Below are 244550 nucleotides of genomic sequence, written 5' to 3' on the forward strand. Positions count from 1 at the left end.
AGAGGTAGGATTTCAGGGTTGGCAGGGGAATAGCAATGTCCACCTGACTTAGCTTCCACAGTATGTGTGTGGAGCTTGTACATTTATGGTAGAGCCATTCCAGGAACATTATGTGAAATTTTGGTTGCTATACCCCCCAAAGTGCTGAAAAAAGTACAAAGAAAACTAAAACCACGAAGGGAACACAAATATTTCACCCTCAGGCTAAATGTGTCTCTTTGGTGATTTTTTTTTTCACATTTAAAGTGGCCTTTACTTAAGGTTTATTTTAATCTGAATATAAATTCCAGGACATAGAGTAAGTCAACCACATCTTGTAATTTTCCCAAAGTCAAGCCCCTATCTAGGGATGCCATTATAACACCACTAAAAACACTAACCTCTGAGAATTGTTTTACTTCTATATTCTCTTCCTTTTACTTTTTTCCATTATACTGTAAGGTCTCAATTATACTACAGATGAAATATGCTCTTGGCTCGCCTAGAAATCTAACAGTCATTTACAACAATTTCTATATAAAAAACACATGTTCTTTAGAGCGTGGTAAGAAGAGTATACCACAGCTCACATGACATTTGTTAGCCCCTTAGTTCAGTGCACTCACAGCAGCTGCCTAGTTTATGACAAAACAGAACACAGCAATTCAAAGACTATCTCCTAAGTCCAGTGGGAGTGCTCCCCAAACCAGTGGAGGTCATTTTTTATTTAGGAAGCCATTAATAATTTAAGTGTTTGAAACTCCATGAGCGGCTTGATCTTTTAAAAGCCGTAAGGGGTGATTGTGACTAACTTTTCATTTTTTTGAGCCTCACTGTCATTTCATCAATAAAAGGGTAAATATATCAAGAACCGGAAGGAAATATTCAGAGGCTTTAGCAATGAGCTTATTTTTCTATGTCTCACTTCCCATTTCTCATGGGGTCAATTCCTCTGGTCATAAAATATGCTTTTTTAACAGAAAAAAAAATACACTTTCCAGAGGTTAAATTGGTGCAAAATTCTTAATTGGAAATAAGAGTATAAGCACATACAAATTTAAAATATTCACAGATCAAAAGTATGATACAGGGGCTTCCCTGGTGGCGCAGTCGTTGAGAGTCCGCCTGCCGATGCAGGGGACACGGGTTTGTGCCCCGGTTTGGGAAGATCCCACATGCCGCGGAGCGGCTGGGCCCGTGAACCATGGCCGCTGAGCCTGCGCGTCCGGAGCCTGTGCTCCGCAACGGGAGAGGCCACAGCAGTGAGAGGCCCGCATACTGCAAAAAAAAAAAAAAAAAGTATGATACATACAAGCTACTCCCTTCAGTGTTCACCAAGAGTCATTTTGTTCTGGAGGGTAAATTTTTCTCCTCATGTCCTTTTTAGTAAACAGTAAAAGAATTTTTTAGGTTCTATATTTTTTTTTTTTTTTTTTTTTTTTTTGCCGTACGCGGGCCTCTCACTGCTGTGGCCTCTCCTGTTGCAGAGCACAGGTTCTGTGGCCATGGCTCACGGGCCCAGCCACTCTGCGGCATGTGGGATCTTCCCAGACCAGGGCACAAACCCGTGTCCCCTGCATCGGCAGGCAGACTCTCAACCACTGCGCCACCAGGGAAGCCCTAGGTTCTATATTTTTATCAAACTTTGTCACATAGACTTTATGACGTACGGAGCAATGATTATCTTGAAAGCTGAGTGGCATTCTTCACTTCATTGGAGTAAGAATCTATTGAATAACAGAAAAACTACCAAATTCCTTATCCCTGATGATAATAAACAACAGGTTTTACCTGATTCTTAACCTTAAGCAAAATATACTGAGGGAGACTTTGAGAAGACTGGGTAATAAAGGAAGGAAATAGAAAAAGTGAAGCACATGAGTTGAATAAAAAGAGGACCACAAAAGGTAACAGTTTTCCTGTCTAGATGCTTGGGTTTTCTTGGTCACTTTCAGACGATGCCATTTCCTTGGTAAGTATAGATGGCTCCAGCAGCCAAAAGTGTTCATTTAGGGCTGGTAATGACCTGAGCGTGTTATACATCCTCACACACAGCCTCAGTGGGGTCACTGATGGCAGCACTCCCAGTAGTTAACGACAATGACTTCAACACTTCGGAAGCTTTACTCTGGAAGATTTTTGTTCTGACAGTGTGGAGGATAAAAATTTGCAATCCCTGGCAGACAGAATAAAAGTTTAATATTAGATAAGTCTTGAGATACAGAATAAGGGAAGAAATTGTATTTCACCCTGCCACCCACCCTTCTTCATGTACAGGAACCTGAATTTACCAGTCAGCAGCTGCAGTGTACTTTTTTGTCTAAGAGGGTTAGGGCAATATTCTTCTCATATCTGAAGTGCTATACGTAAGTAGTAGAGTTAAGAGACCTGAATTCAGGTCCCCATTTGCCACATGTTGGCTGTGCAACTGGGAGGCTTATTTTCCTCCTGACACCAACCAATTCTGACACCAACTGGGTGTCCTACAATTTAATTCAATTCTGACACTAACTACTCAGAGTTCGTGTCAGACCCTACAGGTGAAGAGCTCAGTCCCACAAGACTGCCCTCACTAGTGGTGCCAGTAACAAGTATTAGGAGTATTAGGTCCCCGGGCTATCCACACTTCTGTCCAACGTGCCTATTGCCTCCCCAAAGTTCTGTGAGTCTTTTCAGGTTTGATAATTTGCTGAAAAGACTCACAGAACTCACTCAGGAAAGAGTTTTACTTACTATTACTTGTTTATTATAAAGGGTACAACTCAGGAACAGCCAAACAGAAGAGATTACAGTGCAAGAGCATGGAGCTTCCATGCCCTCTCTGAGTGTGTTACCCTCCCAGCACTTTAATCTGTTCACCAACATGCAAGCTCTCCAAACCCCTTCTTTTAGGGGTTTTTATAAAGGTTTCATTACATAGTTGTGATTGATTAAATCATTAGCTGTTGGTAAAGGACTCAATATCCAACCCCTCTCCCATTCCTGGAGACTGTGGAGTGGGCTAGAAGTTCCAAGCTTCTAATCAAGCCTTGGTCTTTCTGGTGACCGACCAGCCTCCATACTGAAGCAATCTGGGGGCCTCAGCGACTGGTCATCTTATTAGCATGCAAAAAACACTCATCACTCCAGGGAGTCCAAGGATTAAAGGAACTGTGTGCCAGGAACTGAGGACAAAGACCAAATATTAATTTTTTAGTATACCACAGTAACTTTGCTCTTTTTCTGGTGTCTATGATCTTCGATTTCCTAATGGGGCAGATTGACTATGGGTTACCTAATTCTTCTTACAGTTCTAACATTCTATGATTCTACATTTTTGGAGTTTTGGTAAAATAACTAGAAGTTTGGTATATTTAAGGACAAAACAAATTTTAAGCACTTCTACTCATTGCTTTTCTGTACGTTACATACGAAGACCAGATATGCACAAGTAATTAACCCACAAAAGACTGAACACTATTTTCTATACATTTTTTAAATGTATAGAACCACTTATTGCAGTCCTATTAATGCCAGACACTTGCTTTTCCTTCAATATTCATCATTTAATCCTTCTCATTTAGTCCTAACTTCAACCCTATAAAATAAGCTTCATTACCCCATGTTACAGATAAGGAAACTATAGCTCAGATAAATTAAGTAAGTTGCCTAAAATTATCCAACCAGTAATCAGAGTCTGGAATTAAAATGTATGTTTGGCTCCAAAACTCCTCTATCCAATACACTACTCTGTCTCTTGCTTGTAACTGTAATAGAAAGATCATGTAAAGTGTATTACAGCATCTAAAAAACCCTGATAATTCCTCATTAATATCCTTTGTGGAAAAACAGATTAAATAATATCTGCTGTTGAGTTGAGAATATTGTGCCAATCTTCATTTCTTGATTTTGACACTGTTATACAAATCTTATTGGGAAAAGCTGGTCAACGAGTACATGGGAACTCTGTACTATCTTTGCAACTTCTTGTGTAAGACTATTTCAAAATGAAAAAGTTATTTTAAAAAAAAATCCATGGATGTCTCCCAGATTGGCATCTATTAGGCTCCAAGCCTTCCTTAAAAGGATTATTTCTAGAATCATATCCTATGAATACCGTTACAGACTTCTGGTTCTATGGTTCGATAACTCTGCGAGCTTGACTAATAAAATCAATACATATTGGCAAGGGATAGACTAGTTCTTTGGCCAAAAGCAGGAAGATTAACTTGATTGGGGTATCTACTCTCCTGAAGAAGGCCTTGACGACATAAGGAAGTTTTCAATGGGACATGGGTTTCAGGAGGACAAAAGTGGCTACTGGCCATCCTGATTGTTCAAGGGAGAGAAATTTGTTTTGGAGACATGAAAAATCTGGTCCCTAGAGAAGGATTCTCTTTGTGGAGTACACTATTTCACCTGGATTTTCCAAACTTTAAACTCTAAGGTAAAGATAAGACTGGATAGAATTTCTGGTTGTACAATAATTAGGAAAAAACCTAGACCATGGAGAATCCATAAAGCTACCATCCTGAGGGACTCTGTCTGAATGGACTCCCAATACTTCTGTGCTCCCTAAAATCCTAAAGATGTTATCTGTAAAGACAAAACCTATGGGTCAAACTAATTCTCACTAGCACAAAGATCAAACTATACCTCTTAAGTAGTACCTGTAGCACTTAGTAAATGTTTATTAGAATTATAGATTATTCTAAATCTCGAAGGAGCCTTCCAGGTGAACTAAGCTAGTTGTTCCTATTCTTTAGTATACATAACAATCACCTGAAGATTCCTAGCTCTTAGCCCACAGGTTCTGACTGAGTTGGTAAGGGGCGAGGCCCAGGAATCAGCATTTTAACACATTATGTAAATTCTGATGTAGGCAATATTCAAGCTCACTTTGTAAAGCACTGTGTTAATGTTAACAGCCCCCCTTCATTTTATATTTTACACGCCTCACTCAGAAAGGATGTGTGACTTTCCTAAAATCATATGAATAATTAATTGTAGAGCTGGAAGACAGCTTAAATCTCCTGCCTTTTAGTCCAGCACTCCTGCCACATGGCCACCTTCAATTTTGCCACAAAGTATTAACATTTTGTAACAAGCCTCTATTTTGTAATATGCCTCTGCTGTGCATGCAGGAGAGAATGTCCTTGCCTAGACCTTCTTTTAGATACTTTTCTGAATTACTGGTCATTCTGGGTGACAAATCCATGACTCAGCTGGCAATCCCAGACTAAGCTTACACTACTTATTGCCCTTCTGGGGAGTTTCCATTGGGTGTTGCAAACAGTAAAGGTCTGCCTTATAGCCATTCAAATTTGGTGGCAGGCACACATCTATTGTTTAACGGAGTTATTCTCAAAAAGCACTGGAGAGGGCTGCCTGAGATAGAGGGTGAGATCCTACACACATTAAACCTGGTGGTAGCAATTCAGATAGTCAAGCAGCTCCCCACACTGCACCCTACAGGCTCTCCATCATTGTGGTCAAGCCAAAATGACTTAATGCCCTCCCCAATGATTTCCATTTTGTATCAGACTTCCCTCCTCAATGATACTTGACCAGAGCCAGAAACAACCAACACTGAGACAATCATCAAATGCTATAGTTTTTTTCACAAAATATTAGAGAAGTATAGCCCATCCCAGTATCAAACTAGATGTTATCTACTGTGAAAGATACACACAAGTATGCTTCTTACACTAGAGAACTGATAATCTAGTTGAGGAGATGAGACTTGTACCCATAAAAAGTTAATTTTTGAGTACAAGGAAAAAAGGGACAAGTGAACTTACAAAACTACAATAATGCTACTGTATTTGATAACAAATTTATTTATTTAATTCATAGTTGAATTAATAAATCTAGAATTAAAACCCATCATTTTTAGTTTTGAACTTACAAAACTACAATAATGCTACTGTATTTGATAACAAATTTATTTATTTAATTCATAGTTGAATTAATAAATCTAGAATTAAAACCCATCATTTTAGGGACTTCCCTGGCAGTCCAGTGGTTAAGACTGTGGTTCCAGTGCAGGGGGTGAGGGTTCGATCCCTGGTCTGGGAACAAAATCTCACATTCCACATAGTAAGCCCAATAAGTAAATAAACAAATACCTTCATTTTCAGGGATTAAAGCCTATAAGTGAATAATCTATGTGGATTGTACCAATGTCACTTTCCTGGGTTTTGTTTATTTATTTTTGTAGGAAAATGTCTTTCTTTTATTTTTATTTATTTACTTTTTTTGCTGTTATAATTTTTTAATAGATCTATTAGAGTTATATAAGGTGTTATCACTGGAAGAGCTGGGTGAAGTCTACATAGGAACTCTCTGTACTTTTTTTTTTTCTTTTTTCTTTTTTGCGGTACGCGGGCCTCTCACTGTTGTGGCCTCTCCCGTTGCGGAGCAACAGGCTCCGGACGCGCAGGCTCAGCGGCCATGGCTCACGGGCCCAGCCGCTCCACGGCATGTGGGATCTTCCCGGACCGGGGCACGAACCCGTGTCCCCTGCATCGGCAGGCGGACTCTGAACCACTGCGCCACCAGGGAAGCCCTCTGTACTATTTTTATAACTTCTTATGAGTTCAAAATTATTTCAAAAAATATTCTTATGGGTGATATAAGAGTGGGAAGAACCAAAAAAAAATTCTGACCTTTCTCAGCCTTTTATCCACAACATAAAATCTCATTAAGTTTATAGAATTTCAATGAAAAAAAGATTATTGCCAAGAATTAAATGCCAAGCTAATCTGAGGTTCATGTGCCATGTTACCTAAAGAAAAATGATCAGCTAGGAAAGTCCTCATTAATATTTACTAACTATCTTTTAAACAATTACTCCAAAATATGCTATTATTAATGAGAAATTCATTAAAATGAATAAGTCAAAATAACATAACAATCTAATAAAGAAGACTGGCAAAAGGCATTGAAACTATTTAAGTATAAGAAAATGCAGTTAGGGGCTTCCCTGGTGGCGCAGTGGTTGAGAGTCTGCCTGCCGATGCAGGGGACAAGGGTTCGTGCCCCGGTCTGGGAAGATCCCACATGCCGCGGAGTGGCTGGGCCCGTGAGCCATGGCTGCTGAGCCTGCGCGTCCGGAGCCTGTGCTCCACAGCGGGAGAAGCCACAACAGTGAGAGGCCCGTGTACTATAAAAAAAAAAAAAAAAAAAAAAAAAAAAGAAAACGCAGTTAGTACAATTATCAAACAAAATCCAACTATTATAAATATTTCTTGAAAGAAAATGTAGACAGTACAATTTAACAACAATAATTGTATGATAAATTTTACCAATAAAACCAGGAGACAAGAAGCAGCTAAACTGTGTTCATTTTACTATCTTTAAAAGGGAGGAATCCTATATATAAAATAGATAACTAATAAGGACCTACTGTATAGCACAGGGAACTCTACTCAATATTCTGTAATAACCTATATGTAAAGAATCTAAAAAAGAATGAATATATGTATAACTGATTCACTTTGCTGTACACCTGAAACGAACACAATGTTGTAACTCAACTATACTCCAATTTTAAAAAAAGGGGGAGGAATCAATACATATTGTTTTACTTTGGAAGTTGAAAAATGTATCTTATAAATTGTATTAATGTTTAATAAACAAAAATAATAATTAATGGGATGAAAATGTTCTAATTGGAGAAGGTTAAATAAAAGAAAATATAATTTATATGGCACAACATATAAAAAAAGGGAAGAAATCATGGTTACATGTAAAAAAAGAAAATAAGATAACAGAATAAGATCAAACATACCAGTTTTGATAACCAATATTTAGCTATATAGATAAAAGTTTAACTTTTTAAATAAAATAGAAAAACAATAAGAAAATGATTTTAAAAACACAATCTGGGGACTCCCCTGGTGGCTAAGTGGTTAAGAATCCACCTGCCAATGCAGGGGACACAGGTTCAAGCCCTGGTCCGGGAAGATCCCACGTGCCATGAAGCAACTAAGCCCGTGCACCAAAACTACTGAGTCTCAGCTCTAGAGCCCAGGAGCCACAACTACTGAGCCCATGTGCCACAGCTACTGAAGCCTGTGCACCTAGAGCCCGTGCTCTGCAACAAGAGAAGCCACCACAATGAGAAGCCCACACACCGCAATGAAGAGTAATCCCCGCTCGCCACAACTAGAGAAAGCCCATGTGCAGCAACAAAGGCCCAACGCAGAGACAAATAAATAAATAAATAAAATCTATAAAACAATAATACAATCTAAATATATGGGATCTAAAAAAAGGTAAGTCAAAAACAAAGTGACATAGAAAGGTTAATGACAAAAGAACTAACATAGATAAGATCGCATAAAAACAAATTAGAAGTTGCTACATTAATATATGGAAAATTAGATTTCAAGATAAAATAGGACTGAGAGTGACTTGTTATATTGATGAAAGTTATCATGCACCAGAAATATACAACATCCATGAATTTTTAGAAACATGATAATACAGCATTAATTTGTATAAAGACAAACGGCTAAATAGAAGAAAAACTGGTAGAAAAGTGTAAAAGGGAATTTTACATGCTTTTCTCTGGCTTTGATGAACAAGTTAAAGGTAAATAAGATTTTACAAAAGATAACTTGAAAGCTATAACCCCTTGAAAAAGTACATATGTGACATCATATAAAAATACTGTCAGAAGATAATCTCAGTAAATATTAAATTAGAAAATTTTTATACTAATAACAATCTATGTAGAATTTTAAGAATTATCCCTTTGCTTTCAGGGTTAGAGGTCTGGAGCTTAAGAAGCAAGCTCTCACTAAGGAGTGTCTTTTCTTGCCTCATGTAGGTGGTCCAGTGATCACATTTGTTCACACAAATGATCCTGGAGCAGGGTGCCTAGTTTAGAAGAAGGGTACTTTCCACTGTCGTTAGGAATGTAAATTGGTGCAGACACTGTGGAACACAGTATGGAGCTTCCTCAAAAAAATTAAATATAGAACTACCATATGATCTAGGAATTCCACTTGTGGGCATACAACCAAAGAAAAGAAAAACATTAATTCAAAAATATACGTGCACCCCAATGTTCATAACAATGTTATTTACAATAGCTAAGATATGGAAGCAACCTAAGTGTCCATCAACAGATGAATGGGTGAAAAATCAAAGGATATCTCCCAAACTCTAAAAGAAAAAAAAATGAAGATGTGGTATGTATGTAAAATGGAATACTACTCAGCCATGAGAAGAATGAAATTTTGCCATTTGCAACAACATGGATAGACTTGGAGGGTATTATGCTTAGTGAAATAAGTCAGACTGAGAAAGACAAACACTGTATGATATCACTTATGTGTAGAATCTAAAAAATAAAACAAACTAGTGAATGTAGCAAAAAAGAAACAGACTCACAGATACAGAGAACAAACTAGTGGATACCAGTGAGGAGAGGGAAGAGGGGAGGGGCAAAATAAAGGTAGGGGATTAAGAGGTACAAGCTACTATGTATAAAATAAATAAGCTACAAGAATATATTGTAAAACACAGGGAATATTTTATAGGAACTATAATCTTTAAAAATTGTGAATAACTATATCATATACCTGAAACTTACACAATACTGTAAATCAACTATACCTGAATTAAAAAAAATAAATTTAAAAAGAAGGGTACTTTTATTATATTGAAGTATAATTCACTCTGCCAACTCAGAAAAAAATGGAACCCTGTATACAGAGGGAAAAGTCCTTGTAATATTTTTCATCAGAGTAAAAGGCAATGTTCACTATGGGTAGAGGGATAGAATAAGAAGCACAGACAGAAATTCCTGATTTCAAGGTTAAATCTTTCAATAATGCCTCCTTGTTTTATCTTCAACTTTTGACATTCCCCACGTATAATACACAAATACAAAAGAATAAAAACAAAAATCTTGTGAGGTCAAACAGAATTTTTATCTTCATCTACCATTTTGGTTCATCTATATGATTATTTTTGCCATGATGAAAATCAGAAGGTGACCATAATCCTTAGCCTAAATGTTGAGCTTCTCTCACAGTAGATACTCCCAAGATGTTAACAGAATGGTTTCCAAGGAAAAAAAGAATATAAATCTTCAATTCAGATTTTTTTAAACAAAGTATGAATGGAATTTTTTTAAAGATTTATTATTAAATATATTCTTGAGATAAGTCTCAAGGAATAAAATTATCTTCAGTCCTATGTATGACTTATGTCACAAAAACAACTTTATATGGTTCTGCTCCTATCAAATCAACCCTCTTGCATATTAAAACTATAAACTCTGGACAAAATATTTTTTAAAACCTATATGAAGACATTGGAGGGCAAGCAAAAGCAGTCAGAAACTGGAAGAGGAATCTACACTTAGGAAAAAGGGAGTTCCACTGGGTAGGTTTCCATATTTTGTTTTGTGTTTAATATCTTTTAGCCTGAAGTCACACCATAATCAGCCCATGCAGGATGAGTAAACCTGGAGTTGAAACAGGCAGTCTTATTAGGTTGAAAAAACAGAAGACAGGGTTTAGGGCAACCACAGCAGCTGGAAAATAAGTAACAATATGGATATGAACATCCAGGAGAAGACAGAGAGGGGGAGCTCCAGAGTCTGTTTATAAACTCTGCCCAAATGGCTGATTAACCTCTGAATTACAAATGGTTGGGATGGACTCCAAGAAGCACAGGTAAGGCTAAAAACATTAAACAGAGATTTCAGCTGCCCACCCTAGGGAGAGATAGTTTTCAATTTTAGTCCAGCTAAGTTAATCATATGGCAACTCCACTCTTGGTAGCAATATAGCAGAATGCAGAGTTGCTACGGTGTAGGATCTATAATGCTCTGGAAATAATTGAAATTACCAAACATATGAAAAAACAGAAAAACATGGCCCATACTATAGAAAAAAAGCAATCAGTGGAGAATGTCCAAAATGACCCAGATGTTAAATTTAGCAAACAAGAAATTTAAAGTACTATTACAACATGCTTACAGATGTATTCATAGAGTACAAAAGAAAATGTACTCATAATGAGCCAAAAATAAGGAAATGTAAGCAAAATGTACTACAGTAAAATATAACAAAACAAAAATTTGTAAACCAAAAAAGTACAATATCTGAAATAAAAATCACTGGATAGGCTCAATAGCAAACTGAAGATGACTAAAGAAAAAATCAGTGTCCCTGGAGACAGATCAACAGGATGATCCAGTCTGATGAACAGGAAGGAGAAAGAATGATCAGAGCTCAGGAACCTGCAGAACAATATTAAATTAACTAACATGTACTTAAGAGTCCCAGAAAGAGAGAAGAGAGAGAATGGGACACAAAAACTACTTGAAAAATAATGACTGAAAATTTCTCAAATTTGATGAAACACATAAATTAATAGATTCAAGAAGCTCAGCAATCTCAAGCAGAATAAGTGCAAAAAGTAAAATAAGATAATATCTGGGCGCATTATAGTCAAAATGATAAAAGTCAAAAATAAAGGGAAAACCCTGAAAATAACCAGAGGAAAGTAACACATTATATAACAGGAGGAAAAATAATGCAAAACATTGAAGATGTCTCATTAGAAACTGGAGCCAGTTTGTGAAATTACTTCTTCATAGTGCTAAAAGGAAAAAAACCTCTGTCAAGTCATAATTCTATATCCAGTGAAAATGTCTCTCAACAATGAAAGCTAAATAAAGACATTTTTAGGTAAAAGAAAACTGAAAGAATTTTTCACCAGAAGATATATACTAAGAAATTCTAAAGGAAAGTTTTCAGCCTGATGGGAAACAAAATCACATGGAAATTCAGATCTTCAAGAAGGGATTAAAAACAAGCAAAACCAATAACACTCCATTGTGGGGTTTATAATGTATGCACATGTAGTACATCAGATAACTATAACATAAAGGAAGGAAGAATAACACGTAAGTTTATACTGTTATAAGAGTCTTAAATTTTAGTGGAAGTGGTAAAATATTAACTCTGTTGAGTATGGAAAGTTAAGGATGTATAATGTATCCCTAAATCAACAAAATATATGCTGGGATATTGCTTAATAACCAACATATAAATTAAAATGGAATCCTAGTACTACTAAATTTACCCAAAAGTAGGCAGGAAAAGAGGAACAAAGGAATAAAAAATAGAGTGGCAACAGAAAGCAAATAGTAAAATGTTAGACATAAATTCACGCACATTAATAATTACATTAGCTCAAACAGACTAAACACTCAAAAGATAGAGATTGCCAGAATTGATAAAAGACCCATCTACTTGCTGTCTGTAAGATACATACTTTAAATATAAAGGCACAGATAGGTTGAAAGTGGATGGATGAAAAAATATGTATCATGTAATCAATATGCATAAGAACGCCGTATATCAGATAAAGCAGACTTCATGACAAAGAGCATTATCAGAGTTAAGGAGGGACATTTCCAAATGATAAAGGGTCAGTTCATTCAAAGTCATAATAATCATAGGGCTTACCTGGTGGCGCAGTGGTTGAGAATCTGCCTGCTAATGCAGGGGACACGGGTTCGAGCCCTAGTCTGGGAGGATCCCACATGCCGTGGAGCAACTAGGCCCATGAGCCACAACTACTGAGCCTGCACATCTGGAGCCTGTGCTCTGCAAAAAAAGAGGCCACGAGAGTGAGAGGCCCGCGCACTGTGATGAAGAGTGGCCCCCACTTGCCACAACTAGAGAAAGCCCTTGCACAGAAACGAAGACCTAACACAGCCAAAAATGAATTAATTAATTAATAAACTCCTACCCCCAACATCTTAAAAAAAAACATAATAATCATAAATGTCTATGCATCTAATAGCAGAACCTCAACACATGTGATGCAAAAATTGACAGAATTAAGGAGAGAATAAACAAATTCACAATCACAGTTGGAGATTTTAGCATTCCTTTTTCAGCAGTTGAGAGACCCAAAAATGTTGGTAAGAAAATCTGTACAGTACTAACAATCATCTATTGACATTTTTAGTACACTATACCCGACAACTACAGAATAGCATTCTTTTCCAAGTTAAATGTTTTGTTCACCAAGATAGACCAAATGCTTATTAGTCCATAAAATCAGTCTCATTAAATTTAAAAGAATTAAAAGAAAAAAATTCAGACACAACTTACCAAGACTGAATCAAGATGTAATAGAAAATCTAAATGGAGCAATAATGAACAAGGAGATTGAATCAGGAATTTAAAATCTCACAACACATAAAAGCCCAGGACAAGATGGCTTCACAGGTGAGCTATACCAAACATTTAAAGAATGAATACCAAACCTTCTCAAACTCTCCCCAAAAAAAGTGAAGATGAAGGAACACTTGCAAACTCTTTACAGGGCCAGCTTCACCCTAATACTGAAGCCAGATAAGGACACTACAAGAAAAGAAAATTACAAGCCATATTCCTGATGACCATAGATGCAAAATCCTCAACAAAATATTAGCAAACTAAATTCAAAAATACATTAAAAGGATCATACACCATGATCAAATGGGACTCAACCCTGGAAGCAAGAATGGTTCAACATATGCAAATCAATAAATGTGATATACCACATGAATAGAATAAAGGACAAAAATCGGGATCATTTCAACAGATGCAGAAAAAGTATTTAACAAAATTCAACATGCTTTCATGAGAAAAACTCTCAAAAAATAAGGTATAGAAAGATTGTTCATCAACATAATAAAGGCCACATCTGACAAGCCCACAGCTAACATCACACTCAATGGTGAAAATTAAAAGCCTTTCCTCTAAGACAGGAATAAGACAAGGATGCCCACTCTTGCCACATCCATTCAACATACTACTGGAAGTCCTAGTCAGAACAATAGCCAGGAAAAAGAAATAACAGGCATCCAAGTTGGAAAGGAAAAAATAATACTGTCTCTGCTGGCAGACGAAATTATCTTAAATACAGAAAACCCAAAAGACTCCACCAGAAAACCAGAACTAACAAATAAATTTAGTAAAGTTGCAGGATAAAAAAATAACATACAGAAATCAGTTGCAGGAGACCTTCAAGATGGCGGAGGAGTAAGACATGGAGATCACCTTCCTCCCCACAAATACATCTACACGTGGAACAACTCCTACAGAACACCTACTGAATGCTGGCAGAAGACCTCAGACTTCCTCCAAAAGCAAGAAACTCTCCACATACCTGGGTAGGGCAAAAGAAAAAAGAAAAAGCAAGACAAAAGAATAAGGATGGGACCTGCACCTCTGGGAGAGAGCTGTGAAGGAGGAAAAGTTTCCACACACTAGGAAGCCCCTTTGCGGGCAGAGACAGTGGGTGGGAATGGGGGAAGCTTCAGAGCCACGGAGGAGAGCACAGCAACAGGGGTGCAGAGGGCAAAGTGGATGGATTCCCGCACAGAAGATTGATGCTGACCAGCACTCACCAGCCTGAGAGGCTTGTCTGATCACACGCTGGGGTGGGTGGGGGCTGGGAGCTGAGGCTCGGGCTTCAGAGGTCAGATCCCAGGGAGAGGACTGGGGTTGGCTGCATGAACACAGCCTGAAGGGGGCTAGTGCGCCACAGCTAGCCAGGAGGGAGTCCGGGAAAAAGTCTGAAACTCCCTAAGAGGAGAGAGACCATTGTTTTAGGGGGCGCAAGGACAGGGGATTCAGAGCACCGCTTAAATGAGCTCCAGAGATGGGCGCGAGCCCCAGCTAACAGCACGGACCCCAGAGACAGGCATGAAACCCTAAGCCTCCTGCTGCAGCCACCAAGAAGCCTGTGTGTAAGCACAGGTCACTATCCACACCTGCCCTCCCAGGAGCCTGTGCAGCCCACAACTGCCAGGGTCCCGTGATCCAGGGACAACTTCCCGGGGAGAACACATGGTGCGCCTCAGGCTTTTGCAATGTCATGCCGGCCTCTGCCGCCACAAGCTTGCCCCACATTCCACACCCCTCCCTACCCCCAGCCTGAATGAGCCAGAGCCACCTAATCAGCTGCTACTTTAACCACATCCTGTCTCAGCAAAGAACAGACACCCTCAGGTAAACTACACACACAGGCAAGGCCAAATACAAAGCTGAACCCCAGGAGCTGTGCGAACAAAGAAGAGAAAGGGAAATCTCTCCATGCAGTCTCAGGAGCTGCGGATTAAATCTCCACAACCAACCTGATGTACCCTGCATCTCTGGAATACCTGAATAGACATTGAATCACCCCAAAATTGAGGCAGTGGACCTTGTGGGCAACTCTAGACTTGGGATTTGCTGTCTGCATCTAATTTGTATCTGGTTTTAAGTTTATGTTAGTTAAGTATTTAGAGTTTATTATCATTGGTAGATTTGTTTATTGATTTCGTTGCTCTCTTCCTTTTTTTCCTTTTATATATAGATTTTTTTGCTTTTTCTCTTTTTGTGAGTGCGTATGTGTATGCTTCTTTGTGTGAGTTTGTCTGTATAGTTTTACTTTTACCATTTGTCCTAGCGTTCTATCTGTCCAGGTTTTTTGTTTGTTTCTTTGTTTTTAGTATAGTTTTTAGTGCTTGTTATCATTGGTGGATTTGTTTTATGGTTTGTTTGCTCTCTTCTTTCTTTCTTTTTTTATTACTTTTTGATTTATTTTTAATAATTTTTTATTTTAAAAACTTTTATTATATTTATTTTTCATTTCTTTACTTCTTTTCTCCCTTTTCTTCTGAGCCATGTGACTGGTAGAGTCTGGGTGCTCTAGCCAGGTGTCAGGCCTGTACTTCTGAGGTGGAAAAGCTGAGTTCAGAACATTGGTCTACAAGAGACCTCCTGGCTCCAGGTAATATCAAATGGTGAAAGCTCTCCCAGACATCTCCATCTCAACGTTAAGACTCAGCTCCACTAAATGACCAGCAAGATACAGTGCTGGAGACCCTAGGACAAACAAATAGCAGGACACAAACACAACCCCACCCATTAACAGAGAAGCTGCCTAAAATCATAATAATGTCACAGACACGCCAAAACACAACACTGGACATGGTCCTGCCCACCAGAAAGACAAGATCCAGCCTCATACACCAGAACACAGGCACCAGTCCCCTCGAACAGGAAGCCTACACAACCGACTGAACCAAACTTCACCACTGGGGGAAGACACCAAAAACAACGGGAACTATGAACGTGCAGGCTGCAAAAAGGAGACCCCATAGTAAGTTAAGCAAAATGAGAAGACAGAGAAACACACAGCAAATAAAGGAGCAAGGTAAAAATCCACCAGACCAAACAAATGAAGAGGAAATAGGCAGTCTACCTGAAAAAGTATCAGAGTAATGATAGTAAAGATGATCCAAAATCTTGGAAATAGAATGGAGAAAATACAAGAAACGTTTAACAAGGAACTAGAAGAACTAAAGAGCAAACAAACAATGCTGAACAACACAATAAATGAAATTAAAAATTCTCTAGAAGGAATCAATAGCAGATTAACTGAGGCAGAAGAACGGATAAGTGACCTGGAAGATAAAACAGTGGAAATAACTACTGCACAGCAGAATAAAGACAAAAGAATGAAAAGAATAGAGGACAGTCTCAGAGATCTCTGGGACAATATTAAATGCACCAACATTCGAATTACAGGGGTCCTAGAAGAAGAAGAGAAAAAGAGAGGGACTGATAAAATATTTGAAGAGATTATACTTGAAAAATTCCCTAATATGGGAAAGGAAATAGTCAATCAAGTCCAGGAAGCACAAAGGGTCCCATACAGGATAAATCCAAGGAGAAACATGTCAAGACACATATTAATCAAACTATCAAAAATTAAAGACAAAGTAAAATGTTAAAGGCAGCAAGGGGAAAACAACAAATAACATATAAGGGAATCCCCATAAGGTTAACAGCTTATCTTTCAGCAGAAACTCTGCAAGCTAGAAGGGAGTGGCAGGACATATTTAAAGTGATGAAAGGGAAAAACCTACAATCAAGATTACTCTACCCAGCAAGGATCTCATTCAGATAAGATGGAGAAATTAAAACCTTTACAGATGAGCAAAAGCTAAGAGAATTCAGCACCATGAAGCCAGCTTTACAATGAATGCTAAAGGAACTTCTCTAGGTAGGAAACACAAGAGAAGGAAAAGCTCTACAATAAAAAGCCCAAAACAATTAAGAAAATGATAAGAGGAACATACATATCGATAACTACCTTAAATGTAAATGGTTAAATGCTCCAACCAAAAGAAAAAGACTGGCTAAATGGATACAAACAGAAGACCGATATAAATGCTGTCTACAAGAGACACACTTCAGACCAAGGGACACATACAAACTGAAAGTGAGGGGATGGAAGAAAGTATTCCATGCAAATGGAAATCAAAAGAAAGCTGGAGTAGCAATTCTCATTTCAGAAAAAATAGACTTTAAAATAAAGACTATTACAAGAAACAAAGAATGACACTACATAAGGATCAAGGTATGAATCCAAGAAGAAAATATAACACTTGTAAATATTTATGCACCCAACATAGGAGCACCTCAATACATAAGGCAAATGCTAACAGCCATAAAAGGGGAAATCGACAGTAATACAATCATAGTAGGGGACTTTAACATAGTAGGGGACTTTAATCTGTCCACTTTCACCAATGGACAGATCATCCAAAATGAAAATAAATAAGGAAACACAAGCTTTAAATGATACATTAAACAATATGGACTGAAGGAGAAAAACCATATGATCATCTCAATAGATGCAGAGAAAGCTTTAGACAAAATTCAACACCCATTTATTATAAAAACCCTGCAGAAAGTAGGCATAGAGGGAACTTTCCTCAACATAATAAAGGCCATATATGACAAGCCCACAGCAAACATCATCCTCAATGGTGAAAAACTGAAAGCATTTCCACTAAGATCAGGAACAAGACAAGGTTGCCCACTCTCACCACTCTTATTCAACATAGTTTTGGAAGTTTTAGCCACAGCAATCAGAGAAGAAAAGGAAATAAAAGGAATCCAAATCGGAAAAGAAGAAGTAAAGCTGTCACTGTTTGCAGATGACATGATACTATACATAGAGAATCCTAAAGATGCTACCAGAAAACTACTAGAGCTAATCAATGAGTTTGGTAAAGTAGCAGGATACAAAATTAATGCACAGAAATCTCTGGCATTCCTATATACTAATGATGAAAAATCTGAAAGTGAAATCAAGAAAACACTCCCATTTACCATTGCAACAAAAAGAATAAAATATCTAGGAATAAACCTACCTACGGAGATGAAAGACCTGTAAGCAGAAAAGTTGGAGCATTTAATCTATTTACATTTAAGGGAATTATCGATATGTATGTTCCTATTACCATTTTCTTGATTGTTTTGGGTTTGTTATTGTAGGTCTTTTCCTTCTCTTGTGTTTCCTGCTTAGAGAAGTTCCTTTAGCATTTGTTGTAAAGCTGGTTTTGTGGTGCTGAATTCTCTTAACTTTTGCTTGTCTCTAAAGGTTTTAATTTCTCCTTTGAATCTGAGTGAGATCTTTGCTGGGTAGAGGAATCTTTGTTGTAGGTTTTTCCCTTTCATCACTTTAAATATGTCCTGCCACTCCCTTCTGGCTTGCAGAGTTTCTGCTGAGAAATCAGCTATTAACCTTATGGGGATTCCCTTGTATGTTATTTGGTGCTTTTCCCTTGCTGCTTTTAATATTTTTTCTTTGTATTTAGTTTTTGATAGTTTGATTAATGTGTGTCTTGGCGTGTTTCTCATTGGATTTATACTGTATGGGACTCTCTGTGCTTCCTGGACTTGACTATTTCCTTTCCCATATTAGGGAAGTTTTCAACTATAATCTCTTCAAATGTTTTCTCAGTCCCTTTCTCTTTCTCTTCTTCTGGGACCCCTATAATTCAAATGATGGTACATTTAATGTTGTCCCAGAGGTCTCTGAGACTGTCCTTAAGTCTTTTCATTCTTTTTTCTTTATTCTGCTCTGTGGTAGTAATTTCCACTATTTTATCTTCCACGCCACTTATCCGTTCTTCTGCCCCAGTTATTCTGCTATTGATTCCTTCTAGAGAATTTTTAGTTTCATTTATTGTGTTGTTCATCATTGTTTGTTTGCTCCTTAGGTCTTCTAGGTCCTTGTTAAACGTTTCTTGTATTTCCTCCATTCTATTTCCAAGATTTTGGATCATCTTTACTATCATTACTCTGACTTCTTTTTCAGGTAGATTGCCTATTTCCTCTTCGTTTGTTAGGGGTGGTGGGTTTTTACCTTGCTCCTTCATCTGTTGTGTATTTCTCTGCCTTCTCATTTTGCTTAACTTACTGCATTTGAGGTCTCCTTTTCGCAGGCTGCATGTTCATAGTTCCCACTTTTCCCCCCGCAGTGGGTGAGGTTGGTTCAGTGGGTTTTGTAGGCTTCCTGGTGGAGGGGACCGCTGCCTGTGTTCTGGTGGATGAGGCTAGATCTTGCCTTTCTGCTGGGCAGGACCACGTCCAGTGGCATTGTGTGGGGTGTCTGTGATCTTATTATGATTTTAGGCAGCCTCTTTGCTGCTGGATGGGGTTATGTTCCTGTCTTGCTGTTTGGTATGGGGTGTCAAGCACTGTAGCTTGCTGGTCATTGTGTGCAACTGGGTCTTAGCACTGAGATGGAGATCTCTGGGAGAGCTTTCGCCATTTGATATTAGGAGGGACCTGGAGGTCTCTGGTGGTCCAATGTCCTGCACCCAGCTCTCCCACCTCAGATACTCAGGCCTGACACCTGGCTGGAGCACCAAGACCCTGTCAGCCACATGGCTCAGAAGAAAAGGGAGAAATAAGGGGCTTCCCTGGTGGCGCACTGGTTAAGAATCCACCTGCCAATGCAGGAGACACAGGTTCGAGTACTGGCCCTGGAAGATCCCACATGCCGCAGAGCAACTAAGCCCATGCGCCACAACTACTGAGCCTGTGCTCTAGAGCCCACAAGCCACAACTACTGAGCCCATAAGCTACAACTACGGAGCTCATGAGCCACAACTACTGAGTCCATGAGCCACAACTACTGAGCCCACGTGCCACAGCTACTGAGCCCATGTGCCTAGAGCCCGCGCTCCTCAACAATAGAAGCCACCGCAATGAGAAGCCTGCGCACCACACCGAACAGTAGCCAAAGAAGTGCACAGCAATGAGGAACCAAAGCAGCCAAAAATAAATAAATAAAATAAATAAATTTCTAAATTAATTAAAGTGGTTAATTTTATATCCTAAATTTAAAAAAAAAGAAAAGGGAGAAATAAAAAGAAAAAATATAAATAAATAAAATAAAGTTATTCAAATAAAATATAAAAAAATATTAAAAATAAAAAAGTAATTTAAAAAAGAAAGAGAGGGCAATGAAACCAATAAACAAATCCACCAATAATAACAAGTGCTAAAAAGTATAATAATAATTTTAAAAAATGATAGACAGAACCCTAGGACAAATGATAAAAGCAAAGCTATACAGACAAAATCACACAAAAAAGCATACACATACACACACACAAAAAGAGAAAAAGGGGGAAATATATATATATATAAAGGAAGAGAGCAACCAAATCAATAAACAAATCTACCAAGATAATAAGCTCTAAATACTAAACTAAGATAAACATAAAACCAGAAACAAATTAGATGCAGAAAGCAAACCCCAAGTCTACAGCTACTCCCAAAGTCCACCGCCTCAATTTTGGGATGATTCGTTGTCTATTCAGGTATTCCACAGATGCAGGGTACATCAAGTTGATTGTGGAGATTTAATCCACTGTTCCTGAGGCTGCTGGGAGAGATTTCCCTTTCTCTTCTTTGTTTGTACAGCTCCTGGGGTTCAGCTTTGGATTTGGCCCTGCCTGTGCATGTAGGTCACCTGAGGGTGTCTGTTCTTTGCTGAGACAGGACCGAGTTAAAGTAGCAGCTGATTAGGGGGCTGTGGCTCACTTAGGCCAGGAGGAGGGAGGAGTACAGAATGTGGGGCAAGCCTGCAGCGACAGAGGGCAGTATGATGTTGCACCAGCCTGAGGCTCACTGTGTATTCTCCCGGGGAAGTTGTCCCTGGATCCCGGGACCCTGGCAGTGGCGGGCTGCACAGGCTCCCGGGAGGGGAGGTGTGAATAGTGATCTGTGCATGCACACAGGCTTCTTGGTGGCTGCAGCAGCAGTCTTGGTGCTTCATACCCGTCGCTGGTGCCCACGCTGATAGCTATGGCACACGCCTCTCTCTGGAGCTCATTTAGGTGGTGCTCTGAATCCCCTCTCCTCGCGCACCCGGAAACAATGGTCTCTTGCCTCTTAAGCAGTTCCAGACTTTTTCCTGGACTCCCTCCCTGCTAGCTGTGGAGCACTAGCCCCCTTCAGGCTGTGCACCAGCCAACCCCAGTCCTCTCCCTGGGCTCTGACTTCCGAAGCTGGAGCCTCAGCTCTCAGCCCCCATCTTCCCCAGACAAGCCTCTCAGGCTGGTGAGTGCTGGTTGGCACCGATCCTCTGTGCGGGAATCTCTCTGCTTTGCCCTCTGCATCCCCGTTGCTGCGCTCTCCCCTGTGGCTCCAAAGCTTTCCCCCCACCCACCCCCTGTCTCTGCCAGTCAAGGGGCTTCCCAGTGTGTGGAAACCTTTCCTCCTTCACAGTTCCCTCCCAGAGGTGCAGGTCCCATCTCTATTCTTTTGTCTCTGTTTTTTCTTTTTTCCTTTGCCCTACCCAGATACATGGGGGAGTTTCTTGCCTTTGGGAAGTCTGAGGTCTTCTGCCAGCATTCAGTAGGTGTTCTGTAGGAGTTGTTCCACATGGAGATGTATTTTTGATGTATTTGGGGGGAGGAAGGTGATCTCCACCTCTTACTCCTCCGCCATCTTGAAGGTCCTCTCTCAAAATCTTTTTTAGAAGTTTTACCATTTGAAACCTTAATACAGTTTAAAATTTACTTTTATCCTCAAAAACTTGCTGATTAGCAACATTTCTCTCTTTGCCAATGCAGATTGGCAGTTATGCTTCTATTCAACACTAAGGAACTGTGGCATTGATGAACTATGGGACCACATTAATTTTATGTGACAAACTTGTAATTACATGGTATGTAATTTTCCTTCAAGGCACTTACCACAGTTTGTAAGTATACATTTATTTGTGTGTATGTCTTAGTCTCTCCAGGGCTGAGTATCTTGTAAAATGAGTATGTAGAACTAAATCTGATTTTCTTTCCAGTTCCAAGAGACTGTATTCTAATGGGAATACGCTGAAAGGAAATGATATCAGGATAGCAATTTCTCTCATGAGAAGAACCTGCTTCCCTTCAGGTTACCTGGTGCTGACCAGTAATATAATTATGAGAGCCAGAGCAGCAATGGACAGTGCACATCCAAATGTGGAAAATACATCTAGTGATTCAGGATATTTATATTCCTTTTTGAAACTCTGGAAAGTAAGTTGACTCATTATTTTTAAATAACCATTCTGAAATATCTATGAAAGTCAACATCATAAAGAGATACACTGATTAAAGCAATCAGATATATTGATCAAAATAGCCAGATATGTCTTTTTTTATATAAAGCTGTGATATTTTTAAAGGAAATAAATCAACCCCTTATCTCTAAGCAGTTTACATGAAATAGAGGCTTAAGAACACTTACCTAACTAATTCAGTTAGGGAAGACATATATACTATTCCTCAATGTCTAAAATCAAAGTTGTTTGTGTTCGATCTAAATTGGCTAGAGTTGCTTTATTTACCCATTAAATTATTTTTATGTGTAACTATAATCCAAGGGAAAATCTGCATATGTAAGCTAATGTACTAAAAATAAAGTTGCAGAAATATTTTTATGGACATGGAAAGATATTCAAATGATCCTGTTCATTTTTCTTCGGAAAATGGGGTATAATTTTTATGTAGTATATCTATATCTACCCCAGCTTTTTAGTATGTAGTCATAGAAAAATATATTCCACATGAGTACGTACTCTTAGAAATCTGGAGAGGTAATAATGGCGGTCACTGGGTGGATAGGATATATATACATAATTATTTTTGCTTGTCTGTACTTTCTAATTTTTCAAATTGTTAAAATTAGAAAAGCTGAAAATGTTTATTTATAAAACATGAAAATAGTATAGAAACATAATTTTAAAAAGCACATGTTCCTCTTTACTGCCTCTACCCCACATCATACCCTACCTCTTGAAATCCTACTCTTCTCCAGAGGTGACCTTTTTATAGGTGCTTACAAATATTATCTATGTCTCTTTGCACAAATAAACAGGGGTTTGTTAACATAATCAAATTATTTTCAAACTGCTATTTTAAGATATCATACACATTTTTCCATGTCAGTATATTTCTGTTGAGTAACTAGACTCACTCTGTATGCAATGAGTATGTATTGCTTTAGTAGGGAAAAAATAAAAATAAAATAAACTTTGTTTTAAAAAATAATAAAACAGGACTTCCCTGGTGGCGCAGTGGTTGAGAGTCCACCTGCCGATGCAGGGGACACGGGTTCGTGCCCCGGTCCAGGAAGATCCCACATGCCACGGAGCGGCTGGGCCCGTGAGCCATGGCCGCTGAGCCTGCGCGTCCGGAGCCTGTGCTCCGCAACGGGAGGGGCCACAAGAGTGAGACGCCCGCGTACTGCAAAAAAAATAATAATAACAAAACAAAAATTTCACATTACTTCCTATCTGCAGTATACTAAGGAGATGACAAAGAATCATAGAATACATATATCTTCAGATCTTAGAAATCATCTATACACTCAGAGCCTATCTGCTCTTAAACTTTACATACAATTCTAATCAGCTTTTTTTTTTTAATTTTGCAACCCCAAACTAATTATAAACATGAGTAGGTGGGCATTGAGGCAGATTCAGATATTAGTAAGAATAGCTGAAAGTCTGAGTTCAAAAAAGGAGAAAAATAACTATGACAGTATAGTTTGTATCATTTAATATACAAAGCAATCTGAGCTTTACACAGCTATTCAATAATACTAATGATCTTAAGATATCAAAAAAGGTAAAATTTTATCTTTACATTTCTGATTGAGAAATCAGATCTCTCTGTAATGCAGGTTATAAAATAAATAGTCAAAATCAATTTTTAAATATTTGGTAATTAAAATAAGAAAACGATAGTTATCTCAAAAGTATTTTAAAAGCAAGGCTCTATAATTTGATATTCTATGTTGTACCAGTATGTTCTGGATCTCCATTGGCTTCTCAAATACGGGTACATCTTAGCTACTAGAAAATTAAAACATCTGCTTCTCTTTGGAAGAGTCATAGTGTTACTAGGCCCTTAGTAAGGGTAAGACACTCTACATCCCTCCCCATTCCACTGCATATAAAAACATTCCATCCAGTATATAAACAAACATTTTTGTTTTCACCAGAATAATAGGTTTCTGGAAATGAAACAAACAGAAGCCCGTCTTCCTAAAAAGGTCAGCCCAAGAAATCTCAGAGGTGTATAAACAGCTGCACACCAGAGCTGTTGCCAGTTACTTGTACGGAGTAGCACTGGAGTGAAACAGCACACACGGAGGTATTATGGGACAAGTTGAATTAAAGAGCTTTTCCTCTTATATCTTCTGGCATAAACTTAGTAACTTAGATGATTACAATGGAAAAAGCTTTGGGTAACTGATGCAAACTGCCCACCCACAGCTACATATGTACTGAACCTGTCTTCAGCACACAGCTATACAGCCTTACCTCTGGCTGTAGCAACTTCATGTTTCTGATATGTGAGTTAGATGAGTGGAGTCCGTCAGCTCCTCTTTTGCACATGGGCTCCCTTCTCATTATTAAATACACAGTACTGAACTCATCTATCCAGAGACTATATTGCAAAAAACTCTATTCTACTTGCCTTTACCAGCACTTCCCTTTTTAGTCCTCTAACTCCATTCCCTGTGTTTCCATTTAATCTGAGTTGAGTGTCTATGTAAACTAACCCCCCAAATTATCTCCAGTTAGTACATACCAAAATCGTATATAAGGAAATTCTTGTCAGGAAGGAGATTACCGCGTACACCCTTACCATCAATACCGCAAAGTTAGTAGTATGGTTGCAGCGGCAGCGCAAGAATCCATCAATGACTCCTTCTTTGTGACAGCCATGTGTGTCCCAATCCTTCAGGGAAAAATTCCAATAGACACAGGCATAGGAATGAAGCTGGAATTCTTTTTCATTGTACTGTGAATTGATAAGACAATGGCAATTGATTTTTCAAAATGCTTAACTGGGTAGAAAAAATCAAACAGGCCAAGATAAGCATATGAGAAACCAATTAGATATGTACAAAGCATAGCATCTTCATTACAGATTGAGGAGAGGAAAAAGGATATAAAATTCAAAGTAGTTAATTTTGGGTTTAGCTAGTCTACAAAAATATGGATGGGGTAAGTTAAAGTGAATACTGTCAAAGAATCTTTCAAAGAGTTGTTCTGTGAATTTCTTTTACCCAAACTGTCCCTGGTTTTGTAATCAAGAGTGGGCTGAATTATTTCTGTTAATAGGAAAACTCACCCTTGGACTAAAAAACATTTCAACAGAAGTGCTCTGATCTTCCACATTTTCATCAGTTTTGCTTGAGATAATTTTTTGACTAAAATGTGATTTAGCTATAAAAGTTTTTGATTGGAAAAGCTTGTTGTTTTGATACACTACAAAGCCACATGCCTTGGCATTAGCTGTGAGGGGGGAAAAAGGACACTAAAATTAATAAATGAACCCTAGGGTAAGCAAGAAACAAAGTCCCATGCCATCACTGAACTGCATGACTGCTTAATACTTGGGTAAAATACAGAAAACGTGGTTTGCTGGCTGCCTTTATTTAATTGTAGTATGTAATTAACATATATGATCTGTGGTTGGCTTTTCCTGAGATAAGATTCCTTATGTTCTAAATGGAAACCATAATTCCTGTCTAATCCGCCTGGGGAAAAAAATGGAAGGATATCATGTATAAAGTAAACATTCTTGCTTTCTATGCAGTGAGACGGACTGAACACGATGTGAAGGTAGCTCAAGACCACGTTGCTTCCCCCACTGATAAGACATCAAACAAGAAACAGCAGAGGGTGAACATCAGGACAGCTGTACCTAGAGGATTGCCCTGTGAGGTCTGTCTCCCATTCAGAGGAACTGAGCAGGGACCACTGTATTAAGAGACTGGAGTTCAAGTTGTGCATATCAGGGAAACAGCAGAGGGTGAACTCTGCTGTCTTTCACAAGTGAAAAACTTGTGTGTGTATATTTGCATGTGTGTGTATATATATACATGTGTGTGTATATATATATGTGTGTATATATATATATATATACACACACACACATATATATGTATATTATATATACAAGGAAAACTAAAGCGGTGGTGGTGAGACCAGCCTAATCAGTCTTGTGCTTTGAGAGATAGGCAGGCAAGGCCCTGACAGCCCCCCAGATGTCCTCCACAGCCAGCCACTTTGCTCTGTCCTCATCTGGGAAATAAAGACATTGGCTTCTGAGGTGTTTTCATGGCACGTTAAGCCCACCAAATTGTTCCTCCTGGATACTGGGTGACAAAGTTAACCCTAAAAATGTAGTATGGCTTCTTTTTAATCTTATTTTTATAAAAGAATGACATGCTTGATGTAAAATCCAAATCCATCCAAGTATATAGATTTAAAACATGAAATTCCCTACTCACCCTCTCCTCATTTCTACAGTATTCTGGTTATTTATTAGAAAATCATCTTTTCATCTAGATAATTAGATTCACTAGAATAAATTATATTTACCATTATCTTATAATTTTAAAAGAATCTCCATATCTCTAGACATAATCCTCCTTGATGTTTATTTATATTCTCTCTTTTCTTGATCAAATTTGTCAGAAGCTTGCATATTTTTCATTAGTCTTTCATGGAATCAAATTTTTATTTTGTTGATCAACTCTAGCATTTGTTAATTTCTATTTTTATTAATTTCTGCCCTTTTTATTAATTCCTTCCTTCTAGATTTCTTTACATTTATTTTAATTTTTATGCCTCTTTAGCTGAATGATTATTTTTTAACAATTTCTTTTATTATCTAATGAATTTATTAAAGGATATACATTTTCCCATAAATTCAAGGTGTACTGAATACCTAAATACAAACACTAAAAATATTCAGGAGAAAATATAGGAGACTAGCATGACTTTAGTAGAGCAATGAATTTTTTTTAAGTACCAATTACAGAAAAAAGATTGGTACATTGGACTGCATTATAAATTAAAATTTGAGTATGACAAAAGGCATGAAAAACCAAGTAAAAGATAGCTATAGACTGGAGAGAAGACATTTGTAACTTCTACAACCAATAAGGAATTAGCCAATTAGAATTATATAACCAGTGAGAATTATGAACTTAGTCTTTCTAAAATATGTACTTTCTGGGACTGGATTTTTTTCATTTGGGGAGAGAATAAAAGTAAATGTGTGTGTTTGGTTTGCTGATCGTAGTTGAATTAACCAGTTTTTTTTTAGACTCTGAAAAGTACAATGTATGGATACCAAGGGGGAAAGAGTGGGGGTGGGAGGAATTGGGAGATTGGGATTGACACATATACGCTAGTGGTATTATGTATAAAATAGACAACTAATGAGAATATACTGTATAGCACAGGGAACTCTACTTAATTCACTGTGGTGACCTAAATGGGAAGGAAATCTAAAAAAGAGGGCATATATGTATATGTATAGCTGATTCATTTTGCTGTACAGCAGAAATGAATGCAACATTGTAAAGCAACTATACTCCAACAAAAATTAATTAAGAAAAAAAAAGAAAAGTACAAACATTTCAAGATAGACATAAGAATTTCTAAAGGGCCACATGCAAGATGATAAGGAGCTCATGGTGGGCACCATACTAGTAGAGATAACTGAAAATTGGTACTGCTAGATGATGACTGCATCAATTACATAAAATATCCCAAGGTCAGGTCTATAGGATGAATTTAAGCCTGTGAGTGCCATTCCACTAGTAAACACAGGCAAAGCTTATGACTGAGTATTTTTAAAATGTATTTTTAAATGTAAAACTGAACCACTTCAGCTAGATTTTTGTTGGAAAACAGATTTGCATCCATGGCCAGAGCATTTCAATTCTGCTACCCTCCAAAGGGTTTTTGCAAAGAAAGAGAGGAAAAAATAAAAAAAGAAATTGTCTCTATGGTCTAGAATAGTAGACTTGACATTAACATAATTTGTCAGAACTCAAACATACTCAAACACAAATTATTCAGTGTGAAACAGTAAACGTTATTTCTCGTTCAATGGATGTAAGTTATTAATTCCATGAATTGGAGTGCATTTTTTCATGTAACATAATTTACGACCTGCTTTTCGTGGTGTTGAGCAAGATCTGAAGTTCAGCCTGTTCATTCAGATTCAGTTTGTCCACACTTGCATTTACAACTGTGGAACCAGAAACCAGAGAATCCCTAGTTCCTATGAGAAGGAAAAAAGGTAGAATTTCATAAAAGTCTACACTTTCACGAATAGAGCATTATCGGTAGCAGAATGCTCTCTGCTATTACAAGAACCTGAAACAAACAGCTCACCTTTCAGCACAGTGAAGAGAACACCTGTAGATCCCACAGTGCCTTCTGAGGAGAAATTAACAGACTGTATTGCTATATTAGGTTCTACCACTGACGTGTTAGCCAAAGACAAGGAATAAGTTTCAATTTGCTCAATAAGCCTGCATAGAATAAAATGTAACAACATAATATTGTGGAGATTTGTCATAAAATCAGTTGTGTGTGTCCCACATTCCAGTAGAAAGGAATGACCACAGAATTCATGTGATCACAATATTGGCACAATTCCCTAAAAATATCTGACTTTCTTTACGAGAGTCTTACTTTGTCACGTATACCTTTTTTTAAAGTTCTGGTGGACTCTTCCCACTGACGGGTACCTTGGACACAGATGCCAGAAAGCTGGAATTCAAGAATGACCAATTTCCCAGTAGAAACAGTCTTTGTTATTCTGCTCTTCTCATAAAAGGATGGCGCTACCACCCTCTAATGACCAGGCATTTGATTCTTGTTTCTCCAGTGCTGAGACTCAATTTCCACTTATTCAACTCTCTCCTCTCACACAAACCCCTCGGGTTCCAAAGCATCTCTTATAAGTGTCGACTCCTGAGGTGACAGTTCATATGGAATTATGGAAGAGCAGATCTCTGAGCTCATTGCCTCGGCTATTAACTAAACTTTGCAGGTTTTCACAATGTTCTTTTCTACTTTGGATAAGTTAAAAGATAGATTAGATGGAAGGTGGGAGGGAGTGGGGGGAATCTGTTAATTTGGTGCTCTCCAAAGGTAAGTCATAAGACTGTTTCTTTTCCTGTTTCCTATAAAAAATATTTCCACTCTTTCTGTACTTGACAAAACAAAATGTCTCTAAGATAACTGGTTCAATCTAGTTTTCCCAGAAATGAAAGAATTTCATTAATATGTAATTGTTCTTTATTCTAAATCTTTATTCCTGACACTAATATATCTTTTCTCTTCCCCAAGTGAGATTTTAAAAAGAAATAAATTTTTAAATAATTTTTAAAACTTCATAAAAAGAATGTGATAGTCATTCATATGGAAACATTCAAGTCAACTTTCTATTTCAAAAGTTTTCCTTTCATAACACCATTTTCTGTAATTTTCAGCAATTCACACTATGCATTTCCCACTTAATGAATAGCAATCATACTCCAGAGCTGCTTTCGACAGGAGGAGTACCTAACAAAACTACAATCTGCTAAGAACATAGTTCATACATTCATTCAACCAACAGTGTCTGTTGAGCACCCACTAAAAGGTCAGTACCTGTGAAACACTGGGGATACTAAGGGGAGCTCCTTCAGGCATTTGAAGGCTAAAGGGGAAAATGGGCCAGGTACATGGGGGTGTTTGCTGCTTTTAAAGGGCTGCTCTAGCCACAGCCACTTGTAAGGCCTTTATTCCTTCCATATTATTCTTTCCTCCTCTTGTCGTAACTGATTGGAAGATAAGTGGGTGCATGTCTCAGAGATCCCAATCAGGAGGCTGGCCATCAACCTAGTACAAATGACTAGAAGCAATCTGATTCTTTTCCCTAGGAATCTTCCATTTAGTGCAGCAGTTATATCAGAAAAGCCTGGCTTTCAAGGGGACCAGAGAGGTCATTAGAGTCGGCCCTCCGTATCCCCGGGTTTCGTTTCTGTGGTTGGTTGAATTTGCTAATGTGGAACCCCACGCAGATACGGATAGCCAACTACACCATTTTATATAAGGGACTTGAGCATCCGGGCATTTTGGTTTCCGTGGGGAGCCGGGGAGGTAAGAGAGGGGACGGTCCTGGAACCAATCCCCCACGGATACTGAGGGAGAATTGCATATCATTGTAAGGACAAATACAAATTAAAAATGAGAGGCTTAATTCTTCCTGTGGAAAATAAGGGAAGAAACTTCCCTCCCCTCCCTTTTCTTTGAGCATTTACTTTAGAAAACTTGCAGGCACTTTCTCTTCTCTTTGAAATGTAAATAAATCCTTTTGAAAACTAGATTGGCATTTTGTCAAAGACCTAGGAATGTCTTTCTCAGGGACCTGGGAACCATCTCTTTGAAATGGAAACAACGAGGGAGCTAGCTAGTGCCCCTATCTCCCAGTTTCTGTGGGAGAGTAGTAGCCTAACTTCGGTGGGTGGGCACCTTGCTCCAAGTTGCAAAACTACCTCCTTTCATAAAGATATGAAAGGTTTGTTCTTCCTCTGGATAAAGTCAACTAGCTAACACAAAAGGTCACCTCAATTACCCAGTTAACTTAGGATAAACTGTGTGTGACAAATAGTGCTGTCGAGTTCTCGTAACTGAGGACTAGTTACTATTTATCTGAAAACATGTATGTAACAGGTTGTATCTGCTTGCCTACATAAAGAGGTCAGATTCCCTTCTTCTTCCCAGTCTCTTAGGGGTTTGTCTGTGATGTTCGTCACATTCTGGTTTAATGCCTGTGCAATAATTAAAGTGCTTTCTTTCTCTGCTACCTTTGTGGAGAGGATTTCTGGGTTGGGAGAAGATTTTGTTTTTAATTTTACTTCCCCAACATCATGAAAGGGTTAAATTATGAGAGAGCAGAAACTATAAATAAAGATGAGACATACATGTTTACTGAGTCATGTTAATGATAAACACAGCTGCTAACCTATTTTTCCAAGATTTAATATGGATAAGTCAGGTATTATGCTAGCAATTTACATACATTATCTCACTTGAGCCTCACAAGAAACCTGCTGAAGCGAGTCCCAAAATCACTTCCATATTACACTGAAGAATCTGAGGCTCTTTGGAGAGATATGGAGTAATTTGGCCTAAATCATGTAGCTACTAAAAAGCAATGCTAAGATTTGAATCCAGAACCGTCTGATTTCAACAGCCACTGCCATTACACTCTTCCGCAGGGAAGACCCAAAACTGCTCTACTGAGAGCTTCAAAGCTGCCTTAGAAGTCCTGCCATCCCCCTGGTCCAGCATCCATAGGGCCCAGCTGTATTATGATCCTGTTCCTAGGTTCCCAGGAGATTCCATATGCCTCTCTACAGTAGCTCTCTTTTGGTTAAGATAACTTGATCAGCTGTCTTGTAAGCAAAGAAAGCTGGCTAGAACAGAAATGCAAACAGAAATATGCAATGGAAATGTACAAGGTAGTCAGTATTAGCAGTTTTATGTTCCCAGAGTTAGGTAAACAAGGACAACCAGGAGCTTGAATGTAACAGCCAAGTTTCAAGGTTATGGATCAGTCTTTACAGCAAGTGTTCAAAACGGAGAAATAAGGTCTTAGATTCACTGATTGAGTCAGATGCCTTTACCAGCAGAGACTCTGCCCTGGCTGGGCCCACTTCAACACCCTGCCTCCTCCCAGTTTAGAACAAGAGAATGCATGAAAGGATGCTGGAGAACTCTGCCGTGACAACGTGCAATGACTGAAGCTGGAGTGAGTTCTTTCCTCCCTGTCACTCTCCTCTGTTTCACTCTCACCCTGTCCACTTCTCCCCATATGTGTAGAAGGGGAGTTCAGTAGCTTAGAGACACAAAAAGGAAACTGTAGATAAAAGAAAGGGAAAGTCAGAGTGAGATTCGCCATTTAGGCTGGTGCCTATCAGGAGACCTTGCACGTTGGTCTCAGTTCAGCGGGTGGAGTTTGGAAAGGAAGAGTTGCCCCAAGTAACAACTAATTTCCTTCCAGGGGAGAGAGGAGAGAGAGAGAGATTACCTCTGTTGGCAGTTCACCAAGAGTGTTCTCCTGAGGAGAGCTAAGGACTTGCTGACATGATCATAGGGCTCGAGATTGAGGCGAAAGCCTTATTTACATGAATAAAGACCTGAGTCCACAGGGTTTACGCAAAAGATCACCTGGGAGAGGGTAAACCGATAGCCCATCATTAGAAAAATAAGTAGACTAGAAATTCAGAGTGGGAGGAAGGAAGGATTGAGTGTGGTTATACCATTTCATATTTCAGCGCATCCTATATTGAAATTTTTTATTTATCCTCTAAACACATTCTTCTATGCCATTTGGACTTTACACATAAATCACACAGAATTGTTTTCTTTTTTCTCCATGCCTTAAGCCAGTAAAATTCATAACTGTTTATTAATGGGACAGTGTTTTCATCTATCTCATGATCTGTTACTTTCTCAGCCAAATCCCACAATGGCTCTTTCCTCAGCCTCCTCACCAAAAACATCCACTCCTCTCCTTGGCCTCCAGCAAGACTGCAAACACAGAACCTCCAGCTCTGAAGGGAGTTCACTGAACATAGACTCTGGACCAACTTCAAGAAAAATGGGAGTGTTCACACTCCCAGTGAGAAGCACCCAGACTCCTAGAGAAATCTGAAGTCATAAAATACACCAGTTCTATTGTTTATAACACCTCTACCATCATCTCTCAGAATTATAATCTTGTCAATGTTCTGTTTCAGGCATTTGCACTTTTTCTACTTTGAGGACTCAACACTAAATAGGTACTGGTTATAATATTAGAGAACTGAGAACTACTAGGAATTTCTCCTAAGGAAATAATAGGTCATGAGAACAAAGATTATGTACAAGAATGAAACACCAAAAGACTTGAAGCTATCTAAATGTCCAGCAGAAGAGAACTGCTTAAATAATAGTTGACTCATATAATGCAGTTATCTAAAATTTATGATGTAGATGCATAAGTATTTATATTAAAAAGATGTTTACAAAGTATTAAAGTGACAAAAACAAGTTATAAATTAAAAGAGTATGTAGGGCTTCCCTGGTGGCACAGTGGTTGAAAGTCCGCCTACCGACGCAGGGGACACGGGTTCGTGCCCCGGTCCGGGAAGATCCCACATGCCGCTGAGCGGCTGAGCCCGTGAGCCATGGCCGCTGAGCCTGCACGTCTGGAGCCTGTGCTCCGCAACGGGAGAGGCCACAACAGTGAGAGGCCCACGTACCGCAAAAAAACCCACAAAAGAACAACAAAAAAAACCCCACAAAAAACCATAATGGTTACTCAGAAAAGAAAAATACATAACCAAATGAAAGATGGTGATTCTCTTGTCCCAAAAAAAGTAATATCTTTCAAGCAAGTGTGATGTCCCTTGATGGCTATATTACTGACATTTTTACGCTTCCTGATTCAACAGCACAGTTTTTTTTTGTAGCCGTATCCGTTTTGTAAATTATAAAGAAATATTTAAGACACAAAAAACATATAAAAATTATGACGGTAGGACTTCCCTGGTGGCGCAGTGGTTGAGAATCTGCCTGCTAATGCAGGGGACACAGGTTCGAGCCCTGGTCTGGGAGGATCCCACATGCTGCGGAGCAACTAGGCCTGTGAGCCACAACTACTGAGCCTGCGCGTCTGGAGCCTATGCTCCTCAACAAAAGAGGCCACGATAGTGAGAGGCCCCAGCTTGCCACAACTAGAGAAAACCCTTGCACAGAAACGAAGACCCAACACAGCAAAATAAATAAATTAATTAATTAATTCCTACCCCCAATATCTTCTTTAAAAAAAAAAAAAAAAGAATCTGCCTGCCAATGCAGGGGACACAGGTTCGAGCCCTGGTCCAGGAATATCCAACATGCCTCGGAGCAACTAAGTCCATGCGCCACAACTACTGAGCCTGCACTCTAGAGCCTGCGAGCCACAACTACTGAGCCCGTGTGCCACAACTACTGAAGCCCATGCACCTAGAGCCTGTGCTCTGCAACAAGACAAGCCACCGCAATGAGAAGCACGCACAGTGCAACAAAGAGTAGCCCCCGCTCACCGCAACTAAAGAAAGCCTGCACACAGCAAGGAAGACCCAAGGCAGCCAAAAATAAATAAATAAATAAATTTTAAAAAACAAATACTATAAAAAATAAATTATGATGGTAAGTATCTATGGACATACCACAGGAAGTAAGTACCAATACAGTTGAAGCTCTTCTTTTACCGCTGAGCTTTTAATCAAGAAGCTGGAGGGCTTCCCTGGTGGCGCAGTGGTTGAGAGTCCGCCTGCCGATGCAGGGGACATGGGTTCGTGCCCCGGTCCGGGAAGATCCCACATGCCGCGGGGTGGCTGGGCCCGTGAGCCATGGCCGCTGAGCCTGCACGTCCGGAGCCTGTGCTCCGCAACGGGAGAGGCCACAACAGTGAGATGCCCGCGTACCGGAAAAAAAAAAAAAAGAAGCTGGAAAGAACTATGTGAAGAGTAGAATCATGAATACTTGAGTAAGCATGATATATGTGGGCAGAGGCAATTTAGATTCGACAAATGGAACGCTGGTCTAAATAATTTCTTAGAATAAATAAGGCAAAGAAGGACATAGGAAGGAGCAGTGCATACAATTTATTTAGTGTTTCAAAAAGCCCTTGACACACATAGAAATAAATATCTAAGTAAAATATGAAAAATTTTCCCAGGTTCATTATTCACTATCAAACACTTGCATAAACATCTAGAATTAGTTACTGAGATATCCGGTTCTGCAGGAAGTGGATGATAACCTGCAGAAAGGTGTAAGAGGCAGGAGGATTGGTCAGATGAAAATCAATGCAAACCAAGGACTGTTAAAACGTTTAGGGAAAATCATATGGAATAATGGGCTCTAAGCTGTCGGGAAAGGGGTCTATGAATTTAAAGGGCTACTCTTAGAAGATATTACCCAATCTGGCATTAAAATCGTATATGTCGGGGCTTCCCTGGTGGCGCAGTGGTTGAGAGTCCGCCTGCCGATGCAGGGGACAAGGGTTCGTGCCCCGATTCGGGAAGATCCCACATGCCGCGGAGCGGCTGCGCCCGTGAGCCATGGCCGCTGAGCCTGCTGCTCCGCAACGGGAGAGGCCACAACAGCGGGAGGCCCGCGTACCGCAAAAAAAAAAAAAAAAAAAAAAAAAAAAAAAAAAAAAAAATCGTATATGTCGTCAAAATCCTAGATATCATCAGGGAGCATATTAGAAATAGAAAATATCATTTGCTCCTTTATTCTCGGAAAGCCTCTGTGCAAGCAAGGTTGTCACGCTTCAGGAAAGGTGTGATGAAGCTAGAAAATGTTCCAAGATGGAAAACTAAAATGATCAAAGAGGTGAAGGACTCCTAACTGTGAAGAGACTTAACTGCAATTCTACCTAGAAATATGAAGTCTCAAAATAGATATGGTGTAAACCTACAGTCTACCCAGTCTTTAAAATTGAGATAAATTATGTAACAGCAGATCTTAACCTGATCAAACTCCAGGAGATGGAGGAGGCTGCAAGAATAAATCTATTGAAGAATTAAAAGGAATTTACTACTGATCTATATTTCAGTTTTTAGGAAAACTGGAATTATGTGAGGTAACACCCAAAACTTTGAACACTGGCATCACGAAATGGAGCCAACCCTTCCACAAAATCTTCCTTGATGCCTTTTCTAGGGACCTAACACTAGTTGGAGAGATGATAGGTATGACCCAGCATAGCAATTCATATGCCTCAACAGAGGAGATGCTTGGAAAAGCACAAACCATTCAGAGTGTTCTTGTCACATGTTTGCAAGGAAGAGCCATATCTTCCCACTGGAATTCTGTGAAAAGTAAAATTCTCATAGGTACTGTTTTCACAGAAATTAACTATAAGGGAAAGAAAAAATATTCTTCATCATAAATTCATCATTAATCAAAAAATTTTCATTATAAATGTTCACTTTTCTTTCTCAAATTTCAAACCAGATAAAAGTCAAAGTTCAAAACCTCTCTGGTGTAATTCGAAGGGTAATAGAAGGCTTATAGGACACACTGACCAGCCAGGAACTACATACTTTCTTATCTAGTTAAGTTACTACCATTACAATAACTGGTATGCTCGATTACAGGTTCCAGTTAAAATGTGCACAATATATAACTCAGTCGAGGTGGGATGTGATCACTAACATATCAGAAAGGACAATGTATCAGATTAGTTGAAATCTTGAAAATCAAAGATATAGAGCCTACAGTAGCAAAGGGCATCATGAGGGTGTGGGTTAAACAAAAAGCTAAAGTCATGGAGTATGTGGCATACACTGGCTGGTTGGAGGGTAGGTAATTATAGGAGTGAGCTTCTAGGGCTCTGAATCTTAAGCAGGCAGCATGAAGTGTGTAGAGTGTTGGGAAGCACACTGCAGATCAAGAAGTGGCTTTGAACTTTGATTCTGAGATACCATTGACCGAAGTCAAGCCACTAATTTAATAACATCTCTCCAAGAGAAAGGAAGAAAAAACAAACACTTCATCTAAATATATACTTGGATGAGAAGATGCCTCTTGATTTCAGAAAAGTTAAGTATGTTAGAATTATGGTATTTGAAATGGGGTAATATGGCGTATCACCAATTGAAAGGAGCTGAGAAAACCATATTACCCATTGCTCTATAGTAGACACTGCAGTCAGAAAGAAAAGCAACTGAGTTTTACAGAGAAACTTAACAGTTGGGAAAGAAATGAGGTGTGCTGAACATACAGGTAAATAGCACAAGAAAACTCAGCTTTTACTATTGAGCTAATAAACACATCTTAAATCCATCATCATTATGCCCATTGTTACTACAGTCATTAACAGAAGCTTCAAGAAGCTTTGCTGCTGTCCTTATAAACACAAGCATCACCTAAATCTCACACCCTAGTATTATCCCAAGTAACTTACTGATTGTACATCTCCGTCCTTTCCACTCTTCTGGACAAATGCATCTGCCATTTTCCCAGGCTCCACCATTCTTACAGAACTCTATAGGGGTGCTAGATGTGGGGTAAATGTTCCTAAAGAAACAATAAATAACAGAATAGTATATGAACTGGCTGATTAGTTTCTCTTTTGGGGTCTGTGGCCTTTAATTTCTATATGTAAAACCACTATTTTGAATACCATTGCTGAAAAATATTCTTTGTAAGATCATCAAAAAATATATACACTGAGAATCTACACAGGGTATACAATGCTTACTAGATGTTATGAATATGAAAAAACCATATTTGAAAGATACGACACTTTGACCAAGGAGATTAGAATCTGCTGAAGGAAACAGGAGATTATATAGATGATATATATATAGACTAGATAGATACATATAGATGAACCATGTCAATATGCAGATCTATAAGTGCTATAAGAATACAGAAGAGAGATGTTGAGGACAGAGGTAACCCATCCAGAGAAGACTTTTCAGAAGAGGTGGTGTTAGCATCAGATTTTAAGACTAAAGAAGTCAGATAATGGAATGATTATAATTTTTGTGACTTTCTGTTTGAATAAAAAAGAAACAACAATCCCACAAGGACTCAGAGGCAAAAAATATACAAATCAATTTTTTTTTTTTTTTTTTTGCGGTACGCGGGCCTCTCACTGCTGTGGCCTCTCCCGTTGCGGAGCAAAGGCTCCGGACACGCAGGCTCAGCGGCCATGGCTCACGGGCCCAGCCACTCCGCGGCATGTGGGATCTTCCCGGACCGGGGCACAAACCCGTGTGCCCTGCATTGGCAGGCGGACTCTCAACCACTGCACCACCAGGGAAGCCCTATACAAATCAATTTTCACTGCAAAGTAAAGGAGCTGTTACAGTGGAGGATTACTGGACTGAATGTCAATATTATGACATAGTATGAGTGTGTTTCATGTTTGGTAATTGCAATCATTGTTGCTTTTGTTGTGGTCATACATTTACAATGCTTGGTGTCAGTTTATTTATCTCTTGTAAAAATAAAATACAGTGTGTGTGTGTGTGTGTGTGTGTGTGTGTGTGTGTGTGTGAAAAAAATAAAAATAAAGAAGTCAGATAAAATGTAGGCAGGATACAAACAGCAAAAATTCAAAAACATGGAAAGTTCTGATGTGTCCAAGAACAGAGAAAAGCTTAACATATCAGGAGCGTTGGTTCTATGTGGATCAACAGCAGGACATAAGCTGCATTGTGAGCAGCTTTATAGAACAAGTCAAAAAGATTTAACCCTGCAGGAGCCTAGAGGGGTCTTAAAACAAGGAAGTAACATAGTAAGGAATGTTTTTTAGGAAGATATCTCAAGCAATACGGGAAGTGACTGAGGCTGGGAGGCAAAGAAGACCAGCTAGCTAAATGAGAACCTGATCTAAAACAGTGGCTCTAAGGAAGTCAGGTGTCAATCAACTCAGGAGCATACCTGAGACTCGATTGTTTGGATCTAGTGACTGGTTATTTTGAGTTGGGGACATTGGGGACACTGGGGACTCTAAATTGAAAGACAGGGTAGATGGTGAACAAATTAACTAACCTTATGATACAGGAAGCAGAGTTCCAGTTCCAATAATGATGGAGTAGATTGTACCATATTAACCCTCCCCCAGATGACAATTTTAAACACTGGACAAAAATTTAAAACTAACTACTTGAGGACATTGGACAGCAATAAAAAGCAGAGAGAAAGTGAAGGCTATTCCAAGTTTATACAGTCTCTCCACTAAAAGCACTACCCAGTCTGTATAGCAGGAGTGGCTGAAACACCAGCAGAAAGCCACAGTCTTAATGGGTCGAGGTATGAAAGGAGACAGTCTGGGGCTACCACACAACTGGAAATTGAAGGGAGATATCCCAGAAAGGAGGGAGCCATATAGAAGGGAGACTCAAAGTCTGGGTGTAAATTCCCCTAAAATTTGAAGGAAAAAAAAGACTTAAAAAAATAAACAGAGGTTCTGGGACATGTGGGACAATATCAAAGAGTCTAACCTATAAGCAAATGGAGTCCCAGAAAGGGAGAAGAGAAGGAATAGGGCAGATAAAATATCTGAAGGAATAATGGTCAAAAATTCTCAAACTTGGTACAAGAAGCGCAGTAAAGCTCAAGCAAAATAAATGCAGGGAAAACCACACTTAGACACATCATGGTTGAAATGCTAAAACTCAAAAATAAGGCGAAAATACTGAAAGCAACCAACTACCAGCCCAGACAGTTTTACTGATGAATTAGGGAATAAATAATACCAATCTTGTATAAACTCTTTTAGAAAATAGAGAAAGGGAGAAACTTCCCAAATGATTTTATAATGCCAGGATAGCCCTCATACCAAAATCTGACAAAAACATTATAAGAAAAGAAAATTACAGACCAATAAACCTCATTTACACAGATGCAAAAATCTTTTTGAAATAGTAGCAAATCAAATCCAGCAATATATAAAACTGACAATCCATCATGACAAAGTGAGATTTATACCAGGAGTGCAAAGTTGGTTTAACAATAGAAAATTAAGTATTTAATTCACCATATGCCAAATTAAAGGGGGAAGACCATATGATCATTTCAATAAACATAAATTCAAAAATCATTTCAATGAAGGGGCAAAAATCATCCAACATATTCTTTAAACTCTCAGCAAATAAGGAATAAAAGGGAACTTCTTCAAACTGACAAAAATCATCTATGAAGACCCTAGCACTAGCATCATACTTAATAGTGTAATATTGAATGCTTTCCCCCCTAAGACTGACAGAAAAGAGTTTAATATAACTGCTGTAACCACTTTTATTCAACATTGTGCTGAAAATGCTGACCAGTGCTACAGGTAAGAAAAAGAAATAAAAAGCATAAAGAAAGGGAGAAATAAAACTATCTTCTGTTGCAGATGACATCATCAAATACATAGAAAATCCTAAGGTGTCTCAAAAAAAGCTGCTAGAAGTAATAGTAAATTTAGCAAGGTTTCATGATACAAAATAAACAAAATTATATTTATTTCCATATGCTAGCATCAAATAATTGGGAAATAAGATTATTAAATAATTTCCATTTAAATTAGTTTAAAAATCATAAAATTTTTGGAACAAAATGTGTGTAAGATCTCATTGCTGAAAGAAATTTTAAAAGATCTAAACAAGTGGAAATATATACCATGTATGTATGAAAGACTCAAAGTTGTTAAGGTGTATATTTTCCCAAAATTGATAAGGCCAAAATCCAAAAACTAAAGAACTTTTTTGTAGAAATTGACAAACTGATCTTAAAGTGTTATTGAAATGTAAGAGACCTGGAAAAGCCAAAATAAACAGGGAACTCTACTCAATACTCTGTAATGGCCTATATGGGAAAAGAATCTAAAAAAGGAGTGGATATATGTATATGTATAATTGATTCACTTTGCTGTACACCTGAAACTAATACAACATTGTAAATCAACTATACTCCAATAAAAAATTGTTTAAAAAGTAAAAGAGAAACAGAGTTGGGTGACTGACATTACTAATTTTATGACTTACTATACAGCCATAGCAATCAAAACATTATGAGATCATCATAAAGATAGCCAGATATACCAATAAAATAGAATAAAGAGCTTAGAAATAGATAAAACATATATAGTCAGTTGATTCTTTAAAAAGATTATAAGGCAATTCAGTTGGAAAAGGAAAAATGTTTCAACAAATGGACTAACTGGATTATATACCACACTCAAAACTCAATTTGAGATGGACCAGAGATGGACCAGAGACCCAAAAGCAATAGTTAAAACTACAAAGCTTCTCTGAGAAAACAGGAGAATATCTTTGTAACTTTGGGAAAGACAAAAATTTTTTTAAAGAGGACACAAAAAGCACGAAACATGAAAGAAACATGAAAGAAAAAAATTGATAAATTGTACTTAAAACTAAAAACTGCTCAGCAAAAGACACCGTTATGAAAATAAAAATGGAAGACACAGACCGGGAGAAAATATTTGCAGTACTTTTCTGACAAAGGAAGTGTTTCTATAACTTTAAATTAGGATTGTAATTTGTAAATTGTAAAGAGTGCACATTACTAATAAGAATAAAAACAACCCAGTTTTTTAAATGGACAAAAGATTTGAATACACAGTTCATAAAAAAAGATATATGGAAGGGCACTAAGCACACGAAAATGATCAGCATATTAGTCATCAGAGAAACGCAAGTTAAAACCACAATGAAATATCATTTCACACCCAACTAGAACAGCTAAAATTAAAAAACAGATGATGCCAAATGTTGTTAAGGATGTGAAACAGCTGGAACTCTAGCAAATTGCTGCTGAGAATTTCAAATTGTACAACCATTTTGGAAAGATGTTTGGTAGTATCATAAGGCTAAAGATACACCTACCTATGACAGAAATTCCACATCTAGATAGATATGCAAAATAAGTGGAAATATATGTCCACAAAGATACTTGAATGTTTCTATTACCTGCAGTGGATGCTATCGTATGCCACCTGGATCCTCCTCTTTAGGACTGAAGCACTCATTCCTCCAGCCTTGGGGGATGTTGGCAACTAAGAAAACAGCTGAATCCTTTTCTAGAAATTGCCCTCAACTGAAGAGAGTCAGCTTACCCAAGAGCCTCATGACACACACTATGACTAGTCAATACCAGGGAATAAAGGCTCAACCCACAGCCTCAATACCTCAAAGAATATATTTTCCAAAGATAGCTGTACTATGTATTCCATCTCACTCACTCTTCCTATAATGATGATACTTCTCCACTGAGACGTAGGTTTATGTTCTTTCTGTGAATCATGTGGATTTTTGTATCTGTCTTGAATAATAATATGAAAGAAATGTGTTGTGTGACTTCCAGGCTGGATCATAAAAGGTGATTTGGCTTCCACCTAGCTCTCTCTCACTCAGGACAGATGCTTTAGAAGACTTGAGCCTACAGGAGACATTTAAGAAACCTGGCTACTCAAGCCTCCATGCTGGAGATACCAAGGGGAGAAACTACACAGAGATAGAGAAGGCTGAGGAGCTTCAGCTGTTTCAGCTTTTTGAGTCTTCCCAGCCCAGGCACCACACATGGGTGAAGAAGCATTTAAGATGACCCCAGCTCCAGCCACCATCTGCGGGCAACTTTATGAGAGATCCTAATCCAGAACTACCCAGGCATGCTGCTTCCAAATTCTGAACTCAGAAAGATAATAAATGATCATGGTTGTTTTAAGCCACTAAATTTTGGGATGATTTCTTCTCCAGCAATAGATAACTAATACAGAGGGCAACTCTTGAGGGGCATCCCAGCTTCAGCTGTGTTGCAGTTCAATTTTTCCTTCCACCCAATCCTGCCTCTGTTACTCCCCTAGGAGAGCTGATCCCAAGAACACCTATTGAAATCTTTATGCAGAAAAATCTTCAATTCAGAATCTGTTTTCCAGGGAACGCAATCTCGGAAGTTTTATTCATGGTAGCCAAAAGAAAAAAAAGAAAAAGAAGAAACCACCCGAACAGTCCATCGACAAGAGACTGAATAAACAAATTATGGTATATTCATACAATAGAATATTGATGGTTTAGTAATAAAAAGCAATACGTACAACATAGATGAATCTCAAAAACATTATGTTAACAAAAGTATTCAGACATAAAAGAGTAAATCCTATATGGTTCTTTTCATGAAGTTCAAGGATAGCAAAACTAACCTATGATGATAAAATCAGAACAGTGTTTGCCCAAAGGGTGGGGAGTAGAGGTGGGGAGATTGACTGGCAAGGAACAGCTACAGCTACCATAAAAAATGAACACGGCCTAACTCCTAGCCAGAAACAAATAAAACCTCACACTAAAGGCCGGCACCTCAATTCCTTTTTTTTTTAATTTCTTTAATTTTATTTTCTTTTTTATACAGCAGGTTCTTATTAGTCATCAATTTTATACACATCAGTGTATACATGTCAATCTCAATCACCCAATTCATCCCACCCCCACCCCCACCACCCCGCCGCTTTCCCCGCTTGCTGTCCATACGTTTGTTCTCTACATCAGTGTCTCAATTTCTGATCTGCAAACCGGTTCATCTGTACCATTTTTCTAGGTTCCACATATATTTGTTAATATATGATATTTGTTTTTCTCTTTCTGACCTACTTCACTCTGTATGACAGTCTCTAGATCCATCCACGTCTCTACAAATGTCCCAATTTCATTCCTTTTTATGGCTGAGTAATGTTCCATTGTATATAAGTACCACATCTTCTTTATCCATTCGTCTGTCGATAGGCATTTAGGGTGTTTCCATGACCTGGCTATTGTAAATAGGGCTGCAATGAACATTGGGGTACATGTGTCTTTTCGAATTACGGTTTTCTCTGAGTATATGCCTGCGATTGCTGGATCATATGGTAATTGTATTTTTCGTCTTTTAAGGAACCTCCATACTGTTCTCCATAGTGGCTGTATCAATTTACATTCCCACCAATGCAAGTGCAAGAGGGTACGCTTTTATCCACACCCTCTCCAGCATTTGTTTGTAGATTTTCTGATGATGCCCATTCTAACTGGTGTGAGGTGATACCTCATTGTAGTTTTGATTTACATTTCTCTAATAATTAGTGATATGGAGCAGCTTTTCATGTGCTTCTTGGCCATCTGTATGTCTTCTTTGGAGAAATGTCTATTTAGGTCTTCTGCCCATTTTTGGATTGGGTTGTTTGTTTTTTTAATATTGAGCTGCATGGGTTGTTTATATATTTTGGAGATTAATCCTTTGTCCATTGATTCGTTTGCAAATATTTTCTCCCATTCTGAGGGTTGTCTTTTCAGCTTGTTTATGGTTTCCTTTGCTGTGCAAAAGCTTTGAAGTTTCATTAGGTCCCATTTGTTTATTTTTGTTTTTATTTCCATTACTCTAGGAGGTGGATCAAAAAAGATCTTGCTGTGATTTATGTTATAGAGTGTTCTTCCGATGTTTTCCTCTAAGAGTTTTATACTGTCCAGTCTTACATTTAGGTCTCTAATCCATTTTGAGTTTATTTTTGTGTATGGTGTTAGGGAGTGTTCTAATTTCATTCTTTTACATGTAGCTGTCCAGTTTTCCCAGCACCACTTATTGGACAGGCTGTCTTTTCTCCATTGTATATCCTTGTCTCCTTTGTCATAGATTAGTTGACCATAGGTGAGTGGGTTTATCTCTCGGCTTTCTATCTTGTTCCATTGATCTATGTTTGTTTTTGTGCCAGTACCATATTGTCTTGATTACTGTAGCTTTGTAGTATAGTCTGAAATCAAGGAGTCTGATTCCTCCAGCTCCATTTTTTTCCCTCAAGACTGCTTTGGCTCTTCGGGGTCTTTTGTGTCTCCATACAACTTTTAAGATTTTTTGTTCTAGTTCTGTAAAAAATGCCATTGGTAATTTGATAGGGATTGCATTGAATCTATAGATTGCTTTGTGTAGTATAGTCATTTTCACAATGCTGATTCTTCCAATCCAAGAACATGGTATATCTCTCCATCTGTTAGTATCATCTTTAATTTCTTTCATCAGTGTCTTATAGTTTTCTGCATACAGGTCTTTTGTCTCCCTAGGTAGGTTTGTTCCTAGGTATTTTATTCATTTTGTTGCAGTAGTAAACGGGAGTGTTTCCTTAATTTCTCTTTCTGATTTTTCATCATTAGTGTATAGGAATGCAAGAGATTTCTGTGCATTAATTTTGTATCCTGAAACTTTACCAAATTCATTGATTAGTTCTAGTAGTTTTCTGGTGGCATCTTTCAGATGTTCTATGTATAGTATCATGTCATCTGCAAACAGTGAGAGTTTTACTTCTTCTTTTCCAATTTGTATTCTTTTTATTTCTTTTTCTTCTCTGAGTGCCGTGGCTAGGACTTCCAAAACTATGTTGAATAATATAGTGGCAAGAGTGGACATCCTTGTCTTGTTCCTGATCTTAGAGGAAATGCTTTCAGTTTTTCACCATTGAGAATGATGTTTGCTGTGGGTTTGTCATATATGGCCTTTATTACTTTGACGTAGGTTCCCTCGATGCCCACTTTCTGGAGAGTTTTTATCATAAATGGGTGTTGAATTTTCTCAAAAGCTTTTTCTGCATCTATTGAGATAATCATATGGTTTTTATTCTTCAATTTGTTAATATGGTGTATCACATTGATTGATTTGTGAATATTGAAGAATCCTTGCATCCCTGGGATAAATCCCCCATGATCATGGTGTATGATCCTTTTAATATGTTGTTGGATTCTGTTTCCTAGTATTTTGTTGAGGATTTTTGCATCTATATTCATCAGTGATATTGGTCTGTAATTTTCTTTTTTTGTAGTATCTTAGCCTGGTTTTCGGATCAGGGTGATGGTAGCCTCATAGAATGAGTTTGGGAGTATTCCTTCCTCCATAAGTTTTTGGAAGAGTTTGAGAAGAATGGGTGTTAGCTCTTCTCTAAATGTTTGATAGAATTCACCTGTGAAGCCATCTGGTCCTGGACTTTTGTTTGCTGGAAGATTTTTAATCACAGTTTCCATTTCATTACTTGTGATTGGCCTGTTCATATTTTTTATTTCTTCCTGGTTCAGTCTTGGAAGGTTATACCTTTCTAAGAATTTGTCCATTTCTTCCAGATTGTCCATTTTATTGGCGTAGAGTTGCGTGTAGTAGTCTCTTAGGATGCTTCGTATTTCTGTGGTGCCTGTTGTAACTTGTACTTTTTCATTTCTAATTTTATTGATTTGAGTCCGCTCCCTCTTTTTCTTGATGAGTCTGGCTAATGGTTTATCAGTTTTGTTTATCTTCTCCAAGAACCAGCTTTTAGAGTTATTGATCTTTGCTATTGTTTTCTTTGTTTCTATTTCATTTATTTCTGCTCTGATCTTTATGATTTCTTTCCTTCTGCTAACTTTGGGTTTTGTTTGTTCTTTCTCTAGTTCCTTTAGGTGTAAGGTTTGATTGTTTATTTGAGATTTTTCTTGTGTCTTGAGGTAGGCTTGTATAGCTATAAACTTCCCTCTTAGAACTGCTTTTGCTGCATACCATAGGATTTGGATCGTCGTGTTTTCATTGTTATTTTTCTCTAGGTATTTTTTGACTTCCTCTTTGATTTCTTCAGTGATCTCTTGACTATTTAGTAACATATTGTTTAGCCTCCATGAGTTTGTGTTTTTTTCCCTGTAACTGATTTCTAATCTCATAGCATTATCAAAAAAGATGCTTGATATGACTTCAATTTTCTAAAATTTACTGAGGCTTGATTTGAGACCCTAGATGTGATCTATCCTGGAGAATGCTCTGTGCACACTTGAGAAGAAAGTGTAATCTGCTGTGTTTGGATGGAATGTTCTATAAATATCAATTAAATCTATCTGGTCTATTATGTCATTTAAAGCTTCTGTTTCCTTATTTATATTCATTTTGGATGATTTGTCCATTGGTGTAAGTGAGGTGTTAAATTCCCCCACTATTATTTTATTACTGTCAATTTCCTCTTTTATAGCTGTTAGCAGTTGCCTTATGTATTGAGGTGCTCCTATGTTGGGTGCATATATATTTATAATTGTTATATCTTCTTCTTGGATTGATCCCCTGATCATTATGTAGTGTCCTTCCTTGTCTCTTGTAACATTCTTTATTTTAAAGTCTATTTTATCTGATATGAGTATTGCTACTCCAGCTTTCTTTTGATTTCCATTTGCATGGAATATATTTTTCCATCCCCTCACTTTCGGTCTGAATGTGTCCCTAGGTCTGAAGTGGGTCTTTTGTACACAGCATATATATGGGTCTTATTTTTGTATCCATTCAGCAAGCCTGTGTCTTTTGGTTGGAGTAGTTAATCCATACATGCTTAAGGTAATTGTCAATATGTATGTTCCTATTGCCATTTTCTTAATTGTTTGGGGTTTGTTTTTGTAGGTCTTTTCTTCTCTTGTATTTCCCACTTAGAGAAGTTCCTTTAGCATTTGTTGTAGAGCTGGTTTGGGGGTGCTGTATTCTCTTAGCTTTTGCTTGTCTGTAAAGCTTATGATTTCTCCATCAAATCTGAATGAGATCCTTGTTGGGTAGAGTAATCTTGGTTGTAGGTTCTTCCCTTTCATCACTTTAAGTATATCATGCCACTCCCTTCTGGCTTGTAGAGTTTCTGCTGAGAAATCAGCTGTTAACCTTATGGGAGTTCCCTTGTATGTTATTTGTCATTTTTCCCTTGCTGCTTTCAATAATTTTTCTTTGTCTTTAATTTTTGCCAATTTGATTACTATGTGTCTCGGCGTGTTTCTCCTTGTGTTTATCCTGTATGGGACTCTCTGCACTTTCTGGACTTGGGTGGCTATTTCCTTTCCCATGTTAGGGAAGTTTTTGACTATTATCTCTTCAAATATTTTCTCTGGTCCTTTCTCTCTTCTCCTTCTGGGACCCCTATAATGTGAATGTTGTTGTGTTTAATGTTGTCCCAGAGGTCTCTTTGGCTGTGTTCATTTCTTTTCATTCTTTTTTCTTTATTCTGTCCTGCAGCAGTGAATTCCAGCATTCTGTCTTCCAGGTCACTTATCCATTTTTCTGCCTCAGTTATTCTGCTATTGTTTCCTTCTAGTGTAGTTTTCCTTTCAGTTATTGTATTGTTCATCTGTTTGTTTGTTCTTTAATTCTTCTAGGTCTTTGTTAAACATTTCTTGCATCTTCTCGATCTTTGCCTCCATTGTTTTTCCGAGGTCCTGGATCATCTTCACTATCATTATTCTGAATTCTTTTTCTGGAAGGTTGACTATCTCCACTTCATTTAGCTGTTTTTCTGGGGGTTTATCTTGTTCCTTAATCTCGTACATAGCCCTCTGCCTTTTCATCTTGTCTATCTTTCTGTGAATGTGGTTTTTGTTCCACAGGCTGCAGGATTGTAGTTCTCCTCCTTCTTATTATTATTGGTAATCAGAGATGGTGCTACTGCCTGTAGCAGTGGATCATGCCTGACAGTTCTGGAGGCTGGGAAGTCCAAGATGAAGGCTCCAGCGGATTTGGTGTTGTGTGAGGGTCTGCTTCCTGCATCATAGACCACTGTCTTCTCCTCAATTCCTTTTACCTAATACATCATATCTGATTTTCAATTAAAAATTACAGGGCATGCTGAAAGGCAAAAAACAGCCTGAAGAGATAAGCCAACAATCAGAACCATATTTATAGATGGCAGAGATTTTAGAATTATCAGACCAGGAATTTAAGATAATTATGATTAATATGCTAAGAGCTTTAAAAAAGTGGACAGTCTTTAAGTACAAGGGGGTAATACAAGCAGAGAGATGGAAACTCTAAGCAAGAATCAAAAGAAATGCTAGATAGTGGGAAGCAGCCACATAGCACAGGGAGATCAGCTCTGTGCTTTGTGACCACCTAGAGGGGTGGGATAGGGAGGGTGGGAGGGAGATGCAAGAGGGAGGAGATATGGGGATATATGTATACGTATAGCTGATTCACTTTGTTATAAAGCAGAAACTAACACACCATTGTAAAGCAGTTATACTCCAATAAAGATGTTCTTAAAAAATGCTAGAATCTAAAAGCACTGTAACAGAAATGAAGAATGTCTTTGATGGGTCCATCAGTAGACTGGACATGGCCAAGAAAAGAATCAGTGAACTTGAAGAAATGTCAGTAGAAACTTCCCAAACTAAAAAGTAAAGAGGAAAAAATAAAAATGTAACAGAATATGCAAGAACTGTGGGAACAAAGGTATAACATATACTTTATGGCAGCAGTCCCCCCAACCCTTTCACCAGGAACCAGTTTCTTGGAAGACAATTTTTCCATGAACAGGGGGTGGGGGGTGACGGTTCAGGCGGTAATGCGAGCGATGCGGAGCATGGGGGGACAGCAGATGAAGCTTCGCTCGCTCACCCGCCACTCACCTCCTGCTGTGTGGCCTGGTTCCTAACAGGCCGCAAACTGGTACCGGTCTTTGGCCTGGGGGTTGGGGACCCCTGCGTTATGGGAATACTGGAAGGAGAGGAAAAGGGAAAAGGAACAGAAAAAAACATTTGAATTTTTAGTACCTGAGAATATTCCAGAATAAATGACAGACACCAAATCACAGATTCAGGAATCTCAGAGTCAGAGAACACTAACCAGGATAAATATTTAAAAACAAACAAACAACAAAAAAAAAACCCCTACATTTAGGCATATCCTATTCAAACTGCAGAAAATCAAAGACAAAAAGATCATTTCAAAAGAAGCCAAAAGGGGGAAAAAATACCTATGGAGAAACAAGTATAAGAATTATACTGGAATTCTCAGAAATCATGCAAGAAAAAGAGAATAGAGTGAAATATTTAGTGTTGAATGAAAAACAACAAAGAATTCTGTATCCAAGGAATTATCCTTTAAAAGTAAAGGAGAAATAAAGACATTCTCAGACAAAGAAAAATTGAGGGAGTTTGTCAGCAGTAGTTTGTCACCATTTCTGTCTTGTACGAAATGTTAAAGGAAGTTAATCAGAAAGAAGGGAATGATATAGGTCAGAAACTTAGATCTACATGAGAAGAGCATTAGAGAAGGAATAAATGAAGGTAAAATACAATCTTTTAGTTTTTTATTCTTAATTGACCTAACAGATAAATTTGTTCAAAATAATAATAATAATGATATATGAGGTGATTATAGCTTATGGATAAATGAAATGAATGACCAAAAAAATGTTATAAGGAAAGAGAAGGAGGAATTGGGAATACTCTGCTATAAGGTACTGGCATCACACATGAGGCCATATACTGTTAATAGAAAGTAATCGTAAATGTATATTGCAAACTCTAGGATGCTCCTAGGCATTCACCCAAATAAGTAAAACCTTGTGCCCACACTAAAAGCTGCACCTGTACGTTTACAGCAGCTGCATATATAATCACCAAAAACTGGAAGCAAGATGACCTTTAATAGGTAAATGGATTAAAAAAAACCCTGTATATTCAATATATCTATACAATGGGATATTATTCAGCCATAAAAAGAAATGAGCTATGAAGCCCCCAAAAGATATAGAGGAATCTTAAATATATTTAGCTAAGTGAAAGGAGCCAGTCTGAAAAGGCTACATACTGTATGATTCCAAATATGTCAGTCTGGAAAAGCAAAACTATAGAGAGAGTAAAAACATCAGGGGTTGGGGAAGGGAGGGATGAACAGGTGAAGTGTGGTAGATTTTTAGGGCAATTAACTATTCTGTATGGTCCTGTAACAGTGAATATACATCATTATGTATTTGTCAAAATCCATAGAACTGTACAACACAGTGAACCATAATATAAACTATGTATTTTAATTAATAATAATGTATCAATATTGGCTTGTCCATTGTAACAAAAGCAACATACAAGTGTAAGATACTGATGACAAGGGAAACTATACAGGGGGAGGAGTGATGAGAGAGAGAGTAAATAGGAACTCTCCGTACTTTCTGCTTAATTTTTCTGTAAACCTAAAACTGGTCTAAAAATAATTAGTTTAAAAAAAAATAAGATATGGATCCTGATCTCAAAGTGCTTACATTCTAGCAAGAGAGATTTAATGGTAACTGTTGTGTGACAAACTTCTCTATGTGACCAATGAAATATACAAATCTTCTTAAATTATAAAATACTTCAAATACACAAGGTATGGAAAATAATAAAACACCCCCAACTACCCACACCAGTTTTAATAGATAGCAACTTTCTCTCAGATTTGCTTCAGATATTTTTTTCTTAATGAGCAATGAAACTAGAAAGAGCTGAAATCCTTTGAATTCCTTTCTATTAATATTCCTTTACCTGCCTACCTAGAAGTAACACTATTTTGAAATTATCTTTCCCATCACATTTTATACTACTGTATGTCTAAGATAATCAGTATGTAGCATTTTAAAAAAAATACTGATAACTATTTTAATGGTTACTGTTCTATCTAGGTATTTTCCCCTCCTTTTGGAGTAAATTTTGGTCATTTACATTTTTTAAAGAAAATTGTCACTTGACCAAAGTTTTATACTAGCTAGGATAAGGTTTTCCATGGTATTTGCTTATGTTTTTCCTCATTAGTTACTGTTGTTTGAAATCACTGTCTTATATATATATATATATATATTTTTTTTTTTTTTTCTTCAGCACGCGGGCCCCTCACTGTTGTGGCCTCTCCCGTTGCGGAGCACAGGCTCCAGACACGCAGGCTCAGCGGCCATGGCTCACGGGCCCAGCCGCCCCGCAGCACGCGGGATCCTCCTGGACCGGGGCACGAACCCGCATCCCCTGCATCGGCAGGTGGACTCCCAACCACTGCACCACCAGGGAAGCCCTGTCTTATTTTTTTAATATATTTTAATAGGTAATATATTCAAAGTTGAAAATAACATTTGTTCCCATCCCCAAATATACACAAATAATTTCTATTCATTTTTTCCAATCTTTCTTTTCACAAGAATAAGCAAATATGAATCTATAGTCTTATTTTCTCCCTCTCTTTTCTGTAGCTTGCTCTCGCACTTAATGGATGTCAAAAAATCTTTTCACAGCAGTTCACAAGAGAACTTCCACATCTTCTTTTACAGCTGCATTATATTCCATTGTGTGATTGTGCCCTAATTTAACTAACCATTTATTGATGACACTTGTATTGTTTTCAATTGTTGCTTCAAAATTGCATTCTACACATTTCATTTTGCCATTGTACAAATTCATCTGTAGAATTTATTTCCAGAAATGGAATTTCTGAGCCAAAGAATACACATTCGTCTTCTTGACAGTTATTACCATCTTGCCCCACAGGAGTTGTACTAATTTGTATCGATATTTTCACCAACAACGTAACCATATGCAGGGTCTGGGACAACGTGCAATAAAGACCGATCTACCATTTACATAAAAGTAAACGCAAAACTCTAATGCTATAATAAACATATCTTCATAAGGACCTGAAAATCCAAGTCTGAATTTAGAAATCATGGGTTCCTCAAAGCCCTATGTCAGAAGGTGAGAGGCCCGCAGCTGCCCCTTCTCTCTCCATCTCCGTCTTGTCCCACACTCAAGGGGCCCTGCGCTCACACACGCAGACACCCCAGCCCATACCTCAAGCTCTTTTCACAACACACTGTGAACAGCCACCCCTCGTGGTCAGGGAAGCACAGGCAGCCTGGCTGACCCTCCAGACGATGAGTGGGAAAGGCAGGCACAGTTCCGGGAGGCGGAGCAGGGCTTCTGAGGACCCATGCGCAGGAGGAGATGCTGGCTCTGCGTGGGCATGTCCCCTTGGCCTCACAGAGAAGTAGTGTTTTGCTTAAAGGGTCGCGACCCTTTTATTTTCGTATATGTTGCTTAATTATGCCTTTTTTTTTTTTTTGGCTTAATGAATCTCGCTGGAAATGTATCTATTTAAATTCATCTTTTCAAAAAACTAGCTTTTGGTTTTGCTGATCTCCGCTCTTTTTTCTTTGATTTCCATTCCATTAATTTGTCCTTATTTTTATGACTGCCAGACATACTTCCTTAGAATTTAGTCTTTACTTTTTTAACTTCTAAAGTTAGAATCCTTAAATCACTAATTTTCACTCTGGTTTTTTAATATGTACATAAAGCTATAAATGTCATTCTAACTATATTTTTAGATGTGCCACAAGTTGTGATATAGACTGTTTCCCCTGAATTTTTAAATATTTTGTAATTTTCATTTGATGTCTTCTTTGAATTATTTAAAACAATTTTTTATACATCTATTAGAATTTTCTTGGTTATTTTATGCACTGCCTTCTAATTGTATTGTATTGTATTCACAGAACATAATCTATAGGATTCATTCTTTGGTACTCACTAAGACTTTCTTCTGAAAATAATATATACTCTCTATTTTCTGTGGCAATTCGAATTTATAAATCCACTAAGTCCTGTTTGTTAGTTATGTTTTTCAAATTTCTGAATCCTTACTGATTTTCACTGCTTGACCTATCAGTTTCTTACAGGAAAGCATTAGACTCAACCACCCCGAGTGTAAAGTTGTGTATTTATCTGTATAATTCTGCCCTATTTTGCTTTATATATTCTGAGTCTGTGTTATTTGATGCATACAGGCACAGGATTATTGATTATTCCTTGTTGAATTACTTCTATCTTTGAGTAATAAAACTCTCATTCTCATAGTATTTTTTGCCTAAGTTCTGGTTTTCTGATATTAATGTTGCTAATTCAGCTTTCTTTTGCTTTGAATAGTATTTGCCTGGAATTGGTTTTATCATCATTTGCTTTTCATCTTTTTGTGTCATTCAATGTTCTGTGTTTCTTATAAACAGCAGGGGTTACATTTTGTTTTGCTTCAATGATATCCAATACGACAATACCTTTCCTTAAACAGATGAGTTTAAAGTACTTAAATTTGTTGTGTTTATTATTTCTACTATCTTATTTCATGTTTTCCCCCCTACTTTGATGCCTTCAATGGTATTATTTTCTTTCTTTCTTTCATTGTTTTCTAGTACAGTTGCCCCTCAGCATCTGCAGGAAATTGGTTCCAGGACCTCCACAGACACCAAAATCCACGGACACTCAAAGTTCCTTTTATAAAATGACATAGTACATTCAGCCATCCCTTCATATCTGCAGATGTGAACCCATGGATATAGAGGGCCAACTGTATTTTAGTGCCACCTTGTTTTTAAATCTCCTGTAACGTTAGCCTTTTAAGATGTAGAAAGCAATCTATCACTATTTAAATCTACCAAAAAGTTTGTCAGTTTGTTTGCCCTGATAGATTATATTTATTCCTTCTAGGTTCAGTTTATTGATTTCTGAAGTATATGATTTAATCTTTCTTTCAGTTAGGGTCTATGAGTGACAGATTCTCCAAGGTTGACCTGAAAAGGCTTTTATTTTGCCCTTGCCCTTGTCAGTTTGATAAGGTATGCAATTCTGGGTTGACAGCACTTTGAGGATATTACCCCACTGTCTTCTAGAATTTGTTGCTGTTAATGAGAAGTTTTTCTTGATCTAACTGTTATTCCTTTTTAAGTTTTCTTTATCTGATGTTCTGCAATTTTACCATGATGTGGATTTATTTTTGTTTTCCCTGCTTGAGACTCAGTCATTCTTCAATACAAGTAAATTCTTAGTCTTTATTTCTTCCAATGTTGCCTCTCCCATATTCTCTCTATTCTTTTCTTCTGGAATTTCTGGTAGACCCTGTTGAAATTTAGCCTTATATATTTCAAGTTTCCTAATCATATTTCAAAGTTAACATCTCTTTATATTGTTACATTACATTATAGGTAATTTCTTCAAATCTTCCATTTCTGTACTTCTCTAATGATTTCTAATCTCCTTTTAAGTCTACTCATTCATTTTTTTTATTATTACTATATTTTTCATTCAAGAAATACTATTTGGTTCTTTTTCAAATTCTTTTATCCTTTTAAAAAAGTACAAACTTTTTCTTTTATTGTGATTTTTCCTCCTGTATTTCTAACTTGTAAATCATTTTTTAAATACTTTATATTCTCTTTCAGGTTGTTCTGTTATATCCAGTTCAGGAAAAGTTAATCCTATTGGCTGCATTTAATGTCTCTCCAACATCGTGGTTCATTTGTAATTTTGGGCTGTAAACTCACCTTTATCTTACTTACTGCTGAGACTTTTATGGATCCTATTTGTGAAAATATTTCTACAGGGAAATTTTGCAGCACTTCTGTTATTATCTTGGGATACCATCAGTAGTAGTCTTAAACTAGTTTCGGGATAATGTCTCACTGGGGGTTTCTGCACTGAAGGTAGGACAAATTCAGATTCTGTAGCCTGGGGTTTCAATTACTTGTGGTGACTTTTCTTTTCCTACTCATGTCCCTGAACAGATGATAGAGTTATTTAATACTTCTCTGGGTTAGCGCAGAACTTTTCTAACCTTTTCATGGTTGAGGCAACTTTTAGAGGCTTTAGGGGTTATCCCCGTGGCTCAGGTCCAGCTTTCCCACTTGACACAGGAATAGAAGTCATGCTTCCTGTGTCCATGTGTGCATTGAAGCCACAACCCCCAGCCTCTGTGGCTTATGCCACTGCCTCACCATTATGGTATTGACTTTTCTCTTTGTTTCTGCCACCTGGAATTTCCCTTCAAGAAAGAAAGCCTGCTATACATTTGAATTATTTTTATATTTTATTCATAATTTCTATGTGTTTGTAAGTAGGAAGGGCACCTATCCATGTCTATTCAGCCCGCCTTTTTGCCACTAGTCAAGAGTCGGTCCTTATACTTAATGAGTATTTTGACTCCCTTTAGATAAGGGCTATGGTTTATATCTCCAGGTCCTAGCACAATGCCAGATACATAGAAGGTAACCCCCAAATTTTGCTCATTGGCTTCTTTTCCATTTACGTTTTGGTTGAGCTATCCACTCTTGAATCATAATCACATTTTCACACCTTGTGCTCCCCAGTTCAAGACACTATCATCTGAAATAACTAAATTACCCACAAAATATAGCAAAAGTAGTATTAGTATTTTTAAGCCTCTCTGTTTTAAGTCAAGAAAGTCAGATCCAGAAAGATTATGTGCCTTGTTTATATCCTATAACTAGGTTTTTAGAGTTATGGTCTCATAAAAGTGACAGTAGCTCTTCATTAGCCCAACTTTCTCATTCTATGCAAAGAGTACATTCTCCATTAATAGTAACTCTTTCCAGAGCAGTAGCTGGTTGGTAACTGAGTGGGGACTAGAATTCTGATCTCTTGATTAGTAATCAACTGCTCCTGGTCCCTCCTCACAGTGCCTGCCTTTACCACAGGGATAACAGGAAGAGTGAGCATCAGCTTCATTTTATTTGAGAGTCCATACACTGGAACATACTTAATAGTAGTATTTTTCTTTTATAACACCAGTGTGATAATAATAATAATTCCTTATATTCTTTTAAATTGTAATAAATAATACTTCGAGGAATACCAGCCCTTTTTTAACACCTTTACTACACATCATGGAAAATTAAGTGCAGAACATATGTGACACTCACATTTCATGCTGCTTGAAAAAGTAGCAGAAAATATTTGAAATTCCAAATAGAAAACATGAATTAAATTTCTTCTCCTAAACTAGATAAAATTAGAATCTGTTTTGAAAAGTCTAGTTTAAGTGGGGGAATAAAAAAAATCTTTCCTTAGTCAAAGAAATTCCATCAGGAAACTCTAGTGTCTAGCTCGGAGTCCTTAGGGGTTTAAAGATCCAGGGATCTGTCATTTTTCCCAGACCAGGAATTTGAAATATCTGGGTGAGGATAAAGTTTATTCTTAAATGAGAGGACAATGTTTATGAAAGTTTATTCCATGATGGGAAAAAAACTTAAAAACTTAAATAAAATACGTAAAGTATAGACTTTACTTAAGGTGAAGGTTGTTCAATGTTAACAACCTGGTTACATATTCCAATAAACTGCTTAAATGTTTTAATAAAAATTTCCCCAATGGTCTAGTAATTATAAATATTGAAAAACAAATGCAGGGAGATATGGCAGTTCTTAGAACTGTTCCTGTTTCTATTTTGAGCTAATCAGTTGAAATTTATGATTAAACCTACTGTAGACTTTCAGTTTGATAGGTTGAGTTTCAATCCAAAGGTCCAAACTAGATCAACGGCATCTTTTCAAGGTATATTTCAGGGAGTGGAGAAAACTATGCACTAAATTATCAAAAAATACATAAATGAAAAATAGTAGCTAACATTTATTGAGTGCTTACAGTGTACTAGGTATCATCTTAAACCTGTAAACATATTAACTAATTCTCACAACAGATAGGATTTATTATTAATAATAGGAAAACCACAATACAGAAATGTTGAGTAACTTGCTCCAGTTTACACAGTAAGAACCAGGCAATCTGGCTGCACGGCTTTTTTTCCCCTACTCATGTATTTTTCCCCAACTCTCATGTACACACTCTACACCAGATGTTCTTCAGTAACATGTGTTATCAAAACCCTGTGGGTGGGCTTCCCTGGTGGCGCAGTGGTTGAAAGTCCGCCTGCTGATGCAGGGGACACAGGTTCGTGCCCTGGTCCAGGAGGATCCCACATGCCACGGAGCAGCTGGGCCCGTGAGCCATGGCCACTGAGCCTGCGCGTCCGGAGCCTGTGCTCCGCAACGGGAGAGGCCACAACAGTGAGAGGCCCGCGTACTGAAAAAATAAAAATAAAAAATAAACTTGTGGGTGAGGTTAAATTCAGAATGTCAAGTAAAAATATCTAGTACCTGAAAATCAAGGAAAAATTCACTAAACCAAGGTCCTAGTCTCTTAATTTAAGAAAGTGACTTGTAGGACTTCCCTGGTGGCGCAGTGGTTAAGAATCCGCCTGCCAACGCAGACGCCACGGGTTCGATCCCTGGTCCGGGAAGATCCCACATGCCGCGGAGCAACTAAGCCCGTGCACCACAGCTACTGAAGCCCACACGCCTAGAACCTGTGCTTCGCAACAAGAGAAGCCACCACAATGAGAAGCCCACGCACCACCACAACAAAAACAACAAAAATTCGTCATGAAGGACCTAGGGGCAAGATGGGAATAAAGACACAGACCTACTAGAGAATGGACTTGAGGACACGGGGAGGGGGAAGGGTAAGCTGTGACAAAGTGAGAGAGTGGTAGCGACATATATATACTACCAAACGTAAAATAGATAACTAGCGGGAAGCAGCCGCATAGCACATGGAGATCAGCTGGGTGCTTTGTGACCACCTAGTGGGGTGGGATAGGGAGGGTGGGGGGGTGGGATAGGGAGGGTGGGGGGGGTGGGATAGGGAGGGTGGGAGGGAGGGAGACGCAAGAGGGAAGAGATATGGGGATATATGTATATGTATAATTGATTCACTTTGTTATAAAGCAGAAACTAACACACCATTGTAAAGCAATTATACTCCAATAAAGATGTTAAAAAAAAATTCAGGAAAAAAAAAGCAGCTATTTTCCTGATTCATAAAACAATTGAAATATCAAAAAAAAAAAAAAAAAGAGTAGCCCCAGCTCGCCACAACTAGAGAAAGCCCGCACAGCAACGAAGACACAATGCAACCAAAAATTGATGAATTTTAAAAAAGAGAGAATCTTTTAAGAAAGTGAATTGTAAAACGGGATCATCAACTTAAACATCACTGATTCTGATGTTAAAATAATGCATGCCCCTCAGCCAATTACAAAACAAAATTTCTTCCTCAAAAAAATCCCTTCCCTTTCATAGAAATTATTTTCTTGATTTAAAGAGTGATTATATGAAGAAGCAAGAAGGGAGACTGGTAAAGCTACAGAACAGAGATTTACAACAACAGGATTAAAACTGAATAAAAGTACAGCTGCCTAAAACCCAGCTTCCTCCATCTTGGAAAGACTTCTCTGGACTTTTTTTAAACCCCAAAATGCAACCTGCCCTCCAGGAACAGTCACATGAGTTTGATTTATTTTCAAGTTTGCCTCTTGGGGGAGTATGTAATTGAATAAAATGAAAGCCAAGCAACTGTAACATGGGTATATTAATAACTGCCTCAGAGACAGTTGTCAGGATTAAATGAGGGAAGGTATGTGAAGTTTTTTAGCACAGTACCTAGAATACAGTAAAAAAAAAAATTAACAGTAAGTTTTATAAAAATGAAACATATAAATAGTACACATATAGCCACATTGATGTTCACTCTATAGCCAAACAACAGTGACTTCTAATTGAAATCTACTTACGGCAGAATTTAAATTTTTTTGTACTTTTTCTACACAGAGGCCATTACTTTTTCATAGAAAATAAAAGTGAGAGAGATATAACTTGTTTATATAAATATGTTAAACCTAAACCATAGATATATATATTCTGTTTATATTGAAAATAAATTTTGAAGGCAGTAAAATTAATTTACCCCAAATTGTATGTGTATATGTATATTTTTCCTGAGTAAGACATTCATAGTTTTCATCGGTTTCTCAGAGATATCCATGACCCTCCCCTTAAAAAATAAGTTTAAAAACAATTCATCTCTATGCCCAGGTAAAGGGACTAAAGTGAGAGCGTTCAATACTTCCATGAGATGGGATGAGACGGGATGGAAAGAGGAGGAGGAGAATGACTGGAGAGGAAGGGAGTGAAGTGGAGAAGTCAGAATTTACCAACTAAGACAAAGTCTGAATGCAGTGCACAAAGCAAAACAGTAACAGCAAACAATACCGGTCCTTCAATCTTTCTCTTTAGATGGTACCAATAACCCCCTCCTTTTCCACTGGGTTTACCCAAAAACTGAGGGATGTCCCTCAGAGCCACTTCAAAAGAAACCAGCTAGAGCAAGGAAACGTTCATCCTTTCTGAGGAGCTGGTATGCTTTTATTGTTAAACATGGGTTCTTTATTATTTATTATCGTGCGTTTGGGGCCTTAGCCCTCAGGAAACACAGGGATATGTTTTGTATTTATTTTTAGCAACTCCTTCTAGCCTTTGATTTTCACTTACTTTCTATCCCCAAACTTGTCCTCTTCCTTACAGTGTTTTTGTTCTTTGGTCCTTGTTTTAATGGTTCTATCGTACCTGTGTTCTTTATAACTCACCACAAATTTCCCTTTAAAAGTAGATGTCTTGTAAAGGAAGAAAAGGAGGGAAGAAGGGAGGAAGGAAGGAGGGAGGGAGGGAGGAAAAGAAGGAAGGAAGGAAGGAAGGAAGGAAGGAAGGAAGGAAGGAAGGAAGGAAGGAAGGAAGGAAGGAAGGAAGGAAGGTTCTTAAAAGTATACCCTTTAAATAAGGTCTTGTAAATTTAGCAGCCTTAATAGGGTGAAACCTATAGTTCATAATTTTTTTAAACCTCAAATTATTCTACAAACCTTAAATAAACAAAGCCACATTTTCTCCAAGTTTAAATTTTACTGTTTTTATTCTGATAAATTTTTTCTTGCTTGCTCTCTAAATCCTATTAATACAGTATTCTCTAAATATGTTCTTTGGGGAAAAACCAGATCTATTCTCAGCTACCACTCCATCTGCAGCCAACATATTTGACTCCTTTTGTCCTTGACAGTGGATCTTTGCAGGCATGGCTTGTGCTCCCCCAACCTTCTGTCCTCTGCAGTTACCTTCTCTGGGGGCAGACCATCTCTCCTGCCCTTTCCTGACTGTCATTATTTACACTTACTTACTCAGTTTCATTAGAAACTGTCTCTCTGTCTCTTTTTTTTTTTTTCACAAAAGGGAGTGCTCAGCACATGCAGTTTTGGATCCCTTTATGGAAAACCCCATGGCACAAAGGAACCAGCATTAGTATTATGGAAAGTCTCTGTTCTGAGTTTCTGGGGCTTTCCTTTAACATCATTGTTTACACACCATTGCCCGCCTTCACCCCCCCTTCTCAGGCTCAGCTCTGCCACATAGCAGGTGACTAACAAATAGTTGACTAACCAGGAAAATTGTTCTCTAAATGACCTTAATTTTTAACTAGTTTTCTACACCTGAAAAGTGGGAACTTTGTGTGCAAAACATAAGATCATTTTTTTTACAATCCTAATGAAAACATTCCTAAACTTTCTTCTTGAAATGAAATTTCATTCTGCATGTTTAATAATGTGTGTGTGTGTGTGTGTGTGTGTGTGTGTGTGTGTGTCCATAACTATTTTCCTTCCCTGGATTTAGCTAAACAAGCCCAAACATGTGCTATTAATGATTTAAATTATTACTCGGCTATTCATTCAGTCAGGTGTTAAAGAGCATGAACAGGCCAATTCAACTGTTGTTCGTCACCCTGCACACTTAACACACACGCATGTTACACGCATGTATATACAACCGTATGCTAGCCATCAATTGACCCTTGTCTTTTATATTTCATAAATGGTGGGCAGTCTCAGCCTAGACATGGCACTTTCCAGTACTGGTATATCAGGTGGCAGGGACCGAGGCTCAATACCTTCTCTTGCTCTGAATTAAACACAGCAGGATGACATTACCTCTCTGGATCCTGATTACACTCTTCCAGATGCCCAATCCCCAAATGATGGCGGTCAGCAGCCCACACACAGTGGCCACCAGAACCTTGAGGTTACACGCATGGCAGGAAGCCATGGGGAATCCAAACCACAAATCCACTGTGCTTCTTTTCTTCTTGAGCCAAGAACTTTAATCAAAAACTCTGCTAAAAAGAATAATTCCTTCTCTCAGGGTTCTATCAGTCAGATGTCCTCATTTTTTAAGATTTTTGAGGTTAATCATGCAGGAAGCAGTTCAAATCACCTAATAAAAGGTACACAGTCTGCTTGCAATTTCCTCATGCTTCACTGAATGAGAACATGAAAAAAGTGATTGGGGTTACGTGGAAGGAAGATAACTCAGGGCAATAAAGGAGAAAGGGAGGGAATAGCTAATCGGGTCAAAGTGTAAATGTCCTGAGAAGCAAGGAAGTGGGGAAGGGAACAAAAAAGAAAAAAAAATAGAGAGAAGTCAGGAAGACAGTGGACCTGGGGATCACCTATGTTTCAGCTTCCTGTGCTTTGTTAGGAGGCTCTAGCAGAGGTAGACCAGCAGGCACTCCAGGCTGTCCACTGAGGTCAAACAGTGATGCCCACGCATGATTCCAGTACTTGCACATCTTTAAGAAGCCCATACTTTGACAGCTACAGTTGTTGAGTGGGCATTACTGGCACATGAATTTTGAAAAGCACTGAAGCCAGCATTACGGCCCATCTGTTATGGGCTGAACTGTGCTCCCCTAAAAATTCATATGGTGAAGTAGTACCTAGAATATGACCTTATTTGGAGATAGCGTCATTACAGGAGGTAATCAAGTCAAAGTGAGGTCATTAGAGCTGTTCCTAACCCAATATGACCGATGTCCTTATACAAAGAGGAAATCTGGACACAGATATGATAGAGAGAAGAGGATGTGAAGAGACATGGGGAGAAGACAGCCGTCTACAAGCCAAGGAAAGAGGATGCGAACAGATCCTTCCCTCCAAGGCCTCAGAAGGAACCAATGCTGCCAAATGCCTTGATTTGGGCCTTCTAATCTCCAGAACTGCTTAACAAGAAATTTCTGTTGTTTAAGCCACTCAGCTGTAGTACTTTGTTACAGCAGCTGTAGCAAACCAATCCACCATCTGAGTCACTGTCAGCTGGTGTCTCTGCAGCTGCAGCTCTGACCCTCTCCTGCCCAGAGGCCCATGTCCTTCTTCCCTACCCCTTCTCCACTCTCAACTGCAAGAATGAATGAATACATGCATATCCACCTCCGCAGTTAGAGTCCTGTTCCTGGTAGATTCAGATAGGTTTTACAAAAGAGGACACATTTAAGCTGAATTTTTTCAACCCCCAAACAACTATGTATTTTTCCCCGTTCTCTACAACACTCACTTCATCAAAACAAAGCTTGCAGGGGACACACACATAGGCTCTAAACTTTACCTCACCCAGGGGTTTCAGAAAAACATACCAGTGTATCCCAAAATGGAAAAACTCAGAGGCAATGCTGCCAAAACACAAAACAGATGAAGGTGAATCCATTATCTCATTTACTGTGAATAGATTAAAAAATATCTGTTTCTGATATGTCTACATGTACATGCACAGATAATGTCTGGAAGTGTACATAAAAAAATTCCTCTTGGGAATCTGAGGGATCTGATGAGAAATGTAGTTTTCATTTTACACCCCTTTTATGATTTGAAGTTTTCACCTTATGCCTTTATTATTTTTTCAATTATTACAATAATAAATATATCTATTACTTCTTCAATAATAAAGGGAATAATTTTCAATAAATAGCAAATGTAAGAAAAAGAATACCAAGCACTATGCTATGCACTTTACATATCTGTATCTCATTTATAAATATGTACAATAACCCCACGGAACAGATACTGTTACCCACTGCACGAATGAAGAAATGAGACTTGGGTGGTATTGCTCTCAACAGGAGCTCTGTGGTTAAGGAAATCTGGGTGACACTAGGTGACATAAAGGTAACAGCTTTCTTCAATTCTAGGATTTCTCAGAGCCTTTCAATGTTCAAACACCTCGTGAATTATCAAGTTGCCAGCATTATCTGACCACAGAACCCTCTTCTCGAGAAGAATCTCTCAGAAATAGCATTCTTAGGAATATGCTTTGGAAACACTGTCTTGCATGAATATCTGCAGAATGGTCGTAATTGAACTGTATGACTGTAGGCACTGATCATGGGCTCATGTTTGCCATGTGGTAATGGTATTCATCTCGTGTAGGGTTCCATTTTTTTTTTTTTTTTTTTTTTTTGCGGTACACGGGCCTCTCCCGTTGTGGAGCACAGGCTCCGGATGCACAGGCTCAGCGGCCATGGCTCACGGGCCCAGCTGCTCCACGGCATGTGGGATCTTCCCGGACCGGGGCACGAACCCGTGTCCCCTGCATCGGCAGGTGGACTCTCAACCACTGTGCCACCAGGGAAGCCCCCAGATATTTTGAAGGGGTTGTACACTGGTGACTGAAAACTGACTTTGGTGGTGCTCAGACATTTTTTCTTCCACACCTGACAGAAGTGCTGGAATTCTGGGATGTTACAGTGGCCATAGCTTTTTAGTGCTTTCATATCTTTATCTATAGGCCAACTATCCAGCTAGGAACTCTAGAAATTCATAAAACAGAAGAAATCCCTAGGCACAGAAATTTAGACGTTGACATTTATATAACAGCATGAATTTCAATTGGTTATAGACAAATATATAAAGTCATCAATTTATATACACACACATATTAAGATGACAAAGAAGGAAAGGAAAAGAACTAAACAGGGAATAATTCATTTATTCATTCATTCTACTCATGCAGACGTCACGCTACATGCTGGGGATAAAACAGTGAACAAGAGACGCAAGGTCTCTGCTCTCACATAGCTTACACTCAGGGAGGCCTGGATTTGTACTGACTTTGTCTCATTTGCTCTGTGACCCAGGACAAGCTACATAAGCTTTTGAATCTCTGTTTCTTCATATTTTAAACAACCTATCTGAGGCCTTTTGTTCCTGAAAATTTCAGTCCTAAAGTCATAGTTGAGGAAGCCCAGCGCAGATTTAGAATCCAGCGGGGTAAGGAGGGGATCCACAATGGGGGAGGGCAAAAGGCGGGGGAGAGCCTGGCATGAGATGTCAGACCCCAAGCAGGGTGAATAAGGCATCCAGTGACAGGGAGAGGCAGCCTGGCATGAGGCTTCAGAAGCAAGGGGTGAGGAAGGTGTCCAGATGAGAGATAGCCCCATGTGGGAAATTAAAGCTACAGCAGAGAGAGGAGGGCAGTCCTTCAGAGACCGAGAGGGGTCAGGAAGACATCTTCATGGGTGGACTGGTTGGTGTGGGAAGTCAGAGCCATAGTTAGTGAGAAGGGTATCCACATGGGGTAGCAGCCTGGAATAGGGAGTCATACCCCAGGCAGGAAGAGAAAGGTGTCCACATGTGGGTGGAGGTGGGGGTAAAGACCAAAGATTGGTTACATACTGGATGATCAAACAGCTAAACATTTAAGAATAATCAGAGCCAAGTTCCTTACTCTAAAAGGGAGTTACAACTGTGGAAAGGGAGAAACTTGACTTCCATAAGAATTTCAAAACAAGTAATCAGAAATGTGGAGAAAGAAACAAAGTTACATGCAATCAATTCTGAAAGAAGCAACATCCTGCAGGGAAAGTGGCTGTCAGAAAAATGTGTAAATGCAGTCCTGAACTTCTTATCCAAAAGAGGAAAACTTTTGACTACAACAAAGACAAGTGTTTCAAAGAAGGTGTATGATATTACTTTTTTTTTTTTTTTTTGCGCTACGCAGGCCTCTCACTGCTGTGGCCTCTCCCACTGCGGAGCACGGGCTCCAGACGTGCAGGCTCAGCGGCCACGGCCCACAGGCCCAGCCCCTCCGCAGCATGTGGGATCCTCCCGGACCGGGACACAAACCCACGTCCCCTGCATCAGCAGGCGGACCCCCAACCACTGCGCCACCAGGGAAGCCCAATATTACTTTTTATTTCTAATACTTGACCTAAATAATTTCCATTGTGTCTTAGAAAAAACTATAGGGCTTCCCTGGTGGCGCAGTGGTTGAGAGTCCGCCTGCCGATGCAGGGTACACGGGTTCGTGACCCGGTCCGGGAAGATCCCACATGCTGCAGAGCGGCTGGGCCCGTGAGCCATGGCCGCTGAGCCTGCGCGTCCGGAGCCTGTGCTCCGCAACGGGAGAGGCCACAAACGAGAGGCCCGTGTAACCAAAAAAAAAAAAAAAAAAAAAAAAAAAAACTATAGCATTGAATTGGAATTGGATGTATATATCAATACAAACTCATGGATTTTAAATATATTTTTAATAATATATATTCAATAAGTATATTTTATATATAAATAGTATAGAAATAAACATAGGTGCAAAGTATGTTAATACACAAAAATGTATATGTTGCATATTTATGATATAAATACCACATTTACATACATATATTGTCTAGCTCTAGCTACTCATAGGGCCTGGAAGTATTTATACCCCATTAGCAATAAGCACACCTAAAGCTCAGATTCTGATCTAAAAACAATTTTCCACTAAAAGGAATATGGCTTCTTGGGAAAATGGCTAATTCCAAGACTGGGGCAGGGAAACTCCAAGATGAGCCTAGAGTATCTTATGCCAGAAAGCAAAAAAGTGTTCGAGGAATGACGGGTGCATATTAAATGGACACAGACTCCAGCATGAAGTGACCCCCCACTACCAAATGGGGGGCAATTTGAGCATCAAAATAAATGATGCTTATAAAATACTATAATCCATTAAATAAAACAGGAAACGTACTGAATCTGAAACTCTGTGGGTGGGGCCCCACAATCTGTGTTTTAATTAGTCCCCCAACGTGATGCCCACAGACATTTGGTGAGAATTACCCTTTAGGGTAATTCTCCCAAAGGGAGTGAATCCTTTGCAGCAAATTAGCAAATGGCAAGAGATTAAATGGCTTTTTCATGTAATAGGACATTCCTTTGTTAATGCTTATGGGAAATCTCATGGCTTTAAAGATTGCCAGATATTCAAATAAGTATGCTAAAATTCATAAGGAGCCTGTATTTTTGTCACATATGAAACTACCATTCTGTTTTATCTTATTCATTTATTTAAACAGATTTTTTTTTTTTTTTGCTGTACGTGGGCCTCTCACTGTTGTGGCCTCTCCCGTTGTGGAGCACAGGCTCCGGACGTGCAGGCTCAGTGGCCATGGCTCACGGGCCCAGCTGCTCTGAGGCATGTGGGATCTTCCCGGACCGGGGCACGAACCCATGTCCCCTGCATCAGCAGGCGGACTCTCAACCACTGTGCCACCAGGGAAGCCCCAATTTAAACAGATTTTAATGAGTTTATACCCAGAAGTGTCAAGAAGTTCTGAAATTCTTTTTATTTCCCTACCATCTGGACTGTGACCCCCATCGGAGAGTTAAGTACACAGAAACCTGCTTACCTTACTTCCCATGGCATTGATGACCAAGTCCAGCCTCAACTTCCCCACCTGTTATACCTTAGAGATGAGCCTCTGAGTTTCTCCATTGGAAAGCCTCCCAGTGGCATTAGCTACCCCTTAATTAGTGAAGAGTCTGAGCCACTGCTAACAGAGAAACCCTTGAACTCACCTGTTTGTATATCTACACAACCCTACCATCCTCTGTTTCTACCTGGCGGTCAATGGAGGACAGGAAGAAAGGTATCCAAAAAAGTTTTTCCGGGCCAAGAGGAAGTTACCAAGTCACTCACCTTTCTTCCTTGTGCCTTCCGGTTTTCCTCTGCTCTGTACGCCATTGTTCTTCAGGTGCCTCCTACACTGCCCAGAGCAAGATGTTCCAGATGGGATCTCAAAGGCTGATGGATGCATAGAAGGAAGTAACTGCTTAACACTAGTAGAAGTTTGTTGCCTACGAAATTCAGGTACGTGTGCAAGATGCTGGACTCTGATTAATGTAACCCTGAGCTAATCTCTCCATGCCCCAGAAGATGAAAGAAAAGGAACCCTCAAATTCTTTCTTAGTTTTAAATTTACTTCTGCATCTTGCTCCAGAGAACCTCGATTTCTCTCTTCATCTATTCTGACTTGTTCCTTTTAAATTTCTTTTCCTGTTTTCTCCTCTTTTTCACCTCCCATATCTGAGCTAATGGGCACAGGTACGTGGTCAGGATTGAAAGAAGAGAGAAATGGTCCATTGTGGGTTAGGTTAAGAAACACAGTGTGGGAAATAGTTTGATTTTATTCTTTTCCTTCTAGAAACCCTGATTCAGGTGAAAGGCAAATCCAGAATTTATAGCAACTAGACAAGAGCTTCAGCCAAGAAATACTAGTCCCATGTAACACTAGTCCTTCTGAAAATAGTAATATGAAATCTTAAGCTTAGCTGAGGCAAGATGAGTTGATATTTTCAATGTCCTGCATCAAAAAGCACTATGATTTATACCTTAACAAGAAAATATTCTAGATCCTAAATCTCTCCATTTAGTATAATTATTTTACAGAAATCATTGGCACAGACATCAGTTATCTATTTTTGTATAATAGGTCACTCCAAAGCTTCGTGATTGAAAACACAACCACCATTTATTTGCTCATAACTAGGTAATTTGGGCAGGACTCAGCAGCGACGGCTTTTCTCCACATGATCATTTAGCCAAGTCATCTGGAAGTTTGACAGGAGCTTCAATGATCCAAGATGGCCTTTCTCACATGTCTGGGATCTCAGCTGAGGTGACCAGAAAGGCCAAGTTGACTGGACCTCTCTCTACCTCATGGTCTGTGCTTCTCAATGGCCTCTTCTCCTTGAAGATTTCCCAACAGAATAGCCTTGCCTCCTTCACATTCAGGCTGGGTTCTAAGATGGCAACGGTGTAAGCTGAAAGGCCTCTTAAAGTCTAAGACCGTAATTTGCTACATTATGCCCTTAGCACATTCCACTGGTCAAAGAAAATCATAAGGCCTGTCCAGATTCAATGTTGGAGGGAGCTACAAAAAGGCACGAATTCAAGGAGGCAGAATTCACTGGGGGCTGTGAAGTTTAATGTTATGTGTCAACTAAGCTAGACCCTGGCACCCTGTTATTGGTCAAACATTATTCTAGATGTTTCTGTGAAGGTATCTTTGAGATGAGATTAATGTTTTCATCTGTAGACTTTGAGTAAAGCGGATTACCCTCATCCAACCAGTTGAAGGCCTTAATATAAAAACACTGACTCCACTGAAGAGGGAATTCTGCCAGCAGACTGCCTTTGGACTCAAACTGCAGCATCAACTCTTTCCAGCCTGCCTTCCCAGCCAGCCTTCTGAAAAGCTTTGGAGCACACCCTGCAGATTTGGGGCTTGACAACCTCCACAATGAGTCAGTTCTTTAAAATGTATAAATTACATATATATATATGGGATAAATTAGGAGTTGGGGATTAAAATATATGCATTACTACATATAAAATAGATAACCAACAAGGACCTACTGTATAGCACAGGGAACTGTACTCAATATCTTGTAATAACCTATAGTGGAAGAGAATATAAAGAAATAATATATGTATGTATAACTGAATCACTTTGCTATATACCTGAAACTAACACAACATTGTAAATCAACTCTCTCTCTCTCTATCTATCTATCTACCTATCTATCTATTTATCTATCTATCTATCCATCTATCTATCTATATCTTATTGGTTTTGTTTCTGGAGAACCTTGGCTAATACAGGGGGCATCTTGTAATAAACACCATGCATGCTCCAGATAAGGACCGTAATCCCCAGAAAGCTTAACAATATTATATGATACTCAAGGAGTTTGTTACCTAGCTAGAGAGCAAGCATATAAAAAGTTAGAGCGGGCTTCCCTGGTGGCGCAGTGGTTGAGAGTCCGCCTGCTGATGCAGGGGACATGGGTTCGTGACCCGGTCTGGGAAGATCCCACATGCCGCGGAGCAGCTGGGCCCGTGATCCATGGCCTCTGAGCGTCCGGAGCCTGTGCTCCGCAACGGGAGAGGCCACGACAGTGAGACGTCCGCGTAACGCAAAAAAAAACAAAACACAAAACAAAACAAAAAAAGTTAGAGCACACCAAAAGTAACAATGCAGAAGTTACTAGTTAATAAATGATTTACTCTATAAGTGTAAACTCTACCTTCCTGAGAAATGTTGGACAAAAAAATAGTTAAGGAAACTTGCCAACCTGAGCGGGCCATAAAGCCTCTGAAGTGGAAAGAGCATAAATGTATAACCAAACCAGGTTGTCAGCAGCTTCTCAATAAGGACAACACGTTTTATGGTTGGTAATAAAACTTAGAGATAATATCTTCATCACTGGCATTTCCATATAACCTTCAGCATGCCATTTTACAGTTCAAATACATGCCTTATTTTGAAGTCTAAAACATTAAACTTAAAGTTATTGCTAGAGTAATGAATGTATTTGTTTTCTATGGCTGCTGTAACAAAGTACCAATAAACTGAGTGGCTTAACTGAGAAATGTATTGTCTCACAGTTCTGGAAGCTTTGAAGTCCAAGATCAAGTTATTGGTGGGGTCATGCTCCCTCCCTCTGAAGGTGCTGGAGAAGAATCTGTTCTAACCCTCTCTCCTAGCTTCCAGTGGTTTGCTGGCATCTTTGGCATTTCTTGACTTGTAGACATATCACCCTGGTCTGTGCCTTCCTATTCACATGGCATTCTCCCTATGTGTGTATCTTTGTCAAAATTTCCTCTTTTTACTAAGGACGTAAGCCCTAGTGGATTGGGGGCCACCCTACTCCAGTATGACCTCATCTTAATTAATTATGTCTACAACAGCCCTATTTCCAAATAAGGTCACATTCTGAGGTATTGGAGGTTAGGACTTCAACATATGAACTTGGGGAGACACAATTCAACCCATCATAATGGGTTAGAGTACTAATAAATTAAAATCTAAGATATTTTTAAATAACCCAAACTCTTCCTCTAACAATGCTTATGGTCTGACTTTGGGTTAAGGAAGCTTCTTTTGAGATATGAACCTGGTACTTTGGCTTATGAATTGTGTTTCCATGCTTTACCACTAGAGGGTAGCATCATTACTGTTGTTTTTTTTCTGCTGTTAAGCCTATTACACAGTAACTTCAGTACTCCGCCATTCAGCCATAATGTGGACATACCAGATATGAAGTAAATGTAGACACATTTCTCAGGGGTGTGGGGAGTGGCGAAGGTATCAGCTGGGAAGAATAGAGTGTCCTGGTCATCCCTGTCCTGGCGATTCCTCTCCTGGATTTTTGCTATGGGCCAAATGTTTGTGTACCTCCAAAATTCATGTGTTGAAACTCTAATCTCCCGCGTGATGGTATATTCAGAGGTGAGGTCTTTGGAAGGCAATTAGGTCATCAGGGTGGAGCCTTCATGATGGGCTTAATGCCTTTATAAAACAGAGACTGGAGAGAGATAATCTGTTTCTCCCACCAGGACGTGGGCCTTTACCAGACACCATATCTGCTGGCACCATGATCTTGGACTTCCCAGACTCCAGAATTGTGAGAAATAAACATTTGTCGTTTAAGCTACCCAGCTTACGGTGTTCTATTATGTCAGCCCAAACTGACTAAGACAATTTCTGAACAGAATCAAATAACCAGAGATATTCAAATAGAAGCCAAAGTCTTTTCCTCTGAATGGGACATTTGTGTGGAAAGCAGGGCTGGAGGACAGAGGGTCTTAAGAATAAGGCAGGTCCCTTTAAGAAAGAACTGAGCCATTCACCGTGCAGTCATGTAGCCTCTGAAGTGGAAAGAGCCATCTCTCTCCCTCACCCAACCCCCACCCCAGGGTCAGGAGATTTATTGATGTATCCCATCATGGGTTTGGCCACTAATTGACAGCATGATCTTAGACAAGTCACAAACTCTGGTCTGAGTCTTCACCCATAGACAACCTCTGAGGACCTATTTTCTCTAAATGATATCTTCCTTTGAATTTTCTCTCTCCTTTCCACTCCTCTAGCTCACCTTTCAATGCTACAGGTTGAGAAGGATTCCTTAGGCGCTACAATAGAGACAAAAAAAGTGTGGTTGCCTTTAGGAGATTATAATATAGTAAGAAGGAAGCATGTATGTGCAGAGATAATTAGAGGACTGAATAGCATATGATCCGCTCTCTGGGCTCCTGTTTAGGAATTTCTAAACAGGAAGGTGTGGTATGAAGCAGTAGAAAAGAAAAGCTTTGAATTGGGCCTTAAAGAATCTCCAGAACTTAGGCTGCAAAGAGGAGGAGGGAAGAGAGTGTGGTTAATACAACTTAGACATGGAAATTAAAATAAACAAGTTTTAGGGAACAGGGAGCAGTCAGCATGATTGGTACAGGGGTTATGTTAGACAATATGGGAGTATAACTCTATATTGAAATACATTCAAAGTGATTTTATTTTATTCAGGTGCAGTGCTAGTCAATTTAGAATTGATCTGAGAGGCCAAGGGAACCTGAGTCAGTTTCTGAGCAGATGAGAGAGTTGTTCCAACCTCAATTGCTAAGCCCCTTGATTACTTGGCTGGGCTTCTTTCTGCATTTTAGAGCCTGTATGTATTTTGGCTTCAGACACCAGTTATCAAGTGGGGGATTATACTGGGCTCCACCCCCAGCTTCTTAGTAAAGATCTTTAACCCTCCCTTTAGGACACTTGAAAACAGGCAGAACAGCTCAAGATCATGAGAGGAAGCAGGTAAGAGGCACTCTCTTGCCTCCATTCTAACCTTTTGCATTAATCTTATCAATTCCTCCCAAAACTCACACCAGCACTGAACACAGCTGTGTTGTCCCTGCTTTAAAGAGTTAAAGGCTCAGAAATACTGACAGCCCAGCTCAGAGCTGTTGAATTATCTTTAAAAGAGAGTGACCTAGAATTCATTAGGCTATCGTCTTAACATCTGTAAAAAGGAAGCCGTCTCATCAGATAGGAAATATATGGGAAAAAATGGGCAATATTACCTCAAGTTCAGAAATTTTTACTCTTAGAAGGAAATATAGTTAATATCTTAAGAGCTAAAGAATAATGAAATCCCATCAAATGACATGACAGCCTGGGTGGGGATTGCAGGTTTTCATGAGTAGGCAGAAAAGACAAGCAATTTTAAGTATGACTCCAGCTGGGGAAGGCACCTTCCCTGTGCTGTGCAAGACTGGGAGACAGCCTGTGTGGAGGGTTTGACGTAGTGACTATAAGTAACTGCGTTCAGCACATGCCATTAGGGTCACTGTCAAGAATCCTGTCCCATTCAATATCTGGGTCCAATATCTCAACAAGCAGACTAGGTGTTCCCCGACATTGTCTGTCATAAACAAATCATTTCCTTAACAGTAAGCCTATTTTAACATGGAAAGACTCGAGCTAAGTACAGAAATGTTTAAGAGCATCAAAATCATAATGTTGATATTTGTGCCTTAAGGAATGATGCATGTGTAGCATTTTAGGTATTTATAATTTTACAAATATTATAATTTCATCTATGCAGATTAGTCTTGTAAGTTCAATTTATAAGTGTGCAATTGACTAGCAAATTTACACTTGCGAGTTTCAGTTGAAATCTCACTAAGTTTATACAGTATTGGAATATTTAAGAAAACTTAAGTTTCACCACATTTATAAGTTTAAGAAATTAGGTTTGTAATAATAACAACTTGAGAAGATTTGTTGGTTAATTGAAGTACTTAAGAATATAAAAAATATTTAATTCATAAATATAGCGAAGAAGTTTAAAGGGAAATCTAATTATCTAAGTTTAAAGCTGTGACCCAAACATTAAAGTCTCCTTAAAATTGAATGTTAAAATTTGCTAGACTTAAAAATAGAATAATAATATCCATCACATGAACTTAAAGGTATAAGAATGGCTTATATTTTTTCATTTTTACCAGTTTGGTCCAGAAACCCAATCACTGTATTCACTGCACATCTCTTGAAGCACCTCTCCAAGCTTAAAGCAAAAATCTCCCTTCACTGCCATTTATTTAGGGGAAATTCTTTTCTATTATTTCATGCATGTCCTCTATTCTCTCAATCTTCCCATCTGGAATTCACATTAGAAAGAATATAGAATTTCTGGATCTATTCTCCATGTATACAGACTTTTCTTTCATGCTTTTTAATCTATTGACTCCATGTACTGGGAAGAACTTGTCACTTCTCAGCTTTTATTTTCACTGTTCCTGTAGCCCCGGTGACTCCTAAACCACGTTATTAATCCACATCCAACATACAATCAATACAACCTTGATTAATGAGCCTTAAAGTGACAAGATGATGAGGAGGACACCAAGACGGTCATAACCTGAACCTGATCTCCCACTTCAACAATGAGCTGGTAGTGCCATCAGAGGCTGCAGTTTCCCAAGCAAAGGCAGTTAGAGATCACAGAAATCACTGAAGAGGTATTATCACATTAACAGCCATGGTTATATTGCGTTGAGTCTTTTTAAAGAGTCTCTTTGGGCTTCCCTGGTGGCGCAGTGGTTGAGAGTCCACCTGCCGATGCAGGGGACGCGGGTTCGTGCCCCGGTCCGGGAAGATCCCACATGCCGCGGAGCGGCTGGGCCCGTGAGCCATGGCCGCTGAGCCTGCACGTCCGGAGCCTATGCTCCACAGCAGGAGAGGCCACAGCAGTGAGAGGCCCGCGTACCGCAAAAAAAAAAAAAAAAAAAAAAGAGTCTCTTTACCTTGGTTATGGCAAATCAAGCATGGGATACCCATGAAGGGGTTTGACAAAAACTCAGGAATTGAGACCCCAGGTTTTTGGAAGAGTTGAGATAAAATACAAGCAAAAGTAAGGGAGGGCACCCTTCCTCCATCCCTTCCTTGGTGAAGGCTTCCATAAAATTATAATAATGGTGCTCAATTTATTGCTCATTTCAGGGACTAGAGGCAGATAGCCCCAAACTATGGACTTAGACCTGAACCAGAAGTTCCTCCTCTGAGAACTCACTGAGTTGCATCTCACTTGTGTTCTCTGTGTGCAGAGACTGCAGGAATGGACATTTCTGCTCTGTCATAAAGACTGCTAGTATATTTACACTTACAGTTTTCAAAATTCCAGTCTTAATCTGGTTCATGCTAATTATTCCTGGAGTTCCTGCTCAGGCCTAGATACCAGCAATGCCGTTTTCACGTAACCTGCAGTTGACAGCTCACTCTTCTGAAATACAAACTTGTCAAAATCATAGAAACTTGCTGGGCTAAGGAAAAGAACCCTAAAATACAGGACACACATGGTGCAGAATGCCATGATCACCTGGGGACCACAGCATGTGGGCATTTCATATGCCAGAAATGTATTAAGGTCTATTGCATTGTTCAAGATAAACATGTAGGCACCCACATCTGCTCTTTTCAACTCTTACATTAAAAAAAAGAAATGTATCCAATTCATTGGCCTAAAGAATCCACTCACCTCTCTCTTCAGTGTCATGTGATAAGACCAGACTGGGGCAGCTTCCTGGATTTGTCAGTGCTTCTGGAAAGCCAGGGAGCTTCAGGTTTTAATTGCCCATGTGACACCTCCAGCTACCCACTACACTGCCTCTTTTCCTTCATATTCAAGTCAACCATCACAGACTCCTGCAGTACTCCTTTTCTTTCCTGTCACAGCAGAGACTGGCCTTTCTGACTAATATGGTACTAAATTAACTTCGATTTTGTCTCAGAGACCCTAGATTCATAAAATGTGACAGCCGGAAATTGATTCATCCAATTCAATTCCCTAACGTCAGAGAGAAGGACATGGTAAATGTTAAAACCCTAGAGGCTGGTGAATAGTAAAGCCAGAATGAGAAAAGAGTTCCTGACTCTCCATTGGAGGCTACTTAGTCCACCGATGAGAGAAGGGCTCTGACTTTTTACCTAGGTATTCCATTAAAGGATTTTCCTTGTTTTAACCCTTCAATTATTTTAGCAGAGCGGATGGCATGGTGGCCATACTATGCTGAGATGATTTTTTACTCTTTGGATAACATCATGACTCTCCTTTCCCAAATTTTCATGGCTTTACCAACCATGTGCCCTTCTGTAACTGTGGATCAGCCCTTTAATCTTCTCTGAGAGAGTACATCACAGGATGACTTCCGGCTTGCTTTTCCCAGGGGAGAACACAGGTGCTACAGAAAGAGATTTCTCACAAAAAGGAATTTCAGTGTCACACAGCTTCTTCTTCATGACATAAAGGTGGGGTGCAGCTGAATAACAAAAACAAAGATCTGAGGTGTTTGAATGAAGGTCCATGCATTCATTTATTTCTCATTGCAGCAACAAGATAAACAAGTGAAATTCCATCTATAATGAGTTACAAATGGTAGTAAGCCCAGGAACCCTGAGCATGTATATCTGTAAGGCAAATAAAACAATATTTTTCAGTGTGGGCATCACACTTTAGATGACCTGGGGAGAGCCATTACAAGCCCCAAATACCATAACACCAAAAATCATTCTCAACCAGTTGTTCTCCAAATAAAATGTGAAAAGGCAAAACTGTGATTAAAAATAATAAAATTTAAAAAAAGAAAAATTTCAGCTAGAAAGACTGGACGCTCAAAGTCACATCTCTTCTTCTGATTCTTGTTCTCGTTCAGCATTTTTCAGGAGTCCAACTTCTGAGGGGCAGAACCTCTTAAATCGAGATTTAACCAACCTGAGGAGAATGAAAGTCATCTCGTATTATGCTGTTTAAAATTAAAACCCAAAACTATATGTATCTATAATACAGCAAACTCCAAATTATCTGTGCAGATGGAAGAGGCACCCCCAGAAAGAAAATCACTTTTATTTGGCTTTGGAGCTACCTGTAAATATTTTGTAGATTAAAGCAGCATATAAGCAAACAGATACAATAAAGCTCTTAAATGTGTAATATGATTGTCTGCATCATATTCAAAATTTATAACTTTAATCATTTCTAAAACAAGCAAGAGAATCTCTGGGCTGTAGTAATCCCAGATGAAACCAAGCTCAGCTGTGTGGTCCAAAAAGGAGCCCTCTCCTAGGAAGGAAGTGCATGAAGGCATCTCCTGCCCCATGTTGAGCCCCACATCAAGTCTGGGCTGTACTGCAGCCTCTATTCATGTCTTCAGAGGGGTGCTTTTGTGCTGGCCACAGGCTGTTCAACCGCATGTGATGGTCCATGATGAATTAAGAAGTTGAAAGAAGTGACCTCCATTCTTGTAACTGTTTTCATAGATTAAGAGAATCTGTAGGTCAGAAGGAATTACAATTTTTGACATTGGAAGATGTGAAGCTTCTTAGTGGCAGGAACTCAGCAGGCTCTCCACTTTCTCTGATGAAATAAGAACTAGGCAAAGCTTTTCCTGTGCATGATATTTGTGAAGACATTGTGCTGTGACCATGTCAATAAAACATAGTTAACTTCCAGAAATACACAGGGATATGCAAACAAACTGATAAACCAAATCAGCAAAATCATTCCCGTTTTATGAAAAACGTCACCAGCCTATCTGTATCTGTACACTTGTTTTCTGCCTTTCTCCTTCCAATGAAGGTCTGGCCCGCCCCTCTCAATATACAGTGCTTTTACTTGTGCTCTGGATCCCACTAGAGTATGAACTTCCTAGGAGCAGAGACTTCATCTTATTTACTGCCCTGACTCTGCCAGAGTCTAGAACAAAGTCTGGTACACAATAGTGGCTCATGACATATCTGATGATTCACTGGGCTGTGGAGCAATCTGCCAGGAGTTCATATCACTCACCTCCTCAGAGGTAATTCTTCAGTCACTTCCAACTCAGCATTAATTCCTCCAACATACAACAACTGAGCAGTATCAGTAACAACTATTGACTCGGCAAGAGTCAAGAAAAAGTACTCAAAATCATTTGCCTCGATAATTAGTTGACCATTGACATTGTTCCCAATGTCCTCAACTCTTCAAGGCACTGTTCTCACGAAAGGCTAATAGTTTTAAGTAAGTTGATGACTGGGACAGTGTGTCATTTTTTAAAAATATTTATTTATTTGGCTGCGCTGGGTCTTAGTTGCGGCACGTGGGGTCTTCATTGCAGCATGCAGGATCTTTAGTTGCAGCATGTGGGATCTTTAGTTGCAGCATGCAGGATCTAGTTCCCTGACCTGAGATCCAGCCCGGGCCCCCTGAATTGGGAGCATGGAGTCTTAGCCACTGGACCACCAGGGAAGTCCCAATGTGTCATTTTTTAAAGCCACACAGTTATCTCCACATTGCACAACCTGAATATGTGCTAACTGAAAGGGATTAATTAGTTAATTCATTCATTAGGTTCATTCCTGATGACTCTTGCGGAAAATAAAGCAAAGAACTGGCTACTGATTACAAATTAACTATTAACACAGACCCTAGTGACTCCTGCACTTCCTCACTCCTCCTCTCTGGGTTTTATCTGCTGTTGTTACAAACCATCAAGCTAAGGCAAATTCAGGCTCTATCTGCACCCTGAAGCCCTTGGTATTGGCACATGCAGAAATGGCTACTGGGGACAGATTGAGGGATGGAGTAATAAAGAGGAAGTGCAAATAACTGCTAGTTCCTGGAATGATGCAAGTCCAGAGAACTAAAGTGAGGGTGTGTCTGGGCTTTTGCTCCCATATGTTCTCTTCAGTTAATACAAGAGCAGAGCTGAGACTTTGGGTATACTTCCAGAGTCAATCTGGAAATCAAACATCCAGAAAGCAAATTACCATATGCCTGGAATTTGGTCATTTCTATTTTGTTCTTCAAAATGGCTCACAAGAATCATTTGCTTGGAAAACCAACCTGAAAATGGGTAATATTTCTCTGTCCATTCAGAGGAGCTTTTGAAATAGTTCTGTACCACAGTGGTGTTTAAGTATGAAATACAGTAAAACACATAATAAGATTTCCCAACAGATAGGTCTCTCTTATGAGCTGTCATGATGAGAACTTCAGGCACGGGACCAGATGAAGCAATCTTTAAACTGTTATTCTGGAAAGCTGGGAAGTACAGCTTCATTTTTCAGAGATTTTGGGGGCAGTAGTTCCATAACTCAGTTTTGGTTCCTTGGTGATCTTTGTGCTTTGTCAAATAAATGCAGATAGAATGTCCTCAAAACCCATCACCTGTGCCTGAATTACAATCCACTTGAATTATCTTGCATATGACCTCACTGAAAGTCAGTATTCAATCTTCGTGATATTCTTTAAGCTACTGCTTAAGTTTATATCAAAATATATCAGAACACAAGTTCTTGTTTTTATATTTCAAAAGCAATATGAGAGCAAAACTTAAAAGCATATAAAACATGATTTCCAAACAATTGAACCCTATTTCCGAGTATTTCTGAAACAGATCTGTTAAAACAGCAAATAAGTGTCTTGAGTACCTACTACATGTTTGACAGTGTGCCAAGAGCTGTGAGAAATATGAAAAAGGTCTTTTCTTCCACTTGACACAATCAAGTTAGCAGGTAAGACTAACACAAGATAGATCACAATTGTTGTGATGTGTGGTAGAGACTAAAGTACTGTAAACACTCATGAAGGGAGATAAGCAAAGGCTAGAACAATCACAGAAGTTTTCATAGAAGAGATGAGCATTTAATTTGGATATGCCAGGTAGAGGCAACTACATGGTCAAAAAGTGAAAGGTGCTGGGGAAGGAGAGGCAGTTGAAAAAGTAAACATGGAGTTTCCGGTTTCTAGAAAACTATAGGTGGATAAGAGATTCATTAGGGAGCTGAAGGTTTTTGAAACAGGAAGAGACAATAGCCTTCTTTTGGCTCTGGAAGGGAACTGACATGGGGTAGAGAGTCTCCTTGAATGCCGCCATTATTCTTGGAAGCTGCCCAGCCCCTAAGGAGATGAGGCCCAGAAGTCAGCCTAAAACAGCGGAGGAAGAAGCCAAGTTTCACTCAATGGCTGAGCGAGCCCAAACTACCAGCCCATGCACGTGCTTTGAGGGAAATGAATAGGACTAATAGAAATCAGTCAATGAGAAAGTAGAATTTCCCAGCACCCATAGCACTTAGACCCCTAGAAGGAGTAACTACAGATCAAAGTGGGCTGACCCAACGCCTACCAGAGACATTTTGGGACTAGACAAGGAAATGGTTTCCTTATGCAGAGACACAGCGCCAAAGCTCCTATAGCAGTGAAGCTCAAAGAAGCACAGAGCAGGAGAGGTGACCTGGGCAAATGTCTACAGAGACATCTAGTCCTACAGAGAGAGGACTAGAAAGCTAGCTGGGGCAGAAGCTGAGACCCCACTGGGCCTAGAACCAGCTACTGTAATTTAGGGATCTAGAGCACCTGCTAGATGTGTACAATCCAATATGGTAGTCACTATGCATACATGGATATTTAAATTAATTAAACTTAGTGTGGCACTAGGCCCATGTCAAGTGCTCAATAACCACACATAGCTCATGGCTATATAATGAAGGCTGCAGATATACAACATTTCAATCAGTGCTAAAGTCTGAAGGATTGGAGTCTGCATGATTAGTAGTTGGGATCAGCCAGGCCAACTCTGGTTTGGCATTAGCTATCATGCTAATGGAAATAATAAGGAACCATGTTCACTCCTTTCTACTCCTACTCATCCTTCAAACTGCAGCTTAATTCTCAATTGTAAGGAGGCCTCCTCTGGGCTCCAATAGGGCTTTGTTCTTACACTGTTTCCATTTATTGTACTGTATTTAAATTGTGTCTCTCTCCCCATAGGGTCTACACATTATACATTTTTTGATACAGAAGAAGGAGGAGAACAAGAAAGAGCAGAATAATAAAAAGAACAAGGGTGGGTGGGGGAGGTGGTTCAAGAGAACAACCTAGTAAGGTCCTGAATTCACCTCCTCCCATGGACACAGCAAATCTACAGTTATTTAAGGAACAATTCCCTATAAAAAAAAAAATACCTGAAAACTAGCCAAACAGCTCCTCCACAGCAAAGGACAAGAGGTCCACACTGAGATGGGTAAAAGAGGCAGAGACACAGTCTCACCGAAAACCCCACTCCTGGTGTGGAGACCCACATCGGAAGGGATCTCAAAGATACAGAGCTTTTCCCTGAGGAGCAAGAATTTGTGCCCTACATCAGTCACCCCAACACTTGGGACTTGCACTGGTGAGATGAGCCCCCAAAACATCTGGCTTTGAAAACCAACAGGGCTGATGTCCAGAAAAACCAAATGGCTGTAAGGAATGGAGATTCCACTCTTAAAGGACCTGCATGCAGACTCACCCACCTGGCAATCCAGCACAAAAGCCACAGTTTGAAAAGTGCCTAGACCATATATGAATGTGATACATTTGTTAATTTTAAAGCATCTGCCAGCAAGGGAGAGATCTGTTAGGACTCTCTCCAGGAATGGAAGCACTGGCAGGTACCATTTTTGCTTTCTGCCCCATCTATTTTGTTAGCACCAGCACTAGCAGCCACCATTTTTGCAGTCACTTTCTAACCTGTTAGCACCAGTGTTAGAAATTAAAGGAGAAATTTAAAAATACCTGGAGAGGGCTTCCCTGGTGGCACAGTGGTTGAGAGTCCGCCTGCCATTGCAGGGGACATGGGTTCGAGCCCTGGTCTGGAAGGGTCCCACATGCCGCAGAGCGGCTGGGCCCGTGAGCCATGGCCGCTGAGCCTACGCGTCCGGAGCCTGTGCTCCACAACGGGAGAGGCTGCAACAGTGAGAGGCCCGCGTACCGCAAAAATAAATAAATAAATATAAATAAATAAATAAATAAATAAAAATACCTGGAGACAAGTGAAAATGGAAATACAACATACCAAAATCTATGCAATGCAACAAAAGCAGTTCTAAGATGGAAGTTTATAGCAATACAGGCCTACCTCAAGAAATAAGAAAAATCTCAAATAAACAACCTAACTTTTACACCTAAGGGAAATAAAAAAAGAAGAGTAAACAAAGCCCAAAGTTACTAAAAGGAAGGAAATAATAAAGAACAGAGCAGAAATAAATGAAATAGAGACTAAAAGACAAATAGAAAAGATTGATGAAACAAGGAGCTGGTTCTTTGAAAAGATAAACAAAATAGACAAAACTTTAGCTAGACTCACTAAGAGAAACAGAGAGAAGGCTCAAATAAATAAAATCAGAAATAAAAGAGGAGAAATTACAATTATACCAAAAGAGACTACTATGAACTATTATACACCAACAAATTGAATAACCTGGAAGTAATGGATAAACTCCTAGAAACATACAATCTTCTAAGACTGAATCATCAAGAAATAGAAAATCTGAATAGACTAATTACTAGTGAGGAGATTAAAACAGTAATCAAAAAACTCCCAACAAAGAAAAGTCCAGGACCAGACTGCTTCACTGGTAAATTGTACCAAATATTCAAAAAAGACTTAATAGCTATCCTTCTCAAACTCTTCCAAAAAACTGAAGAGGAGGGAATGCTCCCAAACTCACTTCACAAGGCCAACATTACCCTGATACCAAAATCACACAAAGACATCACAAACAAAAAAGAAAATTACAGACCAATATCACTGATGAACATAGGTACAAAAATCTTCAACAAAATATTAGCAAACTGAACTCAAGAATACGTTAACAGGATCATACACCCTGATCAAGTGGGATTTATTCCAGGGATGCAAGGATGGTTCAACAACCACAAATCAATCAATGTGATATGTCACATTAACAAAAAGAAGGATTAAAATCATATGATTATCTCAATAGATGCATAAAAAGCATTTGACAAAATTCAACATCATTTGTGATAAAAACTCTCAACAAGTGGATATAAAAAGAATGTACCTTAACATAATAAAGGCCATATATTACATGCTTACAGGTAACATCATACTCAGTGATGAAATCATGAAAGTTTTTTCCTTAAAATCAGGACCAAAACAATGATGTTCACTCTCACCACTTTTAGTCAAAATAATATTATAAGTCCTAGCCAGAGCATTTAGGCAAGAAAAAAAAAAAGGCATCCAAATTGAAAAGGAAGAAGTAAAACTGTCACTATTTGCAGATGACATGATACTATGTATAGAAAACCCTAAAGACACCAACAAAAAACTGTTAGAACTAATAAATAAATTTAGTAAAGTTGCAGGATACAAAATCAATATGCAAACATGTTGCACTTTTACACACTAACAATGAACTATCAGAAAGAGAAAGAAAAAAAATCCCATTAACAATTGCATCAAAAAGAATAAAATATCTATGAACAAATTTAACCAAGAAGATGAAAGACCTATACATTGAAAACTGTAAGACACTGATGAAAGTAACTGAAGAAGACAAAAATAAATGGAAAGATATTCCATGCTTATGAATTGGAAGAATTAATACTGTTAAAATGTCCATATTACCCAAAACAATCTGCAGATTCAATGCAATCCCTACCAAATTCCAAAGGCATTTCTCACAGAAATAGAACAAACAATCCTAAAATTTGTATGGAATCACAAAAGATCCTAAATAGCCAAAGCACTCTTGAAAAAGAAGAACAAAGCTGAAAGCATCATACACTCTGATTTCAGACTATACTACAGAGCTGTAGTATAGATATAGGAATAAAAACAGACCCATAGATCAATGGCACAGAGTAAAGAGCCTAAAAATAATACACATATATGGTCCATTAATTTGTGATAAAGGAAGCAAGAACACAAAATGGGGAAAGGCCAGTCTCTTCAAAAATGGTGCTGGGGCTACGGTAATCAAGACACTATGGTACTGGCACAAAAACAGAAAGATAGATCAATGGAACAGGAGAGAAAGCCCAGAGATAAATCCACGCACATATGGTCACCTTATCTTTGATAAAGGTGGCAGGAATGTACAGTGGAGAAAGGAGAGCCTCTTCAATAAGTGGTGCTGGGAAAACTGGACAGGTACATGTAAAAGTATGAGATTAGATCACTCCCTAACACCATACACAAAAATAAGCTCAAAATGGATTAAAGACCTCAATGTAAGGCCAGAAACTATCAAACTCTTAGAGGAAAACATAGGAAGAACACTCTATGACATAAATCACAGCAAGATCCTTTTTGACCCACCTCCTAGAGTAATGGAAATAAAAACAAAAATAAACAAATGGGACCTAATGAAACTTCAAAGCTTTTGCACAGCAAAGGAAACCATAAACAAGACCAAAAGATAACCCTCAGAATGGGAGAAAATATTTGCAAATGAAACAACTGACAAAGGATTAATCTCCAAAATTTACAAGCAGCTCATGCAGCTCAATAACAAAAAAACAAACAACCCAATCCAAAAAATGGGCAGAAGACTTAATAGACATTTCTCCAAAGAAGATATACAGACTGCCAACAAACACAGGAAAGAATGCTCAACATCATTAATCATTAGAGAAATGCAAATCAAAACTACAATAAGATATCACCTCACACCAGTCAGAATGGCCATCATCAAAAAATCTAGAAACAATAAATGCTGGAGAGGCTGTGGAGAAAAGGGAACACTCTTGCACTGCTGGTGGGAATGTGAATTGGTTCAGCCACTATGGAGAACAGTATGGAGGTTCCTTAAAAAACTACAAATAGAACTACCATATGACCCAGCAATCCCACTACTGGGCATATACCCTGAGAAAACCAAAATTCAGAAAGAGTCATGTACCAAAATGTTCATTGCAGCTCTATTTACAATAGCCTGGAGATGGAAACAACCTAACTGCCCATCATCGGATGAATGGATAAAGAAGATGTGGGACATATATATAATGGAATATTACTCAGCCATAAAAAGAAACGAAATTGAGCTATTTGTAATGAGGTGGATAGACCTAGAGTCTGTCATACAGAGTGAAGTAAGTCAGAAAGAAAAAGACAAATACCGTATGCTAACACATATATATGGAATTTAAGAAGAAAAAAAATGTCATGAAGAACTTAGGGGTAAGACAGGAATAAAGACACAGACCTACTGGAGAACAGACTTGAGGATATGGGGAGGGGGAAGGGTGAGCTGTGACAGGGCGAGAGAGAGTCATGGACATATACACACCACCAAACGTAAGGTAGATAGCTAGTGGGAAGCAGCCGTATGGCACAGGGATATCGGCTCGGTGCTTTGTGACCACCTGGAGGGGTGGGATAGGGAGGGTGGGAGGGAGGGAGATGCAAGAGGGAAGAGATATGGGAACATATGTATATGTATAACTGATTCAATTTGTTATGGGGCAGAAACTAACACACCATTGTAAAGCAATTATACCCCAATAAAGATGTTAAAAAAAAAATGGTGCTGGGAAAACGACATCCACACACAAAAGAATGAAACTGGACCACTATCTTACACCATACACAAAAATTAACTCAAAATGGATTAAAGTCTTGACTGTAAGATTAAAAATAAAATAAAATAAGAATAAAAATAAAAATCTGAGAAGAAAACATGGGTGGTAAGCTCCTTGACATCACTCTTGGTGAAATTTTGGCGATCTGACTCCAAAGGCAGTAGAAGCAAACCTAAACAAATAGGATTACACCAACTAGAAAGCTTCTGCACAGTGAAGGAAAACATCAACAAAATAAAAAGGAAGCTTTCTGATGGGAGAAGATATTCATAAATCATACCTGATAAAAGGTTAATATCCAAAATATATAAAGAACTCAGACAACCCAATAACCACCACAACAAAAAAAATCCAATTTAAAAATAGGCAAATAGCAACTTTGGGATTCTCTATGTAGAGTATCATGTCAACTGCAAACAGTGACAGCTTTACTTCTTCTTTTCCGAATTGGATTTCTTTTATTTCCTTTTCTTCTCTGATTGCTGTGGCTAAATCTTCCAAAACTATGTTGAATAAGAGTGGTGAGAGTGGGCAACCTTATCTTGTTCCTGAACTTAGTGGAAATGGTTTCAGTTTTTCACCATTGAGGACAATGTTGGCTGTGGGTTTGTCATATATGGCCTTTATTATGTTGAGGAAAGTTCCCTCTATGCCTACTTTCTGCAGGGCTTTCCAAAGATGCTACCAGAAAACTACTAGAGTTAATCAATGAATTTGGTAAAGTAGCAGGATACAAAATTAATGCACAGAAATCTCTGGCATTCCTATACACTAATGATGAAAAATCTGAAAGTGAAGTCAAGAAAACACTCCCATTTACCATTGCAACAAAAAGAATAAAATATCTAGGAATAAACCTACCTAAGGAGACAAAAGACCTGTATGCAGAAAATTATAAGACACTGATGAAAGAAATTAAAGATGATACAAATAGATGGAGAGATATACCATGTTCTTGGATGGGAAAAATCAACATTGTGGAATGACTCTACTACCCAAAGCAATCTACAGATTCAATGCAATCCCTATCAAACTACCACTGGCATTTTTCACAGAACCAGAACAAAAAAATTCACAATTTGTATTGAAACACAAAAGACCCCAAATAGCCAAAGCAATCTTGAGAACGAAAAACGGAGCTGGAGGAATCAGGCTCCCTGACTTCAGACTATACTACAAAGCTACAGTAATCAAGACAGTATGGCACTGACACAAATACAGAAAGATAGATCAATGGAACAGGATAGAAAGCCCAGAGATAAACCCACGCACATATGGACACCTTATCTTTGATAAAGGAGGCAAGAATATACAGTGGAGAAAAGACAGCTTCTTCAATAAGTGATGCTGGGAAAAATGGACAGGTACATGTAAAAGTATGAGAGTAGAACACTCCCTAACACCATACACAAAAATAAGCTCAAAATGGATTAAAGATCTAAATGTAAGGTCAGAAACTATCAAACTCTTAGAGGAAAACATAGGCAGAACACTCTATGACATAAATCACAGCAAGATCCTTTTTGACCCACCTCCTAGAGTAATGGAAATAAAAACAAAAATAAACAAATGGGACCTAATGAAACTTCAAAGCTTTTGCACAGCAAAGGAAACCATAACCAAGACCAAAAGACAACCCTCAGAATAGGAGAAAATATTTGCAAATGGAGCAACTGACAAAGGATTAATCTCCAAAATGTACAAGCAGCTCATGCAGCTCAATAACAATAAAACAAACAACCCAATCCAAAAATGGGCAAAAGACCTAAATAGACATTTCTCCAAAGAAGATATACAGATTGCCAACAAACACGTGAAAGAATGCTTAACATCATTAATCATTAGAGAAATGCAAATCAAAACTACAATGAGATATCATCTCACACCAGTCAGAACGGCCATCATCAAAAAATCTAGAAACAGTAAATGCTGGAGAGGGTGTGGAGAAAAGGATACACTCTTGCACTGCTGGTGGGAATGTAAATTGATACAGCCACTATGGAAAACAGTATGGAGGTTCCTTAAAAAACTACAAATAGAACTACCATACGACCCAGAAATCCCAGTACTGGGCATATACCCTGAGAAAACCATAATTCAAAAAGAGTCATGTACTGAAATATTCATTGCAGCTCTATTTACAATAGCCAGGACATGGAAGCAACCTAAGTGTCCATCATCAGAGGAATGGATAAAGAAGATGTGGCACATATATACAATGGAATATTACTCAGCCATAGAAAGAAACGAAATTGAGCTATTTGTAGTGAGGTGGATGGACCTAGAGGCTGTCATACAGAGTGAAGTAAGTCAGAAAGAGAAAAACAAATACCGTATGCTAACACTTATATATGGAATCTAAGGAAAAAAAAAAAAGGTCATGAAGAACCTAGGGGTAAGATGGGAATAAAGACACAGACCTACTAGAGAATGGACTTGAGGATATGGGGAGGGGGAAGGATAAGCTGTGACAAAGTGAGAGAGTGGCATGGACATATATATACCGCCAAACATAAAATAGATAGCTAGTGGGAAGCAGCTGCATGGCACAGGGAGATCAGCTCAGTGCTTTGTGACCACCTAGAGGGGTGGGATAGGGAGGGTGGGAGGGAGTGAGACGCAAGAGGGAAGAGATATGGGAACATATGTATATATAAAACTGATTCACTTTGTTATAAAGCAGACACTAACACACCACTGTAAAGTAATTATACTCCAATAAAGATGTTAAAAATAAATAAAACAAAATAAAATAGGCAGAGAATTTGAATAGACATTTTTCCAAAGAAGACATACAGATAACTAAAAGGCACATGAAACAATGTTCAATATCACTAATCATTAGGGAAGTTCAAATCAAAACACCCGTGAGATATCAGCTCATACCTGCAGAATGGCTATTATCAAAAGGGTAAGAAATAGCAAGTGTTGGCCAGGATATGAAGAAAAGAGAACCCGCATGTACTGTTGGTGGAAATGTAAATTGGTACAGCCACTGTGGAAAACAGCATGGAGCTTCCTCAAAAAATTAAAAACAGGGCATTCCTCTTGGCACAGTGGTTGAGAGTCTGCCTGCCAATGCAGGGGACACGGGTTTGTGCCCCGGTCCAGGAAGATCCCACATGCTGCAGAGCGGCTAGGCCCGTGAGCCATGGCTGCTGAGCCTGCGTGTCCAGAGCCTGTGCTCTGCAATGGGAGAGGCCACAACAGTGAGAGGCCCACATACCGCAAAAAAAAAAAAAAAAAGAAAATATTAAAAATAGAACTACCATATAAGCCAGCAATTCCACTTCTGGGTATTTATCTGAAGAAAATGAAAACACTAATTCAAAAAGATAAAGGCACCCCTAGGTTCACTGCAGCATATTTATAATAACCAGGATACGGAAATAACTTAAGGGTCTATCAATGGAAGAATGGATAAAGGAGATGTTTATACATATATGTTTATATATATATATATATAATATAAATATTTTATATTTATATGTAAATAATGGAATACTACTCAGCCATAAAAAAGAATGAAATGGACATTGAGGGTATTACATTAAGTGAAATAAGGCAGATAGAGAAAGACAAATACCATATGATTTCACTTACCTGTGAGATCTAACAAACAAATGAACAAACAAAACAAAACTCATGGATACAGGGAACAGATTGATGGTTGCCAGAATGGGGGGAGGTGGGCAAAAATGGGTGAAGGGGATCAAGAGGTACAAACCTCCAGTTATAAAATAAATAAGCCTTATAGTTTTCAGAGCACAGGTCTTTTGTCTCCTTAGGTATGGTTATTCTTAGGTATTTTATTCTTTTTGATGTGATGGTAAATGGAGTTGTTTCTTGAATTTCTCTTTCTGATGTTTTGTTGTTAGTGTATAGAAATGCAACAGATTTCTGTGTATTAATTTTGTAACCTGCAACTTCACCAAATTCATTGATGAGCTCTAGTAGTTTTCTGGTAGCATCTTTAGGATTTTCTATGTATAGTATCATGTCATCTGCCAACAGTGACAGTTTAACTTCTTTTCCCATTTGGATTCCTTTTATTTCTTTTTCTTCTCTGATTGCTGTAGCTAGGACTTCCAAAACTATGTTGAATAAAAGTGACAAAAATGAACACCCTTGTCTTGTTCCTAATCTTAGAGGAAATGTTTTTAGCTTTTCACCATTGAGTATGATGTTAGCTGTAGGTTTGTCATATATGGCCTTTATTATGTTGAGGTATGTTCCCTCTATGCCCACTTTCTGGAGAGTTTTTATCATAAATGGGTGTTGAATTTTGTCAAAAGCTTTTTCTGCAAATACTGAGATGATCATATCACCTCACACCAGTCAGAATGGCTATCATCAAAAAATCCACAAACAATAAATGCTGGAGAGTGTGTGGAGAGAAGGGAACCCTCCTACACTGTTGGTGGGAATGTAAACTGGTGCAGCCACTATGGAGAACAGTATAGAGGTTCCTTAAAAAACTAAAAATAGAGCTACCATATGATTCTGCGATCCCACTCCTGGGCATATACCCAGAGAAAAACATGGTTTGAAAGAATACATGCACCCCAAAGTTCATTGCAGCACTGTTTATAATAGCCAAGACATGGAAGCAACCTAAATGTCCATCGACAAAAGAATGGATAAAGAAGATGTGGGGGGGGACCTTGAAGATGGCGGAAGAGTAAGACGCGGAGATCGCCTTCCTCCCCACGGATACACCAGAAATACATCCACACGTGGAACAACTCCTACAGAACTCCTACTGAAGGCTGGCAGAAGACCTCAGACCTCCCAAAAGGCAAGAAACTCCCCACGTACCTGGGTAGGGCAAAAGAAAAAACAGAGACAAAAGAATAAGGACGGCACCTGCACCAGTGGGAGGGAGCTGTGAAGGAGGGAAAGTTTCCACACACTAGGAAGCCCCTCCGCGGGCAGAGACTGCGGGAGGCGGAGGGGGGAGTTTCGGGACCGCGGAGTAGTGCACAGCGACGGGTGCGGAGGGCAAAGCGGGGAGATTCCTGCACAGACGATCGGTGCCGACCAGCACTCACCAACCCGAGAGGCTTGTCTGCTCACCCGCCGGGGCGGGCGGGGCTGCGAGCTGAGGCTCGGGTTTTGGTTTTGGACGGAGCTCAGGGAGAGGACTGGGGTTGGCGGCTTGAACATAGCCTGAAGGGGTTAGTGCACCACGACTAGCCGGGAGGGAGTTCGGGGAAAAGCCTGCACCTGCCGAAGAGGCAAGAGACTTTTTCTTCCCTCTTTGTTTCCTGGTGCGCGAGGAGAGGGGTTTAAGAGCGCTGCTTAAAGGATCTCCAGAGACGGGCGCGAGCCGCGGCTAAAAGCGCCAACCCCAGAGACGGGCGCGAGACACGGCTAAAAGCGCGAACCCCAGAGACGGGCGCGAGCCGCGGCTGAAAGCGCAAACCCCAGAGACGGGCGCGAGCCGCGGCTAAAACCGCGGACCCCAGAGACGGGCGGGAGACGCTAAGGCTGCTGCTGCCGCCACCAAGGGGCCTGTGTGCGAGCACAGGTCACTCTCCACACCCCTCTTCCGCGGAGCCTGTGCAGCCCGCCACTGCCAGGTTCCCGGGATCCAGGGACAACTTCCCCGGGACAACGCACGGCGGGCCTCAGGCTGGTGCAACGTCCCGCCGGCCTCTGCCGCAACGTCATGCTGCCTCCGCCGCCGCAGGCCCGCCCCGCACGCAGTGCCCCTCCTTCCCCCATCCCCCAACCCCCGGCCTGAGTGAGCCGGAGGCCCCAAATCAGCGGCTCCTTTAACCCCGTCCTGTCTGAGCGAAAAAACAGACGCCCTCCAGCGACCTACACGCAGAGGCAGGGCCAAATCCAAAGCTGAGCTCCTGTGAGCTGTGAGAACAAAGAAGAGAAAGGGAAATCTCTCCCAGCAGCCACAGAAGCAGCGGATTAAAGCTCCACAATCAACTTGATATACCCTGCATCTGTGGAATACCTGAATAGACAAGGAATGATCCCAAATTGAAGAGGTGGAATTTAGGAGCGAGATCTATGATTTTTTTCCCTTTTCCTCTTTTTGTGAATGTGTACGTGTATGCTTCTGTGTGAGATCTTGTCTGTATACTCTTGCTTCCACCATTTGTCCTAGGGCTCTATCCGTCCATGATTTTTTTAAAAAATTCTTTTTCTTAATAATTAAGTTTAATTGTAATAACTTTATTATACTTTACCTTCGTTCTTTCTTTCTTTCCTTCCTTCCGTCCCTCCTTTAGACAACGAATCACCCCAAATTGAGGAGGTGGTCTCTGGGAGCAGGATTTATGATCTTTCCCCCTTTACCTCTTTTTGTGAAGGTGTATGTGTATGCTTCTGTGTAAGATTTTCTCTGTATAGCTTTGCTTGCAACATTTGTCCTAAGGTTCTATCCGTCCCTTTTTTTTTTTCTAAATATTTTTTAATTCAATAACTATATTATACTTTATTTTATTTTTACTGTATCATCTTTCTGTCTTTTTTCCTTCTTTCCTTCCTTCCTTCCTTCCTGCCTCCCTCCCTCCCTCCCTCCTTTCTTTCCTTCTTTGCTTCTTTCTTCCTTCCTTCCTTTCCTCCTTTCCCTCTTTCTTTACTCATACTTCTACTAATTCTCTCTACTTTTTCTCCCTTTTATTCTGAGCCGTGTGGATGAAAGGCTCTTGGTGTTCCAGCCAGGAGTCAGGGCTCTGCCTCTGAGGTAGGAGAGCCAACTTCAGGACACTGGTCAACAAGAGACCTCCCAGCTCCACATAATATTAAACGGTGGAAATCTCCCAGAGACCTCCATCTTAACACCAGCACCCAGCTTCACTCAACGACCAGCAAGCCACAGTGCTGGACAACCTATGCCAAACAACTAGCAAAACAGGAACACAACCCCACCCATTAGCAGAGAGGCTGCCTAAAATCATAATAAGGCCACAGACACCCCAAACCACACCACCAGACGTGAACCTGCCCACTAGAGAGACAAGATCCAGCCTCATCCAGCACAACACAGGCACTAGTCCCCTCCACCAGGAAGCCTACACAACCCACTGAAACAACCTTAGCCACTGGAGACAGACATCAAAAACAACGGGAACTACGAAAGTGCAGCCTGCAAAAAGGAGACCCTAAACACAGTAAGATAAGCAAAGTGAGAAGACAGAAAAACACACAGCAGATGAAGGAGCAAGATAAAAACCCACCAGACCTAACAAATGAAGAGGAAATAGGCAATCTACCTGAAAAAGAATTCAGAATAATGATAGTAAGGATGATCCGAAATCTTGGAAGTAGAATGGACAAAATGCAAGAAACAGTTAACAAGGACCTACAAGAACTAAAGATGAAACAAGCAACGATGAACAATGCAATAAATGAAATTAAAACCACTCTAGATAGGATCAATAGCAGAATAACTGAGGCAGAAGAACGGATAAGTGACCTGGAAGATAAAGTAGTGGAAATAACTACTGCAGAGCAGAATAAAGAAAAAAGAATGAAAAGAACTGAGGACAGTCTCAGAGACCTCTGGGACAACATGAAACGCACCAACATTCGAATTATAGGGGTTCCAGAAGAAGAAGAAAGAAAGAAAGGGACTGAGAAAATATTTGAAGAGATTATAGTTGAAAACTTCCCTAATATGGGAAAGGAAATAGTTAATCAAGTCCAGGAAGCACAGAGAGTCCCATACAGGATTAATACAAGGAGAAACACGCCAAGACACATATTAATCAAACTGTCAAAAATTAAATACAAAGAAAGCATATTAAAAGCAGCAAGGGAAAAACAACAAATAACACACAAGGGAATCCCCATAAGGTTAACAGCTGATCTCTTAGCAGAAACCCTACAAGCCAGAAGGGAGTGGCAGGACATACTGAAAGTGATGAAGGAGAAAAGCCTGCAACCAAGACTACTCTACCCAGCAAGGATCTCATTCACATTTGATGGAGAAATTAAAACCTTTACAGACAAGCAAAAGCTGATAGAGTTCAGCACCACCAAACCAGCTTTACAACAAATGCTAAAGGAACTTCTCTAGACACGAAACACAAGGAAACGACCTATAGTAGCGAACCCAAAACAATATATAAAATGGAAATAGGAACATACATATCGATAATTACCTTAAATGTAAATGGACTAAATGCTCCCACCAAAAGACACAGATTGGCTGAATGGATACAAAAACAAGACCCTTATATATGCTGTCTACAAGAGACCCACTTCAGACCTAGAGACACATACAGACTGAAAGTAAGGGGATGGAAAAAGATATTCCATGCAAATGGAAACCAAAAGAAAGCTGGAGTAGCAATTCTCATATCAGACAAAATAGACTTTAAAATAAGGACTATTAAAAGGGACAAAGAAGGACACTACATAATTATCAAGGGATCGATCCAAGAAGAAGATATAACAATTGTAAATATTTATGCACCCAACATAGGAGCACCTCAATACATAAGGCAAATACTAACAACCATATAAGGGGAGATCAACAGTAACACATTCATAGTAGGGGACTTTAACACCCCACTTTCACCCATGGACAGATCATCCAAAATGAAAATAAATAAGGAAACACAAGCTTTAAATGATACATTAAACAAGATGGACTTAATTGATATTTATAGGACACTCCATCCAAAAACAACAGAATACACATTTTTCTCAAGTGCTCATGGAACATTCTCCAGGATAGATCATATCTTGGGTCACAAATCAAGCCTTGGTAAATTTAAGAAAATTGAAATTGTATCAAGTATCTTTTCTGACCACAACACCATGAGACTAGATATCAATTACAGGAAAAGATCTGTAAAAAATACAAACACATGGAGGCTAAACAATACACTACTAAATAATGAAGTGATCACTGAAGAAATCAAAGAGGAAATAAAAAAATACCTAGAAACAAATGACAATGGAGATACAACGACCCAAAAGCTATGGGATGCAGCAAAAGCAGTTCTAAGGGGGAAGTTTATAGCAATACAAGCCCACCTTAAGAAGCAGGAAACATCTCGAATAAACAACCTAACCTTGCACCTCAAGCAATTAGAGAAAGAAGAACAAAAAAACCCCAAAGCTAGCAGGAGGAAAGAAATCATAAAAATCAGATCAGAAATAAATGAAAAAGAAATGAAGGAGACGATAGCAAAGATCAATAAAACTAAAAGTTGGTTCTTTGAGAAGATAAACAAAATAGATAAACTGCTAGCCAGACTCATCAAGAAAAAAAGGGAGAAGACTCAAATCAATAGAATTAGAAATGAAAAAGGAGAAGTAACAACTGACACTGCAGAAATAAAAAAAATCATGAGAGATTACTACAAGCAACTCTATGGCAATAAAATGGACAATCTGGAAGAAATGGACAAATTCTTAGAAATGCACAACCTTCCAAGACTGAATCAGGAAGAAATAGAAAATATGAACAGAACAATCACAAGCACTGAAATTGAAACTGTGATTAAAAACCTTCCAACAAACAAAAGCCCAGGACCAGATGGCTTCACAGGTGAATTCTATCAAACGTTTAGAGAAGAGCTAACACCTATCCTTCTCGAACTCTTCCAAAATATAGCAGAGGGAGGAACACTCCCAAATTCCTTCTACGAGGCCACCATCACCTTGATACCAAAACCAGACAAGGATGTCACAAAGAAAGAAAACTACAGGCCAATATCACTGATGAACATAGATGCAAAAATCCTCAACAAAATACTAGCAAACAGAATCCAACAGCACATTAAAAGGATCATACACCATGATCAAGTGCGGTTTAATCCAGGAATGCAAGGATTCTTCAATATATGCAAATCTATCAATGTGATAAACCATATTAACAAATTGAAGGAGAAAAACCATATGATCATCTCAATAGATGCAGAGAAAGCTTTCGACAAAATTCAACACCCATTTATGATAATAACCCTCCAGAAAGTAGGCATAGAGGGAACTTTCCTCAACATAATAAAGGCCATATATGACAAGCCCACAGCAAACATCATCCTCAATGGTGAAAAACTGAAAGCATTTCCACTAAGATCAGGAACAAGACAAGGTTGCCCACTCTCACCACTCTTATTCAACATAGTTTTGGAAGTTTTAGCCACAGCAATCAGAGAAGAAAAGGAAATAAAAGGAATCCAAATCGGAAAAGAAGAAGTAAAGCTGTCACTGTTTGCAGATGACATGATACTATACATAGAGAATCCTAAAGATGCTACCAGAAAACTACTAGAGCTAATCAATGAATTTGGTAAAGTAGCAGGATACAAAATTAATGCACAGAAATCTCTGGCATTCCTATATACTAATGATGAAAAATCTGAAAGTGAAATCAAGAAAACACTCCCATTTACCATTGCAACAAAAAGAATAAAATATCTAGGAATAAACCTACCTAAGGATACGAAAGACCTGTATGCAGAAAATTATAAGACACTGATGAAAGAAATTAAAGATGATACAAATAGATGGAGAGATATACCATGTTCTTGGATGGGAAGAATCAACATTGTGAAAATGACTCTACTACCCAAAGCAATCTACAGATTCAATGCAATCCCTATCAAACTACCACTGGCATTTTTGACAGAACTAGAACAAAAAATTTCGCAATTTGTATGGAAACACAAAAGACCCCGAAGAGCCAAAGCAATCTTGAGAACGAAAAAAGGAGTTGGAGGAATCAGGCTCCCTGACTTCAGACTATATTACAAAGCAACAGTAATCAAGACAGTATGGTACTGGCACAAAAACAGAAAGATAGATCAGTGGAACAGGATAGAAAGCCCAGAGATAAACCCACGCACATATGGACACCTTATCTTTGGTAAAGGAGGCAGGAATGTACAGTGGAGAAAGGACAGCCTCTTCAATAAATGGTGCTGGGAAAACTGGACAGGTACATGTAAAAGTATGAGATTAGATCACTCCCTAACACCATACACAAAAATAAGCTCAAAATGGATTAAAGACCTAAATGTAAGGCCAGAAACTATCAAACTTTTTGAAGAAAACATAGGAAGAACACTCTATGACATAAATCACAGCAAGATCCTTTCTGACCCACCTCCTAGAGTAATGGAAATAAAAACAAAAATAAACAAATGGGACCTAATGAAACTTCAAAGCTTTTGCACAGCAAAGGAAACCATAACCAAGACCAAAAGACAACCCTCAGAATGGGAGAAAACATTTGCAAATGAAGCAACTGACAAAGGATTAATCTCCAAAATTTACAAGCAGCTCATGCAGCTCAATAACAAAAAAACAAACAACCCCATCCAAAAATGGGCAGAAGACCTAAATAGACATTTCTCCAAAGAAGATATACAGAATGCCAACAAACACATGAAAGAATGCTCAACATCATTAATCATTAGAGAAATGCAAATCAAAACTACAATGAGATATCATCTCACACCAGTCAGAATGGCCATCATCAAAAAATCTATAAACAATAAATGCTGGAGAGGGTGTGGAGAAAAGGGGACACTCTTGCACTGCTGGTGGGAATGTGAAATGGTTCAGCCACTATGGAGAACAGTATGGAGGTTCCTTAAAAAACTACAAATAGAATTACCATATGACCCAGCAATCCCACTACTGGGCATATACCCTGAGAAAACCAAAATTCAAAAAGAGTCATGTACCAAAATGTTCATTGCAGCTCTATTTACAATAGCCCGGAGATGGAAACAACCTAAGCGCCCATCATCGGATGAATGGATAAAGAAGATGTGGCACATATACACAATGGAATATTACTCAGCCTTAAAAAGAAATGAAATTGAGCTATTTGTAATGAGATGGATAGACCTAGAGTCTGTCATACAGAGTGAAGTAAGTCAGAAAGAAAAGGACAAATACCATATGCTAACACATATATATGGAATTTAAGGGAAAAAAATGTCATGAAGAACCTAGGGGTAAGACAGGAATAAAGACGCAGACCTACTGGAGAACTGACTTGAGGATATGGGGAGGGGGAAGGGTGAGTTTTGACAGGGCGAGAGAGAGTCATGGACATATACACACTAACAAACGTAGTAAGGTAGATAGCTGGGGGGAAGCAGCCGCAAGGCACAGGGATATTAGCTCGGTGCTTTGTGACAGCCTGGAAGGGTGGGATGGGGAGAGTGGGAGGGAGGGAGACGCAAGAGGGAAGACATATGTATATGTATAGCTGATTCACTTTGTTATAAAGCAGAAACTAACACACCATTGTAAAGCAATTATACCCCAATAAAGATGTTTAAAAAAAAATAAAATAAAAAAAAAAAAAAAAAAAAAAGAAGATGTGGTACATATATACAATGGAATATTACTCAGCCATTAAAAAGAACGAAATAATGCCATTTGCAGCAACATGGATGGACCTACAGATTGTCATACTGAGTGAAGTAAGTCAGATAGAGAAAGAGAAATATCATATGACTGCTTCTCTGCAGAATCTAAAAAATGATACAAACCAACTTATATACAAATCAGAAGCAGACTCACAGCCTTAGAGAATGAACTTATGGTTACCAGGGGGGGAAGGGTAGGAGGGAGAGATATTTAGGGAGCTTGGGACCACTATATTTAAAATGAATAACCAACAAGGACCTACTGTATAGCACAGGGAACTCTGCTCAATATTCTGTAACAAACTAAATGCAAAAAGAATTTGAAAAAGAATAGACACATGTATATGTATAACTGAATCACTTTGTTGTACACCTGAAACTAATACAACATTGTTAATCAACTGTACTCCAATATAAAATTAAAAGTTTCTTTAAAGAATGAGAAAAATAAATAAAATTAAAAAGTCATGGGGATATTATATACAGTATGGTGACTATAATCAGTAATATTGTATTGCAGATTTGAAAGTTGCTAATAAAGTAAATCTTGAAAGTTTTCATCACAGAAAAAATTTTTTGTAACTTTGTATGGTAACAGATGGTATAACTAGACTTATTGTGGCGGTCATTTTGCAATTATACAAAAGTTGAATCATTATGTTGTACACCTAAAACAAGTATAATGTTGTATGTCAATTGCACTTCAATTTAAAAAGAAATCTATCACAGGAAACGGAAAAAAAAACAACAAACAAACACAAGAAGAATCTTCCTTGAGCTCCTATTATGTTGTAGGCAGTTTAAATACATGATCTCATTTAGGTACTATTATTATCTCCATTTTGTAAATGACAAAACTGATATTTAATGTGGTTAAATAGTTTACCCAAAGTCATACAGCTGACAAGCAGCAGAGCTAGGAACATGGATTCTTAGCAATCTGTTATATCGCTCCTCACCCATCATAAAACATTGTATCAAAGTCCTTGTAAAAACATGTACAGTTCAACTGAATCTTACTGTTAGAGACATTACAGGAAATGTCAAATTAACCAGATACTCAAATTTAATGGGAGACATACATGTTGGCCAAAAATGACACCAAGCTTGGGAAGTGCTATAACTGATGTAAACATGGGCAAACGGAGGGCTCACTGCAGGTGTGGGGAGGACCATTTGGATAAGAAAACAGCATATGCAAAGACATGGAGGCACAGAAGAGTGTGCTGAAGGGTAATGCATAGGTTAGGAGCACAGCAGAGACACTTTTTAGCTATTCCAACTTTAAACCAGCATTTATTCTTTTTTTTTTTTTTAGTTTTCTCATTCATTCTATTTTTTATTTTCTTTTTTTAACATCTTTATTTGAGTATAATTGCTTTACAATGTTGTATTCGTTTCTGCTGTATAACAAAGTGAATCAGCTATACGTATACAGATATCCCCATATCCCCTCCCTCTTGCATCTTCCTCCCACCCTCCCTACCCCACCCCTCTAGGTGGTCACAAAGCACTGAGCTGATCTCCCTGTGCTATGCAGCTGCTTCCCACCAGCTATCTGCTTTACATTTGGTAGTGTGTATATGTCAATGTTACTCCCTCACTTTGCCCCAGCTTACCCTTCCCCCTCCCCATGTCCTCAAGTCCATTCTCTATGTCTGCATCTTTATTCCTGTCCTGCCCCTAAAACCAGCATTTATTCTTTTTATTGGAAATGTTTGTGTTTGCAGATAATTTTCTGCTATATTGCCCTGTTTTGTGGAATGCTAAGGAATGAAATACCTCTTTGAACTTAAATTTTGGTAATATCAAGTCTTGATGATCATATACCAAAAAACAGAACTTCCATGAACAAAAATCACTAACTTACCAGGTGACAAAGGCATAAATTGCTCCAATGATGATAATGGCTATTGCATAATGCCAACAAAAGCATATGGTGAGAAACATAACGTTGTCATGATCCACTGAATCCCATGCAGGACCTCCACTGGGGGGATAAAGGACAAACCCAATCTGTAATTTAAAACAAAGAACACACATTAAAAAATACCAGCCATATTCCCAAAGATGGTACATTTCAAAATGTTTCATTTCAGGATTAATGGTAACAGATAACTCCCATTCCCTGAGATGCTACAGATAAGATATCTGCTGCCTGTTTTAGTAATATAGACAGTATCTACTAGATCATATTTTTGGAAAAAATGTTAAGGATATTTACAGATCAATTTTCAAAATATGAATAAGTAATCATTTCAGATGATGTGTTAGGTTTCTAAGCTGTGCAGTTTAACTCAGTTATTTCAAAATCAGAGTTTAAAAAAAAGGTTTTAAAATAAAGCCCACGGGTAACATTATATTCAATGATAAAGACTGAAAGCTTGTCTCCTAAGATCAGGAACAAGACAAGGGTGTCTTATTTTACAAATTCCATTCAACATTGTACTAGAAATTCTAGCCAGAGCAATTAGTCAAGAAAGACAAAGAGCATCCAGATTGCAAAGGAAGAAGTAAAACTATATTCATAAATGACATGATCTTATATATACAGAAAATTCTGAAGAATCCACAAAAAAACTATTAGAGCTAATAAATTAATTTAGCACACTTGCAGGATACAAAATCAACACATAAAACATGCAATGAACAATCAAAAAAATTAAGTTAGGAAAACAATTCCACTTACAATAGCATTGAAAAGAATGAGATACTTAGGAACAAATTTAATCAAGGAGGTTCAAGACTTGTACCTTGCAAACTAAAAAACATTGTTGAAAGTGATCAAAGAAGATCTAAATAAATGGAAGTATACCTCATGTTCATGAACTGGAGCATTTAATATTGTTAAGATGGCAATAAAAAAACAGAACATGAATCTGATCAGACCTCTAGATCTAACAAGATCGGGCATGTTGAAAAGTGTTAAATGTGATGATTAATTTCACATGTCAACTTGACTGGGTCATAGGATATACAGATACTTGGTTAAACATGATTTTGGGGTGTGTTTGTGAGGGTATTTCCAGATGAGATTAGCACTTGAATCTGTAAAAATCTAAGTAAAGCAGATCCTCCTCCACAGTGCGTGTGGGCATCATACAATCCATTGAGGGCTGAAGAGAGCAAAAAGCAGAGGGAAGGAGAATTGGCTCTGCCTCACCACTGAGCTGGAACGTTGGTCTTCTCCTGCCTCAAACTACAACTTGTACCATCAGCTCTCCGCTTTCATTTCTGGACCTACCGCACCAGCTTTCCTGGGTCTGTAGACTGCAGGTGGCAGATCATGGGACTTCTCAGCCTCCACAATTATGGGAACCAGTTCCTTAAAATAAATCTCTCTGTCTCTTTCCTCTCTCTATAGATATAGATATATTATAGATATAGATACAATTATATATTATATATAAAAAATATATATGTATATATTTGGTTCTGTTTCTCTGGAGAACCCTGACCAATACACTGGATGATAAATTGATAACTACCACTACTTTTGTATATATTTAAGATTTACCCTAATAAAAGTTTTTTTAAAATCCTTTTTCATAGGCACGTTAAAAAAAAAAGAGAGAGAGAGATGGCAATAACACGCAAAGCAATCTACAGATTCAGTATGATCCCTAGCAAAATCCCAGTAGTCTTTTTTGCAGAAATAGAAAGCTGATCCTAAAATTTATATGGAATGACAAGGGACCCAGAATAGCCAAAACAACCTTGAAAAAGAAAAGCAAATTTGTAAGACTTACACTTACTGATTTCAAAACTTAGTACAAAAACTACAGTAATCAAAACATTGTGGTACTAACATAATGGTAGACATACAGATCAATGAAATAGAATTGAGAGTCCAGAAATAAGCCCATACACCTGTAGTAAACTGGTTTTTGAAAAGAGTGCCAAGGCCATTCAATGGGGAAACTAAAGTATCTTCAACAAATGGTGCTGGGGAAACTAGATATCCACAAGCAAAAAAAAAAAAAAAAGAATTTGGGCTCTTACATTACACCACATTCAAAAATTAACGCAAAATGGATCAAAAACCTAAACATGAGAACTAAAATCCTAACTCTTAGAAGAAAACTAAGGAAACACCTTCACGACCTGGGATTTAGTGCTGATTTCTTATACATGACACCAAAAACACATCAAAATTAAAAGTTTTGGTGGGGGCTTCCCTGGTGGCGCAGTGGTTAAGAATCCGCCTGCCAATGCAGGGGACACGGGTTCGAGCCCTGGTCCAGGAAGCTCGCACATGCCACGAAGCAACAAAGCCCATGTGCCATAACTACTGAGCCTGTGCTCTAGAGCCTGCATGTGACAACTACTGAACCCATATGCCATAACTACTGAAGCCCCTGTGCCTAGAGCCTGTGCTCTACAACAAGAGAAGCCACCGAAATGAGAAGTCCACACACCACAAGGAAGAGTAGCGCCTGCTCACCGCAACAAGAGAAAGCCCGTGCGCAGCAACGAAAACCTGACACAGCCAAAAATGAATAAATAAATAAAAACAAAGCTCACAGGTTTCCGGGAAGATGGCGGAAGAGTAAGACGTGGAGATCACCTTCCTCCCCACAGATACACCAGAAATACATCTACACGTGGAACAACTCCTACAGAACACCTACTGAACGCTGGCAGAAGACCTCAGACCTCCCAAAAGGCAAGAAACCCTCCACGTACCTGGGTAGGGCAGAAGAAAAAAGAATAAACAGAGACAAAAGAATAGGGACGGGACCTGCACCAGAGGGAGGGAGCTGTGAAGGAGTAAAGGTTTCCACACACTAGGAAGCCCCTTCGCGGGCGGAGACTGCAGGTGACGGAGGGGGAAAGCATCAGGGCCGCGGAGGAGAGCACAGCAACAGGGGTGCGTAGGGCAAAGCGGAGAGAATCCCGCACAGAGGATCAGGGCTGACCTGCACTCACCAGCCCGAGAGGCTTGTCTGCTCACCTTCCAGAGCAGGCGGGGCTGGGAGCTGAGGCTTGGGCTTTGGTCAGAGCGCAGGGAGAGGGCTGGGGTTGGCGGTGGGAACACAGCCTGAAGGGGGTTAGTGCACCACGGCTGGCCGGGAGGGAGTCCGGGGAAAAGTCTGGACCTGCCGAAGTTTTCTTCCCTCTTTGTTTCCTGGTGCGCGAGGAGAGGGGATTAAGAGCGCTGCTTAAAGGAGCTCCAGAGACAGGCGCGAGCCGCGGCTAAAAGCACGGACCCCAGAGACGGGCAGGAGACGCTAAGGCTGCTGCTGCCGCCACCTAAAAGCCTGTGTGCGAGCACAGGTCACTATCCACACACCCCTTCCGGGGAGCCTGTGCAGCCCACCACTGCCAGGGTCCCGGGATCCAGGGACAACTTCCCCGGGAGAATGCACAGCGCACTTCAGGCTGGTGCAACGTCACGCTGGCCTCTGCCGCCGCAGGCTCGCACCCCATTCCGTGCCCCTCCCTCCCTCCGGCCTAAGTAAGCCAGAGTCCGGAAGCAGCGTCTCCTTTAACCCCGTCCAGTCTGAGCAAAGAACAGACGCCCTCCAGTGACCTACACGCAGAGACGGGGCCAAATCCAAAGCTGAGCGCCTGGGAGCTGTGAGAACAAAGAAGAGGAAGGGAAATCTCTCCCAGCAGCCTCAAAAGCAGCGGATTAAAGCTCCACAATCAACTTGATGTATCCTGCATCTGTGGAATACATGGATAACGAATCATCCCAAACTGAGGAGGTGGACTTTGAGAGCAAGATTTATTATTTTTTCCCCTTTTCCTCTTTTTGTGAGTGTGTATGTGTATGCTTCTGTGTGAGATTTTGTCTATATAGCTTTGCTTCCACCATTTGTCCTAGGGTTCTATCAGACCATTGTTTGTTTTATAATCTTTTTTCTTAATAATTTTTTTATTTTAATAACTTTATTATATTTTAACATACTTTATTTTATTTTACTTTATCTTCTTCTTTCTTTTTTTCCTTCCCTCCTTCCTTCCTTCCTCCCTCCCTCCCTCCCTTTTCTTTCTTTCTTTCTTTCTACTTCTACTAATTCTTTCTTTCTAATTTTTCTCCAATTTATTCTGAGCTGTGCAGATGAAACGCTCTTGGTGCTGCAGCCAGGAGTCAGTGCTGTGCCTCTGAGGTGGGAGAGCCAACTTCAGGACACTGGTCCACAGGAGACCTCCCAGCTGCACATAATATCAAATGGCGAAAATCTCCCAGAGATCTCCATCTCAACACCAGCACGCAGCTTCACTCAACGACCAGCAAGCTACAGTGCTGGACACCCTATGCCAAACAACTAGCAAGACAGGAACACAACCCTACGCATTAGCAGAGAGCCTGCCTAAAAGCATAATAAGTCCACAGACACCCCAAAACATACCACCAGGCATGGACCTGCCCAACAGAAAGACAAGATCCAGCCTCATCCACCAGAACACAGGCACTAGTACCCTCCACCAGGAAGCCTACACAACCCACTGAACCACCTTAGCCACTGGGGACAGACACCAAAAACAATGGGAACTACGAAACTGCAGCCTACAAAAAGGAGACGCCAAACACAGTAAGATAAGCAAAATAAGAAGGCAGAAAAACACACAGCAGATGAAGGAGCAAGATAAAAACCCACCAGACCTAACAATTAAGAGGAAATAGGCAGTCTACCTGGAAAAGAATTCAGAAAAATAATAGTAAAGATGATCCAGAATCTTGGAAATAGAATAGACAAAATGCAAGAAATATTTAACAAGGAACTAGAATAACTAAAGATGAAACAAACAATGATGAACAACAAAATAAATGACATTAAAAATACTCTAGATGGGATCAATAGCAGAATAACTGGGGCAGAAGGACGGATAAGTGACCTGGAAGATAAAATAGTGGAAATAACTATTACAGAGCAGAATAAAGAAAAAAGAATGAAAAGAACTGAGGACAGTCTTTGCCAAACAACTAGCAAGACAGGAACACAACCCTACGCATTAGCAGAGAGCCTGCCTAAAAGCATAATAAGTCCACAGACACCCCAAAACACACCACCAGGCGTGGACCTGCCTCACAGACCTCTGGGACAACATTAAACGCACCAACATTCGAATTATAGGGGTTCCAGAAGAAGAAGAGAAAAAGAAAGGGACTGAGAAAATATTTGAAGAGATGATAGTTGAAAACTTCCCTAATATGGGAAAGGAAGTAGTTAATGAAGTCCAGGAAGCACAGAGAGTCCCATACAGGATAAATACAAGGAGAAATACACCAAGACACATATTTATCAAACTGTCAAAAATTAAATACAAAGAAAACATATTAAAAGCAGCAAGGGAAAAACAACAAATAACACATAAGAGAATTCCCATAAGGTTCACAGCTGAGCTTTCAGCAGAAACTCTGCAAGCCAGAAGGGACTAGAGGACATATTTAAAGTGATGAAGGAGAAAAACCTGCAACCAACATTACTCTACCCAGCAAGGATCTGGGTAGATCCTTGATCAAACATGAACAGACCAATCACAAGCACTGAATTCAGATTTGATGGAGTAATTAAAACCTTTACAGACAAGTATAAGCTGAGAGAGTTCAGCACCACCAAACCAGCTTGACAACAACTGCTAAAGGAACTTCTCTAGGCAAACAACACAAGAGAAGGAAAAGACCTACAATAACGAAACAAAAACAATTAAGAAAATGGGAATAAGAACATACATATTAATAATTACCTTAAATGTAAATGGACTAAATGCTCCCACCGAAAGACACAGATTGGCTGAATGGATACAAAAACAAGACCCTTATATATGCTGTCTACAAGAGACCCACTTCAGACCAGAGACACATACAGACTGAAAGTAAGGGGATGGAAAAAGATATTTCATGCAAATATAAACCAAAAGAAAGGTGGAGTAACAATTCTCATATCAGACAGAATAGACTTTAAAATAAATACTATTAGAAGAGACAAAGAATGACACTACATAATGATCAAGGGATCGATCCAAGAAAAAGATATAACAATTGTAAATATTTATGCACCCAACATAGGAGCACCTCAATACATAAGGCAAATACTAACAGCCATAAAAGGGGAAATCGACAGTAACACATTCATAGTAGGGGACGTTAACACCACATTATCACCAATGGACAGGTCATCCAAAATGAAAATAAATAAGGAAACACAAGCTTTAAATGGTACATTAAACAAGATGGACTTAATTGATATTTATAGAATATTCCATCCACAAACAACAGAATACACATTTTCTCAAGTGTTCATGGAACATTCTCCAGAATAGATCATATCTTGGGTCACAAATCAAGCCTTGGTAAATTTAAGAAAACTGAAATTGTATCAAGTATCCTTTCTGACTACAATGCTATGAGACTAGATATCAATTACAGGAAAAGATCTGTAAAAAAATACAAACACATGGAGGCTAAACAATACACTACTTAATAATGAATTGATCACTGAAGAAATCAAAAAGGAAATTAAAAAATACCTAGAAACAAATGACAATGGAGACACGACGACCCAAAATCTATGGGATGCAGCAAAAGCAGTTCTAAGAGGGAAGTTTATAGCAATACAATCCTACCTTAAGAAACAGGAAACATCTCGAAAAAACAACCTAACCTTGTACCTAAAGCAATTAGAGAAAGAACAACAAAAAAACCCCAAAGTTAGGAAAGAAATAATAAATATCAGATCAGAAATAAATGAAAAAGAAATGAAGGAAATGATAGCAAAGATCAATAAAACTAAAAGCTGGTTCTTTGAGAAGATAAAGAAAATTGATCAGCCATTAGCCAGACTCATTAAGAAAAAAAGGGAGAAGACTCAAATCAATAAAATTAGAAATGAGAAAGGAGAAGTAACAACTGACACTGCAGAAATACAAGATATCATGAGAGATTACTGCAAGCAACTCTATGGCAATAAAATGGACAATCTGGAAGAAATGGACAAATTCTTAGAAATACACAACCTGCCAAGACTGAATCAGGAAGAAATAGAAAACATGAACAGACCAATCACAAGCACTGAAATTGAAACTGTGATTAAATATCTTCCAACAAACAGAAGCCCAGGACCAGATGGCTTCACAGGTGAATTCTATCAAACATTTAGAGAATGGCTAACACCTATCCTTCTCGAACTCTTCCAAAATATAGCAGAGGGAGGAACACTCCCAAACTCATTCTACGAGGCCACCATCACCCTGATACCAAAACCAGACAAGGATGTCACAAGGAAAGAAAACTACAGGCCAATATCACTGATGAACATAGATGCAAAAATCCTCAACAAAATGCTAGCAAACAGAATCCAACAGCACATTAAAAGGATCATACACCATGATCAAGTAGGATTTATTCCAGGAAGGTAAGGATTCTTCAATATATGCAAATCAATCAATGTGATACACCATATTAACAAATTGAAGGATAAAAACCATATGATCATCTCAATAGATGCACAGAAAGCTTTTGACAAAATTCAACACCCATTTATCATAAAAACCCTGCAGAAAGTAGGCATAGAGGGAACTTTCCTCAACATAATAAAGGCCATATATGACAAACCCACAGCCAACATTGTCCTCAACGGTGAAAAACTGAAAGCATTTCCACTAAGGTCAGGAAAAAGACAAGGTTGCCCATTCTCACCACTCTTATTCAACATAGTTTTGAAAGTTTTAGCCACAGCAATCAGAGAAGAAAAGGAAATAAAAGGAATCCAAATCGGAAAAGAAGAAGTAAAGCTGTCACTGTTTGCAGATGACATGATACTATACATACAGAATCCTAAAGATGCTACCAGAAAACTACTAGAGCTAATCAATGAATTTGGTAAAGTAGCAAGATATTAAATTAATGCACAAAAATCTCTGGCATTCCTATACACTAATGATGAAAAATCTGAAAGTGAAATCAAGAAAACACTCCCATTTACCATTGCAACAAAAAGAATAAAATATCTAGGAATAAACCTACCTAAGGAGACAAAAGACCTATATGCAGAAAATTATAAGACACTGATGAAAGAAATTAAAGATGATACAAATAGATGGAGAGATATACCATGTTCTTAGATTGCAAGAATCAACATTGTGAAAATGACTCTACTACCCAAAGCAATCTACAGTTTCCATGTAATCCTTATCAAACTACCACGGGCATTTTTAACAGAACTAGAAGAAAAAATTTCACATTTTGTATGAAAACACAAAAGATCCCAAATAGCCAAAGCAATCTTGAGAACGAAAAACGGAGCTGGAGGAATCAGGCTCCCTGACTTCAGACTATACTATAAAGCTACAGTAATCAAGACATTATGGTACTGGCACAAAAACAGAAAGATAGATCAATGGAACAGGATAGAAAGCCCAGAGGTAAACCCACGCACATATTGTCACCTTATTTTTGATAAAGGAAGCAGGAATGTACAGTGGAGAAAGGAGAGCCTCTTCAATAAGTGGTGCTGGGAAAACTGGACAGGTACATGTAAAAGTATGAGATTAGATCACTGCCTAACACCATACACAAAAATAAGCTCAAAATGGATTAAAGACCTCAATGTAAGGCCAGAAACTATCAAACTCTTCGAGGAAAACATAGGCAGAACACTCTATGACATAAATCACAGCAAGATCCTTTTTGACCCACCTCCTAGAGAAATGGAAATAAAAACAAAAATTAAAATATAGGACCTAATGAAACTTCAAAGCTTTTGCACAGCAAAGGAAACCATAAACAAGACCAAAAGATAACCCTCAGAATGGGAAAAAATATTTGCAAACGAAGCAACTGACAAAGGATTAATCTCCAAAATTTATAAGCAGTTCATGCAGTTCAATAACAAAAAAACAAACAACCCAATCCAAAAATGGGCAGAAAACCTAAATAGACATTTCTCCAAAGAAGATATACAGACTGCCAACAAACACATGAAAGAATGCTCAACATCAAAAATCATTAGAGAAATGCAAATCAAAACTACAATGAGATATCATCTCACACCAGTCAGAATGGCCACCACCAAAATATCTAGAAACAATAAATGCTGGAGAGGGTGTGGAGAAAAGGGAACACTCTTGAACTGTTGGGGGGAATGTAAATTGATACAGCCACTGTGGAGAACAGTATGGAGATTCCTTAAAAAACCACAAATAGAACTACCATATGACCCAGCAATCCCACTACTGGGCATATACCCTGAGAACACCATAATTCAAAAAGAGTCATGTACCAAAATGTTCATTGCAGCTCTATTTACAATAGCCCGGAGATGGAAACAACCTAAGTGTCCATCATCGGATGAATGGATAAAGAAGATGTGGCACATATATACAATGGAATATTACTCAGCCATAAAAGGAAACGAAATTGAGCTATTTGTAATGAGGTGGATAGACTTAGAGTCTGTCATACAGAGTGAAGTAAGTCAGAAAGAGAAAGACAAATACCATATGCTAACACATATATATGGAATTTTTTTAAAAATGTCATGAAGAACCTAGGGTTAAGACAGGAATAAAGACACAGACCTAGTAGAGAATGGACTTGAGGATATGGGGAGGGGGAAGGGTAAGCTGTGACAAAGCGAGAGAGAGGCATGGACATATATATACTACCAAACGTAAGGTAGATAGCTAGTGGGAAGCAGCCGCATAGCACAGGGAGATCGGCTTGGTGCTTTGTGACCACCTGGAGTGATGGGATAGGGAGTATGGGAGGGAGGGAGATGCAAGAGGGAAGAGATATGGGAACATATGTATATGTATAACTGATTCACTTTGTTATAAAGCAGAAACTAACAAACCATTGTAAAGCAATTATACTCCAATAAAGATGTAAAAAAATAATTTAAAGAAAGCTGAGCTATTAATAAAAAGAGCTTTTGTGCATCAAACGACATGATCAGGAAAATGAAAAGACAATCACAGCATAGGAGAAAATCCTTGCAAATCATGTATCTGGTAAGGAATTGATATCAAGAATATTTAAAGAACTCCTAAATCTCAACAAAAAGCTAAAAAAATTTTAATGGGCAAAGGAATAGAAGACTCATTTCCCAAAAGAAAGTGTACAAATGGTCGATAAGCTCAAGAAAAAATTATGAACATCTTTAGTTATTAGAGAAATGCAAATCAAAACCACTATGAGATACCACTTCACACCTCCTAGGATGGTAATAATAATAATAAGTAACAAGTGCTGGTAAGGATATGGTGAAATTGGAATCGTTATACATTGCTGGTGAGAATGTAAAATGGTACAGCTATGTGGAAAACAATTTGACAGTGTCTCAAAAAGTTAAATATAGAATTATCACATGACTTGGCAATTTCATTCTAGGTACTAAACATACCCAAAATAATTGAAAGCAGGTATTCAGACAAAAACTTCTACACAAATGTTCATAGCAGCATTATTCACAAGAGCCAAAAGTTAAGAACAATCCAAATGTCCATTAGCTGATGATGAATTAGCACCACGTGGTATTTCCATACAACAGAATATTATTCAGCCATAAAAACTGACATATTAATATATAATACAACATGGATGAACCTTGAAAACATTATGTTAGAGAAAGAAACTAGACACAAAAGGTAACATATTGCATGATTCTGTTTACATGAAATATCCAGAATAGGTAAATCCATAGCGACAGAAAGCAGAGTGGTAACCAGGGACTGGGAGGAGAGGGAAAGGAAATGACTGGTTAATGGATCCGTGGTTTCCTTTTGGGGTGATGAAAATGTTTTAGAACTAAATAGAGGTGATAGTTGCACAACACTGTGAATGTACTAAATGCTGCTGAATTATACACTTTAAAATGCATAAAATGTTGCCAGAGAGGAGAGAGTTGGTGGGGGATGAGAGAAATCAGTGAGGGAGATTAAGAGGTACAAGCTTCCAGTCACAAAATAAATGAGTCACAGGTATGAAATGTACAGTGTTGGGAATAGTCAATAATTATGTAATAGCTTTGTATGGTGATAGATGGCAACTAGAGTATTGTGGTGATCATTTTGAAATGTATAGAAATATCAAATCACTATGTTGTGCATGAGGAACTAACAATTAAAATTTTTATGTTTATTTTTCAATTATACTTCAAAAACAAACAAACAAACTCTTAGAAAAAGAGATCAGATTTGTGGTTACCAGAAGTGGAAGGTGGAAGGAAGAGGTATTGGATAAAGGCACTCAAAAGGTACAAACTTCCAGTTATACAATAAATAAGTAATATAATGTACAATATGATCAATAGAATTATCACTGCTGTATGTTATATATGAAAGTTAGAGTAAACTCTAAAATTTCTTAGCACAGGAAAAAGAATTTTTTTCTTTGTCTTTAATTTTGTTTCCACATGAGATGATGGATGTTCACTAAACTTATTTTGGTAATCATTTCATTAGGTAAGTGAAATCATTATGCTGTACACACGAAATTTATACAGGGCTGTGCATCAATTATTCCTTAATAAAACTGGAAAAGGGAGGGAGGGAGGGAGGGAGGGAGGGAGGGAGGAAGGAAGGAAGGAAGGTTAATTCTATGTTATAAGAATTTTACTCCAATAAAAAATTAAGATACATAGATGATAGATAGATAGAGGAACAGATGTCAGGTTTCAAGATCCAAATGAAATACAAAACCAAGATAATTACATGGATAATTGTACAAATATCTATCATATTAGCTAACTATATGTCAGTTACAGTGCTTAGGAGGTTTCCTTACTATGGCCCTTCAATAATGTGGTCTTTTTTTTTTTTTTTTTTTTTAAGGCTGCATTGGGTCTTCATTGCTGCGTGCAGGCTTTCTCTAGTTGCGGTGAGTGGGGGCTACTCTTCATTGAGGTGTGCCGGATTCTCACTGCGGTGCCTTCTCTCGTTGTGGAGCACGGGCTCTAGGCGCGCAGGTTTTAGTAGTTGTGGCTCGTGGGCTCTAGCGCGCAGGCTCAGTAGTTGTGGCGCACGGGCTTAGTTGCTCCGTGGCGTGTAGGATCATCCCGGACCAGGGCTCCAACCCGTGTCCCCTGCATTGGCAGGTGGATTCTTAACCACTGTGCCACCAGGGAAGTCCCCAATGTGCTATTATCCCAAGTTAATGTATTGTTATCCTCTTTAACCAGATGAGAAAATTAGGTGGTTTAGTGATTTGCTCCTGATCATACATCTAATAAATGAAATCTTACAGGGGAAAAAAAAAAGGATTTAGTTTATAATATTGAGTGAAACCGTTTCTGTTTGAAATTTCAAGTAATGTGAATAAATCGGGGAAAGCTAAGATTTGTGCCTTAATCACTTGTCCCTGTTTCCTATTTTAAAGGATTCCCTTTAGTTGGAAGGAGAACTGCCATTTGTACCACTTGGTAGATGTACTGCCATGTGTCAGGCACTTTAACCACACTCATACACATATTACACACAGTAATATACTGTGTATATTACTCATACACAGTAATTCTCATTCTCACAACAACCCCAGGAAGAAGGTATCATTATCCCCATATTACAGAGGGTAAAACTGGGACTCAGAGACTTCAGTAACTTCCCCAACATTGCAAAATGGCCAAATGACTAAGACAGGGTTCCAAATCATGACCGTCTGGCTGCAAAACTCTGTGTGTTCTTTCTTCTACCCCACACTCTCTTTCATCATTTAGCCTTTCTCAGTGGAGCAGTATGAAGGACAGTGGCATGGACAACAGGGTCCATGTGAGTCATCTCAGCAGTTCTGATACGGTTTGAAAAATCAGTACTGAGATGGTAGTTGGTCCCATGAAGACATGGTACTACTGTCTTACCCTTAAAACACAGATTAGAGACTGGCAGACCCTGGGCCACATCTGCATAACAGACATGCTTTACCTGGCCTGCACACTTTTTAAAATAAGTTGAATTAGTTTTCAACATTTAAAAAATTAGGGAACTTCATACAAAAGTCTGCAGTCTCAGCTTATTTCTAAAAATAGAAATATTTCTTTTTTTTTTCCAAAGCATGAGCCACAACACGTGCTCTCCATCGATTCATCATTCAGGTTGGTAGTTGCCTGACCAAGTGGAGCAATCCAGAGGTCTTTATTTTTACTCTGGTGCTATGCATTTTATTTATTAACCAATGTCACATTCATAAAGTTTTCCAAAGTATCATGAGTGGAAATTAGCAAGGTACTGTGCAATAACTCCTTCCTGCCCTCCTCTACATCCCAGGAGACAGAATCCCTTTGTTGTCTCTATTTTAGAGATAAGAAAACTAAGTAACGCACGAGCCTGCCCTTCCATCTCCAAACAGTTACAAAAGTATTTGCGTCATTGCTGCTGTGTCTCACCCACCAAGGGCTGGGGATTCTGAATTAGGACATGGTAACGTTCTAAAGGAATGAGGAGTTAACACCACTGGCAAAAGATAGATCAGTCATCAGATTAGAGATCTGAACCTACAGTATCCAGAAACTCCAGGAGGAAAGTGCCACCCAGCTAGTTTGCCTGCTGTTTGGACATACCCGTGTTTTGCAATACCCCTTTATATACTGTTAGGAAAGCTCACCGTGGAGACCACAGTGACCAGAGCCCAGGTCTCTGAAGGCCCTGTAAGAAAGCGAGACTTGCTGGCTCCTCTGTGCTCACTGTTTGGAAATGACAAGAAGGAAACTGACAAGTTTCCTACAAGAAGTCATGTAGTCAATTCTCAGTTCAGGGGGCCCAGCCATTTTAGCTAGGGTGCCAGGACCATGAGAATTTGCCTCTCATGTCCTCCTCTCTCATCAATTCAGGGAGGATGACAGAGAAATTCTGGGTCAAGAAAGGGCCTTTTAGGAAGGTTGAGTTTAATGCACAATGGACTAGCTCTCCAGTTCCCACCTATCAGTGTCACCTATGTTCCTTCAATGCCGTCCACACCACCCATCTACCCCTGATTGGGGAGTGATTTGCTCCAGCTCCCAGAGGGAAGACTTAGCAGTTGTTGTGGGCTAAATGGTGCCCTGTAAAAGGGCATGTTGAAACCCTAACCCCAGATACTTGTGAACGTGACCTCATTTGGAAATAAGTTATTTGTAGATGTCATCCAGATGAGATGAGGTCATATTGGATCAGAACTGGCCCTGAATCTAATGATGGGTGTCCTTATAAGAAGTCCATATGAAGACACAGGTGCACAGAAACACACAGGTGTGACTATGGAGGCAGAGATTGGAGTCATGCTGCCAAGTCAAGGATTGCTGGCAACTGACTAGGAGGGTAGCATGGGACAAATTCTCCCTTTGGGCCCCCAAGACAGAATCAACCTGCTGCCACCTTGATTCTTAGTTCCATCTCCCAGAACAGTGAAGCATAAATTTCCATTGTTTTAAGTCTTCCTGCTTGTGGGAATTTGTGACTGCAGCCCTAGGACACTAATACAGGAAGGAGCTAAGGCTGAAATAAGCAGAAGAGTATCAACTGTCCTAAAGCTCAAGCCTGGACACACTGGTGACTCTCAACCATCTTTCAAACCCCAACTCAAGTTTACCTTCTTCTGGAAGCTTTCTCAACCCTCTTCCTATGGAATTAACAATATCTCCTCAAGGCATGAGGTATTTTCAGGTTGGAATATTTCATTCAAGCAACAGTCTCATGAGACATCATTTCTATTTTTTATTTGAGGAACCTTAAGCTCACAGAATAGCTAGTCTAAGGTCATGTGATTAATATGGTAGATCCAGAATTCAGACCCAGGTCTGCTTGACCTGGAGGCTCACAGACTTCTCCCTCCATGCCATAGTCACAACCCTTTTTTGGAGCTTCCAAAATGAAATCTCTCAGTCATCATCAGTTTTACCAAAGCATTTACTGTTTTACACCAGGAAAAGAGAAACTTTGAGCACCCTCTACTGCTAATCTCACTGGGATCCTCATAGCCTAATATACTGAACGCTAAATATTTGACTGAAGGCCACTGTGAAGCCTGTGAACAGAGTTAACAGATGTGATTATACTGAAAGCCATAGAAACGTTTGGAAAGTCACTTCAGGCTAAACCCAAGTAAATTAGGAAAGTTGAAAATTAAGGCCAGATAATGCCACAACCCATTAAATCTTCCTTTAAATGTAAAAGTTAGTCACTATTCTTTCATCTGCTGTCCTAATTTCCTTCCTAATATAAAATTCCAAGAAAAAAAAGGTCTGAAAAAGAATTTTTTTCTTGCTGTATCTTGTATGTCACTCCTGAACATCTGTTTTAGACTAGTTTAAGCTTCATTAGTATCACATTTAAAATGTAAATAATTATCTTCTCTAATAGGCATCCAGCCAGGGCCCATTACCTATATGTTAGTTCGACTTTCCTAGTGTTTTCTTTCTTATTTTCCAGTCACTTATTTCAACACTATAAGCCTAAACAAGTGTTTGATCTACCATATCAGACCTCAGACCACTGCTACTTAGTTGGGTCTTTTTGTCATTTTCAAATGAACTTTTATCGTTCTTAAAGGTAAGACAAGGCTGGGTTTTAGTTTGGGCTTAGAGATCTGGGGATCATGGGAGTTCCCGGTGCAATTAGTGGAGCTGGGAGGTACAGCTGAAGCAATTGTCCAACATCTTGAGAAGCAAAGGCAGCAGGTGTGTCTTCCTCATTTCCTGATTCTCTCTGAGCCACGGCTCTGACCACGAAGGGTGGGAATTTGAGGATGACAAAGCGAGCTTTCTAAAGTGAGCTTTAGAAATATTGTCCCACACACAGACTCAGAAAACACGATTCATGGAATAAATGGACCCAAGGGATTTTTTTTCTTTTTTAAATTGCATCATGGTTAGGTTTTTGAGAAAATATATTTGGCTGTAATGTGGTTTAGGAAAGAGACCATTTTTAATAGGTTGGGAGGGGAATTCCCTCCAGGTTTGTCTACTATCTAATTATTTATAGATGAGTTATTTTAAAAATGGCCACTGTGAGCATTTGCCTCATTCAGTTCACCATACTTATGGTTCCAAGAATCTAGGTGTACCTTTTCTCTAATCTGTCTATATATTGTTTAAGCACTAGTATTGTGCTTAATATTAACCATGTATGGAGAAGTAGCGAGAGAAAAAAATATGGTGAAAAGGAAATCACAATGTAATAGTATTAGCTTGAGATACAGTTTGGGGCATAAACATTCATAGCAACAAAACATGGAAGCATAATAAATTCACCTAAGTCCCTGAAACATTTTTGTTTCAGAGGAATCTAACAGGGAGGGGGCGGGGGAGGAGATGTACTATGGCTAAAGCTTCATTTCCTGCCAGTGTGTGTGTTTGCATTGGTACGAAATGTTCATTTTCCTTTAAGTCCCAAACGTTACTTAGTCTGGCTGCCAGGTAAAGAAAGATACTAGTCTAGACATAATGATGGCTGGAAAATTTTTTAAATAATCTCAGATTTATGCCCCAAGACTTTAACCTCATATCTCTTCCTTAGAAAAGCTCCTGGGGAAATGTGAAAAGATTGTTTATCTGTCAAAAGGGACAAAATTAAGCCATCCTATTCTCAGTTGTGACACCCCACAGCGTCCTCCCTCAGATATTTAATTAATCATTAATTATTAATGGAACTCAAATTAGTTTCATTAATTCTGCTCTTATCTTTATTATTCCTTTCTTCAACTCTCTTTGGGTTTCCCCTTTTTACTTTTTTTTTTATATAAGTTTATTTTTTAGTTATTCTTGGCTGTATTGGGTCTTTGTTGCTGCACGCGGCTTTCTCTAGTTGCGGCATACGGGCTTCTCATTGCAGTGGCTTCTCTTATTGCAGAGCTCGGGCTCTAGGTGCGTGGGCTTCAGTAGTTGTGGCTCGTGGGCTCTAGAGCGCAGGCTCAGTAGTTGTGGTGCACAGGCTTAGTTGCTCCACGGCATGTGGGATCTTCCCGGATCAGGGTTCAAATCCGTGTCCCCTATATTGGCAGGCAGTTTCTTAACCACTGCACCACCGGGGAAGCCCTCCCCTTTTTTCTTACTTTCTAACTTCTTTATTTGAATATTTAGCTCTTTAAGAAACTTGATTTAGTAAATATATGTAGAATCTTCAACACAGCAAAGACAGAATATACTTTTTTCAGATACATGGAACATTTACTACCACTGACATTGGGCTATGTCCCAAAGGAAGTCCCAACACATTTCAAAGAGAACACATACAAAGCAACTGAATTGAAAATAAATAATAAAAAGAAAAAATATTTTTGGAAACTGAAAAGTGCACTCCTAAATAACTCATAAATTAAAAAGGAAAGCACAAAGAAAATGCAACATTCAAAATTGCCCAAGAGAATAAAGACACAGACCTACTAGAGAATGGACTTGAGGATATTGGGAGGGGGAAGGGTAAGCTGTGACAAATGAGAGACTGGCATGAACATATATACACTAACAAACATAAAATAGATAGCTAGTGGGAAGCAGCCGCACAGCACAGGGAGATCAGCTCTGTGGTTTGTAACCACCTAGAGGGGTGGGATAGGGAGGGCGGCAGGGAGGGAGATGCAATAGGGAAGAGATATGGGAACATATGTATATGTATAACTGATTCACTTTGTTATAAAGCAGAAACTAACACACCATTGTAAAGCAATTATACTCCAATAAAGATGTTAAAAAAAAAACAAGTTGCCCAAGAGTGAAAGCTACCACACACCAAATCTCACGGGAGGTAGCTATAGTAGTATATAGAAGAAATTCTATAGCCTTAGGTGTATTTATTTAAAAACAAGAAAAACTGAAAATAAGTGAACATTCAACTCAAAAAACTAGAAGGGGAGAAGCAGAATACAGCCTCATGACATTAAAGAAAAAATTGAAAATAAGGAGAAATTAACAAATCCATAACTATAAGATAAAATTTTAACAGACCTCTATCAGAAAGTGAAAGATCAAATGGATGGAAAGCAATTAGGAGTAGAGAATATGTAAACATATAACTAAAAAGAGTTCCAAGAACCTGATTTTATCCCCACATCAAGAGGAACCCTTCAATTTCCTTTTAGCTCCCCTGGAGCCAAAGAACCAACTGCCATGTCTACCCTAGCCTGGAGCCCTCAGGCCTGCAGCCCAGCTCTACTCTGGCTCTGCATTTCTATTCTGTGTCTGGACCACAGGTGGCTTGCCCTATTTTTGCTTGTGTTGTTTAATTGCAACTACGTATTTTTTAGTCTCTTCCTTTCATTTACTTTTCTCTTCTTTTGATTTCTTTTTTATTTTATAGGTATTTTTGATAGTTTGTGTCATTGTTATATGTTTGAAGCAGAGGAGATACACTGAAGCATAAACTCACTGTGTCATCTTGACCGGAAGTTATCACTTTTAAATTTTTTTTAATTTATTTTTAGTTTTGAATTGGCAATACATGTACATAGCAAAACATTCCAATCAAGAGATATAGAATACATAATCATGTTTTACATGGTATTCTATTTCGCTTCCCAGCAGATGATAAATAATCTCACAGAACAACTTCTGTATACCAACTGGTTAAATTCACCGATTATCAATTTTATCACATGATAAGGTATTTGTTATTTTTTCTATACCATTTTTCCTTCAAAATAAGCCCTGGGCTTCCCTGGTGGCGCAGTGGTTGAGAATCTGCCTGCCAACACAGGGGACACGGGTTCGAGCCCTGGTCTGGGAAGATCCCACATGCTGCAGAGCAATTAGGCCCGTGAGCCACAACTACTGAGCCTGCGCGTCTGGATCCTGTGCTCCGCAACAAGAGAGGCCGCGACAGTGAGAGGCCCGTGCACTGCGATGAAGAGTGGCCCCCGCTAGCCACAACTAGAAAAAGCCCTCGCACAGAAACGAAGACCCAACACAGCCAAAAATAAATAAATAAATTAAATTAAATTAAAAATATGCCCTGAATCTAGTCCTCTCTTTACTAGTCTCTGTTCCAACAGCCTTTCTAGTCCCCCGCAAGCTTAAATATCACATCTTTCCTAGCCATGATGCTTTGACCATGATGTTTCTCTTCCTCTTGCCTACCAGTGCTTTCTTACCACTCCTCGCTGAAATGCAAATCCTTGGAACAACCTCCTCATCCCAAATCCCTGCACTTTAGTGACTAAAAATCTCTAAGAAATATTCCCTGATTAAACCACATTCACCTTTCATCCCAGACTTTCTTTACATCTATATATGTATGTTGGATTATGATTTATCAGTCCCTATAAAGTATATGTTCACTGATTGGAATACATGTTTTCAACACTCCAACGTTAGGGAGTCAACAGTAAAATGGAAAGTGCCTAGGATTTGGAGCCAGACAGACCCACACTTAGGTGCTAGCTCCATTACTGCGTGATCCTGGGAAAGTAACTTGGTCTCTCTGAGTCTTCTTTGTCAGTAAATTGGGGATGATAATACCTAACATCCAAGTCATCATGAGGACAAAATGAAACAATGTGCGTGTAAAAGTCCCGTACAGTGGCGGGCACATAGTTGTTTCTCAATACATAATAATTTCCTCCCTTTCCTGCCTTCCATATGTTTCTTGAGCTTATTACCCATTAGGCTTTAAGCTGCTTTAGCATCAGGAACTGCTTCCAGCTAAAAGCACTGGCTCAGAGTTCCTACAAAATAGATACTCAGGTGTGTGACGAAAATGTACACACCCAACCTCCTTCCCTGCTGCTCTATCACCGCTCCCACCAGGGCCACCGGGCCACTCAAAGAAACATCACCTCTCAAAGGTCCACATTCTCACTACCAGCAGCACATCAGAAGGAAGCCTCTGGGTTCTAGAGCAAAACACCCACCAATCAAAGAGAGAAGGTTATCAGTGGCGATACCAGGTACATTAATTGGAGGTCCAACTCACCTGCCAGAACCAGCTTCCCTGAAGTAGGAAAAAGCTTATCCGCAGAAGTTCCACAGTTATATTGGTCAGTATGAACAGCTCCAAGAAGGCAATCAGGCCTGTCAAAAAGATGACCAAGACCAGAAGCTTGTGCACAAAGATGTCCAGCATCTCCCGACCATGAGTGTGATTGTAGAAGACAAAACCTGATACAGGGAGAAAAAATAGTTTGTCTTTTTTAATGAAACTACCTACTGTTTCTCTCTTTCTCTCTCTCTCTCTCTCTCTCTCTCTCTCTCTCTCTCTCTCTCTCTCTCTCTCCACACAACTTTACAAACACACACATTTCTTTGTCTAAAATATCAGGTGCCCACTGCTTCCCAAAATAATGGAAACCTCTACCATTTTTGGAGTCACCACTACCTCTTTAGGATGGAATCTTTGAAATCTCCTTTTCCCTTCCCCAACCTTTATTCTCTCCTCCAATATGTTATGACATTTTCAACCAACTATATTTCAAAGCACCTTTATGCAAAAGGATGAATAATAAGCATGATGAGGGTAGGGCAGCAGGAGTTAGGGTGAATAGGCAGAGGAATGAGACAAAGCCTCGCCTTAAGGAATTCAGTCCACTGGAGGCAGCAGATATACACAAAAATCATAAAAGTACACTTTGGTGGGTATGACAAGATTCTCTGGAAGCTTCCAGGAAGTAGTAGCTAGCTACATTTTTTAATCCCATGGACAGATTCCGGCTTCAGCTTCATTCTTTTCATTTGGATGAGGAGGAAAGGATGTTCATTCAAAATATGGTAACATCCTGAGATAATGAGAATCATGCTTAGTTGTTGGTGCCCAACTTTTATCTAGCTCTTGTTTTCAAAGAGTGTTTGGCAAAAGCTCTTACCTTTAGACGTGGGAGGCAAGGTGGACGTTAGGAAATGACTGCCTCCTGATAAATGGGGGCTTTTTCAGTTCTATGATCAATCTATACTTTACATATGAAATAAATGAAAACAAATCATTAAATACTTGCTTTCAGTGTTTCCTTATAGAGTAACAGGGAGGCCAACTGAACAAAAAAATGTTAGGACCTCATTTTTCTGTGACTGAATTTTTTGGACCCTGCTTATCATGTAATGGTGGAGTTTTACTATATCAATATTAAAAAGGCTAGTTTGTAGGTATGGAAGCTACTCTGCTGTGAGTGGTCTCTTCGTTTGAGGATATATATGCTTCACTACTCTGAGCTCAGTTTCACATGTTAAAGATGGAAATAATGATAATCTCCAGGATAAACCAGAGATAAATAACCATGGTAGGTGGTTCTTTAAGACAGATGTGAAATGTGAATAAAACACATTGAATGATTGCACTTGTCCAGCTATACTAAATGAGTCGGTAGGGAAGGAAAATCTTGGGCATCCTGTCTAGGACATCTCAATAGCTCACCATGGCCCAAACAGATGGCCCTGTGGATCAAGGCTGCACCAGGACACTAAAGGAGTATTATTGTAAAGGGATAGATAAATGTCCAATAATAGTGAAAGGTATATGAAAATACTCATACTTACCCTCCACAAATAAGGCATTTGCTAACATTAACTTGGTAAAGGAGGCAGGAAGTGACCTGATGGTGGAACATAAGATGTTTGTCACACCCAGCAGCCCAAAGAAGAAGTACATGGTAAAATGCTGCCAGCCCGGGAGTTGGACCCACTGGCCCTCTTTGTAGTCATATAAGGTCAGGTGCGGTCCTCCAGGAATAAACTGTTCTCCAAGCATGCCTACGGAGGGACATATAACACTTTAAGCAATCTTTCCATAACTTTATTGAGAAAGCAGGAAGATGCAGAAGGATCAGCCTACTGCGTAGTCCAATATAGTGTCCTTTTATGACATTGACTCATCTTTCGGGGCTGTTCCCTAACAGCTGAGCACTGGTTCTTTAGGCTGGTTTTAGAGCATCAGATACTGGTTTGGATAATCACTGTTAGTCAAAGATAGCCAATTTAGTCAAACAGCTATTTCAGATCTTCAAAGCTAATGATCTTATTTCCACTGAGTTCCCTGATCAGTTCCACTGACGGTCTTAGTTCCTATTTTAATTTAATGACTAGATAAATCCTGAGTAATTTTGGATTTAGATTTGTGAGATTAGTTCTATGGCATCTGATTACTTCCTTCTTACACACTATGTCTTTGGGTAGGGAGTTGTGCTTGGTTCAGGATTAAAATGCTAGAGTTCAGCTTCTCCCCAATTAAGGATAACCGAGAAAGCACAGACAGATACAGCATAGAGTCCAGTCAGTTACACAAACATTTAAGCTTTCTTGAAGATGCTGCTTTATTTATTAATCTATAGAATTTGGCAACGAAATTCCTCTCTTTAAAACTTTAAAAACACAGAACATTTTTACAGAATCATAGAGCCAATGGAAAGGCCTTACAATCATCTGGCCCAACCTCCCTCTCTAATTTAGTAATCACACAAAAAGGATGAGCACAGGAGATAAGTTTTCTTCAGCCTGACCGTCTGGACAGCCTATCGGCAATGATTTATTATTGAAGCCTTCCCATAATCATTTGATGATTTTGGTGTCATTTTGAAAAATGGTTTCTGATAGAGTTTACTCTTTCAGGCATCAGAATAATTGATATAGAATTATTTTAAAGGCTCCAACTAATTCTATAAAGGAAATTCACCTTGAATGGGCAGGCAAGTTAATTGCTATGACTAACTCATTAGGGAATAGCCCTTTGTATAAACATGAAGTATCACCTTCTAGTAAATTACATCAGATAGAAATTACAATTATAATATGTATTTGGGTATTTTTGAATAAAAATTTTATTTTAGCAATTTCTTGTTTTGATATTGAATCTTCTCTTTGCATGTGAAAATACCCCAAAAAGCAGACAGAACACAGAAAAGGGTCACTCACCAGTTAAAGCCATTCCAGCTATTATGATTCCCTCCAAAATTTCTACTCGATGGAATAATACTTTGGAATCAAGGTAGGAAGTCCGCTTGTGCTTTTTGAAGGCATATTTCAGAATGCACTTTGTTGTCCACCAAATCCCCAAGATGAGGAAGAAGGTTCCAGGGAGAGCATGGCCTTTGAAATTCCCCATGACTACCAAAATAAGAACATATAGAAGACGAAGACATTTCATTTCCAGAATTTGGCCAAAACATCGCTTATTCCTGTAAAGTACACTATCTTCTGATGATGATGGATACACCTCTGAGTCAGAGGATCCAGTATTACTGTCGACAGTGGTAGATCCATTACAATATCAACAATACCAAAAAGAGGAAAAATCCACATTCGTTGAACACTTACCTTGTTCTAGGCACTGTGTCAAGTGTTTTACATGTGATCTCTAATCTAATTTTCACAACATACCCATGAATGAGGGGCTAAGTCACATTTTCAATTGGGATTCAGGTTTAGAGAAGTGAAATGACTTACCTAAATCTCACAACTATTTTTGAAAAGTTTCATTGTTTTTAACAGGGAGCTCAAAAGATCTATTAAAAATGATAGTGTGTACTCAACGAACACTTACACTTTAAGCATATTTGAAAGAAAGTAACAGGAAAGTTTTACCTTTATGCTTAAATCTTGAAATGATATGAAATTGCCTACCAAAAATTTTAAGCAGGTAATTTCAAAGTATCAAGCATCAAGTGTGTGGAAGAGACCATTAGGGCTCATCAAGTATCTGTATACTCTTCCACGCACTTTTCCCAGCCCCTTCTCCATTTGAGTCAGAACCACGTTTCTAGTTCTGGCCAATGGACTGTGGCATTTGTCACTTCCAGGCTGAGTCAGTTAAGAGACTATATGGCTCCTTTAACTCTCTTTTCCCATGCTTTGGCAACCTTGGCACGGCATATCGGCAACATAGAAGACAGTCAACCAGCCTGCATCAGATTTTTGCAAGAAGCAACCCTTTATTGTGTTAAGTCATTAAAATGTTGAGGTTTAACAGCTTAACCAGAGGGATACCAAGCCAAATCAATTTGTAAATTCTGTTTACACTATTGTTACATGATCGAGCAATAACAAACAGAAATATCCTCCTTCTTTTTTGGTCAGTGCTATAGAAAACCAGTTTTGAATTATATGAGTTTTGAATTATGTGAGCAGCCCTTTCTTCAAACATATTGTACCATCTACAGAATAACGAAAAGAGAGTTCAGAATCATCCCTGTGGATCAGAGTAGGCCAGATGCAGGAGAACTCATGAAAGGGGATTTCAGGGTTCCCCCTGGCCCAGAAGAGTTCTTTATCTCCTTGGGTGGGTACTGGACCTCTCAGTTCGGGGCAGATCCCTCTGAGTTACTTCCATATCCCTCTGACACAACTGTGAAGTTTCAAGGGGGAACTATGAAGCTGACTCAAACACTAGAAGTCTGTTAAATCTCCAATTGAGACTCCAAATGGACATTTCAGCACACCCCTGAATCATCCATACCATCAAGAGACTCTGACTCAATGTATCACACAGTGCTAAGAGCAGCTTCTTATCCTAACTCTGACTCTGTTAGACGTATGGTTTGGACTATGTCCCTTAAGCTCTCTGAGCCTTGGCTCTTAATTAATAAAGAAAGAGGTGGCCTAGATGACACCTGCAGTTCCTTCCTGCTCTAACAGATTCTGTGATTCATTATCCTAACCACCATCTTTATCATAGTGTTACTGAGTCCTCTTATTTGTCTTGGCTTAGACAACCACGTGAAATTGAAAAATGCTTCTACATGGGATTGAAAAGTACATCTCGACTGTAAATTTTTGAACTTTTCTGGAAAAGAATTTGATATGTTCTAAGGAACCTTAAAAATTTTACATTCTTTGGTACAGGAAATCCACTTCCAGGACTTTATCCTAAAGGTCTAACCAGAAATACAGGCACCAAATTAGAAACAATATATATGTCTAAAATTAGGAGATAGGGGATATATTTAGTAAAAATCAAAAATAAAAAGAATAGGATTTTTTAAAAACTGAGGAGAGGGGACTTTGGATTCAGGTTGACTACATCTGAATCCCAACTTTACTATTTACCAGCTACATGACTTTGGGAAAGTTATTTAACCTCTCATGCCTTAGTTTCCTCTTCTGTAAAATGAGACAAATTTAAAGTTAAAATGAGTTATTCCAAAGCAAATAACCCACAGTATTATTAAACAAGCTCATGCTATCCTCAACCCATCTCAAACTATGAAAGTAAAACAAGAGTAAAACCAGATGAGCAATTCTACTTGGATACCAATTGCAGAAAAGCAAGAAGCACCTATACAATTCACTTAGCAATCATTTGTGTACTGCCTATAACATTTCTCCTGCTGTTGTCTTAGAGTGTTACTAGAATCTTCAGGGGTTATTTAACTCCTTGACTGCAATTAAAGAATAAGCTCCTTGGGCTTCCCTGGTGGCGCAGTGGTTGAGAATCCGCCTGCCGATGCAGGGGACATGGGTTCGTGCCCCAGTCTAGGAGGATCCCACGTGCCGCAGAGCGGCTGGGCCCGTGAGCCATGGCTGCTGAGCCTGCGCGTCCGGAGCCTGTGCTCCGCAATGGGAGAGGCCACAACAGTGAAAGGCCTGCGTACCGCAAAAAAAAAAAAAAAAAAAAAAAAGCTCCTTGAAAGCAGAAACCATAAATCTATTCTTCTATTCCCCACTGAACTTATATAGTGCCTTATACACTGTGAAGTTCTAACTTAACAAGAGTAACTAAGCCCTTCTTATAATACAAGATCAGATATTTATACAACACCTCCATTGAACTAATCATCTACCCATCCATTACCAGAAAATAATTTTTCCTCCAGTTACTACCATTCACCCACTTGCCCAAACCCAAAATGTGAAAGTCATCCTAAAGTCCACCTATGTCCCTGAAAACTAATTGGTTATTGATACTTACTGCCTCTGCTTCCTTATGTCAACCCTCTCCCGCCCCAAACTTGGCTGACTTCCCCTAGCCTCTTCAGTTTTATCTGCTTAGGGAAATCCTCCCTGATGGCCCAGATAGGAGAGGACCACTCTCATACCTTCTCAAAGCACCCAGTTCTTACTTCAATGAATTCTTTGTGTGATTAGTTACTGGAAGTCTGCCTTCTCCATTAGCCTGTGAAATTTCACTATATTGTGAAAGCCTGTGAAGCAGGTACTTGAGGTTTCTCAGAGGTTAGGAGTCTGGTCCTGTTTTTTTTTTGTTGTTTGTTTGTTTGTTTTTTAAGGCTTCTGGTATATGAAAAAAAGGAAGAAAATTCCAAAACAGAGTTACCAAAACTGTGGTTGCCTTTAAATGTTTACTTTTACCTAATAAATACTTTGAACACACACGTGAAACATATTACCTATCTTGGCGATAACATGAAAATTTCTGAATTGTGCAGCTCTAGGCCAAATCCACCTCTATGACCAGTTAACAGGTTCCTGCTGCCCCAAAGGCTGAATGGACCAATATATCTCAGCCCAGCCCATTGGGATGTGATACGGAGGCAATGGGGAATAGTTGAAAGATTTTGAGATGAGCAGAGTGGTATAAGAAATGACTCCTCGGGCTTCCCTGGTGGTGCAGTGGTTAAGAATCCGCCTGCCAGTGCAGGGGACATGGGTTTGAGCCCTGGTCTGGGAGGATGCCACATGCCATGGAGCAGCCAAGCCCATGCACCACAACTGCTGAGCCTGCGCTCTAGAGCCCGTGCTCTGCAACAAGAGAAGCCACTGCAATGAGAGGCCCATGCACTGCAACAAATAAAAGTAAATAAATTTTTTTAAAAAAAAGAAATGACTCCTTGTTCTTATATCAGTTACAGAACTTCTGTATCTTTAGCCTTTTAATCTGAAACACTCTGATGCTTCCAATCTTTCTCTGTTTAAAAGACCCAAACAAAATGAAGTCAAAGCAGCTTGTTATATTTGCCTGGCTAAGGAACCAAGCAGACCCAGTTGCTCCTGGCAACAAAATGGCATTCACTTGATTTCACTTCCACTGTGGAGAGAAAAAAATCACTCAAATCCTCAAACATCACTTCACTCAACTTCTAGAACACCACTCTCTGTATATTTGTCTTTTGTTACCTGTTTTTCTATTGCCTACGGGTACAACTCACTGCTTATGAAAAAATAGTAGTCCAGAGTTTAATTAGATCTCAATCAAAAAAGCAGACACATTGCCCTTGGAAGGAGAACACAGGGCTTTCCTCTTCCACAAAGCAGAACATACCCGCCAGACAGCTAGCAGAAACCCCAGGGAAAATCACCAGGATAGCAAACCGAAAGGTCCTTCCTCAACATCCTCCCTGCTTAATCGCACCATTTGTAATCTCGTGGGGAAAGAGGTTCAGGCAGGCCTAAAATGGTGGGCTTCAAGATTCAATCACTGGCTTCCAGCTGCCATTCATCCTAAAAATGTTTATTCCTCCCCATCTAAAAAAACCCTCTGCTCCTAATGACACCAACCATCACCCTCTGGGCTAAGACAAGAAGCAACTCCTAAAACCCTCATTGGCTCCTTTTTTCTGACCACTGCCATATACACACACTCACTCACCACCCAAAAATATTTTTAAACTCTAGCACTTGGGGATAATATTGGGCAAAGCTCAAGATCTAAATCAGGTGTTAGGTGTTAATTCCCATTAACCAAAGCCACTTAAACCAAAAACCAGACCTGTGTACAGAAAGAGGAGAGAACTCAAAATAGCCCAGAGAAAGAAATCCTACAATTTACTTGGAATCTCAACCAAATATCTAACTTCAATATAAAATGAATACCATGGAGAAAAACTTAAACTAAAAATTCATCTTGAGCCAGCACCAAAATAAAGTATCCCTAAATCTTAATTAGTGACTCATATTTCAAGACATTTATATATTCCAATACATTAAACAAATTAGAGCTATTTCTTGAGCTCACTTTACCATTTGCCTTAATTCTAAAAGCAAAGTGTATACAAGCATATATAGCTTTAAATTTTTTTGATTCTCCATCATTCCATACCAGTTCTTTCTCTCCAAAATTTCAACTGTTTTGAAAGACTATTCTTAGTTAAGTTATCCTTACCGTCACACTTTCCTCAGTGTCAAGTCAAATGCAATTCTCTTCTCCCAGAAGAGAATTTACAATCGTTCCAGTCTCAAGAAGGAAAAGTAGATACCGACTGGTCTAAATCTAAAACTGCCCACTCTTCCTCCTTGGAGACTTAACCTATGTGCTCATATCTTTTCAGCTTGAACTTGAGCAAATAAGTCTTCAGAATGTCACAATGCCTGCATAAATGTGAATCTAAGGACCACCCCCTTTTGAACATCCTAACTTCCAGTCCAAACGTTGTGCCGTAGAGTACTTCCGGAGACTCACCTTGACATCTCACCCACATGACCACAGTCATGTCCCACCTGCTGTGAAAACAAAAGCCAATGGAGCATGTCTGATCTTTGCTACCTCTCTTCCAGGCCATCAAGATGGATAGATGACAAAGGGAATGGTTACGGCAGCAGTAACATAATAAAGCATCATTGATAAGATAAACCATTTTGTAACATACAGTGCCTCAAGCAAGGTACTAAGGTTGAAGTCATTGCCAAAATCAAAGTTATAGGAATAGGAAAAGATGATTGAAAAAAATGCTTTAGGTCAACAGTGAAGCTCACTTGCCCTCAAGGAATACACAATCTGATAGAGAGAAAAGTGAATAAATAAGTTAGAAAAAATTATTCTAAACCAACGTGAGGCTTGCACAAAGTGAAATGTGAGCAAGAAAGAAACAACAGTCTAACTCTAACCTGAAGAGCAAGCAGCTGTTACCTTATCTGCATTCAAGTCTTATTTCCCCCCTCAATGTAAACTCTTGGTGAACAAGGGCCATATCCCCTATAATATTTCACACCTAGTAAGCACTCAATAAATAGCTAATGAATGATGAGCTCCTGCCTGGGACCCCACCTCCCTGAAACCCTGGCCTCGGTGGCAACCAGGATCAGAAATAGGTGGAGAGGGCTTCCCTGGTGGCGCAGTGGTTGAGAATCTGCCTGCCAATGCAGGCGACATGGGTTCGAGCCCTGGTCTGGGAAGATCCCACATGCCGCAGAGCAACTAGGCCCATGAGCCACAACTACTGAGCCTTCGCGTCTGGAGCTTGTGCTCCACAACAAGAGAGGCTGCGACAGTGAGAGGCCCGTGCACTGCGATGAAGAGTGGCCCCCGCTCGCCACAACTAGAGAAAGCCCTCACACAGAAACGAAGACCCAACACAGCCAAAAAGAAAGAAAGAAAGAAAGAAGCTTTCATTTTAAAAAAAAAAAGAAAGAAAAGAAATAGCTGGAGAGGCTAATTAAATGCAGATTCCTGGGCTCATTCATATCTACTAAATCAATTGGCAGGGGGAGGCCCAGTATTTATTTTTATTATTTACTATTTTATTTTTGGCTGTGTTGGGTCTTTGTTGCTGTGTGCAGGCTTTCTCTAGTTTCGGCAAGCAGGGGCTACTCTTCGCTGAGGTGCGCGGGCTTCTCATTGCGGTGGCTTCTCTTGTTGTGGAGCACGGGCTCCAGGCACACGGGTTTCAGTAGTGGTGGCACACGGGCTCTAGAGCACAGGCTCAGTAGTTGTGGCACACAGGCTTACTTGCTCCGCGGCATGTGGGATCTTCCCGGACCAGGGCTCGAACCCGTTTCCCCTCCATTGGCAGGTAGATTCGTAATCACTGCGCCACCAGGGAAGCCCCAGAAGTCTGCATTTTTAACAAGCACTCACAAGTTATTTTTTATGTATTCTTGAGTTTTGAGAACCAAAGGCTTAGAGTATGTGGAGACAAGCAAAGGGGCACTAAGACGCTCAGGTTTAAATGTGGCCTCCTCATAGATAAGGGCAGAGACTAGGAAAGGTTTCTGAATAGTCCCACCAAATAGTCTTCATCAAGTACATTTGAGGAGGTTAAACACTACAGGGAAAGGGCTCCTCCTTCTGTGACTGTCTATCATTGAGTTCTTAGCACATGTAAAGGAGGTGAAGCTTTGCCCGTAGCAAGACTATTTACTACTACTGTAGTCAAAGTCAGAATGCACAGGGCTGCCAATAAAGAAGAAAGCTGGCCTGAGTAGCCTGCAATGACTTCATCTGACAAAGGTCTAGTCATCTGTCAAAAATTAAAACTTTTATATGCAACTGGCAAAGAAGCACAGGAAAAGATGTTCAGTATCATTATTCATTTGGGAAATGCTAATTAAAATAACAAATACCAATACATATCCACTAGAACAGCCAAAGTTTAAAAGACAATATCACATGTTGGCAAGAATGTGGACAACTGGACCTCATACAATGCAGGTGGGAACACAAAATGGTACAGCCCCATTGGAAAGCAGTTTGTAACTTTTTTTTTACATCTTTATTGGAGTATAATTGCTTTACAATGGTGTGTTAGTTTCTGCTTCATAACAAAGTGAATCAGTTATACATATACATATGTTCCCATATCTCTTCCCTCTTGCGTCTCCCTCCCTCCCACACTCCCTAACCCACCCTTCCAGGCGGTCACAAAGCACCGAGCTGATCTCCCTGTGCTATGCAGCTGCTTCCCAATAGCTATCTACCTTACGTTTGGTAGTATATATATGTCCATGCCTCTCTCTCGCTTTGTCACAGCTTACCCTTCACCCTCCCCATATCCTCAAGTCCATTCTCTAGTAGGTCTGTGTCTTTATTCCCGTCTTACCCCTAGGTTCTTCATGACATTTTTTTTTTCTTAAATTCCATATATATGTGTTAGCATATGGTATTTGTCTTTCTCTTTCTAACTTACTTCACTCTGTATTGCAGACTCTAGGTCTATCCACCTCATTAAAAATAGCTCAATTTCGTTTCTTTTTATGGCTGAGTAATATTCTATTGTATATATGTGCCACATCTTCTTTATCCATTCATCCAATGATGACATTTAGGTTGTTTGCATCTCCGGGCTACTGTAAATAGAGCTGCAATGGATATTTTGGTACATGACACTTTTTGAATTATGGTTTTCTCAGGGTATATGCCCAGTAGTGGGATTGCTGGATCATATGGTAGTTCTATTTGTAGTTTTTTAAGGAACCTCCATACTGTTCTCCATAGTGGCTGTACCAATTCACATTCCCACCAGCAGTGCAAGAGGGTTCCCTTTTCTCAACACCCTCTCCAGCATTTACTGTTTCTAGATTTTTTGATGATGGCCATTCTGACTGGTGTGAGATGATATCTCATTGTAGTTTTGACTTGCATTTCTCTAATGATTAATGATGTTGAGCATTCTTTCATGTGTTTGTTGACAATCTGTATATCTTCTTTGGAGAAATGTCTATTTAGGAATTATGCCCATTTTTGGATTGGGTTGTTTGTTTTATTGTTATTAAGCTGCATGAGCTGCTTATAAATTTTGGAGATTAATCCTTTGTCAGTTACTTCATTTGCAAATATTTTCTCCCATTCTGAAGGCTGTCTTTTAGACTTGTTTATGGTTTCCTTTGCTGTGCAAAAGCTTTGAAGTTTCATTAGGTCCCATTTGTTTATTTTTGTTTTTATTTCCATTTCTCTAGGAGGTGGGTCAAAAAGGATCTTGCTGTGATTTGTGTCCTGCCTATGTTTTCCTCTAAGAGTTTCATAGTTTCTGGTCTTACATTTAGGTCCTTAATCCATTTTGAGCTTATTTTTGTGTATGGTGTTAGGCAGTGATCTAATCTCATACTTTTACATGTACCTGTCCAGTTTTCCCAGCACCACTTATTGAAGAGGCTGTCCTTTCTCCACTGTACATTCCTGCCTCCTATATCAAAGATAAGGTGACCATATGTGTGTGGGTTTATCTCTGGGATTTCTATCCTGTTCCATTGATCTATCTTTCTGTTTTTGTGCCAGTACCATACTGTCTTGATTACTGTAGCTTTGTAGTATAGTATGAAGTCAGGGAGCCTGATTCCTCCAGCTCCATTTTTTGTTCTCAAGATTGCTTTGGCTATTCGGGGTCTTTTGTGTTTCCATACAGATTGTGAAATTTTTTGTTCTAGTTCTGTTAAAAATGCCAGTGGTACTTTGATAAGGATTGCATTGAATCTGTAGATTGCTTTGGGTAGTAGAGTCATTTTCACAATGTTGATTCTTCCAATCCAAGAACATGGTATATCTCTCCATCTATTTGTATCATCTTTAATTTCTTTCTTATAATTTTCTGCATACAGGTCTTTTGTCTCCTTAGGTAGGTTTATTCCTAGATATTTTATTCGTATTGTTGCGGTGGTAAATGGGAGTGTTTTCTTGATTTCACTTTCAGATTTTTCATCATTAGTGTATAGGAATGCCAGAGATTTCTGTGCATTAATTTTGTATCCTGCTACTTTACCAAATTCATTGATTAGCTCTCATAGTTTTCTGGTAGCATATTTAGGATTCTCTATGTATAGCATCATGTCATCTGCAAACAGTGACAGCTTTACTTCTTCTTTTCCGATTTGGATTCCTTTCATTTCTTTTTCTTCTCTGATTGCTGTGGCTAAAACTTCCAAAACTATGTTGAATAAGAGTGGTGAGAGTGGGCAACCTTGTCTTGTTCCTGACCTTAGTGGAAATGCTTTCAGTTTTTCACCATTGAGGACAATTTTGGCTGTGGGTTTGTCATATATGGCCTTTATTATGTTGAGGAAAGTTCCCTCTATGCCTACTTTCTGCAGGGTTTTTATGATAAATGGGTGTTGAATTTTGTCAAAAGCTTTCTCTGCATCTATTGAGATGATCGTATGGTTTTTATCCTTCAATTTGTTAATATGGTTTATCACATTGATTGCTTTGCATATACTGAGGAATCCTTGCATTCCTGGAATAAACCCCACTTGATCATGGTGTATGATCCTTTTAATGTGCTGTTGGATTCTGTTTGCTAGCATTTTGTTGAGGATTTTTGCATCTATGTTCATCAGTGATATTGGCCTGTAGTTTTCTTTCCTTGTGACATCCTTGTCTGGTTTTGGTATCAGGGTGATGGTGGCCTCCTAGAATGAGTTTGGGAGTGTTCCTCCCTCTGCTATATTTTGGAAGAGTCTTAGAAGGATAGGTGTTAGCCATTCTCTAAATGTTTGATAGAATTCACCTGTGAAGCCATCTGGTTCTGGGCTTTTGTTTGTTGGAAGATTTTTAATCACAGTTTCAATGTCAGTACATGTGATTGGTCCGTTCATATTTTCTATTTCTTCCTGATTCAGTCTTGGCAGGTGGTGCATTTCTAAGAATTTGTCCATTTCTTCCAGGTTGTCCATTTTATTGGCATAGAGTTGCTTGTAGTAATCTCTCATGATCTTTTGTATTCCTGCAGTGTCAGTTGTTACTTCTCCTTTTTCATTTCTAATTCTATTGATTTGAGTCTTATCCCTTTTTTTCTTGATTCTGGCTAATGGTTTATCAATTTTGTTTATCTTCTCAAAGAACCAGTTTTCAGTTTTATTGATCTTTGCTATCATTTCCATCATTTCTTTTTCATTTATTTCTGATCTGATCTTTATGATTTCTTTCCTTCTGCTAACTTTGGGGTTTTTTTGATCTTCATTCTCTAATTGCTTTAGGTGCAAGGTTAGGTTGTTTATTCGAGGTGTTTCCTGTTTCTTAAGGTAGGATTGTATTGCTATAAACTTTCCTCTTAGAACTGCTTTTGCTGCATCCCATAGGTTTTGGGTCATTGTGTCTCCATTGTCACTTGTTTCTAGGTATTTTTTATTTCCTCTTTGATATATTAAGTGATCACTTCATTATTAAGTAGTGTATTGTTTAGCCTCCATGTGTTTGCATTTTTTACAGATCTTTTCCTGTAATTGATATCTAGTCTCATAGCGTTGTGGTCTGAAAAGATACTTGATACAATTTCAATTTTCTTAAATTTACCAAGGCTTGATTTGTGACCCAAGATATGATCTATCCTGGAGAATGTTCCATGAACACTAGGGAAAAATGTGTACTCTATTGTTTTTGGATGGAATGTCCTATAAATATCAATTAAGTCCATCTTGTGTAATGCATGATGTAAAGCTTGTGTTTCCTTATTTATTTTCATTTTGGAAGATCTGTCCATGGGTGAAAGTGGGGTGTTAAAGTCCCCTACTATGAATGTGTTACTGTCGATTTCCCCTTTTATGGCTGTTAGTATTTGCCTTATGTATTGAGGTGCTCCTATGTTGGGTGCATAAATATTTACAATTGTTATATCTTCTTCTTGGATCGATCCCTTGATCATTATGTAGTGTCCTTCTTTTTCTCTTCTAATAGTCTTTATTTTAAAGTCTATTCTCTCTGATATGAGAATTGTTACTCCACCTTTCTTTTAGCTTCCATTTGCATGGAATATCTTTTTCCATCCCCTTACTTTCAGTCTGTATGTGTGTCTAGGTCTGAAGTGGGTCTCTTGTAGACAGCATATATAAGGGTCTTGTTTTTGTAACCATTCAGCCAATCTGTGTCTTTTGGTGGGAGCATTTAGTCCATTTACATTTAAGGTAATTATTGATATGTATGTTCCTATTCCCATTTTCTTAATTGTTTTTGGTTCGTTATTGTAGTTCTTTTCCTTCTCTTGTGTTGTTTGCCTAGAGAAGTTCCTTTAGCATTTGTTGTAAAGCTCGTTTGGTGGTGCTGAACTCTCTCAGCTTTTGCTTGTCTTTAAAGGTTTTAATTTCTCCATCAAATCTGAATGTGATCCTTGCTGGGTAGAGTAATGTTGGTTGCAGGTTTTTCTCCTTCATCACTTTAAATATGTCCTGCCAGTCCCTTCTGGCTGGGAGAGTTTCCTCTGAAAGATCAGCCATTAACCTTATGGGGATTCCCTTGTGTGTTATTTGCTGTTTTTCCCTTGCTGCTTTTAATATGTTTTCTTTGTATTTTAATACAAAGAAATAATATATATTATTTCTTTATTATATTTTATTTATTTTTATATTTATTTTATTTATTTATGTTTATATTTATTTTTAAAAAGTAACACTTTTTTATTAAGTCTTTTATATATATATAAAATATATATTTTTATTTTTATATTTATGTATTTTTTATATTTATATTTATTTATATATTTTTATTGTTTTATATATTATTATTATATTATATTATTATATTATATTATTATATTATTCTTTCTTCTTTATTATAATACAAAGAAATATAATAATACGCTTTTAATATGTTTTCTTTGTATTTAATTTTTGAGAGTTTGATTAATATGTGTCTTGGCATACCTTGATTAACTATTTACTTTCCCATATTAGGGAAGTTTTCAACTATAATCTCTTCAAATATTTTCTCAGTCTCTTTCTTTTTCTCTTCTTCTTCTGTAATCCCTATAATTCAAATGTTGGTGCGTTTAATGTTGTCCCAGAGGTCTCTGAGACTGTCCTCAATTATTTTCATTCTTTTTTCTTTATTCTGCTCTGCAGTAGTTATTTCCACTATTTTATCTTCCATGTCACTTATCCGTCCTTCTGCCTCAGTTATTCTGCTATTGATCTCATCTAGAATATTTTTAATGTCATTTATTGTGTTGTTCAGCATTGCTTGTTTCACCTTTAGGTCTTCTAGGTCCTTGTTAAATGTTTCTTGCACTTTGTCTATTCTATTTCCAAGATTTTGGATCATCTTTACTATCGTTATTCTAAATTCTTTTTCAGGTAGACTGCCTATTTCCTCTTCATTTGTTAGGTCTGGCGGGTTTTTATCTTTCTCCTTCATCTGCTGTTTTTCTGTCTTCTCATTTTGCTTATCTTTCTGTTTGGGGTCTCCTTTTTGCAGGCTGCAGTTCTGTAGTTCCCGTTGTTTTTGGTGTCTGTCCCCAGTGGCTAAAGCTTTTTCAGTGGGTTGTGTAGGCTTCCTGGTGGAGGGTACTAGTGCCTGTGTTCTGGTGGATGAGGCTGGATCTTGTTTTTCTGGTGGGCAGTTCCACATCTGGTGGTGTGTTTTGGGGTGTCTCTGGACTTATTATGATTTTAGGCAGCCTCTCTGCTAATGGGTGGGGTTGTGTTCCTGTCTTGCTAGTTGTTTGGCATAGGGTGTCCAGCACTGTAGCTTGCTGGTCGTTGAGTGAAGCTGGGTGCTGGTTGAAATGGAGATCTCTGGGAGATTTTCGCCATTTGATATTATGTGGAGCTAGGCGGTCTCTTGTGGACCAGTGTCCTGAAGTTGGCTCTCCCACCTCAGAGGCACAGCACTGACTCCTGGCTGTAGCACCAAGAGCCTTTCATCCACACAGCTCAGAATAAAAGGGAGAAAAAGTAGAAAGAAAGAAAGAAAGGAGGGAGGGAGTAACGAAGGAAAGAAAGAAAGAGAGAAAGAAGATAAAATAAAGTAAAATAAAATAAAGTTATTAAAATAAAAAATATTAAGAAAAAAATTTTTTTCAAAGAAAGAAAGAATAAATGGATAGATAGAACCCTAGGACAAATGGTGGAAGCAAAGCTATACACACAAAATCTCACACAGAAGCATACACATACACACTTACAAAAAGAGGAAAATGGGAAAAATTAATAAATCTTGCTCTCAAAGTCCACCTCCTCAATTTGGGATGATTCGTTGTCTATTCATGTATTCCACAGATGCAGGGTACATCAAGTTGATTGTGGAGATTTAATCCGCTGCTTCTGAGGCTGCTGGGAGAGATTTCCCTTTCTCTTCTTTGTTCTCACAGCTCCTAGGCGCTCAGCTTTGGATTTGGCCCCACCTCTGCGTGTAGGTCGCCGGAGGGCGTCTGTTCTTCGCTCAGACAGGACAGGGTTTAAAAAACCGCTAATTTGGGGGCTCTGGCTCACTCAGGCCAGGGGGAGGGAGGGGTGCAGATGCGGGGCGAGCCTGCAGCAGCAGAAGCCAGCATGACGTTGCACCAGCCTGAGGCCCGCCGTGCATTCTCCCGGGGAAGTTGTCCCTGGATCCCAGGACCCTGGCAGTGGAGGGCTGCACAGGCCCCCTGGAAGGGGTGTGTGGATAGTGACCTGTGCTCACACACAGGCTTCTTGGTGGCGGCAGCAGCAGCCTTAGCGTCTCCTGCCCGTCTCTGGGGTCTGCGCTTTTAGCCGCGGCTCGCGCCCGTCTCTGGAGCTCCTTTAAGCAGCGCTCTTAATCCCCTCTCCTCACGCACCAGGAAACAAAGAGGGAAGAAAACTTCGGCAGGTCCAGACTTTTCCCCGGACTCCCTCCCGGCCAGCCGTGGTGCACTAACCCCCTTCAGGCTGTGTTCACACCGCCAACCCCCGTCCTCTCCTGGGGCTCCGACCAAAGCCTGAGCCTCAGCTCCCAGCCCCGCCTGCCCTGGCGAGTGAGCAGACAAGCCTCTCGGGCTGGTGAGTACTGGTTAGCACTGATCCTCTATGCGAGAATCTCCCCGCTTTGCCCTCCGCACCCCCTGTTACTGTGCTCTCCTCCGCAGCTCCAGAGCTCCCCCTCCTCCGCCATCCGCAGTCTCCGCCTGCTAAGGGGCTTCCTAGTGTGTGGTAACCTTTCCTCCTTCACGGCTCCCTCCCACTGGTGCAGGGTCCATCCCTATCCTTTTGTCTCTGTTTATTCTTTTTTCTTTTGCCCTACCCAGGTCCGTGGGGACTTTCTTGCCTTTTGGGAGGTCTGAGGTCTTCGGCCAGCGTTCAGTAGGTGTTCTGTAGGAGTTGTTCCACGTGTAGATGTATTTCTGGTGTATCTGTGGGGGGGAAGGTGATCTCCGCGTCTTACTCTTCCGCCATCTTCCCCTCGTCTCTATCCTGAAGACATAAGAACTGAAAACTTCCATAACCCGGCCCGCCGTCCGCACGACTGTCGTGGCTTCACCACCGGGGCCCCTCCAGAGCCGGCAGCCTCAGTGAGGCTGCCCTCCCCTCGGGCTCCGGGGCAGTTCTGTGACAGCAGAGGGAACAGACCCCGAGCCGGGAGTTTCAGCTCTGTGGAAACGCAGGCTCCGTCCTGAACATATTTTCTTAAACTTGTATTTCTTTTTTCTTTGGTACTAAGGTAAAAAGTGTTATGCTTTTAATTTCAAACTCCAGGTGTTTATTGCTGGCATATAGGAGAACAGTTGACTTCTATATATTAGCCTTATATCTTGCAACTATAATCACTTAATAGTTCCAGGAGTTTGTTGTTGTTGCTGATTCTTTGGGATTTTCTACGTAGAAAATCATATCATCTGCTAACAAAGACAGTTTTTTTTTCCTTCCCAACCTGTATACTTTATATTTCTTTTTCTTATATTATTGCATTAGTTAGAACTTCCAGTATAATGTTGAATACTAGTGGTGAAAGGGGACAACCTTGCCTTGTTCCCAGTCTTAATGAGATCACATCCAGTCTTTCACCATTAAGTATGATGCTAACTGTAGGTTTTGTGTAGATATTCTGAATCAAATTGAGGAAGTTCCCCCTCTATTCCTAGGTTGTCACTTTTGAGATTTTTTTTTTTAACTTTTCTTAAAAACACACAAAGCAGGGCTTCCCTGGTGGCGCAGTGGTTGAGAGTCTGCCTGCCAATGCAGGGGACACGGGTTCGTGTCCCAATCCGGGAAGATTCCCACATGCCGCGGAGCGGCTGGGCCCGTGAGCTATGGCCGCTGAGCCTGCACGTCCGGAGTCTGTGCTCTGCAACGGGAGAGGCCACAACAGTGAGAGGCCCGCATACCACAAAAAAAAAAACCCAAAAAACTACACAAAAAAACTAAGAGGGTCTTTAAAGCCAGAAAATAGAGAACCTTAAATGCCAGGTTAATACGTTTAAACTTTATTCCATGGACAATAAGAAGCAACTGAATGGCTTGAGAAAAAAAAAGGATATAACAGAGATATGCATCAGACCCCTTAAACCCTTCCACAATATAAGAATCTAATTTCTATTTAAAGATGTCCAGCAAAGGGGACTCCTCCAGCTCCTTCAATACCTCATTCTGGTGACATTCAAATCTCACTCTCCGTTAGCCTTGCCTCATAGCCAACTTGAATCTCTTGGATGTCCCAGGGAAGATCCAGAACATTCATCTGTCTTGACAAACTGCTTCCACAAAAATGTGACTTCCAAACTTGGTATTCTACTACCCACTCCCTGCCCAGAAGAGAAAGCTATGTCACTCTGCTTCAGGGCAGAGGTGCAGGCACCCCGTGGCCTAGATTCACTTACTAAGCAATGTACAGCCAAAATGCAGTGACCACACCTGAATCAATAGTGTTGACACGTTCATTTGCATCACACCTTCTAAAGAAGGAGTTGCTGTTATCAAGAGCTCTATCCATAATGATATCTGGATGCCTGTCTACAGAGAACACTCTGTAGCCCACTTCTGTCCTTTGGGGACATGAGGTCAAATCAGAATCATTTCAGCCAGATCCCCATGTGATTCATATGCACATTAAAAACTAGAAACACTAGTCTAGGGCAAAATTTCTCTACAGCGGCACTATTAACATTTCATGCCCATAATTCTTTGTTGTGTGAGGCTGGACTGTGCTTTCCAAAATGTTTAGCAACATTCCTGGCCTCTACATACTAGATTCTGGCAGCACTCTTCCACCAGTTGTGACAGTCAAAGATATCTACATATATTGATAAATATCCCCTGAGGGACTAAATCAGAGCCCCTTCCCAAATAAGAAGTACTGGTTTACAAGACCCTTGGTCAAAACCCCTTAACATAAAAAGATTTTTTTTTCTTTTCTCTTGGGAAAAAGAGAAATGTAACAAGTTTAGCTGATAACTACCATATCAAAACACGTCCAAACAGATGATGTGCACCTATTCAAAATGGATTAAAGACCTAAATGCAAGGCCAGACACTATAAACTCTTAGAGGAAAACATAGGCAGAACACTCTATGACATAAATCACAGCAAGATCCTTTCTGACCCACCTCCTAGAGAAATGGAAATAAAAACAAAAATAAACAAATGGGACCTAATGAAACTTAAAAGCTTTTGCAGCAAAGGAAACCATAAACAAGACAAAAATATAACCCTCAGAATGGGAGAAAATATTTGCAAACAAAGCAACTGACAAAGAATTAATCTCCAAAATATACAAGCAGCTTATGCAGCTCAATATCAAAAAAACAAACAACCCAATCCAGAAATGGACAGAAGATCTAAATAGACATTTCTCCAAAGAAGACATACAGATTGCCAACAAACACATGAAAGGATGCTCAACATCACTAATGATGAGAGAAATGCAAATCAAAACTACAATGAGGTATCACCTCACACAGGTCAGAATGGCCATCATCAAAAAATCTAGAAACAATAAATTCTGGAGAGGGTGTGGAGAAAAGGGAACCCTCTTGCACTGTTGGTGGGAAGGTAAGTTGATACAGAGAACAGTATGGAGGTTCCTTAAAAAACTAAAAGTAGAACTACCATATGACCCAGCAACACCACTACTGGGCATATACCCTGAGAAAACCGTAATTCAAAAAGAGTCATGTACCACAATGTTCATTGCAGCTCTATTTACAGTAGCCAGGACATGGAAGCAATCTAAGTGTCCATCGACAGATGAATGGATAAAGAAGATGTGGCACATATATATAATGGAATATTACTCAGGCATAAAAAGAAACAAAATTGCGATACCTGTAGTGAGGTGGATGGACCTAGAGTCTGTCATACAGAGTGAAGTAAGTCAGAAAGAAAAATAAATACCATATGCTAACACATATATATGGAATCTAAAAAAAAAAAAAAGGTTCTGAAGAACCTAGGGGCAAGACAGGAAGACATAGAGAATGGACTTGAGGACACAGGGAGGGGGCAGGGTAAGCTGGGACGAAGTTAGAGAATGGCGTGGACATATATATACAGTACCAAATGTAAAATAGATAGCGAGTGGGAAGCAGCCGCATAGCACAGGGAGATCAGCTCAGTGCTTTGTGATCACCTAGAGGGGTGGGATAGGGAGGGTGGGAGTGAGGGAGATGCAAGAGGGAAGAGATATGGGGACACATGTGTATGTATAGCTGGTTCACTTTGTTATAAAGCAGAAACTAACACACCATTGTAAAGCAATTATACTCCAATAAAGATGTTAAAAAATATATATCTTCTGTGCTTCATGTTGTCTTTATCAGATGTTCGATTACTGAAGAAAAACTGAGTCAATATTAAGAGAGCTAAGGTTTTTTTATAACATGTAGCTTTCTGTATTTGCCTTTGAAATATTTTTATTGTCACTGTGGTTAAATGGGTAACTATTATTTTACAGTGACCTCTGATCCTATTAAATCAAGTGTTCTAAACATCTTGACATTTTTTACAAACTTCTCAAAACCAAACTCTAAATGAAGTCTTTTTGATTTGAACCTAACTTTGGGATTTTCCAGAGGCCCCCTGTAAAATCTGGAAGGATTTGTTCTTTCAAAAGAGAAGTGTTAGTTCTAATTAGGCTTATTTGATATGCTAAATTACATGGAAATAAGAAGTGATACGAAACCTTCTTTAGATTATATTGTATAATATATTATACAATATATACCTATAATATATTATATGGATGTATGTTACTATTATAAGTAGTCCAGAAATCATATAAAATCTGACATTCCTAGTACGTTATCAGTCGTAATTCCAGTTATCATCTTAAAATGTTGTATGTCTCACAAATAACCGAATTTCCTTGTCAATTAAATTATAATGAATTCTCATCAGAACTTTAACCGTGGCCATGTTTAAGTCTTCTGGCATTCACAGAAAATTACTGTATTATTCTGATGCTTTCCTGAAAGCTTTAACACGCAGCTGTGATCCAAAATTGCTGTGTCTTTAAAGAGATTTATGGAAAAGACCTTGACAAGTACTCTAGAATACAGGTTTCTGATAACTCTAAGATCATACCATTGAACTAAATAAGAATTTCCAGAATTGTTATGGAGAAACTGATTGATTCATAAAACTGCTAACCCAAGGTCAAGCAGAACAATTACATAGAACTGAATGAACTGATGAGAATTATAATTTTCTGAATTTTTTCTTTGAAACATTGCCAGTTCATTAATGTTTTGTTTTTCCAGATTTAAGAAAAACTTTTTCTCTTTTCTATCAAACTATTTATAACTTAACAGCAACTTGGTAAATTATATCTTTGTAAACAGAATTTTCTCACTACCTGATCTCTCAAGAATTCAGAAGTTCTTATTGAGTATACTTATTTTCATGGCAATATAGTTATTTGCATAGATTCAGTGAGAATCTGTTTTCCTTAGAACAGAACACAGTGGGAAATATTGGTTATGTTACCAAGACTTTGACTGGAATGTTACATTTGAGAATGATGTTCATAGACTCGGACATAACCAGACGGTTTTAAGAAACTAAGGTTGACTTTATGGAGCCAATAAAACCTCCCTTCAGAAAACTACCCGGTAAATCTTGTTTATAGGGTTCCCAGCCTAACCAACGAGTATGGAAAGTCATTTCCTAGCAGATCCAGAACCTCATGACATCTTAGACCTCAGGAAGAGAGGAATTTACCTAAATCTATAGGCATTGCAAGTGAGTCCTTGGCTTGGCTTCCAGAATAATCTCATATTCTTTATCAAAAATTCTAGCAAAACAGACTGAAGAAAGCTTACATGATCAATCTCTATTCTTGCTGCATTTATGTAAATAATCAGACCAAGTTTAATGAAATTAGACTTATTTGGCAAACCAATTAGTCTTATTATGACTATCTTTGGTAAAAATGGGGGTGATGATTGTAGAGAGAAAAACAGTGTTTCATCCTTTTCTGCTTGTTCCTATCTATGTTTTTCTCCCCCTTTGCTGATCTATCTCACAACTTCTAACCAAACTCAGCTTCTAATATGTGACACTTTCTAAAAATAAAATTTCAAATTGGGAACTAAAGGAAACCAGAATACGTCACCCCAAAATATGCCTCTTTGACATAAAAATAATTTTGAGCTGAAGGCAATTAAGAAGCAGCAAATGTAGGAAAAGCTCTCTGCCCTCCTCATTACTTCCTAGAGGCAGGATATACATTCTTCTTTCACTGGAGACTTATTCTTATCAGCCCAGAGGTGGCAAGAGGAATCTGTCAAACAAATCTTTGTCATTAGTTCCCAGATGTTTATCTTCCCACAGTGTGCCGCCCTTGGAAACCTAAACTGCTTTCCTTTGTCCTATCATTTCTCTATAAATTTATTGCTCTTTGTTGACGATGCTCTATAAGCCAGAATTCTAAGCTGTTGCTTTGAGTTATTTTTCATTGAGGTTTCTCCCACATGATGGGTGTTGCATGTGCTTAAAAAAAAAGAAAAAAAAAGACTGTTAGTTTTTCCTCCTGTTAATCTGCCTTTTTGTTTAAAAATCCCAGCTGAAAACATAAAATGTGTAGAAGTCTAGTTTTGCCTTCCCTACACATGTAGGGCAACACATTCTCAGTTTCTGGAGATTAGAACCTGGACATCTTTGAGAGGGGGGCGTTATTCAGCCTGCCATACCCCCTTAGGAATGCCAGTCGGAAGGAGGGCCTCTAACACTCATAAAAATAAAAACTTTAAAAATCACCAACAGACGGTGTGGGGAGAAGGGAACAGGAGCAAAAGAAGCCTCTTTAGACTCTCAGGTCCCGTCACTGAGTGAGACTCAAGGGCTTAGTGTTGTCTACTTCTCACTCCTGGCTGCACGAGAGAACCCCTGAAGAGCTCATAAAAGAACTCACTCCTTAACAAGACAAATTACACTAGAGGTGGGATTAGCTAATAGCCCTAGGAAAGCCAGAATGGGATAAAGCACTGTTTCTCAAACTGTCTGTAAGGTACAGACATTTTAAAAGGAAAAAAATTCTTTTAGAGCCAGTATGTTGACAAATTGCTTTTATGAACTTTCTTAAATAGTAAAAATATGTACTTGGACAACTACAAAAATAAAAAAAATTTACAAATTAAATAGAAGCAAAACCAACACAAATCAAATAAATTAATGCAAATCAAATAGACAATTATTTCTTTTAAAATAAGTGGCCTTTCACACATAACTCTGAAACTGACAGCTACAGCACATACACTTTTTGGTCCAGAAGATGTATATTACTGTGTCCCCCCCACAAACTGACTCAGCTCTCTATTCAAACTAAAATCCACCAGAACGTTGTCTAGCATATTAAGCCCGTCTTCTTTATTCATCAACCCTTGATAATTAAATCAGTGCTACATGCCCCATCATGATCTTAAGTACTGTACAAAAATGTAAGCTTCAGCACTGAGATGTTTGGCTGAATTCTGATGCAAGATGCTCACCCAGGTGATGTAGAATAGGCTTATAATATTTCTCAGTAATTGCTGAGATGAAAATGCAGTTAGATGACTGTAGTAGAAAGCTTGCAGACCTTCTTCCCCACCCCTCAAGAACATGTCAGCAGACTCCTAGAAGTATATTAACTCCACCTGGGAAAACACTGGGAAAAAGAATTAGGAAGAACTGTACCCAAATAGTTCATGAGGGGAAATTCCTCTTTATATAAATATTTTAGCTAATAAATACAGAAGAAATGACAGAGTTTAGAATTTTACAAGCCCTGATGAACTAATAAATGCAGGCAATGATGAACAAAGACGACTGATAACAAAGAAAGACAAGGCGACAAGATGCACCTGAAGTATTCTTGCAAAAAAAAGGTGAACCTAGGTGTGATCCAACCTCTCTACGTAATTCTTCATTTACAGCAAACGTAGGGGCAGAGGAGCATGTTAAATGACATCATAGGGATGCAACCAGTAAAACCAAATGATGTAAAATTCTACAGGACAAACTGACTTCCTCAACAAATAAACTGTAAGGAAAACAAACAGAGAGAGAACTTGTGTATTAACAAAGACTCCTGAGTCCTATCTATAATTGCAATGTATGAGCTTTATTTAGATCCTAATTCACACAAAAATAGTTCAAGAATTTTAATTTTATAGGGGTGAAAATCGTATTGTATTTAAGGCTTTTTTCTTAATCTTTATTTTTAAAAGATATATACTAAAATATTATGGACCAAATAATATGATGATGAGGATTAGTTTCCAAATTGTGATGGTCAGTTTTGTGTGTCAAATTGGCTAAGCTCATGCTACTCAGTTTTTGGTCAAACACCAGTCTAGATGTTGCTATGAAGGTATTTTTTAGATGTGATCATCATTTAAATTAGTCAACATGGAGAAAAGCAGATTACCCTCCACAGGCCAGTGGGGGGGTGGGCAGTGGGGGGAGCATGGGGCAGGGAGGTAGTGTGCTCAGTCAGTTGAGGGCCTCAAGAGGAAAGACTGAGTTTCTCCAAGGAAGAAGTAATTCTGCTTCCAGATTTTCTTCCCAATAGAAACTGCAACACCATCTCTTCCCTCAGTCTTTAGCCCGCTGGCCTGCCCTACAGATTTCAGACTTGCCAGCCCCCATAATCTCAAGAATCAACTCCTTAAACTAAATCAGTCTCTCTCTTTTTCCATATATTCATACACACACACACACACACACACACACACACACATCCTTTCTGTTCTTTTTCTCTGGAGAATTCTAATACCAAAATTATCTGGGAGAGAGGAGAAATGAGTAAGGAAACAGATAAAACAAAATTGGCCATGAGTTAGTAACTGTTGAAACTGGCTAATGGGTATATCATACTATTTTGTGTCTTGACATTTTCTACTTAAAAGTTGGGAAAGATAAAAAGAAATGAAAGAGCCAAGCCAAAAGAAATGAAAGAGACCTATTTTTGTTTTTGTTTTTTTTTTGTCACAGGTCTTGATGACAGAACAGCATATGGAAAATCAAGGCTATCCTGAGAAATCTGAGGCTGTGATCCATAAGGGAGAAGTTAAAGCTCGAAGGAGCTGGCCTTGGAGGTGACTCTTCCCTTGACCTTGAACTTCCAGTCTGATTTAGACTGCACACTTTCTGGTCCCACTGCACCTGCACATCCCTTTACCACAGCACTTTTCTTATACTTTTACTCTCAATCTCTTCTCACTAGCCAGGAGATCCGTACTCATCCAAGCACCAAGCTTGCACTCAGAAATGTTTGATGCATGAATTAAAGCAATGCCCAACTTTTAAGCCAACTCATGTGCTACTGTCTTCTAGTGCTTGATTTCTTCTGTCTACTGTTAGAGCCTACCACTAACTTCTCTGATTCCAAATATTTACCTCCTACCAACCAAACATTTGAGGTCTCACTTTATGGGTGGGGCAGACACTGGCATTCACCATCATAGAACTTTGTAAAATTAACCTTCAAAAGCCCATTTCTGGGCAGAAAACAAAATCTCATCCAACAAGTGGCCTGATTTGCAGAGCTTTCTTTCCAACCTCCTAGAAAAGAAAACCTCTCTGACCATTAGGGTCTGTTGTGAAAGTCATTCTTTTCACAGGTCTGCCCTTAGGTGACAGGATTTCAATGTGAATAACCATCAAATGAACTGTTTCTTTGGCTTTATCATAGTATTCTGCATGTTTTTGGAATAAATTCACTGATTTTACAATTAGAGTGAAGAAAAACCGCAGGATATCCCATTTTATAAATTAAATTAATGAAAAGAAAAATGGTCCAATGCCAGTTTTTCTTTTGCATCTACTTTATAGAGGGAAAGAAAAATGGTGTGAGGGAAAAATGAGACAGAAATAGGCATCTAAACTCCAGCCTCCTGTAAATTCAAGTTCAGACAAGAAAAAGCAGAGTTTTGTAGCTCGCTATGCTCCATGGGAAATGCTGTGACTCTTGTACAGGAAAATGGGAGGGTCTGAGTGGCTGAAGTCGCCTACCCTCCTGCCTCCTCCCCTGTCCCCTGATCTTACACTTAAAGCCATTATTTCAGGAAAAAAAAAATCTCCGTCTTTGCTTCTGCCCCCACCTCCAAAAAGGTCAGATATGCAAGTTCATGTCAAAATCTCAAGGTAAACAAGAATGAACAAAGGGAATAAAGAGGAACGAGCAGCTGCTGCCTGGACTGCCGGTGTCTGAGTTGGGTTGCGTGTCTGTGTAGTACAGTAAGCCTCCCTGAGAAAACCATACATGAGCCTTCTTTGGACAGAAACCTGAAAGGTCCCCAGAAAACATGTCAATAACCAGTGTTGACAGCTTTGCAAGACTGTCACCCGGGTTTTCAGTTCCTGCCCTTCAGCACTTAGGTAGGTAGGTCTACTTACCACAGTTATCAACAACAATAAAGTATAGGATACCAGTGAAATTTGAATTCCAGATGAACAATTTTTTTAGCCTATGTTCCATCTATTGCATCCTTATTTGGAATTCAAATTTCAGTGGGTATCCTGTTTTATCTGGCAACACATGAAGGTATTTCCATGGAGTCAAGAATATTGCAACAGCTCAGTGTGGAGATTTCTCAAGGAATACCCATGAAGCTAATGAAGAAATGGTGAAGCACCACATGAAAATAAGAGGAAAAAACCCAAGAATGAAATTTCTGGGGTTTTGTCTCCCCAAGAATGAAATCCATTAGCATGTTTCTCTAAGTAAGAGATCCCAAGTTGATTCGGTTGTGACTTCTGAATATTTCCAGATCTCTTTTTAAACATCCTATGCTTTTCCGAATTACACCCTTTCTATTTCTTAATCAAAAATGCCCTATGCCTCATTTATACAATGAGAAATTTGGTCTAAAATGTTGGTGGTACCATCAAGTAAGCTGAGGATCCCTGGGCCAAGGTTCCATTATAAGAGGCCACCTGAATTGGTATGGCTATCTTTTTTTCTCAATCAGTAGATTGTAAAAGTATAGCCACAATCAAATTGTGGGATGCAGTTGGGAGGAATGCTAGAAATCCATGATGTTAAAAATGGGTCAGTCTCATATGATAAGTTTGGAACCATTGGTCGAGGAGGATTTCCAATGCTTCGTCCAACCACTTCATGATTCCCAGCATTCTGACATCAGAGCCACTGAATCACTGTTTCTTCTGCAAATTGGTTCTGAGCAAGTAGAATAAGAGAGGAAAGTCTTGGAACCCAAAGTAAAAACTGTCATAAAAGTGGTCATATGTGATGGGCACTATATTATTCTTGTTGTTCCTTTCAACAGATTTAGCAAATATAGATTAAGGGCCTAATATACAAGATATTTTCTGAATTTCTGTTGGTGTTTTGTTTCTTTTCCTGTAGTCAAATACTACAGTAATTTAGATGGGGTAATTTATAGACATTTTGATCTCCATAAAGGCGTTGTTGAAAACTTACTTCTTTATTAGCTTTCATGTATTCTCACTTTATAAATATTTATGGTGCACTAATTCTGGAATAGATATTATATAACTTTCTTGTTGACAACCTGCTACCCGCTACATACTACATCTTCCAAAGAGATAAATGAAAAGGAAGGTGAAGTCTCTGTTCAGTGATTCCTTGTGTGGATAATACCCCCAAAAGCATATATATATATATATATATATACTTTTTGACTAACTCCTCTGGACCTACTTGGACACACTGGGGCACCTCAGAGGTCCCACACTGGATGGTCTCTTGAGGTCCATCCATCTTCTTGACATCACTATTCACTGTCTCCATCCAGTGTTTCCAGCCCACATCACAGCTGCACAGAAGTCGGACCACAGTCCATTACCAGGTGAAAAGAGGCTGCTAACTGGCGCTAGGGATACAGGATGAAAGGAGACATCACTGTTAATCAGCACATCCATGGCTTCAAATGGGGTACAAATTACTATTAGGTTCCTGGTATTAATAGGAGGAAAGTAAGGCTTAGAAAAGATTAATAACTTATTGAAACGGTTCTCACAGCAAGTTAAATGGCAGAGCTGGGATTTGAACTGGTCTGGCTGACTCTGGAACCCATGCTCTTACTAATATGCTCCTGCCCTTATGGAATTATGGAAGATGGCCAGAGGTGAGGCTTCAAAATTTACTCAAGACCATCTGAAGAGGCTGCTCTTCCTGCTGTGGGCCCTGCTTCTCTGGGAACTGTCATTACCCGGGGAAGGAAAGATAAAGGGTTAAAAGTGAGAGAGAGGTGCCGCAGCTCTGGTCACGCTGCTCCTCTGCCAGTATCAGGAAGCTAGTAAAAGCTTTGAAGCAAGGAAGTTGCATAGTAAATAGTATTTCAGGAAGATTAATTTGGCACCAATGCACAGAAGATATTAAAGATATTAAATCAAGAGGCTGGGGGCTTCCCCGGTGGCGCAGTGGTTGAGAATCTGCCTGCTAATGCAGGGGACACGGGTTCAAGCCCTGGTCTGGGAGGATCCCACATGCCGCGGAGCAACTAGGCCCGTGAGCCACAACTACTGAGCCTGCACGTCTGGAGCCTGTGCTCCGCAACAGGAGAGGCCGCGATAGTGAGAGGCCCGCGCACCGCAATGAAGAGTGGCCCCTGCTTGCCACAACTAGAGAAAGCCCTCGCACAGAAACAAAGACCCAACACAGCAAAAATAAATAAATAAATAAACTCCTACCCCCAACATCTTCTTAAAAAAAAAAAAGAGTCTGGAGGCAAGGAAACTGGTTAAGAGGTTATTGCAGACATCATTTCTGAGATGAGTCTGAGTCAGGACAGGGCAGTGGGAACAGGGAAAAAGAGCCGAATGTGAGTGTTCCCCACCAAAAAGGAAGAACTGACCAGCCCTACGGACCTGCAAAGCCAAGACTGTGGTCCACGATGGTCTGAGGCTGGGAGAGAGAGGAGGAAAGACACTACCAGAACTGGTAGTTGTCCCAGCCCTGTACACTGAGGTACCTGCCTCTTCTATCTCCTTTCCAGACCACAAGCTCAAAGGAGTCACGGGGTCACCCTGTGTCTGGCAGCCCCACAGTTTTTCCCCATTGCCGACCACATGCTGGGGGGTTGGTAGACTCGGTAAATACTGACTGGCAGTCTGTTTCCTCTGGCTGGAATGCCGTGTTCCCACCTTTGCCTGGAAATGCCATGTAGGAAGGCCTCCCTGGAGGCCCAGCACAAACATCTCTCCCTCAGAGAGGCCTCCGTGACCAGTCAATCTAAATTGGGTCCTTCAGTTTTCCTTGCATAGAAACTTTTCTTCACCGTATTTATTACAATGTGAAATTTTTATTTGTTGTTTTTCCATTTAGTTTTTATTTCCTTTTACTGTTTTTGTTGTCGGTGGTGGTTTTCTACTTTCCCCCACTAGACTATAAGTACTGCAAAGTCAGTTTTTCTTTTCACCATTGAGTCCCTAAAAGCCCACACAGTGCTGTCCCATAGAAATAAAATGTAAGCCACATATGTAATTTTAAGTTTTCTGTAGCCCCATTTTTCAAAGTAAGAAGAAACTGGTGAAATTAATTTTTCATTATATTTTTATGTAACCACATATATCCAAAATGCTATCACTTAAACATATGATCTATAGAAAAAATTATTAATGAGATAGCTTACATTCCCTTTTTTGTACTAAGTCCTCAACTTCTGTATTTCACACTCACAGCACATCTCAGTTGGGACCAGCCACATGCCAAGTGTTCTGTAACCACGTGTGACTAGTGGCTGCTGTAGTGGACAATATAGATCCTTGCAGGATGCTTGACATATACTCCTTACTTAATAAAAAGTCAATTCATGAAAAAGGGAGTGTGGGAAGGGCAGAAAGATGGAGAAAAAAGAGAGAGGAAAAGAAAGGGAAGAGAAACGAACCTTTTCGGGTATTTACTACATTAAGTTCTTTCATGTATCAATAAATTACATAATTTAATTCTCATATCAATTCTGGTGAGGTAAATATTATGAGAACAGTCATAAATGAGGACATTGGTTTGGAGATATAACTGTCCCAACATCATCTTCTCTTTTGAGTGAAAGAAGCAAGATTCAGAACCAATCTCCCTTACCCAACTGTGCTGCCTCACTCACAGAAGCCACACCTAACAAGTCTAGTCATGCCACACAGTTGTCTAACCTCTCTCTCCTCCAGGTGAGACATCCCAGGGTTCCTATAAGATATTATTTTGAATCTCATAGACACTCTTATTTCTAAAGTATAGTCTGACCATCGCAGGCTAACATGTGAGTGTCCACTTCCTCCTCCAGATGTACTTTAGAGGGACTCTTATCCCACTGTTGCCTTCCATTAAACTCTATGACCAAGCAAAATGGTGGCATTTAAAGTTCCCCAGATATGTCAAGCTCTCTAACATGCCTCCTTAGCTCTGTACAGTTTTTCTGCTGCCTGGAACCCTTTTTTCCTTCAACCAATAACACATATCCTGCATGACTCAATTCAAGAAAAAAGGAGGAAGGAAGAGATAGAAAAAAAACTCAACTCAGCCGTCATCTCACCTTGGCCAAGGAAACTCCCTGACCCACTTTCCAAGTGTGAGGGTCCCCTTTTCTGTGTTCTCAAGGCACTGTCACGGAGTTTTTCATGTATACCATCTTTACACATCTAGGGTCTCCCTCACTGGACTGTGAGCTTCTGGAAAGCAAGAACTATGTCTCTTATCTTTACATCCTCATTGCCCAGCATTTGTTGAATGGCTTGTTAAATAAGTAAATAAATGAATGGATGGATCGATGAGCATGCTTATAGCCCTCTTTGAGTGTAAGAAGAAATACCTGGTACCACATAGTCCAAAGAAGTAAAAGAGAGCTAGTGTGCTCTTGCAATATCCACATCCCATCAGACCAGTTGTCAGGATATGGGTCACAGTGACAGGAGCAGACAGCATCAGCAGAGCACCCTGGGATGACTTCAACCATTTCATAAGAAACAATGTTCTAAGCTGTGCAGAAGATGTAGCACACCTGGGACTAGCCTCCATGTTAGCTCCCAGGGGGCAGGAATACGTGGAAATTGTAAAATACTTAAGAATGTAGTGTAGGAAGAAGCATGCTAAGCATCAGAATGTGGCCACAGAGCCAAGGAGCCCAGGCTCACTGACCTGGAAGGGACAGGGGACAGGCAGTGTTGGTATCCATCTACCTCCCGGAAGGGCAGATGGTGGCAAACTGCACTGAGCAAAGGGCAGGACCACAGGAACTTAGTTCTCCCTAACTCACGATATCCTGGGCAAGAATGCTCACCCTCTGAGGATACCTTGAAAGATGTTTATAGATGTTGACTGCACTGAGACTGTGGTCTATACTAGGTCTTGGGCCAGAGCCTCTAACCTTCGATGCAGCATGCTGGTGTGCCCCTGGTGGGTACAGTTGTGCCAGAGGAAAATATAAATGTACTCAAGCCCAGGAGCAGCCAGGTGAGTGTAAGAGGGGCCAAAGCCTATGGAAGCTAAAACTCCTCTGGCCTGTTGCCTAGGAATGAGCACTTTCACCTACATGGCGTCATGTTCTAGGTGTTCTGTGCCATGATAAATGTTGAGAAGCGTTGAGTTAGACTATGTGAGATGAATGAGTAACACTGGAGACTTAAGATGTTTAAAAACTATTTCATTGTGACAGGGCCAAGTGGGTAGAGGGTTGAAGACACGACAGTAGCTAGGACAAGAATTTCAAGCTCTCAAACGTACAGACCAAGATCATCCTATTTGTGTGAGTGTTTCTGTGAGTTCAGATGGAAGACGGAACACTAGGGTGTTGTACCATTAAAAATAACTAAATAACAATAACCCGTAAGAGTAAGGCCCAGGTTCTCAGCAAAGGCACTCTCCTGAAAAACAAACAAATCAAGGCAAGTGACACTTTATCCCCCAAATAGCCCATATTTCCTAATCCTGAGAGGCAGGTCAGGGGCCACAGTCAGCCCTACAACCACTGCCTGGCACCCACCCCCTCCCCTTTTAGCACGGTATGGCCCAGGGAGAAATTAGTTCCTAGGAACCAAAAATCTCATGGAATTTCTCATGCATACCATTATTATAGCCTCATGGACAAGCTGGAAAGTGAGGGGGAAGAGGGCATGATTGTCAGGGAGCTGGGCGTAATATCTCCATGCCCAACGTGTATTCACCTGCCACTATTTGCTTTTTGTTTTTTTTTTTTTTTGGCTGCACCGCGCAGCCTGCAGGATCTCAGTTCCCCCACCAGGGGTTGAACCCGGGCCACAGCAGTGAAAGCCCGGAACCCTAACCACTAGGCCACCAGGGAACTCCCTGCCTTTGTCTTTTCAAGGGTAGATCTGAACACAAGGTTGAACATTGCTGGGCAGGTATATAACCAGAGAACCACAATGCTACGTGAGAGAGGACTAGAGGTGTTAGGAAAGCATGGCTTCTATTGAACTCCTACTCAACCAGAAACAATCAACAATCAACAACAAACACCTCTCCCCACATTACTAACCTGGTCAGAAATACTCTTCATAGTCATGGTAAATGGGCTTAGGGGTATCCTGGAGCCAGGGTACAGGGGCAAGGCAGGAGCTAACTGTGGCAAGGAGGTTCTGGTCACTCCGAACAGGTGCCACACCAGTCCCGCCTATCAGAGTGGCTCTGGCTGGCAGCACCTTGCTGTGGCCTGAGTGGGCAGGAGAAGGCCAGACCCAGCTGGCAAAAAGTGATATGGAGTCAATAGCCCCAAGGGTCTGTGTGTACGTGCTGAAGTGAGTGTGGTATTCTAACAGCTCTAGCCAAGAGGCAGCTAACGCCAAATAAATAAATAAATAAAATAGCGCGCCATTGAGAAGAAGAAGAAGCAGCTAACATCTGAGATCCAAATAAGTCATGCCAGGGTGGGGCTGATACCAAAAAGAGGAAACTAAAGCTAATCCCCCCCACACCCAACCTCAGCCAGAGATGCAGATGTCACCTGTACTCCATCTGCATAATATTACCAATAGAGCACTAAGCACATGCCAGAAAAATTTAAGCTCTTCTAAATCCCAAGTTAAAAGACATTCAAGCCCTTCACAGAGTTCCACTCTCTAAACTTTGCCCCCAGCTTCTAAAGGTGTTCTTCAACATTTGGAAATGACTGGAAAACAAATATCTTCCATCCTGAAAGCTAATAAAATGTTCACCCACTCATCATCCACCATGGGCCAAAGAAGAATCAGGAAATCTCCTTGATGTGAATCCCACCCTGATACTGCAAAAGTTGCTTCACGTCCCAGCCTGGCAGTGCCACCCTGAAGACCTTAATTTTTTTACTTCCACTTATCCCTTCACCTCTTAGAATAAGACAGGAAAAGTGAGAGATTTTTCTTAGTGATGATATACTCTGCTCCCACTCTCTTAGAGACAAGGAATGATGAAGGCAGAAGCTGCAGTTATGCAAAAGGATGAAGTCAGGTTGGCAGCCTGTGTCTGCTTGCTTCTCCAATGGATGCAGGGAAAAAACTAGAACCAGAGGCCCCGCAACAGCTCACATCAAGCTGCACAGAGTTGGAGGTTCCTTTGGAGTGTGTGTGCCACGGGGGCGAAGTGGGGGGAGGAATACAGGTGGTTATGTAAAAAGCCATTACAGGTAAAACCACAAAAGGGAGAGAAAGAGAGAAAGACAAAAATAGGAACAGAGAACAAGGGCAATGAATGGAAAACAGTAACGGTGTTATTAATCTGACTATATCAATAATCACTTTAAATGTCAATGATCAAAATGTATCAATTAAAAGATAAAATTGTCAGAGTAGATCAGAAATTTTAAAAAGATGCAACTATATGTTGTCTACAAGAAACTCACTTTAAATATAAAGGTACATACAGAGTAAAAGTAAAAGGATGGAGAAAGTCATATTATGTTAACACTAATCAAAAGAGACCAGGAGAGTTTGATCCTTGCTCAGGGAGCTAAGATCCCACAAGCCACATGGTGTGGCCAAAAAGAGAGAGAGCGAGAGAAGGAGTAGTTATATTAATTTCAGACATAGCAGACCTCAGAGCAAGGAAAATTATCAGGAATAGGGAGGGGCATTGCATAATGATAAAGGGGTCAATTCTCCAAGAAGACATAAAAATGTTTAATGAATATGCGCCTAACAACAGAGCATCAAGTTACACGAGCAAAAACTGATAGAACTGCAAAAAGAAATAGATGAATCCATCTGGAGACTTTAACACCGTCTACCAGAAATGGACAGATTCAGCAGGCAAAATATCAGTAAGGACATAGTTGAACTCAACAGCACCATCAACCAACTGAATATAATTGACATCAATAAACTACTTCCTCGAACAACATTCTTCTCAAACTCAAATGAAACAATAACCAAGATAGATCACATTCTGGGCCATAAAACACACCTTAACAAATTTAAAACAACAGAAATCATGCAATATATTCTCTCAGACTACAATGAAATTTAACTAGAAATCAGTAACATAAAGATAACTGGAAAACACCCAAATACATGAAGATTAAACAACATTCTTCTAAATAACACAAGGGACAAAGAAAAAAACTCATAAGAATTTTTTAATATTAAATTAAAATGAAATGAAAGTGAAAATACAACTTATGAAAATTTGTAGGATGCAGCAAAAGTAGTGCTTAGTGGGAAATTTAAAACATTAAATGCTTATATTTAAAAAGAAGAAAGATCTAAAATGAATAACCCAAGCTTCCACCTTAGAAAACTAGAAAAACAAAATAGAGCAAATTAAATCCAAAGTAAGCAGAAGAAAAGAAATAATAAGAATTAGGACAGAAATTAATAAAGTTGAAAACAAAACCAATACAGAAAATCAACAAAACCAAAAACCTGTTCTTTGAAAAGATCAATAAAATCGATAAGCCTCTAGCCAGGCTAACTAAGGAGAAAAGAGAGAAGACACAAATAACTAATATCAGATATGAAAGAGGGGACATCATTACAGACCCCATGAACATTAAAAGGATAATAAAGGAACACTAGGAACAACTCTATACCCACAAATTCTAGAATAACCTATATGAAATGGACCAATTCCTTGAAAGACACAATCTACCAAACTCACATAAGAAGATATAGACAATCTGAATAGCCCAAAATCTATTAAAGAAATTGAATAGAAAATTAGTCATCTTTCAAAACAGAAAGCACCAGGCCCACATGGGTTCACTGATGAATTCTATGAAATATATAAGGAAGAAATCATACCAATTCTCTATAATCTCTGCCAGGAGGTAGAAGCAAAGGGAGTGCTCCTAACTTATTTTATGAGGCCAGCAGTATCCTAACATCAAAATGTGACAAAGACACGGCAGGAAAACAAAAATTACAGACCAATATATCTAATAACATAGATGCAAAACTCCTCAGCAAAAATATTAGCAAATCAAATCCAACAATGTATAAAAAATAATTATACATCACAAGCAAGTGGGATTTATCCCAGGTGTGAAAAGCTGTTTCAATATTTGAAAATCAATGAATGTGATCCATCACAACAATAGGCTACAGAAGAAAATTCACATGATCATATCAATGGAAACAGAAATAGCATTTGACAAAATCCAACACCAATTCATGTTAAAAAACAAAAAGATCTCTCAGCAAACTAGGAATAGAGGTGACTTCCTCAACTAGACAAAGACTATTTACCAAAATCTATAGCTAACATCATACTTGATGATGAGAAACGAGAAGCTCTCTTGCTAAGATCAGGAAAAGGCAAAGGTACTCCCTCTACTTTTCAACACTGTACTGGAAATCTTAACTAATACAGTAAGATAAGAAAGGGAAATAAAAGAATATACATTGCAAAGGAAGAAACAAAACTGTCTTTGTTCACAGGTGATATGATCATCTATGTAGAAAATCCAAAAAGAATCAACAAAAACTGGAAGTAATAAGCATTTATAGCAAGATTTTAAGATACAAAGTTAATATGCAAAAGTAACTGGAACTATATTAAACTAAAAAACTTCTGTACAGCAAATGAAAACATTAACAGAATAAAAAGGCAACCTATTGAATGGGAGAAAATATATGCAAATCATATATCTGAAAAGGAGTTAATATCAAAAATATATAAAGAACTTATACAATTCAATAACAAAAAAATAGCAATCCAATTTAAAAATGGGCAGAGGAACTGAAATAGGCATTTCTCCAAAGAAAACGTACAAATGGCCAACAGTTACATGAAAAGGTGCTCAACATCATTAGTCACTGGAAAATGCAAATCAAAACTGTAATGAGATAACACCTTACACCTGTTAGAATGGCTATTATCAAAAAGGCAAGAAATAAGAAGCCTTAGCAAGGATGTGAAGTACAGGAATTCTTGTGCACTGTTCTTGGGAATATAAATTGGTACAGCTATTATGGAAAACAGTATGGAGGTTCCTCAAAAATTTAGAAATAAAATTACCATATGATACAGCAATTCCACTTCTCGGCATTTATCCAAAGGAAACAAGATCACTATCTCAAAATAATATATACACTCCCACATTCACTGCAGTATTATTTACTGTAGCCAAGATGTGGAAACATCCTAAGTGACAACTGACAGATGAATGGGTAAAGAAAATGTGATACACACACACACACACACACACACACACACACACACACACACACACACACACACACTGGAATATTATTCAACCATAAAAAAGAAGGAAATCCTGCCATTTGCGACAATATGGACAGACCTTGAGGGCATTATACTAAGTGACACAAGTCAGAGAGAGAAAGACAAATATGATTTCAATTACACGTGCAATCTAAAAAACCCCATATTCATAGATACAGAGAACAGATTGGTGGTTGCCACAGGCTGGTGGGAGAGGAGGGATAAAATAAGTAAAGGTGGTCAAAAGGTACAAATTTCCAGTTATAAGATAAATAAGACCTGGAGATGTAATATTCTGCATGGTGACTATAGTTAATAATACTATAGCATGTATTAGAAAGTTGCTAGAGAGTGGATCTTAAAAGTTCTCATTACACACACACACACAAATTGTAACAGAGTGTGATGATTCATGTTAACGAAACTTATCGTGGTAATCATTTCTCAATATATACATATATCGATATATATACATAATCATTATCTTGTACAACTTAAACTAATACAATGTTATATGTCAATTTTATCTCAATAAAAAAGAAAGGAAAACAAAACAAACACCAAATTTAAACGTGGGTGGGCAGAAGACCTGAACAGACACCTCATCAAAGAAGATATACAGATGGCAAATAAGCGTATGAAAAGAAGCTCAATATCATGTCGTTAGCGAATTGTAAATTAAAACAACAGTGAGGTACCACTACACACCTATTAGAATGGTTAATCTCTGGAACACTGACAATAGCAAATGCTGGTGTCAATGTGGAGCAACAGGAACTCCTATTCATTGCTGATGGGAAAGCACTATGGTACAGATACTTTGGAAGACCATCTGGCAGCTTCTTTAAAAATGAATCATACTCTTGGGATTTCCCTGGTTGTCCAGTGGTTAAGACTCCGTGCTCCCAATGCAGGGGACACGGGTTTGATCCCTAGTCAGGGAACTAAGATCCCGCATGCCACACAACACAGCCAAAAATGAAAAAAAAACCCACAAAAATTAATTATACTCTCACCATATGATCCAGCAATCATGCTCCTTGGTATTTACCCAAAGGAGTTGAAAACATGTTCACACAAAAACCTGCACATGAATGTTTAGAATAGCTTTACTCATAATTGTCAAAACTTGGAAACAACCAAGATGTCCTTCAGTAGATGAATGGATAATTAAGTGTAACATATCCATATAATGGAATATTATTCAGTGATAAAAAGAAATGAGCTATCAGGCCACAAAAAGACATGGAACAAACTTAAATCTATATTACTAAGTGAAAGAAGCCAATCTGAAGAGGATACTTACTATATGGTGATATATATATTATGTGATATTCTAGAAAAGACAAAACCATGGAGACAGTAACAGGATCAGTGGTTGCTGGGGATTAAAAAGGTGGACAGGTTGAACAGGCAGAGCACCAAGGATTTTTAGGGCAGTGAAACTATTACACATGATACTATAATGGTAGATACATGTCATTATACCTTTGCCAAAACCCATAGAATGTACACCACCAAGAGTAAACTGCAACATAAACTAGGAACTCTGAGCAATAATAATGTGTCAATGTAGGTGTGTCAAACTGCACCTCTCTGCAGCGGGAAAGCTGTGCATGTATGGAGGGTGGGGGTGTATGGGAACTCACTGGACTTTCTGCTCTATTTTGCTGTGAACCTAAAATTCCTCTACAAAAATAAATCTATCTTTAAAAAAGGCACTGCCAGTAGGTGCCCAATGTATAAGGTCACATAAACAGCAGAGCAGACAGTATCACTTTCCAGAACCCAGCAGGAGCAGCAAAGAGGGGGCCCCCACCAATTTGTCCCATGTCTGGCATCTACTAGCATTCTAACACAGTCCTAAAGGAAAACCCCAAAATCATATTCCGTGCTCCCAAAGCATTCTTGTTTTCATAAGCCAAAAATGGTGAAGCCTCAGCAAATCAACAGGGGGGAAGTGGAGGAGTCAGCAGACACTCCTGTTTACTGGGAATTGTGTCCAGTACCCTGCAGGAGAACTCTCCTGGTACCTCAACAAAAGCCAACTATGTCTAAGCCAGCTGAGTCATCCTCTGGCCCTGGCCCGGAAAAGGAGCCTCCCTGAAACACCTGCCAAATTCCACAGTCACTTCTGAAATGTAGGCCTACAGGAATCTTCATAGCCCTAAAGGGCGACAGCCACAGCTGAGAAGCTTTCTCATGTATACCGATTTTCTTTCCTCCTTTCACCATCATGTTGCTCACTCTGCTGCTCTCCTCTGAAATCCCTCTAGTTTATCCCAAATTCAAGAGTTCTATTTGCCTTTCTCTGAGCCTGTAACAAGACAGGTGCAAAAACACAGTTACTCCTGGGGCCTCACCAACAGGCAATGAGAGCAAGCTCCAACGTACCCCCCACGATCATGCCCCGGATGCATCCTCCTAGAAGGGCCTGTGTAAGGCAGTGTGCACAGCTGTGCCTGGGGGCACCCCCTCTCTCAAGACCAGGCAGGTGGCCACACTTCTACCATCAGACGTGAAGGGAAGTAATAACAAGCCCTGTACCCCAACAGAGGCGGGAGACAAACCTATTTGGGGGGAGCACGCCATCTTGCTTACTTTCCAGCTCATTCCAAAAGAATTTAAGGTCGCTTACGAAGATTAATAGAGGTGACAAAAAAAATAAATAAAGATGAATGAGAAAAATGGGAAGTTGAGGGGTTTGGTTCTTCTGGACTGGGAGTGAGGAAGATTGGCAGCAATTTTATAGTCTCTAACTTCACCTTTCCCCACTTCAATCTGTCCCTTCTTTACTGGTCCTACCTGATTCTAGCTCTTTTGTCAAGGTCACAAAAGACCCCCAATAGTTTATTCTGTCCTCAACTTACTTGAGCCACTAGCAGAAATTCACAGAGCTATCAGTGCCTCCCTGCTGGAAAATATTCTTCCCTTGTTTTTCCTTTTCACTGGTCCCTCCGTCTTTTCTGCTTTCTCCTAATCTCACAGCTCCATAAAATTAGAATGTCCTAGGGCTCAGTTTTTAGAACTCTTTTCTTTTCTATATACCCTCAGTACTGGGGGCTCACATTCTGCTTCATGGTGTTAAATATTATGTCACGTGTCCACCACTCCAAGATTTTTATCTTTAGCCCAGCCTTCCCACCTTCACTCTAGACTCCTATATCCAGCTTCCCACTCAGCATCTTCACTCAGATGTCTAATACACACCTCAAATCCAAAACCTTCCAAAACAGATCTCTTAACATCCCTGAACAGATCTGCTCTAGTTTTCCTCACTCAGTGACCACTTCATCTTTCTGGTTACTCACCCTCCAAAATGTAGAGTCATCCTTGATTCCACTCGTTCTCTCACTTCTCACAACTAAACCATTTGAAAATCCTGTTGACTCTACCTCCAAAATATGCCCAGGACCTGTCCACTCCTCACCCCCTCCCCTGTGGCCACTCTGGTACAGGTCTGGATTATTACAGTGGTCTAACTGGACTCTGCTTCCACCTTTGCCCTTTCAGATGGTCCTCAACATAGGAGCCAGTGTTATTCTATTGAAATGTAGGTTGGACCCAAGTCTTCACAAGAGCCTTCGTAGCCCTTCGTGATTTAGACCCTGTCATTCCTCCAGCCTCCTCTCCTCATCCTCTCCTCATCCTCTCCTCCACCAGCCACACTGGCCTCCCTGTGTGGCCTCCCTGCTTCTCCTTGCACACCAGACTTACCTCCACCTTCCAGCCTTTGCAATTGCTGCTTCTCCTGTTTGAAATGCTCTTCCCCCTTATCTCCTCTAAGCCTTTGCTCAAAAACTTTCTCAGTGAGGCCTTCCCTGATCACCCTATTGAAAACCCCAAAGTGCCTCAACACCCCATCCCCTTTTCTTGCTTTACTTTCCCCATAATAATTCCCCATCTAAAATACTACAGACTTTACTGACTTATTCTGTTGATTGCATCGCCCCTCACTAGAATAAAAGCTCCATGAATGCAGGATTTTTTTGTTTTTCTTTACTGTTTAATCTCTGGCTCTTAGAACTGTGCTTGGCATATAGTGGTTTGGTACCTAAGTGTTGGATAGATAAATGAATGAACGGATGGATGGATGAATGGCTAGATGGATGGATAGATGGATGGATGGATGGATGGATGGATGGATGGATGGATGGAAAGAGTGGATACCAGGACCTATGCTTTAGCTGCCAGATTCCAATAGATCCCAAAAGGGGAAAATGTCACAAATCAAGTGAAGTAGAATTCAGCATTTAAGACACATTCTTTCACACATCTACTCTGCCTATCTAACTACAATGCTAGATCCTAACATAAAATGAAATGAAATGTCCATAGAATCATTAGAATTAGGCTAGTCTTAGCTTTGTCTCAATCAGCCACAACCTACAATAAGCAGGCTGTGGAAACACTATGACTACAGGAGTTAAGAATGACAGGCCATGACTCCAATGCTAGGGAAGGAGGGTTAGAGGAAGAGTTGATAAACTAAAGGTAACTAAATATTATTGAGTTTCTACCGGGAGACAGATACTGCACTAGGCTCTTTGCTAACATTATTTCATTAAATCCTTACCACTCTAGGAAGCTGGTATTATTAACCCCATTTTACAAACAAGGAAACCAAAGTTCAGAAAGATTAAATTATTTGCACAATATCACACATACACAGTACAGTCAAACTAGGTCAATATGAATGAAAAGTTCTTGCTCTTTCACACTAAAAGTTACTCTAGAAATGGTGAACTAACCTTTGACTGTTTCAAACCAATTCTCCTTTCCTAGTCACTCATCATCTTTGATCTGAGTAGATCGAGCACCTTAGATTTGAGGCACAAGGGTTAAGAAATAAGCTAAAATGAAGCCTTCATGTCTTAGTTAATGCTGAAAATTTGCCAACAGAATAAAAAAATCAACAGGCTGTAATCTGACACCTTTCAGTCAGTTTTACACACATACACACATCCATGTGCACACCAAAAGCAACTAGTAGGAAAACACAATATTAAAATTTACCGCACTTTTACCTTTACCAGCATTCCCCATGGCTCATGAGTATCAGAGACGTGCTGCTCAGTAGCAGACAATACTGGCAGATGCTGCTTTAATGCTCAAGAAAGATAAGCATCTTTCACCAGCATCAGCCTTGCAACAGCCCCAGAGAAATTTCTTTTATTCCTTCCACTCACATGTTTCTCCCTGGGCATTGTATACATTGCCAGTGGCCTCCATCTCCACCCAACTTACAGAAACCTGGCCCATAATACCCTGTAATTAGTCATCAGACACGTAAGGCTGTCAGCCCACTAAGCTTGCTCTCTGCTCAGCAGAAGACACTGTCTTTTGCAATCATGGAGGCACTCTCCAGGCACTGTCTGCAGGTGTTTCTCCAGTATCTGAGAGGAGTCACATCCTTTTATTCCCATTCTCACCAAATCTGCCTCCTGACTAATCATTTCTATGAAACTGTTCAACCATCTAGCTTAGGTGGCCAGGGTGGAAGCACAGTAAAAGTCGAAGGCTTCCTTGGGGATTAGGTCCACCCATGACGCTGCTTCTCTCTCCTGGGTCAACCTACCAAGCCAACCCACTCACACCCATTCCCACCCAAGGGGAGTAGATAAATGCTGCAGTGTGTGTGTACCCCTTACCTGTGCTTAGCTGCACCTATGAAGATTAAGAAAACTTAGGCATGAATATTTCCAACCATTGCTGCTGGGTTCAGTATTTGGGCCCACCAGCCAATAAGAATGTTTCTTAGTTCTTACCTAAAAAATAAGACATACTGGACTGTATGTAAAAAGCACACATGAAATTGAGGTTGTGCTATTTAAGTACCATAAAACAAAGTAAACCAAGGAGATGTAGAAAATGCTTCTTTTCAAAGGACAAGAGTACCACATGTTGCAAAGACCTGAATCATTCTTTTAACGAGAGGTTCTAAATCAGTATGGAAATGGTTCTAGAAGGGGAAAAGAGACCTCTGAGGACCTCCTCTTAAAGGAGGTTAAATATGCAATCAATTAAGATCAAAGAATGGGCAGCAGTTTCATTAGGTGCTCGTCTGGATACATAAGCTTGGAGAAAGGTGGTGAAACGGGTCCTTGATTTTATTTTCTTACTTGTGTTACACTTGAGTGACCCTGGAGCATACAGGCAGAACCAGCTACACGATTTGTATGGCCAAGAGCAAAATGAAAATGTGGGGTCCCTTGTTTACAAATTGCTGGGACTTCCACAACAGTGACAGTAGAGCATTAAACCAAGAAGGAGGCCCTCCCATCTAAACTGGGCCCTGGAGATTGGTTCAAGATGGCGGAGTAGAAGGACGTGTGCTCACTCCCTCTTGTGAGGGCACCGGAATCACAACTAACTGCTGCACAATCATCGACAGGAAGACACTGGAACTCACCAAAAAAGATACCCCACATCCAAAGACAAAGGAGAAGCCACAGTGAGACGGTAGGAGGGGTGCAATCACAATAAAATCAAATCCCATAACTGCTGGGTGGGTGACTTACAAACTGGAGAACACTTATAACACAGAACCCATTGGAATGAAGGCTCTGAGCCCCACATCAGGCTTCCCAACCTGGGGTCTGGCAGTGGGAGGAGGAATTCCTAGAGAATCAGACTTTGATGTCTAGTGGTATTTGACTGCAGGACTTCGACAGGACTGGGGGAAACAGAGATTCCACTCTTGGAGGGCACACACAAACTACTGTGCACATCAGGACCCAGGGGGAGGAGCACTGACCCCATAGGAGGTTGAACCAGACCTACCTGCTAGTGTTGGAGGGTCTCCTACAGAGGTGGGGGGTGGCTGTGGCTCACTGTGGGGACAAGGACACTGGCAGCAGAAGTTCTGGGAAGTACTCCTTGGTGTGGGCTCTCCCAGAGTCCGCCATTAGCTCCACCAAAGAGCCAGCTAGAATCCAGTGTTGGGTCGCCTCAGGCCAAACAAACAACAGGGAGGGAACCCAGCCCCACCTATAAGCAGACAAGCGGATTAAAGTTTTACTGAGCTCTGCTCTCACAGCAACATCCAGCTCTACCCACCACCAGTCCCTCCCATCAGGAAACGTGCACAAACCTCTTAGATAGCATCATCCACCAGAGGGCAGACAGCAGAAGCAAGAAAAACCACAATCCTGCAGCCTGTGGAACAAAAACGAAATTCAGAGAAAGATAGACAAGATGAAAAGGCAGAGGGCTATGTACCAAATGAAGGAACAAAATAAAACCCCCAAAAGACAACTAAATGAAGTAGTGATAGGCAACCTTCCAGAAAAAGAATTCAGAATAATGATAGTGAAGATGATCCAGGACCTTGGAAAAAGAATGGAGGCAAAGATCGAAAAGATGCAAGAAATGTTTAACAAAGACCTAGAAGAATTAAAGAACAAACACCTAGAAGAATTAAAGAACAAACAAACAGAAATGAACAATACAATAGCTGAAATGAAAAATACACTACAAGAAATCAGTAGCAGAATAACTGAGGCAGAAGAACAGATAAGTGACCTGGAACACAGAAAGGTGGAATTCACTGCTGTGGAACAGAATAAAGAAAAAAGAATGAAAAGAAATGAAGACAGCCTAAGAGACCTCTGGGGCAACATTAAACACAAGAACATTTGCATTATAAGGGGCCCAGAGAAGAAGAGAGAGAGAGAAAGGACCTGAGAAAATATTTGAAGAGATTACAGTCAAAAACTTCCCTAACATGGGAAAGGAAATAGCCACCCAAGTCCAGGAAGCACAGAGAGTCTCATACAGGATAAACCCAAGGAGAAACACACCAAGACACATAGTAATAAAAGTGGCAAAAATTAAAGACAAAGAAAAATTATTGAAAGCAGCAAGGGAAAAACGACAAATAACATACAAGGGAACTCCCATAAGGTTAACAGCTGATTTCTCAGCAGAAACTCTACAAGCCAGAAGGGAGTGGCATGATATACTTAAAGTGATGAAAGGGAAGAACTTACAACCAAGATTACTCTACCTGGCAAGGATCTCATTCAGATTTGATGGAGAAATCAAAAGCTTTACAGACAAGCAAAAGCTAAGAGAATACAGCACCACCAAACCAGTTCTACAACAAATGCTAAAGGAACTTCTCTAAGTGGGAAACACAAAAGAAGAAAAGGACCTACAAAAACAAACCCATAACAATTGAGAAAATGGTCATAGGAACATACATATCAATAACTACCTTAAACATGAATGGATTAAATGCTCCAACCAAAAGACACAGGCTTGCTGAATGGATACAAAAACAAGACCCATCTATATGCTGTCTACAAGAGACCCACTTCCGACCAAGGGACACTACAGACTGAGAGTGAGGGGATGGAAAAAGATAATCCATGCAAATGGAAATCAAAAGAAGGCTGGAGTAGCAATACTCACATCAGATAAAATAGACTTTAAAATAAAGAATGTTACAAGAGACAAGGAAGGACACTACATAATGATCAAGGGATCAATCCAAGAAAAAGATATAAGAATTATAAATATATGTGCACCCAACACAGGAGCACCTCAATACATAAGGCAACTGCTAACAGCTATAAAAGAAGAAATCAACAGTAACACAAAAATAGTGGGGACTTTAACACCTTACTTACACCAATGGACAAATCATCCAAACAGAAAATTAATAAGGAAACACAAACTTTAAAGAACACAATAGACCAGATAGATTTAATTGATATTTATAGGACATTCCATCCAAAAACAGCATATTACTGTTTTCTTCTCAAGTGTACATGGAACATTCTTCTCAAGTGTACACGGAACATTCTCCAGGATACATCACATCTTGGGTCACAAATCAAGCCTCAGTAAATTTAAGATGATTGAAATCATATCAAGCATCTTTTCTGACCACAACGCTATGAGATTAGAAATCAATTACAGGGGAAAAAACGTAAAATACACAAACACAGGGAGGCTAAACAATACTTTACTAAATAACCAAAAGATCACTGCTGAAATCAAAGAAGAAATCAAAAACTACCTAGAGACAAATTACAATGAAAACACAATGATCCAAAACCTACGAGATGCAGCAAAAGCAGTTCTAAGAGGGAAGTTTATATCAATACAAGCCTACCTCAAGAAACAAGAAAAATCTCTATTAAACAATCTAACTTACACCTAAAGCAACTAGAGAAAGAAGAACAAACAAAACCCAAAGTTAGTAGAAGGAAAGAAATCATAAAGATCAGAGCAGAAATAAATGAAATAGAAACAAAGAAAACAATAGAAAAGATCAATAAAACTAAAAGCTGGTTCTTTGAGAAGATAACCAAAATTGATAAACCATTAGCCAGGCTCATAAAGAAAAAGAGGGAGAGGGCTCAAATCAATAAAATTAGAAATGAAACGGGAAGTTACAACAGACACCGTTGAAACACAAAGCATCCTAAGAGGTTACTACAAGCAACTCTATGCCAATAAAATGGACAACGTGGAAGAAATGGACAAATTCTTAGAAAAGTATAACCTTCCAAGAATGAACCAGAAAGAAATAGAAAATATGAACAGACCAATCACAAGTAATGAAATTGAAACTGTGATTTAAAATCTTCCAACAAACAAAAGTCTAGGACCACATGGCTTCACGGGTGAATTCTATCAAACAGTTAGAGAAGAGCTAACACCTATCCTTCTCAAACTCTTCCAAAAAACTGCAGAGGAAGGAACACTCCCAAACTCATTCTGTGAGGTCACCATCACCCTGATACCAAAACCAGACAAAGATACTACACAAAAAGAAAATGACAGACCAATATCCCTGATGAATATAGATGCAAAAATCCTCAACAAAATACTAGCAAACAGAATCCAACAGCACATTAAAAGGATCATACATCATGATCAATTGGGGTTATCCCAGGGAGGCAAGGATTCTTCAGTATATACAAATCAATCAATGTGATACACCATATTAACAAATTGAACAATAAAATCTATATGATCATCTCAATAGATGCAGAAAAAGCTTTTGACAAAATTCAACACCCATTTATGACAAAAACGCTCCAGAAAGTGAGCATAGAGGGAATCTATCTCAACATAATAAAGGCCATATATGACAAACCCACAGCAAATATCATTCTCAATGGTGAGAAACTGAAGCCATTTCCTCTAAGATCATGAACAAGAAAAGGATGTCAACTCTCACCACTATTATTCAACATAGCTTTGTAAGTCCTAGCCACGGCAATCAGGGAAGAAAAAGAAATAAAAGGAATTCAAATTGGAAAAGAAGAAGTAAAACTGTCACTGTTTGCAGATGACGTGATACTAAGAGAATCCTAAAGATGCCACCAGAAAACTATAAGAGCTAATCAATGAATTTGGTAAAGTAGCAGGATACAAAATTAATGCACAGAACTCTCTTGCATTACTATACACTAATGATGAAAAATCTGAAAGAAATTAAGGAAACACTCCCATTTACCATTACAACAAAAAGAATAAAATACTAGGGAGACAAAAGACATGTATGCAGAAAACTATAAGATACTGATGAAAGAAATTAAAGATGATACAAATAGATGGAGAGATATACCACGTTCTTGGATTGGAAGAATCAATATTGTGAAAATGACTATACTACCCAAAGAAATCTACAGATTCAATGCAATCCCTATCAAATCACCAATGCATTTTTTACAGAAGTAGAACAAAAACTCTTAAAATTTGTATGGAGATACAAAAGACCTTGAATAGCCAAAGCAGTCTTGAGGGAAAGAAACGGAGCTGGGGGAATCAGACTCCCTGACTTCAGACTGTACTACAAAGCTACAGTAATCAAGACAATATGGTGCTGGCACAAAAACAGAAATATAGATCAATGGAACAGGATAGAAAGCCTAGAGATAAACCCACACACCTATGGTCAACTGATCTATGACAAAGGAGGCAAAGATATATAATGGAGAAAAGACAGTCTCTTCAATAAGTTGTGCTGGGAAAACTGGACAGCTACATGTAGAAGAATGAAATTAGAACACTTCCTAACACCATACACAAAAATAAACTCAAAATGGATTAGAGACCTAAATGTTAAGACTGGACACTATAAAACTCTTAGAGGAAAACATAGGAAGAACACTCTTTGACATAAATCACAGCAAGATCTTTTTTGATCCACCTCCTAGAGTAACGGAAAAACAAAAATAAACAAATGGGATCTAATGTAACTTAAAAGGTTTTGCACAGCAAAGGAAAATACAAACAAGACGAAAAGACAACCTTCAGAATGGGGCAGGGGGAGAAAATATTTGCAAATGAATCAACAGACAAAGGATTAATTTCCAAAATATATAAACAGCTCATGCAGCTCAATATGAAAAAACAAACAACCCAATCAAAAAATGGGTAGAAGACCTAAATAGACATTTCTCCAAAGAAGATATACAGATGGCCAAGAAGCACATGAAAAGCTGCTCAACATCACTAATTATTAGAGAAATGCAAATCAAAACTACAATGAAGTACCACCTCATACGAGTCAGAATGGGCATCATCAGAAAATCTACAAACAATAAATGCTAGAGAGGGTGTGGAGAAAAGGGAACCCTCTTGCACTGTTGGTGGGAATGTAAATTGATACAGCCACTATGGAGAACAGTATGGAGGTTCCTTAAAAACTAAGAATAGAATTACCATATGCCCCAGCAATTCCACTACTGGGCATATACTCAGAGAAAACCATAATTCAAAAAGACGCATGCACCCCAATATTCATTTCAGCCAGGTCATGGAAGCAACCTAAATGCCCATCGACAGACAAAAGGATAAAGAAGACGTGGTACATATATACGATGGAATATTACTCAGCCGTAAAGAGGAACGAAATTGGGTCATTTGTAAAGACATGGATGGATCTAGAGACTGTCATACAGAGTGAAGTAAGTCAGAAAGAGAAATACAAATATCGAATATTAACGCATATGTGTGGAACCTAGAAAAATGGTACAGATGAACCAGTTTGCAGGGCAGAAATAGAGACACAGATGTAGAGAACAAACGTATGGACACCAAGGGGGGAAAGTGGCAGGGGGAGGGGTGGTGGGGGGATGAATTGGGAGATTGGGATTGACATATATACACTAATATGTATAAAATGGATAACTAATAAGAACCTGCTGTGTAAAAAAATAAATAAAATTCAAAAAAATAAAACTGGGCCCTGTGCAATTATACAAGGCACAACGATGAAGCTGACCCTGAGATAAAGAATTTGTCTTCTGGTTGTTGAGAGACCTGTAGGGAAGCTACAGTGGAATTAGATGCTCTTGGGCATCATTCATCCTGGGCAGAATGCCCTGGGAAGCTCTATGACACTTTATTCTAGTATCACTTGGAGAGAAGAGTAATTCCTGCCATCTGATAAAGTCCTGAACTGGACTTCCACAAACGTGTCTGTTCCCCTGGGAGATTAAAAAGCTTTCTGCCCCTGAGACTAAATAGACATTTCTCCAAAGAAGACATTCAGATGGCCAATAGGCACAAGAAAAGATGCTCAACATCACTAATTATTAGAGAAATGCAAATCAAAACTACAATGAAGTACCACCTCATACTGGTCAGAATGGCCATCATTAAAAAGTCTACAAATAACTAATGCTGGAGAGGATATGAAGAAAAGGGAACCCTCCTACATTGTTGATGGGAATGTAAATTGGTGCAGCCACTATGGAGAATGGTATGAAGCTTCCGTAAAAAACTAAAAACAGAGTTACCACATGATCCTGCAATCCAATCCTGAGCATATATCTGGAAAAACCTATAGTTCAACAGGATACATGTACTCCAATGTTCATAGCAGCACTATTTACAATAGCTAAGTCACAGAAGCAGCCTAAATGTCCATCAACAGACGAATGGATAAAGAAGATGTAGTATATATACACAATGGAATATAACTCAGCCATAAAAAAGAATGAAATAATGCCATTTGCCACAACATGGGTGGACCTAGAAATTATCATACTAAAAGAAATGTCAGAAAAAGAAAGATAAGTACCATATGATATTACTTATATGTGGAATCTAAAATATGACACAAACGAACTTATTTACAAAACAGAAACAGACTCACAGACATAGAAAACAAACTTATGGTTACCAAAGGGGAAAGGGAGAGGAGGGATAAATTAGGAATTGGGGATTAGCAGATACCAACTACAAACTACTATATATAAAATAGATAAACAGCGAGGTCCTACTGTATAGGTATATAGAGATAGAGATATACCTGTATAGGTGTGTGTGTGTGTGTATATATATATATATATATATATATATATATATATATATATATATAACTGAATCACTTTGCTGTACACCAGAAACTAACACAACATTGTAAATCAACTTTACTTCAATTTTTTAAAAAAAGCTTTCTGCCCCTGTAATTGGTACTTATTTAAGATTGACTGGGCCCCAGTTAACCTAACCAACTGGATTGATCTGGAAAAATTGATCTTGCAGGGGTGGACCCAGTAAGAAATCTGAGTGCTTGGTGGCAGAAGACTTTCTGTAATTTTGGTTAAAGAAGAGATCTCTCTACCCTAACAAGTTGGAAGAGAATTCTTTGGTCATCAGCTTGGAAATGGTTGGATTTTATAAGAACTAGTTACAAAAAATATGACTCAACCATATGACTAAGGGCAGTAAATTAGTCTTCAAGCAGATTTCCTTCCAACAAAGGTTTTAGAAGATTGGCTCTGTTGCTTCTTTTTTCTCTTTCTGCTTCTTAACTGGCCTTCCCTCTTCATGTTGTTCAGGCCCTCAGTGGAATAATCATCAGGTCTTCCCCTTTCCATCTACCACCACCACCACACCCAATCAAAATCCACTCGTCCTGTGAACCAAATGGCCCCTCTAATAAATTAATTTTAGAAATGTGGCTAATGATGAGATGGACTAGAGGTGGAAGTGAGCCCAAAGGAAGGCCAGTGGAGAAGCTCATTTAAACCAGAGTCTTTCTGCCAAGGATGCCACTGCTTTCTCCAATCACTAGTCTAATGGTCCTTTCTATAAGAGTAAGATGCTCAGTGATGTAAGCTAACTTGCTTATCATTTCTCCAATGACTTAGAACACCAGGAAAAAATAATCATTCACCTTTATTCTTGCTTTTTTATTCAACATTGACTCAGAATTGTCCCTGATGGATTGCTTCTCAAATCATACCCACAGGGAAAAGACAAAAAGATGGACTTTGGTTTGGAGATGATGAAGGAGAAGATACTTCTCAATATCATTTGTTAACTAAAACATGGAAAAGTAAAGTGATGAAGTGCCAAACAATGAAGGAGAGATGATACTCCTGCAGCTTTTCATGAAATTTTACTTTCTCAGGCCTAAGTTCCCTCATTAACAATACTCCATCCCCAAGTCTGGCCGTGACTGATACCGCACCAAAAGGAAAATCCAGAGGCTTCACTGTGCTCAGTGTAAGAGTCAACACTGTTTACCATAAAACGTAGGACCACTGTACTGTCTGAGTATAGGAGCAGGTGTGGTTTCATGACAGTCCAAACCTTTTGTTTTCACAAGAACTGGTTTCATGCCAGTGTCAGGATACTTCAAAATCCAAACATCCCCTCAGTTGACCTTTCTCCATTTCTAACTTTTTAAAAACTCCTTTCAAGACAGGAAAAGAATGGGTTGTCTTCATTTCATAAAATAATCTTGAAGAAGGACCTCTAGAGTGGCATGTAAATTAGATTTCCAATCCAAAAAATAAGATCCACAGAAAAGAGGAGGGAAAATATCCCATCATAGCCTCTTCTGAATCCTGTGCAATTTCTGGGAAAATGAGGTTCAGGAGAAAGTTGCCGACAGAAGGGCCATCGTGGGTTTGGGGGGAAGAGGAATGAGAGTAGAGGGCAGAGACAAAAGTGGGGAGATGGAAGCAGGACTGAGACTGAAGCAAAGTCAAAGGCTCCTGCCCGCTTCAAGGGTTTCCCATTGTCAAGCTGATTCTCTTCTCATGGAAAAATAAACTTCCATCTGAGAACCAATCAGACTGTAACTGCTTTTCAGGGCTCAGTTGTTTCATCCACTCATTCCACCCTCTCTTACTCATTAGCACACAAGCAGAAATAATTAAAAATAATGCCAAAACAAAACCAGCACCGCCTACCACAATTAACAATCATTAAATTATATCTAGCTTTTCTGTGCATTTCTCTCCAGAAACCATAACCTTTGTCCTTGATTGCATCTTCCTGGTGGGCTGAAAGTCCCAGATACATGCAGGAATACAGAATGTGGTCCTAAGCTCATCAGGTAAAGGCAGAAAGCCTCAACCATACTCTTTTTTTTTTTTTTTTTAAGATTTATTTACTTTACTTTTTTTTTGGCTGCATCAGGTCTTAGTTGCGGCATGTGGGATCTTCATTGAGGCATGCAGGATCTTTCGTTGTGGCGCGCGGGCTTCTCTCTAGTTGTGGTAGCAGGTTTTGTCTTCTCTAGCTGTGGTGCACAGGCTCCAGGGTGGGTGGGCTCTGTAGTTGTGGCACTCGGGTTCCAGAGCTCATGGGCTCTGTAGTCTGCAGTACGCGGGCTCAGCAGTTGTGGGGCACAGGCTTAGCTGCCCCGGGGCATGTGGGATCTTAGTTCCCTGACCAGAGATCGAACCCACATCCCCTGCATTGTAAGGCGGATTCTTTACCACTGGACCACCAGGGAAGTCCCATCACCCATGCTCTCTTAATGTCTTTCATACCTATCTCTCTCACTGGAAAACACCAGAGAGGAACAGAACCTCCTCCAATCAATGCTGATTTGAAGGAAATGAAAGTGATAAACTTACTCCATCTAGCACTGCTGCTGCTGTTGTTATTATTTTCATTATTGAATACTGCAAGTGAATCGTTTCTGCCACAAGAACCATCATAGTGACCATGAGAATACTGACCAGTATGCATCCCTGCACCCCAGCTGCAGTAACCCAATCCATAGTACAGTCGACATTAGGAATAAAAGTAAAGTTTTTGAAGACCTCTGATCAAAAGCCTCTTTTCTAGGTGAAAACATGACTTTTAAGACCCCTGCTTTAAAAGACAAACTGGGGGGCTTCCCTGGTGGCGCAGTGGTTGAGAATCTGCCTGCCAATGCGGGGGACACGGGTTCGAGCCCTGGTCTGGGAGGATCCCACATGCCGCGGAGCGGCTGGGCCCGTGAGCCACAACTGCTGAGCCTGTGCATCTGGAGCCTGTGCTCCACAACGGGAGAGGCCACGACAGTGAGAGGCCTGCGTAAAAAATATATAAATAAATAAAAATTTTAAAAGACAAACTGACTTGAGACTTCCCTGGCGGTCCAGTGGTTGGGACTTCACCTTCCAATGCAGGGGGTGTGGGTTCAATCCTTGGTCGGGGAGCTAAGGTCCCACATGCCTTGTGGCCAAAAAACCCAAACAAAAAACAGAAGCAATACGGTAACAAATTCAATAAAGACTTTAAAAATGGTCTATGTCAAAAAAAATCTAAAAAAGACAAACTGACTTCCAATTTTTTCAAAGACTGACCATTTAGTCCCAATCCTTCAAAGAAAGTAACATTTCCATCAAATGAGAGTAATGGTATCTTGTTGTCATCTTCAAGTAGGAGCTTTCCTACAAATTGATCTGAGATACAACATTTTAAGAAACATATACTTTTCCAGCATCCAAGAGATTTATAAGTTGTATGAAGAAAAGCCATATATCAGCACCAGCAGAATGGGAGAGGATTGCAAGGTGCTTAGCACCAGCCAAACTGAAGAAAACTTGTTTTTTCAAGCAGCAAAGCATCTAAGAAGAGATATCCAGAAGATATGGTGTCAGGCTGAACTTCAGGGCAGTGACGAATCAGAGAAACACACCTGGTGACCAAATTTAAAACTATCTAATTCTCAGAGGAGAATAGACAGCCCAGGCTCAAAGCTTGGAGCTCAGTTATGGACCCCCAGAGCATTAAGCTCATGCATGACCCCAGAGTAACCTCTCTGACCCAACCTCAAACTGCTGGTGGTAAAGTAGAGGTCTGAATCTTCAGCCTTGCTCACAGTCCTAACATGACATTGGTGACTTCAATCCCTGTACACTCCTGTTGAATTTCAAAGGCTTCTGGTTCTAGACCCTGGCTTAACCCACCCCTTAGACCTGTCAGCAGATCTTGGCCTCCCTGGTTTGGCCCTTACTGCTCTCTAAGGCATTTGATTCCGAGTCATCCATTGGCCTCAGAGAATTAGCCCCACCTCACCCTCCATTCATTGTCCCCTACTCCCAGCTCCAACCCTTGGGATGGATACATGATGCACTTGGCTGAGTTTACCTTACCATACTCCAATGCAGAAGCTGGAGTTATCAAACACAGGAAAAGTATTTCAAAAAAACAATAATAGACATCAAAGAGGAACTGCTATCTCAGAAGCCAAGGTAAATATCAACACAGACCATGGTTTGGCAGACTCCGGCTTGTTATGTACAAAATGTTACTCTGAAGGCCTCGACTATTTGACTTTTTAATGGTACAAAAATGTGTATGGAAATACACCTCCAGGACAGTCAAGGACAGTGTATTTCCATTTTAAACACAACTGCTTTACTTTTATTTATTTATTTATTTATTTTGTGGTACGCGGGCCTCTCACTGTTGTGGTCTCTCCTGTTGTGGAGCACAGGCTCCGTACACACAGGCCCAGCAGCCATGGCTCACAAGCCGAGGCGCTCCGCGGCATGTGGGATCTTCCCGAACCGGGGCACGAACCTGCGTCCCCTGCATCGGCAGGCGGACTCTCAACCACTGCGCCACCAGGGAACCCCGGGTATTGCTTTTTTATGATCTGTTAGGCACGTCTGGAGCAGTGCTCAGTGTAGGGTTAATTATTCCCCATTACTGAGGCCAGATCTTCCTGAATGTTCTGCCCAATACTTCGTGAACTATGAGTTTTCCAGTCTGGTTGGAGGGAATAAGCAATATTCCCAGACTTCTGTGAGTGCAGGGCACTGCTCTCCACCCCCTCCCTGTCCCCTCCCCCATCTTTGCACCCCTTCTCCCTTCCCCCTTCCCTCCAGCCTCCTGTAGTTGCCTCACTTGCTCTGATGAATCCTTGAGGGGCCTTTCTGCAGACCTCCAGTGCCCTCTCTCTGTGCAGCTCTCTTGGTTCTAGAGCTCTGTCCTGAGAACTCCAGCCACGTTGGTTTCCCTGGGCTCTTAGCATCACCTCCTCACCTCAGGAAGTAGGAGTTCCACCTGCGGTTCAGCCTGGAACCTCTATCTGGCAGCCAGCTGGAGCAGTCCAAGCACTCACCTCTTTTTTTTTTTAACATCTTTATTGGCATATAATTGCTTTACAATGGTGTGTTAGTTTCTGCTGTATAACAAAGTGAATCAGCTATACATATACACGTTCCCATATCTCTTCCCTCTTGTGTCTCCCTCCCTCCCACCCTCCCTTATCCCACCCCTCTAGGTGGTCACAAAGCACTGAGCTGATCTCCCTGTGCTATGCGGCTGCTTTCCAGTAGCTATCGGTTCACTCTCAAGCCCTCACCTCTTTTGTTTGTGATTTCTTGGGGATCGTTGCCTTCCCACTGCCTGATGGCCAGCGTTTCAAAAACCGTATATTGTTTCATATATTTTATCTGATATTATTTCAGGTTATTTCAGGCAAAAGAATAAATCTGGCCCTGTTACTCTATCTTGGGCAAAAACGGAACTTCTTTAAAATTCAGTCAACTTAGCACTAAATACCAGTATTACACAGAAAAGATACTATCAATACTTTAACCCGTGTTTTTCAAAATAAGGTCCTTGAGCCACCTGCCTGAGAATCTCCCGGGATGCTTGATAAAATGAACATTCCTACTTCACATCCCCAGATCTACTGAATATAAATTTCTTGCCGCTAAAATTTGACAGTTGTTTTCATTACCATGACAATTCATTAACAAAAGACAATAAAATTCCTCTTCTGAAAGTTGGGAAATCATTAGAATTGGCAATGGGTTAAAAAGGCAAGGAGAATATTGGGAGTTCAGCTTGAAATGATGTTCACAACAGCTGTTATAGCTTTCAGCTACAAAAGCATGCTCTGTATAAACCATGACTCTCCATGGCTACATGAGCAACTTTGGAGCTGCTTCCTACTCATTCATTGAAACAGTAGTGCTCCATTTGGAGACTGGAAAGCAATGGTGAGATGGGGAGAGAATCTTGACTGCCTCCACACAGAGGGCCTCTGGATGGCCAGTGTTCAGGGCCAAAGTCAAACCAACCAAGAAACTGTTTTGCCAGGATGTGTGCTTCCCCTCAGCTCACTGAATAAAGTCATGCTCCCCACCAATGAATTTTCATCAACAGTAACAACAATCACACTATCAATCTTTTATTCTCCAATCTCAAGAGCAATTGGAATGACCCCTGTACCATCCTGACCCATATCAGTCCCATTTTCTGAGGAAGGAAACAAACAGCCTAACACGCTTGTATAAGGTGTGAACAGAATATGGATATCATGAGGCTGAGTCTATCAGAGGAGCAGTAGGTTACATTACTCGAGCAGAGTTCCTCACAAATCTTCTCTGGGACTTGGTATTGGCCATCTCACTCATTTTGAAGCTAGTGGCAAAGTTCTCGCTCCTGGAGGAAGTGAGGGAAGCACCAGTGCAAGCTTGAGTTTGTAGACGAAAGAACAAAACAAAGCGTATCTCACATCTCAAATCATTATGTGTTCTCTACCTGAACCTACTTTTTTATCCAAAGTCTGACTACACTTCATTAGCATTGGGGGAAGAGTGGGCAAGGCGGAGACGGAGATGGGAGAATGTAGGCAGAGCCAGATTACCTTTCAGCCCATGGTAAATATCTGGACTTTATGTTAAATGCAGTGGGAAGCCATTGCAGGGTTTAAGCAGGGGAATGATGGGACCTTATGTGTATTTTTAAAGAATCATCCTGGTTGCTTTGTGGCACATCCTGGTTGCTTTACAGGGGGCAAGAGTGAAAGCAAGGAGAACCCTAGGACAATGCTAGTGAAGCCATAGTCTGTGGACCAACGCTAGTAAGCAAACTGTTTACCATCTGCAACAAGATAATCACAGAAACTGACAGTAAACGTTTAGAAACTTTAAAACATTTTAGAGTAATACGACATTGCTGCAACATCCAAATAGGAGTTTTCATATTTTTACAAAAATGTCAAGCTTCACTGGACCGAGGGATAAAAATAAAACCAAAACCAAACTGATCCTTTACCACAGATAGTTTAATACACTGTGGCAGTAATTCAGGCCAGGGGTGATGGATGCCGGAACTAGGGTGTATCAGGCACAGAGGATACAAAGTGTTCACCCTCCCAGGATTACAAAGGATGGTAAGAGGAATCTGGCAGATCAGGACAAGGAATTTGGTGCACACAGAAAGACCTCTACCTCTGCTGACCAGCACTAGACTCGACTACTCACCAACCCTCTGAAAAGTTGCCATCAACAGCAGCTGCTTCACTCCTGAGTGTATTACACATGGCATAAATGTTAAGCATTCAGACACTGAAATGAGGTTATCCTATGTTTAAGTCCTGATTTCATCACTGTGTGATCTTGGAAGAGTTACTTAACCTCTCTGGGCCTCAGTTACCTCATCTATAAAATGGGAATAATAAGAGCCTCTACCCCATAAGGTGTCCATGAAGATAATGAGAAGAACCCGGAGAAGAGGCTGACATCTCATAAATGGTCACTCAGCCATTAGTTTTTTGTGTATTTTTCTGGGAAGAAAGAGCTTTAAAGCATGATGACGGTTACATAATCTCTATCCTCCGTGGAGCACAATAAAGTTCACAAAACCCTATCACATACAGTACTTCATGACTCCTCTCTTAGAAGTAGGGAGAGACAGGCCTGATTTTCTGATGAGGAAAATGAGGCTTAGTGTCCATACAGAGGTTCCCAACTTGCCCCAGGAGGATGAGGTATTGATTCATCCCTCTTCTCCCCACAGTGGAAACAACCTGTCCGAAAAGTCACACAAGCAGCAAGAAAAAAAACCAGATCACTGTGCTCTTCCACCGTCTGTCTTCATGCCCTTAGCGCATACAAACCGAAGGCAGAGCAGGAGGAGGAAAAGCAACACCAGAGATGGAGAAGCTGGGGTTCAGTCCTCCTTCCTGCCGGCTTAAAGGTAAGGAGCACAACTTTCTCTCTCCCCCTTATTACTCTCTCTTCCTCGGACCTTTATCCCCAAGGTTCAGCTGTGACATGATTTTGGTGTGAGTATTTTTCATGATTTTTTCTTCTTCACTAACATTTTTAATGTTATTGAATTTTCATTATTTATTAAACATACAGTGTCCCTAAGACTGTCCTAAATGTGCTCCTTACTAACATACCTCTCTCTATTTTGGCTTTTCCTCTCTTCCTTTAAGAGTTTTTGACAATCGTTAGTCTGAATTATTCCTGGCTTACAGAGAGAGGAAGCAAGAATCAAATAATTGGAGAAAAGCTCTCTGAGCTAAAGAAAGACTTGGGTCTTCAAATGGAAAGGACACAGCAAGAGAAAACAGGATGTTATAAAAAATTTTTTTTTAAGATCCATACCTAGACATATCAAAGTGAAATTCAGAACTCTATACTTTTTTAATTTAAAGTGTAAGGATAGTAATTTAATATAGGGCTACTTGGATATGAAGGATGCCATTTGAATTTTATGAGAGTAGTTATTAATCCCAATATTTTGATATTTTAATCTATTGTTTTGTCTGTAGAAGAATATTTTAGGAACTAATATATCTTTTTCTGAAGAAATACTTACCCAAAGTTCAAAAATCCCCTAAATTTCACTTTGGTTTCTTTTTCTTCTATTAAATTTATGACAAATGAAATATAATACTTTTTACTGAAAATGTATTTGGTGGTAGACTCTGGGCCAGAGATAAACACAGTGTCTCTACACAAGAAACTGGGTCTATTTGGCCTCCTAGTTGTTGACTCAAGTCAGAAAACAGACTAAGTAGGATTTCAGGTCATTAGGAGGGAATTCAAATGCCTCCTAAACACCTAAGTTCCTACCAGGAAATGACACAGCCACGAGGGAATTTTGGCTCTGAAAACAGTGAAGTTAATGGGAGCTCTACATAATTTGGTGAGAAAGAGTTCACCTTTCAGCTTAAAGAAGTGAGTTTTCATGGGAATGAGGCCACAAGGAACAGTGCAAGCAGTCTGATTTGAGAAGCTTAGCCCAATGCCACTCTTACTTTAAGTGGCTTGGTCTTCTATAGAAAAAGAACATTCTTCCATTTGAGCTTCACCTACTGATCTCCATGACAAGATATGCCACAAAAATCTACATCTCAGGTGACAGGTTGAGATTTGTATATTATACATGTATATGCTTATGTATGTGTGGAGCTAAAAAAAAAAAAAAACAAAGGCAGAACAATGAATACAATATGGTCTCATTTATATTTTAAAATTATATTTATGTTTAGATCTATACCTGTGAGTGGATTCTTGGAGAAGGTCTAAAAGGATACAGGCCAAACTACTAACAAAGGTACCTCGGGGATGGGAAGAAAGCAGGTAAGAAAAGGGGAAAACATTACTTTTGACTCTATACACTGTTTCAATTTTTTCAGCTCATATAGATTACTTTTTTAATTCTAAAGCCAAAAGAAATTAGAAGGGTTAGGAAAAAAGAAAGAAACAAAAAAAGAAAGAAGGAAAGAAAGAAGAAAGGAAGGAAGGAAGAGAGAGAGAGAGGGAGGGAGGAAGGAAGAAAGGGAGGAAGGTGGAAAGAGAGGAAGGAAAGCTATCAGCAATCAATGCCCTTTAACCATAGGACAAATCTTTCTTTCTTGGAGACAGTAAAAGTTATAAGAAGTAGAAATTTTGAGTAATTCTATAAGGAAAAAATTAGCACTTTAGACATAGTTTTAAAAATAAGTCAAGAATGAATCAATATTTTAATACTATGTCTATATGTATTCTAATGGTATTTATATAGAGAAGAACATTACAATGATTAATAAGTGAATTGCTTAGATATCCACATACAAAACAATAAAGTCGGACCCTTACCTCCATCATATACAAAAATTAATTCAAAATGTATCAAAGACCCAAACATCAGAACTAAAACTATAAATCTCTTAGAAGAAAACACAGAAGAAAATCTTCATGACACTTGATTTGGCAATGATTCTTGGATATGACACCAAAAGCACAGGCAACAAAAGAAAAAATATATTAATTGGACTACATCAAACGACGATACCAACAGAGTGAAAAGGCATCCCAGGGAATGGGAGAAAATATCTGCAAATCATATACCCAATAAATAGATAACATCAAGAATATATAAAGAACACCTACAACTCAATAACAAAACAAAACCTGACTTAAAAATGAGCAAAGAACTTAAGTAGACATTTCTCCAAAGAAGATATACAGATGGTCAATAAGCACATGAAAGCGTGCTCAACATCACTAATCAGAAACACAAATCAAAGACACAATAAGATATCACTTCATATCCATGAGGATGGCTGTTATTAAAAATAAAAACAAACAAACAAAAAAACCCAGAACAACAAGTGTTAGCAAGGATGTAGAGAAATCGGAATCCATATGCATTGTTGATAAGAATATAAAATGGTGCAGGGCTTCCCTGGTGGCGCAGTGGTTAAGAATCCGCCTGCCAATGCAGGGGACACGGATTCGAGCCCTGGTCCAGGAAGATCCCACATGCCGCGGAGCAACTAAGCGGTGCGCCACAACTACTGAGCCTGCGCTATAGAGCCTGTGAGCCACAACTACTGAAGCCCGCGTATCTAGAGCCCGTGCTCCGCAACAAGAGAAGCCCACACATCGCAACGAAGAGTAGCCCCCACTAGCCGCAACTAGAGAAAGCCCACGCACAGCAACAAAGACCCAACGCAGCCAAAAATAAATAAATACAATTTATTTTAAAAAATAAAATAAAATGGTGCAGCTGCTGTGGAAAATAGTATGGCAGGTCCTCAAAAAATAAAAAATTGAATTACTGTATGATCCAGAAGTAATTCCACTTCTGGATTTATACCCAAAATAATTGAAAGCAGGAACCCCAATAGATATTTCTACACCAATGTTCATAGCAGCATTATTCACAACAGGCAAAAGATATAGTATTAGTCAGGGTTCTCCAGAGAAATATAACCAATAGGATATAGATATATAGGTAAATATATATGAAGAAAGAGAGAGAGAGATTTATTTCAGGAATTGGCTCACATGACAGTGGAGGCTGGTAAATCCAAAAGCTTCAGGATAAGCTAACAAACTGGAAACCCAGGGAAGAGTTGATGCTGCAGTTCAAGTCTTAAGGCAGTCTACTGGCAGAATTCCCTCTTCAAGGGACACCAGTCTTGTTCTATGAAGGCCTTCAAATGACTGGATGAGACCCACCTACATTATGGAAGCTAATCTGCTTTACTCAAAGTCTACTAATCTAAATGTTAATTTCATCTAAAAATACCTTTACAAAAATATCTAGAATAATGTTTGACCAAATATCTGGATACTGTGGCCTAGACAAATTGACACAAAACGTTAACTTCACAGATGGAAATAACCCAAATGCCCATCAACATTTTGTTTGGGATAAACAAAATGTGGTATATACATACAATGGAAAATTATTCAGCCTTAAAAAGCAATGAAATTATGACACTTACTACAATATGGATGAACCTTGAAGACATTATGCTAAGTGAAACAAGCCAGTCATAAAAGGACAAATACTGTATAATTCCACTTATAAGAGGTAACTAGAGTAGTCAAATTCATAAACACAGAATACAGAACGGTTGTTCCAGAGGGTGGGGGGAGGGGAGAGGAAGGTAACAGAGAGTTATTGTTTAATGAATACAGAGTTTCAGTTTGATGAAAAAGTTCTGGAGGGACTTCCCTGGTGGCCCAGTGGTTAAGAATCCGCCTGCCAATGCAGGGGACATGGGTTCGAGCCCTGGTCCGGGAAGACCCCACATGCTGCGGAGCAACTAAGCCCGTACACCACAGCTACTGAGCCTGCGCTCTACAGCCCGCATGCCACAACTACTGAAGCCCACGCGTCTAGAGCCCGTGCTCGGCAACAAGAAAAGCCACCACAATGAGAAGCCCACACACCGCAACGAAGAGTAGCCCCCTCTCGCCGCAACTAGAGAAAGCCCCCCGCGCAGCAACGAAGACCCAAGGCAGCCAAACTAATTAATTAAATAATTAATTTTTTAAAAGTTCTGGTTGCACCATAATGTGAATGTACTTGATGTCACTGAACTATACACTTAGAAATGGTTATAATGCCAAATTTTATGTTATGTTTATTTTACCACAGTAAAAAAAACTGAATTGCTTACATGTATAGGCTTTACTATGACGCAGACACCATGCTAAATGCCTTATATTGATTTTCTCATTTAATGCCTTTGATATTCCCATTTTATAAATAATAAAGCCTAGAGAAAGTGACTTGCTCAAGGCACACTAGTAAGAAGCAGATCTAGGGTTGAAACCCTTCATCTGAATCAAAAATCCATGTGCTCGGTCAGTGTGCTATACTGAAAAGAGTGACTACATTAAGGTAATGAGATAGAAAGCAAATTAAACTGTTTTTCAAGTAATATTTTAAAGTTGATTAAACATATTAAAAATTTTAAGAATGAATTCCCCCCAAAATATCGAATCCAGACTGGGTATGACTAATAATAAGACACCTAAAATAGTCCTTCATTAACCTTCACCATGAGACATTCTTATCCCAAAACCACAGCACCTCCAGAAATAAGACAAGAAACCAGGCTGCCCAAGAAATAGGAATAGACAGTGTACCTGGCATCTGCCCCATTCTTCCACAAGCCTTGGAACATTTCATAGTTTCTTTATCTTTTTTAAATAAAATTACTGTGGTTCCATTTATATTTTTAAATTATATTTATGTTTAGATCTACACCTGTGAGTAGATTCTTGGAGAAGGACTGGAAGGATACAGACCAAACTGTTAGCAAAGATTACCTCTGGAGAAAGTAGTAAAATGGAAAGAAGGCAGGTAAATAAAGGGGAAACCATTACTTTTGACACATACACTCTGTTCCAGTTTCTCAAAGGATTCAGTCATTCAACTGACATTACTGAATGTCTACCATAAGTCCAGGGTCTATGGTGGTTCTGTTCAATCAAGATGAAAAGACAGAATGATTATCTGTAATGAGCTCCATCTAATAAACAAGTAACACATCTCCTGTCTGCATGTGCAACGCATCCCATAGACAAGACTCATGTTGGTATTATGGTCCCTGCAGGGAATTTTTACCAACCCCACTCCTCCAAATGGTCCCTCCCCCTCCAGTGATTCTCCCTCCATGGACTTCTTGACTACCACTGCCACAAACAAGAGCAGCCCTGCTGTATTACACCCAAGGCAGCATAGACTAGTGGTGAAGGCTTGGGCTCTGGAGTTACACCGTCTGGGTCTGTGTCTGTCATTTGTACAGTGTGACCTTGGGCAAGTTTCTTAATCTGCCTGTGCCTCTGTCACCTCAACTAATAGGTACCAATCCTCACAGAATTACTGAGAGCCTATATGAGTTAAGGCAGGTAAAGCACTCAGAACAATGTCTGTCATATATTAAGTGTTCAGAAAATCCATTACTCACAGATGGATCAAATAACCTTCTAGAAGCAACAGACTGTCCCAGGGAAAAGAAATAAAAGATCATCCAACGGAAGAGGGATCTTAGAGATCATTTTACAGATGATGGCACAGAGAGGGCCATAATGGCTCAATGTCTTGCCCAAGGACATGCAGGTGGTCCACGGCAGCATCAGGGCCAGACTCAGGTTCTCTCTGACACAGCACAGTGCTCTCGAGGAAGAGAAAGCAGAGCTCTCCAAACTGACTTGTCACTTAGGTGCATACTACAGGTCTCATCTACTTTAATACTTGTGCATCCTAAAGTTATAAGTATTAGCATGTGAATGCTCGATTCTCTGAGCAGCATGAAAAAGGGCTTTTTGGCACACACTGTGTGTGTGTAGGGGTTGGGGAGGGGTGCAGGTGCAACAATCACATCCATGTCAAAGACTTTAGGGCATGATCTGTTTCTGAAATGTAGCCTCGGTAATAGTCCAGGATGCCAGACCACTTCAGCAGAGCTCCAAGACAGGCACCACAGAGTGAGTCCAAAAAGTGGAGCTGAGCCTCACTGGTCAGTCCTGCAAGGCCCTGAGGTGGGGGTCACTGAAGCAGTGGAGCAGATCAGGAAGAGTATGCTGGGCAAGGGGGAGAAACTGAGAGATGGATCATTCCAGAAACACCTCCAACTATGTAACTGCTGCAAGTTCAGCTTGTGACCCTCTACCAATCTTACTTCCCAAGCCTCTCCTTCCCCACAGAGAGGCTCTCCATGCCGCCCTCTCCTACCCTCCCACTTTTCCAACCTTTCCACCTACTAAGCTGTCACAGATTATCCCGCATCACAACCCAACATCCGCCCAGGAGAAATTCACACTTTTCAGCCTCAGTGCATTTTTGCCCATGCTTTCCCTTCCTCCTGGAGTGCCTGCCACCTTCTGTTCTATGATCCCTTTCCCCTCAACCAAAGCCATTTGGCAAAATCCTCTTCCAGAAATGCCAACCCTTTCTTGAAACCATCCTCTTTCCCAGAGGGAAAGATCCTCTTTCCCAGAGCCCTCTAGGTCTTTCTAAGGCACTTGATAAATTCTATCTCACTCCCCTCTCCAAACTCTCTCCTTTACAGCCATATACAATGCCCAATTAACAAGGGGTCTGCACTCAGTAAACACTAGTTGCTAGTGTAGAAGTCAAAATGCTGGCTTTGAAAACAAGCGCAGCAGGGGAAGCCAAAAAGGACGGCAATGAAGAGTGTGCACAACTGCAAAGACTAACTCTGTGCCAGAACCAAGGGTTTAATGCGCGTTAACTCACCTAGTTTTCAAGACAATCCCATGAGATAGGTGCTATTATCGGCACGTACAAAGGAGAGAACTGAGGTATGATGGGCTGAGTAACCTACCCAAGGTCAAACGGGAGGGTTTTAAATTGAACCAGGCCAGCTGGCTCTTTATACTGATTCTCTGCAACACTGTTCCTTCTAACCCTACATCCCTGAAAACCACTTCACCTCTTCCACTCACAGTGTGCAGTGCCTTTCTGAATCAAAAACACACTTTGCAACTTGCAATTATGGCACCTACTGCTTTCTAAGTCAAAAATTAAAGATCAATTCTGGCCACAACTGCCACAAGAGTAAATAACATATGATAAAGTCTCAAATCTAAAACATTGCTTAAACAGAGACAATTATAGATGTTTGGGATGGAATGGGCCTCTGGCCATTCACCTAGCTCAGTACTTGCCATCATTTCCATTTTAAAGTCCTGAAATATATACCAGAATTATGTGCAAGCACAAACATCTAACAGCACTCTGAATATTACTCTGATAGAATTATGGGGGTAATAATATAATTATAAGCTTATTGATGCACACAGTGGTCTATCACGTTTAGTGTGGTTTTTTAACAATCATCAAGGAATTTGGCCCTACCACTAAGAAAAGGAGAATATAGAAAAGACATTGAGCTACATTCACATGTAAGTGAAACAGTAATTACCTATATAATTCAGGATTTAAATAATTTAATATTAAATATCCCATTAAAGGAAGCAAAAGTTTTGTTAATTCTGAATAAGCCAGATAACTTTTCAATCTTCTGACGAAACAGGGGGGGACTTCCGTGGTAGTGCAGTGGTTAAGACCCCATGCTCCCAATGCAGGGGCCCTGGGTTCGATGCCTGCTCAGGGAACTAGATCCCACATGCATGCCATAACTAAGTGTTTGCATGCTGCAACTAAGGAGCCAGCCTCCCGAAACTAAGACCCAGCGCAACCAAATAAATAAATACTTTAAAAACAACAGGGAGGGGGGATGGATAAAAATTCCGGCTTTACAAATGTATACCTGTTCTCACAGAAAGAAAATAGAAAAATAAATGTATCAATAGATTCAACTTTGAAGTTAGGAGAGGCTTTTTACAGGATAACAGTTAAATTTCTGTTCCCAGAAAATTTTTAAATAGCATACAGATAACCCCAAAATTAAATTTAATTAAATTACATTAAAATGTTAGCAAAGCAGAAGAAAAGGAAACGAGGTTCTGTGCAGTTTGTGGCAGCAAGCGATATTTTTCTCTCCCTGATGAGAAGGCTTAGTGAGAACAGCAAAAAGACGCAGGGTAGAGATCACAGCGGGAGAAGTAAGATATCCATCCAGCACGTAACCAAAACTTACCCAACTCGGTCTTACTCAACGCTATTTTTCCCACTTTGCCAGTTTTAAATCAGACAGCGGCTGGGCTTTTGCTGTTGCTGTTTCTGTCCTTTTGATCCCAGAGCCCCATGAAAGTTAAACTGTGTGTTGGATGGGATCTGGCCCCGTCTCGCATTAGGGCGAAAAAAGTTTTAAACTTGGATTCCTGGTTGCTTCTTTGGAAAAGTGAATAAATAAGTGGCTCAAAGGAGAGGACGTGGGGGACGTGATCAGCTGACGTCGGGCCCGCGAAGGGGCCGCACAGTTCCTCAGCGCAGCTGTCCAGATGTGCCTCATCTGGTTCTCCGGCGGGGCACGAGCCTCGGCGGCCACGGCTAGCAGAAGCTCCAGCTCATTGGTCTCCGGGGCTCCTCGCTTGCCGCCTATTGGCCGGCAGGCCCGCCACTCCCTAGGTCCTTGGGCCCGCCCCCCGCCCGCCGGGCCAGCTCGCTCCATCCTCAAGAGGAACCTGGAAGTGCAGCCCGGGCGCTGATGTGGCACTCGGCGGCCGCTGCGGGCGTGGGAGGGGCCCGGCCGGAGAGAGGTCCTCCTCACCCAGGGCTTGCCCCTGTCCTGGCCCCTGTTATACCGATCCTTTCCGGCAGTTAGAATGGTTTGTTTAAACAGGATGATTTCAATCTGTTCATGGGCTGAAATTAATGCGCGCCCCGCGCTGGCTTAAATCCCCAGCATTTCCGAGTTAAAGGGACTGGGGCTCAGGATGCCCACGCCCCCAAAGGGCCTTCAGGCCATGTCTCAGAACTTCAGTTTCCCCTCTTTATCCAGGGAGCGAATAATGAAATTCAAGAGCCTGTTTCATGGGGACAGTATTGTTTTGTTGGAAGAAAAAACTTAATGAACCCTTCACCGAAGCCCTCATTAACTAGAAAAGTCGTTCTTTCTGCAGAGAAGCCCAGGGCTGATTAGAGGAGTGACTTGGAAGACTTGGTTTGTTTGGAATTTTTGTTGGGTGGTGGCTGTAGGAAAACAAGAAATGTTGCTTTGTTCTGTGAGAATGTAGACCAAACGATGCTTTGATCCTGGGGAAACCTTTGAAAGACTGATTAGTTGGGAGAGTGTCTGCAAATCAATCACCATTATAATTTGAGGGTGTTGACAGAAATGTGAGCTCATTGAAACATTAAGACTGCAACAGCTACCTTCATTGAGCCACACACCATGAACTAGGCCAGCCCCTATACTTACAACCACCTTATGAAGTACATATTAAAATTATCTCCACTTTCAGATGAGGCTACCAAGACACAGAGCAGCCTCTCCCAGCATGCCACTAAGGTTTCCAATATTTGTTCGCAACATGGGTACATAAACGTACCTGCCCTTTGCCAGGAATAGGTGAGTCAGAGTTTATTGTGAGTGCCTCTACCTTCTGATGTCCAAAGCTTTCACTTCATAGATAATGTCCTCTTGGTCGGTCTATTTGTTATCTATTGCTATGTAACAGATTACCACAAATGTAGTAGCTTGTAACACCACACATTTACTATTGCAGTTTCTAAGGGTCGGAAGTCCAGGCATGGCTTAACTGGATCCCCTGCTCAGGGTCTCACAAGGCTGCACTCACAGTGTCTGTCAGGATGCATCCTTATCTGGAGGCTGGAAGGGGGAAGAATCTACTCCCAAGCTCCCTCAGGTTGTTGGCAGGATTCATTTCTTTGCAGTTGTAGGTCTGTGTCCCCAGTTTCTTTCTAGATGTCAGCTAGCAGCTGCCCTTGCCTCCTAGATTCTAGTCTCATTCTCCTGCAGTTTCTGAAAACCAGGAGGTGGAGGTCATGGGGGTCCACCTTAGAGTCTGTCTGCCACAATGGGCTAGTCAGACACCTCAGTCTCTATAGCCCTGAATGCCATGTCATCTCACCTCCACAATCCCTCCAAAAATTCAGAGCCCCACTCACCAAGTAAAAAAATACGTAAGTGGATTCACAACACTCAATCCCTCTGGCAGTCAAGGACACCCACAAAGGAAGTTTGGCCCTTGAAATTAACCATGAGTTTGGCTTTCTGGGACATCTGTAATCTGATAATGGTACACTTTTAACCCAAGAGTTACTCAACAATGGGCTGATAGTCAAGGTACACGATCAAGCTTCTGCATTCATTACCATTGACAAGTATCTGATATTGTTGACCATTGGAACTGCTTCCTCAAAAATCTACTAAAAAAAGATTTCTGGAGACTTCTGCTTTCAAGAATATGGAGTAGATATAATTTTCCCTGTTTCTCCTGCTAGTATAATACCACCAAAAATCCTGACTTTACATATAAACAAACATAAGAAGACTCTGAAAGGCTGAGAGAAGAGGCAGATGGGCTAGGAATCTAGGGACCCAAGGAATGCCATGATGGTGAGTTCCCTGGATTTTCTCTTTGTCTCATTGATCCAGACTTGGAGCCCAGCAAAAGCCTGTTGTCTTTTGTTGTTAACCAAAAAACCAGGAAGCAGGAGCCTAGAAGGACAAAATAAGTTTAGACAGTAATGGCTATGCTCCAGCCAAACACCCCAGAAGAAACTGTGGCTTCCCCCACATCCACATCAGCAAAGGCCAAATGGGGTCCTAGACTTCCACCCTTGCTATAATAAGGTGAAAACAAAGGGCTAGTTCTTTGAAAAGATCAATATAATAGACAAACTGCTAGCATGACTGACAAAGAAAGTAAAGAGAGAAGACACCAATTACCAGTGTCAGGTACAAAACAAGGGATCTCGTTATAGACCTTGCAGGCATCAAAGAGAAAGTAAGGGAATACTCCAAACAACTCTACACACATAAATTTGCCTTAAATGAAAGGGACAAGTTCCTTGAAAAACACAAATTACCACAACTCACCCAATAGGAAATAAATAATTTGAATAGCCCTGTAACTATTAAGGATATTTAATTCAAATTCAAATATTCCCAAAAAAGAAATCTCCAGGCCCAGATGGTTTCACTGGAGAGCTCTACCAAACGTTTAAGGAAGAATTAACACCAATTCTACATAATCTCTTCCAGAAAATAGGACAGAACACTTTCCAATTGACTTGTGAAGACAGTATTGCTGATGCAAAACCAGAGAAACACAGAATAAAAAAGAAAACTACAAACCAATATCCCTTATGAATATAGGTGCAAAAGTATCAGCAAATAGAATTCAGCAATATATAAAAATCGTTACACACCATGAGCAAATGGGTTTTTTTCCCCAGGGATGCAGTCCTTGTTTAATATTCAAAAATCAATCAATATAAACCATGACATTAACAAACTAAAGAAAAAACACAAACATATAAATCAACATAGAATAAGCACATTCAACAAAATTCAGCGTCGTAAAAATGCTCGGAAAAATAGAAAAAGAGAAGAGAACTTCCACAAGAGCAGGTACAAAAAACCCACAGCTAGCATTATACTTAATGTGAAAAACTAGATGCCTTTCGTACATACTTTGTGATTCTATTTATGTAACATCCTTGAAATGACAGAATTATGGAAATGGAAAACAGATTAGTGATTGCCAGGGGTTACGGAGATGGTGGGGTGGAAGGGAAATGAGTGTGACTATAAAAGGGCAAAATAGAGGATTCTTGTGGTGTTGGAAGAGTTCTGTAGTTTGACTGTATCCATGGGATAAAGTTGGGATACTGTACGATAATATATTTGCAAATAATAATGCAAAATGTTACCATTGGGGGAAACTGGTTAAAGAGTCCAGGTGTCTCTGTATTATTTCTTACAGCTGTATATGAATCTATAACTATCTCAAAATAAAAATTTTAATTAAAAATGCAGACTCCCCTGAGCAGTCCCAACAGCTGTCAACAACCCTGGTCTTTCCAAGGACACTATGTGCATCCCCAAGACTGTACTTCTTGAACAGGAAGCCAGGAATTAACTTGCCTCTGTCTCCAAAACACAGTGACTTGCATCTTAAGAATGCTCATAAGAGACATACAAGAGTTTAACCAAACACCACCAAGCCGATAGTGTTACTCGTAGACCATGTACATCTCTCAAAAACAAGACTACCCATCCTACTTCGAGAAGCTTCCTCTAGGTATAAATGACTCATTACTAACATTTTTCCCTAAAATAGGAGTTATCCAATTAGAAAAGATGGTGCAAATTTTACCCCTTACTTTAGAAGAAGTGATCAGTGACTCCACTTTGATCCTCAAAGGCATTCAAGTCAGCTTTAAATCAGTGGTCAGGAATAAAGATGGCCAATAGGCACAGGAAAAGATGCTCATCATCGCTAATTATTAGAGAAATGCAAATCAAAACCACAATGAGGTACCACCTCACACCAGTAAGAATGGCCATCACTAAAAAGTCTACAAATAATAAATGTTGGAGAGGGTGTGGAAAAAGGGAACTCTCTCACACTGTTGGTGGGAATGTAAATTGGTGCATGCAGCCACTATGGAAAACAGAGAAATTCCTGGTAGTTCAGTGGTTAGGACTCAGCATTTTTGCTGCCACGGTCTGGGTTCAATTCCTGGTCAGGGAACCGGGATCCCACAAGCTGCACAGCATGGCCAAAAAAAATTTTTTAATTAAAAAACAAAAAAGAAACCAGTATGGAGATTCCTCAAAAAACTAAAAATAGAGTTGCCATATGATCCAGCAACCCCGCTCTTGGTTATAATTATAATTAAATTAAATATAATTATATTTGTAATTATAATTATATAATATAATAATTAAATTATATTATGTAAGTATATAATTATATTATATAAGTATATATAATTATATACTTACATAATATGATAATTATATAATATAATTATAATTAAACTATAATCTGAAAAGATACATGCACTCCTATGTTCAGAGCAGCATTATTTACAATACTCAAGACATGGAAACAACCTAAATGTCCACTGACAGATGAATGGATAAAGAAGATGTGGTACATATATACAGTGGAATATTACTCAGCCATTAAAAAGAATGAAATAATGCCATTTGAAGCTACATGAATGGACCAAGAGATTACATTACTAATAGTTTCATTGTTCTTGTGACACAAATGATTTCAAGAAAAATCTAACAAGTTTTTACTTTTAATATCGTATCTCACCCTCCCCAAGCTCTGAGAATTAATTTTTTTAAACATTTGCAAGTCCGAGTTTTAAATGGCCTCTTATTTTCACTTACATTTTTATTACTATGGATACCATAATTTAAACAGAAAATTTACAACCTAGAGAGGTTCAAGTGAAGGCATTTAGGGTGATGTGGCTGTGGAACTCAGGTTCTGTGAGGAATAATGGATGACACAGAAAGTTCACCTGAGGAACCCCACGGGATGGACCATGGGGCAGAGAAAGTCAGGAGCATTCTCCTCCAGGAACTGTAGTGACACCCTTCAGGAGAGGGACTAGACCTATGCTGCAGGGGACTAGAGTGAAAGAAAAAGACCAAGTTCCATGTGGAAGATTGCAGCTTCCAAAAGGAAGACTGCAGCTCAGTATGAGAAAGGACCTTTTTTGCAGGGAAGGGGTGGCAAGCTAACAACATCAGTCACGAGAGCTTTAACACAATGCAATCGGCTGCCTTCCCAGCCCTGGCAATCATCTAGATTAAGAAGACGTGGTATGTACATATACAATGGAATATTAGCCATAAAAAAATGAAATATTGTCATTTGCAGCAATGTGGATGGACCTAGAGAATATGATGCTTAGTGAAATGTCAGACAGAGAAAGATAAATACTATATGATATCACTTATATGTGGAATCAAAAAATAATACAAATGGAGGGCTTCCGGGAAGATGGCGGAAGAGTAAGACGAGGAGATCACCTTTCTCCCCACAGATACACACAGAAATACAAGTGGAACAACTCCTACAGAACACCTACTGAACGCTGGCAGAAGACCTCAGACCTCCCAAAAGGCAAGAAACCCTCCACGTACCTGGGTAGGGCAAAAGAAAAAAGAATAAACAGAGACAAAAGGATAGGGACGGGACCTGCACCAGTGGGAGGGAGCTGTGAAGGAGGAATGGTTTCCACACACTAGGAAGCCCCTTCGCGGGCGGAGACTGCGGGTGGCGAAGGGGGAAAGCTTTGGAGCCGCGGAGGAGAGCACAGCAACAGGGGTGCGGGGCAAAGCGAGGAGATTCCCGCACAGAGGATCAGGGCCGACCGGCACTCACCAGCTGAGAGGCTTGTCTGCTTACCCTTCGGGGCTGGCGGGGCTGCGAGCTGAGACTCGGGCTTCGGTCAGAGCGCAGGGAGAGGACTGGGGTTGGCGGCATAAACACAGCCTGCAGGGGGTTAGTGCGCCACAGCTGGCCGGGAGGGAGTCCGGGGAAAAGTCTGGACCTGCCGAAGAGGCAAGAGACGTTTTCTTCCCTGTTTGTTTCCTGGTGCGTGAGGAGAGGGGATTAAGAGCGCTGCTTAAAGGAGCTCCAGAGATGGGCGGGAGCCGCGGCTAAAAGCGCGAACCCCAGAGACAGGCATGAGACGCTAAGGCTGCTGCTGCCGCCACCAAGAAGCCTGTGTGCGAGCACAGGTCACTATCCACACCCCGCCTTCCGGAGAGCCTGTGCAGCCTGCCACTGCCAGGGTCCCGGGATCCAGGGACAACTCCCCTGGGAAAACGCACGGCGCGCCTCAGGCAGGTGCAACGTCACGCCGGCCTCTTCCGCCGCGGGCTCGCCCCGCACTCCGTGCCCCTCCCTCCCCGCCAGCCTGAGTGAGCCAGAGCCCCCGAATCAGCTGCTCCTTTAACCCCATCCTGTCTGAGCGAAAAACAGACGCCCTCCGGTGACCTACACGCAGAGGCGGGACCAAATCCAAAGCTGTGCCCCTTGGAGCTGTGAGAACAAGGAAGAGAAAGGGAAATCTCTCCCAGCGGCCTCAGAAACAGCGGATTAAAGCTCCACAATCAATTTGATGTACCCTGCATCTGTGGAATACATGAATAGACAACGAATCATCCCAAATTGAGGAGGTGGACTTTGAGAGCAAGATTTATGATTTTTTTCCCTTTTTCCTTTTTTGTGAGTGTATATGTGTATGCTTCTGTGTGAGATTGTGTCTGTATAGCTTTGCTTCCACCATTTGTCCAAGGGTTCTCTCTGTCCGTTTTTTGTTTTTTTTTAATTTTTTTTAATAATTACTTTTTATTTTAATTATTTTACTTTACTTTATCTTCGTTCTTTCCTTCCTTCCTTCCCTCCTTTAGACAACAAATCATCACAAATTGAGGAGGTGGACTTTGAGAGCAAGATTTATATTTTCCCCGTTTACTCTTTTTCTGAGTGTGTATGTGTATGTTTCTATGTGAGATTTTGTCTGTATAACTATGCTTCCACCATTTGTCCTAGGGCTCTATCCATCCGTTTTTTTTCTCTTAATTTTTTTTTATTTTAATAACTTTATTATATATTATCTTACTTTATTTTATTTTACTTTATCTTCTTTCTTTTTTCCCTCCTTCCATCCTCCCTCCCTCCCTCCCTCCCTCCTTCCGTCCCTCCTTCCCTCCCTCCTTTCTTTCTTTCTTTCTTTCTTTCTTTATACTTCTACTAATTCTTTCTTTCTACTTTTTCTCCCTTTTATTCTGAGTCGTGTGGATGAAAGGCTCTTGGTGCTACAGCCAGGAGTCAGTGCTGTGCCTCTGAGGTGGGAGAGCCAAATTCAGGACATTGGTCCACAAGAGACCTCCCACCTGCACATAATATCAAATGGTGAAAATCTCCCAGAGATCTCCATCTCAACACCAGCACCCAGCTTCACTCAACGACCAGCAAGCTACAGTGCTGGACACCATATGCCAAACAACTAGCAAGACAGGAACACAACCCCACCCATTAGCAGAGAGGCTGCCTAAAATCATAATAAGTCCACAGACACCCCAAAACACACCACCAGGTGTGGACCTGCCCACCAGAAAGACAAGATCCAGCCTCATCCACTAGAACACAGGCACTAGTCCCTTCCACCAGGAAGCCTACACAACCCACTGAACCACCTTAGCCACTGGGGACAGACACCAAAAACAATGGGAACTACGAAACTGCAGCCTGCAAAAAGGAGACCCCAAACACAGTAAGATAAGCAAAATGAGAAGACACAAAAACATACAGCGGATGAAGGAGCAAGATAAAAACCCACCAGACCTAACAATGAAGAGGAAATAGGCTGTCTACCTGTAAAAGAAATCAGAATAATGATAGTAAAGATGATCCAAAATCTTGGAAATAGAATAGACAAAATGCAAGAAACATTTAACAAGGACCTAGAAGAACTAAAGATGAAACAAACAATGATAAACAACACAATAAATGACATTAAAAATACTCTAGATGGGATCAATAGCAGAATAACTGAAGCAGAAAAACGTATAAGTGACCTGGAAGATAAAATAGTGGAAATAACTACTGCAGAGCAGAATAAAGAAAAAAGAATGAAAAGAACTGAGGAAAGTCTCAGAGACCTCTGGGACAATATTAAATGCACCAACATTCAAATTGTAGGGGTTCCAGAAGAAGAAGAGGAAAAGAAAGGGACTGAGAAAATATTTGAAGAGATTATAGTTGACAACTTCCCTAATATGGAAAAGGAAATAGTTAATCAAGTCCAGGAAGCACAGAGAGTCCCATACAGGATAAATCCAAGGAGAAATACCCCAAGACACATATTAATCAAACTGTCAAAAATTAAATACAAAGAAAACATATTAAAAGCAGCAAGGGAAAAACAACAACACATAAGGGAATCCCCATAAGGTTAATGGCTGATCTTTCAGAGAAAACTCTGCCAGCCAGAAGGGACTGGCAGGACATATTTAAAGTGATGAAGGAGAAAAACCTGCGACCAACATTACTCTACCCAGCAAGGATCTCATTCAGATTTGTTGGAGAAATTAAAACCTTTACAGACAAGCAAAAGCTGAGAGAGTTCAGCACTACCAAACCAGCTCTATAACAATTGCTAAAGGAACTTCTCTAGGCAAGAAACACAAGAGAAGGAAAAGACCTACAATAACGAACCCAAAACAATTAAGAAAATGGGAATAGGAACATACATATCGATAATTACCTTAAATGTAAATGGACTAAATGCTCCCACCAAAAGTCAGAGTTTGGCTGGATGGATACAAAAACAAGACCCATGCTGTCTACAAGAGACCCACTTCAGACCTAGAGACACATACAGACTGAAAGTAAGGGGATGGAAAAAGATATTTCATGCAAATGGAAACCAAAAGAAAGCTGGAGTAGCAATTCTCATATCAGACAAAATAGACTTTAAAATAAAGACTATTAGAAGAGACAAAAAAGGACACTACATAATGATCAAGGGATCGATCCAAGAAGAAGATATAACAATTGTAAATATTTATGCACCCAACATAGGAGCACCTCAATACATACGGCAAATACTAACAGCCATAAAAGGGAAATCGACAGCAACACATTCATAGTAGGGGACTTTAACACCCCACTTTCGCCAATGGACAGATCATCCACAATGAAAATAAATAAGGAAACACAAGCTTTAAATGATACATTAAACAAGATGGACTTAATTGATATTTATAAGACATTCCATCCAAAAACAACAGAATACACATTTTTCTCTAGTGCTCATGGAACATTCTCCAGGATAGATCATATCTTGGGTCACAAATCAGGCCTTGGTAAATGTAAGAAAATCGAAATTGTATCAAGTATCTTTTCCGACCACAATGCTATGAGACTAGATATCAATTACAAGAAAAGATCTGTAAAAAATACAAACACATGGAGGCTAAACAATACACTACTTAATAACGAAGTAATCACTGAAGAAATCAAAGAGGAAATTTAAAAATACCTAGAAACAAATGACAATGGAGACACGATGACCCAAAATCTATGGGATGCAGCAAAAGCAGTTCTAAGAGGGAAGTTTATAGCAATACAATCCTACCTTAAGAAACAGGAAACATCTCGAATAAACAACCTAACCTTGCACCTAAAGCAATTAGAGAAAGAAGAACAAAAAAACCCCAAAGTTAGCAGAAGTAAAGAAATCATAAAAATCAGATCAGAAATAAATGAAAAAGAAATGAAGCAAACGATAGCAAAGATCAATAAAACTGAAAACTGGTTCTTTGAGAAGATAAACAAAATTGATAAACCATTAGCCAGACTCATCAAGAAAAAAAGGGAGAAGACTCAAATCAATAGAATTAGAAATGAAAAAGGAGAAATAACAACTGACACTGCAGAAATACAAAAGGTCATGAGAGATGACTACAAGCAACTCTATGACAATAAAATGGACAACCTGGAAGAAATGGACAAATTCTTAGAAATGCGCCACCTGCCAAGACTGAATCAGGAAGAAACAGAAAATATTAACAGACCAATTACAAGCACTGAAATTGAAACTGTGATTTAAAATCTTCCAGCAAACAGAAGCCCAGGACCAGATGGCTTCACAGGCGAATTCTATCAAACATTTAGAGAATAGCTAACACCTATCCTTCTCAAACTCTTCCAAAATATAGCAGAGGGAGGAACACTCTCAAACTCATTCTACGAGGCCACCATCACCCTGATACCAAAACCAGGCAAGGATGTCACAAGAAAAAATTACAGGCCAATATCATTAATGAACATAGATGCAAAAATCCTCAACAAAATACTAGCAAACAGAATCCAACAGCACATTAAAAGGATCATACACCATGATCAAGTGGGGTTTATTCCAGGAATGAAAGGATTCTTCAATATACGCAAATCAATCAACGTCATACACCATTTTAACAAACTGAAGGAGAAAAACCGTATGATCATCTCAATAGTTGCAGAGAAAGCTTTTGACAAAATTCAACACCCATTTATGATAAAAACCCTCCAGAAAGTAGGCATAGAAGGAACTTTCCTCAACATAATAAAGGCCATATATGACAAACCCACAGCCAACATCGTCCTCAATGGTGAAAAACTGAAAGCATTTCCACTAAGATCAGGAACAAGACAAGGTTGCCCACTCTCACCACTCTTATTCAACATAGTTTTGGAAGTTTTAGCCACAGCAATCAGAGAAGAAAAGGAAATAAAAGGAATCCAAATTGGGAAAGAAGAAGTAAAGCTGTCACTGTTTGCAGATGACATGATACTCTACATAGAGAATCCTAAAGATGCTACCAGAAAACTGCTAGAGCTAATCAATGAATTTGGTAAAGTAGCAGGATACAAAATTAATGCACAGAAATCTCTGGCATTCCTATACACTAATGATGAAAAATCTGAAAGTGAAATCAAGAAAACACTCCCAGTTACCATTGAAACAAATAGAATAAAATATCTAGGAATAAACCTACCTAAGAAGACAAAAGACCTTTATGCAGAAAATTATAAGACACTGATGAAAGAAATTAAAGATGATACGAATAGATGGAGAGATATACCATGTTCTCAGATTGCAAGAATCAACATTGTGAAAATGACTCTACTACCCAAAGCAATCTACAGATTCAATGCAATCCCTATCAAACTACCACGGGCATTTTTCACAGAACCAGAACAAAAAATTTCACAATTTGTATGGAAGCACAAAAGACCCCGAATAGCCAAAGCAATCTTGAGAATGAAAAATGGAGCTGGAAGAAGCAGGCTCCCTGACTTCAGACTATACTACAAAGCTACAGTAATCAAGACAGTATGGTACTGGCACAAAAACAGAAAGATAGATCAATGGAACAGGATAGAAAGCCCGGAGATAAACCCACGCACATATGGTCACCTTATCTTTGATAAAGGAGGCAGGAATGTACAGTGGAGAAAGGACAGCCTCTTCAGTAAGTGGTGCTGGGAGAACTGGACAGGTACATGTAAAAGTATGAGATTAGATCACTCCCTAACACCATACACAAAAATAAGCTCAAAATGAATTAAAGACCTCAATGTAAGACCAGAAACTATGAAACTCCTAGAGGAAAACATAGGCAGGACACTCTATGACATAAATCACAGCAAGATCCTTTTTGACCCACCTCCTAGAGTAATGAAAATAAAAACAAAAATAAACAAATGGGACCTAATGAAACTTCAAAGCTTTTGCACAGCAAAGGAAACCATAAACAAGACCAAAAGACAACCCTCAGAATGGGAGAAAATATTTGCAAAGAAGTAACTGAAAAAGGATTAATCTCCAAAATTTATAAGCAGCTCATGCAGCTTAATAACAAAAAAACAAACAACCCAATCCAAAAATGGGCAGGAAACCTGAACAGACATTTCTCCAAAGAAGATATACAGACTGCCAACAAACACATGAAAGAATGCTCAACAACAAAAGTCATTAGAGAAATGCAAATCAAAACTACAATGAGATATCACCTCACACCAGTCAGAATGGCCATCATCAAAACATCTAGAAACAATAAATCCTGGAGGGGATATGGAGAAAAGGGAACCCTCTTGCACTGTTGGTGGGAATGTAAATTGATACAGCCACTATGGAAAACAGTATGGAGGTTCCTTAAAAAACTACAAATAGAACTACCATATGACCCAGCTATCCCACTGCTGGGCATATACCCTGAGAAAACCATAATTCAAAAAGAGTCATGTACCAAAATGTTCATTGCAGCTCTATTTACAATAGCCCAGAGATGGAAACAACCTAAGTGTCCATCATTGGAGGAATGGATAAAGAAGATGTGGCACATATATACAATGGAGTATTACTCAGGCATAAAAAGAAACAAAATTGAGCTATTTGTAATGAGGTGGATAGACCTAGAGTTTGTCACACAGAGTGAAGTAAGTCAGAAAGAGAAAGACAAATACCGTATGCTAACACATATATATGGAATTTAAGATTTAAAAATGTCATGAAGAACCTAGGGTTAAGACAGGAATAAAGACACAGACCTACTAGAGAATGGGCTTGAGGATATGGGGAGGGGGAAGGGTAAGCTGTGACAAAGTGAGAGAGAGGCATGGACATATATACACTACCAAACATAAGGTAGATAGCTAGTGGGAAGCAGCCACATAGCACAAGGAGATCAGCTCGGTGCTTTGTGATTGCCTGGAGGGGTGGGATAGGGAGGTGGGAGGGAGGGAGACACAAGAGGGAAGAGATATGGGAACATATGTATATATATATAACTGATTCATTTTGTTGTAAAGCAGAAACTAACACACCATTGTAAAACAATTATACTCCAATAAAGAAGTTAAAAAAAAAAGAAAATGGAAAACAAGCCATTAAAGAGAAATTCTTCCGAGAGAATTAAAACATGTTATATACCTCTGACTTGGCACTCCTTCCATTCTGGAGACCTTTTTTGATAACTGCTTTCATCACAGAATGATCTAGAGTAAAATAAACTGAAATTAGAGTAATTATTTCCCAGTGAGTGGCTTTTTCCATTTAAAACCAAAAGCCAAGTAATTATTGCTTTTCCCATAAAATTAAATATGAAATCTACATTATGTAATTATACACTTATTTCCCCCTTTGTGTGTTCTAATTGCTTCCTCAGAAACCTAAGATGCCATCTTGCAGACTGCCTCCAGTGGCTACTATTTTGGCAGCAGCAAAGGTCAACTTTAAACATTTTCCATCTAAAGCAGCTTTGGATACCTTTAGATAGAAAGTACAGTCTTAGCACCGTCCAGACACTTAGATACCTAAAGGGCATCCAAGATAACAAACTGAAGTCCTGATATTCCCTCAAAAGCTGCTCCTCCCATCAGCCCCCTTCTTCTAAGTGATACCACCCAGTTGCACACATAATCATCAACGACTTGTCTCCTTGTTACTATTTCCTTCATACCCCACATCTAATCTATTGGCAAGCCTTGTTAGCTACACCTTCAAAACACAATCTTCATTAAACTGCTTTTCACTTGGTCCAAACTTCCAACCTAAGCTCGGCCATAAACATCTCCTTATTTGGACCACCATGATAGTCACCTAACTAGTCTCCCTGTTTCTCTTCTTTATCCCCCCAAGTCTGTTCTCTGTACCAGGTCATCTTATTCAGATACTATTTGGATCATGCCTTGTCCCACTTCAAAACCCTCTACTCGTTTAGAAGAATCCACAAAAGAAAATAATAATAATACAAATGAAAATATATACAAAACAGAAACAGACTCACAGACACAGAAAGCAAACTTATGGTTACAAAGGGAGGGGGTGTGGAGAGACAAATTAGGGGTATGGGATTAACAGATATAAACTACTATACATCAGATAGATAAGCAACAAGGATTTACTGTATAGCACAAGGACCTGTATTCAATATCTTGTAATAACATGTAATGGAAAAGAATCTGAAAAAAATTCTGAACACTGTGCTGTGTAACTGAAACGAACACTATATTATATATCAATTATAAATGAAAGAAAGAAAGAAAGAAAGAAGGAAGGAAAGAAAGGAAGGGAGGAAGAGAGGGAGGCAGGAAGGGAGGAGGGAAGGAAGAAAAAGGAAAGGAAGGAGGGGGAAGAAGGAGGGAAGGAAGGAAGGAAGGAAGGGAGGGGCAGGAGGAGGGAGGGAAGGAAGCCTGGAAGGCACCTGGCAGACCCACTGCAGAGGGAGTTCTTACATCAATTAGGAATTTGGATGAGACAGTCTTAAATCAGGTGACCTTTCCCCGCCCCCAGTTTTATTGAGATATAAATGACATACATCATTGTTTGAGTTTCAGGTATACAGCATAAAGTTTGACTTACGTATATTGTGAAATGATTACCACAATAAGTTTCGTTAACATCCATCATCTCATATAGATACAATAAAAAGAAACGGGAAAAAAAAACAGGAATAAAAAGTTCTTGTAATGAGAGCTCTTAGGATTTACTCTCTTAACAGCTATCATATATAGCATACCTCAGTCGTTCCTATAATCATCATGTTGTTCATTGCATCCCTAGAACTTATTTATCAGACGATCTTTAAAAGTCCTCATATCTTGTTTCTCTCATTCCCCCTTCTTAACATTTTTTTTCTCTTGTTCCTACACTTCCTTGGAAATGGTGACATCATTATCATACTATGTTTGCAAATTCAGGGGTGAGGAAAAAAAGCCACTTGTTTATAAGAACATAAAGAACAACCTTTAAACACACATTAGCTACTCACAGGTGATAGATGTATTTCAGAGATAAGAAAAGAGAGTCCTAGGAAAGTACTTGGTTGGCTCCTTGCTCAGGTTAAAATGGCTCCTGGCCAGTACATCACTATTACCCCTTAATGAACAGCTAACCAGTGCCCATCCCAAATGGAAAATCTAAACAAAGAGACACAATAGTCACTATGAAGATTTCATTTGTTTGCATTTATCCCTCCACCAAAACACTTGAAGGCGATTTACACAATAGCAATGAAAACATCTGCTGTGAAGAAAGATGTATAGGACACAGAATACTGGAGGAAGGAGAAGAGAGGGAAGGAGGTAAGAAGAATTTGAAATAATACCTTTGTCATTAAAGTTTGAAAACCAGCTACATGGGGTGTTTGATGCCATGCTGAAAGGTTTTGATTTAATTCTATAAATAATGAAGAGCTTGCCAAGGTCTTCAAGCTAGAGAGTCACACAATATTTTTTTTAATTAGTTATCTCTGAGGAAGTGATGAATAGATTTTTGTTTACTATTTATCTTCCTCACTGGAATGTGAGCTCCTGGAAAACAGGTTTTTATCTCTTTTGCTCACTTTTGTATCCCTAGCACAGGACAGGAAGTCAAAAAATCTTTGTTGAATGAACAAGCAGATCCTGGCAATTAGTGAACAAGGTAGAGACTCAGAGATCATAAGCCAAGGCAAGGGGGGCTATGCTCTGGGGTATAAGTCACTCAAGAGTTGCTAGGCACACATGCATGCACAAGTTGGGGAAAAGAAGCAGGCTTAAATCAAGGAGTTTCACAGTTCATTATTGTTTTTGTTTGCTTGCTTTTTTTTTTTAATGGAGCTATAATTGACCTGTAACATTATATACATTTCAGGGGAATTCCCTGGTGGCCCAGTGGATAAAACTCCATACTCCCAATGCAGGGAGCCAGGGTTCCAGCCCTGGTCAGGGAAGTAGATCCCACATGCATGCTGCAACTAAGAGTTCGTATGCCACAACTAAGGATCCCACCTGCCACAACGAAGACCCAGCACAACCAAATAAATAAATAAATAAATATTTTTTAAAAACACATTATATTCTTTTCAGGTGTACAATATAATGATTCCATATTTGTATATATTGCGAAATGATGACTACAGTGTCTACAATATCCACCACCACACATAGTTCCAAAATTCTTTTCTTGTGATGAGAACTTTTAAGACCTACTCTCTTAGCAACTTTCAAATATGCAATATAGTATTGTTAACTATAGCCACCATGCTGTACATTACATCCCCAGGACTTATTTATTTTGAAACTGGAAGTTTGTAACTTTTGACCCCCTTCACCCATTTTGCACACTGCCTATCTACACCCCCTCCCCACCTCAGGCAACCACCAATGTGTTCTCTGTTCCTTTGTTTTTTGTTTTCTCCCTTTTTTTTGAAGTATAATTGACATATAACATTATATTAGTTTTAGGTGTACAACATAATGATCTGATATTTGTATTTATTGTGAAATGATCACCACAACAAGTCTAGTTAACATCTGTCACCACACATGGTTACAAAATTTGTTTTTCTTGTGATGAGAACTTTTAAGATCTACTCTCTTAGCAACTTTCAAACATGCAGTACAGTAGTGTTAACTATAGTCACCATACTGTACATTACATCCCCATGACTTACTTTTTTTTATAGCTGGGAGTTTGTACCTTTCGACTATCTTCACCCATTTCTCACCCCCCATCCTCGCCATCCCTCCACCCCCCACCTCTGCCAATCACCAGTTTGTTCTCTGTTATCAATGAGTCTGTTTCTTGTTTTTTTTTTTTTTAAGATTCCACATATAAGTGACATCATACAGTGTTTGTCTTTCTCTGTTTGACTTATCTCACTTAGCATAATGCCCTCCAGGTCCATCCAAGTTGTCGTGAATGGCAAGATTTCGTTCTTTTTATGGCTAAATAATATTCCATTTGTATATATATATATTATATATACACATACATACATATATATGTACCACATCTTCTTTATCCATTCACTCATCAGTGGAGACTTAGATTGTTTCCACGTCTTGGCTGTTGTAAATAATGCTGCAATGTACATGGGAGTGCAGATATGTTTTTGAGCTACTGTTTTGTTTCCTTCACATCAATACTCAGAAGTGGAATTGCTGGATTATATGGTAGTTCTATTTTTAATTTTTTGAGGCACCTCCATACCCTTGTCCATAGTGGCTGCACCAATTTACGTTCCCATCAACAGTACACTAGGGTTCCCATTCACCGTTGTTTTTTTCCTCACATCTCCATACAAGCAGATGGGGCAGAACTGTTCTCAGTCAACTACTATGATAACTGGCTCCAAAGTTGTAGCAGGAATTCAGCCAAAACAGAATTAGATAATCCAAGGTTACAGTAGGATGTTAAAAACTCCAAAGACAGAGATCATTAGAATTTATAATCCCTCCCTTTGCCAGTTTAAAATTTCCCATTGTGCAAATGTAAATCATCTGCACAAGTATTTTATGCCTCTTTCTTTTTTCATGCCACATGGAGATAACCAGTTTGTCATCCTCCCTCATGTGTACCTTTAAATACATTAATAAGTCATAAAAATTACTCAACATTTAATTAGTTTAAACCCACCTCCAAGAGTTTTGATAGGAAATGCTGCAGTTCTCTTTTCTGTCTGAAAGTAATGTTAGTGATTTTGTCATTGGCCCAACAGGGAGACTTCTCTGTGTCCAGCATTATCATCCAAAGGTCGGCTCAAGTCTGCCCCCTAGAGTAATCAGTGTGCCTTGACAGTAGTGCTCAACTGTATTAATTTCATATTTCCGACACTGGTCTTTTCCAGAGGACAGTCACTTTCTATTTTACATGCGTCTGTATTATTTGAAAGTATGTCAGATACTGTTTTTTGGGTTTTTTTTAAACGTAGATTTTATTTATTTATTTTTGGCTGCGTTGGGTCTTCGTTGCTGCACGTGGGCTTTCTCTAGTTGCGGCGAGCGAGGGCTACTCTTCATTGCGGTGCGCAGGCTTCTCATTGCGGTGGCTTCTCTTGTCGCAGAGCACGGGCTCTAGGCGCGTGGGCTTCCATAGTTGTGGCTCGAGGACTTCAGTAGTTGTGGCTCCCAGGCTCTAGAGCACAGGCTCAGTAGTTGTGGCACACGGGCTTAGTTGCTCCGCGGCATGTGGCATCTTCCTGAACCAGGGCTCGAACCTGCATCTCCTGGATTGGCAGGTGGATTCTTAACCACTGCGCCACCAGGGAAGTCCGATACTGTTATTTTTATAAGTAAAAAATGTTTCCATTGGGGGGGAATACTATCTACAACACAATTTTTTATTTCAAGAGAGTATCATATGACAGTGTCTTGCCTAAAATAGGCAGGATTAATTCAAGTTCTAGAACCCTGGTTGTTCAGAGTCACATTCTCAGACTATATCTATTACGTCACTACTATGTGAAAGGCAAGGGTTCTGGGAATGCAAAGATGATTAAGATATGGTTCCTACTACTAAGAGTTCACAGTCTAGATGGGAAGACAGATGTAAGTAAATCATTACATGATAAAACCGACATGAGTCATACTATAGTACAGAAGAGAATATGAATAAACAGAGATATTTTTATTTGGAGAGAATAGGGAGGAAGGAAGGAAGGAAGGAAGGAAGGGGGAAAGGAAGGAAGGGAGGGAAAAAGAATCAGGTTAATAAACTTTAAAATGTTGTAACTAGTATTAGGCCAGTTAACCCAAAATAATACCATGGATTAATTAAATTCCAATTCTTTTTAAGCCTCCTAGAATTTAAAAAATAAAATTCAAGTAATATAAAAAGAGGCTTGAGAGTTAGAGTATAGATAATTGCTGCCCAATAGAAATATGAGACATAGAGGTAATTTTAAATTTTCTAATAGTAGCGACATTAAAATAGGGAAAAAACAGGAGAAATTAATTTTAATAATATATTTTATTTAACCAAACATATCCAAAATATTATCATTTTTGTTGGAATCAAGGCAAGATATAAAGGGCCTGATGTGGGATGCTGGCAATGAGAATGGAATTTGGTAGGTCCAAGTGATATTTAGAGGCAAAATAAGCAGAAGTTGATAATTATTTGAATGGAGAACAAGAAGAGTACGTGATGGTTTCAAACCCAACCAGGTTCTTTGTTGACAACTGGTAAATTATGCTAACCATTCACTGAGACAGGGAAAACAGATTGGGGGCAGGCAGGGCAAGAAATTATTATTTACTTTAAAAAAATGAGTTTGCAGGAATTCCCTGGCAGTCCAGTGGTTAGGACTTGGTGCTTACACTGCCGAGGGCCCAGGTTCAATCCCTGGTAGGGAAACTAAGAGCTCACAAGCCACGTGGCCAAAAAAAAAAAGTGGTACCTATCGGTATATTATGAGGGAAGTTTTTAAGATGGAAGAGACTTGGGCTTCCCTGGTGGCGCAGTGGTTGAGAGTCCGCCTGCCAATGCAGGGGACACAGGTTCGTGCCCCGGTCGGGGAAGATCCCACATGCTGCGGAGCGGCTGGGCCCGTGAGCCATGGCCGTTGAGCCTGCGCGTCCGGAGCCTGTGCTCAGCAACGGGAGAGGCCACAACAGTGAGAGGCCCGCGTACCGCAAAAAAAAAAAAAAAAAAAAAAAAAAGATGGAAGAGACTTGAGAATGTTTTAAGCAAGGAACCATTAAAATTATGCACTTGACTATTTTAAAAGATGTAAATGATACACTATTAACTGAAATGAACTCATGTTTGGAAAAAAGTGTGCGTGTGTGTGTGTGTGTGTGTGTGTGTGTGTGTTTCTGTATACACATAGATAATATTCTGGAAGGACAGACAACAAAGTATTAACCATGTTTATCTCCGAGTAGGTACAATAAGAGTTTTTAATTTTCATTCTTTTTCTTGATCTGTATTTTTATTATGACGACTATCATTTTGTGATATTTAAAAAAGGCAATAAGCTGTCACCTTCATATTCAGAGAGTCCCCCCCTTCCATTTACTATGATCCTGAAAGTGTGTTGAAAACAGACTTTTCTCCAATTTGATAAAATATAGTATAAAAGTCCTAATCCTAATTTTCTCAGGTACTGCTATCCTTGAAGGGGAAGAAACTTCACAGACATCCTGGCTGGAGTGGAAGGTGGCTACTGTCTCTGCCAGCCAGCCAATGGGTCCTGGGAACTCCAGGCATCTCTCCTTTCCATGGGTGGGCCACCTCTCCCCAGACCTTTCTTTTGGGGCCACAGCAGGTGAGTAGACCATCCCCAAATCTGAAACTTGGTTAGCAAGACTGAAAAGTACCCAAAGCAAGGGTGTGGAAACAACACGTAGTATAACACAGACCTCAAAGGAAGGTCAGGTCCCATCCTCCCCCTTGGCGGTGGCAAATAACAGGCAAACACACCATGTAATAGCTGAAGCCATCTTTTACCTGTGTGAAAAATTATCATTAAAAAGCTGCATGAAACTGTCAATTCAAAATGGTGAAGGTATAAGTTGTATGAATTGAAAGAATGCAAATTAATGATCATCACTAGTTTACTTTTCTTTCACTGTTTTCCTCTTCTCTTTTTCTCTCTCCTTTTCCTTCTTTTTATTGTCTATGCCAAAGTTAGTTTTTTCTTACATAAGCAGTAAGTTCCGACATTAGTAATGAGTAGTAGTTTTGAGAGACCTTCTTCTTTACAAAACAGAGATTCTAGCTTCCCTTGGGCATTTGATGATCCAAGACAGAGACAAAGAATAAATAGGGAGAATTCTACTATCTTTTCTTCTAGGGGAAAAAAACAGAATATGGCCTCAATATGTTAATTAACCTGATCGTGGTGATGATTTTACAAAGTATGTCAAATACTCATACACATACCAATCATGCTGTGCGATGAAAATATATACAATTTTGTTTGTCAATTATACTTCAATAAAGCCGGGGGAAAAAAAGAAGTGCCTGCTTCAGCAGCACATACACTCAACCTGGAACTTCTCTGGATACAGAGAGGATTAGCACAGCTCCTGTGCAAAGATGACAAGCAAATTTGTGAGGTGGTCCATACATTTTAAATAAATCATGCGATGTAATGTGCAGCATGGTGACTATAGTTGACAATATTGTATTGTATATTTGAAAGTTGCTAAGAGAGTAGATCTTAAAAGTTCTCATCACAAGAAAAAAATGTGTAACTATGTATGGTGATGGATGTTAACTAGATTTACTGTGGCAATCATTTCACAATACATACAAATACTGAATCATTACATTGGACCCCTGAAACTAATATAATGTTACATGTCACTTATACCTCAATAAAAAATAAATAGTCTCATAAAGTTAAAACTCAGAGCATAAAGCTGATCTCGGAGATTCAGTCTCCACCCACGTAATCAAAATTGTAACCCACTCCCAAGTCCTGCTTTTCTCATTCACATCTGCCCGTTCACAAGCAAATCACACACCTACTAAGTCAGGACCCACTGCAAAAGGGAAATGAAGGTCCTGCCTCAAGTTAGGAACATGAGTCAGCATGAACTGGGCTCCGGCCCTAACTCTGCCACCTCCCCAGTGAGTGACTTAACTTTCCTAAACTCCAGTTTCCTCAGCCAGCAAGTGAAAAGAAGACTAGGTCCCACCTCAGAGTGGTGAGGACTATTAGGTAATGCATTCAAGCTCTCAGCACAGTACTTGGCACCTTAATTACCAGCTCTCATTAAATGATGGCCTTTAGACATACTTATATAATTACTTCTAATAAAGAAGTAAGCATCGAGTCACACCAATGACTTTTATTTAAGATTATTTGCCAGGGTGATGTGGAAGAAGGGTTGGTGAAGACGTGTGGGTGGCTCTTTAAGTATCTCTCTTCACATTTTCAATAATTATTTTATGCTATTAAAATACCTTTTATCCTTTTTCTTCCCATAAAAGGGCAACAGAGCAGATCACAGTCTGAAAAGCAGCTGGAGTATGATGCAAGCTGTCTTGGGGAGCAGCTGAATCAACCACCCACTTGAGTCACTCAGCATCTGTAGACTCTTTGCAGCTACCACTCCTGGGCCTGGTGAATTGGGGCTCAGAAAAACACAGCAGCATCAGTAGTCATGGTGTGGAAACAAAGTACTATTTGGGCCCCTTTTCAGACAGGGCGGGCAGGTACGCTTCTCCACACCCTTCCTTCCCAGAGCTCCTTCTTTCCTCCACTTTCTTGCAAGACCTCATTTCCAGTGCCCGGCATTCTCTCTCATTTCTCTCCTTTCTGCTCTCAGGTCCCTGAAAAAGAAGGGTCAGAAAAGGGTAGATATGCCGACAGCTGACAACATTCCACATTTTTCCTAATTATCAGAAATGAAGAAAACCCTAATCATTTAGCAGACTTTCACATCTTAGTTTCTAGTAATAAATTAGCATAAGCCTAAGGGTGTTGCTAAAGGTTTAGTCATAAAATAAAGGAATAGGGGGCCTTGGGCATTAGCAGGTGGTCTATGGAGGAAACTCAACCTGCACACTACTCTGCCTCTAATGTACGGAGGGATGTGATTCCATGGCACAGTAGAATTAACATCCTTCTGGTGCTTTTTGAAAAGGAATGTGGCAAGGGAATCATACCCGGAATGATTCTAACCTCCTTATGTTCACTCCCTTAAATTACAGGGCTTCCCTGGTGGCGCAGTGGTTGAGAGTCCGCCTGCCGATACAGGGGACACGGGTTTGTGCCCAGATCCGGGAAGATCCCACATGCCGCAGAACGGCTGGGCCCGTGAGCCATGGCCGCTGAGCCTGCGCGTCCAGAGCCTGTGCTCTGCAACGGGAGAGGCCACAACAGTGAGAGGCCAGCATACCGCAAAAAAAAAAAAAAAAAAATTACATTAATAGTAGGGTTTGCACTAAGTGTTCAGGTGGGGACTGGGTAAAGAACAAAGTGTCAAGGAATGACATTCAACCACACAACATTCCCCAACAGGTTGCCCAGGGGTCTACATTCAATGACTGAATGAACACACACTGTTGTTCTAAGATGGGGAGATTCGGCACTAACTAGAGAGACCCTACTTCCTAGATTCTACACCTAGGCAGAGGGAGACAATCAATCAATAAGCCTAAAAGGAAATAAGAAAATAAAAGGTAATGATAAGTGCAATGATAACTATAAATAGGGTGATATGATAAGGAACTGGGATGGGGGGGTGCTTCTTTGGTTTCCATGGTGAAAGTGACTTTCAAAGGAATTACTAACAAAAGAATGGTGTTGATAAATGTGGTGGTATCTATTTTTACACTTCAAGATCATTACTCCTCCCCTTCTCCATTCCAGTGAACTGGAAACACTGGAGAACCCCTGAGTGCCTATGAGGTGAATATATGCAGTGGTGAGTAACAGTCAGATGGGCAAGGTCATGACTCGGCCCTGCAGGGTGAGTTATGGAGATGTCTGGTTACTGTGGTGGTGTTAGCTACTGTACATTGTTAAATTGTTTTCATACCTAGATTATTTCATTTCTATCTATAATGGTCCATTAGTCAAAATCAGAAAGCAAAACAAATGATGAAGCTGAGATGCAAGTTAAAAGGAGCTTAAAAATTGTACTAGCTCTGTAAATATGCCTCCAGATTATTTTCATTAGCTCCATTGCTTGTATTAAATCCGTCAGTCTGATCATAATTCATATTTAGCAGCCATGAATGTCTCTAATCCTTATAAAAACAGTATAAAAAATATAGTGATGATTATTTGCAATTTGGCTTTTCCCTTATAGAGAATCAAGACTATCCAAAAATTGCTCATAAATAATGACCTGAAATGTTTTTTCTTATCTCATCACTTAGAAACAAAAATGTGAAAAATTATCAAAATAAGCCAGTTGAGTTTTTCAATATAAAAATGAAAAAATTTAATGCTGTTTGTCATGAGCAGGTCACAAAAGCAGTTTCTGGCTCTTCTTGATGCTAAAGGATGTAAAATCTAAATCTATGTATTAGTATATATTTGGCCCCCAAATAAAAGGCAATATAGGGCTTCCCTGGTGGTGCAGTGGTTGAGAGTCTGCCTGCCGATGCAGGGGACACGGGTTCGTGCCCCGGTCCGGGAAGATCCCACATGCCGTGGAGCGGCTGGGCTGGTGATCCATGGTCGCTGGGCCTGCGCGTCCGGAGCCTGTGCTCCGCAACGGGAGTAGGCCACAACAGTGAGAGGCCCGCGTACCGCAAGAAACAAAAAAAAAACAAACAAAACAAAACAAAAAAAAGGCAATATATATTATTTTTTAAATTGCTGAAAAATCACACTTTTAAATGTAGTTAGCTTTAGAAAAGTGTATCAATTGTTAAATAGAAAAGTTTTAAAGTATGCAATGTTCCAAATTTTTTATTTTGCATTAAGATAAACTTTATAATATACTCTTTAAAGACTGATATAAAATAAATACTGAATTTAAAATTATTTATCATGTATATTTATCATATAATATGAAAAAATTTTTAATGATTTTGTAAATTCCTAGCAGGTTTCTAGCTATTATACAGTTGTCCCTTGGTATCGACAAAGGTGTTGGTTCCAGGACTGCCCACAGGTACCAAAATCCATGGATGTTCAAGTTCATGGGTACAGAACCCAAAGACAAAAAAAGGCCGACTGTACATAACTATGAAAAGAGTTCTTGAGTCAAAAAAGTTGAAAATGCTGCCTTGGTTATCTTGGTACTCAAAAGGAAGAACTTGAGAAATGAATGAAACAAACACTTTTATATTTTAAGGATAATGTAATGAACATCTCTTTAAATAAAAACTGATTTCACATTTACACCCTTATGTAAATATGTGGTATGAATGTTTTTTCTGAAGCCATCAGAATCAACAAAGAATTGTTCAGATTAAAATTTTTTTCAGAATATATTTATACCCTCCCTTGTTCCAGAAAGAATTTAAAGCAAGTCAGTCCCCTAATTAATATAATTAATGATTTCAACACGTAGTTTTGAAACAGGAATTTTTTCACGCCTGTTTTATTCCTGCCAAAAGTTCATAATGTGAATCTAATCATGAAGAAATATCAGATGAACTCAAACTGAGCTTCATTCTAAAAAATAACTGACCTGTACTCTTCAGATGCCAGTCCCATGAAAAAGACCGAGGCATTGTTCCAGAAGTAAAATACCTTAAAGGGACATGAAAATCGGTTGCATTGCATGATCTGGAATCTTGTTTTAAAAAATATTATTGGAACAACTGACAAAATATGAATAAGGTCAATAAATTAGATATAAAAGTTTTGTATTGGTGTTAATTTCCTGAGTTTAATTATTGTACTGTATTATGTCCTTGTGCCCTTGTTTGGGGGTGGGAAGGAGAGAGAGGGTATAGGAAAATGTGATAATATATTCACGTTTAGAGGAAATCTAGATGAAGGGTGTAGTTTTGTACTATTCTTGCAACCTTGCTCTAAGTCTGAAACCATATCTTAAAAAAACAGTATAAAGAAAAGACAAAACAGAAACTTAATAAGGTTTAGATAGAGTAAGTGACAGCTGTTCACTACTCCTCCTTCCTTATTCCTCTTATGATCCAGTAGAGAGAGCAGCTTACTGAAGGGGAATCGTAGATACACAAGGTCACTGGTACAAAAGTGAGGTGCCACCTGTGAGGCAAAGATGCACAGTGACAATCCCAACAGCCATCACTGCTAGGCAGAAAGCACCGCACTCAGGTGGACAACGAGGTAGCAAGCACCTGAGTGCCTTCCCCTGGCCATTCACAGAGCATAGCTCAAGACCCAGGTGGCAATACACCTAGGTTTACTTATTTGCTCTGCCTACTACGTGGCAGAAACATATCATTATTCTTGTTTCGCAAAATAAAACCAAAACCAAAGACCCACCGAAAAAAACAAAAAGTATTTTGCTCAAGGCCACTCAGTGAGCACGTTGCAGAGTTGAAAAACTACCCCCCAATTAATTGGTCTCTAGTTTATTGCTTTATGTATCAAGTTTGGCATCATCAGTGGTGTTTCAATTCTTTCCCCCATTTCGTGCCTTTGTCTCCCTTGGGCTTCAATTAGACTCTGACGAGGCCACTGTGAATGCCTGGATTGCTCCTCTACTCCTGGATACTCACACCATAGTGTCCAGAGAGTTCCTTCTGTGTGCTTTTTAAAAGTACAGGGGAACACAACACCATCACAAACTATTTCCTACCAGATTAAATATGAGAGAACAAGAGAAGTAGGGGCAGTTTTTTCTTCTTCAGATAGTAAAAGGAGAACGAATCACAATTATTTATAATAAGGGTGATGAAAACAGAGGACCTTGGTAACAAAAACATTCCACATGTGCTCCTTTAGGAATTCTTCCTACACCACATGTCTTCAATAATAATAATTTTAAAATTTTATGTACACCTGGGCTATCTAAAACTGAGTGCCATTTTCCAAAGATCACAAAACCAACCTGTAAATGAAGAAGTTAGATTTGTTCTCCTCAAACTAGGGGAGGGTGAATCCTTTGGGTTTCCTTTTCTAAAATGGTTTAAATATTCAATAATTCTGTTACGTACCGAAGAGACAGAGCGTTTGGTTCTAAAGCAGAGTTGCTGTTCAAAGGACTCTGAAAATGCCTGAATTTTGGAATGGGATCTTCTTTTTGATTCCAGGGGCTCCTTGAACGACCCATCCCCTGAGTATTTTCTGTAATCCCGCACGTGAGTATGGCATTGAAATCCCTGGGCCTCATAAGAATGACTTCTAGGATGGCTGTCAGATGACATCATGCTGGGAAGCACAGGAAACTGGGAATACAGAATTTAAAATTTTACAATATAAAGAGACTGCACAATATTAGCACAGAGACAGAATGTCCATAAATTACTAACCATCTCATGTTGGACTGAAATTTTATCTTCTTGATCAGTAGGAGCTTTCTCCTGCAATGAGGCAGTGGGGTCAGTTGGTCAAAACAGTAAGTAGAACATCCCAAGATTAGCTATGTTGCTCCTCTATCATTAGGGTGGTATAATAAAGTGCTCCAGCCTTAAATTGATATGTAAAAATAAATTTCAAAATGATCAAAATAAATTTTTTTTTTTTTTTTGCGGTACGCAGGCCTCTCACTGCTGTGGCCTCTCCCGTTGTGGAGCACAGGCTCCGGACGCGCAGGCTCAGCGGCCATGGCTCACGGGCCCAGCCGCTCCACGGCATGTGGGATCTTCCCGGACCGGGGCACGAACCCGTGTCCCCTGCATCGGCAGGTGGACCCTCAAACCACTGCGCCACCAGGGAAGCCCAAAATAAATTTTTAATGAAGCCATAAACATTTAAGAAATAATACAAAGGCAAATATCTGTGTGCTTTCTGTATGGAGAAGGAATTTCTAAGCAAAAGAGCAATGGAAGAAGTCATAAGGAAAAAAATTAATTTAACTATATAAAAATAAAGCTAATGTGCCTAAAAAGCAACATATAATACGGTAGACGAAAGAACTTTAAAAATATTTGCTGCATGTTTAATAAATATTCTGAAAATAAGGGTATTTCACATAATACACACAAACATAGAGGTCATGTTACTACAATGACATCAGTGTTAAAATCACAATTGGAAAATGATGAAAAAAAAGACAGTTCAGATAAACCAAACTTCTGGAAAGAATTGTGACACTTGCTCTGTTAATTTCTCTCACTCCCCAACCCACTCCACTCCAGCTTTTTCACTCACACTTTTTCTTTTTTGTTTGTTTGTTTTTGTTTTTTAAAAGGTGTATTTAGTTCCTGTGCAAACTTTGCTGTAGCAGAGAATGCTGCAATGATATACATTTTGGATGTGTATGAATGTATCTGTAAAAGTGAAACAGGTAGGTTAATAAAGAATAAGTGCATTTTAAATTGTGATATGTATTGTCAAATTATTCTCCAAAGAGGTGATACGAATTAATATTCCAAACCATGAGTGTGCCTGTTTCCCCAAACTGCCAACAAATAGGAAGAGTGAGATAGTATTATTGTTTTAATATGTATTTTTCTTATAATGAATGATGCTGTATAAACTTCATATGATAAAAATTTATGGAGACTTTAGGATTTCTTGGCATCTCATGTGTTACAGAGGATTAGACCCATTTCACAAGCGTGTGGGCAAAGGGGCCCATACTCTGGGATACAAGACACCTAGGTTTGGAGTTTGAGATGAGGTCCCGTTGATGGTGCACTTACTATGTGCAGACACACTTGCCCCTCACAACAAGCAGAAACTTGCTTTTCCACAGTGCTATTATTTATCTGAGAAAAGCTGATTAAATGGCTTTTCTAAAGCTACATGGCTGATAAAGGGAAGAGCTAGGATTGCAATCCAAGTCAGTTGTAACCACACTCTATGCTCTTTCTGCATGCTGGCATTACTAACTACTAACTTGGAGCAACAAGGCCAGCAGATCTGAAATCAGAAAACCCAGGTATGTCAATCTGCTACTCACTAGCTGTGTGACCTTGGGTAAATGATAACCTCTTTAGGCGTGGGGGAGGTCCTCAGGTTTCTCAAAGAATTTGTCAAAAAGCTGGAGTTGTTACCTTCAAGTCCTTCCAGGCCTCACTCTCTAGTACCTTGTAATATGGCAAAAAATAGCTGTTAGCAGTTCCCTTCTGTATTGAGGTGCTCCTATGTTGGGTGCATATATATATATAATTGTTATATTTTCTTCTTGGATTGATCCCTTGATCATTATTTAGTGTCCTTCCTAGTCTCTTGTAACATTTATTTTAAAGTCTATTTTATCTGATATGAGTATTGCTACTCCAGCTTTCTTTTGATTTCCATTTGCATGGAATATCTTTTTCCATCCCCACACTTTCAGTCTGTATGTGTCCCTAGGTCTGAAGTGGGTCTCTTGTAGACAGCATATAGATGGGTCTTGTTTTTGTATCCATTCAGCAAGCCTGTGTCTTTTGGTTGGAGCATTTAATCCATTCATGTTTAAGGTAGTTATTGATATGTATGTTCCTATGACCATTTTCTCAATTGTTATGGGTTTGTTTTTGTAGGTCCTTTTCTTCTTTTGTGTTTCCCACTTAGAGAAGTTCCTTTAGCATTTGTTGTAGAACTGGTTTGGTGGTGCTGTATTCTCTTAGCTTTTGCTTGTCTGTAAAGCTTTTGATTTCTCCATCAAATCTGAATGAGATCCTTGCCAGGTAGAGTAATCTTGGTTGTAAGTTCTTCCCTTTCATCACTTTAAGTATATCATGCCACTCCCTTCTGGCTTGTAGAGTTTCTGCTGAGAAATCAGCTGTTAACCTTATGGGAGTTCCCTTGTATGTTATTTGTCGTTTTTCCCTTGCTGCTTTCAATAATTTTTCTTTGTCTTTAATTTTTGCCACTTTTATTACTATGTGTCTCGGTGTGTTTCTCCTTGGGTTTATCCTGTATGGGACTCTCTGTGCTTCCTGGACTTGGGTGGCTATTTCCTTTCCCATGTTTGGGAAGTTTTCGACTATAAACTCTTCAAATATTTTCTCTGGTCCTTTCTCTCTCTCTTCTCTTTCTGGGACCCCTATAATGCAAATGTTGTTGCATTTAATGTTGTCCCAGAGGTCTCTTAGGCTGTCTTCATTTCTTTTCATTCTTTTTTCTTTATTCTGTTCCACAGCAGTGAATTCCACGTTTCTGTGTTCCAGGTCACTTATCCGTTCTTCTGCCTCAGTTATTCTGCTATTGATTCCTTCTAGTGTAGTTTTCATTTCAGTTATTGTATTGTTCATCTCTGTTCGTTTGTTCTTTAATTCTTCTTGGTCTTTGTTAAACATTTCTTGCATCTTCTCAATCTTTGCCTCCATTCTTTTCCCAAGGTCCTGGATCATCTTCGCTATCATTATTCTGAATTCTTTTTCTGGAAGGTTGCCTATCTCCACTTCATTTAGTTGTTTTTCTGGGGTTTTATCTTGTTCCTTCATCTGGTACATAGCCCTCTGCCTTTTCATTTTGTCTATCTTTCTGTGAATGTGGCTTTTGTTCCACAGGCTGCAGGATTGTAGTTCTTCTTGCTTCTGCTGTCTGCCCTCTGGTGGATGAGGCTATCTCACACTTTTTCATCTAACCCTAATGTTAGTCAGGATATTGGTCTGCATGTTGCCAAATTCTGGGCACTTAATGGTCTTTAGTCACTCCATAGCATTCAACCCAGTTGCCTATTGAACCCTTCTGGAAACAGTCTTTCCCTTGCTTTTTACCACTGCACCCTCTTGGTTTCCCTTTGATCTTTCTGTCACTGTGTTTTAGACATTTTTGCTCACTTCTCCCTTCTAACTACTCATAACTGTTGGAGTCCCCCGATACTCTAAACTAGTCCCCCTTCCCTTCCTTTGCTTTCTTACTTTACACTGTCTCCCTCAATGTCTTACCCCCAGGCTTCAATTTCCATCTATAACCGAGTTTCTGATTTATTTGTTAGCCCAGACCTCTCTTCTGAGCTTCTGCCCACTCAACTTCTCTTGGTATCCCATAGGCACCCCACCTGACTTGTCCAAATTTGAACTCATCATCTCTCCTTCCCAAGCCTGCTTCTCAGGTGTCCCAGAACTCAGAAACTGGCACCACCATTTGCCCGGTTATTCGGACAAGTAATTCAGAAGCCCCCCTCCACATCCAGTTGCCAAGTCAGCAGATTCCACCTCTTAAATGTCTCTCAAAACCATCTACTTTTTTCCAGCACCACTGTTACTACCCTAATCCAAGTCATCATTACCTTTCACCCAGATTCCAGCAGCAGCCTCGTAGTAGTGGATATCCTGCATTCATCTTTACTCATTTTATTTCACTTTTCCCACAGCAGGCAGCATAGTTAAAACAACGTCAGACTCATACCTGATCACATTTCATTTTACACCTCATCTTGCACCACCCTCACCTCTTCAGTGACATAGCCTCACTGGTCTTCTGTCAGTTCCTCCAGCTCACCTGCTCCTGCCCAGCACAGGCACTTTTACAAGTGGTCCTCTCTGGCTGTGACCCCGCACACAACCCCATCGCTTCACCTCATCGCCGGCTAATCACCCTTCAGTCACCATGGAAACTGCATTTCCCCAGAAAGCCTTTCCTACCACCCCAATTGATTCAGGCCCCTGAACCACCATTAGACACTCTCCTGAGATCTCACACTTCTTCATGACACTTATCATAGCTGTCATCAATAATTTGGTTAATTTTGTTACACATCTCTCTTCTCCATTAGACTGTATGCTCCTTCATGTCAGGGGCTACATTTCATTCTCTGCTAGAATCTCAGTATGCAGCACTTTGCCTTCTTCATAGCATGAGTTCATTAAATATATATTGAATGAATAAATGTATAAAGAATGAAAGAAAAAGAAATACCAAACATAAAAATTGTTTATGCTTATTAATAGTCAAAAATTATGTTAAATTATATCACATACAATTTTGCCTTCCAGGTTAACAAAAAAAATATTTTAATAATACTAACACTAGTAAGAGTGCTGGGGGATAGGCACTGTCATTCCTTGCTGGTAGGACTATAAATGGATACAGCTTTCCTAGAAAGCCGTTGGCAGTATGAGTGAGTCAAAAGGCTTAAAATAATTTCCCTCCTTGGGTCCATACATTGCACGTTATTATGGGCTGAATTGTGTCGTACCTCCCCCCCACTCCCGCCCCACCAAATTCATATGTTGAAGCCCTACGTGAGTAGCTCAGAATATGACAGTATTTGGGATAGGGTCTTTAAAGATTAAGTTAAAATGAGGCCATTAGGGTGGCCCTAATCCAATCTGACTAATGTTCTTACATTAGTAAGGAAATTAGAGACACTAGGGATATACTCACACAGAGGAAAGACCATGTGAGGACACAGCAAGAAGGTGCAATCTATCAATACAAGCCAAGGAGAGAGGCCTCAGAAGAAACCAAACCGGCTGACACCTTGATCTTGGACTTACAGCCTCCAGAGCTATGAGGAAATAAATGGCTGTTTAAGCCACCCAGCCTGTGGTATTTTGTTATGGCAGCCTGAGCAAACTAATATACATATATAGAAACATACTCTCAAACAATAATCAGAAATATGGTTAAAGATTTATAAAGTTGGATCTTCCCTGGTGGTGCAGTGGTTAAGAATCTGCCTGCCAATGCAGGGGACACACGTTTGAGCCTTGGTCCGGGAGGATTCCCACATGACGCAGAGCAACTAAGTCCGTGCACCACAACTACTAAGGCTGTGCTCTAGAGCCCGCATGCCACAACTACTGAAGCCCGCGCGCCTAGAGCCCATGCTCCGCAACAAGAGAAGCCACCGCAATGAGAAGCCTGCACACCGCAACAGAGTAGCCCCCGCTCGCTGCAACTAGAGAAAGCCTGCGCACAGCAACGAAGACCCAATGCAGCCAAAAATAAATTAATTAAATAAAATAAATTTTTTTAAAAAGATTTGTAAAGTTGCTAAGATACATGAGGTAAGTCTGTATAAATTAGTCCATTTACAGCAGGTCACACGTGGTACTTGGTGCTATGGATAAATTGGGGAGCAAAACAGAGTGGCCCCCTCTTAGAACTTATGTCTGCAATGGAGATAAATAAATGGGGCATATGCCTGCATCCTTGGCCAAATGCTATTAAGGGAATGTTCAAGGTGCAATAACAGGGTATAGCAGAGTAAAACCACATACATTTGGGTGGGTGTTGAGGCGACTGGGAGGATAAGGGGAGACTTCTGTGAAGGTGTGACAATCTACAATCTGAAGGATGAGCAGGGTTAATTAGGAAACAGAGAACACTTGTCCGCCTGAGGATGAGACCATACGTGCAGAAGCCCTGCCACAAAAGGAGCTCACTGGCGTAGAAGAAAGAGAAGTCTGGTAGGGCCGGGAGCGCCTGAGAGGAGAGGGGAGGGCTGGGATGGGTAAGCTGTGGGGACATCATAAGATGGGCAATCTTAAAACATACCCAACTGTGATCAGAGCCTTTGTCTGCAATCTGGGGTTGTTTTCTTCCTACTCCTTTTTAGTATTTTTCATGTCTTCTACAGTGATCATGTATTATATTATCAGGAAAAATACAATACTTAAAATTCGAGACTGGGACACAGAAGGACAAAAATTACATAAAGTATCTGAAATGGTCGAGCTGATAGAAGAATAGAATGGTGGCTGCCAAGGGCTGGGAGGAGGGGGATATGGGGAGTTGCTAATCAATGGGTACAAAATTCCAGTTATGCAAAATAAGTTCTAGAGATCTGCCACACAACTTTGTGCCTAAAGATGACAACATTGCCTTGTACACTTAGAGATCCGCCAAGGATGGTAGAGCTCATGTTGCATGTTCTCACCACACTAAGATTTTAAAAATAAAACTTAAAAATGTGAGACTGGGAGTGAAATGCAGATGTTTGTACAAATGTCCTCTTCCATTGAGAGACCTGAAAAAAAATGCAAGAGTTTCCATCATAATATAAATAAACAATATCTCCTTATAGCAGATGAAATTTCCAGTTAGTCTCTTTTGGTGTGGGACCTTGTGAGAAACAAGCTTAAAAGAGCTCTCTAATTGGTTACAGGGAGAAAGCTACCACTTTTAAAAATGTTTACTTACTAAGTAAGCTCTACTTTTGGAATTTTATATGCCCTTCTAATGTAAGTTCCCTCATAAAGACTTGAATCAACGCCCTAAATAGCTGACTTTTTCAAGGTCTGGACTTGTCACCTCCATGGTCATGGACCAACCTTATGGATCTATCTTCCACGCCGTGAAGTAGGCTCTAGAACGTGGAATGGGATCCCCACGCTCCGAGCTCGACACCTGGACTCCCCAGCTCCCAGGCTACAAAGGCTGCAGCAGGCATGGATTTTCTGAGCAATAATCACCCAGTGCCCTGACTCTCACTAGAAAACAGTCCTCTGAAAAACAATGCTGTTTCCTACTGTGGTCCCAGAAAAAACATTTCTGTCAAAAAATAAATCCTATGCACTCTCTAACCCCAAGCCATAGGTCCTCACTTAAAAAAAAAAAAAAAGTTATGTAACATCTTCACTTCAAGAACTTAACTACTTGATGTTTTTTATTCTGGGTTTAATTGCAATCACCCTTCAATTGTACCCCCTCCTGCCCTCTGAGTAAACGCAAGCACCTGAGCCACCCGTCAACAGCAAGATGAGAAACAAGAGGGAGAAAGATCCAGGTGTTGAGACAGTAAGACCCATGTTGAATCTTAGTGCACCGTGTGTGTCAAGGACTCTGGGGACCATGCCCTTATATCTAACCTCAGAACAAATCCTACAAGGGAGTTATTCTTCCCCTTTTACAAATGAAGAAAATGAATCTTAGTTTGGCTAAGTGACTCGCCTATGACATGTGACTAGTGACTTTACAGGAGAGGTAAAGTGCCATGCCTAAGCATAAGACATATCTTCCTTGGCTGAATAATCCCAAACTTCTGTCTTCAACAGCAGCAACAACTTCATTCTATTTCTATGTGAAACTTCCTGTAAACGTGACTTTTAATAATGTACCAGTTGTAACAGAATTCGATTACGAAAGTAATAATAATTTGTAGGTTTTAGGAATTAGTCTAAAAGAATTTTATGTGAGGAATATTTTATAATGTAGACTAATTGCCTATCAACAGAGCCAAGAGGGTTATAGTCAACTAGCTATATATGGCAACAGCATCAGGAAAAAAAAAAAGATTCAAGTGTTCAACTGGTGAAACGGTAGGTCAGGGCTTCCCTGGTGGCGCAGTGGTTGAGAGTCTGCCTGCCGAAGCAGGGGACACGGGTTCGTGCCCCGGTCCGGGAAGACCCCACATGCCGCGGAGCGGCTGGGCCCGTGAGCCATGGTCGCTGAGCCTGCACGTCCGGAGCCTGTGCTCTGCAATGGGAGAGGCCACAACAGTGATAGGCCCGCGTACCGCAAAAAAAACAGAAAAACAAACAACACAGTAGGTCAGTTACTATCCACTGGGCATCCTTTAGGGAAACTAAAAGACATTTTAAACTCTGACACATAAGAAGGAGGAGGAGAATGGAGAGGGGAAGGTGCAGGATAGGAGAGGAGGAGAAGTACTTATTAGGTATCAGGCACTGTCCTAAGCACGCTGTATACATTACTCACTGGATCTTAACAACACCCATATGACGTATGTACTATTATCATCAATTCCATTTACATAGAGGGAATCTCAGACAGAGAGAGGTTAGGTAACTTGCTCAGAGTAATGCTGCCAGAGCCTTCACTCTTACCCACTCCACTCTGCTGCCTTCCCAGCAACTCCTCTGTCTCAGCATCTAGTAGAAGAAACAAGTCCATGGAACATTATGATAAAAGCTCCTCTGTAGAAACATCCCTGATGCCTGAAATTCTATTCGTAGTTTCATTTCTTTGGATTAAGGCATTGTCTCCTCTTAAAATTAAATACAAATTTAATCTGAAAAACAAGGAACCACTGTTTGTCATGAAAATTTAGGGCATCCCCTCTCTCTTCAGGTTTGAGAAATCCTCTAAGGGGGCCATGCCCCAACCCATCCCTGTAGTGAGCAACTACAGGAGAACCACCGCTGCAGTGAGATACTACAAGGACGAGAGTGTGTAGCCACCCTTGGGTCAATCAGGAATAAAAATTAAAATTAGATATATCTTCTACAGCTTTAAATTGAGAATATGAGGACAGAATATAAAATTGGTTAAAGGTGATTATTTTTTTAACATCTTTATTGGAGTATAATTGCTTTACAGTGTTGTGTTAGTTTCTACTCTATAACAAAATGAATCAGGTATATGCATACATATATCCCCATATCCCCTCCCTCTTGCACCTCTTTTATAGTTTCAAAAAGAAAAAAAAATCCCTTGTGTGCAGATAGGTAGAGGTTTATTTTGTACCCCTCAAATAATATGATGTAGACCAGCACATATGCTTATGTGAGCATCAAAGAAGCACTGAGAAAGTCCATGTTGAGTTAGCAAAGCCCCAGGTCAGGGAACTCAGTTCCTCCTTGAAGAGATCTTTCATTCAGCTTGATCCTCCCTTCCACCAGGCCCTAACTGTATAGAACAGTGTTAAGAAAACCATGTTAAGCTGAAGGAGAAGATGACTAAAAAGTCAAATAGACTATTTAAAATTCACTTTCAATGAGCAGAATAAATAAGGGATATGGAGATTGTTCTACTTCAAGTTTGTATTCCTGTGACGATGGAGGGAGAGGGTAGATTAGTTCTACCTTCATATGAGAGAGTAATCAGAGAGACTTCATATTACTTACCTTATTTTTTTTTCACCAAGCACCTCAGGAGAGTAAAGTTAGATTTTTTAATTTGCTTTAAATCAGCAGTCGCAGATTATAATGAGTCTTGTCAAAAAGTAGTGTTCTCCGAGAAGGACCAAGTTTTACCCCTCGTCTACCTCATTCTTCCTGCCAAATTTGTGTCTTCCACCAGATTAGAAGTGCCACAAGAACAAACACCATATGTCTTCTTTTACCCTGTTATGCTATTGTGCCTTGCACAATGCCTGGCACACAGTAGGTGTTCTATAAATATGTTTAATGATTTAATGCTCCATCGCTATGGTTTTGCAAGAATCATGAGGCCGAGGAGCCATATTAGAAACCACATTCAAATAGGAAAGAGGGGGGAAATTCTTCTCTTCCTTTGCATGCAATACTGATGGATGTAGGTTACTAATAGGTTGCAAGAGGGAAGAGCCTTAGAGTGGAGCAGTGGGGAGAGAAGGAAAAAGATAAGGTTAAGAGTAAGCTTTTTTTTTTTTTTGCGGTACGCGGGCCTCTCACTGTTGTGGCCTCTCCCGTTGCGGAGCGCAGGCTCAGTGACCATGGCTCACGGGCCCAGCCGCTTCGCAAGCATGTGGGATCCTCCCGGACCGGGGCACGAACCTGCGTCCCCTGCATTGGCAGGCGGACTCCCAACCACTGTACCACCAGGGAAGCCCAGCTTTTTTTTTTTTTCTAAGGTCTTTTATTGAGCTCAAAGCAAAACACAAAACTTCAAAACCTAATTTTTCTCATATCTCTAAAGTACGAAAAATTTGAGCACATCTTAGAGTTAGGAAAACTTAAGTATCCAACTACAGACTCACTTCACAAATACATGGCATTGTGTGAACAGAGATGAAGAATCAGACCCCCGATTTTCTAGGACTCTGCCCACATCACCCACGGTCCCCTGATCTGTGTTTTTTCAACTCAGTCAGGTTTTCATGTTTAGCCCATGCTTTGTCTCCTTAGATAAACACATGCTTTCTGCATGTTAGTCTGATAATTATGGAATTCATTGTCAACTCAGAGAATCTAAACAGGTTAATTCAGGCAAATGTCCAAAGCCAGTACGAGCAGGAAAAGATATATGGACCCCATTTAGAAATGTTATACAAAATAAATTTTGCTATTCCCCAAGAGCTTAAGGCAAACAATATTGTAACCTATAAGTGGATTCTTGAAATAGGGTAGATTATCCCAGTTTTTAAAGTCTAACAGATATTAAAATTTATTCAAGAAACTATATTTTATAAGTCATGTTTCTTTCTTTGATTTCATAGTTTCTGTGGCTCCAAAGGGCTGTTGTGATAAATAGCGAATCTCATTTTTTCTCTTTGTTTCTCCCTGGTTCTCACTGTCTGGCTGAACACTAGTCATACTCCTGGTTCACACATTATGTATACCTCACTCAATGTGGGCATAAGAGATTGAGATGAGAGTGTGATAAGCAGGTGTTTATTTTATAACAGAATCATGGAAAGCGAGAGCTAGAAGGGTTCTTGGAGATCAACCAGTGCAACCTCTCTCCTTTTTTACTTAAAGAACCTTAAGTTCAATGAGGTGTTGAAATGCGCCCTTTGTCCCTGATTACGCGTTTGGTAAGAGATCTATTTTCAAATATTTGTGTCTCAGAGAGGTCTTATTCCTCAAACTTGATGATCATTGGGCGTAAAAGATTGCCTTACAAGTTTTAATATACTTCACATGCATTATGCTTCTGGGAACTCTGGAACTAAAAATAAAATAACATTACCCCAAAACTTATTTGGTTCTGGAGTTAGCAGTAGCAGGGGGTTGGAGAAATATTCTCTGGTAGCTGGAATTCTAAGTGACATGTGTACCCGCTGCTGAGTCCACACCTGGTCAGGCCCACCCGCTCCCCTCTTGGGAGCTTTCCTGCTCCCCTGACACCGGGTGCTCTGCCTAGCCATGGAAAAATAGTGCTGAGGGTGGTAGAATGTTGGCTTTGTCTCCTATCAGGAAACCAAATGAGAACCAGCAGAAAGAGTGTATCAAATTTATCAGAGGTAGTGATTTATTATATGGAATCCCCAATTCCTTAGATGTCACCAAATAGTGGAGCTATTTTCAGTATTTCAAAAAGACTATTGGAAATCAAACAGTGATCCACAACAATGCTACACAGACTATAACATCAGGTTTCTTTCCTTTGGCTTGAATTATATTACCACCCAATAGGATTATGCCAGGCTTATCAGGAGCTCTGAAAAGCGGTTAAATATATCTTAGGTTGCTAAAAATGAAGGAATCATTACTTAATAGATGAAAATCAGGTCCTTTGGAGGACAAGACAAAATGATAAAAGGGATTTTTGTGAGTATAAAAAAAGGTTTGGAAGTACTCATTTTCAACCAAAGAAAACTTTATACCAAAGGACTCTCAAAAAGATCTAAGAGAAATCCCCTTCCCCTAGTCTAGCTCTCCCCCGGTTCCGTCATAATAACTCACTGGGCAGGGCAGGGAGGTTTTCCTGTAACTGGAGTTCTGTGATCCATGGCGGTCCCGGAGTCCTCTCTCATCCTCCTCTATCCAGCTGTGACCCCAGAAGCTGCTCATCCATTTGGCAAAAGACACATCATCATCATCGTCATCATCTTTGTGCTCCATGTAAAGGTGATTCAAAATATCGAAGGCCTGTTCCTAAATCTGGCAGAGAGAAATATTACCCAACAGGGCTGACTTGATGAAACCCAGGATCTCCTTCAAAAGACAAAACGAAACCGATGTTTTCAAATGGTCTCTGATAATGGAATCCTTAAAGGAGAAAGATTTACTAAACAACCACTTCACCATCAGGCAGCCTCTGGTAATGTCTATTTATAAATTGTGCAGCCCACATTCCCCTCCCCTCTCCCTGTCTTCTTAAATTGAGATGCTTTTTAATCCTTCCATTGCTAGGGCTTGTGCCTCGTAGCCTAAGGGTGGGAAGCACAGTCCACTGCCTGGTTTTCCCTGTGTTTTGTTGCTGATGGCATGTGATGGCATCTCCAGCTGTTAATGGTGTTGTAGCATGACCTTCATAATATGCCTGTCACCTCCAGGCCAGCTCTGAAATGGGGCCACTTACAAGGGACAGACTCAGCCTGCAACACAGACAGCTATGGTGTGTCATATCTAAGCCAGATATTCTCCTAATGAATAAATTCGATATTGACATAAAATCTAGCTCCTGGGACAAAAGAAACAGGAGGAATTTTTTTTGGTGGGGTGATATATTATTTTTATATGTACAAAGGTAAATAATGTACAATGTACAAATCTTAAGTGTATAGTTTGATGAAGTTTTACATACATATACCCTTCTAATGACCACAACTATGCAGGTAAAGACATAGACTCTTTCCAGTACCCCAGCAGTCTCCTTCTTTCCCCCTTCCAACCTAACCTCCCTCCAAAAGGTTAAGACTTCTGACCTCTGTCACTGTAGATTAATTTTGCCTGTTTTTGAACTTTCTTTCAATGGAATTATATAGTATGTATTATTTTGTGTCACTTAACATTATGTTAGTGAGATTTATCCATGCTTTTATAGTAACAGTAGTTCATGCTGTATAGTATTGCATAGTATGATTACCCAACCTTTAAAAATTCAGTCTAATATTGATGGTCATTTCGGGCTATCACTTGGGTTGTTTACAGTTGGGACTATTATAAATAAAGCTTCTAGGAGCATTAGAGTCCCTGTCTTTTAGTGTTTTTTTTTTTCCAAGGTAAGGAGAATATTACATTTATTGAGCCCCTTACTTTGCATCAGATATGGAGTCAAGTATTTTACGTATGCTATTTTCACTATTAACAAGCCTGTGTCTGGGATATTTTCATCATATTTTATTGATGAGGAACTTGAGATTCAAATAGATCATCATTTCCCCAAGGTGAAATTACTACTAAGCTTCACAGCCACATTTGAGCAAGGAGTATAACAAAGTCCGGGTTCTCTCCACCATTCTGCCAGTATTCCAAGAAACTTTTGATAAATCTCACTTTTTTTTTTTGAGTGCTTCAAACAAAATGAATTTTATTTATCTTCCATGAAACAATTCAGATATAAACAGCGAGTCCTCAAAAACATCCAGGACCCAGACTCCTTGTATCTTTTCATTTGGCATCCCCTGCAGTGTTGTCTGGCCAGATGGTCAAAACTGAGTCACCAGCAATTTAGCGTTCCAGCCAGCAAGAATTGGGAAAGACAGAAAGTAGAGGGCAAGCAACTTCCTTTTAAAGGAGCAACACTCAGTTTTGCTCACATCAATTTTGCTCACATTCTACTGGCAAAAAAATCATTCACACAGCTGCAACCGGTTATAAAGAAGCTAGAAAATGTAGTGTTTACCTGGAAAGCTATGTACCTCACTACAATTCAGAGATTCTCTTACTAAAAGGAAAAAGAGAATGGATACAGGGGACAGTTACAGCCTCTGCCAGAGGCAGTGTATCCTGAAGTGTGTTAAGGAAACACTAGTTCCATGAATTGTCCAAAAAACAAGTTCTTTATAGCTGTACTTATCAGAGCCTTTAATGCACTAATGGTTAAACTCTATGAGGGAGGAATAGCTTTGCTACATTACCTAGATTTATTTGACCATGGGATCCATTTTTCAAAGGTCAACTCTTAGAGCTAATATGTGGTGGAATACATTTTGGGAAACACTACTCTGGAATACTACTCTCTCTTTTTTTTAAATAGATATTTACTGGATTATAATTGCTTCACAGTACAATTAGTTTCTGTTGTACAACAAAGTGAATCAGCCATATGCATACATATATCCCTACATCCCCTCCCTCTTGAGCCTCTTTCCCACCCTCCCTATCCCACCCCTCTAGGTGGTCACAAAGCACGGAGCTGATCTCCCTGTGCTATGCTGCTGCTTCCCATCAGCTAACTATTTTTAATTTGGTAGTGTATATATGTCGATGCTACTCTCACTTTGCCCCAGCTTCCCCCTGACCACCATGTCAAGTCCACTCTCTAAGCCTGTGTCTTTATTCCTGCCCTGCAATTAGGTTCATCAGTACCTTTTTTTTTTTTTTTTAGATTCCATATATATGTGTTAGCATACGGTATTTGTTTTTCTCTTTCTGACTTACTTCACTCTGAATGATAGACTCTAGTTCCATCCACCTCACTACAGATAACTCAATTTCATTTCTTTTTATGGCTGAGTACTTGCCATTGTATATATGTGCCACATCTTCTTTATCCATTCATCTGTCGATGGACATTTAGGTTGGTTCCATGTCCTGGCTATTGTAAATAGTACTGCAATGAACATTGTAGTGAATGTCTCTTTTTGAATTATGGTTTTCTCTCAGGGTATATGCCAAGTAGTGGGATTGCTGGGTCATATGGTAGTTCTATTTTTACTCTTTTAAGGAACCTCCATACTGTTCTCCATAGTGGTTGTATCAATTTACATTCCCACCAAAAGCGCAGGAGTGTTCCCTTTTCACCATACCCTTTCCAGCATTTATTGTTTCTAGATTTTTTGATAATGGCCATTCTGACCAGTGCGAGGTGATACCTCATTATAGTTTTGATTTGCGTTTCTCTAATAATTAGTGATGTTGAGCATCTTTTCATGTGCCTCTTGGCCATCTGTATGTCTTCTTGGTGAAATGTCTATTTAGGTCTTCCACCCATTTTTTATTTTAATTGCTTGTTTTTTTGATATTGAGCTCCATTAGCTGTTTGTATATTTTGGAGAGTAATCCTTTGTCCATTGTTTCATTTGCAAATATTTTCTCCCATTCTGAGGGTTGTCTTTTTGTCTTGTTTATGCTTTCCTTTTCTGTGCAAAAGCTTTTAAGTTTAATTGGGTCCCATTTATTTATTTTTGGTTTTATTTCCATTACTCTAGAAGGTGGGTCAAAAAAGATCTTGCTGTGGTTTATGTCAAAGAGTGTTTTTCCTATGCTTTCCTCTAAGAGTTTTATAGTGTCTGGTCTTATACTTAGGTCTTTAATCCATTTGGAGTTTATTTTTGTGTATGGTGTTAGGTAGTGTTCTAATTTCATTCTTTTACATGTAGCTGTCCAGTTAAATCTTGCATTTTTAAATAGAGGCATTCTTGGACATTTTCCATAAAAAAATTCTTCCTTGAGCTGTAAAAATTGGCTTAACTGTAACCAATGTACCTAGAGCACTATTCTACAACTTGTGTTACTAAGGGAAAGTAACCAAAGCACAAAATGGCTTGCAACATTTTTATTTCTTGCTTTAAATAACATGGTGCATGCTTGTTACTTTGTAATATTTTTATTAAAGAATGGAAGAAGCCTGACTTCTCAATGACCCAGATGAGAAAAGAAAATACATAATTCTATGTCATCACTGTTGGTTGTCTCTGTTATTAAAGAAAGAAATCAAATAATTTTTCTTGGGGAAACAGGACCAGGTCTGTCCACAAAAGTTGACTATGGATGGACCTCTTCTTTTCTATTCCTCCTAAGACAGAAGTGTGTTTTCTTCCAATTTCTGAAACAAAAATAAATCTGTGGGCAGGGGATGGAGAAACCAGAGCAGATAATATCTAATTATTACTTCAAAGTATTTCAGGGAAAAGGAAATAGGACTTTATCTTAAAACCTCTTTGAGTAATATCGGTTTCTTGGACTTTGTGCCCTCCCCTTAATGCCTTATACACAGAAACAATTTAGGGGGCTTCCCAGATGGCGCAGTGGTTGAGAGTCCGCCTGCCGATGCAGGGGACACGGATTCGTGCCCCGGTCCTGGAAGATCCCACATGCCGCGGAGCGGCTGGGCCCGTGAGCCATGGCCGCTGAGCCTGCGCGTCCGGAGCCTGTGCTCTGCAACGGGAGAGGCCACAACAGTGAGAGGCCCGCGTACCGAAAAAAAAAAAACAAGAAACAATTTAGATATTGGAAAATGTGCAGGAAAAGAAGGTATATATATATATATATATATATATATATATATACGGAGAATTTATTATGAGGAATTGGCTCATACAGTTATGGAGACTGGGAAGCCCCACCGTCTGCCATCTGCTAGCTGGAGACCCAAGATAGCCAGTGGCGTAATTCAGTCTGAGTCCTAAGGCCTCCAGGGAAAGCAGTGATGTATTGATAAGTCCCAGTCCAAGAGCAGGAAAAGATGAGATGAGATCGCCCAGCTCAAGCAGTAAGGCAAGAAAAAAGGGTGAATTTCTCCTTCTTTTGCCTTCTGTTCTATTCCAGCCCTCAACTGATTGTGTCATACCCACCCACATTGGCCTATTTACTTTATTGAGCCCACCAATTCAAATGTTAATCTTATCTAGATACATCCTCACAGATACACCCAGAAATAACGTTTAATCTGGGCACCGCATAGCTAGTCAAATTGACATTTAAACTAACCACACAGGCACTAATCCCATTCCTGATAGCTCCAGCCTCATGACCTATTTACCTTCCAAAGGTCCCATCTCCAAATACCACCACATTGGGGATTAGGCTTTAACATATGAACTTTGGAGGCCCACAGATATTCAGTTCACAGTAGGGTACCTACATGACCAGTATCCAGAAAAACCCTGAGCACTAAGTCTTTAATGAACATGTAGAAAACATTTCACATGTGTTGCCACAACTCATTGCTGGTGGAATTAAGCACATCCTATGAGATTTACCTGGAAAAAGGAATTTTGGAAATTTATTCCTGGTATCCTTCAGACTTCACCCAATATGCCTTTCCCTTTTTGATTTTGCTTTGTATCCTTTGTATCCTGTGTAATAAACCTTATCCACAAATACAACTATACGATGAGTCCTGTGGATTCTTCTAACAAACCTCCAAACTGGGGGTGGCAGTTGGTGTCAGAAATGGGATTCACTAAAACAAGCCCAACTCACTGAAATATGGCTAAAGCAGTATTTAGAAAAAGGATGAAGGGGACATAATGATAAACTTTCAATGCCAAGTGGCTACCTAGTCATCTGTAATATGAAACGGCAGCAGAGATGATGTCTGCTATGAAAGGTAGAGATTACCTATGAAATTTTAAAATGATACATCCAACTCCAGAGGGATTGGCTCATTGAATGTGCTGGCTGCTTTGGGCAATGGTAGCTGAAGTGAGGAGATTAAAAATTGCAATTGCAGCCTGGATGATGCCTTAGGGTTTTGTTCTCTCCTCCAGGTGGGAGGGGAAAAGATTGTCAGTGCCAAGGCAAGCTTTAGATAAATCAGAAATAAAGGAGAAGGGGAAAACAACATTTTATCCACTGGTACAGCAGCCCCTTGCATTCCAGCTGGGATCTCTAAGCAGCTGTAATGTCAATCCTGAAAGCATTGAGTTTACTGCTAGGGGATTGTGTAAACTTGCAATGAAAAAGAGAGAGAGAGAAAGAGAGAGAGAGACTTTCAAAAAAATGGCTTTTTATTTTGTGGCTATTGCTTCTGGATGTATGATAAAAATAAATGTAAAATACTATATGCTTGTAATTTCATACATGTTAGAGGAATTATCGCAGTCAGGGAAAGCTGCCCAATAAACGGTGTTAGTAGAACATAAATTCCTTGCTTTTTGCTGGAATGGGTTAAAATTTAAAGTCTTTTGCTGGGTGGGTTAAAATTCAAACTCTTTGGGTATCGAAATCTCACAACTGATTATTTTTGCTAAGATTTTTGCCTGTTGGAGTCTATGGGAAAAGGTAGACAACATAAAAGGAGAGAAAATCTCCACAGGAAAATCAACTTTTGCATTTTAAAAGGCAGGTTTTAGTTTGCTAATAAGTTCTTATAAAATCAGATGTCTACTAGCGTTTGTCATACAGAGTGAAGTAAGTCAGAAAGAGAAAAACAAATACCGTATGCTAACTCACATATATGGAATCTAAAAAAACGGTACTGATGAACCTAGTGGCAGGGCAGGAATAAAGATGCAGATGTAGAGAATGGACTTAAGGACACAGTGGGGGAATGGTAAGCTGGGATGAAGTGAGAGAGTAGCACTGACATATATACACTACCAAATGTAAAATAGATAGCTAGTGGGAAGCTGCTGCATAGCACAGGGAGATCAGCTCGGTGCTTTGTGACCACCTAGAGGGGTGGGATAAGGAGGGTGGAAGGGAGGCTCAAGAGGGAGGGGATATGGGGATATATGTATGCATATAGCTGATTCACTTTGTTGTACAGCAGAAACTAACACAACAATGTAAAGCAATTATACTCCAACAAAGATATTTTTTAAAAAGCAAATGTCTAACCCTCAGAGGCTGATGATTTTCCAGCCTAATGTGCATATTTTTGAGTGGGTCAATTTGGACTTTAAGTCTGACAAGATAAAAGGGGCTTAGAAGGACTTGAAACCTCACTGTGTGGCCCAGTAGTCTCTTGGCTTTGCTGCTGCTTAAGAAGAAAAGTCCTTTTTGGAATCCTGAATTCAGAAATCCTATTTGCCTGGACCTAACGGTAGGATGAAACCTCATAATGATTGTGCTGGTCCATAAGGATTGTGATGGACCTCTAAAAGCAGACATAGGTTCAATGAACAGAACTCAGACTCTGGGACTATTGCAGATTTAAGACCCTCCCCCCTGTGGGGCCATAAACTATAAAAACATTATGGATGCTGACTGGACCACATAGGTATCTTGCAGATGCCCATGGGAAAGTGCTTGGGGAAAGTGCTTGTTCTCTGACGGGACCATATGAAACCAAGCTTCTAGTGGCTCTATCTGTATAATGCAGGAACTAATTGCATCTGAGATGATTAATCACAAGAAACCTAACTTGTGATTCCTGTCGAAAGCTCCAAGTTGGGAGAGAGCACATTACGGGGAGTGGGACCTCTGCACCCACTCCTAACAGATAGGGTTCTCATCCCCTTCCCAGGCAGGTCTCACTGCTGTTGACTTGTGTTTGGATTTTAAGATTATCTGAAATTTACAATGGACTGATAACCTGATTCTACTTCACTCACATTTCATCTTAGTTAGGAATTTTGATTATTAAACATAGCTGTCCCCAGACAGAGATTGGTCTTTTCTGGGCTATTTACTGAATAAATGATCAGGATGACAGGTGTCAGAGTTATGTAAACACATTCTGAAAACTCTTGAAAATTCAGGATTTTGTCCTACCAGTTCCTGAACATGATGTGTCTTTCTGGCTAAGTTTATTAAAATTGTTTTTCTATGCAAATTTTTCTATTCCTCTGTTTGGATTTGTTAAATTAATACTTACTAGGTGGAGTGCAGGATATCAGATGGCGAGCTGCAGTTCAACAGGAGATCACAATAGGAATTAAAATAGAGAAGTTTATTACTCACAGGTCCTGGAGGAAATACCTGGCATGCTTTCAGGGACCACATGGGGAGGTCAAGGCAGAGTGCAGACAGAGAGAAGCAGGACCTGGGGAACACGTTTTTATTAGAGTCTACGGGTAGAGTGCTTTGTGGTTCCCAGGCTAAGGCCTGATTTGGTCAATTCAAACCAAAAGAGCAGGGTTCTGATAAATCCCACAAAGGTCTTATTGGTCTTATCTAAGGAGCATATAGGGGAAGGCCCTGGAAGGCGGGGAGATTGTTGATCACAAGGGCTGTTGGGGAGGTCATATCAGGAACTTAGATTTCCTTGTGACTCTGTGAGCTGCCATCTGGGGCATGGGTTTGCCTGAGGGGACTAGTGTCAGTTTAAGGTCACTGCTGGCTGCTTGGCCAAACAAAATAGATGCTGAGGCAGCAACAGCGTGGAGTAGCTTAGCTAAATTCTCAACACTCTCTTTATACCAAACACTTCCTGCTGAAAGGTCTAGATGAGAATAAAAAATGATTGGGAAAAAAATGTAAAGTTAAGATTACTGTATGAGACACACTGATTTTGTAAAAACACAGAAAAAACAAAAAGCCAGCACCTGGGAGATGCAGGGAAAGGTGGGCATTAATGATTTCTGTTTTTTATAACTGCTGTTTTTCAGAACTGCTCCTGGGGGGAATTCCCTGGCAGTGCAGTGGTTAGGACTCAGCGCTTTCACTGCTGGGGTCCCAGTTTCAATCCCTGGTCTGGAAGCTAAGATCCTGCAAGTTGTGCAGTATGGCCAAGAAAAAAAAAAAAGAACCACTCCCGAATGCCAGTGCTGCCTTCCCAAGATGCTGTAAGTCTTGAATTCAAACTGACTGCTGAGCCTATGAGTACACCTAACAACACTGACTGTGACACAACAGGGAATGTCCCCAGCTCCTAAATTTCCACGAAGAACACCTGTAGATGTTGTCCCCACTCATGAGGCAAATGAACTGAGGTCAAAGACAAGCAAAACTGATTGAAACTGACTGCCTTCTGGAAATCCTTCTAAAACTAGGGACTCAACTGAATTATTTGGACTGGACAGAGAGCCCTAAGGCAGAAGGATCCACAGTGGGAAGCCACACTGGAAGCCTCGTTAACCTGTATTGCCTGACTAATGTGTGTCCTTGTTGGGGTGACTTAACAGTTGCACACTTTTTGTTTCCAAGGGTACTCTCTGTGTGTACCTTGACTATCACGGACCATCTCAGTCCTGGAAGGCACGCAGGTCAGCTTCAACTTACCAGTCAGGATTGTGTTGTGCTTGAATCGATGGCTCAGGCCAGGTCAAAAAAAGGTTAATACAAAAACTTAAGGAGAAAGCCACCTAGCTTTCTAAGAATCACCTTTATTTTTAATGGGATTTATTTAAATTGGCTAAGTTCAGGACCCCTAGAGGGCATAACAAAAGTCAATATTACAGGATACTTTCACCCTGCTGCATGGGGTCCTACTGAAAATAATTTTGCTCTAAAAATGCCTTGGCCAAGAAGGTGGACTCTGCAGAAAAGAGGTAACACAGAAGGCTGAGACTGCCTATCCTTAGAAAGGCCTCCTTGCAAGGTTGGCCCTTAACTGGTATCTGGGAACTTGGCTGGTAACCAGTCCCCTGTAGTGATATAAAACTTTCCCTAACTGGAACCCTCCTACACTGTTGGTGGGAATGTTAATTGGCGCAGCCACTATGCAAAACAGTATGGAAGTTCCTCAAAAACCTAAAAATAGAGTTGCCATATGATCCAGCAATCCCACTTCTGGGCATATATCCAGACAAAACTATAATTTAAAAAGATACATGCACCCCTATGTTCACAGCAGCACTATTTACAATAGCCAAGACATGGAAATGGCCTAAATGTCCATTGACAGTTGAATGGTTAAAAAAGATGTGGTTTATATATACAATGGAATATTACTCAGCCATAAAAAAGAACAAAATTATGCCATTTGCATACAGATGCAAATGGCATAATGGACCATTATGCCATGGTCCTACACAGATGGACCTAGGGATTATCATACTAAGTGAAGTAAGTCAGAATGAGAAAGACAAATACCACATGATATCACTTATATGTGGAATCTAAAATATGACACAAATGAACTTATCTACAAAACAGAAACAGACTCACAGATATAGAGATCAGACTTGTGGTTGCCAAGGGGGAGAGAGGGCAGGGGAGAGTTGGACTGGGAGTTTGGGAGTAGCAGATGCAAACTATTACATATATATAGAATGGATAAACGACAAGGTCCTATTGTAAGCACAGGAAACTATAATCAGTATCCTGTAATAAACCATAATGGAAAGAATATATATATATATATATATATATATACACACATATATATATATAACTGAATCACTTTGCTGTACACCAGAAACTAACACAACATTGAATATTAACTGTACTTCAATAAAAAAGAAAGATAAAAAAACTCCCTAACTGATAAGAGTGGCCTATACTGCTTGTACAACCAAGGTGATTTACGCTGAACAACTGCTTTCCTTCTGAAAGTCCGGAGTTTTGGGACCTCCCAGGCAGAGCATGCCTACATGACCAGCATCAAATAAAATCTTAGGGTTCTGAGGCTCCCTGGTAAACCCTTGGCACGTGTTGTCACAAAACATTGCTGGAGGAATTAAGCACGTCATGTGTGACTCCACTAGGAAAGGACTCTTGGAAGCTTGAGACAGGTTTCCTCTGGACTTCACCTAAGGGCTTTTTCTGTTTGCTGATTTTGCTTTGTATCTTTTCACTGTTATAAATCTTAGCTATGAGTACATGTTGAGCCCTGTGAGTTCTTTTAGTGAGCCACCAAACCTGGGGGTGGTCTCTGGGACCCCAATGCAGGAAGGAAAGGGAACTCTTCAAACCTTGGGCCAAAAATTTTCCCAAAGTAACAAGATATAAATTTACCACCAAAAGAAAAAGAATTTGGTCTACATTATATAAAATTAGTCCACCTCCATTTTTTTCCCTAGTTAAGCCCATCTCTTTTAAAGTGTGAGAGAAAGATAGCTCTCCACTTTGCATGTCCTAAAGTTCTTATAACAAACCTAGCACAGCAAAGGAGCAGCAGCAGCTGCCAAGTCTTGGCAGCTGGGGGAGAACTGCTCTTCCATTCTGTCTGGGAAGCCAGGGCGTGAAAGGAGGCCATGCCACACCCTGGGAGCCCAGCTGCCAGCTTTCCTTGGCAGAGGCTTGGACACCTGCCTTGCGGAAATGCTTCCAGGGGCATGGGACCAAAGGGAGCTGCCCTTTTGACCCTGCTCTAATGCTCTGCCTTGCCAAGCCACAGTGTTTATGCAAAGTGTCAAGTGGCTGAGATAGCTGCAGTTTTCTAGAGTTTGATTGTCCATTTTCTTATGGTACTTAATATGAAAGGAATTACCTTCTCTTAGAGGGTAGGAAACTTGTGGTGTGTGTTCTCATAAAGTGATCAGACATCAAGGGTGCCCAGGTAATCAGTGACAATGATCCTTGGCCTGTGTAAAAATGAAGTGGCTTTGCAGTGCCCTCTTTCACATTTGCTGCCTCAGAAGACTGCAATAATGCATAGATGATTTTGCCTTTATTTCACTCTCTTTCATTCATTTCCTTTTATTTCATTTCATTCCCTTTATTTCATCCTCCATAGCCCCTATATGTTATAGTAATGTATTTTTTAGTTCATATTTTTTCTTAACAGTTAAAGGGAAGAATTATTCCTCACACTGCTTTCAAGCTTGCCCAAGTCAGTCTCACTTTGGAAAAGAAATGCTATGTACAGAAGAACTACACTGCTACATCTCTTTTTTTTCCTTTCTTTCTCTTTTTTTTTGGTAGTCAAAATACATCAGTGGTTTTTAGACAGTTTTCATTTGCCAGAAAGCAGTGCTTGAAACTGTGTGCTATGTTCTATTTAATGTCTTGACTGTCAGAATGTTCTTTTGCAGACAACATATCCTAATGTAATCATCCATTTCCATGATGGTTGTCCAGTTACACTGTGAAGTTTGCAAGCCTTTTGAGGTGATTATCAAGACACAGACTGCTTGTTGCTTAACCAAGTGTCCTAAAGCATGTATGTGAAGGTACATAATTATCATTTTTTATTCTAAAAAGTTATGTAGCTTATATTATGAAAACTATTTAAAAAATATACCACTGTTGATGAAAAAATATGTGAGGGAAATAAGGTATGTTTTTTGAGATTTGCCTACTGGAATATTTGTTGTATAAATATCCAGTTACTTTGGTGTTAAGCATCGTTGAGTTCTGCAGAATTCTGGCTAATGGTAGGCTTCATCAGAGTCAAAGTTTTTAGATACTGTAATAGGTTTTTATAAAACAATGCCTCATCTCTTTCACAAGAGACCTTTAAACACAGCATTGATTCTCATCTGCCAGAAACTGGACCAGAGATGGACCCTGTGCAGCTCTGACTCCAGGAGTGTTATTAATTGTATGACCTCTCATGGTCTTTTTGATCCCTGAGCACCTATTATTCTATAACAGATTGAACACACTGTTTGTTAAAATTTACCACTTTGTAAAAAACTTTATCAGTTCAGCTCATCAGTGTGTTATACTTCAGAAAAGTCTTCCTCCCAGTTACTAATTTCACAGCGCAATTTCAGAGTCTAAGGGTAGTGCCTCAGTACTTTTTTTTTATTTGTGAGTTGCAATTTTTTCCTGTATTCCCCCATTCAATCTGGGCTGCCACAATCAGACAGACGGAAAATGTGAGGACACTTTTTTCCTGCATCTGTAGTGGAAACCTTAGCAAACAGGAACTGCTCCAGGCCCGTCAAATAGATGCATCTCAGCACTTTCTTTTAACTTGAGTCCATAAGCCTGCCCATGAGAAGTGCTCCAGAGAAGAACTGGGCTGGGGGAATTAGACTCTTATGAGTCTCACTTCTAATAGGGGCAAAATTTTGCGATGTACAATAAAGGAGTGGATCACCAAACATTTAAAGGGAATTGTGACAAAATACTTATGACATTTAGAAAAATAAATCAGAAAAATTAAATTTTGAATCAATAAACAATGGGAAATCTTCAAAGTACTATAAAGAAAAACGTTAATGAAGCATATATATATATAACAGTGGGAGTTACACAAATGGGTAGCGACTAGATCAAAATGCTATTGAACTACAAGTACTCCGGGAAGATAATAATGAAGATAGCATAGCTTTTCAATCTCTCTGAATCCCCACATAAAAACCAATAGCACAACTGTAAATGAAAACACCCATGGGGCTTCCCTGGTGGTGCAGTGGTTGAGAATCTGCTTGCCAATGCACGGGACATGGGTTCGAGCCCTGGTCTGGGAAGATCCCACATGCCGCAGAGCAGCTAGGCCCATGAGCCACAGCTACTGAGCCTGCGCTTCTGGAGCCTGTGCTCCGCAACAAGAGAGGCCGCAACAGTGAGAGGCCCCCGCTCGCCACCAACTGGAGAAAGCCTCGCACAGAAACGAAGACCCAACACACCCAAAAATTAATTAATTAATTAATTTAAAAAACACCCATGGACAACTCTGCAACAAATATTGGCAACAAGATGTCCTCCACCCTCAAGTGGAAAGTGTGAGGTCACACAACCAACAGCTAAGACCTGATATAGTTGTCCATGCTGAAGGAAGAATGAAGTAAATAAAAGGGCATCCATCAGACCTAAGAACAAGAGGATCACAAAATAGCCAATAGTTTAGAAAGCACAAGGGACCAATTTGAGATTCGTGTTATCCTTCTATCCACAATGTTGCTGAACTATTTTTTTAGAACTAGATTATAGATCTTCTTGGATTTTCTATGGAGACATATTGTCTATAAATAATAAAAGTTACTTCTTTGTTTCCACTGTCCTTTTATTTTCCTTTTTGTCTTACTAACACTTCAGTAACATGTAATAAACCTGAAAAGCTTGACTCGTTCTTGACTTCAAAAAGAAAACTACTAATATTTCACTTTTAGATATGATGTTTATTTTATCAAGGTTCTATAATGAAAATGTTTTTCTAATTGCATCACAAGTAAATATGGCAAAATACAACTTTGGTTACATCTTGGTAGAAGATCATGGTAGATTAAAACTAATTGCAACTCTTTGCTACTTCTTCCATTGAGAGTTGGAGTCTAATTCACTCCCCCATGAATCTGTCCTGTTCTTACTAACATGTTTGACCCACAGAACATGGTAGAAGTGAAGTTTTGGAAAGCTTTGCAGCTTCTGCCTGGGACTCTTAGGACACACTAGCAGGGAACCCTGAGCTGTCACATAAGTCTGACTACCCTGACTGCTATGCTGGGAAGGCCACAAGAAGGTGCTCCACTTGATAGGCTCAAATGATTCCAGTCTCCAAGCTATCTTCACCAAGGTGTCAGACACTGAGTGAAGCCTGAACCCACCAGGCCAGCCATCCACCAGGAGAGTAAACTCTGCTGACACCAGCAGAAGAAAAGAGTCAATCAAGCCTTGCCCAAATTCCTCAGCAACAAAATTGTGAGATGTAATAAAATAGTTGTTTTAAACCACTATCATTTGGGACAGTTTGCCAAGCAGCAATAGATAACTGGAAGATAGGTATAGAAACTATTTTTTATGGTTTTATGTTTTTTCAAAATTTAACAAAATTGAGTCTCCTCCTCATTATTGGAGTTGAGGCTATTTTCCACTGGTTAGGAAAACAACAAAAGGTAAAGATAGGCAAGCATAGCATAGAGGATCTCAGGTTCAGTGCTAGACCAGTGCAAAGATCAGGTCTGCAGGACCAGGGTCACTTAGTGATGGGCCAGCATCTTCATGCAAATCAGAAAAAGGAATACTTTTCTCCTGGCAGGCACAGCCTAACACTAGACTGTGATGAACAAAGTGCAGGCTGAATCTCAGCCCCCACTTCTCCCAGCATCCTTGTGCAGGGCACAATTAGTATAACCTATATGCAATATCTTTATAAATTAAAGCGCAAAGCAATGTTTCTACATTTGCAAATGACATAGATTCTTGTGGGTGGCAATGAACTAAGTTGATGAGGATGGAAAGATCTTATGAATCTGTGTGAGTGGGCAGAAAGGTGGCAAATGAGTGCAGAAAGTATACATATGAGCTAACAGTCACAGCTAAGGAGAGGGATCTAGGGTTATTGTAGATTGTTCCCTGAAGATAATACAGAGGCTTCTTCTGACAGCAAAAAGAGCAACTACTTGATTGAATCATTAAAGTGCCATTCCCCCTGAGAAGCAAAGAAGTACCACCCACTCAACTGATGCTCTGATGGAAGCTGAATAAGGCAGAAACCATTATGAGAAAGACTGGAGAAAAATTAACAGCATGAGGGCTCAGAAGAAACAAATACTTCTCTATATGAGTGGAATATGAAGGACAAACCAAGCAGGTCCTGGTGAAAGCAGCTGCAGTGGTGGAGATGGTAGCAGTGACTACAGCATGCTTAGTACTGGGAACAAGTAGCTGTGATGATGGTGGTGATGCAAGCAGACTATTTCTGGTGATGGCAGCAGTAGCAGCAACTGAGTTGATTTCCCAGCTGATACCAGTGATATTGGATGGCAGTGGTGGCACCAGACCATTAATGCTGGCAACAGGAATGGAGATAAAGCAGTAGTCAGGAAACTGTCAAATACTTCATCAACTCTTTATTCAGCGTTGACCACATTTCTGGTATCATGTTGGGTAGATAAATAAATGTTAACAAATACCCATTATATACCCAGCCCTGTAACAGATGTGGGAGTACAAAGATGACTAGAACATGGTCCCTACCCTTCAGAGGCTCAAAATTGAGTATGGGGAGCACACATGAGAATAAATAATTATGGCAATGTGGTAACTGTGAAAAAGAAATATAAACTTCTGTATAGTCCAATGCAAAGAGAGAAAACATATTCCCTTGTTTTGACATACAGCATTAGAGCAGGCATTGTGTTAGGCACTGTAGAAGACACAAGATAAATCAGACATAGATCCTGACCTGGGATGCTTATAGTCCAGTCGATGAGGTAGGACAAATGTAATTCTATAAAACAAGTAGAAAAGTGATATGTTTTAGAAAGTTCCAGAAAAAATATTTTAGGTTTTTAAAGGAAAGCCTGCATATAGCAGACACTCAATATTGTTTTAAGGTGCATTCTACCTATTCAATCTTGAATGCCACTTTTTCCTTCTTTGATACCCTTTAATATAGTTTACTTTAAAAAATCCTTATTGAGTGCCTACTATATTGTGTGCCTGCTATACACTGAATATTTTTGATGAGGTCATGAGGGTAGGACCCTGGTCCACTGGGATTAGTGCCCTTATAAGAGGAGACCCTAAAGAGCTTGCAGCTCTCTCTCCCCTCTGGTGAGGAAAAAAGAAAGAAAGAAAATCACCTGAGGACACAGTGAGAAGGCAGCCATCTGCAAGCCAGGAATAGAGCCCTCACCAGAAAGCTAACTGTCCAGAACCTTGATCTTGGACTTCCCACCTTACAGAACTGTAAGAAATAGATTTCTGTTAGTTAAGCCAACCAGTCTATGGTATTTGATTATAGTAGTCCTAGTAAACTAACACAAGTTTTGGTACAGGGAATGAGGCCCCCAGCCCCCCCAAATTGATGTCCTTCTCACCCCAAATTCATGTACAACACAATTCAGTCAAGTTTTTTGACGCTTTATTACGAGGATTTCTTTCCTCCAATTTCCAATAACCTTTCCCTCATTTCCATCTGAGTTGTCACTGGAATGGCCTTTATCATCCATATTTCTACCAACATTCTGTTCATGACTATTCATGTATTTCTGTAAGGTGGAAGCTTTGTCTCCTGCTTGCCTCTTTTCTTTCTGAGCCCTCACCAGAATCATCTTTAATGTCCTTATACCTATCAACAGTTTCTTCACAGCAATCCCGGCTTTTTCTAGCATGGGCTTCAAAATTCTTCCAGCCTCTACCCATCACACAATTCCAAAGCCACATTCACATTTTTTGGTATTTGTTACAGCAGTACTCTATTCCTAGTACCAAAATGTATTGGTATTACTTAGGGTTCTCCAGAAAAACAGAACCAGAAATTTATATAGAAATTTATAAAAGGAACAGACTCATGCAATTATAGAGGCTGAGAAGTCCCAAGATCTGCAGTCTACAACCAGAGACCCAAGAGACCTGATGGTGTAAATACCAGTGTGAAAGCTGGCAAGCTCAAGACCCAAAAAGAGCCAATGCTTCCATTCAAGTCCAAAGGCACGAAAAGATCAATGTCCCAGCTCAAAGTAGTCAGACAGTTGAAGTTCCCTCTTACAAAAGGAAGGGTCAATCTTTTTGTTCTATTCAGGCCTTCAACTGATTATGGCCACTCACTTTAGGGAAGGCAATCTGCTTCACTCAGGAGGATTGATTCAAATGTTAATCTCATCAGAAAAACATACAAACAAAAAAACAAAACAAAAACAACAACCAACCCTCACAGACACACCCAGAATAATGTTTGACCAAATACCTGGGTTTCTTGTGGCAAAGTGACAGATAAAATCAAGCATTACACTGACTATCTTCTGGGCTCTGGGAGTACAAAGTAAACAAAGTTTCTATCCTCATGGAGCTTATGTCCTATTGCGGGGTCACATAAATAAACAATTTCAAACACTGCTAACTGCTAAGAATGTGGACCAAGGAAAAAGACAAAGTGCAAGAAAGGATGTGGGGGTGGGCATAGATGTTTATAGGAAGTAGAGTGAGTCTAAAAGTCTTTGAGCTCAAAAATGAAGTTGGAGGGACTCTGGTGGCACAGTGGATAAGACTCCGTGCTCCCAATGAAAGGCCTGGGTTTGATCCCTGGTCCGCAAACTAGATCCCACATGCATGCCTCAACTAAGAGTTCGCATGCCACAACTAAGGAGCCTGCCTGCTGCAACTAAGACCTGGCGCAACCAAATAAAGAAAGAAAGAAGAAAAGAATGAAATTGGAGTTATGCTTTGGGAAGAATAATCTAGTATCAAGGTGCAAAGTGACACATAGAAGAGAGGCACTACAGGTGGGGAAGCTAATACAGCATTCAGGAAAGATGAATGAAATGGAAAAAAGAGAGAAAAGAAGGGAAGAAACTATTTATTGAGCACCTACTATGTGTCAGACATGCTTTTAAGTGTTTTCACGTATTTGAACTGGGAAGTGGCAGGGGGCATGAAAAGGAAGAAAAATATTAAAAAGATATTACAAAGAATCATCAAGACTTCACAGCTGATTTTGTGTTTATGTATGTGCATATTGGTACATTTACTTGTACTTGGGTAGATACAGTTGGAAAAAAGAAAGGTTCAAAAAGGTCTAAGGTTTCAAGTATGGGTAACCAGCAAGGTAATAGTGGTATTATGAGAAGAAAGGATTATACAAAGGAAGAGAATGAGGAGGGAGGACAATGTGTTATATATTTTTTAAATGAGGCATACAGGCAAAGCTGCTCAATAAACAGTAGGAAATTACAGGGCTACAGGTGAAAAGATAAGTCATACTAGGAGATGCGAAGATAGAGATTATCTTCAGAGATATTGTACCTGAAACAATGAGATGTACTTTGGTTACAAATGAAGAGAATGAAGAGAAAGAAGAGGATATATTTTTATGGATTCTCCTACTTGAGGAAGATCTAGAGGTGCGCTGTCCAATATGGTAGCCATTAGCCACATGAAGGGACTTAAATCAATTTAAATTAAAATGAAAAATTTAATTAGTCGTACTAGCTATATTTCAAGTGTCTACCATATTGAATATCAGAGTTATAAAACATTTCCAACATCACAGAAAGTTCTATTGGACAGTATGTACCTAGAGAGTCATCAGAGTAGAAGAAAGGGGAGAATTTAGTCTCCTGAAAGCCATTCAAGTACAGAATGACCCATGGTATTAAGTGCTCCAATAAAAGCATATGAAAGCTAAAAACAAACAATAACTTGTGACTCTTAAAGCAGTTTCAGACTAGTAAAAAAGTTAGAAACTAGATTATAAGAGATTTTGGATGAAATTGGTGATAAATAGGTAGAGGTAACAAGTATAAACAATTCTTTCAAGTAACTTTTCAGTGAAGAAAAAGAGAAAGAATGTAAACCTAAGGAAGAACTGAAAGAGAATCAAGCTGTGTATGTATGTGCCTAAGATAAGCATGTTTGTGGACTCACTGGAAGGCTTGGCTACCAATCAACCAACCAGCTATCCACTAACTCTACCAATCAAAAAAGGCTTTGATGTAGCGATGACAATTGAGGGGATAGAATCATACAATTTTAAAGCTACGAGAAGCTTTAGGAATCATCTAATCTACTGGTCACATTATATAGAAAGCAGGTGCCCATTCACACCCGCTTAGTAGTATTAAAAGCTAGAATAAGAACTCAGGTGTTCTGCATCCTAGGCCATTAGATGTTCAGCCTCATTCAAATGCCTCCTAAGACACAGACCAGAAAAGTGAAGAAAGCTTATTCTATTGACTTCCATTAATCTAGCAAGAAAATATCTATGTTCACATATATAAAACTTCAATTTTAAAAAAAAGAGACAATTTTTTTACTTCTCTCCTTTAAATTTTAGAAAAAACAGAACTAAGCCTTGACTGTCTACTATTTTGTAACAAACATTACACTAAAAAGACCTTAATTATCATCTAATTAAATCTTTAATATAACCTGTTTTCAGTATTCACAGCTTAGAAATTTATGCATCAGGTCAGTGAGGTCATAGAGGTAGTGACACTTTTACTCAGTTCTATACTATAATCAATGAGGAAATGGTGGAGAAAGTGGGAGAAAAAAGATCAATAGGCTAGGGAATGGAAATTAGATGTTTAACAAAGTATAAAAGTAACAAGGACAAATTCATATACATGCCGATCTTAAAAATAAAACCAAAGAAAACCAACTCTTTAGATAAATAATTGCTAATTAAACAAAATGTTTCAAGGAACTCTAACATTGCCTTTGGAGGGAACTGGGTGGCTGGGGAACAGGGTTTTAAGGAGACTTTTCACAGTAACTTTTGAATTTTAACAGTAACAATCTATTACCTCTTCCAATAAATAAAGTTTCTTTAAAAACTTTATATGTTTCAGTTCCTACCGGTAGTTTGTAATTACTAGCATTCTACAATACCCTGAGGCTGCAGAAAAATTGAAATTTCAAGAAAGAAAAATCCTAACTCTGTTCTGAAAAGGCAAGGGAAAAATTACATTAAGAACAGCAGATTTGCCTTTGGGGGCTGGGAATCAGGAAGGGAGAGAAGTCATTGCCTGCAACAATCACTATTTGATCAAACCAATTCTATTGCTATTATTTTTAGCTCATCTTTTTAGCCTGTTGCTAAGGAACCCTACAACCCGAAAGCAATTTACTCATAGGAACCCACATGAAGCAAGAGAAAAGCAATGACGCTGAAGCTTTCTAATTAAGCC

General features: G+C 39.6%; 3 protein-coding genes, 1 non-coding gene and 1 pseudogene across 8 annotated transcripts; 1 reads left to right on the forward strand and 4 right to left on the reverse strand.

Moving 5' to 3' along the window:
- Positions 1-1902: 1902 nt before the first annotated feature.
- ADGRG7 (adhesion G protein-coupled receptor G7) lies at positions 1903-61255 on the reverse strand. Its single transcript, XM_032629425.1, is given in 12 exon segments — positions 1903-2062; positions 2064-2155; positions 16462-16519; positions 22238-22350; positions 24977-25132; positions 25466-25629; positions 28310-28417; positions 28531-28670; positions 32222-32309; positions 35983-36087; positions 37139-37251; positions 61125-61255. Coding segments are annotated over 12 exon segments (1428 nt in total).
- Positions 61256-75415: 14160 nt separating this feature from the next.
- Positions 75416-192004, reverse strand: TMEM45A (transmembrane protein 45A). 4 transcript variants are annotated; one of them, XM_032631627.1, is made up of 6 exons: positions 191622-192004; positions 121589-121780; positions 120218-120430; positions 118665-118849; positions 98710-98855; positions 75416-75840 (listed from the first exon to the last, which is right to left on the reverse strand). In XM_032631627.1, the coding sequence occupies exons 2-6, from the start codon at positions 121776-121778 to the stop codon at positions 75747-75749; spliced, it is 828 nt and encodes a 275-aa protein (XP_032487518.1). In that variant the 5' UTR covers positions 121779-121780; positions 191622-192004; the 3' UTR covers positions 75416-75746. The 4 variants fall into 4 exon arrangements, with proteins under 4 accessions (XP_032487518.1, XP_032487520.1, XP_032487517.1 ...); XM_032631629.1 differs by lacking the exon at positions 191622-192004 and adding an exon at positions 185414-185785 and having other exon boundaries at positions 75416-76396; XM_032631626.1 differs by lacking the exon at positions 191622-192004 and adding an exon at positions 185414-185734.
- Positions 192005-206498: 14494 nt separating this feature from the next.
- Positions 206499-206612, forward strand: LOC116753774 (annotated as a pseudogene).
- A 751-nt stretch (positions 206613-207363) lies between these two features.
- On the reverse strand, positions 207364-224550 carry LNP1 (leukemia NUP98 fusion partner 1). 2 transcript variants are annotated; one of them, XM_032631106.1, is made up of 4 exons: positions 224272-224550; positions 212410-212460; positions 212095-212325; positions 207364-207819 (listed from the first exon to the last, which is right to left on the reverse strand). In XM_032631106.1, exons 1-4 carry the CDS (start codon positions 224428-224430, stop codon positions 207670-207672), a joined length of 591 nt encoding a protein of 196 aa, XP_032486997.1. In that variant the 5' UTR covers positions 224431-224550; the 3' UTR covers positions 207364-207669. The 2 variants fall into 2 exon arrangements, with proteins under 2 accessions (XP_032486997.1, XP_032486998.1); XM_032631107.1 differs by lacking the exon at positions 212410-212460.
- Positions 224551-236797: 12247 nt separating this feature from the next.
- On the reverse strand, positions 236798-236928 carry LOC116753711. The gene has a single exon (XR_004349813.1). It is a non-coding gene; the product is annotated as a small nucleolar RNA SNORA31 (small nucleolar RNA).
- Positions 236929-244550: the final 7622 nt, after the last annotated feature.

The sequence above is a fragment of the Phocoena sinus genome, chromosome 4 (genome assembly GCF_008692025.1).
Source record: "Phocoena sinus isolate mPhoSin1 chromosome 4, mPhoSin1.pri, whole genome shotgun sequence".
NCBI lineage: Eukaryota > Metazoa > Chordata > Mammalia > Artiodactyla > Phocoenidae > Phocoena > Phocoena sinus.

Bases quoted from the DNA above. Each gene is read 5' to 3' on its own strand.
- LNP1 (XM_032631106.1), bottom strand. From the start codon at position 224,430: ATGGAGCACAAAGATGATGACGATGATGATGATGTGTCTTTTGCCAAA. The intron at 212,326-212,409 runs GTTAGTAATTTA...CTGTATTCCCAG, and splicing joins TTTCAGTCCAACATGAGATG to TTTCCTGTGCTTCCCAGCAT. The intron at 207,820-212,094 runs GTACGTAACAGA...CTTCTTTTTCAG, and splicing joins CCAAACGCTCTGTCTCTTCG to GGACCTGAGAGCAGAAAGGA.
- TMEM45A (XM_032631627.1), bottom strand. From the start codon at position 121,778: ATGGGGAATTTCAAAGGCCATGCTCTCCCTGGAACCTTCTTCCTCATC. The intron at 98,856-118,664 runs GTGAGTTGGACC...TTTAAATTACAG, and splicing joins AGGGAAGCTGGTTCTGGCAG to ATTGGGTTTGTCCTTTATCC. The intron at 75,841-98,709 runs GTAAGTTAGTGA...CATTCTCCTCAG, and splicing joins ATTTATGCCTTTGTCACCTG to GTTGGTTAAATCTCGATTTA.